Source organism: Telopea speciosissima, chromosome 9, assembly GCF_018873765.1.
Source record: "Telopea speciosissima isolate NSW1024214 ecotype Mountain lineage chromosome 9, Tspe_v1, whole genome shotgun sequence".
NCBI lineage: Eukaryota > Viridiplantae > Streptophyta > Magnoliopsida > Proteales > Proteaceae > Telopea > Telopea speciosissima.
This window is the reverse complement of record NC_057924.1, coordinates 60,667,348-60,940,177: the sequence shown is the minus strand read 5'-3', so window position 1 is coordinate 60,940,177 and position 272,830 is coordinate 60,667,348. Positions and strand designations below refer to the sequence as shown.

At 39.1% G+C, this 272,830-nt stretch overlaps 14 protein-coding genes and 1 long non-coding RNA gene across 30 annotated transcripts in view; 10 read left to right on the top strand and 5 right to left on the bottom strand.

Annotated features, from left to right (window-relative positions):
* Positions 1-8,391: 8,391 nt before the first annotated feature.
* Positions 8,392-14,132, bottom strand: LOC122639386 (glycine-rich RNA-binding protein 4, mitochondrial-like). Of its 7 annotated transcripts, none has more exons than XM_043832230.1 (5): positions 13,760-14,132; positions 13,041-13,158; positions 8,780-8,848; positions 8,548-8,657; positions 8,392-8,459 (listed from the first exon to the last, which is right to left on the bottom strand). In XM_043832230.1, exons 2-5 carry the CDS (start codon positions 13,132-13,134, stop codon positions 8,412-8,414), a joined length of 321 nt encoding a protein of 106 aa, XP_043688165.1. In that variant the 5' UTR covers positions 13,135-13,158; positions 13,760-14,132; the 3' UTR covers positions 8,392-8,411. The 7 variants fall into 7 exon arrangements, with proteins under 7 accessions (XP_043688165.1, XP_043688166.1, XP_043688167.1 ...); XM_043832231.1 differs by having other exon boundaries at positions 13,041-13,146; XM_043832232.1 differs by lacking the exon at positions 13,760-14,132 and adding an exon at positions 13,633-13,676 and having other exon boundaries at positions 13,041-13,148.
* A 3,902-nt stretch (positions 14,133-18,034) lies between these two features.
* On the bottom strand, positions 18,035-29,799 carry LOC122639272 (ALA-interacting subunit 1-like). Its single transcript, XM_043832088.1, has 8 exons — positions 29,600-29,799; positions 27,374-27,432; positions 27,146-27,220; positions 26,929-27,051; positions 26,699-26,769; positions 18,814-19,111; positions 18,395-18,684; positions 18,035-18,300 (listed from the first exon to the last, which is right to left on the bottom strand). The coding sequence occupies exons 1-8, from the start codon at positions 29,682-29,684 to the stop codon at positions 18,246-18,248; spliced, it is 1,056 nt and encodes a 351-aa protein (XP_043688023.1). The 5' UTR covers positions 29,685-29,799; the 3' UTR covers positions 18,035-18,245.
* Positions 29,800-44,155: 14,356 nt separating this feature from the next.
* On the top strand, positions 44,156-81,884 carry LOC122639271 (succinate-semialdehyde dehydrogenase, mitochondrial). The gene is made up of 21 exons (XM_043832087.1): positions 44,156-44,188; positions 45,545-45,658; positions 49,477-49,576; positions 52,428-52,476; positions 52,988-53,075; positions 53,173-53,283; positions 55,593-55,655; positions 55,759-55,869; positions 57,267-57,332; positions 57,456-57,533; positions 60,946-61,023; positions 63,065-63,131; positions 65,395-65,480; positions 74,217-74,249; positions 74,353-74,385; positions 75,295-75,395; positions 80,675-80,760; positions 81,135-81,241; positions 81,321-81,398; positions 81,496-81,542; positions 81,667-81,884. The coding sequence occupies exons 1-20, from the start codon at positions 44,162-44,164 to the stop codon at positions 81,532-81,534; spliced, it is 1,515 nt and encodes a 504-aa protein (XP_043688022.1). The 5' UTR covers positions 44,156-44,161; the 3' UTR covers positions 81,535-81,542; positions 81,667-81,884.
* Positions 81,885-85,226: 3,342 nt separating this feature from the next.
* LOC122639219 (succinate-semialdehyde dehydrogenase, mitochondrial-like) lies at positions 85,227-90,762 on the top strand. Its single transcript, XM_043832041.1, has 3 exons — positions 85,227-85,486; positions 88,059-88,158; positions 90,710-90,762. Exons 1-3 carry the CDS (start codon positions 85,325-85,327, stop codon positions 90,760-90,762), a joined length of 315 nt encoding a protein of 104 aa, XP_043687976.1. The 5' UTR covers positions 85,227-85,324.
* Positions 90,763-91,217: 455 nt separating this feature from the next.
* LOC122639218 (succinate-semialdehyde dehydrogenase, mitochondrial-like) lies at positions 91,218-143,932 on the top strand (the record flags this gene model as incomplete). Its single annotated transcript, XM_043832040.1, has 14 exons — positions 91,218-91,349; positions 91,447-91,557; positions 101,112-101,174; positions 101,278-101,388; positions 102,785-102,850; positions 102,975-103,052; positions 105,068-105,145; positions 107,159-107,225; positions 110,957-111,042; positions 126,818-126,850; positions 126,954-126,986; positions 140,511-140,611; positions 143,356-143,441; positions 143,817-143,932. Coding segments are annotated over exons 1-14 (1,161 nt in total), but the record flags the coding sequence as incomplete, so codon positions are not given.
* On the top strand, positions 143,933-144,693 carry LOC122639273. The gene is made up of 3 exons (XR_006329490.1): positions 143,933-144,080; positions 144,188-144,234; positions 144,394-144,693. It is a non-coding gene; the product is annotated as an uncharacterized LOC122639273 (long non-coding RNA).
* Positions 144,694-146,409: 1,716 nt separating this feature from the next.
* LOC122639370 (28S ribosomal protein S33, mitochondrial-like) lies at positions 146,410-150,334 on the bottom strand. Its single transcript, XM_043832206.1, has 2 exons — positions 150,061-150,334; positions 146,410-146,763 (listed from the first exon to the last, which is right to left on the bottom strand). The coding sequence occupies exons 1-2, from the start codon at positions 150,282-150,284 to the stop codon at positions 146,673-146,675; spliced, it is 315 nt and encodes a 104-aa protein (XP_043688141.1). The 5' UTR covers positions 150,285-150,334; the 3' UTR covers positions 146,410-146,672.
* Positions 150,335-161,201: 10,867 nt separating this feature from the next.
* LOC122639379 (myb family transcription factor IPN2-like) lies at positions 161,202-163,113 on the top strand. 2 transcript variants are annotated; one of them, XM_043832222.1, is made up of 6 exons: positions 161,202-161,487; positions 161,631-161,707; positions 161,818-161,884; positions 161,973-162,033; positions 162,163-162,232; positions 162,320-163,113. In XM_043832222.1, the coding sequence occupies exons 1-6, from the start codon at positions 161,322-161,324 to the stop codon at positions 162,995-162,997; spliced, it is 1,119 nt and encodes a 372-aa protein (XP_043688157.1). In that variant the 5' UTR covers positions 161,202-161,321; the 3' UTR covers positions 162,998-163,113. The 2 variants fall into 2 exon arrangements, with proteins under 2 accessions (XP_043688157.1, XP_043688156.1); XM_043832221.1 differs by having other exon boundaries at positions 162,160-162,232.
* A 5,818-nt stretch (positions 163,114-168,931) lies between these two features.
* Positions 168,932-176,528, bottom strand: LOC122640643 (protein PLASTID TRANSCRIPTIONALLY ACTIVE 14). Of its 7 annotated transcripts, none has more exons than XM_043833861.1 (13): positions 176,372-176,526; positions 176,133-176,276; positions 175,851-175,988; positions 175,617-175,742; positions 175,237-175,365; positions 174,563-174,652; positions 174,304-174,454; positions 173,008-173,117; positions 171,001-171,072; positions 170,072-170,177; positions 169,773-169,973; positions 169,222-169,264; positions 168,932-169,077 (listed from the first exon to the last, which is right to left on the bottom strand). In XM_043833861.1, the coding sequence occupies exons 1-13, from the start codon at positions 176,420-176,422 to the stop codon at positions 168,999-169,001; spliced, it is 1,440 nt and encodes a 479-aa protein (XP_043689796.1). In that variant the 5' UTR covers positions 176,423-176,526; the 3' UTR covers positions 168,932-168,998. The 7 variants fall into 7 exon arrangements, with proteins under 7 accessions (XP_043689796.1, XP_043689797.1, XP_043689798.1 ...); XM_043833862.1 differs by having other exon boundaries at positions 169,773-169,970; XM_043833863.1 differs by having other exon boundaries at positions 176,133-176,279; positions 176,378-176,526.
* Positions 176,529-180,967: 4,439 nt separating this feature from the next.
* Positions 180,968-184,326, bottom strand: LOC122639391. Of its 2 annotated transcripts, none has more exons than XM_043832240.1 (3): positions 183,768-184,326; positions 183,307-183,654; positions 180,968-181,743 (listed from the first exon to the last, which is right to left on the bottom strand). In XM_043832240.1, exons 1-3 carry the CDS (start codon positions 184,068-184,070, stop codon positions 181,231-181,233), a joined length of 1,164 nt encoding a protein of 387 aa, XP_043688175.1. In that variant the 5' UTR covers positions 184,071-184,326; the 3' UTR covers positions 180,968-181,230. The 2 variants fall into 2 exon arrangements, with proteins under 2 accessions (XP_043688175.1, XP_043688174.1); XM_043832239.1 differs by having other exon boundaries at positions 183,307-183,657; positions 183,768-184,324.
* A 7,172-nt stretch (positions 184,327-191,498) lies between these two features.
* On the top strand, positions 191,499-192,447 carry LOC122639217. Its single transcript, XM_043832039.1, has 2 exons — positions 191,499-191,841; positions 191,993-192,447. Exons 1-2 carry the CDS (start codon positions 191,499-191,501, stop codon positions 192,445-192,447), a joined length of 798 nt encoding a protein of 265 aa, XP_043687974.1.
* Positions 192,448-223,779: 31,332 nt separating this feature from the next.
* On the top strand, positions 223,780-237,415 carry LOC122640374 (V-type proton ATPase catalytic subunit A-like). Its single transcript, XM_043833541.1, has 21 exons — positions 223,780-223,845; positions 223,949-224,101; positions 225,824-225,950; positions 227,268-227,323; positions 227,406-227,462; positions 227,646-227,757; positions 227,847-227,884; positions 228,048-228,149; positions 228,389-228,445; positions 228,598-228,669; positions 228,770-228,871; positions 229,006-229,068; positions 229,154-229,286; positions 232,088-232,194; positions 233,504-233,698; positions 234,146-234,232; positions 234,369-234,473; positions 235,983-236,080; positions 236,205-236,283; positions 236,781-236,869; positions 236,995-237,415. The coding sequence occupies exons 2-21, from the start codon at positions 224,024-224,026 to the stop codon at positions 237,107-237,109; spliced, it is 1,872 nt and encodes a 623-aa protein (XP_043689476.1). The 5' UTR covers positions 223,780-223,845; positions 223,949-224,023; the 3' UTR covers positions 237,110-237,415.
* An 18,727-nt stretch (positions 237,416-256,142) lies between these two features.
* LOC122639278 (monooxygenase 2-like) lies at positions 256,143-259,021 on the top strand. The gene is made up of 7 exons (XM_043832094.1): positions 256,143-256,276; positions 256,386-256,532; positions 256,661-256,714; positions 256,953-256,964; positions 257,708-257,873; positions 258,052-258,280; positions 258,407-259,021. Exons 1-7 carry the CDS (start codon positions 256,203-256,205, stop codon positions 258,961-258,963), a joined length of 1,239 nt encoding a protein of 412 aa, XP_043688029.1. The 5' UTR covers positions 256,143-256,202; the 3' UTR covers positions 258,964-259,021.
* Positions 259,022-263,628: 4,607 nt separating this feature from the next.
* LOC122640042 (RNA-binding protein Y14A-like) overlaps positions 263,629-272,830 on the top strand; it is a 27,997-nt gene continuing 18,795 nt past the window's right edge. The window contains exons 1-4 of one of the 2 annotated variants that reach the window (XM_043833140.1): positions 263,629-263,975; positions 264,134-264,270; positions 266,553-266,698; positions 267,535-267,600. In XM_043833140.1, coding sequence (XP_043689075.1) covers positions 263,705-263,975; positions 264,134-264,270; positions 266,553-266,698; positions 267,535-267,580 — 600 coding nt within the window. In that variant the 5' untranslated portion in view covers positions 263,629-263,704 and the 3' untranslated portion in view covers positions 267,581-267,600. Of the gene's footprint in view, positions 263,976-264,133; positions 264,271-266,552; positions 266,699-267,534; positions 267,766-272,830 lie in introns of those variants that run through there. The other variant, XM_043833139.1, reaches the window with a different exon arrangement.
* LOC122640043 (NADH dehydrogenase [ubiquinone] 1 alpha subcomplex subunit 13-B) overlaps positions 267,201-272,830 on the top strand; it is a 21,977-nt gene continuing 16,347 nt past the window's right edge. Inside the window, exons 1-2 of the mRNA XM_043833141.1 lie at positions 267,201-267,211; positions 269,654-269,680. The gene's annotated coding sequence lies outside the window, so the exon portion shown is untranslated. The remainder of the gene's footprint in view (positions 267,212-269,653; positions 269,681-272,830) is intronic.

Genomic DNA, 272,830 nt, shown 5'->3' with positions numbered 1-272,830 from the left:
GAAACTGGCCCAGTTGAATAATTGCCTACATTAAAATGGGTCCGGGTCTGGTTCGGGTCCCAACCCGTGGATCGACGGATCGAACCGGGTTTGTCCTGTATCAATTCTCCCGTGGCTAAGAAAAACTCGACCACGAGTTTTAAAGAAGGAAAGGATCAGCACCACTTGATTAGCATCCACGGTCAAAAGCTTAGATGGGGTGATGATCCCGCACATTTCACAATCAACCTTTACGATCTCCCGATGGTCGTCAACAAATGAAATGACTTTGATTGGAATATGACCACGGGGTTTTGTCAAAGTAATCGGACCATTGATCGGTTCCACGGCTGCAATCCTGATCAGATCGTTCAGTTTATTCTCGATCACGGGGTCATCCTCGTGCTCTTCGACAACCTTTGGGGAATTGGTTCTTCATGCGACTGCGATGTGGTTACCTTTAGCTTTAATCCTCTCAAAATATGACCCTTGGCCAAATGTAATGGCCTTAGAATACAAGCGTTGTTGAGAAGGTCAACGTTGCCACAACGCTCATTCACCCATTCACAGCCCACTTTGACGATGCGCCTTGAAGATGAAAATATCCGACACCAAGCCCCATCAAAGTATGTGGTATGAGCAAATTCGACTAAGTATTGATCAACAAGCTCGTCATAACATCTCGCCGGTCTTCGACAACATCTCTACTACGGGTTGCGAGACGAAATTGCTACTTTGCTCATTATCAACAAGGAATATGACACCTTTTCCATTGGGCAATCCCAATCGAGTTCGGAAAATATGGGTTTCCATTGGGCAATCCCAACTAAGACGTTAGAAGGGAGGGGTAATGTTGGATGCTAAGTGAAGTCAAGCAGGGTCGATTGAAGGACTGAATTACTAGTAACCTAATCCACAATAAGATCACGGATACTGTCAAAACAAGTGAAAAACAGTCGGCTATAACACTGTGTTCCAGCAACAGAAAATAGGTAACAGTCCCAATATTAAGTTACTGAACTAGTGGACTGATGTACTCCAAAGATGCTTCAAATCGAACCTCAATAGGCACAGTGGTTGATGAGTTCTGGAGCCCTGAAGTTGCAGCGCAGGTGTGCAGCAGCTCTCCAATTGGTGGTGTGAACAGAAGCAGGCCAATGTGAGGATTAGGAGCTGAATCAGGTCTTCAAAAGGTACTATTGCTGTATTGCAGAGGATTGTTAGAGTCTTACAGTAGCAGCAACAGCAGCAGCAGAAATCAAGTGGAGGGAGATGAAGAAGATAGGGAGATAAACAGAGTGGGGAAGAGAGATCACAAGGGGAGGAAGAAGATGGGATCCTTCGGCCAGACTTCAGCTCTGATACCAGATAATGTAGGAGAATAGGAGAGAGGAGAAGATAGAAAGAAATCAGTATTGCAGAGGAGGGGAGGCAGAGAATAAACCTTAAGAAGAAATAGAAGAAGGGGGAGATAAAGAAATCAGAATTTCAGAATAGAAGGGGGGGGGGGGGGGGAAGAAGAAACCGTGAAGGAGAAGAAGAAGAGGGGGGGTGTATAAGCACAAGCTCATAAACTCATTTTTTTCATTATTCTCATTCAACATATCTGGCCGAATGGCCTATTACACCTTTAAATAGAAACAAAATAATAAAAGAAAAGGCCTAACTAGGCTGTTGATTGGGCACACAGTCCAACAGCCTAGGGGAAAGTGCCAAAAAGCAAAAAGTACAATCTGTTCCAAGTGGACCTGGCCCTGGACTATGGCTTAAACAACTTAAAGACTGACCCCAAGTGGGCCTGGGCCTGGGCTTGGACAATGGCTTAAACAACTTAAAGATTGACCCCAAGTGGGCCTGGGCCTGGATTACATAAGACTCAAATAAAACTGAACCAAATACTGACCCAAATACTGAACCAAACTGAACCAAACCAAAAATTACATAAGAACCGTAAACTGAACCAAAAAGTGCAACAGAAATTGGCCCAGTTGAATAATTGCCTACATTAAAATGGGTCCAGGTCTGGTACGGATCCCAACCCGTGGATCGACGGATCGAACCGGGTTTGTCCTGCATCAAAGAGGACTCAGGGTTGGGTTAGGGTTTTAAAGGACCCGCCTTGGTTCACTCCTAAATTGTCATTACTCAAAATTTCCATTCAATTCAACCAAAAAACAAATTCATTCAATTGTATAAGCAAACTAATTAACTAACTAGGTGCCAAGTTTGAAAAACTTTCGCTGTTCCTTATAAATGAAAACAAAAAATCTCATATTCTATGAAAAGAGTGTTGAAAGACACCTCTATAGGTGTATTTAGAACTTGACACCTTTTTTTAATTGCCTATTATCATATTCTATAAAGTTCTTTAATATAGGGATATATGAGGATTTTCAAAAACATTTGAAAGTAACGTATCATTATGTCATTATCAAAAGGTGTTATTATTATACATTTTGCGGAGTATACATGTGAAATTACACTATGACACTTATTAAAAAAATTATATATCATACTAAAAAGGAAAAAAAAAATTATAAATTATTTGACACCTTAAGGATTGTCAATAATAAAATCCATTCTATAAAGATCCAAAGTGTAAGTATCATGGAGAACATCATTTAATTAACTCCAAGATGTATATTTTATGGGAAATCTCTTTTACAATGCCCTAGGAGGCTTCCCTAACAATTCACAATTTTACAATCATAAGGACAGCCGATCTTGAGGACTCAAACCACTAGCTACATGGATGACCCATTGGGTAGTATATAAGTTAAATTTCATGGCTTGCCTCAACTATATTCCACCATTTAGTTAATTTTACATCATGCATTTTAGGCCATCTAACCACACAAATGAATATTACCAAACAAAAAAACCACACAAATGATAGATGCATGATGTGGTAAATTTTGCCATTGGATAGATATAGTACAATGTGGATTGACAAATTGTCAACTTTCAAGGCTAAAATCAACCATATATTGAATCTTTTTCCCAATCATCTAATATGCCTTAGTCCAAAAACCCAGAACTAAGAGTGCAAATGCAACACATTTACCTGGCTTACCCACCTCTCAATTAGAGTGTAAGGGCATAGTTGTCAAGCCGTCACCTAGGCATCTAGGCGCCTTGGACGCCTAGTTGGTGTCCCCTTGATTTTGGACCCTCTCCAACGCCTTAGGTCGCCTAGAAGTCGTGACAATTATGCGTAAGGGTAGACATTTTATACCATTTAGCCTAAGCAAGTATGGTAAGAATAAGGTTTTTATATCATTTAGATAGGTAGTGTAAAGGTAAGGGATTTTTTTTTCACCCCCAACATACACGTACAAATGCATGTGTGGGCATATGTTAATAACAAAATTTTATCAATAATAAATATGACAATATAAATTATTATAATATTATTAAAGGGCGTTGTTCTCTATTCGGGAGCATAGTTAGTAAGTTCAAGTACAGCAATAATACGGGAACAGATATGTACGGCAATTAATCGGCCTATACGGCAATAGTACGTTTTCAAAAATCCAGATGCAATAAAATGTGTACGACAATGATACAGTACATGTTTAATACGTGTATTAATACGGGGTTGCTCTGTAAAAGTATGGGAGCAAAAATACGGGTTTATCCTAGTCAAAATAAAGGAGCAAACTGATTTTTTGCAACCAAATTCTAATCTCTCATGCTTTCATGAACACTTAAAGCCAATATGGCTTTCCAATTTGAAATCATTTCTCATGAACACTTAAAACCAATATGGCCACCAAAACTATTAAACAGTTGCACCACCCAACCATTTATAATCAATAAAATAAGAAAACATTAACATAGAATTTTATTACCCTAATAAAATAAAGAAACATACCAATTTGGATAGAGAGAATGACAACCTAATCAAAATACAACACAGAAAACATGCATAGCCTCGTCAAATCCAAAATAAAAAACGAGAACAGTTATCCATAGAGTTTGATTAAGAGAAGATGAAAAAGGGGGACAAATTCAATCAACCCCCACCCCCCCCCCCCCCACCCCCAAAAAAAAATCATCTCCCAAAAGAAACAGAATTCAGTGATTCTACCAAGTATTCAGCTTTCATGAATCCAAATTCCAAACTAACATAAACCCTAAGCAGAGAATCGAGAAAATAATAAAGTCACAAGCAACGAAGCAAAAGAAAATACCAATTGAAGAAAAAGAAAAAAAAACAGAAGAAGAAGAAAGGGATTACCCTGCACCATGAATCGAAATCAACTAACACAAATAACAAAAAAAAAACCTAGTTTGTGAAGAATTGCAAATCTATATAAATCTTATCAACACACACACACTCAGAGAGAGAGAGAGATGAAAGATACCTGGATTTGATGGATATGAACTAGAGTCTTCGAGGTTGATTAAAGAGCACTGGGAGAGAGAGAAAGAGATGAAAGATACCTGGCTTTGATGGATATGAACTAGAACTAGAGTCTTTGAGGTTGATCATAAGAACCAAAGTGCACACTGGCTTGGGGTTTTAGGTTTTAGGTTTGCTAGAACGAGAGTCTTCGGGTTTCAGGTTTGAGGGTTTTCTCATCGGCTTTTGAGCTTTTAGGTTTTAGGTTTTAGTTTTTTATTTTGTTTAATTAAAACTCATAAATATGTATTAATACGCAATTAATATGGTAATTAATACGACAATTAATACGGCGTTTCTTTAGAGTCGCGTTTAAAATTAGGGACATTTTCACGTACCTCCCCTGAGGTATCACATAATTACAAAAACATCCCTTAGTTTTGGAAAATTCTGCGTGCCCCCCTGAGGTTTTTAAAAGTTAACATATTCCCTCATTCCATTAGTTTAGGACTAACAGCGTTAAAATCAAGGGGTAAAGTGACAAAAATGCCCTTGCAAGAAAGAAAAAATATATATATAAAAAAACCCTGCAACTTATCTTCCCCAAATCATTTAGGGTTTGAAAAAAGGGAAGATGAATTGCAGGTATCCTTCCTGGAATTTGATATGGAGAAGAAGCTGATTGTACAATAGCGGAGAAGGGATCAGGTCAAGGGCGGACTCCAGTTGCTTTGGATTGTTTGAATGAATCTCGGCGATTTTCCCCAGCTCCTTCCACACGACACTGGGGATTCTGGCTTCAATTTCTCCACTGTTGTTTGTTATTGTTTCAAGTCATGAAATAAGAAGCAAACTATCATCTGGGTCTAAATCTCCATCACCCACCATCTTAGAACTCAGAATCAAAACATTCTGTGGAACAAGCTGTGCCTTAATTTTGAGCTCCATTAATTTCTTAGAAAAAGTCTCATCTCAGTCTTAATTATGTGTTGGAAATATCTACATGGCTGGTATATTTTGTGTTCATACCCTTAAAAAAAAGATCACAGTATCCAATTAGGATAGGTAGGAGTAGAACAGATTCCAGCTGAAAATCACTTCTTCAATTCAGGTCTGCTTTAGGGCTCATGGTCATTTTAATGGAAAATTATTGTCTATCTACTTTTAATCCTAACTAATTTATTCGAGTTGTCTATTCTACAGTTGCGAACTTTATGCTCTAGCTAATAATAAACCTCACTCCAAGAAATTTTCTATCCTTAGATTTTTCCCTTTCCCACTATTTCATCTTAATTAAGAACTAACGAATGATCATATCCTTCAATCACACAGTAATGTTCAGAGGCCAAGTCCTACCTTAGTACCTCTTTCCTCCTATTGCAGACAAGTCTCTGCGATTCAAGAAATCGAAGCGCAGATAAACTAATGAATGGATCGAAAAACGTTTTCTAATATTTTTGCTTTACTCGATTCACCCGAAATACTACTTGCCAAGAAATTTCGTTTACTATTAGTTAATTGAAAAGAAACGCTTAATGAATCCAAGATTTCTTCAAAATTACTGAAAGAAAAGGATTAGGGGTTGAAGGATTCTGAAAATAAAAAAAGAGAAGAAATCAAGCTAAAAAGAGAAGAGGAGAAGTAAACTAAAGTAGTGAAAGAGAATCTTAATTTAGGCGTACCTTGTTATCAATATGTGATTAATTGCTGTCACTGTTACTGGGATTTTTCTGGATTTGCTTCGTTCCAGGGTGAACGTTACTCGAAAATTTACCGGCAGAGGTCGAGCCTGGTCGGTCTTCGGTGGCATGGAAGACATGGATTCCAAGGTAAGGGAGAAGGAGGAAGAACATAACCAAGAGGTAGAGCCATATAAGCCATAACACCTCTGGAAATTCAATAATGAGATCGTCGCCCAAACCAAACATGTTTCTCACGGGAACGACACCTGCAACTAATCTTCCCTTTGTATGAAACTCTAAACGATTTGTGGAAGATGCGTTGCAGGTTTTTTTTTTTTTTTTTTTTGTTTTTTCTTGCAAAGGTAATTTTGTCATTTTACCGCTTGATTTAACACTGTTAGTCTTAAACTAACAGAATGGAGGCATGGAGGCATGTATTAACTTTTAAAAACCTCAGGAGATATGCAAAATTTTTTAAAATTAAGGGATGTTTTTGCAATTACATGATACCTCAGGGGAGGTACATGAAAATTTCCCTTAAAATTATATTACCTTATAGAATACAGTAAGAATCTGATTATTGATTCATACAGTCGGATACGGCAATTAATACACGAATTTACTATGTCTGGGAGCGCACGATGGCACAGGCTATAAATAGACACATGGGTTGGGGTGCGGCGATCATTTCGGCCATTCAAGGGGGGTAGTGTGGTCATTTTGCCCATCCCCATTTATTTGGGTGCAGGAGTACATAGAACATTTCCCTTTTTATTCACTTTCTTGAGAGACCTAACATGGCCAAATATCAATTGAATGATAGTTCCATTACTGTGGAAAATTATCCTCTCAGGTTCTCTCTCCGGTACAATTCTCTAGTGCCTCTAATAAGAGGGGAGTGGACCCCACCCAGGCAGTGTGTTCGTGCAGGGAATAAGATGGTCATTTTTACCCCCTATGAGAGGAACCGGACGAACTATGCCGGACAAGAAACCTGAGAAGATAAAGATCCCCATTACTATTCAAATTTTGTAATCATGCATCAGTGGAAAGTTTCAGCCCTTTATCCACTCTTACATGAAGATATGAAGGTGTACAACTCTGCTGACTTTTCAACTATGGTTTTTTGGGTTAATTTTATCTGGACCATTATATTAAGGGTGGACAGTAAAGGAAGTTAAAACCTGAAACTTTACAAGTGCCCAATTGAAGAAGGGGACCTTCCCAACCATCGGCCAATTTGACCATAGATACCCATCTTCAATTGTCTAATAAGATCCATAAATTAATAAAGAAACGACCGAGTTTTCCTTAAGCCACAGTGAAAGTGAACTTCTTCATCAATGGCCATCGTTGTGCTTGGATGGGCATCAGGGAACAATAAAGAGCATTTTGTTCATGCAACATATAGGGGTGGAATAACAATGACCTTAGATTTGTGGGTGAACCCTTCATCGTCGGTGAAAGAAAACATCCCCGTAAAGAAAAGTCTATAGGCATTCTTACAGTTCACATGTCCATTAAAGTATTAGATTATGGTGGCTTACCCCTCCCCCCTCTCTCCCCTCATTGTAGCCTCCCCCGGTTGGATATTTTTCCAAAGGGGCTTTTAGCAATAAATCATGGTAGTTTACTGATTTTTAAAAAAAATGTATTAGATTATAAATAAATATTGGAAATTTGTGATTACAAATTATCCATTATTGAATGAAGTGGATTCTCACTATTCCCAAAACAATTATTAGAAGAATGAAAAACAATTTTGGAAGTTCTAACTGTAGTTTTCATAGAGCATTAGACCCATCCGAAGCCACCATTGCAGAAACAAGGCTCGTGTCTTACATTATTCTGTCTCAAACACTGGAGATTATGATGCTGAAGTGGCCAAGCAAACAGCCAAAGGTCACTCTGACAGATTGTCTAGTAGTTGATCTGGCTTGAACCATGTCATCCTTCCATCTGGCTAAACACCACCATACAACAATTAACAAAAGGCATGCACTTCTCTTCAAAGGAATACCTTCATTACAGTTCATTCTGCTTTTCAACATATATATGAAAACACTGGTAAAAATACTGCAATTTGTATCCTCTCTTTCTTATCCAAGGACACAGGCTATGCTTTTTGTTTCTTCTTCAATGTCATACATAACCGAGTACCTTGAGTGTATCTGAAAGGCATAACCTCTCCTGTATGTCATGCTTCAAATAATTCTAGAACTAGAAATCTTGAATACCTACAGAAAAATACTGTACATCAACGGGTTAGGTATAGGCAAACACTTAATCTTCAGAGAAATGCAGTTGCATCTTGATGGACAACTCCTGCAAATTTATAAGTTCAAAGGTTTCAGAGGCTCACATTAAACCACACTTCTTTGACTAGTTGCCAGAGATTATGCTCATCATCCCTTATGTGCATAATGAACACGAATATTTCTGCCATCCAGTAACTGAAACACAGAATAATACCCAGCATTCAATAAAAGCAGTGCTGAACATATTTATTGTTACCAGATGCTTGAATAGTTACAAATTTACCTGACCATCCATTTTTTGTAGAGCTATGCTAGCTGCACTTTCCGCAGTGAAACGCACAAATCCATAGCCTTTTGATCTCCCACTCTTATGATCACATATAACTTTAACTGCTGGGTTTCAACCAAAAAATAGAGTAGCAAGGTTTAAAAAAATATGTACTTCACAGCTTTCAGTGGCAATTGCATCCACAAGAACATTGAGATTAGAGACTGCCTTGTTCCTACTGGAATACCTCCAGTGATTTCACCATACTGTCCAAAAGCTTCCTTTAGGACAATTTCATTGGTATCATAAGAAAGACCTGCAATAAAGGAAGGGGGAGAGAGAAAATATAAACACTTAAAATTGAATAACATTATAAAAACAAGTCGAGGAAATGCGGTGACAAGGTATTCTGGCAGTAATGATTGACAAAGCTGTGTTGAAGCATCTTCTGAGTCTTACTGAATTCATAACTACTTTGGATAGTTGATGCCAGTTGTCTCTTGAGCTTTGTCGAATCAGCGCACCATTACTTTTAACCCAAGGGTGAGACAAGCTAGTGTACAAAATGAAACACAGGCAAATGTAAGGAACAAGAATCCTCGCCTGATAGTTGATATTTCCTAGTGACAGAATAGTTTCCCACTCTTAAAGTGTCTTTTTGGTTCTCTTAAGAAGAAGCTAAAAGATGAATTCTCTTAACCTCCTGAAATACAAACATGGTTCTTAATCTCAGTCAAAACTTGGTACGAGTCAGGTTTCGACCACATTTCGCACATTTCAGTAGTTTCGACCAATCTTCACCAGCCTAGTTTCGACAGCTTTTGACAGCACATGCCCAGAAAAGTACACCAGGTTTCAACACGGTTTTAGTCGAAACTTGGGAAATCTTGGTTTCCTGGCTGGTTCAAACCGGCCTCGAAACTGAGATTTAGAATCTTGAATACAACACATTTATAAATGAATTACCTGCCTTCCCAGGTATGGAGTTTGAAATATCTAAACTAGATTTAGGAGAAAAAGAATATGCAGTTCAATCATAGGGATTGAAATTCACAACTAAAGCAAGCATAAGCAAGGATTTAAGGTTTTAAAGTCTCTTAAGCCAAACAAGGATGATTCAAGAAATCCTGGAAGCGTGAAAAGGATGAAAACCATCCTGATATTTTAATTCTGTTTCTATGAAAAAGTCTCTCCACGACCTGGAATTAATGGATTGAATTGTTTGTTTGGAAACTTGAGAGCTGGTTCTTCTCTCTCAATCTGGTAAGAGATCTTTCTCTTCCTTCTTCTCTCTCCTCCCTCCCACAATTCTGGTTTTCCTTCTTCCTCTCTCACCTGCTATATCGCTTTCTCCCCCTCCACAGTAGGAATATTTCCCCTTTCTTTTTCTCCTTCTATTTCTCTTTTTTTCCCCTTCTTGTCGATGGCCTCCCATTCTCTTCTACTGATTTGCTTCAGTTCAAATCCTATTCTATGGGAAAGAATTTCTCTCTTACCTCTGATCAGTCCACCCATCAAAAGGATTTAATGAGTTATAATTAGCTAAAATAAATTTAGTAGTTCAAGTGTTATGATGGGCCAAACTGAGTTAAGATTCTTTAACTAGAAAAAAAACCCCTAAATAATTTTTCAAGCATCAGCTTGCATGTGTCAAAACCTATTATACGTATCGGGTGACTCCAATAAATACGTGGTGTATGCTCTTTGCCGATGATATCGTTTTGGTAGATAAGACAAAAGCAGGGATTAACGCTAAGTTAGAGGTATGGAGATCTACCTTGGAAACAAGAGGCTTTAAGATTAATAGAACGAAGAGTCGAAGACGGAGTATGTGATGTGTAATTTTAGTCACACTATGATGGATATTGACATGGTGCAAATTGAGGAAAGAGAGATACCACAAAGTGACTATTTTAGATATCTTGGGTCAATCATAAATAAAGAAGGTGACACAGAGGATGATGTTTTACAAAGAATTAAAGTGGGATGGATGAAGTGGAGAGATGCGTCCGGAGTGTTGTGTGACTGATGTATCCCTTTAAAACTTAAAGAAAAATTCTTTAGGACTGTTGTACGACCGGCTATGATATATGGGGTAGAATGTTGGGCAGCTAAGAAGTGTCATATTGAGAAGCAATGTGTAGCAAAGATGAGGATGTTAAGATGGATGTGCGGAAAAACTAGGAAGGATAAAGTAAGGAATGAACGGTTTAGAGCTGACTTGGGAGTTGCTCCGAGAGAGTCGTTGAGGTGGTTTGGTCATGTTCAAAGAGGCCTAGGGACGCCGCAATAATGAGGAGTGGTATGATCTCAATTGAAGGAGATAAAAGAGCTAGGGGCAGGCCTAAAATGACCATAGGAGAAGTTGTGAGGAAGGACATGCATTGTCTAGGTCTTGTACCAAGTATGATCTCGGATAAAGCCTATTGGAGGGCAAGGATTCATGTACCGGAACATGCTGAAATTTTCAATTTCCAGGAAGTTTTATGACGCAGAAAAAGAAATCCTAGCTCAAATAGGATCAAATCCTATTCCTACAAAGATTAGGAGATTAATATCCAACTCTGGATAGGCTGTGATAAAGGAATTCAATAACTTGAGCATATCAATTCCGACCAGAAGAAACTTAAACTGAAGGTCCAGTGAAACCTGACCAATCATGCAGCACCTACAAGAATAATTCCTCCAACAAATAATAGGGCCCTAAGAAGAAAGGCTCTGCTGCCTGTTGAACTGAACCTAAACCAAGTTTCTGATCAAGAGCAGTAAAGGGCTGAATAAGCTCAAAAATCAGAGAGAAACGTCACCAAATCAAGTGTAGAGAACCAGCGATTAATTCTAGAACTGAAAAACCAGAACAAAACAGCAAAACAGTACCATCCATTTGATTGATTTTGTTGGTTCAATAGGACAACTAGAACAAAACCCAGAATCAAGTTCGAATAAGAATTTAATGATCTGACCAGCTGAATTGAGGAAAAAGGAACCCAGAATATCTCTGCAAGATTTGAATCAGAAACTATAAGAGAACTCAAAAAGTAAAAGAAGAAAACTGGAACTCGAAGTCATGAATTCACCTGACTCAAAAGAGAATCCATTCTTTACAGCCAAAGAATCAACAAGGCCAAAGAATCAACAAGGCTGACCTTAAAACAGCCTTTAAAAAAAATCTCGAATTCAAAGAAAATTCAGTCCCTTAATTGCCTGAATACATTGTCGTATAAAAAAAAAAGGGTGTACCCAGTGCACGAGGCTCCCACCACTGCCGGGTCTGGGGAGGGTCATAATGTACGCAGCCTTGCCCGTTCTTTAGCAGAGAGGCTGTTTCCACTTTCAAGACTCAAACCCGTGATCTCTTGGTCACAATGGAGCAACCTTAACCATTGCACCAAGGCCTGCCCTCGAATACATTGTCGTATATGAATTGTAAACTAATAGACTCCTACTCAACTTAGGAATATCATATCCCTTCAGGTGTTCATGCAATCAAATAAAAAACCAACTGAAAACCAGAAAATAACTCCTACTTTGAATCTAGTACTACAGAAGGACTCAAGGACAGATACAGTTGAGCATAAAACCAAGAAAATCATTCCCCACAAATTGGTCTGGACTTAAGAAAAACTGAGGGCTGGCTGGCTGGCTCAGGGGCTGCGCTTCTTCAGGCCTTTCTCTGGCAAGAGCTACATTATTTTGTCCAGTTTGTGCTCAGTAAGATTTTTACCCCATGAAGTAGTTAAGAATCAGCAAATTCCAAGCAAAGTTTCATTATTTTCATAGAAAGTCATGCAAACTTAGCCATACTCCATACCTAACCAATAGCGGAGCATTGGCCCCTCTTCGTTCCAATTGCTTCTATGCATAAGAGTTGCGGAAGGGCTGTATGGAAAGTATCAAGATTCACTGGGCTGATGCCAGGTCAACTTGTTAACTAGTAGATGTCTTGCCATAAAATTCAGTGCATTTGGAACTGAAGGGTGCCAGGCAGTTCAACCAAATTTAACTAAACTAGCCTCGACCCAAATAAGTAGGGTCAGTAACATTAATCTTGCCATGCCCCTCTATCTGAAGACATAGGAGCTATTAAGGGAACGAAATTATGTAAATCATAGCACAATGATTTTAGGAACTTATTGGGATAGGAATAGAACTGCTTCAGGAAACTAATCAGGAACCTGACTATGGGTTAGCATAGAGGGCAGAGGGCTATCACTCTTGGTAGCCTATTTGCAAAAGCTTAAGTATGTCACCTAGCAGGCATTAAGATCATAAGAAACTCCAATTATGGTTGAGTAAGGATACCCTCTATTCCAGTGCAAACTGAAGGTATATTTCATCTAGATTTTAATATGTTAAAAAGCTGTGTAGATTCAGGACTCTCCTTTTGAAATTTTCCTCCAGGAAATTAAGATGAATTCAAGAAAACTATGGTTAGAGTTCATAAGTTAATTCCAGTATAGGATGGATATGGACTGGTTGAATGCACAGAGGGGGAGAGAGATTCGTACCGCCAACAAACAATTTACTGCAAGAACCTCGAGCGATCAGCCACCATGCAGAAGGAAGAGTCCCAGAGAGACTTCTATACCTCAAGCACTGCATTTCCCTTGATACCTGTGCAGTAATCTTGAATAGAAAAAATCAAAATTTCTATGATTTTGAAACAGTAGCTTATTCAAGGAGGATGTCTCTCCCAACGGTTTTTGTCTTGCAATTTTCCCCTCTGCTCCCAAGATGCCACTTATCTAGAGGAGCTTCATCTACTTCGTCGTCTTCTTCTTCTTCTTCTTCTTGTCAAACTGCAATTTATTTAGATTCAACCTCCAAGGCATCAGAATTTAAAATAGCTTGAAATCTCAAAAGGAAAGAGAGAGATCCAGATCATACTTATTAAAACAGGAACAGCAAAAAAATTGTTAGGTACAGCGTGTTTTAAACGGATCAGAATTTGAACAAGACGGTAAAAAATCTGGTAAAACATTTTGAGAAGGACAAACATTCAAAAACAGAAAATACAGGTTTTTTAAACATTTAGATTTGAAATTTTTGGGACCAAGAAAAGATGGTAATATATTCACATAAAATAGAAAATTATTATATAAAAATGCCTACATCCAAAGTTCAAAGCAACTGGTAACATCCAAAAAAAATGGAGGAAAATGGAGTATTAATACATGGTACGATTAAAGAGAACTAAGCGGATGCAAAAGGAGACTGCATTATGTACCTCAATATATGTTTTGAGAAACTTTGAAAGGCGAATTGGGTTATGCGTTGCCACACGAGATCACTGAAGTCCAGGAAACAATATTTCCTTCAGTCATTTCGTCAAACAGCTTCGACTCACAACCTACAGAAGCACACTTAGAGCCAATAACAATCAAATTATTTTGTGAGAAGACGTCCTTGGAGAATCCTGACTTGATAATCTATACATAAATTTGGTTGCCCACAACAAGTGATTTGAACTTTGAAGATAATATAAGAGCAGTTGCAAATACAATTGGGTCTTTCTTCTCCAAAAGAATAGGCAGTGATGGAGAGGATTTCGAACCTTTGGTTGATGGGCTACGTTCAAATAACGGTTAAGAGGTTTATTTGGAAAGGGTTAAAAAGTGAAAACCGCTAACTTCTCATGAGTGCTATGACACTCGAACTACACCGCAAACATTTTTCGGTATCGTATCTTTAATTCAAAATAGTTTACCTAAAAACCAGGTCCAGTGTTTTTTTTTTTGTGAGGGGTTGTAAGACCAGGTCCAGGGTACAGACGAATTGGACTGAAAACTAACGTCTCAAAACAAGGAATTCGGATCGAATTTGTTCTGGCCTTCGATAAATTGAAATCGGGATTGAATCAGTCCCAAAAACCCTAAAATCAGTCTTCAAATCTAAAAACTCACGGTCAGTTGTGATGTATTGAAATCAATTGATTCATCAATCTGATTCCCAATTTTTTAAACTGTGGTGGAAACACAACCAAATATTTCCAAAACCAAATTCGTAGGCTCATAATTTTACAAAATGCCACAAAAATGGGTTATCTTCATTTCTCCCTTTTTACCGTAGATTGTAATTTTGAAAATAGGGCAAGAGATAGATGCTTGGTCATGTAGCCCTTGCACCAGCACCGGGGCCAATGAGACCACGTATAGGGACAGCAACACAGATGGATTTTTTTTTTTTTTTTTTGATAAAAAGAACAAATATATTAAAGAAAGGGAAATTTACACATACCACCCCTGAGGTTTGACGAAAGGATATTTTCACCCTCCAGTTTTGGAAAATTCTGCGTACCCCCCTGAGGTTTGCTAACGGTAACAAATAAGCCCATTCCGTCAGTTCATGACTAACACTATTAAAAATTAGACTTGAACTGACGGAATTGCCCTTACAAGAAAAAAAAAGAAAAAACACCTGCAACTCATCTTCCCCAATCGATTTTGGGGAGGATGAGTTGCAGGTATCCTTGTAGGGAACACCATGGAACCGATCCTGATTCACTCTCTTTCCTTTCCATCTTCCATTTGCTTTAGGTTTTAACCCATTTGTATCTGTGTTTCTAGCTTTTGCTTTTAACTCTACGATTAGCTGTATTTCTGTTCAAAATCTAGGGTTTGTTAATTGTTACCGTCTTCAAAACTGCAGTTTAAGTTCAAAGAGTAATAACTAATGGGATTTTATGCTGCTTTGATTAGGTTAAAAAATTCCGGATTCGTGAGCTGGAGTTGTCATTCACGCAAGGTCGCTGGAACTACGAACGATGGGGGTAGATTTGATCCTGTATCGAGCGCAAATGCGAAATCTCCTGGAGTTGAGTTGTGGGCTGTCTTCGATGTCCCCAAGATCAGGTCGATTCAACCTGGAAAAATCTGACCCACACCTTCTCGGGTCTCTTCTGTGCTTCGATTAACTTCTATGTCCGCACAATTTCCTCCCCATCTCCTTCTTCTCCGCCCGGGTTTCCTCTTCTTCTATTTTTTCTGCTCCAAATTTCTTTGCACCACAGCCGACAATGGATTCCAGAGAGCTTGAAAAAAATGATGGCAGCCAATGGATTCTGATTCTGTGTTGGGTTTGGAAAAATGGGAATAAAAGAAAAGAAATAGGGATCCAATGGTTATTGGGAGGGAAAATGGAAAAGAAAATCAAAGACATGATGGGATCACAAATGATAAATTAGTTGAGGATGGGTGTGGTCATGGCTGGAATTCAGATTGGGGTTTTGTTTAGACAAGGATGTGGGTTAGATTAGAAGTGAAAAGTAATGGAGAGGAGAATTGGTGATGGTGGGATGAGGGTTTTTAGAATGAAAATGATAAAAAAAATAAAGAGAAAAGAATAGGGATGAAAGGAGAAATAGGGGTTAGTGGAGATGATGGCGGTTTTAGCAGAGATGGGTTTTGAGAGAGGGTCGGTGATGGGGTTTCGGAAATGGAAGATGTATTTGTTTTTGGGCTTGGAATCATCTACTGCTTATGCTTCTCCACATTGGAGCTTTCGACCATTCTTGAGTACCCTTAGATATGGTGCTTTGCCACGGGAGGTTGTTTTTACTGAGAACCTAACTCCCTGGTTGAAGTTGCTTCATTGTCGAAATAAAGCTGGGCTTGCTGTTCTAATGGACAGACCTTCTATCTATAGCCTGCAACTCATCTTCCCCAAAATCGATTGGGGAAAATGAGTTGCAGGTGCTTTTTCTTTTCTTTTTTCTTGTAAGGGCAATTCTGTCAGTTTAAGTCTAATTTTTAACAGTGTTAGTCATGAACTGACGGAATGGGCTTATTTGTTACAGTTTGCAAACCTCAGGGGGGTACGCAGAAATTTCCAAAACTGGAGGGTGAAAATATCTTTTAGTCAAACCTCAGGGGTGGTATGTGTAAATTTCCCTTAAAGAAAAGGTTTAGATACAAGAGTATCAATAGTATCAAGAGATCGTGAAACCAACAAATGCGCCTTATCCAATGGTGGGGCTGCTCGCAGTGCGCCGAGATGCACGCCTGGTGGATGCTTCACTGAGCACTCTCCAGACGGGGTGCTCACAGGAGAGAAGCCCGATCCGCCCATGTATCAGCTTAGTGGGTTTCTACACATTATGAGATCAGACAATATATTAACATATGTATTTTTTTTTTTATGAAAATGGTTCTCTAAGCAAGCAGCGGTAGGATATCCTAACACTCCCTATCTCTTTCTACCTCCTCCAGATACTCTCGCTCCTCTTCGCCTCGTACATACGAATTGTGGTGCCCCTTTCTTGTGTACCCTATCCTACCTCGTTCACTTATCCAATAAGTGAAATAAAGAAAACCTAAACAAAAAAGCTAATAGTTGAAATCTTTTGTAAAAACCCATGTTCTCTACATAAATTTTAGGACAAATTTTCCTCCATCCATAGAGGACGGTTCACCCATCATCCTAGGGTTCACAAACCCTTCCTAGGGTTTTAGTATGTTCCAACATACCCTCCCAATACCCATTCTTGCTCTCTCCCATCCCTCAATGAATAGGATCCCATTCACCGTGGGTGGAGAGAAACTCGATCCTAAATTCTATATAGATGTTTTGTTATTGCTATTAGGCCAAAGATAGCCTCTGAAAGATTCCAAAATCCAGACCCATCTGCAAGATTCTCACTTGGTGAGTCACAATTGTAGTTCTCTTGTCTACATTAGCCCCATACAAAATTTATATATTTAACTTTCCCCCAAGAATAACAGCTTTTACTTTAATTGAAACGGTTTATTGAACAAAAAATTATTCAATGAAGTAGGGGCGAAGAGGGAAAGAAACATATTTAATCATCACATGGGAAGAGTTGATGGGATGACGTTTGCTGCAATGAAAGAGGGCGATGTGGTGAAACATGAGAATCTGATTTAGGGTTTTTAGCAGCTAACACTTGCTAATGTGTAAATCTGTCAATGCTAAAGTTTTTACCTGTCCTTTAATTCATGTTTGTTTTCAAGAACCTCAAGCTTATGGGTATTTAATCTCCAGAATGGCATACATTAGAATCAATCACAACTGCAGGGAGAGGAGAGGGGGGGGGGGGGGTTTGCATTCCCTTAAAAATTTGTGTGTTATGTGATCTTCATCCGGAGGCTTAAGATCTGGGTAGGAATCTGTGACTACAACTGCACTAATAGGATCAGAACCCGGAGTTTATTTTTGAAGCCCTGTCTTACTTCCTGCAATATAATGTGCGAGAAATTCTACACTTGTGGAAAATGTTAGGTTGAACTATATAAACATCTTAAGGAAAAAGAATACAACTATCCAAATGTAGTCTCATGCAACCATGCAACCTGTATCCTTAAGAAGTAGCTTAATTTTCAGATGGTCATGTTAACTTCATAAATGTATAACCAACCCATTTAATGCAGTTGTATTTTGTGCATAATAATTTTCAAATGCCTTTGCTAGTATTAACTTTGCTTCAAATTCGGTAAGGGATTCAGGAAAAAAAAGGGGGCGCGGGGGGAAGGGGAATTCTCTGTAATTTGTAAAGAATGACAATATCAAAAAAGTTCTTCCTGAAATTATACAAGCAGTGTATGCATGTCTCTATTGCAAAATTCAAACTCCCAATTACTGGAATGATTGAATATTAGTAACCCACACTTTACAGATAAAGCCATTTAGATTTCTCAGTACACAAAATAGCAAATTAACCCACATACGGAACTGGATGACCCATCTGATTAAGTCCCTTAGCGTCCTGCAGGATTTCTGTTCCATGACAAATACGAGGGGTCTCCAAGTCGCCTGAAAAGAGAAAAGGCAGTGTCAGTTCCATTAAAGGTAATAGATTTGATGAGATAAATGGCTAAGGTAATTCTTTGTGTTAAACGATTGCTACCTTGGCTTAACGATGTATACGACAGTGAAGACCATGGCTAGAAAGAAGCACAACCCTCCAATTGTGAGATATGCAATGCCAAGAAAGTCATTCTTTCCTCCAAGCCAGCTAGTGGTGGAAAGTACAAGCTTCTTCTTTCCACTAAAACTGTATGTGTTGTAGTTGTTCTGCAGTGTCACTTGTATAGTGTCATTTGCCTGGAGATCCACCTCTATCTTCCCATATAACTTCCTAAAAGTTGGGAGAGCTGCAGTTCTCATCCAGACAATAAGGTCCTCCTGCTCACTCAACTGTTGCACGTAAATATATCAAACGAGGTCAGGTTCTTGCTGGCAACCAACATAATTATCCACTGTTCAATTGTCAAAGGCAATGAATCTATTCGGATAAAAAATTAGTAGTGGAACTGAATGACTTACTGATTTATTGGAGTCAAGGGATTTACCGCCTCTTACGGTTCCATTCTGGAAATTTTTGGGGTAAACATCTTTACCAAACTTGTGTTCCCTATCGCTCTTCCAGGAAATGCCCGTTTTTTTTACCAGTAGTTGCTGGTTTTTGAGAAAGAAGTCGTAAGTGTCATTGAACAAACTCCAAGCAATAAGACCACAGGGCACAATGGGAGAACCATTTTCACTGGCTTCAGGGTCACAGCCGCTTGTTTCATTTGCATTCTTATGGTTCATTAGCTGTGCGTCATTTCGGCTCTTGACGTACCTGACTCACAAAGCATGACCATGGGAGCTATTGTCATACATATGAGATACAATGATTTTCCCCCAACATATTCCTACAATAATTTAGCCATGATTCATCATTCATGGAAGTTGTTTCATGATGGCATAACAGGACTTAAAATCCAACTTCCATTAGGGTACTTTATTGTACTGCATAAAATTGTCGAAATTCCCGCTTTAACATTGTTTGGGTTAACCCTTCAGGCCCCTTGTAGCTATTGTGAGTTAAATGGTAATATCCGACAAACACACACAAAAATAAAATCATAGTGTCTTCTTTCAGAGTATAAATTCAAGGATTTTCCAAATTATTCATGGTTTGCAATTGAGTCACCATTCCAATCATCTGGCCATGCCTTCTGCTGAATTCTAATTCAAAACTCCTCTCACTACTGCAGCCCATGTCCTTTTGCCTTTCCCTTGTCCTACAGCTTTCATCTTGGACCAAATCGATCTTTCTTACTGGTTTTTATTCAAAGCCAAACAAGTTTTGTCAGCACTAAACTATATCCCAGGGCTTTCATATGTTTAATGAAAATTGAAGTCTTCTCATTACTTCAACACACATCCTTCCTGACCTCCCCATGACCTTTTGGAGCTTTAAACTTGCACCAAATTGTTTATTGTCATTTGTCACTAATATAGGTCAGCTTTGATCACTAAAGAGCTTTGAAACAAATAATGCGCTGTCATCTTTGTTAAGATAGGTACTGCAGGGGTATTATTGTCCTGCGGTACTTTAGTTTGTTTATAGCTGACCATGATAGGGGGAGTGTCCCTATCGTGGTGTATGTTTAGTATTTCATTATTAGTTTACTTCCTTGTAATTAGACATACACTCTTAGTAGGATTCCTACTAATAGAATAGCTGATCTCCCATTGTTGTCTCTCTCTTTCACTCTTCTACGCAGGTACTGGTTTCAGATCCTGTTTCGCTACATGGTATCAGAGCTGTAACCACTATCTGCTATCTCCTTGATATCTGTTTTGAAAGTCGTGCTAGGGTTCTCTGGTTTGTGGTGTGCAGCCACCCTTAGCTGCAACTGTCTACAATGAAGATCTAGTTTGTGTCAATAAAAACTGATATCTTTCTTCTGTTTTGCTATTTACTAGAGAACACTATTTGATTTGGATTTCCATGGAGTTGATCGTCTACATAAATTGATTGGCATAAATACAAGGACTGGCGGCACCCTGTTTCTAGCTTTTATGTTGGACAGATTTAAGATCTGATTTTATTCTACATAAATCCATCAGATCCTCATGAATGTTTAGGGTTTTTGTTAACCCTCAGATACTACACTTGATCTGTATTTGGGATTCATCGGTGCATCCAAGATCATCTAATTAGGCTTCTCTTCATGCCATACGGTACTCTGTTTTTTGGTAATTATTTTTACATCGATACTTGAAATTAACTTGGATCTGAACATCAGATCCCGAGGAGATTTAAGGGCACCGTTGCCCTGTTGTGAGGGGCCACTCAACCTGTATTTGCGGTTCCTCTGACATCTATTGCTATTAAAAATCTCCTTTTTGTGGAAGTTGCACTTTGTTGGATACTGGCTCTCAGCCTCTCACCCTGCAAAGCCACTATTTTTCTGATGAGATTATTGAAGGCAGGGTTTAAAGTATCGGTACGTATCGTATCGTCCAATACATATCGGTAACGGTCGGTACTGACACGATACATACCGATACATCTCTATTTTTTTAAATGGTTTTGTCTCAGATTATATCGAAATATATTGACCGATACTGTCACGCCCCGATTCCTGTTCCACTGGAATCCGTGACCAGAGCATACAACTACGTTCCACACTCCCATCGGGATCACTGATGCAGTATTTAAGCTAACTCATTAATACCACACGTGATAAATCAAAGGACAAAATGAAATACATATAATCATATTCAGAGTAGAGGAAACTATGTGATAACATAGATACATTAACTGTGACAGTTTATCACGATGAATCTATCCTTGATGACTTCTCCCATCATACGGTAGATAACCTTGTGAGATGGCTTGAGTATCATCACCCATAAGTCTCTAGCGTATTCCGCCGCCAATTCTACACAAGTTCAAATCAGACCGGTCAGACCGGACTTTAAACTAGGTTTTGGGCACGGGTTTAACAGATATAGGCCGATACGATACGATACAACCGATACCATCGATACGTCCGGTAAAGGGTTCCATGGGTGGTTTAATACGTATCGACTGATACGGCTCGATACATCTTGATACATACCGATACATATTGATACCATCGATACATTCCATAAAATAGTCCTTTTTACTCACAGACTCGATACAGCTCCTATTCTAACAAAAAAATGAAGGAAAACTCTCAACCAAAAGTTTAAAATCTTGCATTTAATCTTGGTTTTTCACACTTTTGGACTAAAAAACGAATCACGGAGTGCTACAACATCTTCCTTTGACTTATCCAATACTCTTCATGGCTATAGATGATTACAACACGTAAGAAACCTCATCTTTTATAACAATTTCAAGTTTGGTTATACATTATTCTCTATTTTAGTGTTTATGCATGATACTTATTATTATTATTTATTTTATTTTATTTTATTTTATTTGGTTCCAAAAGGGTGTGTTCCATGTGTATCTTGACCATTACTATGCATATTTGTAGTGTTCGATACGTATCTCCGATACGATACAATCATAGAAGAAGAACTCGTCTCGAGTACAGGTTTCGACCAGCCAAAATAGCGAGTTCGGTCGAGATCTCGCTCGACGAGTTGGGGTATTTTTTTTTTTCAACTCGATGGTTGGTTTCGGTGGGTTTTAGACCTAGTTTGGTCATGAAAGTTGGTATATAGCCTATTTTGGGCCATTTAAACACAATGGCACTATCAGATTTTGAAAAATCAAAGTCCAAATAGGAGTTCCAATTAGTGGGAAACCAGGACAGCTTAAATCAAAGTCCAATCAGATTTTGAAAGCTTTCCAACAAGTCCAAAATTGCTTAAATCTGATTTATATTGAAGGAGTTATGTACCAATCAAACTTAATTTGATGTGGGCGAATGCTGTCAAAATCGCTCTGAATGAAAATATTTACTTGGACATCAAAACAAATGAATATTTTACCGCACTTTTGGTTTTTAGCAATATTATACCATATTAAGATTTATGGAATTTTTAGATTTGAGAAAAAAACCCAACGTTAAAAAGTTGAAAATTGCACCTACCGTCGAAAATCCAATTTTTGTTCTTAAACTGGGGGGTTGACTTTTTATCCTTTTGGAATTTGATTTTTAAACTATTTTTATTGGATTCAAATGGGGGCATTTGCTTATTTATGAATAATATCTTAAGTAAATTCATTTACTTAAATGATAAATAAGTATCTGTCCTAGTTTCTGGCATAAATAAGTGTCTATATACCAAGGTTTGTATAAATAGGTGTATGTATACCAAGATTTCCCACCGAGCTGACCAAAACCACGAGATCTCGCCAGATTCTGAAACTAATATGCTTGATTTATGGTCGAGATCAGAGTCTGGTAGAGTTTTTGAGTCGACCCGAGATCTCGCCGAGATGGGGTAATATTGGGTATCGCCTGAGATCTCGTCTTGAGCACTCAAAATAGCGAGATATTTGTCGAGATCTCGCGAATTGTTGTTCTATAGAAACGATATCACCCGACCGATATGATACCCGATACCGATACTTTAAAACCTTAATTGGAGGTTTTTTTTATTTGAACAGATTTATCCGACTGATATGGGATCTTAGTTGTTATGGCTGCTCTTGATTATGGGTTTTATTTGCTACTGATCCTCCGTGATGTTAGTTAGTGCTGTCAAATAATGATGGGTTATCCTTTGCTGTTCCTCCTCTGCATTGCTTGTCCACGTGTCATGCTACACGTGAGAGAGAGATTGGAGTTATCATCTAGTACCTGAAGATTATTATTTTCATCGGGTCTAGTCATCAATTGATATTGTTATTTGCTTGTTCATGTCATCTTCTTGTGTCCTCAGCAACAATTTTATCTTATGAAGACTGCTACTTGTGGTTCCCAACAACCTTATGCCGTTACTTATAGTTTCCAGCAATCTTATGCCGCTACTTGTGGTTCCCAGCAACCTTATGCTGATATTTGTGATTCGCAGTAATCAACACTTATACTGTAATTTTATCAGTGGTTCAGAGCAACCTATGTTGCAGTTTTACTAGTGGTTCGCAGCTACCTATGTTGCATTTTTTTATGTCTTCATTGTGAAGATTACTACTTTCCTTCCTTGAGAAGGGCTTATGATGTTGTTGTTACTGCTATGATATTTTGGATTGCGGTTGGTATTCTCTACCACTTATTATGTTCATTGCTGTCTGAATTTATTTGACATGAAGAGTTTTCTCTACTACTGTTGCTGATGATTGGTGTTCTAGAGTTGGTATTGCTACCAAAATGAAGCTCTCTCTGTGTTCACTGGCATCTACGACTGCAATAGATGTTCAAGACCGGTTCTATTGTTAATATCTATTCTTGTTGTTCACTGGTGTCTACGCCTGCTACCTATGTTGCATTTTTATATGTCTTAATTGTGACGATTACTATTTGCCTTCCTTGAGAAGGGCTTATGAAGATGTTGATGCTGCTATGATATTTTGAATTACGGTTGGTATTCTCTGCCGCTTATTTTGTTCATTGCTGTCTGAATTTATCCGACATTAAGTGTTTTCTTTACTATTGTTGTTGATGATTGGTGTTCTTGAGTTGATATTTCTACCAAAATGAAGCTCTCTCTGTGTTCACTGGCATCAATGATTGCAATATATGTTCAAGACCGGCTCTGCTGTTAATATCTACTCGTGTTCCAAGCTGGAGCCTCTGATATATATATATATATATACACTCCAGCTTGAGGGGGAGTTTTGAGATATGTACTGCAGGCACAGTACGAGGTCTCGCCAAGATCTCGGTACTTCAAGCTACCGAGTCGAAACAAGCCACGAAAAAAAAAAAAAAAAAAGAACACAGCCTTGACCAAAATTTTGGTATCTCGCTGAAATTTCGGTCCAAGATTTTGTATCAGGTTGAAATGTTACAATCCACCTTATATAAATACCAAAACTCGACTTGTCTCAGTCGGAATTTTGACAAACTCTTGATGGACTCAACTGGTTTCGTCAGTTTTTGAAGAAACAACCCCCTCCCCCCCACACACACAAAAAAAATATATATTCCTAGCTTGGAACAAGAGGATTTATTGCTCAATAACAACAGCTGGAGGAGATTTGCTTATTTAAGTTGTTTTACCCAAACAAGCTTAGAACAAGATGATTTATGAAATGGTTTATAATTTAATGTCTTGTCATTCCAAATGCTTATTTAAGTTGCTTATGAGGGCGGGCCTTGGTGGAATGGTAAAGGTTGCTCCATTGTGACCAAGTGGTCACGGGTTCGAGTCTGAAAACAGCCTCTCTGTGAAAGCAGGGGTAAGGCTGCGTACATTATGACCCTCCCCAGACCCCACAATGGTGGGAGTGTCGTGCACTGGGTACGCCCTACTTGAATTATATGTGTTCTAATACTAAAAATTGTGTGGAATATGCCATATCAGTAATTCAGTATATATATATATATATATATATATATATATATGCACTAGTACACTAGCAACCTAGGGCCCTAAGTCAAACTACTATTTTGGGTGTGATTTTTAAAAAATAACGGGTTCCACTATGTTTATACGGCATAAAATAGGTTGTCCTGCAAGTTTCATGACCTAATTAGATAATATGGCCCCCGAAACCAAGGCCCGAAATCTTGTTATCACGCCGAGACAACTCGGTTTTTGGGCTGACCAGAACCATGCCTGAGACTGAGACCTCGAACTATGACCGCATGGGTATTATTGTCCTACGGTACTTTAGTTTGTTAGTGTCCCTATCATGGTTCGTAATCTTGGATCGAATTGGTATCGGCTGGATCCGATCCCGAAATATGGCGGATCCTACTCGGTTTAAGTGGGTCACTCCATGGATTAGGAAATCCGATTGAATCTCTCATCCAATACACGTGACTGGCTCAAAAGGGTTTTAAAACACAGATTTTCCATGTTCTTCGTCCGTGTACTCTTGCCATGATCGATTTGGAGATTTGGGAGGATAATATCTGCAAGAAAATGGGGATTTCTTACCGTTTTTGAGTGGGGAATCCATCTAAGGCAAGATCTTTGGGAGAGATTGGCCGATTTTAGAGATCAAGAGGCATCCTCAACTACCTCCTCTTCCCAACCGAGTTCAAGGTTTGTTCCATCTTTGTTTTTTATTTTATTTCCCCCATTTTGGAAGGATAATGTCCGCGAGAAAACAGGGGTTGCTTACCATTTTTGAGTGGGGAATCGATCAAAAGCAAGATCTTTGGGAGAAATTGGCTGATTTTAGAGATCAAGAGGCATCTTCAACTAACTCCTCTTCCCAACTGAGTTCAAGGTTTTTTCCATCTTTGTGTTTTTTTTTCATTTATATACATGAATCAGGTTACAATAGGTGTAGATTTTTTCCATCTAAGGCAAGATATTTGGATTTTTTGGAATTTTTTCTATTTTTTTATTTTTCAAATTTTTTTAATATTATTTTGACTGATACTGAATGATACAGGAACCGGTCCAGCTTTAATGGGGATTTTTTGTCACTTTAGACCGATGTTGACCGATCCGGATCGGTATTGGCCTTAACCAATCCTGGGACTAAGAACACTGGTCCCTATCGTAGTGTATGTTTAGTCTTTCATTATTAGTTTAAATCCTTGTAATTAGACATACACTCTTAGTAGGTGTCCTACTAAGAGTAAGCTGATGTTATAAATAAAGTAAGAGGACCACGATAGACACACAGTGAATCTATTGTGGTTCAGATTTCTCTCCTTCTCCCATCGTTCTCTCTCTCTCTCTCTCTCTCTCTCTCTCTTCTACGCAGGTATTGGTTTCAGTTTCGCTACAATCTTCAAACATACATCAGTTCCAACCCAGGCATTGATGACCGGGAAATCGTCTGGCAAATTCCCTAGCCAAGTTAGGTCAGAATGAGGCTCCTTGTCACCTATCCTGCCACAAAAGTTCCCAGAGATCGAGGGATGGATTCATTCTAAATTTATTCTTCCAAAATTTCCTTCGTATCCATTTGAACTTATTCATCTTGGCTTTTTTTTTTTTAATGACCATTGGCCATGTTTGTTATGCGAGTTTGTTTCTTTCCTTCCCAGGAATCTGTTTCATTAGGGTTATTACAAGATTTTGAGGAACAAAACTGTGAACTGAATAATAGCTACACCTAGTTCCTGGTTTCATTCATTTCTTATTTTTCACCTTCTTGTCTTGCCAATGAATCACTTACCCATTTCAAAATTCTTTTCTTGGTTATGCATGTTCTATTCTAGTATTATGGTCAGTGTAATATTATTTTAGAACCAAAAAGTCCAGTTGACTTAATTAAAATCACCATTAAGTGAATGCTGTCATATTCTTCTTGTGCTAATTTTCACATACAATACACCTTAGGACACTATTTGAAAACAAAAGATACCTTCGATGATTCTGGTAGAAGTTATCAAGTTGATAGTATACATAAATAGGCTGCTTCATATTCTTTGGCACCTGCAACAAATTATTTCTGTATGTTACTTGGTTTGGTTTTGGAAGAACTTTCTCATAGATATACAAATTCTCCCCACAGAATAATCAGAAGTTGATTTTAAATTTATGTGCTTGATCTCTCAAGCTAACAAAAGCATATTTCTGAGAAGAAGACATTACTGTTAGTGTTCTAGTGCAGGTTTTATTTATATCGCTCTTTATAAACTTGAGCTGTTCATCCTGGTTGACTCTGGAGGTTGGCGGTAAGCAATCTGTTTCATACTGATCGATAATTTCAACAACCTAACAGAAGGAAATAATCCAAATAAATTAATGAATAATAAATAAATAAATAAAAGAAGGATATAATAGATTCAGGATCATTCTTAACACATACATCCTGGGAAGCAAGGAGAGCAGCAACTCCAATGGGGATGAAGATTATGCTGACAATTGTGAATGCTGAGATCACCTGTGAGAAACATGGGGATTGTTAGATAAGTTCACTTATGCTGAATGAAATAACTAATATAATAATAAGTTTTTGCTTATGCTGAATGAAATAGCAAATATAATAAGAAGAGTTTAAAAGGAATATGTTACAGAACTGTTGGAGCTTGCTTACCCATTTTGGAGTGAGTATCGGCTTGCAAGCTGGAAGCTCTTGTTGAGTAAATTTTGAATCTGAAAAGCAAATAAAATTATATGAGTTCCTTATTTATTCATTAAATTTTTTTTGGGTGAATGTTATTACTTTTTGTTTTTTTTTTTTTGAGTGTGAATACTGAATAGAATTATATCAGGTCATGCTGAATTAATGAACCAATTTAGAAAAAATTCCAACCATAACTATTAACAAAAATTGGAAGAAAAACCTGTCTCTGTAAGGCTCTATTGGGATCAGTGTAAATCCAAACAGCCAATTGGGTCAGGTTGGGGTCAATTGAGCATCATACAAAAAAAGTTATGATCTGCAATTAATCTAATTAAGAGGTAGGCAACAACTAAGTAGGTATGATTTTAATTTAAAGAAACGTGGAATTAATTATGGTTGAGGAAATTTAATTTTTGCAGTTCATTCTAAAATCTACCTTAAATTGTTAATAAAATCAGTCAATATAGAACCAGTATCATTGAGAGACTAGGAGCCAGACATACTAGAATCATGACAACTGATTAAATTTTCATTGGATATTATCAAAGCAAAATGTTAGTGGGCAAGCATTGGTGCGATGGTTAAGTTGCGCTATTGCAACGTGTTGGTTGCGGGTTCAAAACTTGGAAAAAGACACTCCTGCGAAGCAGGGCGTAAGACTGCGTACATTTGCCTCGTGCAGTGGGATGCTCTTTTTTTACTATCAAAGCAAAATGGTACAGCTCAAAAACAAAATAATGGGAAAGGTTTCTGCCACACATTTACTTGGATACCTTTCTATACATCCTGTCTCCCAGCTATACAGACTGATGATTTGGCATCTGACCATCAAAAAAGATAGAATGTAGCCACTTGTCAAATTTGGTGGCTTATATCAACCATATCACCCTGTCTTGAGAGTGAAAAGCAAGCGCAAGTAATAGAAAAGATAGTCCCTCGCGCATTCACGCAAACTACTAGTAAATGGTGAGATCCTGTTATGTGTTACATGCGCCACAGCTGGACCGGGAAGTATCATGTAGTTATTTGCAGTTATTGTGTACGTGTAGGAGTCTTGATACTTGGGAGTAGTTATTATAATTGTGGGTTTAGTTTGAGTAGCAGTTGTTAAGTTCTATTAGGAGTTATTGGAGGAGTTATTGTAATCATGAGAGTGAAGGTAAACTATATGTAATGGCTATTTAATGGATAAGGAATAGAAGAACAGCTTGAAAGTTGTTACAATTCTCGTATGAGAAGGTGGCCGGCTTCCTCTATTAAGCCCCTAATTTCCCTATTTTTTTCTCTTTTCTCCCCTTCCTATTTTATCTCCTCTCTTATCTCCTCCTCCCTTGCACACATCAGATCCTTAGTAAAAGGACCAAAGCGGTCGTTAGGGTTTCCAGCAGTCCCTGTTTAACAGTAGGGATCAATGAAATTTCATGGGGTTATAACTTAAGTTTTAGTTTTGAAGGTTTTTCATGGGTTTTGCGTTTGATGATCCATGGATTAAGCATCTGAAGTTGCAGGTAGTATGGTTTAAGGTTTCATAATTCAAATTTCAAGTTTCACGGTTTCAGTTGCAGGTGGTATACATCGCGTTTTCTCCGACCCCCCACTCTCCATCTGCGTTTCCCAACCAATTTCTGATCCAGCTTCACAGATGTTCTAGATCACAAGAAAATTTCATTCCTTTACTTTCCTCTCTTTTCTTTTGGCCCCGGAGAGAACCGCCGGGGGAGGGGGGGTTGTTGGGAATAGCTCAATAGTCAATACAGAGAAACCCATCTATGGAAACGGCGGGCACTAGGAAGCTAATTAGAGCAATAAGTACACAGAAGACCTGTTTATAAGTTCAACATAACCTCAACGGAAATCAAGACAGAAATAGTATCCTTAGCCAACTAATCCGTTCAATCTGTTTGAATACGTTGGGACTTAAGATGAAAGACGGCAAAGACAAAGACAGCTGATTGGAATTAAAGCAAACAGACTAACAGCAACAAAGGGGAAAGAAAGTCTCAGCTTACTAAGAAGGAAGTTAACAGAGGAAGAAAAAAAAAATACTCAGTATAAGCTCATCTCACACAATATATGTACAGAGATTCTCATGTATAGGTAGCCCAGGGCTTCATCTGAGCATTCATGAATCGGAAGCCAAAAAGTAAAAAAGGCAAAAATAAATCAAAAGTATGAAATTTTCAGGAGATAACTCACACTTGGGTCGCTTTGAGTTCCTTCTGAGTGCTGAAGCGTCAGCCGATCCAGCTCCTCCGGATCCGGATGTAACGTTCCCACTCATCGAAAGGATATATATAAAAATTTAAAGAGCCAAGCACCAGAAGTAACAGATATACTTTTCAGAGACCTTCAGATCAGAAGAAGAACTAATAATACAGGTAATCAACTGGAGATGGGTTCAGTTCAAAATTTGAGAGAGAAAAAACAAGAAAGAGAAGGGATTGCTTCGTTCTCTTGTGTCTTTTCGGTCTGGTTTTGACTTTCAGAGATTGATTGAAGAGAAGAACTGTGAGAGAAGAAGAAGGAGAAAGAAGAGAAGGAAAAAGTAATTTCCACTCTTTCTTGGGAGTTGGGTTGGCCGGCCACTCTCTAGGAAGAGAAAAAGAGAAAGTAAGACCAATGAGAGGTCAACATAGAAAAACACGGTTAGTTGAAGATGGAGTAGTTGAATGATCACAACCGTTTATTAAGTATTAAGTGGGATCCATCCAAAGCTTCCTCACTAGACTCGTTCTCATAAAAACAACTCTGTAGTTTGACAAGTCAACAAAATTCAGACAAAGTCATAATGGTAGGCTATACTACGTACTTTGTACTACTAAATTCCAACGCTTGCTTCTTCCCTGAAATTTAGAGTAATCTTTAGGGAATTAAATTTGGTGGGTCTGGGTTCACCTGAACCCGTCTGTCGGAATATTTGGCATCTTATTAGATTCTAATCTGACGTTCACAAAATCCCCATATTTATTTCGATTTGTTTCTTTCTCTATCTGTATTTTCTTTCTTGGTATGTTCCAGTGCTACCTCGTGTGCCTCACGCATGCATGATAGCAATAGTTTCCTTATCGTTGATGGAACTATCATGGTGGGCCAGCCTGATAACGTGGATATGATTAGGTTAAATTTCATAGTCTGTGGGCCCATTAGCATGTTATATTCGCACACGTAATAGCTAGATTTTGTTCTTTAATATTACGCCAATGCATAGGTAGACTGGTACGGAAACGTATAAGACTGCCACGTTTTCCACAATGATTGGACAGGGGTATTAACTGGTCGGACCCTATCAGTTTCGGTTGGACTTAATCAATTGGGTCAGACATGGACCTACTTATATTTTGTCTGATCGTTATCGGTTTATAATCAGGTTCATATGCACTTCAGTTCGTATTTGGGACAATCGGGTTATGCTGTTTTGGTTCATAATTACACTAATTAGTCGTCTAATAGACATTATTTTGGTTTGAAGCTAATGGCCCATATCCCATAATCATCTCAATTGGTTTTATTTCTGATGGTTTACGGTCGATTACTGGTTCCAATCGATTTTGGTCGGGCTCCGTTGATCTTACATTGAGGACCCTTTATCGACCGAGCAATGCATTACTTAAGATCAGATCTCAACCACTTTTTTTTTTTTTTTCTTTGGTAGAAGATCTCTACCACTTATTACACAGTCTTACCTATTTTGGGCTTTAAGCAATTGGATATGATCATTGGGTCTACCATTCCAGGGCAACTTTTGACACTCCTGGATGGGAATATCTTTTTTTTGTTTTTGGTAAGAGATGTAAGTTCTTATCCAAAAAAAAAGTAAGAGATGTAGTTAGAATATCAAAAGTGAGATATCTAATCATGATTTGCCAGGAAAAATATATCCATCTAGTGTCATAATGTTCTTGCTACAAGGCTGGTAGGCTAGTTGCCAAGAAAATGGGATCTTAAGGGGTAGTTTTGAAAATACCAAAACCTAGAAGGGCATTTATGAACCCAAAGGGAAAGTGAATTATTCCATATCCTTGGCTGCTAGCCTTGTAACAGGAACATTCCTGCTATGGGCGCAGCAACAAAAATTTTTTCGTGTCATAAATGTTCTTCCTCCTTTGTACGAAGTTGATTATACATCTCAATGTCCCCTGATACCCTCTACAGATCATCTGAACCACTCGGATCTCAATCGTCAATGAAGGAAAATCATCCCCATGCTTTAAGTACCTCTAATGTCCTTTTGCTTTTGACCATTTTTTTCTCCTAAAATAAAAAGGGGATAGTTTCAATGCACTAAATTCATGATTTTATCTGTGAATGAAAGAAATACTTGATATATAAGGAATCCATTTTCCATGTAAGTAGAATATCCTTTTTCTTTTTTGGTAAGAGATGTAAGTAGAATATCAAAATTGAAATATCTAATTATGATTTGCCAGGAAAAATATATCATCTAGGGTCATAATTGCTCTTCCTCCTTTGTATGAAGTCGATTGTACACCTCATTGTTCCCTAATACCCTCTACAAACCATACGAACCACTAGGATCTTGATCGTGGGTGAAGGAAAATTACCTCCACGAATGCATACTCTAATATTGCATGAGGTAAGATTTCTAGACTAAAAACTTTAATTTTGATCCCTAATTTTAACAATATTTTTAAAATAAGTTATTCAAGCATTTTTTTATGAAGTGTAATCACACAAACCACACACCAATCCCAAAAGGTTAATTGACTTTTAGGACCGTGGAATGGCGGATATACACAACACACATCACACTCACACACCCGATGTGAGACTAAACCCACATACCCAGCGCACATAGCGTAACACTTTTTTTTTAATGAAAGAGTAATCGCACAAACCACACATCAATTCCAAAAGTTTAATTGACTTTTAGAACTGTAGAATGACGGATATACACAACACACACCACACCACACTCACACACCCGATGTGGGACTAAACCCACACACCCAAAATTATTCAAGCTTGAATCCTATACTCTTTTCTTTCTTTTAGAAATCGATTGCTCTGCTATCTCATCCTGTTAATACCAAATATGTACTTCTTGATAAATTGGATGAAACCCTAAATTTTGTAGACCCCATGTCCCCCAAAATTTTGGCATTTAACTTCTTGCCTATAACTTATATGAACACATGGATCTGAGTAATTCAAGCTCAGAAATTTGACCCTTGGATTCAAAAAGAGGAGATAAGCATTAAGCATTAAGTTGGTATTTTGGTCATTTCAACTGAATGGTGACACACTCCTATCAAGGGGGCTCAACCGCTCAACCATTTAATCTGTGTGACCAGTTTTAAGACCGTTAGCCACCACGAACGGCTACTTATAACGGGTAAATATCTCGTTATCATCATCAATAGTAAGGGGAGTTCATAAATGTAGGTAGCAAAACTGTTTTCTTTGGCATGTAAGCCATTTATTAACACACACCTACACTAACTCACATTCGCCAAGCCTTCGTTTCATGTGAATGCATTTTTAGCTTTCACTTCAAATAAAAGCCGCATTGTCTTCTTGCCTGGCTGCATATATCAAATGATTTAATACATCCAAATCAATAGGTTCTACTCAAAAAGGAACCTGATGCCCATGTCGACACCCCGAATTATTAAGAAATTACTTTTGGAGCATCTTACTCCTCTTGGAGCTAAGGGTATTTATGTAGTAGGTTTTGTAGGTAACTCATTAGATTATGGAGAAGGGTTCTCTGGGCTCTACCCAAAAAACAAAAAAAAAGATCTCTGGGCGATTGGCATAGAGAAGAACCAATGAGGTGCAACAAAATAGCATCCTATAATAAAGGGCAACAAGATCATTTTATGTGGAGAGAAAGAGAGAGAAGGTGCTAGCGTACCCTATCCCCAATGGCTAGAGAACATTTTCCCTTGGAACCCCACATATTCATGTGCAATAGTTTGATTGCAACTAGTGCGAAAGGCATTGCATGGAAATATACTAGCTTAGGACCAAGATACTCTGCAGTACTAGCGGGGCGACAATGCACATCCGACGGCACAGCAGAGGCCAAGTGGCACACATGGCACACATGGCCTCTGCTGTGCCGTTGGCACACATGGCCTCTACTGTACCGTTGGATGTGCACTGCCGCCCCACCGGTACTACAAAGGATTTTAATACACTAACTTATAGGTTGTAGGCTAGCGTGTGCTGCTTCTTTTTTTTTTTGCATACTTGGGCATCTTGCATGGTATGGCTTTTTAGTCGATAGCTTTCTCCTTTAAATAATGTATTTAAGTATAAGATAGACGATATCAAATAAAATAAAAATACATCAGGAATGTACTTGAAAGGGACAAGATGGCATCTTTTGGTACATATGTCAAGTTCCATTAGTTGACCACATCGAACTTGTAAGATAGGATGAGAACAATCAAGATTGGTAAACGTCATAATCTTTAAGAGAAAAAGAACACGCATTGATCAAATGGTTCATGCACCTACACATAGGGCCATGTGAATTTACCATTCAACCCCCATTGAAATTAAAAATCTCTTTGATCCCATGCTGGTGTAGGTGCTTACATGACTAGACAATGATCTCTTACCATGATCTATGGCTTAGATTAAAAATTTCTTTTAAATATGTCAAAGATGTACAACGCTTGCTCTTTATTTCAAATTACTTTATTTTCCATGGTACCATCCACATTCATCCATAATGATGGTGAGTGGTCTTGACTCTTGAGTCAATTAAGGTTTTGTTTTGTATAAATAATTTTATAATAAGGAATGAGATAATGTGCAAAGAAAGGAACATGTACTATGAATAATGCCCTATTAACAATTTAATTTTATTATTAGGAAATGGACTACTCTTATATTCCACTATAATTTAGGTCATAAAAGAATTATTCTTAATTGGTATTAAAAAAGACATGTGTCTAACGCTGAGTATAGACACATATATAATCATGATCAAAGTCAATTATGCTGATTTTTAAAACCATGACTAGAAAAACCCTTTAGGCTCTATCAAAAAATAAATATTGAAACCCCAAATCAATATATTGGAGTTTGCTTAAATGACAATACAGTTTAACCGCCATTAGAGATGATATCCACCATTGTCAGACTTGTTTTGAGTCTTATTATTTTCTTCACATAAATAGGTCTGAGAATGTGGTTATCCATTCTATTTCTATTATTAGGCATTAAAGGTACCTTCATCAGGGCCTTTGGAAGTCTTCCTTTTATGAGGATCTTCTAAAACTTATTGTTCAGTATTTTGCTCGATGAGACTCGTTAAAATTTCCACGTTACAAGGGTGTATGTAAAAGAAAAAAAAAATTAAACTAAATAAAAAAATCATTAAGATTAGGCTGTGTCGCACACATTGATACCTCATTGAGGCTCAGACACTCATTAAGCGATGCCCTCCAAGAACAGAAGTCTAATCCTGCAAGCATCCATGTTCATTATTCTCTATCCCTTCCCCTCCATAACTAGCTTGAACTCTTCTGAAAGGAGAATATTCAATGCCACCCATCTCATGGGAGACCCACCTTGATTAATGTTGGATTAATTGAATAATAGTATTGTTGGGCCTATCCATAGATCCAATGCATCACACAAACCATTTTGATCATCATTCTAAACACCGGAATCGGATCTAGATTAACTGTCTCGACCGATTTCGATTCAAATCGTATTAGACTCTACTTTGAGTTACTCATAGACACTAGTGATAAACTTATAGAGTCAAGTGGGCCACATCACTCCGAATTCTTTCCAGCGTGATTCTGAATCTCCGACCAGATTGGCCGATATCAGTTGGATCGGATCGGTATCGGTTGGATCGGATCAGTATTAGTATCGATCGTGGCCGATCCCGATATTTGACTGATAAAACAAGGTTTGAATGGATCGTTCCATGGATCAGTCGATCTGATCCAATCCTTGATCGATCTGGCTGAATATTTTTTGATTTTTTTCAAAGTTTTTTTAACTTTTTTTATTTTTTATATTATACTGACCGATACCAACCGATATTGATCGATCCAAATCGAATAATATCGGCCGATCCAATCCTGAGATCAAAACACCCACCAACTTTGGCCGATACATGATCCAATCCATTAAAAACGATCTGGGGGGGTTTTTGACCAATCCTGACCGATTTGTACCAATCCGATCTCGATCTAGAAAGATTTTGGCAATGACCGATACCTGGATTTTGAACCTAGCTCTCCAGTGTCCACCACCATCCCTGTGAGTCTGTGACCGACCCTCTATTATGGGTCTCTCTCTGTCTCTCTCTAAAATCTAAACAAGGAACAAAGGTAAATCCTACAAGCTCACACCTTCAAGGCTTTGCAAACACTCTCACATAGACAAATCTTACTATCATGGCATTCCTCCTCTGTCACGCTCATGACGAAGCCACAGTTTCAACTGTTTCTGCTACTCTTCCTCTTCCTCACACACCAATCTGTCCAACAGCAACACCAACAGATCAGCACCCTCAATCTCTCTGCTCTCCACGCCATAAAAGCCAGTCTAAGAGATCTCTCGCATTCGATTTTTTTCTCCACCTGAGACTTTGCTTCACCCAATCCTTGCTCCACCTTCTCCGGCATCCTCTGCTCACCCGACCCCTCCGCCACCACTCCTCTCCTTCGAGTCACCTCTTTCACGCTCGGTACTGGCCTGACCGGCTCACGCGGACTGACCGGTTCACTCACTCCCGCTCTATCAAACCTCACTGCTCTCACCCAACTCGTCCTCTACGCCAGCATTGTCTCTGGCTCGATCCCTCCCAAAGTCGGTACCCTAAAGAACCTTCGAGTTATCTCCTTAACCTACAATCGCTTGTCTGGTCATATGTGTAATTTTAGTGGAAGAGCAGGACGGGAGCCAATAAGAGCACATGCGATTAGGTATCATTCTTTATTTCATGGGGCCAGAGCTGTATTTTTGTACGCTCCTATATCAAGGTGCAGGAGCCATGTGACTAGGTACCATTCTTTTTCCCTAATATTTTTTGGTTCTATGAGTTGTCTAGGTAGGGTAAGTTAGAACCTTGTGTTCTCTTTCCTCGTATGAAATGACATTGTTGCCCTCCGATGGTTGAGGTCGTTTTGCCACAACCCATTGATGGGCTCCCTTATGCCGCTTGCTCAATAAACCCTTTCTCTATTTTTATCATCATCATGCACCAGTGGCATGGCCAATGAGAGTGCACACATGAGCATCAAAATGGATGCAACTTTTAATTTCATGGGGTCAAGGCGTTATTTTTGTGTGCTCCTATATTTGGGTGCAAGAGCCAAGCAATCAAGTAGTAGAGGAGGGTGAGGGAAAGATGTAGAAGAAGAAAAAGATTGTTTCTATGCTCTAATATCCTTGTTTGTTGTACAGAAACTCAAATTGTTCCTATGGGAGTCCTTGCAAATATTCTTTGGATGGACGTGGTGTTGGTGGGTACACTTTCGACAGAACTCACTGCTTGAAGGTTTGAAACCGAAGATTCTCCCTCATTTATAAACTTAAACATCCCGAAACCCTATTTTTTCCTTGTAAACAAATACAAAACGAATGTGTAAATAATTTACTAAATTCTTCGTTAATAATGAAATAAATAAAAAACAATGGTCTATGTATATCATTGAATAATTTGGAGAATAAAGAATGTCTTACCTCAAGTATTGTCCCAACTCGAGCAGGTTTCTTCACATCTTGGTTGCAGAAGCAAATCGTAGGGTTCTTTACACCATGGGTTGCAAAAGCGTTTAAGAGGATAAGAGAGTAGCGGACTTGCAGTTTCAGCCGAAGATTTTGAGCTAGGGTTCCTTCGATCTCCACTATCCCGCTTCATCCATTCTCTTTGAACTATAGTTCTTGAGAAAAGACGCAGTGGAACTTCTTGCCTGATAAAATGATTCAAGGTGATTCGCTTCTTTTTACATCTACAGTAGAATCATGTCATTCATGAGTTCACCTCTCGAGTAGAATCCACAAATGAATCACTTTTCTTAAGAAATAGTGATTATGGGTGATTCTATCTAATTCCATCGGATCACGCAACCAAACGGTTTAAAAACATCATGGTTCTGGTGACATACATCCAAATGGTTTACGCAACCAAAGAGAACAAAACTGAATTGGTTTGGTTTTGGTTTTAAATATAAAATTGTTAGGTTCTAGTTGTCAATACAAAATGTGTTTGTTCCAAACCAATAAACCGAATAAAACCATAAACCAAATAAATCATACATTGCTAAATCATATAGAAACCAAATTGAACAAAATCTTGGTTGGACCAATCCAAAAAACCATTACACCCTAAAGCATTAAAAACTCTTCGATTTTGACATTCTTCCACTCTCTTCTGTCTCTTTGGCTCTTCTTTCCTAAACCGTGAAGTTAAGGCAGTGTTTGGTATGCATTCTAGGTTGATTTCACATTCTTGGATGATAAAAATAGTTGTTTTTATCGCCCAAGAATGCGAAATCGACTTAGAATGCATTCCAATATTGCATATCAAACACAGTCTAAGCCCTAAATGTGAGAATGGATCGTCTGCACGTACCAACAGGTGAACGTACATCTCAAAGTCAATCACATTTTAATTTTATTTTCATAGAAACCCCTGCTCCCTTTCTAAATGGCAAAAATAGGAGAAGTGGTTGGCTCTCACATGTACGTTCAACTGTTGGTACATGCAGAGGAACCGAACTCCTAAATGTTTTTAGTGTTTGTAAACTTCAGATCTATGGTCTTTTACATAATAAATTTGTCTAATAGTTTATAATGATTTTAAGTTAATACTTAACACTCATTTAGATATATCTATTTTTAATTTTTTTGATGAAGCATTTAGACATATCTAATTGATCATGATAGATTTAGATTTATTTTGTGTTTTCATGGTGTTTAATTGTTGAGTGGAGAGAGGATTTGAACCTGTGATCTCAAGGTTATGAGCCTTGCAAGCTACCAAGCTGCTCTACCCCCGCATTAATGCTATTAACACGAGTTATGGAACCGGATTCAACCTGAAACCAAATTCCAATCAGTTAACCAACCGAATACAAACCGGATAACCACCGAAGTCAAACCAGATAACTGAAATTGAAATCAAACAGGATAAGCAAATACAAACAAGATAACTAAACCCAAATAGTAATCGATTTTGGTTTGAACAATTGGAACCAAATACTATTTGGTTCAATTTTGGTATATATCTATTACATCATGAACCAAATCAAAACTGAACCGTTTAATTAGAACTGAACCGATATACACTCTTAATGCTCTCCAACAGTGATTTATATGCTACCTATTGGATGATTTGATCATCCATTGCGCAAATCGGTGGAAAATTACACTTTTGTATCGTGGGGAACCTTTTCATTAATTTTTATTTCTCCATTGCCTATTTAATGGCGTTAAAGACGCATTTCTATTGGAATTGTAATTGTAAGCTGCATTTGCCAAATTTTCTTGTGACCTTGGTAAAACTAGGGTTGTCAAAATCTAGCCTGAACAGAATCGATCCTAATTGGATCAGCTTTGAGCTGAGGTATTGCACATCCGAAACCAAACCAAAACGAGTGAACCCGAAATTGAAATTGGGTGAAAAACCGGACTAAAACTGATATTACACGACATCCACCCAAAACTCATTGAAAATGTATTTTTTTCCTGTAATTTTAAATTATATATCTATATATATATTAGACTGAACTTGAACCGGACTAAAACCGAAATCAACCAGAAAAACAAACTAATAAGAACCTGAAAAGCCAAATGGGACCGAAGCTTTCCTTATTAGTTTGGTTTCAGATTCACTTCTAGTCTCCAAAGGTATGTTTCACTTGACTTCCGCCTGTTATTTATTGTTAATCAATCTTGGTGCTGATGTGCTTGCAATTTAGAATATTGGCTGATTTACCTAAAAAATTATGATCAAATTTGATCTTTCCCTTGACTGTGCATATATGACTGTATTTTAATATTTGTTGATTAGTTGAAGCAAAACTGATTCTATAAATCCATATGGATCAGCAGTCTTAAACATTTATTGGGTTTAATTTAATGAATTTCAAATGGGTCAAAATGTTGACCCAAATAATTATCCATCATTTAGCTCGTCGGGTCAAAGATTGCTAATCTAAGAGGGAGTAAGAGGTGACATAAAACCCATTTAAAATTGCAATGGGTGTATTTCCCCCTCCCTGTCTACCAAGGTTTCAAAACATTTGACTTTAGAATCGGATTAAAATCATTCCCAAAAATCCTTAGAATTGACCATCCGATCAGAAAACTCAAATGATTCTAGAGTTTGGGACCAAGAGTTGGCTGTTTCAAAACGGTCAAAATCGAGATTGATCACAATCGATTCTGATAATTTTTAAACTATGTTAGATCTGCCATATCAGGCGCGACCCAACACCGTTTTTTGAAATAATGATCTGGTCGCTCTCTTTTTATACTTCATATTCAAAAGATGATCTTTATGCACAGATGGTATCTGAAATGGCTTTTTTTAAGTGTTTTTTTTCATGTTGATTATACAATCTAACTCACTCTATTGCCTTGATTAATCAATTAAGATATATATATATATATATATAGTTATGAAGATATATCTATAAAGACAAACCAATCAAATTTTGCATATGTAATTGCTAAAAAAACTCACTTATTGATTTCCTCCAATATCTCAATCTTGTTTTTGTTTTTTCCATAAAGGTGGCTTCCATCTTAATACACACAAAATTCCATGATTTCAAAATGGCAACGGTTGGTATTTATATACAATCTTCACATTGATAAAATGACTTATCAGTTTTTTGAATGGTTATTTTGCGATGGAAGTAAGTCATTGCAAATATACATCTTAGTTTCATGCCCAATGAATGAAGAAAAATCCAATACATTTCTATTCGTCGAATTAGTATATCCGTATCGGTATCGGTAGAGGTTGATACCAATTTTTGGTCAACTCGGTCCAGCCCTGAGCCCAAACAGGGCCGAGACTGAAATTTTCAACCATGAGGGTGGGTTAGGGTTGAAATTTTCAGGCCCTAGGTCAAGATCAGGCTGAGCCAGGGTTGAGGCCCCGGGCTAGAGTCAGCTCGACCCGGCCCAACCCTGTGTTAGTTTATGCTTTACAATTTATTGTTTATATTTTGCAATTTTTGTTTAGTATCTAATTATCTATTAGTTTACCAAAAAAAAATGCTAATTATCTATTGAATGAAAATATTTACAATTTTAAGATTGGACCAAGTTTTTTAACCAAAAAAAAAAGTCTAATAGTCAATTGAGTATGAAACAAACCAATATTCAATTACTTGAATCAGATTTTTTTAATGCATAGGACAACGTAAATTGCAAAAAAGCAGGGCAAGACAAAGCCACCTAGGCCCTAACAACAATTAGGGTCAATTAGGGACGTAAATGGCAAAAAAGTTGGCTTGATGCTACATGATATGGAATAGTTAGATGTTAATTCTTATCCTACAGTAATAAAATACCCTCGTACCAAAAAAATAATAATAATAAAATACCCATGGCATTCTAACCACTACTACAACGGATTTTAATCCTCTCCAATTCTCTTATGTGTGCAGTGCGGTAGATCGTGGTAGAGATGTCGACACCTAGTAGTTCGGACATCCAACGGTTCGAACTCATTGACTTTCATTTTTTTTTTCTTCTCGAGCTCGACATCATTGGATGTCTGAGCTACCACATGTCGATATCTCCACCCCAAAATGCCTCATTGCACACTTTTAGGGAATTGGAGAGGATTATTTTCCCTACTACAACTTCTATTTTTCACTTAGCAAACTCAATTTAAGCTGAAATTTTAAATATAAGTGACTTAGGAATTTACTAATCCACAAAATTTGGGCCCCTATCTGATTTCTCATGTGACAAATATATTAGGCCATCTTGACAAGCTTATCAAGGCCATCAAAACTACAAAGTTTCACCCTCATATTCTCTTGATAAAAAAACATGGCTAAATTGTTGTGGGGTGGATCTGAAAATAAGTTAATATGGTATTCTTAGTTGACTGATTATCGATTTAATCCATCGAATCTCAACAGTTGAACATTTTACGTGAAACGGGGTCTGACGATAATGTTTCATTTCTCTTGTTTTCACACCAAGAGGGGTGAAAAGAGTTTGGAGGAAAATAGGGTTGAAAGTTGGAACCAAGGTTTCAAGAATCGGTTAAGTCGTGGTACAATACAAATATAGGGTAAAATGAGCAAAATAATATTGGCATAGTAACTTTGAGGGCAAGACGTCAAATATTTGACGTTTTAAAATAAAAGTCAGATATGATTAATACAGACAGTATGTGTTGGTATCATTATCGGTTTTAGAAGTAATCTATACCCGATCCAATACCACATTCACTAGTTGGGAAAAAAATATATATAAAATAAAAAAGAGAGAGATCATGCAGATTGGAGAGGGGTTGGAATTATGGTTTTAAAAATTGAAATCGGATTAGTGAATCGGTCGATATGGGTCAAAATTGGCTGACTTCGAACGTGATTTCCATTGCTCTGTTGCTTCCTAAATCGGAATCGGATTGATCAAATTGGATGCGAAATTGGTTGATTTCTAGTCATATTCCTTATAATCCATCTTGAATCGAATTGATTCTGGCTGATTCTTGATTACTAAACCAATTTGATTTTCAACATAAAATAGCTCTAGATTCTCGATTCTTGAACCAATTCAAGCCTATTCGGATCAGAATATTCTCTCAACGATTCCATTCTCAATCCCCATGTTTAAAACCTTAGTTAGAGAGAGAGAGAGAGAGCCATTTTCCCAAGTTCCACTAATAGGGGGTGGAAATGACCACCCTACCTCCTACCCAAACACATGACCCTGGGTGGGGTCTACCCCCCTATTAGAGGAACTTGGGAAAATAGACTAGATAGGAATGGAGCAGATAATTTTCCCATCAACCACTGTAAGAGAGTGAATGAGTGAACTTACAAAAATGGTGTCACGTACTTAGTTAGTAAGTTCGGGAACGGCAATTGAACGGGAACGGATACGTACGGCAGTTAAACGGATTAGACGGTAATAATACTTTTCAAAAATCCGGCTTCATAAAATGCATACGGTAATAATACGGTACGCGTTTAATACGGATATAATACGGCATAGACGGCAATAATACTTTAAAAAAAACGGACATATATTCATTATATAACATGCATTCACCACCTAATAAACAAAATAATATCATGATTTTATTAACTAAAATAAACACAATAATATAATATGCTATATAACATCTCTAAGATTATCATTTAACATACCAAAATATCAATAATCTACAAGAAATGAATGTAGATTGTCCGAAAATGACATGAGCAAGTTGAAAGACCAGAGAAACAAGAGGAGAGTACAAGACTTAAGTGCCGCTTTGTTGAACGGAGATGGCGAGGATGATTGGAGATGGAGGGCGGCTACTTTGCCTGCTACGGTTGGATGTTCAACGCAAATCGAAAGGGACGAAAGGGAAAGTGAAATCGTTTCCCTAAATTCTAATCTTTTGGATAATTTTTTTTATAAAAAACGTATAATACGTGTATTATTCGAGTATAATACGTGCTTGCTTAAAAACGTGTTTTTTTTAATAAAAATACGAGAAAATACGGGGACGGGAGTATTATACGTTTAAAAATACGGGAACACGTATAATACGCGTATGATACGCGACTTTACTAACTAAGGTCACGTAAGAGAGAGAGAGAGAGAGAGAGAGAGAGAAACATGTTGAAGGATAAAAAAGAAATAAGAAGAGGTGGACCAGAGGAGATTAACGGGTTAAGGGATGCAAAAGGAGAGTGGTACCGGAGGTTGTAGAAGGGTTTAGGAGAGGGAGTTGTAGATCAAGTTAGAATTTTTATCTTATGCGGTTCCTTGATTGGTGCGGTTCCCTAGTGCCTCTCACAACAGGAGGGTGAACCCCACCCGGGCAGAGTGTTCGGTCAAGTGCCTTGGGTGGGTCCCACCCCCCTCTTGTGAGAGGCACTAGGAAACTGCACCAATCAGGGAACCAGAGACAATAACGATGCGATCAAGCTAGGTAGGGCTGGGGGTGAGATATGATGAAGGCGGGGGAGAGGGAAAATTATCGCCCCAGTACTGGGGGCAATCAAGTGCGCTTCATGCGGCTGGGGCACCGCCATGTGTGCACAGTGAACCCCACCGTGCACACATGGATGGTGCCCCAACCGCATGATGGCACTTGACCGCCCCCAATACTGGGGGCGATAACGATCCGGGGAAGAGCCGGAAACGGAGGATAGGAAGGGGATAGGGTGAGCAGGTGAGAGTGAAATTACAAATAAGTGTAATAGTGTAAGAGAGAGGGCGGAGGGGAAACATATTGAATGATATGAAAGGAAAAAAGAAATGGTCACAAAAATCATTCCCTCCTTTAGTACAAAATGAGAGTCGGAAGTGGAACTGTGGCCGGTTGTTCCGAAACCAATTTATAATTGCAACCAAAACTCTGCTATCAATTTTATATTTCTCTCCCTCCCTATCTCTGTCTTTCTCTCTTTCTCTCTTTCTCTCTTTCAGAGAGTCCAGTAAGAAATTGTCCTCAGTGACGCGTCTACACATCTCTGTGTTCTTCCAAATTACTTTCTTATGTCGATCATCCGCATGGCTCTTCGAATAGGTAGATTTAACTGTCAGCAGCGTGTACAGCGACACGCTGCGGCCATGCATGACTATAGATTCTTTCGCGAGGTATATAATCTCCTCAGCCTCATCTTTCTCGACACCATCAGTTTCTTCTCTCCGTTCTCTGATCAAAATACTTTTTTCGTTTTCTCCCTCCAAAGGTCTTCGTGCTTCAGTCGAATTCTGCTAATTGTTCTTTGTTACTCAATCATGTTACTGATTATCTGTTTGCAATTTAAAATATTTGCTGATCTACTTAGACAAATTTTGATCAAATTTGATAGTTTTGACTCTGTATATAACTGCATGGACTCTGTCATCTGTGTCTGCTTAGTGGTAGTTACACAATTTCCCTTTCGTTCATTCTACTTTTTCTTCTAGTATTGCAGGTGTCTTTGGAATAGTAATGTGTTTGTTTCAATTTCAGAATATCAGAAATCCGTAAGGATATGCAGTCTTCAACTTTTAATGGGTTAAATGAATTTCAAATTATGTTGATACTATTGTTAGAGCTGTTTTGTGCTCTGGGACGTTGCTTTTTTTTTTTTGGTCAAATAATGAACTTCATGTCTGACGGCGGCTAGTTTGGGCTTCAGTCTATAGCCCAATTTTGTTGCTTTACAGTGTTAGTTCTCGGATTCTGGTTTCTCCATACCAACCGTAAGGAGAAAGAACGAAACCAGCATAGGGTTGCTTTAGGACTCTCAGTCTTCTTTTTCACCTTCACTACCTTGTAATAATCTCTTTTATTGAATGTGAATCAATTCAAATGAGATATGCTTGAATTTTAAAATAAAGGATGGTGAAAAACAGTAGCACACTCGATGTTATCCAATAAGATTTTAAAGTATATAATTGTCCAACTAAGTCAAAACTTCAACCATGCTTTTAATCCATGAAGTGGTTTTCTTCAGAGTGTGTGCTTAAACATTTGAATTAAAGGGTTGAGTATGCTCTCACTTTGAGAGTTTTGAGGATTGAGAGCGGGAGTGCCACCAACCCCCCCCCCCTCCAAAAAAAAAAAAAAAAGGATTTAATCACGAAGGTTCCTTTACCCCTGGCAAGTTCATCTGCCATCACATTGCCCAATTTCAGATTCTAACTAAACGAGGTATTCATTAGAGATGCTAAAAGATGCTTATGTCATGTGTAACACAAAGGGAAAATCTCCAAGGGCCCCCTCTGGCTTATTGAATCAGCTGACAATATGTGTGTGTGTGTGAGAGAGAGAGAGAGATGTCTTTATTTTAATCACTTCTTAAGATTGTTTGCCATTAGATCCACTAATATGATCTTGTATTTGGTATTGGTATGTTTTAATGAGTATCTTCCTCTTCATATGAAGAGAGCCTTTTGCATGTTTATCTGTAATAAGTGATACAAACATTTAGTTGTGATCTGAGAAATAATTTGGATGGTCAGATGAGCATGGATACACAAAATATTGCTTCCCGCCTAAGTGCTTCTGGTATCTTCCGAACTCAAGGCCTGATAGGAGGAAAATGGTCTGAAGCGTATGATGGAAATACAATAAAGGTTTGAATTAGCTAAATGATTTCATTTCTTTGTTAAATTATTTTCATTGGTTTGGATTAACAAAAAGATATCCTTTCTTTGCTTCTTCTTGTTAAATTATTATTATTTTCTGAATTTATTGTTTTGTATTTGATATTTTGATCTGTATGTTGGTAAACCAGTAACAATAGACTGGGGGAACTGAAAATTGGAACCAAGATCACAAAAATAGATAATTGTTTGTGTTGGAATATACTTGGCCTGATGGGGGAAAGAGTCAATTGGAGCAGAAACCCATTTGCTACCATGTGGCATCAGATATTCTGTGGAAAGAGGTTTTGGAAGGTTCAATGTGGAAATGGTGCTTGTTCTGGGATATATTGGATGGAGTGAGAGTACAGTGAGCCATGGATATTATACATTCTTTCATTAGACACATCAGATCTATGGCATCTGATTATCTTGTTCTAATGGAAGCCTAGGAGCGCTGATGAGAAGGGTGGGTGATTTGGCTAGGCAAGGGGTAGTTAAACTTGGACTGTTATGAGATTTCTTTGCCATTGCACTGCCTTCCTAATGTAGTCCTAGATAGGTAGGAGACCTACTAGGAGCCAATCAACTAGGATCTGTAAGCTGCTGGTTTGATGGGGGTAGAATTGAGGTTTTAGGTCAAATTTAGAGTTAGGGTTAGGGTAAGGATAGGTATTTTATATGGTAAAGCTGGGCAGGTGTAGGGAAGTCTAATGAACTAGGTTTTATTGGTTTTGGATGAGTAGAAGTAGTTTAGATGTAGTTGGGCAGCAACTAGGGTTAGGGTTTTGGGAAATAGGGAAGTGATGGAATCTAGGGTTTAGAGGTGGAGTTAGGGCAAGGGCTTTAGATCGAGTGTGGGTAGGGTAGAGGGGAATATATGCTGAAAGTTACAGCTAAATCAGATGGTTAAATATGGAGTTATGGAGGTTTCCTAGTAGAAGTAGGAGAGAGGGGTAAAACTGTAATTTCAGACAATCGGCTGGGTGGATGGTGCTGAAATTTGAATCGAGTCTCTCTTAGGGTTTGAGGAAGATTCATTCAAATTTTTAGCAGGTTCTAACGGTTAGATTTGCTTGCTGAGCAAAATTCTCTTGAAAATCACCTTGCATGTGACCTTCTAGAAAGGAAAGAAGAATAGTTGCAGGTTTTAGGTTTCTAATGGATCTATGGTATTAATGGTGGATGAGGAAAGTAGTAATGATTGAGTATTGGCAATGGGGATTGATGGGGCTGGGTTTAGAGGATTAGGAGAAGAAGGGTGATTGCTGAAACTGTAAAATACTTACTTGAACACTGATCTTCAATGGCAGCAGCTTTGAAGATGAACAATGGGGTCTCTCGATCTTCACGATGCAAGGAGTCGATTGGAGATCCACCAATCCCTTCCACCTTGATAAACTCACAAGGATGCAACACTCTCAAGGAGCAACAGCAGCAACAAAAGCAGCAAGCATAAAACTGAGTTTTTATTAATCAAATTCGTATCCCATGCTGGCCTCCCTTACAAACTTATATAGAAGACTCAAAAATAGACTTAGACACTAAAAAGGAAAAGCCTAATCCTATCCCTAACCTATTAGCTAGCTTAAACTGACTAGGAAGCTGAAATAGACTCAAAATAGAGCCTAATCCAGCCCAACTAAACAACTAAAAGAAAAACTAATAAAATCACCTAAATTGAACCATTGGTTGAACCGGTTCAATTTAAAACACCAAATAAAAAACTAAGTATGGAAATAAAACTAAGTATGGGAGCTAATCCCGTATGCAACCTATTTACCCATATTTTAGGCCCATAAAAGTGGTCTATTACATTAGAAACCCATGGGATCAAATGCCCAACATGTATGTAACCCAACCCTAGACTTATTCCTAGTAAAAGAAGCCCAGTTTAGTGATAAATCTGCATCACTTCCTTGTTTCACATGTGCACTTGTTGTGATGATTTTTCACTTTGTATGTTTTATTTATTTCTTTGTTGAGGTAGTCCTTTGAGGAGTGTAGTTCGTCTTGCAATAAGATTGTTATTCATGAAAATGAAATGCTTAATGTCTTTTATGTGCAAAATATCTGACTTAAAAACGCTTATGTCATCTATTCATATCACTTATCTCTTAAATTTTGATGTAGAACAAGCTAGTGATTGGCTCCAAATTATTGCTGAATACTAGAAAATCCTCAATGTTTTAAGGATAACTAATATAATTATGTATATCAATTAATCAATATTTTAGGATTGGGCTAAATTGCAAATCAGGATGTGGTATAGATATCGGAATCAAGCTATTATCAGTAATTAAAATAGACAATAATAAAGGTTTGATAATCTGAATTAATGATCAATATCAAAGAACTAGAACAATAGCCAAAATCTAAATTTCTGATAGGGGAGGAACTTGACTCAAGAAAATAACTAGAAGATGAGCTCAGAAAAATCTGAACTTTGTTTTTGTTTAAATCAATTATTATACTTGGGTCTGGAATGGAATCAGAACCACTGTGAAGTCAGAACCTCACAAGAACACGAGAGAGTACTCTTATTGAATAATCAAAATCTGCATTACACTACTACACCCTGTTTAGTTAATTATTCTTTTTCACAGAAAAAAAAAATCCTTTTGTCTGAAGTCTTGAATTTTTTTTCTCTACTTTTCTTCTCCCATCTCCCATCCCCCATCCCCCATCCCAACCCAACTCAATTCAACTTAACTAAGCCGTTTTCCTTCACTCTCAATTGCCTTTAGGGATAACTAACTCTCAAAACTGTCTTTTTTGCCTGTCAGAATCCTTGAAGTTGTCCACATTGTACCATCCCATGAGAGAATTGGGAAGAAAGATGTACATATCAGAACACATGTGTGAAGTTATAAAACTTGGAAGCAAAGCTAATATTGCTCAATATCTTTTCTTTCCCCATAATACATCAAACTTTGTGAACGTACACACACACACAAAATCAGATTCGGATCTGATCTGATCAAGATCTAATCATTTGACAGACCTAGTGGAGTCCTCGTTGGAGTTTGTCTAACTTGTTAAGAGAGTAATCGGCTCAAAATTACATCTATCAAAATGTTTTTTTTTTTTCCTACTAAGCTTCACATTTTACATTTATATGTTGTTTGATCGACACTTCCTTTAAAAGTCAAAGGAAAATTTTATAGGACAATTATATGATCGATGATGATGTATGGAGTTGAATGTTAGGTAGCGAAGAAACAACATATAAACAAACTTAGTTTAGCTGAAGTGAGGATGTTGAGATGGATGGGTGGTAAAACTATAAAATACAAAATAAGAAATCAATAGATTAGAGCTAATTTAGAAGTAGCTCCGATACGTGATAAGTTGCGAGAAATTTGAGTCATTTAGGCTGTTACCTAAGTTTCTTTCTGTTGTAAAGATCACTTTTGTGCTTGCCATTAATATTACACACCTTCCTATTGAGCATGGTTTTGAAGAATCCTCGTTGGATTGCCCAATCTGGTCCGATCCAGATAATCTGAAGAATGATCCAGAAAGATGCAGATCAGTGTTGGTTCAGGATGACCCATTCCCTGATACCAATCTAGAAATTGTTCCTAAGGAGTCTACAACCTAGCCCTTGTTTATTCAGTTGATGCTTTTATCACTTATAAATGAGAAAGCTCAAGTTTAGGTCATAATTTTAAACGAGATCCACCAGCTTACTCCACAAATTTCTTTGCTTCCTTCGTTGGTTGATTTATTTTTTCTTGGTATCTCATCCTCTTCAGATATGTAGGCTCTAAATTGTTAGTTGCTGAAGATATTTCTTGAAATGGCAGGTCCACAACCCCACCACTGGTGATGTTATAGCAAATGTCCCTTGCATGGGCAAAAGAGAAACAAGTGATGCAATATCTTCTGCATATGACGCATTCAGTTGTATGGAACCTTTTACTAGACCCCATTATGTTCTGTTCTATTTTGCATAAAATTCTCTTGATGTTTATGAGATTTTGTTGAAACAACTTATTGACTCTGGTCAAGAATGTAAGAGGCATGTAGGAATTTACTTGACATGTATACAATGCTTAATTAATTTAGAAAAATATCATGAAGCCTTCTGACCATCCAAACTGTATAATGGTTGGTTAAATCAAGTATTAAATTCATCTTTCATGCGTAAGAGCTAGGTAGATATTCTCTGAACCTTTGATTTGGCTATTGGATGGTTGTGCAGGGGAGGTAAGTGTTTTTTTTTAACTCCCATATGCATGGAAGCTCGGTCACAGCAGTGTGTGTTCTTGGATTGTGTGCTCACAGTTGTATAAACTATGTAGTGTTATGCCAAAACTCTGGCAGGATTGACACAGTTATTGGCAAAAGAGAATAGATAGGATCATAATTCATATTCTTTTTGTTGAAAAGACTCAAATGCTTTTAATTACTGAGCTGTATCTGATCGATATTTCATATTTATATTTTGTTTTAATGTATGATATAATGGGGAGGGGGAGAAATAGAGGGAAGAATTAATCTGTATTCGTGATGAACTCTGGGTAAAGTACAATTTCTTCTTTAGCAGAATCAACCATTGTGTTAAATATCTGAAGTATTTTACAGTTCTACAGTTGCTGCCTTACCGAGTTACTGTAGTTGTTAATTGTTTAGCTTGATGAGATCATATTGGAAGCTTAACTTTGATAGGAAAAGAAACAAGCTATTAGTGGAAAGAAATAAGAAAAACAAACATTCTATAAGTATAAATACACAGCAGTGCTTCTTAATTGTAATTGAAACAAGTTGGTGGAATGAAACAAGGAAAATAATATCAAAGAGTCGCTACCTGATTCGTCGTTGTTATTTCTATTTTAGATTGATGAGATGTTGTTCAAAAGTTTTAGTTTTGTAGATAATTGAAGTCATTAATGGAAGGTCATAAGAAAAAACTGTTACTGTATTGATGTTCTGGTGGTTTTCAATCTGACCGAAAGAAATTGAACTTCTGCAACTATATCATATAGTCTAGTACTTCCTTCCACCTAAAATGAATTGCTTTTAAAAGAATATTTATAACAAATCTGATTCGGCCTTTATATGTATTTCATTAGCATTATGGTGATACCATCTTTAGGCTTGTTTCTTGGGAGGACTAGAAAAATAAGAATACGATGACAACTGAGAAGAATAAAGTAAAATGTGGACATAGAAGCAACCTGATTGAACAAAGAAGTCTAGACGTTCACCTTGTGACCATTACCCAACTAAGAAACTAGCTTCCACATCATTTTTAATTCACACTTTATGAGAACAAGAAGGGAAGTAAAAGAAGAAATCTGAGTGAGAGGATAGGAAGACAAAAGACAAAATAAACGTATTGGAGTGGTATTGGGTTTAATTTTGCACAATAATAGCATTTTCTGTTCCCAAATTATTACATCAGTTGCTTCAGAAGAAGAAAAGTGAAGGCTCACTGAAGCAGTGGGAAAGGGTTGGTGATAATTTTTGGTAAAGTGGAAGAACCCTTAATAATTTGGTGGTGTTCTGACAATTATGCAGTTTAACAAGTGTTAAATCATCAAATTATAAATGAACATGCAGTTTAAGGTGCAATTTTTTTAAATCATCAAATGGTAATTCAAAATGCAGTTGAAGATGCAATGTTTCAAATTATTTTCAGATTACAAATTGAATAGATATTTACCAAGAACCTCCGATAGAAGATGTTAATTTTTTTTTGACTCGTTAATTTAACCACATTACAAGAACCTTTTATTTTTGAAATTTTGCCATGTCTTACAGCCTTCTTTGCCTCTGAAATGGACACAAGTGTTAAATCATCAAATTATAAATGAACATGCAGTTTAAGGTGCAATTTTTTAAAATCATCAAATGATAATTCAAAATGCAGTTGAGGATGCAATGTTTCAAATTATTTTCAGATTACAAATTGAATAGATATTTACCAAGGACCTCCGATACAAGATGTTTAGTTTTTTTTGACTCGTTAATTTTAACCATATTACAAGAACCTTTTATTTTTGAAATTTTGCCATGTCTTACAGCCTTCTTTGCCTCTGAAACGGACTTCAACATATTATTTCTCCAAATAAAACCATATTGTTTTCACTGCAACTTTTGTGTTGAAAATCCCGTGTTGAACACTGGCATTATATCATTGTTCTCATTACCTAGATAGCAGACTTTACAGTTGATTTTACGACTGGATGTCATGTGAACGATTATTATGTGATATGTAGTCCTTGGAATCTTCTGCTTATTTGGCACTTAGACAATCATAAGTTGGTTTGATAAAATAAACAATAATTTATCACCTTAATAATTGTTGGAGGGTCCAATCCAAAACCTTAAGGCATTAGGTGAAGATAGCTCCTCAATTATATGAAAGCACCATGGACCAAACTTAACCGTTGTAGGACTGTACCTCTATAACTCCCAACATCTCAACATTCCCCAGCATACCTGGCTCTACACGTGAACAGATGACTTAGGGAGGACAACAAATGGACTTGGGCTTTGATACAATGTTGAAGAGTCCAACCAAAATCCTTAAGGCATTAGGTGGAGATAGCTCCTCAAGTATATGAAGGCAGTCAGGCACAAAGAACCGAACTTAACCAATGTGGGACTATGCCTCTATAACTCCCAACATCTCAACAATAATATGATAAATGGATGTGAATAGTTCAACATTATTTGTGTAGCTGATTCCAAATAATGGGGACTGCCTTCTTTGGTTGATTGATATATATGATCTCTTTTTGTTTTCTAGCATGGAGCAAACTAACTGCGAGCGAAAGGAGTAGATGTCTACGAAAATGGTATACACAATTCAATTATTATTTTCTTTTTATCACATGTCTTATAGTTTAGTTTTGAGTATTTTGTTAGTATTAAGCTATGCTGGCTTCTGTTACCCAGAAATGGCCTTTTGTGCTTAGAAGTGGTGTGTTGGACATGGGTTCAGCTAATCAGCCCTGATAATTTAAAGAATCCATGTAATATCAAGGCTGAGTCAGATAATGGATAATAATTTCGTGCAAATTGGTGCAGTCATTTTGTTTGAAATATTTTTGAACCACTCTGAAACCTGTTAATGCAAAATTCACTTCGATGCTATATGGGTTTCTAAATAAAATTTAAATTTTCTAAATCTTCCATCAACTGAGGAATTTGATTGATCATATTTTTCTTGTTCTCAAGTTACTGTCAATTTAGGTAGTAGTGAAGTATGATAGAGGGGAATATAAAACATCTGCTGCATTAAAGGCTCTAAAGCAGTTCTCTAATGATTGTTTTGTGTTTCATTATTTTTTTCAAATTCACCTGAAGGTATGATTTGATCATTGCCCATAAAGAAGAGCTAGGGCAACTTATAACGTTAGAGCAAGGAAAACCTTTCAAAGAAGCCCTGGGAGAGGTATCCCATTCACTTTGTTCTGACTGGTTGCCCTGCAAGTTGTTTTCTGTCTTTTCATCATCTTTAGCATATATAATCCTGTGTACTCACTTTGCAGGTTACGTATGGGGCTAGCTTCATTGAATTCTATGCTGAGGAGGCAAAACGTGTGTATGGTGATATAATTCCAGCTCCTGTAGCTGATCGCCGATTATTTGTCTTAAAACAGGCAAGTAGAGACCAGATTTGTGCTTCAAGTTCAATTTCATTGTCTCTATATTGCTATTTCTGAAACTACAACTACTTTCTTAGCAATTGATGAGATGTGATTTGTCTGAATAAGTGAACTTACTTCCTTCTGGGTAAAGTTTAATCCACGTACTTAAACGTGATATATGCCTGAAGAATTTATCTATTTGTGTCTCTCAACTACCAACAGTTCTCTCCCTTGATAGAAAGTGGTTGGAGAACTCATAAGAAGGCTGCATTGCCTTTACGATGGTCAGATTTATTCCACATGTTGAAATATCCAACTCAAAAGCTTAAGCTATTAGGTGGAGAGGCCCAACTGGTATATGATGGCATCCAAGGTCCCAAAGTTTTTCAATATGGAGTTATTCCCAAGTCCCAACACCACGTTCACCATGTGTTTCTTCATAGAAGAACTTGGAAAACACTGTAAAGCCACTATGAATGATTCTTTCAATTCACACACACACACACACACACACACATATATATATATATATATATTAGATTTTAGACGAGCTGAATACCTTCAAGAGAACTATTAGATTTTAGATGAGCTGATTACGTTCAAGAGAACTATAGCTGGCAAATCTGTTCCAATACAATTGAGCCCTAACCTTGGACCTCCCATCCAACAGATATTAGTGGATTTAATAGACAACATCGCACATAGAGGATAGATGTAGTGATCTATTGCTGACAATCTGGCCACCAATGGTCAGAGATATCCCTTCAACTCTCTAGAGAATTATTTTATTATGGTTTTTGGTGCCTCTACAAGGGAAAAGAGTGTTTTATGAGACTTTGATAAGCCAACAGATAGAGTGCTATGCTGTTGGAGCTACCCTATCTCAATGGGCTCATATCATAAATTGCATGATTTTCTTTAAGTGGGAAGGGTCATCTCTTGATACTTCTCTGTTATATGGTAGAGAATGAATCAATGGAGTGCTTATGTGTTTCCTGTTTGAGCTTTTGTTCTTTTAGTATACTGCTTTTGTCCTCATTCGTCTTGTATGTATACAATTTTTTCAAAGATATTGTCAAAATGTTATATTAATAGAAAAAAGTGGGCTTAGTGGTCCATCCCAAGTTCGACGCCCTTGGACAGAAGAACAACTTATGAAAGGAAAAAAAATTAATGTATTTGGTGCCTTGTCACCTCACTTTTCTACCCTCTTTTTTATTTCTTCCATGTGTGAATACCAACTAGAATTTGAAACAGAATTAATAGTAGAATATTGATTAACCTAAGAAATTGGGGACTAGTTTAGAGATATAATATCACGCTTGAATGGGGAAATGGAAATTTACCATTTGAGGATATTTTCCGTCTTAAGTTAGTGTTTTTATTTTTTTTTGGATGAATAAAAATTTAATTGCAAAGAAAAAGGGGGGGAAGGGAAATACAAGCCCGAAGGCCAAGAGGCCCAAAACTAAGTAGGGCGCAAAATAGTGGATGGGAGACCCCAGGAGACAACAATAAGTCTGTTCCTTGGGGAATCAGTCACACTAGTCAAGGGGAGGGAGTTAGCTTTAGTTGATACGTCAAAGAAGATGGCCTTCCAAATCTTGTCCATAGAGTGGGAGTTGGACGTCCATCTTCTAAGGTTATGCTCCATCCAAATGTGGGAAATAGTAGCATAAAAGGCAAGCTTTCCAACCGTGTCACAAAGCGAGTTCCCACCAAAAGTCATATGAATCCAAACCCATTCCAGAGAAAGCTTATTAAGTAGGGGACACGAAATGTAATTGTGTTATTAGATTCAAAATCGAAGCTTCACATATCTTTAGGTATGCTTCTAATCTCATTATTTTTCCCTTTGAAGTTTACTCAATGAATTTATACAATGGAAGGAAACTTTGTTCAGACATGACATTGATAGGTTTTTCTCCATTGTATGGGTTTTTTTCTCTCTCTCTCTCTCTCTCTCTGTGCGTGCATGCGTGGTTTTTGCAAACTTCACCATTAGAATTTTATTACTCATTATTATTGGAATTATGCGAGCCTTCGGTTTCCAGCCTCCACCGTCCCACTGTTGCTTCAATTTTCAGTCTCCATATCCTTGTATTGATGGGTTTTATGTAGGGTTCATTTTGAGCTTCCATATTGCTCCAATGTACTTGACACATTTTATTCCTCCCAGCTGTTAGTTGAACACTTGAATTGATGTTCTTCTATTTTGTTTATGAATGAGCTGAATGTCCTTCTATCACAATTTCATGATGAGTATATGTTTCCTATGCCCCATATGTTTATATATATGGTCTTTTCTATTTCTCTTGCAGCCTGTTGGAGTCGTTGGAGCAATTACACCTTGGAACTTCCCTTTGGCCATGATTACTCGGAAGGTGTGTTGCTGTCTATTGCAGTTCATTCTGAATTACATAGGCATCAGAAAGCAACCTATTTGTTGTGCTCAGGATGATGAAGTTCAACTTCCTCTTATATCAGGTTGGCCCTGCCCTGGCTTGTGGTTGTACAGTCGTTATTAAACCCTCTGAGCTTACACCCTTGACAGCTTTAGCGGCAGCTGAGCTTTCTCTTCAAGCTGGAATACCTCCGGTAATATATGACATGTATATGTTTGTGTCTTTGAGAGAGTTAGTTTGATGCCGTCATGTGCCTTGGGCCTTTACACAGTTCTGGAATGTAATGTTAGATTAAGAATTTATTGTTGGCTCATTTATTATACAGATCTCCTCTGGTTGATGAGATTTATATGCTTTTAATTTGTTATTTTTTCTTCTGATGTGAGATTATTACTGCCAAATTTATGTCGAGTGTTGAGTTTTGCCTCTTGAGTAATTGAAGATTCCCTGCATATTCTATGGTCCAAAAAGGATGATTTAAATTATTTTCAGGTTAAAAGCTTAAATTTTGATTTATAAGTTGGAGTTTTAGATTGTCTCTTATTCTTATCTTTTGGTGTATGAGATGCATGCATGCCAATAATGCATATTTGTAATGTAGAATGGAAGGATTAAGGATTCATTCACCAGAAAGGACAGCTTTAAAGCCCAAAACTGGTGGAGGAATGCAAACTTAAAGTTCTGTCAGCTCTTTTCGCTAAAAACAATGGAATATAATGAGTTACAGACAGTTCAATAGATCCTTTTATTTCCCCAGCCCAAATTATTATTAGATGAGTCAAGTTCCCTCCTATCTATCTAATAGCTAAGTAAGGGCAAAACATTGCATGACTGAAATAAGAGAGAAACCAGTGATGGTAATTCCTAATCCGTGGAGCTGCTAAATTGTAAATAAATGGCTGGAAGTTGTCCTAATCAGATGAGGACTCTTCTTCCTCATTGTGGGTGCTGCTCAGATGGTCTAATATAGTTCTATATCACCACCAAATAAATCAAATGAGGGAAGGAAGAGAAAAGTCCTGATTGACAGACTTCTAGGCCTGCTACCTGTAGGTCTTTGTCGAGTCCTTGAACCTGTACATTCCTTATTATCTGCTGCAAGCTCTTCTACATCAGGTCCAGACTCCTACTGTCAGTTTCTGTGGTAGGTTTTTGTTAATGTTGTTTCTGTCTTATCTCTTTCAAGTTGTATTGGTACATTGTTGTTGCCGTCATTCACAGACTACTAGTTCTCATGTGGTATATTCAAATTTCCAATATATTAGTCCGTATGTGTGGAAAATGTTGGTCAAGACCGATTTGGTTAAGCATCTGGCATAAATTGATGGAACTGCTCATATGTGATCTTCTTATTTCTATATTTTTGATAATTAAGGGTAATTGATACTAAGAATTGGAGAACATGTAGGAAATTATACACTGCTAAATTGCTTCTGATGTAGAATGAACACTTTAGTTGCCTTGTTGTGCTAAGGAATTAATATTTTTGTTTTAAGTTTTTGCTAAAACTTCTATGAATTGCTTCTTTGGTTTATCATTTTTATGAGATATTCTGTATCTAATTTTCTTCTTTCACTTTCAATAATTCAGGGTGTTGTGAACGTAGTTATGGGGAATGCTTCTGATATTGGGGACACACTACTTGCAAGTCCCCAGGTTTGTCCCTTACCTGGATTCTTTCTCCTGTATTGTCATGATATGCTCTCCTTGTGGATAATAGTGGTGCTTTGATATACATATGATGTATCACTGGCAAATGACATCCTTTACAACTCTCAGGTACGGAAGATCACGTTCACAGGCTCAACAGCTGTTGGAAAGAAATTGTTGGCAGGTTCCGCTGCAACTGTTAAAAAGGTATTTAGAGATTACAATAACACAGCACATGCACTGGGATGCTCTCTCTCTCTCTCTCTCTCTTTTTTTTCTAATAATGCACCACATGCCAGCATGAGGAGCTTCTTCACTTTTTCTTAAATCATCATCATCATTATTATTACTATGATTAAGGAATTCTATACTTTTTATTTTTTGGTGAATAAAAAAATTAATTACCAAAGAAAGCCCAAGGTGGGCAAGACAGAAATACAAGGGAAAGTTGGGGGGGGGGGGGAACAAGCCACAATCTCATTAGGGAGGGGGCTGTAAAATGGTACAATCAAGGTCCCAGGCACTAACAATATGCCTATTCCTGGGAGAGTCCAACAAAGGCTTGTATGGGAGGAAGCTCGATTTCGTAGAAACGTCAAAGGAGATGGACTTCCAAATCAAGTCGAAGGATCTAGAATTGGTAGACCATCTCCGGAGGTTCTCTCCATCCAAATATGGTAAAGTGTAGCTCCAAAAACTAGCTTCCCTATGGCATCGCATATAGAGCCTCTTGGGAAGGATCTGATCATCCAAAGCCACTCTCTAACAAAGGGGAGGGGGCGTCTGCTGCGGGGCCAAATGAACGAAAGGGCTTTTTTCCAGATGGTTTGGGAGAAGGGGCAAGCAAAGAAAAGGTGGTCGATGTCTTCAGAACCAGACCAGCACAAGGTACAGTTTGGGGGGGCAGGGATTTTGCGGTGGATGAGAAAGGCTTGGGTGGGAAGGCATTGGTTGAGGGTTCGCCAAACTAAGAAGCTATGGCAAGGGATGTGGCCTTTGAACCAAACCAGTTTGTGCCAGGGGACATTGGGGGCTTGAGGACGGACAAAATTCCAAGCAGAGCTGAAGCTAAAGAGGCCAGTGGGTGAAGGGAGCCAAGTAATTTTGTCAGCAGTGGAGGGGGAAGGGGGGGAGTGAAGGCCAGATCGAGGAGAGGATGGGGATAGGGGGGGAGGGAGGGCACCAAGAGTAAAGGGAGTTGATAGAAGAGAGGGGTGCGTCCTTAGGGATACCGGAGGAATAGATAGCTCTGGGACCAAAATGGTTGTAGAGGACTCCAAGCGGGTGCCAAGGATCTAGCCAAATGGAAGTAGAGGAGCCATCAGCAATGGAGAAGGAGATGGCGCGTAGGGCGGTGTGGTGCAGGTGGAGAATCTTGTGCCAGATGTAGGAGGAATCGGGGTGGATGGGAGCGGTCCAGATGGAGTTATTCTGAGAAGGTGGGAGTAAACCCATTGGACCCAAATGGAATCATGCTTGGAAGAGATTTTCCAGATTAGCTTTAGGATGCCAGCAGTATTGGAATCTTGAATACGCCTAATCCCTAGGCCTCCCTCAGCTTTGGGGTGGCAGACAGAGTTCCAACTGATAGGGTGAAGGAATTTGGAAGTTTCCTTTCCTTTCCAGAGGAAAGCACAGAAGAGTCTTTCCATAGCTAGGGAGGTGGCTTTTGGAATGGCAAAAACTCCATACCAGTGGATGTAAGAGGATTGGAGGACTGATCTGATGCATTCAAGTCTGCCCGCATGGGAGAGGAGCTTGGCTTTCCAAAGTTGGAGACGCTTGCGGATATTGTCAAGCATTGGGGTGCAGTGATGACTGGAGAGCCTAGCAGGGATGAGAGGGAGGCCAAGGTATTTGACTGGGAGAGTGCCAAGGGAGAAGCCAGTCAAATGGAGCATATTGGCTTTAGCATCATCAGGGATTCCAGTGAGGAAGAGTTTGGATTTGAGGAGGTTGATACGAAGCCCCGAAAGGCGTTCGAAGAGGTGAAGGGAGGACATGATGTTGGAGATGGAGGAAGAAGAGGCTTTGGAGAAGATCATCAAATCATCAGCGAAAGCCAGGTGGGTGAGATTGATGCGCTTACATTTGGGAAGAGGGGAGATAAGCTGAAGGTCAGTGTTGGTTTGAAGGCTCCTAGAGAGAACTTCAAAGGCCAGGGAGAAAAGGAAAGGGGAAAGGGGGCAGCCTTGATGGATCCCGGCTTTTGCGTGGAAGAACCCCGCGGGGGAGCCGTTAATAATGACCGAGAAGGAAGGGGAGGATATGCAAGCAAGGATCCATCTGATGAAAGGAGGAGGGAAGCCCATCAAAGACATCACTTCGGTGATGAAGTCCTAGCGAAGGGAGTCAAAAGCTTTGTGGAGGTCAATCTTCATCAGGGCAGCCGGCGAGTGGGATTTCCTATCGAATCCTCTGACAATTTCGAAGCAGAGGATGATGTTATCCGCGATGCTTCTGCCAGAGATGAAAGCTGACAGATTCGGGCTCACTAAGGAGGGGAAGACGAGCTGGATCCGACTGGCCAGGATCTTTGCAATGAACTTGTAGAGAAGATTGCAAAGGGAGATAGGCCTGAAATCAGAGAGAGAGGAAGCCCCATCTTTTTTAGGGATGAGGCAGAGGAAAGTCTGGTTGATCTGGGCTAGCTGATTGGGGTTGAAGAAGAAACTGCGGACAGCAGTGATGAGCTCAGCTTTGATGTGGTCCCAGCAGCTCAAGAAGAAACCCATGCTAAAGCCATCAGGGCCGGGAGCCTTGTTGGATTTATGTGAGAGGATAGCTTTGGAGATCTCATCATCAGAAGGAATGGCGAGAAGAGAGCTAACAAGAGAGGGGGGGACGAATTTATTTATGAGATCAGGGGACGAATTCTATACTTTCATTAGTATGAATTGTATGTTTTCAATAATTAGTAGGTGCATTTTTTTTTTTTGTTTTTCATTTATTTTAAGCTTTATGATATTATGTCTAGGAATCTTAAAACATTGCACTAAAATGATGTACCTGAAAGCAAGATAACATGTACCAGAGGTTTTGTGCATTGGCTTCTATTCAATGATCTATAACTCTTTAATGATTTGTAAGTGTTCTATTTCTGAGTTGATTTTGATTTACATATTTTCGTAATAAATGTCTTTACAAACGTGTGCCAAGATCCCCCCCTCCTGGGTTCTTCCCTCATATTGGAGCTGTCTCAGTTTCATGTATTTTATGTTTGATTGCAATGTTGCAAGAAAATCAGTCTGCAGCCTATGATCTTTTTCTGTTTTGAATGGCTATTTGACTCTAATATTTGAAGAGTTCTGCTCACTTATTTATATCTGAAAGTCACTGGAGTTCACTGGATGAAACCTATCCTAATCATATAAATGGGTGTTTACTGTTTAGGCATATATATGTGTACATAATTCGTGTGTTCAGGCACATCTGCATGCATTTTTTTCTATTCTGTTTTTACAATGCATACTTCTTTTCACATTTACGGTTATCTTCAATTACGTGAAAGCCTGAAAAGTTTTGTGGGAAGACTCAAAAGTCTTCTTGTTGTATTTCTCATCAGCTTATTATGGTTGAAACATTCCACTGTTAACTACCTCAAATTTCTGTTTTCTAGGTGTCCTTGGAACTGGGAGGAAATGCACCCTGCATAGTATTTGATGATGCAGATCTTGATGTTGCAGTGAAAGGAAGTGTAAGTTGTGGAACTTTTTTCAGTGGCAATAGCTGCCTCCATTGGAGCGGTGTTTCTCTGATTTCGCTATTTTCTAAATTCAATGTAAATCTGGAATTGGCATGATCAAGTAATTTGGTTGGTGATACTTCTGTTTACTACTTATTTTCTCTTTTGCTTTTCTTCCAAAGGAGATTTACAATCTGGATGGGGCTTCTGTTCTGAATTGAAATTATAACAGGGCATGATCATTATTTCCTTTGTCGGTGCACAAATTTTCATGACCTGTAATATGAGCTTATACATCCATTCAAAGACTAAAGTACATTACAATTACCTGACATATCCTGGTTATCATTCAACTATTTAGAGTACTTCCGGGATGAGGATCATTGCTTCCATCCCTCCCCCACCCGGGAATTTGCAGTTGATTGGAGTCATAGGCTTTTTAGGTGTGGGAGTCAGTTTCTGGGTTGTGGTTTAACCTCATTTCTCCTGTTGAGGAAGAGGTTTTCCAGCCGACTGATAGTCTGGTTATGGTAATGTATTCCCTTCTGAACTTTGGGGAGATTTTGTTCCTTCAAAAGAGATCTTCTGTGCATGGTGTTTCATGGTCAAATGCTTATGATTGAGTGACTACATTGCGTCAAACATATTCATTATGTTATTTTTTTAAAACTATTTTCATTAATGGAACCAAGAAAATTTGTAACACCCATTCCGATAAAGTTGAGTGGGGTTGGTTGAAGAATATCAACCTACGTGGAAAATTGAGCAATGAATCCTTGTCAGTTACCAAGGGTCCAATACTCCAATGTCGGGTAAAATTAAGGGTTCCATCTTATTTAGATATTTGTTTTGCAATTCTATAGGATTTAGATCTGGTCTTATGGGTTGCTTTGGTGCTCCCAAGTTTTTTTACTAAACTCTCAACTAAGCCATGTCCGGACAACTAAGGTTTTATTTTATTTATTTTAAACTAAGAAATTTTGTGACTCATCCTCTAAAGCTTCCATTTTATTTGTCCTGTGATAGTCATGTGACTTTAAGTTGGTCTTTGTGTTAAGTTCTGAAGAATGTTGGTCCTATTTGGATACATATACTGTTATTATAGCTTTGTCTTTCTAGTACTTGCCTGTTTGTTTTTAAAGTCGAAGCTGATATTCTAGTTCCTCACTACAATGGGTGCCTGCCACTGCTTTCACCTTCATGTATCAGGTGCTAGGTGGCCCTTGTGCATTTCTTAATTGCACCTTAACGTCATTAATATGACTCCGAAAACTGGGGAAGGGCTTTATTTTGGTTGCAGTCATATTGTTCTGGGTTATTTTCTCTTGCAGCCTTGGTTACGGCATTTTGAATGACATATAGCAATCATATTTTACCATCTTCCCTTTTCGTTTTCTTGGTCGTATTATATTCTATTAGTATTTATCTTATTTCAACCTAAGTGCTGGACATAGCTCTCGGAGTCTAGGACATATTTTGTTTTTCTGTTCTATGTGATTGGTGTCTCTTCATTGTCATGCAAGTTGAAACAGAGGAACTATGCAAAATTTATTCAGCTGTCTCTTGCTTTGATGTGATAATAGTACAATTTCAGGTTTCTTTATCTGTAAAAGAAATGATGTATTTTTCTCACCATGCCTCTTGTACTGTAGTATACCTTTTTTTTCAAAAGATTAATATTCACTCTATTGTTCAAGTATTATCACATCATGTTGTCCATGAAAATTACACTTATAAATACAGCTGTTCTCATGTGGATACCTGTGGAATTACTGATTTTAACTACTATGATATCCTTGCATTCTTATCTTCATCCTGTTCTGAAAATTTTAGGAGGTATAGATGAACTAGCTCTTGATTCTATATTTCTTTCAGAATCAAGATTTTATTTTTGAATGCTTCATTATTTCTAAATAATAGTAGCCTATTATGATTCATATCATTATACTCTTATCAATAGCTCGTTTATTACATTCTCAGTTCCAAACTTGGTTTAAAATGCTGTAATTATCTGAAATACACCCATTCTTTGTTTTAATCTTTGTGGTTACAGCTTGCAGCAAAGTTCCGTAATAGTGGGCAAACTTGTGTTTGTGCAAACAGAATAATTGTGCAAGAAGGTATTGATGGCTGATTTTACATGGAATAATATATATATTTATGTGATGTTAAGTCTGTGAGAAATGCTAGCACTATGAATGGGTAGGGCTATGAACTCTACAAACCAACACAAAACGTAAACAATTTATGACCCGTGTTTTAGTGGGAGGGGAGGTTCACCCCTATTTGTTCATAGTGCTAGCTTTCTTCCTTGTATCAAAAATATATTTTTGCTATGTCAAGCATCAAGGACTGTCTTTTGTATTATTATTGGCAACGTTGTCTAAATATGAAATAAAGTGCCGAATTTATGATCAATAGTTGAAGTGATAATACAGAAACTACCTTACCCTTCTACAGTGAATATTCACAGATTTATTTGGAAAATGAAAGTATTGTATTATACATTTAGGATAATCACATGGAAACAAACCATTGCCGTTGGCTGCGTTGTAGTGGCCAAAATGTTCATCACCTAGACTAGGGCTTCTAAGAAACATATATAGGTTTGCTAGAGGTGGTGGAATTCTCACTGTTGTTGGTTGTGAAATTGAAGATCTGTTCATCTGAAGAAGAAAGTAGCAGAACCATTTGGAATGACAGATTGCAAGTTACTATGGTGGTAAAAAATAGATCTATGTTTTTTAGAAGCTTACCTTAACATGTTCATCCCAATATTTGGGGTCCGAATGTTCTCCCAGAATCATCCCTACTGAGTTCTGAACCATGATCTCCCATGGTGGTTATTGGAAAATCTGTAGCTGTGCGGAGCTTCTTGAGATTGAATGACAATATTTTGACGGTTTTATCTACCTGAAAAAGTTGGACGATGTCCCGGTACAGCTCGAACTTGATGTCAGGCCATTATTTTAAAATAATTATTCGTGTTGGAATTGTGTTTTAGTTTGCTTTAATCCATCATTTTAGTTATTTTGAAATCATATAATATCTTGACTTCAAATCTGCAATCTCTTTTACCATTATTAGTGTTTCTACTCTCTAGCGGAGATTTGGCAAAGTGAAATAATGAATTCCAGTTTCTGTTTTCTTGCCAAGAACTTCTAATCAAATGAGATTACCATAGAAACTATAAACTACCGAAATTCGACCCAAACTCTGCCTGTTTCAGCTGATCATTTTGTTTGGCCATTTCGGTGGTCAAATGTCCAGCTTGAAACTTCAGGGAAACCCTAATTAAGCATTTCTAAACTTATTGGATTGTAAAAAAACACAGCTAAAATGGTAGTTTGTTTTCATACACTAGGTTGGTAGTGTACTCTGTACCTTGCTGTATACTTTTCAAATCTAGCCTATTATACATATAATTTAGTATAGAACACTCAAAATTCAATGAAAACAACTAAAATATGCATTAGGAATGAAGAAAAACCATTTAATATTACACAATGTCAAAGTGTTACAAGTTCAAATATACAAGTGTTATAAGTAGTCAAGGACAAGTGTATAACCAAGGTTAAAACACCCTTGCGGAACCGTTCCTTCAATTCTCTGTCAGTAGTACCATATAGAGTTTCGTGAAGGCTCGAAACCTTTGGTGAAAAAGACCCCTAAGTATGAATCTCATACAAATCCTTCTCAAATGCGGCAAATTATCATTGTAGATGCATTGTAGTAGTCCCCAACACTTTGTTCCATTAAAAATCATAGGTGATTTGGCCAAAAATATCAAATCTGGGATTTTTTGGGAGTTTTCACCCTCTAACGGGTGAAACCACTCGAAATTGAAATTTCGATCGAAAAAGTGCTTTTATATGTACTGTATTGTACCAAAATCAAGTTGAAACCAAAATTTCAGTCGAAACCCTGCATTCCTACCAAGTCACCCTCAGTTTCGTTTCAACCTTCTTTGAAATCAAAATATTTCGCAAAATCTTGGTGGTTTTTGACTGAGATTTCGATCTATTAGGTCAAACTTCGGTATGCGAATCTTAGCCTCTCATGTGAGTTCGTTCTTGTATATTCCTTTGGTTTTATGGCAGGTTCTCCACACTCCCATATGCTAGTATGAGAAAGTGCATTGTTTACTCTTTTATAGATAAAACTTAAAAATTAAACAATTCCTCTTTACTTCATGCACGAGGGGGCACCTTTGTTTTGTTTTTGGTGTTTGTGGAGGTTTGATTTTTGTTAAGATGCTACCCATTTAATGGTTCTTACAGCTTAATTGTTCTATAAGTTTGAAGTTTCTCCGTTTTTATTTTCTGGTCAGTCTATTGTACTTCCAAAAGTTTACCTTAGCATTTACAGAGCTTTAATACACAGGTATTTATGAAAAATTTGCAAATGCTTTTGCCAATGCGGTTCAAAACTTGAAAGTTGGTGATGGTTTTACTGAAGGTGTGGCACAGGTATATTTTCCTTCACTCTATCTTTAATGTCAAATTCTTGAGAGAATTCTAGTTGTACTGGTTACTGATTTATGTGCACTCTATCCTGTGGACATGTTGTCCAGGCTATTACCTTCTAATGTGAATTCACCATTCTGCTGTATAAAAAGTTTATAAAATGGTTGAAAAATCAACTTTAGTTGTTTTGGCCTAAAAGTTGAAATATAAGGGGAAAGTCAATATATGGCTGGCCATACATTTGGTTGGGCCATGGAATAACCCATCTATTGAATGATTGATAGGCCAATCAGCCTCCTTGTTGCTGTAATAGTTGGGCAAGGAGGCAAGCTTGTAAAAAATATTTTTTTCATGGGAGAGCATTGGGCACGCCACGCACTTTCTGCAAGCTAGCTGCTGTGCCCAATGGGGAGGGTCAGACAGAGAAGGCACGGGGGTCATTTCCAAGGGGGGGAGAGACATACGCTGGGCACAGTGTCGGCGTGCCAAGCCTTTAACTTTTTATATATTGTGACCTTTTTCTCTTTTATCTGCTCTGCTTTTTTAATTAATAGTAGTCATTTTTTTCTACTAAGTTCATGAAAAAAGATCCCTCTAGATAATACAATGAACAATTGCTATCCAATTCTATGGTCCATTCGTGCTCACTTCTATGGGATCCCAATTTTTTTTTCTGTAACACATATTGCAGTTCACTATAAATAAACTCATCCAATTTCAATTCAAGTGAGCCAAAAGTTGTTTACTGTCAACTCTGCCCACGAAAAAAAGAAGATATAAATACACCATGCACTGCTCCCTGGCAATAGCACTTGCGCTCTCTTCTCTTTATTCTACTACCGCACTCTAGCTAATGAATGCAACAGTGAGATATATTACCTGAATCAAGTTGTATCTTATTCCACCTATAATTAATCAAACTAAAGACAAGAAAGTTGGTGACTCCTACCATGACAGTTTTCTCATCTCTGAGTTCTTTATTGGGAACAGCTCCTATTAATGGTCACTTCTCATCTCTGAGTTCTTCTTTATTGGGCACAGCTCCTGTTAATGGTCACTCAAACTACTTCTCTCTCTCTCTCAATTAACCTCTCTGTTACACAACTCCCACCTGTTCCATTGATAGCCCTGTCTGAACCCTTTCCATCTTATACTTCGTACCGCTTTCTTCTCCCATCCACCCCTTGGCTTAACCAGATCCTTATGTTTTGTTCTTTTTCTGCCCATATCAAATTCTACGATTAAGAGCTTTTGAGGGATCTGATCCTGAAATCTCATGTGGGTTCCTCTAAACCTAACTGACAAACCAACTAAGAGTGATAGAATATAAAGATGCAAGGCCAGGGAAATTTCGACATCATTGGCAATGGTCAGGAATGAAGCCATGTGACAGACTGTCACATAAGTTTTAGCCAAGCAATGCTACATGGACTTTCTAAATTGATGATGTTTCTGTCTTGGACAAACATTGGATTCTAACTCTCCATGGATTCATGTGGTGCACTTCTATATTTCTTCTGTTATTTGACTGACTTTGTTTAATAAAGGGCGTACCCAGTGCATGAGGCTCCTGCCACTTCGGGATCTAGGGAGAGTCATAATGTACGCAGCCCTACCCCCGCTTCGCGGAGAGGCTGTTATTTGACCGACTTTGTTTAGCATAAATAAATGTCTAGCATAGTGTACGTTCACTATTTTTCTCCCCTAAGGCTCTAAATAGTTTAAGGTGCAGATGTAAATCATTTCCATTTATCTATGCCCTTTTCTATAGGTAAGTAAGTAATACTGTTAGAATAATGTACTCCAGAATACCGTGGGGGTATTCTGGTCCTTTTGGGGGTAATTTTATGTTATTAAGTGTTATTAGCTTATGTCGGCTATGTGGGTTTTAGTCCCACATCGCCTAGCTTCTATTATTTGTAACTTCCCCTCTATTATAAATAGAGGGGCCTTTCTATCATTAATACAAGCAATTCCATTATTTTATTCCCTCTCTCTGACCCACGGTTCAACCAACATGGTATCAAAGCTGGTCTGATGTAGGTTAGAGAGAAGAAAAAAAAACCCTATTTCTCCCTTCTTCTCCTCCAATCGATCTCTTTCTTCTTCTCCCTTTTCTCGGTTTTCTCCTCCTACTGGTTTTCTTCTTCTTACCCATGTAAGGGGGCAGCACTAATGAGGAAAATAAAATATCCAATGATTTAGTTGCTGCCCTCCTTCTTTCTATTCGAATTTTTCCATTAAAATTCTGCTGGATCCTTCTTTGCGATTTGGAGTTCCCCTTCTTTGAGATCAGATCTCTATGAAAACTGATCCTCTAATTTTTGGAACACCCTATGCAGCCTTTTTCCAGCCCTATTTTGCCCTATTCCAAAACCTAACTTCCCTTTTTTCTTTATCTCCATCATTTATTAATTTTTTCCAGCCTCAATCCCCAAATCGATATCACCTTGTCAGGGTTTTTTAAAACCCTGCCTCCAATCGATTTTGGGGCTTCCTTTGTCAGATGCAGCCAATTTTTCAGGGGTAATTCCCAACTAATCCAAGCCTTAATCGACCTCGGTTTGAACACAATCTAATGGCTGGATCTGTCCCTACAGCAAAATCTTCTCATCCTGCCTTTTATGGTTCCCTGTTAAAACCCTAACTCAAATCGACATTAGGGTTACAGGTTTGAGTTCTTGCTGCCTTTTTGAGGGATGATTACTCCACCTACAGAGACCACTCGACCTCAGTATTTGCCTCTTTCCAAGTGTTTGAAGACCCCTAACCCCAATAGATCTTTCTTTTCAGGGTTTTTTTCAAAACCCTGACCCATATCGATTTTAGGGTTAAGGTTGTTTGCTGCTATTGGAGCTTTTGTTGGTGTTTCTACCGTCAAGAAGGACATTCTACTTCAACTATTTATGGCTTGAAGAAGGTCAACTGCACAAGATAGCTGCTGTCCTCCTTTTCTGCAATTTTTGGTATTTCTCCCACATGAAGATCAAGTCTCAATTACCAAGGAGATTGGTCATTCGAACTAGAGATCCTTTCAGCAGTTGTGGTCAGCATCTGTCACCATAAGAAATCACCTTAGCCAAGTCATCCTCACTTTTGTTGAAGCCCCCTTCCCTACAATTGATATTAACTTTCAGGGTTTTTTACAAAACCCTGGCTATAATCGATCTAAGGGTTAGGACAGTCCACTCTTGCTGATTTTTTGAAGAGAGTTTTATAACCATCAAAGGAGTATTCAGCTCATATTTCAGCATCATTCATCAGGTTTTTTTTTGCACAAATTACAGTTCATTCTGTTGGCTTAGTTTCTCCAATTATCAACCTGCTTTTCTTGTTCCGATATGGCTGGCTGTTTCAACTACCTATGGATTTGTCTGGTTATTTATCTTATATTTGCTGGTTATTTTGAGCTTCACTACCTACCTGGTTGGTGTTCTTGATTGGCTTCTGTAAGCATGACTGGTTGATGTGTTACTGCTGCCTTCATGTGGAATACTGCTGCCCTATGATTATGACTGAGTTTCCTATTATTGGAGATCGAATTTCTTTCGTTATGGAAGACTCGAATCTACTACCCTGGATATCAGCTTATTTGGGATTACTACAGTTTGTTCCACGATTATTGGTTGCACCTACGAACCTATTCAGTTATGTGGAGTTTTTCTGGTTCATATCTGGCACACTTTGGAGCTTATCCTAGCATTGTTCCATAATTCAGATCTGATCCAATTTTTTGTTGAAGCTTCTTCAAGCCATTGCTATCCAGATGTCTTCGTTAGTACTGTTTAGCATGTGGGAGTTTATACCATTGTTCCTCCTTGTTTGAAGATTGATCAAGCCTTGAAAAATGGAGCCTTTCCTTTCATCACATTAGATCTGTATCCTTATCCGATCTGAATATTGGAGTTAGGAGTTTCTCCCCTGCAGGAGTTTCCATCAAAAGTGTTTGTTTGATCGATGAAAGATGGTTGGAACTTTATATGTTGCATTATTTACTCCTACTTCATTATCCCACTGCTGTTTTTCCTTCTCCACCTCCCAAAACATACCTTTGGCATTCCCCATAACCACCTTGGAAGTTAATTGTATTATCTTCTTTACCATTTCTTCCTTTTACCATTACACTTGGCAGCCATTGAAACATTCTGGAATGTTATGTTTTGCCCTATCTCTAAAATCATCTCTCTTATGTCCACGTGTACTACACGTGAGGGGGGATTATATACAGTATACCTGCAGCCATTGCAGAGAGCAGAACATGCAGGGACACTTGGTGCAAAACATAGAAGGTTAGAGGTTTCACCATTGCCAATGGGTATCTACTTTGTTATTGGGTTAAAGTTTGTCATAAGGGGGAGGTTGGCCTTAAAGTTTTGAAGATGTTTGGTTATTGCCTGCCCATATGAGATCCTACAGTTTGGTTGTTTTTCCACTGCTTGATCTTTGCTGCTGCTTGACTCATCTGCTGGCTACCCAAGTTACTTATCTTCAAGGTTATAATTCAGAGATTCATTATTAGACACAGATTGGTGAGAGATGCCTTTTTGCTGATCAAGTCTGTCCAAGTTTTGAAGGTCTTTTTTTCAAAGTTCTTGAAGGTTTATTTGGGAGCTGCATTCATCTTGATGTTAGATTCTGCTACAACTTATTTTTTCCCATTTTATTCAAGTTGGGCATTAGTACCTTGTATGCGCCAACTTGAGGGGGAGTGTTAGCATTGTTATGGAGAGAGTTTTTCCTTTAGTCCAAGCTGGATCTTCCTTCTTTAATATTTGTATAATCCAGCTTGAGGGGGAGTGATAGAATAATGTACTCCAGAATACCGTGGGGGTATTCTGGTCCTTTTGGAGGTAATTTTATGTTATTAAGTGTTATTAGCTTATGTCGGCTATGTGGGTTTTAGTCCCACATCGCCTAGCTTCTATTATTTGTAACTTCCCCTCTATTATAAATAGAGGGGCTTACCTATCAATACAACAAGCCATTCTTTTATTCTTTCTTTCTGACCTACGGTTATACCAACATGCCAACATGGGTTTTAGTCCCACATCGCCTAGCTTCTATTATTTGTAACTTCCCTTCTATTATAAATAGAGGGGCCTTTCTATCATTAATACAAGCAATTCCATTATTTTATTCCCTCTCTCTGACCCATGGTTCAACCAACAAATACCATTAGCCAAATATCAAAGTAATTAACATTAAATATTTTCTTCGATGAGTCTCTTATTCTTTTACTAAGCTGGCTGAGTCATACCGTCAACTTGCTTCAGATTCCAAGTCCTGTGTCCATATCCATGCAAAACTGATTCCATGTTTTTGTTAATGTGTACTATAGTTAATAGCACTTGTAGGTTAAGTAAGTATTAAAATTTAGGCTCCGTTTGTTTCAGGGCTAATTACTGTCAATCTCCTATACTTACCCTGTATTTACTCAAACTTCCCTACGCCAAACTTCTTTTATGATTCCCCCAGGAAACAAACTTTCATCTCTTTCTCCCCTGATAATTCAAAATCCCTAAATTACCTCTGGTCCCCTCCCCCTCTGACAGCCCCCTCCGGTGCCCTTGCATCTTCTTCGCCCCCACCTCGGCCCCCTATGATGCAGGAGAAATTCCTTGGACCGGCCAAGCCCATTGGGAAGCATAGATGGAGATGAACTGGGTCCAATTGATTTTTTTTTTTTGGGTCCAGTAGGATATTTTAGTTTATTGTAATTTTCTGTTTTAATTTTAATATGCTAATTAGTGGTAGAGTTGACTTAGGATTTTATTTTAGTTTTAGAGTCCAAGACTCCAAGTTATAGTTTTGTTCAAGGATTAGGAGTCTTTTATTATCTTCCTTAAATACAAGGTTGTAACCAACTAACAATAGATTTGAGTTTTTGACTGAAGAATGAATTTCTTTGGTTGGTGCCAAGTACTGTGAGAATGCTCTCTCATATTCCTCTCTAGTGTCTCCCATCTGATGTTCTCTCTCCTATTCCTAGGCGCGATCTCTATTTCTTCCTCTTTCTTTCTTTTCTGTTTTCGGGTTTCTCTGCAGGTGTTCTGTTCTGGTATTTAAATCCTTTTCTTTGATAATGTCTGGCTCTGGATCGATTGGTAGGCCGAGGCGATTACATACCTGAAGCTGCTCCTCCATTCGATTTCCCCTTTCCCTTCTTTTCTTCTTCTTCTCCTTCTTGTTTCTACCCATTCTATGTCCAGCGGTAACAGTAGTCCGTATACTGTCAAATCGATCTCCCATATATCTAATCTTTTCACTTCCAAAGTTGAAACCTTGCAACATATCCTTTGGGTGACCTAACCAGTGAAGTCTGGTAACAAAACCTTATAAGCCTTGTGAGAGTCGACTTGATTTGCAGAACTGATCCCCTTTTACAGCCAGATGGTATTTCAGCAACCAAAATCAATTTCTTCTGTTGATTATTAGAGTGTTGATCAAGTGGATGCGGTAAGCCATCGAGTTCCTAATCTTCACCCAAAGTTTCAGACTCATAGGAGTCCATTCGGGTGAGACTATCCCACCTGAAATCGAAGCCATCAACTGCTGGTTGCTGGTGTTGTGAGGTTGAAGACAACCTCAACGGCATAACAATGCCCTTACCTTCTATTCTTTTCTTCCATTATTACCCCTCTCTTTCCCCTTATTTCTGTCCTATCCTTTAACTTTGCTTCCAAGACTGTCCTTGCTCAATAAATCTAAACCCTTATATATCCTGGTCTGCCAAGTTGTCCCTCAAAATCTGGTTTATTACAGAATTGTCATCATTCTTAAGTAATTGGTATTGCACACTTGGGTGGGTCCATAAGTTATCGCAAACAGGGATTTTGAACCAGGGTACTGCATTACCCCGCAGTTTGCATCTCTCCCACCATGCCCCCCCCATTCTGCATCATCCCTGCCCTCCTTCTCAGGTCCGTTGGCTTTCTCACCAGTAACCATTACTGCAGAGTGCAAATGCAATTACGACTCTAAGCTTTTCTCCTCTTCACAGGTCCAAGAGTCCCCATCTTCTTCAATAAATACTCAACTCTGCAAGTCTGCAGCAATCTTGGAGCTGCTTCAGACCTTTGGCCTGACTACCTCAAAATCAACTTGAAAATGGTGATCAAATCCTTCGTCCAAGTTCATCCTGGCTCCCATTTCTCTCTTGAAAACCTTTCCGACGGCGTCTTCAAGCCTCAACAAGGAGGAGAAACTCGCTCCAGAGTCACCATCGGTGACTACGTTTGGATCTCCGCTATCTCTTCTGCTGGTTCGATAATCCCATCTTCAGCAACTCCAATTGCTTCCTTCAGGTTCTTCCAACTGAGAGGAACAAAGCACAGAGGGAGGGAGGGAGTGAGAGAGAGAGAGAGAAACAAAGCATGAGGAGAGAGAAACAGAAAGGGGGGGGGTTTACCCTTGGTTCTTCACTAAGCGTGTGTTAACCTGTCCCTCGCCAGATCCACAGAGATCAGATGGTCGGTCTCCTCCGCCACCCCTTTCCTCGCCAATGCCATCACCATATCCCCGTGCAGTGAGCAATTGGTCTTGTACCATGGCTTCGACCTCACAGCTTCTAAGATTTTAAGTGTGAGATAGCACTGCTCTTGCCTGAGGAGCTTCTTCAGGGAGACAAGGAGGTCCTGCATGACCAACCGGGATAGTGTCTTCGAGATGAGCTCATCGATTTGGGTCTGGTCCACTCGTTTGGCTCGTTCCAAGGCCTGAACTGCCTTGATTGTTTCTATGCTCCGAAATCGGTTGTGATGCAGCATCCCTCTATTGTCTCTCAGGCCGCATCGTATTGCAATGTAGATTCTGTGGGGATTAGTTCCTGCAGATGAATAAGATGGAGAGAGAGGTAAGAAAGACTTGATTGCAGAGATGAAGCCATGAGTCATGTAGTAATAATGAAGAGTATCCAACAATTAGTCCTGCTGCGATCGAGAGCGTGGGGATGGAGGGCAAAGATGTGGGTGGGGGCAGTAATTTAGGAATTTTGAGTTATAGGGGGAGAGAGAGGTGGAAGTTTGCTTTTCTGGGGAATCACAAAAGAAGTTTGGGGCAAGGGAGTTTCAGTAAATATAGGGCTAGTATCCGGGAAAAAGTGATAGTGGTTAGCCCTTTCTTTCACTGCAAAATATAAGTTGTTATTATTCATAAATTTATTTTATATTTTCTACTTCTTTGTATTTTTTTGCCCAGTTGACATTACAAGAAGCATATTTGAACATGGTTGAGTGAGGGAAAGCATCCAGCCATATGATGGGGGTGGAGTCCTCCATGGGTGCCAAGTGTATCAATGATCAAGATACCAGCATTTTTTTAGGAAAGCAACATCCTGAAATTTTATGTGAAAGTTGATTTCCGCTTTTAGTATTGCATTTCAGTCTAGTGTTTGCGCTTTTCTTATTCCTTATACCATTCTGTATTTGGTTATTGACAAATCATGTCAAATATTTTATGCTGAACAATCAGAGCCTAAGGAATTTATTGAAGGTAGTAAAACTATACGACATTTAGAATGTAAAGGGAGTGAGTAACACTTTTTACTTAAGTGTTATCCTAGAAGACCAGCTAGATGTTCTAGAAATTATACTGACTCCAGTGTATCTGGAAAGATTTCACACATGCACATGCTGTCAATCAGCTTTATCACTTATGCACTTTTAGCTGAGTCTTCTTTCTTTTAGTCAATGAACAGTTACTTGAGTATGGGCTAATATGTTTTGCTTATTGTTAGTACAGGGTCCACTAATCAATGAATCAGCAGTGCAGAAGGTTAGCTATGCATTTATCATACTTACTGTAGAATGTTTTCTGTAATGCTTCCTCCCTTTAAATGAATCTCTTTGTTCCTTGGCTCCTTGACTTTTTGTCACAGGTTGAATCATTTGTTCGAGATGCTGTTTCAAGGGTATGTTTTGCCATCCATAACAATATAAGCAATTATGATACCTTCCAAAAGAATGAATACTTGTATTGCTGATTTAGAAATTTATCAGCATAATGTGGTTATTTCAGGTTAAAATTATTTGGTCAATTATCATCATTCTCTTACATTATCCATTTTGCTATTGTATCATGTTCTTTGTAACAATAATAAAATAGTTGCTCCCAATGTTTAAAAACTCAGGCATAACACCAAAAAATTCCTCAGGTCAGTTCACCCACTCGTCGACCTACCCTGACGACATCAGCAGATAACTACACTCGGATGTGTCACTTGTTTTATTTAAGGATTACTAATTCATTATCTTTTAGCGAAGCAATGAGTTGTGTGACAAAAGAAAAGTATATACTGTTATGCAAGTATATTTCTGATTTTCTGTTCAGAGATATATATATGCTGACTCATATACCTCTCCTCCCTTGCATATGGATTGTCTTGGTTCTGTTTGGTGGCCTTGTAAATTACGGCAAGGCCATCCAAATATCTCTTGGGTGTGGCTTCTTTTTCTTTCTCAATAATTATCTGATTTAACCCTCTCCCTCCCCCTCCCCCCCCCCCCCACCCCCCCAAAAAAACAAAAAAAGAAATTAGATTCTACTTGCATAAATGTATGGTCAGACTGTAATGGTAAGCAATACAACCATCCAATTTGATTTTTTGCCTTAAAAAAAAATCCTATGGGAGCTACTTTTTCTGTCCTCTCAAGAATGAAAGAAATAATTTTTCTTTATCATCCCAAGAACTTGGCCAGTATTTGCAATTTTGTTATGTTTTATTCTTTGACGTCATCTAGAAAATACTATAATAATAGCTAAGTGTGAGTTTAGTTACTCTCTTTTTTATTTTTTTTCATATGTATAATCTTCTCTAAAGGGAGCAAAAGTCATGCTTGGGGGTAAAAGACATAGCCTTGGAATGACATTTTATGAGCCTACCGTTATCAGCAATGTCAACAGTGAAATGCTTTTGTCAAGGTAAATTCTAAAACCCAATTTTTAGCCTGATCTTCCATTGTCGGAGCTGTTGATGTTAACATTTTCTTTTAATATTTAATTGTATATTAGTAAAGGGAAGTGAAAGGCTCTACCTTAAATGGGAAAGAATGGTGGAACTGGCTATGTGTAGTCCTATGTGGTAGGGAAAAGGCTTAGTTGAGTTGTTGAATGGACTTAGGAATTAAAGATCCTATCAAGCCATGTCTTTCCATTGTCATTCCTTACATCATAAATACTGTGATGCAGTTGCACTAGCTTGACTGGACAAACAAGACCCAGTTTGGAATGCCAGACAAAGGAGAACGAGGCTAAATATGGCCATTAGTTCCAGCAGGGGTAATTAGGCTATTTATTTTTAATTGGGTTATTTTTGTGTACTAAGAATTTTCATTATTGGAGGGTTAGCAATCGATAGTTGCTATTAGGAGTTTAAGTTTCAGTTTCAGATTCTGATTAGGAATCCTTTTTTGAGTCATACTCTGTCTTTTGAAGAGTCTAATACATATATATTAACCTGATTATTATCTGGGACCCGGGCCAGCCCCAAGAATTTTATTAATTTCCAAAAAGAATGAAAGAATACAACAGGGGGACATACCACCATACCCCTAACCCAAGAGACATGAAATAAACAAAAGAGTCAGGGAACTACATTCTGAGAACAAGCAAACCAGCCCTGTCTTCCCAAAGGATACACTGAAGCTCTCCCTGCGGCAGATTGTCTTGCCTAAAAATGGTGGATGATCCAGCATCACAGGCTCGATTAGCCAACCAATCTGAAGCCCTATTACTTTCCCTATACGCAAAAGAAATACACGGCCTGACCAAACCAATCAGCTCCAAGATATCCTGGAACTAGTACCATTCCTCCATAAGTTACATCTCTTTAGGCATACCATACTTACAGTGGAAAATGAATCAGAGTTAACCACAACATCAGAGAGGCCTAAATCACAGCACAGCCTGAAACCATCTCTCAAAGCTCGAAGCTCAGCAATGGAGTTCGTACAGGCACCATAGAAGCTAGAGAAGGCCGCCAAAACAAACCCCTCCGTGTCCCTTATATGTATATATATTATTTATTCCCTATCGATTAGAATGATTGAATAGAATTTAATTCTTTTAATGTTGCTGCTGTAGCGTGACTGCTCACTGATTGATTTTCTTCTTCTTGTTCATTCTCTGTCAATTCATATCTGTTTCTCTCCTCTCAGATGTGTTCTTCTCAACTCTCTCTATTCTCCTTCCCTGTTTCTTCTTATTTTCTTCTTCTTCTTACCATGCAATACTCTGTTTTATTCCTATACTTTTGACTTAACAATTCTCTCTGTTTCTCACTGGTTCCTTCTCCTTTTAGGCTATATGTCACTCAGTTTTGGTTATTAAACCCACCTTTAAACTCTTCCAGCCTTAGCTTCTATTTAATCTCTCCTGTTTGTTTTCTTTCTCCCCCCCTCTCTCTCCTTGTACATTTCCCCCCCCCCTCTTTTCTGTTGAACAGTGATGGCCACTGAGGGGGGGGGGGGTGAATCAGTGGACTCTAAAAATCTTTTCCCTCAACAGTTTCACTCCCAGTTCACCTGTTGAGATCTTTAACACTTACCACAACCACCCACACAGTCTTCTTAAAAGACACACAGGCACACAATCACACTCTAAAAGCAATCTTGACTCTGTCTCATACAACCACAGTCACTGATACTGCTGCCAAGAGCTGCTAAACAAAGTGCTGCCAAGAGCTGCTATGTCAACTGTTGGTGATCCGTCACTCAAGCACACTGACTCAATCACAACTGGAGGATCTGAATACAAGCCACAAAGTCGTGTACACACCCCAGCCAGACTCAAAGGTTCTACCAGGTGTGTACACCCATCCTGCAGAAAGGCACTTCTAACCAAAGCAAGCAAGCATGCATGCACAACACAAAGATATACGTGCTTCGGCAAATTGCCTACGTGCATGGAGTAATGGTCACTTGGACCTCAGCATCTACTCATCACTAATTTTCCCAACATAAAACTGAGAGGCCGCACCCACGGCAGATGATGTTTTAGTCACACCTATGACTCAGGACATCTGACCTGCTTCTATCCCTAAATATAGAGATAAGGGTTTTACCCCCAATGGTTTCCTAGCACCCACTAGTAACCAACACTGTGTCCAGATGCAACTGGACAACTCAACAAAAATACTTGGGCTTATACAAATGCCCTACAATATCAAGCACATCTAGCATAGGTCTCAACATGCATCCCTACTGCTAGCATATACAATGAATACCAAAATACAAAAATTACAAGGTCAAGAGATAGAAATTCTCACAACCATGCAGTGTCTTTGATTCCTGGTATCCGGTGATGGAGTCTGGCAACTCTGATAGCTCATTGGAATCTTCAACTTCTCCCAATTTGATGGAGAACTAGAATTTTCAAGTGTGCTTAATCACTGATGCTTTGGAGTGATTCCTAGCGATGGAGAAACCACTTTCTTCTCCTCTTTTCCTTTCTTTTCTTTTCCTTTCCTTTCCTTTTCCTTTTCTTTTTCTCTCCCTTTTTTCTTTCCTTTCTTCTTTCTTTTCTTCTTTCTTTTCTTCTTTGTTTCCTCCACGGAATCTAAGATTAGGGGCTTGAGATGGGGCTTCAAACTTCCTTTTTTTTCTTCTCTTCTTCTTCCTTTCTCCTTCTGCTTTCTTCTTCCTTTTCTCTTTTCCCTTTTCCTTCTTGGCTACAACCACCTAAAGAAGTTCTGGTTCTATGATTTCAGAACATCAATGGCATCAAGGAAGGGCTGGAAACATGAGATAGAGAGGGGGACTCAAGCCATGACTACACACATCACCTATTTAGGGCTGCAACCCTTTTCCGGCGACCTCTGCTACTCTTCTCTGTTCTCTAAGCACACCAATGGATAGATCTCGAAAAATTACCCAAAATAAAAAAAAAGATCACCTTATTTCGAGTCCTGTAGCTCTAGATATCGCAGACTGAAGTTGGACGAACCGTGTAGCTTAAAATGGAATCTTGAGGGAGAGTTATGCGTGCACGTGCAACACCTTAGCGCCACTTGATTCTGTGTAGCACACGTACAGTATCGCGCACCGCAGGAATCGCTGGATCAGAATCATAGAACTTGAGACCGTCAGATCGCTTCAGATCGTGTCAACAAGTCAATCGTCAACGGCTGACATAGCAGGCGACGTTTCGCGCTCCTATTGGCTGTCTCATACGGCTGCCTGGGAGCCGTCAGATCTGTCGGTGAAGGCGGGAATACTTCTCAGCCATCGGATAGTCATCCATTTCATCTTGAAACGAAAGGGCTTATGAGATCCTTCGAAAACAGAATCTTTCTTGGGAGCTTTATATGTAAGCGCTACACTCAATCAGGGACCACAGGATCTACAGATCTGTATTAATCTGAACCGCACATTCAAATTTCAAAGAGTCCGGTTGAACCTTGTCTTATCGATTAGAATCTTCTGCACATCAACCTACCAGAGAGCCCGAAATGGAATCTAGGCCATAACTTCCTCGTTTTAGCTCCGATTTGAGTGCCATTTGCGGCCACGTGTCCGTGACGATGAGCACTACCAATCAAAATTAGCCACATCAGCAAAATACTTACTGATTTTCTCAAGGAACCCAAAAACAAATCGGATTGACTAAAATGCCCTTCACTTTAAGTGACCAAACGGGAACTAATGTAACTTCGCCGTCCGAACTTGAAATTGCACGATTCTAGTTGCATTTCGAAGAGGACTCGATGAACTAAAATATTCATGTAGAATGCTCCACCCAGTTCTGTCATAATACCCTCCAAAAATGCCGACGAACACGCTGCCAGTGCGGAAACCTATGAAATCAACATTCTTAATGCACCTAGCCTTCACCCAAGGCTATTTAAAGCTTCCAAACACTGCAATGAACAATCTTATGCTGCCACATAATCTCCGGATGCTCCAACATCATTGCCAACATGTCACAACACTGTCAAATGACCAAAATGCCCCTATGAGCTGTTTCTGCACCAAGATGCATTGTGTTGACTACAAAAACACACATGCACTGTGTTGACAATAATGACAACCATCACACAGTCACTACCATCTGCACTGTGTGTTCAACATTTTCTCCTTCCGGCCCCCTCCTGGGGTTTGGTAATACATATTTATTCACCAAAAAAAAAAAATCTCTCCTGTTTTCTCTGCAACATACCCACCACACCTTCTACAGAGCCATTGAATTATTATTCTTTGGCCTGGGAATCATTAGTAGATCTGGTGATCCTGTAGCTGGAAATGCCGCTCTATTTACTTAGTAGTTACTAAGTCACAGCATTGGGTTCTAGTCCCTGTTTACTGTGAACTCTTTTCTGAATTCTGAAGTCGGTAAAATAATTACTCTCAAGTATAACCTCTGAGTAGTGTTTGGTAAATCCGGAATAATTCATTTTTTCTTTCCTTTCTCAGCTCCAAGTCACTTTTAGACTTTTAGTTGGATATTTCCATGACCAGTGTCAATTTGTCCTCTTCTACCATTCCTTATCAGATTTAGAACTCAGAATATCAATCTGAAGAGTTTATAGCAATTCCAAGTCTGATTCAGAGTTAATTCTGAAGTCTGTAAAATAATTACCCTCAAGTATAACCTCCGAGTAGTGTTTGGTAAATCCGGAATAATTCATTTTTTCTTTCCTTTCTCAGCTCCAAGTCACTTTTAGACTTTTAGTTGGATATCTCCATGACCAGTGTCAATTTGTCCTCTTCTACCATTCCTTATCAGATTTAGAACTCAGAATATCAATCTGAAGAGTTTATAGCAATTCCAAGTCAGATTCAGAGTTCTGCTACTTCTGGAAATTTCTGCTGCTGCTCTCTATCGGTTCTTTTCCTGTCTTGCATTGGCTTATTTGATCTAGATGTTTGGGGTATTTTCAAAGTCCAGTTGGGTTTATTCGGTTAGTGTTATAGTTGGAACATGAGTTTCCAGTACATGAGATCCATAAAAATGACTCAAAACAGGGCCTATAATGAGTGCTATCAATTCAGTGTACCCCCCCCCCCCCCTTTGATTAGCTATTTTCTGACTTTTCAGTTAAGAAAACTCCTTTGCAATTTGCTTCCTATGTTACAAAACCTTAATCTGCATGCTAGACTACTAATCATGTTGGCCTGCCATTAGAAACTACTGCTGATGGTCTAAATTAGGGTATAAAAGGTTGTAGAATCCACAAATCACCTGATCTTTTTTTTTTTTTGCAGAGAGGAAGTCTTTGGACCTGTTGCTCCTCTTATGCGTTTTAAAACAGAGGACGAAGCCATCCAAATTGCCAATGATACTAATGCAGGTTATTTGTTTTAACTCCAAAATTTGGTTTATTGTATACTCTGAGCATCAGATCTTAAATAAAGGATGCGAATTATTTTAGTCAATAGTGAAAGCCATTTTTATCTAGGATGTTGGTTTAACTAGCATTACTGATTAATAAAGAAATCCATCTGTTCCTGAATTTGGTAATTACTCTCATCCCATCATCAACAATAGAAATTCTCTTTTTCTATTTCTCCTCATCCTTGTCCGATACAATAGAAGCACAACTTATTCATGTGTGAGATAATGTCAACTTGAAGTAGAAGCTGCAATTCAATTTCATATGCTTCTGAAACATATGGAGGAGTAGCTGCTCACATTTTGTGTTATTATCTTCTGCAACATATGCAGGACTCGCCGCATACATATTTACAACTAATGTCCAACGTTCATGGCGTGTGTCTGAAGCTCTTGAATATGGATTGGTTGGTGTGAATGAAGGATTAATCTCTACAGAGGTGAGCATTCAGTTTTCACTCATAAAAGGAAAGCGTTCATTTATGATAGGAGCAATTGAAAAAATTGCTATCAATGTAGGTGGCTCCTTTTGGAGGATTTAAGCAGTCCGGTCTTGGACGAGAAGGGTCCAAATATGGGATTGATGAATACCTGGAAGTAAGTAGATCTGCATTTCAGCTTGCTATTATGCAATATTTCACCTGTTGTATGTGTATGCTGGAGGATCATTGACTGGTTTTTAATGTGGTTACAGATAAAATATGTGTGCTTGGGGAACATGGACAGTGCATGATACACAATGTTATGTTCATAGATCATTGAGGCTTGAGTTTATGCGTCATCCTAGATCGGTAGAGTAGTCCATGTGAATTTAATTGTTCTGTGTGTGTGTGTGGCCTGATTAATTTCTTGATTACCGATACAGGTAGTTACAACTGTTAGATGAGGAAAGCAACAAGGATGTTCCTGAAGAGCTTGGATTCGAACCATAGCACTCTAAAAGCCTTATTAAGATCTTTGTAGCTTAAGCATTAGGCATTGAAATAATGGTGTACTAGTAGTGCATTGAAACTTGGGTTTGTGTAAACTTAATTTTCAGAGTACCTATTCTTCTTTTTGACAATGCATGAGTTATAAACCAAATGCAAGTGGATGGAGAGCGATAATTACGAGGATTAGATACCTATCTGAGGCCCTGTGTTTAATGTTGTGTTTGGAATGTCATCTTTTTACATGAGCCTCTCATGCTTATGGATTGTGTGCACTCCCTTCTTTTCCTCGATTCACAAATCCCACTTCAGAGGTTGTGATAATTGACTGTAACATCATTAAATTTCACCATACGTTTACTTTTCTACCACTGAACTTGATGCATTGTATACAGTGTTTCAAGAATCGGGCTTGGATCGGATGTCTGATCCTTGTATGGAAAAAACATTAAGGGCAATAAAATACCGGTTCCGGGTCTGATCCAGGCAGATTCGATCCGATTCCATGCTTTTAAACCCTGATGGTAGAGCGATATAACTGTCGAATGATGATAAAAAATAGTAAAAATTCACTAGAATTTTCTATTTGGTGCTCACATAAAATTTCATAATTTACTAAGATGACAAAACTCATCCTTTGTTCTCTTACAGTTTGTACGGGTGGAGCTAAGAGCTGAAAGTCTGTTCTGGATTGTTTGGTTTTTAGTAAGAAAGGATGACGCAACACAAAATTTTACTTTTAACGTTTCAACCACAAACGGTATAGGTATTTTGAAATAGCTTACAATATGTGTCATCATTTTATAATCAATTAGATGAGGACGACCTTCAAGCTCCTATAATCATGAAAAAGAGAAACACTTCCTCTAACCTAGTTAGATCCTTCATTTCTAAAAGACGTAATTGCGCCCATTGACATACAAGAATGTGTATTTGATGTCCAAGAGCGAGAAGGGGGAAGATTTGTCAATCAAAAGATACGAGGTCAGAGTGAGAAAATCTGCATGAACCCAGCAAGCAATTGGAGCTTAGTTGCCATTGTAGTGCTAATATACCGTTGATGGTTTGATCATATTATTGATAACAGGTGAAAAGGGCCATCATGAACAATCACGGAAGCCCATGAAGGACAATGAGCGACATTCATGGTGACTGCAATCCAAGAACAAAGATGAGTAACAAAACAAACCTTAATGGTGCACACTTCTGTCCAGTGGGCATGGGCGCCTCAATCCAATCATCTTAGCAGTGGTTTTCCCTTACAATTTTACTGAAGTGCAATCACCTCAGTCCCACATGCAGAATCCCAGGAAGCTTGCCGTTCGGAACCAAACAGTTCTTAAATCAGATTCCAGATGAGGCCAACTAACAGACACAGGTAACCAAACAGTTTTTGAGGAAGTATCTAGTCACAGAATCAAGGTAAATGTATGTTACAGAATCAAGGTAACAGTTAATTTTTCAAAATAAAGAATCCACATAAACTTATTTCATGGAATCTAATCCAGAATCAGAATATGCACCAATAGATTTACGTAACCAAACGCTTCCTTATTAGCATCCTCCCTTCACCATCACCAAAAAAAAACCTGCTAAAACAGAGAATGGATTAGATGCCTTGGAGATGGCTACTCACTTGGAGATCAATAACACCTCTTCTCAGGCTCAGCTGCCTCAAATATGGGCTATTCAGGGTCGATATTTGAGGTGTATAGGTTGCAATGTTGCATCTATGGTGGACCCTTGTGATACTGAGCTGACTCACTGCCAACAGCCCCACCAAAAAACTTTTCGTTAGGCTTCAGGTGGGGTAGAAACCTAATACAGGGGTTGCAATGTCTCAGCCCCAGCAATGCATTTGTTGCCTGAATGTAGTCTCTCAGTCTGAAAAACCTCACAGCTGATGCTGGTAATTGCTTCATTTGTTCCCAATCAATGAAAAACACTGTTCAACTTGTTAAGGATTAGGCTTGATGGCTTTGGTTGCTTTGGACACAATTGATGGAAGAGTTCCCAGGAAGCCTGAATACCAGCAATATGGTAAGGATTAGGCTTGATGGCTTCGCTTTAACATTGTTTGGGTTAATCCTTTAGGCCCCTTGTAGCTATTGTGAGTTAAATGGTAATATCCTACAAACACACACAAAGGTCTGTTGCCTTCTCTCTCGTTTCAACTACTCCTGCAACTTTTGTACGTTGAGGTTATTTATAGAAGAGAGAGATTGGGAGGTGGGACAGATAATGTGATAGTACTGATGGAATCCGGGCCGATGGGACAGGTAATGTGATAGTACTGATGGAATCCGGGCCGAAGAAGCAAGAACCAAAAAAGAAAAACAAAGCAAGTAGGGACGTGAGAGTTTGGTAGGAAGCAAAATGACAAATCCCCTTCAACATCCTTGAGGCCTTGACCCCCTCCCTCCCTACAACAACACGTGAATGTGAAGTCCCTGTCAACACCCAAAGCCGAGCACAGCACCACCATTGTCGTCATTTAAACGTTTCAATAATACTGCGGCTTCTTATATTATTCTCCTCATCCGCATCTCTCTCGATACCATCAGTTCCTTCTCTCGGTTCTCCGATCAAAATACTTATGTTTTTTTTCTCCCTCCAAAGGTCTTCGTGCTTCAGTTGAATTCTGCTAATTGTTCTTTGTTACTCAATCATGGTACTGATTATCTGTTTGCAATTTAAAATACCAATTTGCTACTTAGAAAAATTTTGATCAAATTTCATCGTTTTGACTGTGTTTGCTTAGTGCTAGTTATACATTTTCCCTTTCATTAATTTTTATTCTAGTATTGCAGGTGTCTTTGAAATAGTAATGTGTTTGTTTCAATTTCAGAATATCAGAAATCCGTGAGGATATGCAGCTAATATAAACTTTTAATGGGTTAAATGAAATTCAAATTATCTTGATATTATTGTTAGAGCTATAGCCCAAGTTTGCTGCTTTACAGTTTGGGCTTCAGTCTATAGCCTAATTTTGCTGCTTTACAGTATCGCAATCGTTAGTTCTTGGATTCTGGATTCTCCGTACCTACTACCGTAAGGAGAAGGAACGAAACCAGCATTGGGTTGCTTTAGGACTCTCATTCTTCTTTTTCACCTTCCTTACCTTGTAATAATCTATTTTCTTGAATGGGAATCAATTCAAATGAGATATGCTTGAATGGAAAAAGATATAGGATGGTGATCGAATTACAGTAGCACACTTGATGTTTGATCCAATACGAGTTTCAAGTATATAATTTTCCAACTAAGTCAAAACTTCAAGCATGCTTTTAACCCATGAAGTGGTTTTCTGTTACCCCTGGCAAGTTCATCTGCCATCACATTGCCCAATTTCAGATTCTAACAAAACGAGGTATTCATTAGAGAAGCTAAAAGGTGGTTATGTCATGTGTAACACAAAGGGAAAATCTCCAAGGGCCCCCTCTGGCTTATTCAATCATGTCGTTACTTTAATCACGTTTTAAGATTGTTTGCCATTAGATCCTCTAATATGATCTTGTATTTAGTATTGGTATGTTTTAATGAGTATCTTCCTCTTCATATGAAGAATGCCTTTTGCATGTTTATCTGTAAAAAATGCTACAAACATTTAGTTGTGATCTGAGAAATAATTTGGATGGTCAGATGAGCATAGATGCACAAAATATTGCTGCCCGGCTAAGTGCTTCTGGTATCTTCCGAACTCAAGGCCTGATAGGAGGAAAATGGTCTGACGCATATGATGGAAGTACCATAAAGGTTTGAATTAGCTAAATGATTTCCTTTTGTTGTAAAATATATCCTTTCTTTTCTTCTTCTTGTTAAATTATTATTATTTTCTGAATTTTCTGTTTTGTATTTGATATTTTGATCTGTGTGTTGGTGAACCAGTAACAATAGACTGGGGGAACTGAAAATTGGAACCAAGACCACAAAAATAATGACAATTGTTTGTGTTGGAATATACTTGGCCTGATGGGGGAAAGAGATCCACCGGAGCAGAAACCCATTTGCTACCATGTGGCATCATATATTCTGTGCAAAGAGGTTTTGGGAGGTTCAATGTGGAAATGGCGCTTGTTCTGGGATATGTTGGATGGAGTGAGAGTACAGTGAGTCATGGATATTATACATTCTTTCATTAGACACATCAGATCTATGGCATCTGATTATCTTGTTCTAATGGAAGCCTAGGAGCGCTGATGAGAAGGATGGGTGATTTGGCTAGGCGAGGGGTAGTTAAACTGGGAGTGTTATGAGATTTCTTTGCCATTGCACTGTCTTGTTTCACTTGTGCACTTCTTGTGATGATTTTTCACTTTGTATTTTTTATTTATTTCTTTGTCGAGGTAGTCCTTTGATGAGTGTAGTTTGTCTTGCAATAATATTGTTATTCATGGAAATGAAATGCTTAATGTCTCTTATGTGCAAAATATATGACTTAAAAACGTTTATGTCTTCTATTCATATCATATCTCTCTAGGATTGTATCTCTTAAATTTTGATGTAGAACAAGCTAGGGATTAGCTCCAAATTATTGTTGAATATTAGAAAATCCTCAAATCCTTGTATTGGGAGAAATTGGGTTTTAAAGATAACTAATATAATTCTGTATATCAATTAATCAATATTTTAGGATTGATCTAAATTGCAAATCAGGACGTGGTATAGATATCGGAGTCAAGTTATTATCGGTAATTAAAATAGACAATACTAAAGGCTTTATAATCTGAATTAATGATCAATATCAAAGAACTAGAACAATAGCCAAAATCTAAATTTCTGATAGGAGAGGAACTTGACTCAAGAAAATAACTAGAAGATGAGCTCAGAAAAATCTGAGCTTCATTTTTTTAATCAATTATTAGACTCGGCTAGAATGGTATCAAAACCACTGTGAAGTCAGAACCTCACAAGAACACGAGAGAGTACTCTTATTGAATAATAAAATTCTGCATTAAACTACTACACCCTGTTTAGTTAATTATTCTATTTTTCACAGAAAAAAAATCCTTTTTCTGAAGTCTTGAATTTTTTTCTCTACTTTTCTTCTCCCATCTCCCATCCCCCATCCCAACCCAACTCAATTCAACTTAACTAAGCCTTTTTCCATCCCCTTACCCCAAGCCATAGTTTTTCCTGGAGATTATTTTGTTGAGCTAGTTGCTTCAGTGCTTCTTTCTACTTCTTTCATCCCATGCAATTATATTCGCACGAGATTTACACTACTCCACTCCTTGAGGGATGTGATTGTGAAATCATTTACCAGATATTTATCACTCTCAATTACCTTTAGGGATAACTAACTCTCAAAACTGTGAATCCTTGAAGTTGTCCATATTGTACCATCCCATCATCTTGTGAAAGAAATGGGAAGAAAGATGTACATATCAGAACACATGTGTGAGTTATAAAGCTTGGTAGCAAAGTTAATATTGCTCAATATCTTTTCTTTCTCCAGAATACATTAAACTTTGTGAACGTCCACACACACTAAATCAGATTCGGATCTGATCTGATCAAGATCTAAGTGGAGTCCTCGTTGGACTTTGTCTAACTTGTTAAGAGAGTAATCGGCTCAAAATTACATCTATCAAAATGTTTTTTTTTTAAACTAAGCTTCACTTTATATGTACTGTGATCGACACTTCCTTTAAAAGTCAAAGGAAAATTTTTTAGGAGAATTATACGATCGATGATGATGTATCGAGTTGAATGTTAGGTAGTGAAGAAACAACATATAAACAAACTTAGTGTAGCTGAATTGAGGATGTTGAGATGGATGGGTGGTAAAACCAGAAAATACAAAATAAGAAATCAATAGATTAGAGCTAATTTAGAAGTAGCTCCGATACATGATAAGTTGCGAGAAATTTGAGTCATTTAGGCAGTTACCTAAGTTTCCTTCTGTTGTAAAGATCACTTTTCTGCTTGCCATTAATATTACACACCTTCCTATTGAGCATGGTTTTGAAGAATCCTTGTTGGATTGTTTGGATTGCCCAATCTGGTACGATCCAGATAATCCAAAGAATGATCCAGGAAGATGCAGATCAGTGTTGGTCCAGGATGACCCATTCCCTGATACCGCTCTTGAAATTGTTCCCAAGGAGTCTACAACCTAGCCCTTGTTTATTCAGTTGATGCTTTTATCACATATAAATGAGAAAGCTCAAGTTTAGATCATAATTTTAAACGAGATGCACCAGCTTACTCCACAAATTTGTTCGCTTCCTTCGTTGGTTGATTTATTTATTTTTGGTATCTCATCCTCTTCAGATATGTAGGCTCCAAATTGTTTAGTTGCTGAAGATATTTCTTGAAATGGCAGGTCCACAACCCCGCCACTGGTGAAGTTATAGCAAATGTACCTTGCATGGGTAAAAGAGAAACAAGTGATGCAATATCTTCTGCATATGACGCATTCAGTTGTATGGAACCTTTTACAAGACCCATCATGTTCTGATCTATTTTCCCGTAAAATTCTCTTGATGTTGATGAGATTTTGTTGAAACAACTTATTGACTCTGGTCGAGAATGTAAGAGGCATGTAGGAATTTACTTGACATGTATACAATGCTTAATTAATTTTGAAAAATATCATGAAGCCTTCTAACCATTCAAACTGTATAATGGTTGGTTAAATCAAGTATCAAATTCATCTTTCATGCGTAAGAGCTAGGTAGATATTCTCCGAACCTTTGATTTGGCTATTGGATGGTTGTGCAGGGGAGGTAAGTTGTTTTTAACTCCCATATGCATGAAAGCTCGGTCACAGTGGTGTGTATGTGTTCTTGGATTGGGTGCTCACAGCTGTATAAACTATGCAATGTTATGCCAAAACTCTGGCAGGATTGACACAGTTATTGGCAAAAGAGAATAGATAGGATCATAATTCATATTCTTTTTGTTGAAAAGACTAAAATGCTTTACATTACTGAGCTGTATCTGATTGATATTTCATATTTATATTTTGTTTTAATATATGATATGAGGGGGAGGGGGAGAAATAAAGGGAAGAACTACTCTGTATTCGTGATGAACTCCGGGTAAAATACAATTTTTTCTTTAGCAGAATCAACCATTGTGTTAAATACCTGAAGTTTTTTACATTTCTACAGCTGCTGCCTTACCGAGTTACCGTAGTTGTTAATTGTTTAGCTTGATGAGATCTTATTTGAAGCTTAAATTTGATAGGAAAAGAAACAAGCTATTAGTGTAAAGAAATAAGAAAAACAAACATTCTATGAAGTATAAATACACAGCAGTGCTTCTTAATTGTAATTGAAACATGTTGGTGGAAAGAAACAAGGAAACTTGTATTAAACAGTTGATACCTGATTCGTCGTTGTTATTTCTATTTTAAGATTGATGAGGTGTTATTCAAAAGTTTTAGTTTTGTAGATAATTGAAGCCATTAACGGAAGGGCATAAGAAAAAACTGTGTATTGATGTTCTGGTGGTTTTCAACCTGACTGAAAGAACCTGAACTTCTGCAACTATATAACAAATCTGATTCAGCCTTTATATGTGTTTCTGTTAGCATAATGGTGATACCATCTTTAGGCTTGTTTCTTGGGAGGACTAGAAAAATAAGAATAAGATGAGAACTGAGAAGAAAAAAGTAAAATATGGACATAGAAGCAACCTGATTGCACAAAGAAGTCTAGACGTTCACCTTGTTACCATTACCCAACTAAGAAACTAGATTCCGCTTTATTTTTAATTCACACTTTATGAGAACAAGAAGGGAAGTAAAGGAAGAAATCTGAGCGAGAGGATAGGAAAACAAAAGATAAAATAAACGTATTGGAGTGGTATTGGGTTTAATTTAAATAAATAATAGCATTTTCTGTTCCCAAATTATTGCATCATTTGCTTCAGAAGAAGAAAAGTGAAGGCTCACCGAAGCAGTGGGAAAGGGTTGGTGATCATTTTTGGTAAAGTGAAAGAACCCCTAATGATTTGGTGGTGTTCTGACAATTATGCGGTTTAACTCCCAATTATAAAAGAACAAGCAGTTTAAGGTGCAAATTTTTTAAATCATCAAATGATAATTGAAAATGCAGTTAAAGATGCAATGTTTCAAATTTGTTCAGATTAAAATTGAATGGATATTTACCAAGAACCTCCGATGCAAGATGTTAAATTTTTTTTGACTCATCAATTATAACCATATTACAAGAACCTTTTATTTTTGAAATTTTGCCATGTCTTACTGCCTTCTTTGCCTCTGAAACGGACTTCAACATATTATTTCTCTAAATAAACCCATATTGTTTTCACTACAACTTTTATGTTGAAAATCCTGTGTTGAACACTAGCATTATATCAGTGTTCTCATTATCTAGATAGCAAACTTTACAGTTGATTTTTACGACTGGATGTCATGTGAACAGTTATTATGTGATATGTAGTCCTTGGAATCTTCCGCTAATTTGGCACTTAGACAATCATATGTTGGTTTTATGAAATAAACAATAATTTATCACCTTAATAAGTGTTGGAGGGTCCAATCCAAAACCTTAAGGCATTAGGTGGAGATAGCTCGTCAAGTATATGAAGGTACCAAGGGACCAAACTTAACTGTTGTAGGACTGTACCTCTATAACTCCCAACATTTAACTGATGTGGCACTGTACCTCTATAACTCCCAACATCTCAACATTCCCCGGCATACCTGGCTCTACACGTGAACAGATGACTTAGGGAGGACAACAAACGGACTTGGGCTCTGATACAATGTTGAAGAGTCCAACCAAAATCCTTAAGGCATTAGGTGGAGATAGCTCCTCAAGTATATGAAGGCACAAAGGACCGAACTTAACCAATGTGGGACTATGCCTCTATAACTCCTAGAATCTGAACAATAATAAGATAAATGGATGTGAATAGTTCAACATTATTCGTGTAGCTGATTCCAAATAATGGGGACTGCCTTCTTTGGTTGATTGATTTATATGATCTATTTTTGTTTTCTAGCATGGAGCAAACTAACTGCGAGCGAAAGGAGTAGATGTCTACGGAAATGGTAAACACAATTGACTTATTATTTTCTTTTTATCACATGTCTTATAGTTTAGTTTGTTAGTATTAATCTATGCTGGCTTTTGTTACCCAGAAATGGCCTTTTGTGCTTAGAAGTGGTGTGTTGGACATGGGTTCAGCTAATCAGCCCTGATTATTTAGAGAATCCATGTAATATCAAGGCTGAGTCTACAGATAATGGATAATAATATCGTGCAAATTGGCGCTATCATTGTGTTTGAAATATTTTTGAGCCACTGTGAAACCTATTAATGCAAAATTCACTTCGATGCTATATGGGTTTCTAAATAAAATTTAAATTTTCTAATCTTCCATCAACTGAGGAATTTGATTGATCATATTTTTCTTGTTCTCAAGTTACTGTCAATTTAGGTAGTAGTGAAGTATGATAGAGGGGAATATAGAACATCTGCTGCATTAAAGGCTCTAAAGCAGTTCTCTAATGATTGTTCTGGGTTTCATTATTTTTTCCAAATTCACCGGAAGGTCTGAGTTGCTCATTACTCATAAAGAAGAGCTAGGGCAACTTATAACGTTAGAGCAAGGAAAACCTTTCAAAGAAGCCGTGGGAGAGGTATCCCATTCACTTTGTTCTGACTGGTTACCCTGCAAGTTGTTTTCTGTCTTTTCATCATCTTTAGCATATATAATCCTGTGCACTCACTTTGCAGGTTACGTATGGGGCTTGCTTCATTGAATTCTATGCTGAGGAGGCAAAACGTGTGTATGGTGATATAATTCCAGCACCTGTAGCTGATCGCCGATTGTTTGTCTTAAAACAGGCAAGTAGAGACCAGATTTGTGCTTCAAGTTCAATTTCATTGTCTCTATATTACTAGTTCTGCAACTACAACTACTTTCCTACAACTACTTTCCTAGCAATAGATGAGATGTGATTTATCTGAATAAGTGAACTGATTTCTTTCTGGGTAAAGTTGAATCCACGTACTTAAACGTGATATATGCCTGAAGAATTTATCTATGTGTGTCTCTTAACTACGAACAGTTCTCTACCTTGATAGAAAGTGGTTGGAGAACTCATAATAAAGCTGCATTGCCTTTACTCTGATGGTCAGAATTGTTCCACATGTTCAAATATCCAAATCAAAAGCTCAATCTATTAGGTGGAGGGGCCCAACTGGTATATGATGGCATCCAAGGTCCCAAAATTTTTCAATATGGGGTTATTCCCAAGTCCCAACATCACGTTCACCATGTGTTTCTTCATAGAAGAACTTGGAAAACATACTGTAAAGCCACTATGAATGATTCTTTCAATTCTTATATAAATATATATATATATGTATAAAGATTTTAGATGAGCTGAATACCTTCAAGAGAACTATAGCTGGCAAATCTGTTCCATTTCAATTGAGCCTTAACCTCGGACCTCCCATCCAACAGATGGTATTGGATTTAATAGACAGCATTGTACATAGAGGATAGATGTAGTTATCTATTGCTGACAATCTGGCCACCAATGGTCAGAGGTACCCTTCAACTCTCTGGAGAGTTATTTTATTATGGTTTTTGGTGCCCCTTCAAGGGAAAAGAGTGTTTTATGAGACTTTGATAAGCCAACAGATAGAGTGCTATGATGTTGGAGCTACCCTATTTCAATGGGCTCATATCCCAAATTGCATGATTTTCTTTAAGTGGGAAGGGTCTCTTGATACTTCTCTGTTGTATGGTACAGAATGAATCAATGGAGTGCTTATATGTTTTCTGTGTGAGATTTTTTTTTTGGGTGAATAATAAAATAATTCATTACCAAAGGAATAGGAAGGGGGGGGGGGGGAGAGAGAGCGTAGAAGGGCATAAGGCCACAAACCAATTACAAGGCCCACATGGGAGGAGGCTAAGCCTGTAAGAACCAAAGCCCAAAGGGCAAAACCCAGCTAAGAAAGCCCAAGAAACACAAAAGCCCACAATAAATACAAAAGCCCGCAAGAGCTAAGAAGCCCAACAGAGAGAGAAGGGCAGCCAAGTCATTTCCAGGTAGGGAACCAAAAACCCTAAACTAACTATCTCATCTCATCTTTGACCAGCGGCCGAGGGGAGCATCGCTGGAGCCAGCAAACAGCCGCTGCAAAGGGGCGCTGGCCATGCGGAGGACCACGACCAAGCTTGAAGCAGCCAGGCGAGGTGACAGCCCACGTCGAAAAGGCACCGGCCTCAGAGGGCAACGGTGAAGCGGCTGCGCCAAGCATAGGTTGCGAAGGCGAGCTATGCACTGGTAGAAGCACGGCGTTAGCCGAGCGAGCTAGGCGGATCAGACAGAAGACTGTCCAAGAAGAGCCTGCGACCAAGTAGCTGCAGTCCAAAGGGCAAGCGACGAGCAGCAACTGAGAGCTCCGGCGATGAAGAGCGTCTGGCGAGAGCATGGAACAATGTCACAGATGGAGTTCCCTGAGAAGTTTTTGAGCAACCAGAGCCATTCACGGTCAAAGCTCAGGGCTCTTCTGCTCCGCGGCCAAATGGATGATAAGGCCTTATTCCAGATGGAGGAGGTGAAGGGGCAATCAAAGAAGAGATGGGGGTTGTCTTCTCGGCCTATCCAATAGAGGATGCAGGAAGGGTTAGCAGAGATGGTGCGGTGGATGAGGAAGGCTTGGGTTGGCAGGCAAAGTCTAAGGGTTCTCCAGACAGTGAGGCTGTGACGGGGGATGTGGCCAGTGAACCGAACTAAATTGTGCCAGGGGACCGGAGGGCTAGGCTCTCTGGTAAGGTTCCAAGCAGAGGAAGCGGTGAAAAGACCATTGGGGGAGGGGAGCCAGATAACCTTGTCCGCGGAGAGGGGGCGGGGGGGCTGTATGGGGGGAAGGGTTGCCCAAATCTGGGAGATGATGACGGGGTTGAGATGGGGGTGGGGGGTCCAAGAACCAAAGTCGAGGGAAGAGACAGGGGCGTCTTCGGGAGACCTGAAGAGTAGATGGCTCTGGGACCAAGAAGATTATAAAGGATCCCTAAGGGGTACCAGGGGTCAAGCCAGAGAGAGGTGGAGGTGCCATCAGCTATGGAAGAGGAGATCCCTTGGAGGGCAAGAGGACGGAGAGAGAGGATCTTGCGCCAAATCAAAGAGGAGTCAGCCGGGATGGGGACGGTCCAAATGGAGTCGGATTTAAGGAGATGAGATTGGACCCAGGTGACCCAGATTGAGTCCTGTTTGGAGGAAATTTTCCAGATGTGTGAAACCCGGTCAAATTTCATAATAAATTTGAACTTTTGGAATCTGTGTGATTTCAAGTTCCGTTCAACTTTGCCCATACTAGCCTCCAAGTTGTGGGCCGTCTTGATTAAGAAATTCAGACTCATCTCACGACTCGTCTGTAAAGGCATTCCGATCACCCAACTACCGTGGCCTTAAATGAGTCCGAGGCGTCTAGCGGAAGACAACACATAAGCTGCAGTCTTGGATTGATGGCCTGCGAAGCCTCTCTCTGCCTTAGGCCGAATCCCAGGTAAGAATCCCATTTTATATGTATGTATTTAATTAATTAGTGTGTTAGGGCGGAATAGTAATTTTTACCTTGTGAGACCCCGCACTGAGCTACCTATGTCCGTCTGCTTGGCCGGACAGTGCAGAGACCTCCCCTTAATTAAACTCAATGTAAGTATAATTTAAAATATATTTATATAACGTTTTGTCAACCAAATAGAGTTAGAAGGGTATTTTAGTAAAATTGACTCTGTGGGACCCAGTTCCCCAGTGGGGAATGTAATTCCGGACAGTTACCCGTATCCGGATCATCCCTGATGTCGCATGACATCATTCTGTAGCTGGAATAAGGTAATAAATACAAAAGAATCAATTTTAGAAATAATTTATAACCAAATGACCATTCTGCCCCTTAGTGGTTAAGTATCCTATATATATATAACTTCTCTTATACTATTTACAAAACACATTACAAGTTAGAGAAGCTGAAAAATTCGTTCCAGCTTGGAGAAGGAAGAAAGAAAAGGGAAAAGAGAAGAGAAGAAGAGAGAACAAGGGCTGCTCTTGAAGGCTTACCTCCCACAACCGAACCTGAACTTGAATCTCCATTAGAAGTGCTCCCAGCACCTGTTTTGCCTCTAATTTCTGGTAAGCCCTGAGAACCCTTGCTGTATCCTTCTCCTTCTCCTCTAAGTTTAGTTTATTTTTAGTCTAAATACACCTAAGATGGATGGACTCCATTAAAGCTTCAAAGTTAAGCTTGAATGATTAGATTTTGTTGTGAGATTGGGCTGTTCTAACTATTTCCAGCCCAATCAGACCTGAAATTGAGTGTTAAACTCTAATCAAACCTTCAATGTTGAAGCTATTACTTGTATAGTAAACCCTAACCTAGCTAATTTAGGTTTAATTGAAGAAATTCCTAAATTAACTAACTATTTATGAAATTGAACACCCAAAATAGATTGACCCACCTTGAATTAATGTTAAAACTCCTAATTTGGGCCATACATGCAAAGATCCGCCAATCAAGCAAAACCCCCAAATTCGGACATCGACCGGATGCTGTTGTAGGCCCAGGGGCGGTTGACCGGCTCCCTGGAAGTCTGCATCCGGCTCTCCTATTTTTGTGCCCTTATGACCTATACCCCTTGGGACTTGACCTTGGACCATCCCGAAACCTATGCGTAGGTGTTTGGTATGTTGTTTAGTAATGCTTTCTCTGTTTTCTAGTCGGTTTGTTAGATTGTTGGTGGGTAAGCCACTAGGATTCCTTCATAACTAATCTATAATATTCTTGTCTCATATTTAGGTGTCTTGTCTGTTTCTTGCCGCTATTAGAGTTTAATCACCTAGGCTAGCTACAATTACGAGGTAAGGGGATTCGACCTTAATTTCTGCGTGTTTATCACATTAATTTCAACTTTATCTTTGAATGCCATACTCATGCATCATTACCTCTATACCTGGGCGTGTAGTTTTCTAGCTTTTATTTAATGCATTAGTTGCATGTGAAATAGGTTGCACAAAGACATCTGCATTGCATTTGCATTGATTATTTATATGATGTGAATTTATGATGATGGAATTCGGTAATTTATAACTCGGATCATGCTTGCCTCATCATGTTTAGACTATGACTGGCTAGGATGATATTCATTACCAAGATCTGCGCCCCTTACCAACAGGGGAAAGGTGTTGACAACCGTGGCGAGACCGATGTGTTAGTTCCGGGATGCCATCTTCGTCCCGTGTTAGCGGGTCCCTAATTCCTGTGGGAATAAACAGCAGGGTTGGTCATTTGGGGGTCTGCTCGAGGTCCGATGTGTTAGTTCGGAGCCGGCGGGTCCTCACCGTGGTAGAATGGTTTCGCTCGGGTGCCAGAAGGGTTAGTTTCGGGACCGAGGTTAGCATCTACCACTAGTAGTAGTAGTACTTATACCCCATGAGACTTAGTATCTGTGCTAGGAACATGTTAGTTTAGCACATGCATCATGGATTTATTGTGTTTGTATGCTTGTACCCCTCTTACTGGGCTCAGTTGAGAGCTCACCCCTGTGGATATCCTTATTTTTCAGGTGATTTAGTTACTTCTAATGTTGGATTTGCGGCGTTGGAGTTTGAAGTGCACGATACTTCGTGCGCACATGATGATTGGGCAACCTCCTGATCTTGGCCTGATAGTCCAGGCTACCTCCCCACTCTTTTATGCTTTATATAGTTATAGAATAGTTTCTTGTATACTTTTACTCTGTGCTACCTTTGAGAACTGTATAGTTGTATCACAAGCCTTATCATTTATATAAATGAAATATCATTTAGACTTCTCTTATTAATGATGTTATCTCTATTAATTAAATTGTTTCCGCTGCCTCTGATTACTGTATCTGTGAACAATGATTGTGAATAGGGTACTGCACTTGTGATCCTTGGGTATTGGTTGGATGTCAGAGACATCCCGCCACACTTGGCCCTTAATAACCGGGCCGGGGTGTGACAAGATGAGCTTTAGAATGCCTGTCGTATTGGAGTGACCGATCCGGCGAATACCCAGGCCACTTTCGAATTTGGGAAGATAGATAGACTTTGAGCTGACAGGGTGGAGAAATTTGGAGGTATCTTTCCCCTTCCAAAGGAAGGCACAGAGGAGGCTCTCAATAGCCCTGATGACGGACTTAGGGATGCAGAAGATGCCGGTTCAGTAGATATAGGAAGCTTGGAGGACCGAGCGGAAGCATTCAAGTCTGCCAACGTAGGAGAGGAGCTTACCTTTCCAAAGCTGGAGACGCTTGCGAATGTTGTCAAGCATAGGAGTGCAATGATGACTCGAGAGCCTAGCAGGAATCAGGGGAAGACCAATATAAGTGACCGGAAGTGAGCCTATAGAGAAGCCAGTGAGGAGGCGGAGGGTCTCTTTAACTGAGTCCGAGATTTCAGAGAGAAAGATTTTGGATTTAAGGAGATTGACACGAAGACCAGAAAGAGATTCGAAAAGATGAAGGGAGTCCATAATGGTCGAGATGGAGGAGAGAGAGGCCTTGGAAAAGATCATCAAATCATCGGCGAAAGCCAGATGGGAGAGATTAATGCGCTTGCACTTTGGGAGCGGGTAGATGAGGTGGAGATCAGTTTTGGTTTGAAGGCTCCTGGAGAGGACTTCCAGGGGCAAGAGAGAAAAGGAAAGGGAATAGGGGGCAGCCTTGGCGGATCCCAACTTTGGAGCGGAAGAACCCCGCAGGGGTGCCGTTGACAAGGACAGAGAAGGAGGGGGAGGAAATACATGCATGAATCCAGCGAACAAAGACAGGCGGGAAGCCCATGAGGGAGAGCACATCACAAATGAAGTCCCACCGGATGGAATCAAAGGCTTTGTGGAGATCGATCTTCAGAAGAGCCGTGGGGGAGTGGGATTTGCGGTCGAATCCTCTGATGATCTCCGAGCAGAGGATAATGTTGTTTGCAATGCTCCTGCCCGAGATAAAGGCCGATTGATTGAGGCTGACAAGGGAAGGGATGACAGCCTTGATGCTATTGGCCAAAATCTTGGCAATGAATTTGTAAATGAGGTTGCAAAGGGAGATGGGACAGAATTCAGATAGAGAAGAAGCCCCATCCTTTTTAGGGATTAGGCAAATGAAAGTATGATTAACCTGAGGAAGTTGGCCAGGTTTGAAAAAGAAACTGCGGATAGCTTTGAAAATCTCTCCTTTAAAGGAGTCCCATCTGCTGAGGAAAAAACCCATACTGAAGCCATCGGGGCCAGGAGCCTTGTTGGCCTTATGGGAAAGGATAGCCTGAGCGATTTCCTCATCCGAGGGGATGGCAATGAGGGAGGAGGAGAGATGGGGAGGAATGAATTTATCTATGAGCCCAGAGGGGATAGGGGAGGAGGGGTGGTGGAGAGAGGGGTTGAAGAGATCAGAGAAAAAAGAGGATGCAACCTCCTTAATATCAGAAGGAGAGGTGAGGGAGGTCCCATCAGTAGCTACGAGGTGCGTGATGGAGTTGGAGTTCTGCCTGGCTTTGAGGGAGCGGTGGAAATAAGCCGTGTTCGAATCTCCAAGTTCCAACCATTTGGAGCGAGATTTCTGGCGGAGAAAGCTTTCCTCGAGGAGAGAGAGGGAAGAAAGCTCCTCGGAGAGTCTCTTCTCATCAGTCGTAAGGCCTGGGTTGAGGGGGTCGGACTGGAGTTTGAATTGGACTTGAGTAACATAAGCTCGGCAGGAAGATAGCCGGGAAGGGATGTTACCAAAGGTGGAGAGGTTCCACCGACGAAGAGCAGATTTGGTATTGCAGAGCTTTCTAGCAAGGGCTACTAGAGGAAGCGATTGGGCCAAGATCGGGATGCGCCAAGCCTTTAAGATAGTGGGGAGGTAGAGGGGATGGGTTGTCCACATATCGAAGAATTTGAAAGGCTTGGGGCCGAATGAGGAATACGACAGACACTTAGTTATATCATTTAAGTAAATGTTTTTTTTTTTTTTTTTTTTTTGGTGCTAATGTTTTTGTATTTGCATTTCATTTACTTAAGATATTATTCATAAATAAGCAAATACCCCCTATTTGAATCCAATTAAAATAGTTAAAAAATCAAATTCCAAAAAGAAAAAAGTCAACCCCCCTAGCTCTAGAACAAAAACTGGATTTTCGACGGTAGGTGCAATTTTCAACTTTCTAATGCTGGGGTTTTTCTCAAATCTAAAAATTTCATAAATCTTAATATGGTAAAATATTGCTAAAAACCAAAAGTGCGGTAAAATGTTCATTTGTTTTGATGTCCAAAAAAATATTTTCAATCAGAGCGATTTTGACAGTATTCGCGCATACCAAATTAAGTTTGACCGGTACATAACTCCTTCAATATAAATCAGATTTAAGCAATGTTGGACTTACTAGAAAGCTATCAAAACAAAGCTTTCTTACAAATCCAAGATTACTTAAATCTCATTTATACTGAAGGAGTTATGTTCCGGTCAAACCTTATTTTATACCATGTCCATGAACAATATATAGTATCAAACTTGGATCAAAACCACAAGTAATATTTTTAGTGTTTTCTATGTGAAACTAATGCATGGATTGAGTTTAAAATGTCAAAAAGGTAGCACAACAAGAATCAGGGAAAAAAAAACAACTTATAGGCCTCGAAACCAAGGTTCGAGTTAGCCTGGAGAAAGTCCCAAGTTTCGACCGAGATATGGTCGAAACCGAGACGAACTCATTTTCTGGCTGGTTGAAACCTAGTCGAAACCCGAGTTTTAGAACCTTGGGCCAGAGAGAGAAAGCAAGCAGGGCTAGAGGCGAAGGGACAAGTCATCAAACCAAGCGAAGAAGGCAACCTGCAAAGGAGACAACCCAGCAAAGAGCAGTTGACGGAGACGAAAGCCCACGGAGTATCGCAATCAGGAGAGACCCCAGCGAGTCTGGAAACAGACCTAGCGGGGGGGTGGCTTGCAGGTCAGTAACCCAGGCGAGACAGATGACGATGAAACAACCAACTAAGTGGGCGGTCGACAAGCAGGGCTGCAGACAAACACGGGAAAAGGCGACTAGCACTGTGCGGGTCCGAACGAGGAGACCAAGAACAAAACCCCTAAGAAGAAGAGAAGAAAGAGAAGGAAGAAGAAAGGAAAGGAGAGGAGTCGAAGAAGAAGGGGAAAGGAGGAAGAAAGGAACGCGTTGATTCCTAGATGTAGTGCTTCTTCCCCCACGCCGCCTATTGGTACTATTGAAATAGGATTGACCTGTAGTACAGAACGTATAGGTATAACCTTTCGCTCAATACTAGAATCAACAATTGAAGCATCTGAGGCTGCATCAATCGGGGATACACGACAGAAGGAATTGTTCTATTTCGAAACTTCACCTTCAACAAGCGTAAGTTTATTTTAATAATCAGAAGGGGGGGCCAGGCTGCTCCTCAGCGGCATCGCAGGGTTTTTTCTTCTGTGTGAGATTTTGTTCTTTTAGTATACTGCCTTTGTCCTCATTCGTCTTGTATGTATACAATTTTTTTAAAGTTATTGTTAAAACGTTATATTAATAGAAAAAAGTGGGCTTAATGGTCCATCCCAAGTTCCATGCCCTTGGACAGCAGAACAACTTATGAAAGGTAAAAATTTAATGTACTTGGTGCCTTGTCACCTCACTTTTCTACCCTCATTTTTGTTTCTTCCAAGTGTGACTACCAACTGGAATTTGAAACTGAATTAATGAGTAGAATATTGATTAACCTAAGAAATTGGGGACAAGTTTAGAGATATGATATCACGCTTGATTGAGAAAATGGAAATTTTACCATTTCAGGATATTTTCTGTCTTAAGTTGTTCAAGATTTATTCTTTGAATTAAGTAGGGGACACAAACTGTAATTGCGTTATTAGATTCAAAATCGAAGCTTCACATATGTTTAGGTATGCTTCTAATCTCATTATTTTTCCCTTCGAAGTTTACTCAATGAATTTAAACACTGGAAGGAAACTTTGTTCAGACATGACATTGATAGATTTTTTCTCCATTGTAAGGGTTTATTTCTGTGTGTGTGTGTGTGCGTGCATGCATGATTTTTGCAAACTTCACCATAAGAATTTTATTACTCATTATTATTGGAATTATGCGAGCCTTTGGTTTCCAGCCTCCACCATCCCACTTTTGCTTCAACTTTCAGTCTCCATATCCTTGTATTGATGGGTTTTATGTAGGGTTCATTTTGAGCTTCCATAGTGGTCCATTGTACTTCACACATTTTATTCCCATCTGTTAGTTGAACACTTGATCTGATGTTCTTCTATTTTGTTTATGAATGAGCTGATGTCCTTCTATCACAATTTCGTGATGAGTATATGTTTCCTATGCCCCATATGTTTATATATATGGTCTTTTCTATTTCTCTTGCAGCCTGTTGGAGTCGTTGGAGCAATTACACCTTGGAACTTCCCTTTGGCCATGATTACTCGGAAGGTGTGTTTCTGTGTATTACAGTTCACTCTGAAATACATAGGCATCAGAAAGCAACCTATTTGTTGTGCTCCGGATGATGAAGTTTATCTTCCTCTTATATCAGGTTGGCCCTGCCCTGGCTTGTGGTTGTACAGTAGTTATTAAACCCTCTGAGCTTACACCCTTGACAGCTTTAGCGGTAGCTGAGCTTTCCCTTCAAGCTGGAATACCACCGGTAATATATGACATGTATATTTTTTCTTTTATTGTCTTTGAGAGAGTCAGTTTGCTGCCATCATGTGCTTTGGGCCTTTACACAGTTCTGGAATGTAATGTTAGATTAAGAATTCATTGTTGGCTCATTTATTATACAGATCTCCTATGGTTGATGAGATTTATATGCTTTTAATTTGTTATTTATTCTTCTGATGTCAGATTATTACTGCAAATTTATGTTAAGTGTTGAGTTTTGCCTCTTGAGTAATTGAAGATTCCCTGCATATTCTATGGTCCGAAAAAGATGATTTAAATTATTTTCAGGTTAAAAGCTTGAATTTTAATTTATAAGTTGGAGTTTTAGATTCTCTTATTCTTATCTTTTGGTGTATGAGATGCATGTATGCCAATAATGCATATTCGTGATGTAGAAGGGAAGCATTAAGGATTCATTCACCAGAAAGGACAGGTTTAAAGCCCAAAACTGGAGGAGGAATGCAAACTTAGAGTTCTGTCAGCTGTTTTCGCTAAAAACAATAGAATATAATGAGTTACAGACAGTTCAATAGATCCTTTTATTTCCTCAGCCCTAATTATTATTAGATGAGTCAAGTTCCCTCCTATCTAGTAGCTAAGTATGGGCAAAACAATGCATGACTGAAAATAAGAGAGAAACCAGTGATGGTAATTCCTAATCGTGGAGCTGCTAAATTGTAAGTAAATGGGCTGGAAGTTGTCCTATTCAGTTGAGAACTCTTCTTCCTCATTGTGGGTGCTGCTCAGATGGTCTAATATAGTTCTAAATCACCAAAACCAAGTAAATCAAATGAGGGTAGGGAGAGAAAAGTCCTGATTGATAGACTGTTAGGCCTGCTACCTGTTGGTCGTTGTCGACTCTTTGAATCTGTACATTCCTTATTATCTGCTGCAAGCTCTTCTACATCAGGTCCAGACTCCTGTCAGTTTCTGTGGTAGGTTTTTGTTAATGTTGTTTCTGTCTTATCTCTTTAAGTTTTTATTGGTACATTGTTGTTCCTGTCATTCACAGACTACTGGTTCTCATGTGGTATTTTCAAATTTCCAATATATTAGTCCGTATGTGTGGAAAATGTTGGTCAAGACTGATTTGGTTAAGCATCTGGCGTAAATTGATGGAACTGCTCATATGTGATCTTATTTCTATATTTTTGATAATTAAGGGTAATTGATACTAAGAATTGGAGAACAAGTAGGAAATTATACACTGCTAAATTGCTTCTGATGTAGAATGAACACTTTAGTATGGCTTATTGTGCTAAGGAATGAATATTTTTGTTTTAAGTTTCTGCTAAAACATCCATGAATTGCTTCTTTGGTTTATCATTTTTATGAGATATTCTGTATCTAATTTTCTTCTTTCACTTTCAATAATTCAGGGTGTTGTGAACGTAGTTATGGGGAATGCTTCTGATATTGGGGACACACTACTTGCAAGTCCCCAGGTTTGTCCCTTACCTGGATTCTTTCTCCTGTCTTGTCATGATATGCTCTCCTTGTGGATAATAGTGGTACTTTGATATACATATGATATAATCACTAGCAAATGACATCCTTTACAACTCTCAGGTACGGCAGATCACGTTCACAGGCTCAACAGCTGTTGGAAAGAAATTGATGGCAGGTTCAGCTGCAACTGTTAAAAAGGTATTTAGATATTGCAATAACACACCACATGCATTGGGATGCTCTCTTTTTATTTGATTTTATTTCTAATAAGAAACCACATGCCAGCATAAGAAGCTTCTTCACTGTTTCTTAAACCATCATCATCATTATTATTAGGGTAAATTACACGTCACCCCCTGGTTTTTGAAAATACTCAAATCTCCCCCTGTATTAGACCCCAATATAACAAATTAGTCCCAACGATTAGTTTTATGTTGTTAAGTGATGATGTCAGCCAGTTAAATAAGTTTAAGTCCCTAAACTACCCTTGAAGATGAAGGAAGGGTAGTATTGTAAATTTAATTCTAATGTTTTAGTACACCGTTACTGTAGAGGGGGACGGATGAGTATTTTCAAAAACCAGGGGGTGATTTGAGTTTCGTTTGAAAACCAGGGGGTGACGTGTAATTTACCCTTATTATTATTACTATGATTAAGGAATTCTACACTTTTATTAGTATGAATTGTATGTTTTCAATAATTAGCAGGTGCAGTTTTTTTTTGTTTTTCATTTATTGTAAGCTTTATGAAATTATGTCTAGGAATCTTAAAACATTGCACTAAAATGATGTACCTGAAAGCAAGATAACTTGTACCAGAGAGTTTGTGCATTGGCTTCTATTCAATGATCTATAACTCTTCGATGATTTGTATGTGTTCCATATCTGAGTTGATTTTGATTTACATAGTATCTTAATAAATGTCTTTACAAACATGTGTCAAGATCCCCTCCTCCTGGGTTCTTCCCTTATATTGGAGCTGTCTCAGTTTCTTGTATTTTATGTTTTTTTTTAACCTGAATATTACCTGGGACCCGGGCCAGCCCCTAGAATTTTATTAAAATAAAAAATTTTAAAAAAAGAATACAAGGGGGGGACGTACCGCCTTACCCCAACCCAAGGAGCATAACTCTTAGCAAACACTGGGCCCAAACCCATATAATTAAGTTGGAATAAGACTCTACTATCTGAGAACGGGCAAACCAGCACTGTCTTTGCGAAGAATACGCTGCAGATCCCCTGGTGGCTGGCTGCCATAGTGGAAAACGATAGAAGTCCCTGTATCACAAGCTAAGTTGGCTAGCCAATTGGCTGCCCTGTTACTTTCCCTATAAGCAAAGGATAAAAGAGGCCGAGTTAAACGCAACAATACCATTGTCTCCTGGAACCAGTACCAACCCCTCCATAGGTTAACACCTCTTTTGATTAATCATTCTTACTGTGGTAGCAGAATCTGAGTTGACCACAAAATCTGTGAGGGCTAAATCATGGCACAGCTTCAAGCCATCTCTCAAAGCTCTCAACTCAGCAACCAAGTTAGTGCAGTCACCATAAAAGCTGGAGAAGGCCGCCAAAACAACACCAGCCTTGTCTCTGATAACCCCTCCACCCCCTCCTATGCCAGGATTACCCTTACAAGCACCATCCACATTGAGTTTAACTGTGGCGAAGGGGCGACAACAATAAACGGGGAGAGGGCGCTTCAATCTGAAAGGAGGATCCGATAAGCCCAAACATTGAAGAATTAACACTTCCCTATGAGAGCCTGAGCACCTAAACTTGGAAGGATAAGGAATGTCCTTCACCTAGGCTTTGATTGCAGTGTTGCAAGAAAATCAGTCTGCAGCCTATGCTCTTTTTCTGTTTTGAATGGCTATTTGACTCTAATATTCGAAGAGTTCTGTTCACTTATTTATATCTGAAAGTCACTGGAGTTCACTGGATGAAACCTATCCTAATCATATAAATGGGTGTTTACTGTTTAGGCATCATATATATGTGTACATAATTCGTGTGTTCAGGCACATCTGCATGCATTTTTTTCTATTCTGTTTTTACAGTGCATACTTCTTTTCACATTTACGGTTGTCTTCAATTACTTGAAAGCCTGAAAAGTTTTGTGGGAAGACTCAAAAGTCTTCTTGTTGTATTTCTCATCAGCTTATTGTGGTTGAAACATTCCACTGTTAATTACCTCAAATTTCTGTTATCTAGGTATCCTTGGAACTGGGGGGAAATGCACCCTGCATAGTGTTTGATGATGCAGATCTTGATGTTGCAGTGAAAGGAAGTGTAAGTTGTGAAACTTTTTTTCAGTGGCAATAGCTGCATCTATTGGAACGGTGTTTCTCTGATTTAGCTATTTTCTAAGTTCAATGTAAATCTGGAATTGGCAGGATCAAGTAATTTGGTTGGTGATACTTCTGTTTACTACTTATTTTCTCTTTCGCTTTTCTTCCATAGGAGATTTACAATCTGGATGGGGCTTCTGTTCTGAATTGAAATTATAACAGGGCATGATCATTATTTCCTTTGTCAGTGCACAAATTTTCATGACCTGTAATATGAGTTTATACATCCATTCAAAGACTAAAGAACATTACAATTAAAACCTGACATATCCTGGTTATCATTCAACTATTTAGAGTACTTCTGGGATGAGGATCCTTGCTTCCACCCCTCCCCCACCCGGGAATCTGTAGTTGATTGGAGTAATAGGCTTTTTAGGTGTGGGAGTCAGGTTCTGGGAAGTGGTTTAACCTCATTTCTCCTGTTGAGGAAGAGGTTTTCCAGCCGACTGATAGTCTGGTTATGGTAATGTATTCCCGTACTTCTGAACTTTGAGGAGATCTTGTTCCTTCAAAAGCGATCTTCTGTGCATGGTGTTTCATGGTCAAATGCTTATGATTGAGTGACTACATTGGATCAAACATATTCATTATGTTATTTTTTTTAAAACTATTTTCATTAATGGGACCAAGAAAATTTGTGACACCCATTCTGATAAAGTTGAGTGCGGTTGGTTGAAGAATATCAACCTATGTGGAAAATTGAGCGTCAGTTACCAAGGATCCAATGTCGGGTAAAATTAAGGGTTCCATCTTATTTAGATATTTGTTTTGCAATTCTATAGGATTTAGATCTGGTCTTATGGGTTGTTTTGGTGCTCCCAAGTTTTTTTACTCAACTCTCGAGTCTCAACTAAGCCATGTCCGGACAACCGAGGTTTTATTTTATTTAATTTAAACTACGCAATTTTGTGACTCATCTTCTAAAGCTTCCATTTTATTTGTCCTGTGATAGTCATGTGACTTTTAAGTTGGTCTTTGTGAAGAATGTTGGTCCTATTTGGGTACATATACTGATATTCTAGCTTTGTCTTTCTATTACTTGCCTGTTTGTTTTCAAAGTCGAAGCTGATATTCTAGTTCCTCACTACAATGGGTGCCTGCCACTTCTTTCCCCTTCATGTATCAGGTGCTAGGTGGCCCTTGTGTATTTCTTAATATGACTCCGAAAACTGGGGAAGGGCTTATTTTGGTTGCAGTCCTATTGTTCTGGGTTATTTTCTCTTGCAGCCTTGGTTAAGGCATTTGACTAACATATAGCAATTATATTTTACCATCTTTCCTTTTCTTTTCCTTGGTCGTATTATATTCTATTAGTATTTATCTTATTTCAACCTAAGTGCTGGACATAGCTTTCGGAGTCTAGGACATATTTTGATTTACTGTTCTACGTGATTGGTGTCTCTTCATTGTCATGCAAGTTGAAACAGAGGAACTCTGCAAAATTATTCATCTGTCTCTTGCTTTGATGTGATATTAGTACAATTTCAGGTTTCTTTATCTGTAAAAGAAATGATGTATTTTTCTCACCATGCTTCTTTTACTCTAGTATACCCTTTTTTTTCAAAAGATTAATTTTCACTCTCTTGTTCAAGTATTATCACATCATGTTGTCCATGAAAATTACACTTACAAATACAGCTGTTCTCATGTGGATACCTGTGGAATCACTGATTTTAAGTTTTAACTACTATGAAATCGTTGCATTCTTATCTTCATCCTGTTCTGAAAATTTTAGGAGGTATAAATGAACAACCTCTTGATTCTATATTTCTTTCAGAATCAAGATTTTAATTTTGAATGCTTCATTATTTCTAAATAATAGTAGCCTATTGTGATTCATATCATTATACTCTTATAGATAGCTCGTTCATTACATTCTCGGTTCCAAACTTGGTTTAAAATGGTGTAATTACCTGAAATACGCCCATTTTTGTTTTAATCTTTGTGGTTACAGCTTGCAGCAAAGTTCCGTACTAGTGGGCAAACTTGTGTTAGTCCAAACAGAATAATGGTGCAAGAAGGTAAGGATGGCTGATTTTTCATGGAATAATATATATATATATTTAAGTGATATTGAGTCCGTGAGAAATGCTAGCACTATGAATGGGTAGCACTATGAACTCTACAAACCAACACAAAAAGTAAAAATTTATGACCCGTGTTTTAGTGGGAGGGGAGGTTCACCCCTATATGTTCATAGTGCTAGCTTTCTTCCTTGTATCAAAAATATATATTTGCTATGTCAAGCATCAAGGACTGTCTTTTGTATTTTGGTTGTTTGTTGAAAATATAGGTTCAATTATTGGCAACATCATCTAAATATGAAATTAAGTGCCTTATTTAAGATCAATAGTTGAAGTGATAATACAGAAACTACCTTACACTTCTACAGTGAATATTCTTAGATTTCGTTGGAAAATGAAAATATTATATTATACATTTAGGATAATCCCATGGGAACAAGCCGTTGCTGTTGGCTGCGTTGTAGTGGCCAAAATGTTCATCACCTAGACAAGGGCTTATAAGAAACATATATAGGTTTGCTAGAGGTGGTGGAATTCTCATTGTTGTTGGTTGTGAAATTGAAGATCTGTTCATCTGAAGAAGAAAGTAGCAGAACCATTTGGAATGACAGATTGCAAGTTACTATGGTGGTCAAAAATAGCTCTATGCTTTTTAGAAGCTTATGTTAACATGTTCATCCCAATATTTGGGCTCTGAATGTTCTCCCAGAATCATCCCTACTGAGTTCTGAACCATGATCTCCCACGGTGGTTATTGGAAAATCTGTAGCTGTGCGAAGCTTCTTGAGATTGATTGATGCAAGTCTTGTAGCTCCATAACTTTTCATTTATTGTTAAATAGCTTAGAAACCATTTTTTGTGCTTGTTTGACTTGCCATCTAGTACGCGTATAAACCAGTGAGAATTCCCATATACCGGAGTTGCCATCTAAACCTTAAAATTTTTTGTGCATGCTTGACTTGACATCTAGTACGTAATTCTTCTTTCATCGTAAAGTTTCTATGTTAGCATCCTTCATTGCTGAGCTGGAATGGATTAAGTCACCTTTTTTGCTTCCAAAACTTCCATATGCCGGAGTTGGATGACAATATTTTGACGGTTTTATCTACCTGAAAAAGTTGGACGATGTCCCGGTACAGCTCGTAACTTGATGTCTGGCCATTCTTTTAAAATAAATGTTCGTGTTGGTATTGTGTTTTTTTTTTTGGGTGAATAAGAAATTCATTACCAAGAAGGAAAAAAGAAAAACAGTGCCCTCAAAGGGGAGCAACAAAACAAAAAATAAGAAAGGCCCCGAGCCTCAGCTTTGCGGGCTGGGGGAAACAAGAGAGACAGAAGAGAGACCCCAGGAATCAACAATAGCCTGTTCCTAGGGGTGTTAGTACAAAAAGGAGGAGCAGACAATAACTTCGCCATAATTTCAAAAGAAATGGAATCCCAAATCTGCCGGTAAGATCTAGAGTTGGAGGTCCATTTCCTTATATTACGCTCCATCCAAATGTGGTTCAAGGTAGCACAAAAAGCAAGCTTACCAATAGTATCACATAAAGAGCGACCAGAGAAAGTCATGTCAATCCAAATCCATTCCCTGGAGAAGGGAAGGATTCTTCTGGGAGTAGGCCAACATTTAAGCAAGATTCCTTTCCATATCGCTGCTGCAGTAGGACACTCAAAGAAGAGGTGATCCGTGTCTTCTATGTTGCTCCAGCATAGGCAACAAGAGGGGGAGACCGGGATGTGGCGGTGCCGGAGAAAAGCTTGAGTTGGGAGACAATTGTTGAAGATCCTCCAAACAGTGAAGCAGTGCCTAGGGATATGGTGCTTGAACCAAAGCAACTTTCTCCAAGAGACTAGAGGACCCTTGTGCCGAATGATGTCCCGTGCAGATTTGGAGGAGAAGAGCGGAGGGCTGTTTGCCATCCAGTTTACATAGTCCTGATTGTCAAAAGGCCTGCTGGAGATGGAGGGGAGGTCATTCCAGATGGAGGCAAGGTCCTGAGAGGAAGTAGGAGGGGGGGGGGCCAGCCGGACTGATGAAGGATGTCAGCCACCAAAGAGAGCCTGTGGAGGCCCGAAGCATAAATAGTCCGAGGAGCAATCAGAGGGAGGAGAACTCCCCTCGGGTGCCAATGATCCAGCCAAAGATAGGAAGAGAGCCCATCCCCAATCTGAGATTTGATGACATGTTTGACCAGGTGTCGGGAGTCTAAAATTTTGCGCCAAATCCAAGAAGAATCCGTCGACAAGGAGGCTGTCCAAATGGAATCATGCCGAAGGTACCCCGAATAAATCCAGTCCACCCAGATGCTCTTTTGCTTAGAGGCAATCTTCCAGATTAACTTGCAGATACCCGCCAAGTTCACTTGTTGGTATTGTGTTTTAGTTTGCTTTAATCCATCATTTTAGTTATTTTGAAATGATACAATATCTTAACTTCAAATCTGCAATCTCTTTTACCATTATTAGTGTTTCTACTTTCTACTCTGTAGGGGAGATTTGGCAAAGTGAAATAAAGAACTCCAGTTTCTGTTTTCTTGCCAAAAACTTCTAATCAAATGAGATTACCATAGAAACTATAAACTACCGAAATTCGACCGAAACTCTGCATGTTTCAGCTGACCATTTTGTTTGGCCATTTCGGTGGTCAAATGTCCAGCTTGAAACTTCAGGGAAACCCTAATTAAGCATTTCTAAACTTATTGGATTGTAAAAAAACACACCTAATATGGTAGTTTGGTTTCATACACTAGGTTGGTAGTGTACGCTGTACCTTGCTGTATACTTTTCAAATATAGTCTATTATGCACAAAATTTAGTATTAGAACACACAAAATTCAATGAAAACAACTAAAATATGCATTAGGAATGAAGTAAAACCATTTAATATTACACAATGTCAAAGTGTTACAAGTTCAAATATACAAGTGTTATCAGTAGTCAAGTACAAGTGTGTAACCAAGGTTAAGACACCCTTGCGGAACCGTTCCTTCAATTCTCTGTCCATAGTACCACATAGAGTTTCGTGAAGGCTCGAAACCTTTGGGGAATAAAGACCCTTAAGTTTGAATCTTATACAAGTCTTTCTCAAATGCGGCAAATTATCATTGTAGATGCGTTGTAGTAGTCCCCAATACTTTGTCCCATTAAAAATTGTAGGTGATATGGCCAAAAATATCAATCTAGGTTTTTTTGGAGTTTTCCCCCTCTAACGGGTGAAACCGCTTGAAATTGAAATTTCGATTGAAAAAGTGCTTTTAAATGTACTGTTTTGTACCAAAATCAAGTCGCACCCAGTTTCGTTTCGACCTTCTTTGAAACCAAAATATTTCGCAAAATCTTGGTGGTTTTTGACTGAGATTTCGATCTATTAGGTCAAACTTTGGTATGTGAAATCTTTGCCTCTCATGTGAGTTCGTTCTAGTATATTCCTTTTGTTTTATGGCAGGTTCTCCATACTCCCATATGCTAGTATGAGAAAGTGCATTTTTTACTCTTTTATAGATAAAACCTAATAATTAAACAATTCCTCTTTACTTTGTGCACAAAGGGGCACCTTTGTTTTGATTTTGGCGTTTGTGGAGGTTTGATTTTTGTTAAGATGCTACCCATTTAATGGTTCTTACAGCTTAATTGTTCTATATGTTTGAAGTTTCTCCGTTTTTATTTTCTGGTCAGTCTATTGTACTTCCAAAAGTTTACTTTAGCATTTACAGAGCTTTAATACACAGGTATTTATGAAAAATTTGCAAATGCTTTTGCCAATGCGGTTCAAAACTTGAAAGTTGGTGATGGTTTTACTGAAGGTGTGGCACAGGTATATTTTCCTTCACTCTATCTTTAATGTCAAATTCTTGAGAGAATTCTAGTTGCACTGGTTACTGATTTATGTCCACTCTATCCTGTGGACATGTTGTCCAGGTTATGACCTTCTAATGTGAATTCACCATTCTGCTGTATAAAAAGTTTATAAAATGGTTGAAAAATCAACTTTTATTGTTTTGGCCTAAAAGTTGAAATATAAGGGGAAAGTCAATATATGGGCTGGCCATAAATTTGGTTGGGCCATGGAATAACCCATCTATTGAATGATTGATAGGCCAATCAGCCTCCTTGTTGCTGTAATAGTTGGGCAAGAGGCAAGCTTGTAAAACATATTTTTTTCATGGAAGAGGATTGGGCACGCCGCCCAATGGGGAGGGTGGAACAGAGAAGGCAGGGGGGCGGAGACACATATGCTGGGCACAATGCCGGCATGCCAAGTCTTTAATCTTTTATGTATTGTGCCCTTTTTCTCTACTATCTGCTCTGCTTTTTTAATTAAATTTTGTCATTTTTTTTTACTAAAATCATGAAAAAAGATCCCTCTAGATAATACAATGAACAATTGCTATTCAATTCTATGGTCCATTCGTGCTCACTTCTATGGGATCCCAATTTTTTTCCTACAACACAGATATTGCAGTTCACTATAAATAAACTCATAGCCAATTTCAATTCAAGTGAGAGCCAAAAGTTGTTTACTGTCAACTCTGCCCACATAAAAAAGAAGATATAGATACACCATGCACTGCTCCCTGGCAATAGCACTTGCTCTCCCTTCCCTTAATTCTACTACTGCACTCTAGCTAATGAACGCAACAGTGAGATATATTACTGGAATCAAGTTGTAGCTTATTCTACCTATAATTAATTGTGGAATTCCGTGAATACTGGCTTGATCAAAGTGATCACAGCCCAACTTTATTTATAATACTGAAATCATATGAAGAAAATACATCTAAGCAATGTGGGACTAAAACCCATATTACAACACTCTCCCTCAAGTTGGTGCATACATATCAAACATGCCCAACTTGCTAATTATAGGAAAAAATAACTTAGGACTGATTCCTTTGGTGAGGATATCAGCCAACTGATCACTAGACTGAATAAATGGGATACATATTATCCCTTGTTCCAACTTTTCTTTGATAAAATGCCGGTCAATCTCAACATGTTTGGTACGATCATGTTGAACCGGATTGTGTGCAATGCTGATTGCGGACTTGCTATCACAGTAGAGTCGTATAGGAAGATCAGTAACCATCCCCAAATCTTGAAGTAGCCCCTTGAGCCAAAGAAGTTCACAAATACCCTGGGCCATAGCTCGGAACTAAGTTTCAGCACTAGATCGAGCCACAACAGCTTGTTTTTTGCTTCTCCAAGTAGTTAGGTTTCCTCCAACAAATGTGCAATACCCAGATGTGGATTTCCTATCATTAAGACTGCCAGCCCAATCTGCATCAGTGTATGCTTCTATCCGGAGGTGGCTATGAGGAGAGAACAAGATTCCTTTTTCAGGAGATGACTTAAGGTAACGGAAAATTCTATAGGTTGCTTCCAAGTGAGAAGAGTGAGGATCATGCATGTATTGACTGACAAGGCTTACAGCAAATGTGATATGCGGCCGAGTATGTGAGAGGTAGATCAATCGGCCAACTAACCTCTGATAACTGCCCTTGTCCACCGGGTCGCCGTCCTTACTCTTCAAATGTGTGTTGGGCTCAAGGGGGGTATCTGCTGGTTTACACCCAAGCATCCCTGTATCTTGTAACAAATCTAAGGTATATTTCCTTTGAGAGAGAGATATGCCCTTAGCTGAATAGGCAACCTCAATCCCTAAGAAATACCTTAATCTACCCAATTCCTTGACTTCAAACTCGGTGCCCAAATAAGCCTTCAACTTCTGTATTTCTTGGGCATCACTGCCTGTGATCACTATATCATCAACATAGACAATCAGCATTGTCACTTGCTATCCTACCTTCTTCACAAACAATGTATGATCAACATTGCTCTGCTTGTATCCATAAGCAATCATAGCCTTATGGAACCGGCCAAACCAAGCCTTAGGTGATTGTTTCAGACCATATAGGGCCTTCCTCAGTTTACATACCTTTCCCTGAGTTTTTGAAGAAGTAATATCAGGAGGTATCTCCATGTAGACATCTTCTTCCAGATCTCCATGTAAGAAGGCATTCTTCACATCAAGTTGCTGGAGTTCCCATCCGTGATTCACAGCACAAGAGATAATAACCCGTACAGTATTCATCTTTGCTATAGGAGCAAAGGTCTCTTGGTAGTCAATACCTTGGGTTTGAGTAAACCCTTTGGCAATAAGCCTCGCCTTGTATCTCTCCACTGAGCCATCAGCCTTGTGCTTCACTACAAAGACCCATTTGCAACCAACAGGTCTTTTTCCAGGTGGAGGACTCACCAAATCCCAAGTCTGATTTTTTTCAAGGGCATGCATCTCTTCATTCATCGCATCCTTCCATTTCTGTTCGGCTATAGCCTTCTGCCAGTTGTTAGGGACGGAAACAGAGGATAAAGAAGCTATGAATGCATGGAAAGCAGGAGTTAGTGAGTTATATGACACAAAGTTGGAAATACGGTGCAATGTACAACTTCTCTTTGATTTCCGAACAGCAATGGGTAAATCAAGACTGGGATCAATAGGGGGCTTACCAGAAATCCGACTAGGAACAAGACTTGGAGTAGGAGCAGATGTCGATTGAGTAGGATTAGTGGTGGTGGTCTCTTTGTATAGAGGGCCGTCCAGAGGAAAATCAGTTACCCGAGTGTACACAATTTTTTCTTGTTGTAGCTGTCCCACTTCCTGTTCTTGACTAGTAACCCCTTCTTCAAATTCAACAGAGGTATCCTCTATAGTAGGTATTTCAATGTCTAGAGGAGCAATCAGCGGGACCTCTTCACCACTTATAATCTCCCCCTGCAGAGGTTCCGACTGTTTAAAGTAAGCTTCAGACTCCCGGAACACTACATCCATTGTGACAAACACTTTCCTGGTAGGAGGATGATAGCATTTATATTCTTTTTGGGTAGCAGAATAACCAAGAAATATGCATCGCAGTCCCTTGGGATCAAATTTGCCGTGTACATGATGATTCCTGGCAAACACGACACAGCCAAAGACTTTGGGAGACACAACAAAGGCTGATTTCCCACAGAGCACATCCAAGGGGCAGCGACCATCCAAAACACGGGAGGGAAGCCGATTGATAAGATATGTAGCTGTAAGAACAGCATCACCCCAAAAGCAAGGAGGAACAGCCATAGTGAACATAAAAGAATGAGCAACCTCCAGAAGATGGCGGTTCTTGCGTTCAGCCACCCTATTTTGAGCGGGAGTGTCAACGCAAGAGGTTTGGTGAATGATCCCATGGCTGTCCAAATAAGACCAAAAGGCCTCGTCCATGTATTCCTTTCCATTATCGGACCTAAGAATCTTGACCTTGGCATTGAACTGTGTCTCGACCATCTTATGAAATAAAGTGAAACAGGTAAAGACGTCACTCTTACTATGCATCAAATATACCCAAGTCGTCCGACTAAAACAGTCAATGAAAGTGACAAACCACCGAAATCCAGAGCTAGACACACAACGGGCAGGGCCCCATACATCAGAATGTATCAAACCAAAAGGATGCAAGCTTCTATTGTCAGAAATGGGAAAAATGTTTCGAGTTTGCTTTGCCAAAGTGCAAGCATCACAAGAAAAATTATGTTTATTACATCTCTTCACCAAACTAGGAAATAAAGTGGACAAAACACTAAACGGTGGATGGCCCAAACGATGATGCCAGTTATTCAATTCAAAGAGTGCAGAATCAAAATCAGAAGATGCAGGCTGAGATGTCAAAGCTGCCTGGGAACCGTCAAGCACGTACAGACCACCAACCACCTTACCACATGCAATCGTACTGTCCGTTTCCAAGTCCTGAAATAAACAATGGGTTGGAAAAAATGTTACTTTGCAGTTTAAATCCTTAGTTATGCTACTAATGGAAAGCAAATTAGTAGTATACCTTGGAACATGAACACAGAGGAAAGGGTAAGAGATGAAGGAAAGTAAGTGGAATAAAAAGAGGAAGAACCGGTCATATGGTCGGTTGCCCCTGAGTCAATTACCCAAGAATCGGGCATGACCGAGGTGCAATTCCCACCAAATGAAATACCTGTGGAAGAAGGTGTATTGGGATTAGCAGGCAGAGATAGAGCCGAGGCAGCCATGGAAGGAGATACAGATGTCGAAGAAGTTGAGTCCAAACCATAGTTATCAAGGCGTCGCCATGGCGTCTAGGCTCCTTGGTAGCCTTAGATGCCTTGGGCGCCATGGCGGGCGCCTTGCCGCTATGGCGGTGTCGCCTTGAATTTTGACCATCTAAAACGCCATGGCCGCCTTCCTGCCTTGATAACTATGGTCCAAACTAGTCACCTTATCACGCAAATTTTGCAAATCCTCCATAACCTGTGACAGAGAATGATCAGGCTGGTCCTCAGTAGTTGCCTGATGAGCACGGGAATTATTGGACCGATTAGAACCACCCCTACCACGGCCGTGAGTGTCTGCAGGGCGACCATGAAGTTTCCAACAACTGTCCTTCGTATGCCATTCCTTCCCACAGTAATCGCATTTAATGGGAGGTCGATCACCAAAGGACCGATCAGTGCTAGCAGAACGGGAAGAGCCCCCACGGGCAGAATGTGACCCAGAAATAAGAGCCGATCTCTCCTGAGTAACTGGGTGAACCATGGCTGTTCGTCGACTGTCTTCAGCCGAAAGGATCGCATAGGCCTGTTCAAGAGTGGGGAGAGGTTCTGGATTCAAAATATTTGACCGGATATGGTCAAACTCAATATTCGGCCCTACCAAGAAATCAAAGACGCGTAAACCATCTTCCCGCTTGCGATAGGCCGTGGCATCAACATCAGTGGTGGCAGTGAAGGTGCCCAGAAAATCCAACTGTTGCCACATCGTACACATGGTATTGTAATACTGAGAAAGTGTCAACTCCATCTGTTTGGTATAATGAATTTTTTGACGGAGTTCATAGCATTGGGCAGCGTTCCCAACCTGAGAATAAGTATCTTTGGCTGTCTTCCATATTTTCGCAGCCAAGTCAAGAAGAAGGTACCGCCTAGCAATGTCTTGGTCCATGGAATTAACCAAATATGACATGACCAAGAAATTAAAATTCAACCAGCAATCCTGTGCAGAACCAGCCTCTGTAGGCTTGACCGTGGCGCCCGTGATGTAGCCAGACAAGCCACGGGAACCAATCGCAAATAAACAGGAGCGAGACCATATAAGATAATTGCTTCCATTCAACTTGATGGTGTTCACAGGAAACAGAATAAAATCACGTTGCGATGAACCATCAGATCCAGAAGAAGCAGAGGTGATCTCTGAAGCGTCAGGCATGGTGGCTGGAAAAAATCGCAGAAAACAAGGCCTCCAAAAATAATTAAATCATACGGAGGGAAAAAAAGGACCCTTGGCGGGAGTCAACTCACCACCAAGGGTGGAAAAAAAATAACGGCAAGGTGAGGGAGACACTCTCGCGAAAAAGAAAGGAAGGCGAGAGGTGGGGGGGCTGGCGGTGGAGGCGGAAGAAGGGGGGTGGCCCTGGGAGGGCTGGCAGTGGTGGCCGAAGGGGTGGGAGGGCCTGGCGGAAAAAAAAGAAGGGCCGGCGGAGGGAGGCTGGTGGTGGTTGAGGGCTGGCGGAAGGCTGCCGGTGGCGGAGGAGGCTGGCCTTAGGGCAGAAACACGAAGGAGAAGAGAGAGAAAAAAAAAGAAAAAAAGGAAAAAAAATTTAATTCTCAGATTCCCGGAATATTGTTGGCTCTGATGCCATGTGGAATTCCGTGAATACTGACTTGATCAAAGTGATCACAGCCCAGCTTTATTTATAATACTGAAATCATATGAAGAGAATACATCTAAGCAATGTGGGACTAAAACCCATATTACAACATTAATCAAACTAAAGACAAGAAAGTTGGTGACTCCTATCATGACAGTTTTCTCATCTCTGAGTTCTTTATTGAGAACAGCTCCTGCTAATGGTCATTTCTCATCTCTGAGTTCTTATTTATTGGGCACAGCTCCTGTTAATGGTCACTCAAACTACTTCTCTTTCTCTCTCAATTAACCTCTCTGTTACACAACTCCCACCTGTTCCGTTGATAGCCCTATCTGAACCCTTTCCATCTTATACTTCGTACTGCTTTCTTCTCCCATCCATCCCTTGGCATAACCAGATCCTTACGTTTTGTTCTTTTCCTGCCCACATCAAATTCTACGATTAAGTGCTTTTAAGGTATCTGATCCTGAAATCTCATGTGGATTCCTCTAAACCTAAGGAAACCCAACTGACTAACCAACTAAGAGTGATAGAATATAAAGATGCAAGGCCAAGGAAATTTCGACATCATTGGTAATGGCAGGAATGAAGCCATGTGACAGACTGTCACATAAGTTTTAGCCAAGCAATGCTTCATGGACTTTCTAAATTGATGATGTTTCTGTCTTGGACAAACACTGGATTCTAACTCTCCATGGATTCATGTGATGCACTTCTAGATTTCCTTCTGTTATTTGATTGACTTTGTTTAATAAAGGGCGTACCCAGTGCACGAGGCTCCCGCCACTGCAGGATCTAGGGAGGGTCATAATGTATGCAGCCTTACCCCCGCTTCGCGGAGAGGGTGTTATTTGACTGACTTTGTTTAGCATAAAGAAATGTCTAGCATAGTGTACGTTCACTATTTTTCTCCCTTAAGGCTCTAAATAGTTAAGGTGCAAATGTAAATCATTTACATTTATCTATGCCCTTTTCTATAGGTAAGTAAGTAAGTAATACCATTAGCCAAATATCAAAGTAATTAGCATTAAATATTTTCTTGGATGAGTCTGTTATTCTTTTACTAAGCTGGCTGAGTAATACCCTCAACTTGCGTCAGATTCCAAGTCCTGTGTCTACATCCATGCAAAACTGATTCCATGTTTTTGTTAAGGTGTACTATAGTTAATAGCACCTGTAGGATAAGTAAGTACTAAAATTTAGGCTCCATTTGTTTCAGGGCTAATTACTGTCACTCTCCTATACTTACCTTATATTCACTCAAACTTCCCTACGCCAAACTTCTTTTATGATTCCCTCAGAAAACAAACTTACATCTGTTTCTCCCCCTGATAATTCAAAATCCCTAAATTACCTCTGGCAGCCCCCTCCGGTGCCCTTGCATCTCCCCCGGCCCCACCTTGGCCCCCTATGATGCAGGAGAAATTCATTGGACCGGCCAAGTCCATTGGGAAGCCTAGATGGAGATGAACCGGGTCCAACTGATTTTTTTTGGGTCCAGTAGGATATTTTAGTTTATTGTAAGTTTATGTTTTAATTTTAATAGGCTAATTAGTGGTAGAGTTGACTTGGAATTTTATTTTAGTTTTAGAGTCCAAGACTCGAAGTTGTAGTTTTGTTTAAGGATTAGGAGTCTTTTATTATCTTCCTTAAATACAAGGTTGTAACCAAAGAACAATAGATTTGAGTTTTTGAATGGAGAATGAATTTCATTGGTTGGTGCCAAGAACTGTGAGAATGCTCTCTCGTATTCCTCTCTAGTCTCTCCCATCTGATGTTCTCTCTCCTATTCCTAGGTGCGATCTCTATTTCTTCCTCTTTCTTTCTTTTTCTGTTTTCTGGTTTCTCTGCAGGTGGTCTGTTCTGGTATTTAAATCCTTTTCTTTGATAATGGTGGCTCTGGATCGATTGGTAGGCCGAAGCGATTACATACCTGAAGCTGCTCCTCCATTCGATTTCCCCTTTCCCTTCTTTTCTTCTTCTTCTCCTTGTTGTTTCTACCTATTCTATGTCCAGCGGTAACAGTAGTCCATATACTGTCAAATTGATCTCCCATATATCTAATCTTTTCACTTCCAAAGTTGAAACCTTGCAACATATCCTTTGGGTGACCTAACCAGTGAAGTCTGGTAACAAAACCTTATAGGCTTTGTGAGAGTTGACTTGATTTGCAGCACTGATCCCCTTCTACCGCCAGATGGTATTTCGAAAACCAAAATCAATTTCTTCTGTTGATTATTTGAGTGTTGTTCAAGTGGATGCGGTAAGCCATCGAGGTCCTAATCTTCACCCAAAGTTTCAGACTCATAGGAGTCCATTTGGGTGAGAGTATCTCACCTGAAATCGAAGCCATCAACCGCTGGTTGCTGGTGTCGTGAGGTTGAAGACATCCTCAACGGCATAACAATGCCCTTCCCTTTTGTTCTTTTCTTCCATTATTACCCCTCTCTTTCCCTTTGTTTCTGTCCTATCCTTTAACTTTGTTTCCAAGACTGTCCTTGCTCAATAAATCTAAACCCTTGTATATATCCTGGTCTGCCAAGTTGTCCCTCAAAATCTGGTTTATTAAAGAATTGTCATCATTCTTAAGTAATTAGTATTGCACACTTGGGTGGGTCCATAAGCGATAACAAACCAAGATTTTGAACCGGGTACTGCATTACCCCGCAGTTTGCATCTCCCCCACCGTGCCCCCCCCCCCCCCCCACTCTGCATCACCCCTGCCCTCCTTCTCTAATACACTTTCAGATGATTTAGCAAACCAAACAAGTCCTTTATATATCCTGGTCTGCCAAGTTGTCCCTCAAAATCTGATTTATTATAGAATTGTCATCATTCTTAAGTAATTGGTATTCAACGCTTGGGTGGGTCCACAAGTGATCGCAAAGAGGGATTTCGAACCCGGGTACTGTTCAGTTTTAGAGAGGAAGGAGAAGAAGGAAAAGAGAGGGAAAGAGAAGAGCACATACGGTTGTGTTTAATCTCTTCTATCTCAAACTAGAGACAAACTTCCTTATATTGAAAAAGAATAACTAATTACACAGGGGCCCCGGCCTTATACAAATAACAGAAGAAATATAAAATACATGTGGTTATATACAAGAATACCCTTAAACTCCTATTCTTAACACTTCCCCTCAAGCTGGGTGGTATATGTCATACATACCCACTTGTTCAATAAAAATCAAAGTGATGAGTGCTAAGTCCTTTGGTGAAGATGTCGGCCACTTGTTCATTCGTCTTCACAAAAAGGGGTACAGATGGTCTTTGTCTCAATCTTTTCCTTGATAAAATGTCTATCAACCTCAACATGCTTGGTCCTATCATGTTGCCGACGGGTTGTGGGCAATACTTATGGCTGCCTTGTTGTCACAATATAAACTCATAGGTTTGACGAGTCAAATCCCAATTCTGAACAAGTCTCTTGACCCACAAGACTTCACACACTCCGTGAGCCATAGCTCTAAATTCTGGCTCAGACTTGACCTAGCCACCACAGTTGCTTCTTACTTCTCAAGTAACCAAATTCCCACCAACAAAAGTACAGTATCCGTGGATCTTCGATCGAAAATAGATCCAGCCCAGTCGGCATCGATGTATGCTTCGACCCTCAGTGACCATTTCTAGAGAAGAGAAGACCTTTTCCAGGGCATGACTTTAAGTATCTGAGATCCTATACACTTTGCATCAAGATGTCCCATTTTGGGTGCATGCATAAACCGACTTACCACGCCAACAAGATAGGCTATGTCCGGTCGGGTAAAGGAAAGATAGATTAGCTTGCCTACTAATCTCTCGATATTTTTCAGCATCTCTGAGGGCTCACCACAATCTTCTCCTAGTTTGTGATTCGATCAATAGGAGAGAAGGTTGGTTTACACCCTAAGTACCTGTCTCGTAAGTAGATCAAGGACAAACTTCCTCCGACAAACACTGATCCCTTGCTTGGATCTTGAAACTTCAATCCCTTAGAAAATACTTCAATGGACTAAGATCTTTGATCTCAAACTGCCGAGCCAAGTAAAGTTTAAGCTTTGTGATTTCAGTTTCACTGTTCCCGTGACCACAATGTCATCAACATATACAATAAGAGTCAGTAATAGTGTTGCCCTTCCTTTGTATAAACAAAGTGTGATCAGCTTGACTTTGGATGTATCCATTCTCGTAGAATAGCTTGCCTAAACCTCTCAAACCAAGCCTTAGGAGATTGTTTAAGGCCATAAAGCGCTTTCCGAGACGACACACTTTTCCATTACCACTAGGATGCTTGAACCCAGGGGGAGAGTGCATGTAGACTTCTTCTTCTAAGTCACCATGTAAGAAAGCATTCTTTACATCAAGCTGGTATAATGGCCAATCAAGGTTTGCGGCCATTGAGAGGAGTACTCGAATGGAGTTATGCTTGGCCACTGGAGCAAAGGTTTCGATAATCGTGCCATACACCGGTATAGCCCTTAGCAACCAGTCTTGCCTTATATCTCTCTACGCACCATCGGACTTGAACTTGACCGTGAATACCCATCCGCATCCAACCAGAACTCTCCCCTTTGGGAGTTCAACAAGATCCTGTGTGGTTCTTCTCAAGGGCCACCATCTCGGTATTCATTGCTTCTCTCCATTTTGGATCAGCCATGGCCTCTACTACATTCTTAGGAATAGAGATGGAGGAGATAGCCACGTGAAAGCAATACTGTGGGGAGACAAATCATAGGAGACAAACTTGGCAATGGGATTAGTACAAGCTCGAGTTCCTTTGCGGTGAGCAATAGGAAGATCTAAGTCCGAGGGTGTAGGAGTAGAGGAAGGTATACCTGTCTCGGGATGAGGAGACGAAGGAGGATTTTGGCAGGTCTTCCGTATAGGGAGCCATGAAGGAGGATTTCTCTTGTCCTTTGTGTACACAAGTAGCTCCCCTGCACTCTCTGTTCACCTCTGCTCTCGGAGACTCCCCTCAACAAACGTATCCTCGGACCTTTTCTTTCCCTTGTCAATTTGAAATGGGGAAATAGGGACGAGAGAGGGAAGGAAATGATAGAAACTCAGGAGCCTCTTCAACCTCACTACCACGACACTCCCCGAAGAGGTGATCAAAATACGGGAGATGTTCAAAGAAAGAAACATCTTTGGAGAGAAGCCACCGACGGGTAGGAGGGTGATAACATGTGTAGCCTTTAGAGGTAGAGGAATACCCAAGAAAGATGCACTTCGAGGACTTAGGATCCAATTTAGTGTGGGCAGATTTGCTAAGATGGACATAGCGATGCAACCAAAGACCGTGGGGAAGTGAAAAAGAAGAAGAAAGTAAGGGTAAGACCCATGAGGTACTTTGAAGTTCAAGACACTTGGAGGGCATATGATTGATAAGAAAGACTGAGTGAGTAAGGCATCGGACCAAAAGGTTTTGGAACATGCATTGTAAACCAAAGAGACCGGGCTACTTCCGGCAGGTGGCGGTTTTTCTTTCGGCAACCCCATTTTGTTAGGGGTATCAACACAAGCCACCTGGTGGATAATGCCACGGTCGAAAAAAAGGACTCCAAACCACCATACATATACTCTCCACCTTTATCGTAACGGACAATCGAATACGAGTTTGAAACGAGTGTAAACCAACTCATAAAAGTTTTTAAATGCAACATAGACATCACTCTTTTGTTTCAAGAGATAAACCCAAGTAACTCGAGAGAAGTCATCAATAAAGGAGACAAAGTAGCGGAAGCCACGTAAAGAAGTAACAGGGAAGGGCCCCAACATCGAGTATGAACAATGTGAAAAGGTGAAATAGATCTATTGCTAGAAGATGGATAAACTGCCTTACAACTTTTTGCAAAAAAGACAAGGTTCACAATGAAAAACATGATTGACGAGAAAAAGAGGTAAATAAATGTGGCAACATTTTTTCTCATAAAAAAGGAAGGATGTCCCAAACGCGGTGCCAAAGCAAAATGTCCTCTGTAGCGTCCGCCATGTTGCCCACACACATAAGATTGAGCTATCGCAGCGGGGAAGCACAAGTGTCGAACATATAATCCATCGCCTCACGCCCATCGCCAATCACTCTCTTCGTCACCAAATCACGAAAAAGACAATGGGTAGGAAAAAATGTGACAAAGCGGTTCAAAGATTTAGTCAATTGGCTAATGGAAAGAAGATTAGTGGCAAAGTTGGGAACATGAAAGACAGACTTCAAAGGATAAGTGGAGTAACTTGGACATCTCCCTTACCCGAGATGGAAGAAAGGGAACCATCGGCAATTTTACCTTATCTTTTCCGGAACAAACCGAGTAGGAGTTAAAAAGGCGAGACCTACCGATCATGTGATCCGTGGCCCCGAGTCAATTACCCGGTGTAGTGGCGGATGAAGTAGAGACAGTAGCAAGCGTGGAAGTAGTGGGTGCGTGGAGGAGGATCCATCCAAGTGTGCTACAATCCGACGAAAAGCTGCTATGTCTTCTTTGGAGAGGAGGATGAATCGGACTCATGAACCCCAACATGGGCTTTAGGCCCATTCTTCTTCGGTCCTTTGTCCTCGGATGCGGTAGAGGGTGGTTTCCCATGAAGATCCCAACAAAACTCCTTTTTATGCCCGGACTTGCCACAATAGTCACAGGGAGAATCGGCCTCTACCGCCCCTTAGTGAAGGAGGACGGTCTGTGGAGTGGATGAAACAAGAGCAGAGCTCAACGGTGGGAGTGGTCTCCATAGCACTTCTACGCGTCTCCTCGCTCTGTAAATAACCACACACCTCCTCCAGGGAGGAAGACTTGGTCGGCAAGATATACGTACCGTATGGGTTCAAACTCGAAGTTAAGACCTCGAAGGAACAGGACCCTCTCCTTCTCAAATAAGCGATGCACTTTAGGCTCATCAACGAGGACACAGTGGAGATCTCTGTAGTGATCATACTCCTCCCAAAGTCCCACAACAAGGCTATAGTACTCGGAGATACTTTTGTCACTTTGCGCTTGGCTAACAATCTGTTGAAGAAGTTGATAAACCTTTGTAGAGTCCCCACTCTATCAAAAATACGAGCAACACTATCCCAAATATCTTTGGCTGTCTCCTTGCTCATAAACCTTCTTCCAATCTCCGGCTTCATTGAAAAAATGAGCCAAGTCATCACAAGGGAGTTCTCGGTTTCCCATTTAGAGTAACCCGGATCATCAATGGAAGGGCCTTAAAGCTCCCGGATATATATCCCAACTTCCCCTACTTGAAGGATAAGCTTCATTGACCGTGACCAATCCAAGTAATTGTTACTATCAAGCTTAACAATGGGGAGCTGAACATTTGGATTCTCATATGATAAGGGATTGGCAAGGCTCTGCTGTAATGGGAAGTTCAGATGTCTCAACAGTTTTTCACCCATTGTGGTTTTAAAACAAACACTTGAGAGGAGCAATCAACAAGACTTCAAGCAAGAACAATAGATTCCCAAGTAATGACAGCAAAAACAGGAGGTAACCTAGACCACAAAGCTTGAAAAAACTTGTAGAGCCTCACACAAACAGAAAACAGCAGCGGAGTAGAAAAGAAAAGTCTTCCTTACCAAGAAGCGACGGTGGGTAGTCCAAAACAGCTCCCAAACAAAGCTCTAGTGAAGAGCTATTGCCAATCCCACACTGGGTGGCGGAAAACGAGGCGAGAACAGTCCTGGCCGAGATTCACTCCTGTCCCTTGGATGCTCCCAAGCGGCTTGAGATGACACAATGGGAAGAAAGGTAACCTCCAAGCGAAGCTAGAGCACTTGGTTGCTCTCCATTTGGATGAGAACCGAGAGAGAAAACAGATCTGTGAAGAACCGCGGTTGGAGCTCAAACTCCGGCAACAACCAAGAGAGGAAACCACCTCTTGGTCCACTAAACACCCTTCTAACACCTTCAAACTCCAGGAAGAGTACGCTCTGATACCATGTTCAGTTTTAGAGAGGAAGGAGAAGAAGGAAAAGAGAGGGAAAGAGAAGAGCACATACGGTTGTGTTTAATCTCTTCTATCTCAAACTAGAGACAAACTTCCTTATATTGAAAAAGAATAACTAATTACACAGGGGCCCCTGGCCTTATACAAATAACAGAAGAAATATAAAATACATGTGGTTATATACAAGAATACCCTTAAACTCCTATTCTTAACAGGTACTGCATTACCCCACAGTTGCATCTCCCCCACCCAGCCACCCCCCCCCCCGCGCACTCCATCACCCCTGCCCTCCTCAGGTCCATTGGCTTTCACACCAGTAACCGTTACTGCAGAGTGCAAATGCAAATACGACTCTAAGTTCTTCTCCTCTTCACAGGTCCAAGAGTCCCCATCTTCTTCAATAAACACTCAACTTTGCAGCAATCTTGGAGTTGCTTCAGAGCTTTGGTCTGACTACCTCAAAATCAACTTGAAAATGGTGCTCAAATCCTTCATCCAAGTTCATCCTGGCTCCCATTTCTCTCTTGAAAACCTTTCCTACGGCGTCTTCAAGCCTCAACAAGGAGGAGAAACTCTCTCCAAAGTCACCATCGGTGACTATGTTTGGATCTCTCCGCTATCTCTTCTGCTGGTTCGATAATCCCATCTTCAGCAACTCCAATTGCTTCTTTCAGGTTCTTCCAACCGAGAGGAACAAAGCACAGAGGGAGGAAAGGAGGGAGCTGGGGGGGGGGATACCCTTGGTTCTTCACTAAGCGCGCTTTAACCTGTCCCTCACCAGATCCACAGAGATCAGACGGTCGATCTTCTCCACCACCTCTTTCCTCGCCAACGACATCACCATATCCTTGTACAGGTCACCGTGGCTTCGATCTCAATGCTAGTGTCTTCGAGATGAGCTCGTCGATTTGGGTTTGATCCACTCATTTGGCTAGTTCCAAGGCCTGCACTGCCTTGATTGTTTCTGTGCTCAGAACTCAGTCGTGATGCAGCATCCCCCTATTGTCTCTCAGGCCGCGTCGTATTGCAACATAGATTCTGTGGGGTTTAGTTCCCGCAGATGAATAAGATGGAGAGAGAGGTAAGAAAGAGTTGAGTGGAGAGATGAAGCCATGAGTCATGTAGTAATAATGAAGAGTATCCAACAATTAGTCCCGCTGCTGGGGATGGAGGGAAAAGGTGGGGTTGGGGGTGGGGGCAGTAATTTAGGAATTTTGAGTTATCGGGGGAGAGAGAGGTGGAAGTTTGCTTTTCTAGGGAATCACAAAAGAAGTTTGGGGCAAGGGAGTTTCAGTAAATATAGGGCAAGTATCCGGGAAAAAGTGATAGTGGTTAGCCCTTTGTTTCACTGTAAAATATAAGTTGTTATTATTCATAAATTTATTTTATATTTTCTACTTGTTTGTCTTTTTTTTCCCGGTTGACATGACAAGAAGCATATTTGGACATGGTTGAGTGAGGGAAAGTATCCATATGATGGGGGTGGAGTTCTCCATGGGTGCCGAGTGTATCAATGATCAAGCTACCACCATTTTTTTAGGAAAGCAACATCCTGAAATTTTATGTGAAAGTTGATTTCCGCTTTTAGTATTGCATTTCAGTCAAGTGTTTGCCCTTTTCTTATTCCTTGTGCAATTCTGTATTTGGTTTTTGACAAATCATGTCAAATATTTTATGCTGAACAATCAGAGCCTAAGGAATTTATTGAAGGTAGTAAAACTATACGACATTTAGAATGTAAAGGGGGTGAGTAGCACTTTTTACCTAAGTGTTATCCTAGAAGACCAGCTAGATTTTCTAGAAATTGTACTGACTCCAGTGTATCTTGAAAGATTTCACACATGCACATGCTGTCAATCAGCTTTATCACTTACGCTGCATTTTTAGCTGAGTCTTCTTTCTTTTAATCAATGAACAGTTACTTGACTCTTGGCTAATATGTTTTGCTTATTGTTAGTACAGGGTCCACTAATCAATGAATCAGCAGTGAAGAAGGTTAGCTATGCATTTATCATACTTACTGTAGAATGTTTTCTGTAATGCTTCCTCCCTTTAAATGAATCTCTTTGTTCCTTGGCTCCTTGAATTTTTGTCACAGGTTGAATCATTTGTTCAAGATGCTGTTTCAAGGGTATGTTTTGTCACCCATAACAATATAAACAATTATGGTACCTTCCAAAAGAATGAATGCCTGTATTGCTGATTTAGAAATTTATCAGCATAATGTGGTTATTTCAGGTTAAAATTATTTGGTGAATTATCATCATTCTTTTACTTTATCCATTTTGCTATTATAGTTGGAAATGGTGTAGAGATCAAATCAAGAGAAGAGAGGAGAGGATAGAGGTGAGACGAGAAGAAGAAGGGAAAAGAAGATGTGCAACCAAATGGTAGGGAGAGTAGTCTCCTCTCCCCTATTTGATTCACTAATGTGAAATAGTAAATTACAACCATCTCCCTTGGGAGGTAAAAGGTAAAACAAGAAAATACAACATAAGTAAATAAGATACTAGACTAATGCCTAAACTACCCTTATTACATAAACTCTAACACTCCCCCTCAAGCTGGAGAATAAATGTCATACATTCCCAGCATGCATAACAGAGTACTAAACTGATGAGGGATGAGCCCATTGGTAAAGATGTCAGCTAACTGATCGCCTGTCTTAACAAAAGGAGTACGAATGTAGCCGGAATCAATCTTCTCCTTGATGAAATGTCAGTCCACTTCAATGTGCTTTGTTCTGTCATGTTGCACAAGGTTGTGTGCTATGCTAATGGCAGCCTTGTTGTCACAATAGAGCCTTATAGGTGCCTCAGTATCAAATCCCAACTCTTGGACCAACGTCTCAACCATAGAAGTTCACATACTCCATGACCCATAGCTCTAAATTCTGCCTCTGCACTTGACCGAGCCACAACTGGTTGCTTTTTACTCTTCCATGTGACCATATTACCACCCACACAAGTTCAATAGCCAGATGTAGATTGTCTGTCAGAAACTGAACCAGCCCAATCAGCATCAGTGTAGCCTTCAATTCTCAAATGATTGTTCTTGGCATATAGGAGACCTTTTCCTGGAGAGGACTTCAAGTATCTGAGGATCCGGTAAACAATATCCAAGTGCCTACTCTTGGGGGCATGCATAAACCGACTCATCACCTCAACTGCATAGGTGATATTTGGGCGAGTCAAAGAGAGATAAATCAATTTCCCTACAAGCCTCTGGTATTTCCCTACATCAACAAGGGAAGGTCCACAGTCTTCTCCTAGCTTATGATTCTGATCAATAGGAGAGTTTGCTGGTTTACAACCCAACATCCCTGTCTCTTTCAACAAGTCTAGGACAAACTTCCTTTGACATATATTTATTCCCTTCTTAGACCTTGACACTCTAATCCCCAAGAAGTACTTTAAGGGACCCAAATCTTTAATCTTTAACTGTTGAGCCAAGTAGGTCTTCAGCCTAGCTATCCCAGCTCTGTCATTTCCAGTCACTACAATATCATCAACATAGACAATAAGGGTTGTGATGGTACCATTCAAGGATTTAAGTATCGTTATTGGGTATCGTATCGGTCGGGCGATTTTAAGAGACGTATCGTATCGTATCGTATTGTATCGGAGATACTTATCGACCGGTGCAGAAACGCATGAAAATGATCAAAATACACATGGAAATACACTTTTGGACAATAAAAACAATATAAACAAGCAATTTGTGTGGGCTGTTAGATGCAGCAAAAAAAACCTACCTTTCCCTTCAAGAACACCTTTTGATTTCGAATGTGGGCTGTTAGATGCAGCAAATGATGAGATTTCACCTCCTTTAGGATCGTTTTTGGCAAAGGAATCAAAGCCCTCAACAAATCTTTGGCAAAAACCAAGTTTAAAGATGTTTTTTGATGGGTTTCTTAAAGCTGGAACTGTTTTTTTTCCGCCAGCCTGCTCCTACTCGAGTTTTCTGTTCTGAGAAGACTTGGGCCCATGTGGTTTTTAAGTTGCCGATGCGTATCGAAATGTCTCGATACGTATCGTTATTTCAAAAATAATAAAATAATGGTTTAAATCATGTCTCGTCTGTATCGATATGTATCGACCGTATCGTATCGTATCGATATGTATCGGTCGATACATACCGATACATTCGAGACATTTACATTTAAAAAAAAAAAAGATACGTCTCGGCCACGACCGATACCGAGACGTATCCGTCGAGACGATACGATACGCTCCGATACTTAATTCCTTGGTACCATTACCTCACCGGGTAAATAAAGTGTGGTCAGCTTGGCTCTGGGAATACCCATTTTTCAAAATGGCCTATCTAAACCTCTCAAATCAAGCCTTCGGGGACTGCTTGAGACCATATAGTGCCTTCTTAAGCAGGCACACTTTCCCTTCAGCTGAGGAATACTTGAAGCCAGGTGGAGTCTGCATGTACACTTCCTCTTCTAGATCACCATGGAGGAAAGCGTTCTTCACATCCAACTGATACAATGGCCAATCTTGATTAGCCGCCAAAGATAAAAAAAACTCTTATTGAGTTGTGCTTCGCCACAAGAGCAAATGTCTCCTGATAATCGATCCCATACACCTGACTGTAGCCTTTAGCCACCAACCGGGCCTTGTATCTCTCAATTGTACCATCTGATCAGTACTTGACTGTGTAGACCCATCTGCATCCAACTGGAACTCTCCCCCTGGGAAGATCAACAAGTTTCCAAGTACAGTTCTTCTCAAGGCTTTCATTTCCTCAGACATGGCTTACTTCCACTTTGGGTCAGACATGGTCTCAGTAACATTTTTTGGAATGGAAATAGAAGAGAGGGCAACAGTGAAGGCAACACTTTTTTCATTGCTAGCATCAACACCTGAATGAGTATTAGTATCAACAACAGCCCCTTCATTGTGTTTCCCAATATCAAACAGAATTGGAGAAGTAGGCAAAGGTGGGAGGAAAGGGATAGAGATAGCCTCTTCATTTCCATTATTCTCTCCCTGAAGAGGATGTTGAGAAGGAGTGAAGAAAGGTATAGATTCAAAGAAGGTAACATCTTTGGAGAGAAGTCACCTGCGGGAAGAGGGACGATAGCACTTATACCTTTTGGTAGAGGAGGAATAACCAAGGAAAATACATTTGAGAGCCTTGGGGTCAAGCTTAGACCGAGCACATTTAATGACATGGACATAGCAGATACACCCAAACACCTTGGGAGGAAGAGAGAAAGCAGAAGTCTGAGGGGACGATAAGTCTAAAGGGGATTTGGAGCCAAGGAGTTTAGTGGGCATGCGATTGATTAAAAAGGTAGCAGTAAGAAGGGCTTCAGACCAAAAGGTTTTGGGAACATGAATGCCAAATAGGAGACTCCTAGTGACTTCTAATAAATGGTGATTTTTCCTTCCAGCCACCCCATTCTGTTGAGGGGGTGTCAATACAAGCAACTTGATGGATAATGCCATGATCAGTAAAAAACTGTTGAAGCCCCCCATAAATATACTCCCCCCCTTTATCAGAACGAACAATTTGAATAAGAGTACGAAACTGGATATAAATGAGCTGATAAAAATTTTTAAAGGCATTATAGACCTCATTTTTGTTTCATAAAAAAGGTCCAAGTTGACTGGGAATAGTCATCAACAAAGGAAACAAAATAGAGAACAAAGAAGTAGTGGGGGAAGGCCCCCAAACATCAAAGTGCACAATATGGAAAGGAACAGTGGATCTATTACCCTGATAAAGTTAAGGAGAACGACAATGTTTGGCAAACAAACAGGGTTCACACTGAAATGTATGGGAAGAAGGAATGGAAGAAAACAAGTGAAGCAATTTTGTCCTCATAACACCAAAAGAAGGGTTGCCCAAACGTTGATGCCACAACATCACAGAGTCAACAATACTGTTATCATTACGCCCACATGCGTAGGACTGAGCAGTAGGTAGAGGGGATGTTCCTTGATCAAGAAGGTCAAGTCCCTTTTCCTTACGTCCTCTGCCAATTACCCTCTTTGTCACCAAATCTTGAAAAACACAATGAGATGGAAAAAAAGTAACAGAACAATTCAAGGATTTGGTTAGGTGGCTTACAGATAAGAGTTTAGTATGAAACTGAGGAACAGGAAGGATAGAGTCAAGGGAGATAGAAGAAGTGACATAAACACTACCTTTACCAGGAATAGAGGAAAGGGAACCATCAGCAACTCTAACCTTTTCCTTACTAGAACAGATAGAGTAGGAGTCATTACACTGAGATATGCCGGTCTGTTGGTTGTATGGGATAGAATACCATGGGGGGGGTATTCTGGTCCTTTTTTTCCCTTTTTTATTTTGATTTGTATTGAGTCAGTTATGAGGGACAGAATTGTCCATGTAATTTGTCTTCTAAAATTATAAATACATTGCTCGGGATCAGCCTTTGATCATCCAAGCCTTATTCCCTAATTCAGATCTATCAACATGGCATCAGAGCAGGTTTCGAATTAGGCAACTCTCCTCTATTCCATTCTTGACTTCTTCTTCTTCTTCTCTCTTTCATTCTCAAGTTCTTCTTCCTCCACTCTTCTCCCTGTGTTCTTCATTCTCCCATTAGGGCAGCACTGATAAGGTGATCTATAAATCCAGTTGCTGCCCTCCATCACCTCATTCATGTTCTAAAATTTCAGAATTGATACAAGCTTGCGTACTCTGCCTACGAAATTTGAAGCCTTCAAATTTTTGGACTGATTCAACTTTATCTCCCAAGGGATCTCTCTACATTATTGAAGCTCAGGAATTGCAGCAGATTTATTGGACAAGGCTCTATCTCCAGCCATACTGAAGACTCTCTCTCCCTATCGATTTTTGCTGTCATCTGGGTTTTTTTCTAAAACCCTGCAAATATTGATCTTAGGGTTACTGTTCTCTGTTGATGCTGATTTTTGGAAGGGTGATCCAAAACTACTAGAAGGCCACTCGATCCAAGTTTCAGCCCATTCCAGTGTGTTTTTGCTTCCATTCTCTCCTACATCGATCTCACCATATTCGGGGTTTTGAAAGAAAAAATCGATCTAGGGGATTGCCCTGGCTGCTATTGCTGATTTTTGGAGACAATTATTACTATATTTTCAGCAGTCTCTCCTCCAATTTTCAGCCTTTATCTTGGAGTATTTGTTGGGGTTCTCTTCACAACAGCCACTCTCTGCGATTTGGGTTTCTTTGCTACAAGAATGGGTGATTCAATCACTTCCACTGCTAATGCTGATCAGGATGGTCAAGGCAAAACTGATTACCACACTTTTCCTCCTAATCCCATCAAGCTGGATGGATCCAACTACTTGTTATGGTCTCGATCTGCAGCCTTTGCTATTGCTGGCCATGGCTTTACTGGCCATATTGATGGCACCAGTGTTATGCCGACTGCACCAGGTCTTCTTCAAAGTAGGTGGCTTGCCAACAATGGGGTTCTCATGTCATACCTGATTAGTTCTATGACTTCAAACCTTGCATATGGATTTCTTCTCTTTGACATAGCTTTTCAGTTTTGGTCTGCTTGCAAAGAAACATACGGTCAGCTTGGCAATGATGCCCAGGTTTATGAACTCAGGAAAAAGGTCCTTCACACTACTCTGGGAGAATTATCCGTCTCCAAATACTATGCTACCCTCCGCAGCCTCTGGCAACAATTGGACCACTTCTCTGATTCCACCCTACTACAGCTGTTGACATTACTGCCTATAAGAAACATGTGGACAAGATCAGGGTCTATGATTTCTTGGCAGGGTTGAATGTGGAGTATGACCAGATTCGTGTTCAAGTGTTGGGCCATTCTCCTTTTCCCACACTTGAACAGTCCTATGCCTTGATCTCCTCTGAAGAGAATCGTAGGGCTGCTATGTTACATCCTCCTACTACTGACAGATCAGCCCTCCAGGCTGCTGCCACGACTACTCCTGCACCTGCTGGAAACCTTTCTCTTGGTGATTCTATTACTGACATTGTCACTTGTGAGCATTGTCACAAGCCCTGCCACACCAAAGAGAAGTGTTGGAAACATAGTTGTCATGGCGTCGCCATATCGACGCCATGGCGGCACCATGGTGTCATATCATTGGAGAAGTGGGCATATCGACCACCGATATGGATGATGTAAGAATATCGACCGATATGGCCTCCATGTCGTCGCCATGGACGTCATACCACGACATATGGCCATATCGGGCGACATGGTTGTTTCAAACTATAAAACTTAATTTTTTAACAATAATTTTTTTAAACCATTTTTTATTTTAATGCTTTTTCCTTAATATAAAAAAAATTAAAAAAACATCAAATAGAAAACACTAATACACTATTGACTAATACACACTCACATATTCACATCAGCAAATTTTTTTTTATTTATTTAGATGGGTTGTTTATTAGCTTTATTCACTCAATATAAATTACGTTCTTGTAATTGTTTTTTTGTTTTGTTACTTTTGTAGTCACTTTCATATGAATCATATCTCAACTCTCATGATTTTTAAACTTTATTATCAACAAGACTATTGCTATCAATTATTTGATAATCTATGATTTCATATACACTAATGGATATTACACTTTCATGAATTAAACCATAGTAGATTAGTAGTACACTTTCATATTAATTTTTGATGTTATAGGGTATATATTATAGCATACTAAATGACATTAAAAATAGAGAAAATAAAAAATAAAACATGGTTGATATGATCGCCATGGCAGCGCCATGGCGGGCGACATATTGATATATCGACATGATACCCCTCCACCGACTTGGATCGTCGTGACAACGTGACAATTATGGTTAGAAACTCCACGGGAAACCAGCTGACTTTGAAGCAAAACGGGCTGCCAAGAAAAAACCAAAGAACAAGGCTCATCACACTGAGACTATTACTACAGCTCCTACTACTGACCTTGGTCTATCCCAGGAAGATCTACAGGCATTCCTACGTATGCTAAGGACTTCTGCTCCTGCGGCTTCTACTACATCAGCTCCTACCAATTCCTTTGCTCCTTCAGGTTCATATTTTGCTCGGTCAGGTATCCCACTTGGTGGTCACTGTGCTTCTGTAGCATCCCATCCTTGGATCATAGATTCTGGTGCTATAGACCACATGACTGGATCTTCTAGCCTTTTTCATCGTTAGTCTCCCATTTCAGGGAAGGACAAAGTCAGGGTAGCTAATGGTTCCCTTTCCTCCATCTCTGGAAAAGGATCCATTAATTGTACCTCTTCCCTTACCTTGTCTTCAGTTTTACACATTCCTAATTTTATTACTAATCTTCTTTCCATTAGTAGTCTTACTTGTGACCTTAATTGCAAAGTAACCTTTTTTCCTTCTCACTGTGTTTTTCAGGATCTAGTGACAGGGAAGACGATTGGATGTGGTAAAGTGCAAGGTGGATTGTACCTGCTTGATGATGGTCGTCCTTCTTCACTTCATCAAAATTCATTGGTCTCTTTTGAACTTCACCAATGGCACTCTAGATTAGGTCATCCCCCATTAGGAACTTTGTCTCATTTGTTTCTAGCCTTAGTCAAGGTTTGTAATAAAGATGAATTCAATTATGAGGCGTGTGTACTGGCAAAACAGACACGTTCAATTTATTCTAGTTCTAATAACAGAAGTTCTTCCCATTTCCATGTGGTTCGTTCTGATGTTTGGGGCCCTAGTCGTAAGACTTCAATTTCTGGACATCGTTGGTTTGTGTCATTTATAGATTATCACTCTAGAAACACATAGATATACCTTTTGCACACGAAAAGTGAGGTCTTTTCCTGTTTTCAGCATTTCCATAAGATTATCCAAACTCAATTCTAGGCCACTCAAAAAGTTTTGAGAAGTAACAATGGAACAAAGTATAAAGAGGGTCACTTTCAAAAATATCTTGCTGACCATGGAATCACTAGACTAGTTGTGTTGATACCCCAGCCCAAAATGGTGTGGCCGAAAGGAAAAACCGTCACTTACTATAAATGGCCAGAGCATTAATGTTTGCTCGACATGTTCCCTCCCAATATTGGGGAGATGTTGTTCTCATTGCAGCCTATCTGATTAATGGTTGCCTACTAGGGTCCTTGACTCCCGTGGTCCGGCTGAAGTTTTGTTTGGGAATTCGTCCTTTGTGGTTTCACCTAAAGTGTTTGGCTGTGTGTGTTATGCTAGGGATACCAAGTCCCCTGACAAGCTTGAACCCTGTGGATTGCGGTGTATTTTTTTGGGTTATTCTCCAACCTAGAAAGGTTATAAGTGTTATCATCCCCTTCCCGTCGTACTCTAGTCAGTATGGATGTTACCTTCCATGAAGGCCGGCCTTATTATTCTTTACCACCTCTTCAGGGGGAGAGTTATAGTGAAGATGTGGATGTGTTTCCTTCCCTTGGGCCTACTATTCTTGAAACTCCATCACCTTTGGCTGCTGCCCCATCACCTTTAGTTGCTGCCCCATCACCTTTGGCTGCTACCCCATCACCTTTAGATAATCCTATACAGGGGGAGACTATGGAAAATGGTGATGGTGAAGCTCCTACTCAAGGGGAGTTGACTCCAATTCAGAGAACCATTGAAAAATTTCAGAAGAGGATCAACGACTCCAATATTTTAACATATCACAAAAGATGTTCCAGAAGAGGGCAGCCTCAATCCACCGTAGCTCCAGTACCCATCCAGTTGCCGACTTTGGATCCAGACCCTACTTCTCCTGGTAAGATTTCTCCTTCCGACCTACCTATTGCTCATCGCAAAGGTACTAGGACTTGCACTTAGCATCCCATTTCCCGTTTTGTTTCTTATAGTTCTCTTTCTCCATCTTTTCGTGCATTTGTGTCCTCTCTTTCTTCTGTTTCTATTCCTAAAAATTGGCAGGAAGCTTACACAGATGGAAAGTGGAAGGCAGCAATGTTGGAAGAAATGAGAGCATTGAAAAAAATCATACTTGGGATCTTGTAGATCTTCCTCCAAGGTAACGACCAGTGGGATGTAAATGGGTGTTTGTGGTAAAACAGAAGGTTGATGGGACTGTGGATCGATATAAGGCACGCTTGGTTGCAAAGGGCTTTACCCAAACTTATGGAGTTGATTATCAGGAGAGCTTCGCACCAGTGGCTAAACTCAATACTGTAAGAGTGTTATTGTCATGTGCTGTAAATCTTGGGTGGGATCTTCAGCAGTTGGATGTGAAGAATGCCTTCCTTCATGGAGAGCTAGAGGAAGAGGTATATATGGAAATTCCACCAGGCTTCTCTAATGATAAGACCAAGGGCAAGGTCTGTAAATTGAAGCGTACTCTTTATGGGTTGAAACAGTCACCTAGAGCTTGGTTCGGCAAGTTTCACAAGGCTATAATTTCAGTGGGCTATAAGCAAAGCAATGTTGATCATATAATGTTCATCAAACGAGTTGGTGATAAGGTAACTATTATCATAGTTTATGTTGATGATATTGTTGTAACCGGAGATGATGGTGATGAGATCAAGAAATTAAAGCACTTCCTTGACCATGAGTTTGAAATAAAGGATCTGGGAACTCTAAAATATTTTCTAGTGATAGAAGTTGCTCGATCTTCTAAGGGCATCTTCCTTTCTCAAAGGAAATATATCCTAGATCTGTTGTCCCAAAACAAAGATGTTAGGGTGTCATCCCACAGACACTCCCATGGAAGCTACTGCAAGGCTTAAGGAGAAAGAAGGTGAACCAGTTGATAAAGGTCGCTATCAGCGATTGGTTGGCAAGCTAATCTACCTCTCTCATACACGGCCAGATATAGCTGTTGCAGTTAGTCTAGTGAGCCAATTTATGCATGATCCTTATTCCTCTCATATGGAGGCAGTTATTTGTATTCTTCGGTATTTGAAGTCTACTCCTGGAAAAGGAATACTTTTATCTCCCAATGGCCATCTGAAAGTTGAAGCTTACATTGATGCTGATTGGGCTGGCTCTACTGACAAGAAATCCATCTCTGGATATTGCTCTTTTGTGAGTGGGAATCTTGTCACATGGCGTAGCAAGAAGCAGAATGTTGTGGCAAGATCCAGTGTTGAAGCTGAATTCCATGCTATGGCACAAGGAATCTGTGAGTTGCTATGGCTTAAAGGGTTGTTGCAAGACATTGGAGGTGTTGTCCATCTTCCCATGATGTTGTATTGTGACAACAAGGCTACCATTAGCATCGCTCATAACCCTGTCCAGCATGATCGTACCAAGCATGTTGAAGTTGACGAACATTTCATTAAGGAGAAGATTGAAGCTGGCCTCATCTGTGTTCCCTTTGTGAAGTCTGCTGACCAGTTAGCTGATGTGTTCACTAAAGGGTTAAGTAGCAAAGTTTTCTGTCCTGTTTTAGTCAAGTTGGGCATGTGTGACATATATGCACCAACTTGAGGGGGGGTGTTGGTTGTATGGGACAGAATACAGTGGGGGGTATTCTGGTCCTTTTTTCCCTTTTTTATTTTGCTTTGTATTTAGTCGGTTATGAGGGACAGAATTGTCCATGTAATTTGTCTTCTAATATTATAAACACATTGCTTGAGATCAGCCTTTTATCATCCAAGCGTTATTCCCTAATTCATATTTGTCAACACGGTCATATGGTCAGTGGCTCCAGAGTCAATGACCCACGTAGAGGTAGTAGAAGGGCTAAATGTAGAGGCCTGTAAATTGAAAGTTGAAGAATCTGGCACTGCATGTGTAGAAGTAGGGCTATCCAGATATGACAAAACCCTGCGAAATGCTGCAATATCATCCTGAGTGAGGGATGTGTTGTCTGTCTGTAGTCCATATGGAGATCCCATAGGTGCACCCTCAGTCATCAAGGAGCATGCTTTGGCTCCCCCTCTCCTGCTGCCGTGCATACCAGGGGGACAGGCATAAAGTATCCAACATCTCTCTCTTGTGTGTCCAGACTTCCCACAATGGTCACATCGGAATCTATCTTTGTCATTTCCTTGGGGTGAACCCGGGCCTCTTCCTCCAAGAGCTGATATAATGTAGGAATACACAAAACAAAGGAAATGATACTCAAATCCAATGATCTACCCAAACAGAGACAAATCTTATCAGGGAAGACTTCTCCAAACAACCTCTGTCGATTAACTCCTCCAAAGAACACACTTACAAGGTGGGATTAATACCCAAAGTCAAATGGGGAGTATATTCTCAACCCAAAAAGAAACTTCTCAATACACAAAAAAATTCCAGCGAGTGGGTAACCATAGACACCTTGAAGGAAACCAACTCACATACACCCTTCATGATTTAACTTCACTCCATGTCAACATATAAGTTCCAAATGATGTAACTCATCAACCAAAATCAACCAAACTCATCATACAGAGTATTTCGAGCAAATGTAGGGCAAAAGATACAAATCTGACTGTAACAGGCAGCTAGCTGTACAAGGATGGAGTATGACATTTATTCTCCACTTGAGGGGGTGTTAGAGTTGTTAGAATATCTTGTATAGGGGGTAGTTCTGTCATTGTCTAGTTATAAGACATGACTAAGTTGTATTTTTATTTTATTGTCTTATTTCTCCTTACCTCCCTAGGGAGGCTTGTGTAATTTGGAAGACTTAATGAATGAAGCTAATATGTGTGTTGAGAATCACTCTCAACACACATAATCGATTCTCCCATTCTCTCCTTCTTCTTCTTCTTCTTCTTCTTCTTCTTCTTCTTCTTCTTCTTGCTGTAAACTTCTTCTCTTACCAGATTCGATCTACCTTTGAGTTTCAACTGAGTTGTGCTCCACAACCTCACCTCTATAGTAATCAAGGCCTTGGGGAATTCCAGCAGGCTTCAAATACAATAACTCATCAACAGCAACCATCTATTAGCACAACTACATCACCCACAGAAAAAAAAAAGCCCAACAATCCAGACAATGGCAGTGGTAGCAGACTTTGGAGTTGTAGAAGGAAACGGTGTAAAGAAGCATAATATAGCTCTCCAAAGCAGTCAATAGGTCCAACATATTACAACTCTCCAACCAAAAAGACCATTCAGCATATCGCAGAGGCCTTTTATGCAAAACAGAGGCTAAAAAATGAACCTGGCGGTACCTGTGAGACTGAGGGAGAATCGATAATGCTCCCATTTCAAAGCATATCAGCAACTAAGGCCCTAGGGACTTAAAAGAGAACTCCTGGGCGATTCTAGAGGGCTAGGCCACACTCCAAATATTGGCCTGATGAGAGAGAAATCCAAACTTGAAAGAGGAGCTGGCGGTAATACTGTGGTGGCTTTTCTGTTCTCAAATTGACCTTCACAGCTCCAAATCTTGCTCCATTAGGACATGTAGATGATGAAGAGACTCTATTAAGTCTTCTTAGGGTATTATCTTACATTGGTACAGCCTCCTTTGGAACCCTCTACTTTTCTAGTGTTCCAAAGAGAGGTGAAAAAGGAAGTAGAAGCTTGGTCGACTCTCAAACCTGGGAATGCTCTGATACCAAGATGGAAATGGTGTAGAGATCAAATCAAGAGAAGAGAGGAGAGGATAGAGGAGAGAAGAGAAGAAGAAGAAGAGAAAAGAAGATGTGCAACCGAATGGTAGGGAGAGTAGTTTCCTCTCCTCATTTGATTCACAAATATGAAATTAATTACAACCATCTCCCTAGGGAGGTAAAAGGTAAAACAAGAAATACAACATAAGTAAATAAGATACTAGACTAATGCCCAAACTACCCTTATTACATAAACTCTAACAATTATATCATGTTCTTTGTAACAATAACAAAATAATTGCTCCCAATGTTTAAAAGCCGACTCAGGCATAACACTAAAAAATTCCTCAGGTCAGTTCACCCCCTCGTCGACCCACCCTGACGACATCAGCAGATAACCACACTACACTCACATGTGTCACTTGTTTTATTTAAGGATTACTAATTCATAATCTTTTAGCGAAGCAATGAGTTGTGTGACAAAAGAAAAGTATATTCTGTTATGCAAGTATATTTCTGATTTTCTGTTCATATATATATATATATGGGAAACAGTTTTCTGTATGGGAGTGTGGCCTACGACACCACACCCATGTGTCTATCTCTCTCCTCCTTAAAACAAGGGGGCAAAGGTGTCTTTTCATATGGGAGGGGAGAGAGATAGACTCATGGGAGTGCTGGCATAGGCCACACTCCCGGACAGAGATCTTTTTCCCTATATATGTATATATATATGCTGATTCTTATGCCTCTTCTCCCTTGCATAGGGATTGCCTTGGTTCTGTTTGGTGGCCTTGTAAATGACAGTAAGGCCATCCAAATATCTCTTGGTTGTGGCTTCTTTTCCTTCTCAATAATTATCCGACTTAACCCTCTCCCCCCTCCCCACGCCCCCACCCCCCCCCAAAAAAAAAAGAAAGAAAAGATTCTACTTACATAACTGTATGGTCAGACTGTAATGGTAAGCAAGACAACCATCCAATTTGATTTTTTGCCTTAAAAAAATTCCTATGGGAGCTACTTTTTTCTCTCCTATCAAGAATGAAAGAAATAATTTTCTTTAGCATCCCAAGAACTTGGCCAGTATTTGCAATTTTGTTATGTTTTATTATTTGACGTCATCTAGAAAATACTATAATAATAGCATGTGTGAGTTTTGATACTATATCTTTTTTATTTTCTTTCATATGTATAACCTTCTCTAAAGGGAGCAAAAGTCATGCTTGGGGGTAAAAGACATAGCCTTGGGATGACATTTTATGAGCCTACCGTTATCAGCGATGTCAACAGTGAGATGCTTTTGTCAAGGTAAATTCTAAAACCTAATTTTTAGCCTGATCTTCCATTGTCGGAGCTGTTGATGGTAACATTTTCTTTTAATATTCAAGTGTAATATTAGTAAAGGGAAGTGAAAGGCTCTACCTTAAATGGAAAGAATGGTGGAACTGGATTGTGTAGTTCGCCTTATGTGGTAGGGAAAAGGCTTAGTTGAGTTGTTGAGTGGACTGAGGAATTAAAGATCCTATCAAGCCACGTCTTTCCATTGTCATTCATTACATCATAAATACTGTGATGCAGTTGCACTAGCTTGACTGGACAAACAAGACCCAGTTTGGAAGGCCAGGCAAAGGAGAACTAGGCTAAATGTGGCCACTAGTTCCAGCTGGGATAATTAGGCTATTTATTTTAATTGGGTTATTTTTGTGAAGTAAGAATTTTCATTATGGGAGAGTTAGAAATCGATAGTTGCTATTAGGAGTTTAAGTTTTAGTTTCAGATTCTGATTAGGAAGCCTTTTTTGAGTCATACTCTGTCTTTTGACGAGTTTATATATATATATATATATATATATATATTATTTATTCCCTATCGATTAGAATGAATGAATAGAATTTAATTCTTTTAATGTTGCTGCTGTGGCATGACAGCTCGCTGATTGGTTTTCTTCTTCTTCTTCATTCCCTGTCAATTCATATCTGGTTCTCTCCTCTCAGATGCGTTCTTCTCAACTCTCTCTATTCTCCTTCCCTGTTTCTTCTTATTACCATGCAATACTCTGTTTTATTTCTATACTTTTGACTTAACAATTCTCTCTGTTTCTAACTGATTCCTTCTCCTTTTAAGCTGTAACTTTATACTTAATATTCTGTTATCAGATTTCACTCAGTTTTGGTCATTAAACCCATCTTTAAACTCTTCCAGTCGTAGCTTCTATTTAATCTCTCCTGTTTCTGGTTTTCTCTGCAACATACCCATCACACCTTCTACAGATCCATTAAATTATTATTCTTTGGCCTGGGAATCATTAGTAGATCCGGGTGATCCTATAGCTGGAGTTCCCGCTCTATTTACTTAGTAGTTACTAAGTCACAGCATTGGGTTCTAGTCTCTGTTTACTGTGAATTCTTTTCTGAATTCTGAAGTCGGTAAAATAATTACTCTCAAGTACAACCTCCGAGTAGTGTTTGCTAAATCCGGAATAATTCTTTTTTTTTTCTTTTTGAAAACTGCATTAAATTTCTGGAATCTGTTTAATTTCTCTGTTTTGTTCAAATTCTTCAATCAGATACTGGTCCTATGTGTGTCCCTACTCCTGTGAGCTTCTAGGTTTTATTCTAGATTGTGGACCCACCAATTTCTGGTTGGTTTGTGAAAACTGAAATATTCTTCTTTCAAACTATTTTTAAGGGCCCAAACTGTCATCGTTTTCTCTTTATAATGAACAATTCGCTATCATGGTACCCTACACATTGCTCAATAGGAGATTGGTACTCTTTCTTGCTTATCACAATAAAGTCAGTTACCTAAATGAGTGAAAAATGTGACCCAGTTAATTTGTGATATGTCAGCATTGTCATTTTTCTGAATCCTTTTGGAACCTCACCTCATAGTGGTGTCTCATTTACTGAACCATGCTCTGAAACGATGCCATCCTACTAACTCTGTCTTACCATTTAAGGATACTTCAGACAGCTGGGTCTGAATACCTTATGTATGTATCACCAAGCAGCTGTATAAGCCATAGCAGATCAATATCTTAATCATAATCATACAGAAGCTTCTAGCCGGATTTGCAAGTAATTGAAACGGATTGTCAGCAATCAAAAACAGAGCATAAAAAGATGCATAGTTCTCAGATCCAAGTCACTTTTAGACTTTTAGTTGGATATCTCCATGACCAGTGTCAATTTGCCCTCTTCTACCATTCCTTATCAGATTTAGAACTCAGAATATCAATCTGAAGAGTTTATGGCAGTTCCAAGTCAGATTCAGAGTTCTGCTACTTCTGGAAATTTCTGCTGCTGCTCTCTCTCAGTTTTTTTCCTGTCTTGCATTGGCTTATTTGTCCTCTTCTACCATTCCTTATCAGATTTAGATCTCAGAATATCAATCTGAAGAGTTTATAGCAATTCCAAGTCAGAGTATTTTCAAAGTCCAGTTAGGTTTATTAGGTTTGTGTTATAGTTTGAACATGAGTTTGGATACTTGAGGCCATCAAAATGACCCAAAACAGGGCCTATTATACATGAGTTCTATCAATCAGTGTACACCCCCGCTTTATCTATTTTCTGAGTTTTCAGTTGAGAAAACTCCTTTGCAAGTTGCGTCCTATATTACAAAGCCTTAATCTGCATGCTAGACTGCTAATCATGTTGGCCGGCCATTAGAAACTACTGCTGATGGTCTAAATTAGGGTATAAAAAAGGTTGTAGAATCCATGTAAAAGGGTTTGGCCAAGGTTTTTCCGGTGCCAGCTGCCAACCTGACACACCTAAATGATGAGAAGTGAAAAGAAAAGAGAAATGGATCATAGAAGAATGAACCATTGGCTCAGGTTCCAATCTCTTATTAGTCCCATTGTGTCTATCAAATAGGTGCAGATTTAAATTGGTTTGTCTGATTTCTTTTGTTCATAACAATGCTTAAAAATGCTGATCCACACCTGATTTTGTCTTGTGGCAAGTCTTTTTTTTTTTTACCAATGGAATTAGTTTATTTTTGTTTGTGTAATTCCACAAATCACCTCATCTTTTTTTTTTTTTTTTTTGCAGAGAGGAAGTCTTTGGACCTGTTGCTCCTCTTATGCGTTTTAAAACAGAGGACGAAGCAATCCGAATCGCCAATGATACTAATGCAGGTTATTTGTTTTAACTCCAAATCTTGGTTAATTGTATACTCTGAGCATCAGATCTTAAATAAAGGATCGATTTTTATTAGTCAATTGTGAAAGCCATTTTTTTCTAGGATGTTGGTTAATCTAGCATTTCTGATTAATAAAGAAATCCATCTGTTCCTGAATTTGGGGAATTACCCTCATCCCATCATCAACAATAGAAACTCTCTTTTTCTATTTCCCCTCATCCTTGTCCGATACAATAGAAGCATAACTTATTCATGCATGAGATAATGTTAACTTGAAGTAGAAGCTTCAATTCAATTTCATATGCTTCTGCAACATATGTAGGACTAGCTGCTCACATTTTTGTGTTAATATCTTCTGCAACGTATGCAGGACTCGCCGCATACATATTTACAACGAATGTCCAACGTTCATGGCGTGTGTCTGAAGCTCTCGAATATGGATTGGTTGGTGTGAATGAAGGAATAATGTCTTCAGAGGTGAACATTCAGTTTTAACTCATCAAAGGCAAGCCTTCATTTATGATAAGAGCAATTGAAAAAATCACTATCAATGTAGGCGGCTCCTTTTGGAGGATTTAAGCAGTCCGGTCTTGGACGAGAAGGGTCCAAATATGGGATTGATGAATACCTGGAAGTAAGTAGATCTGCATTTCAGCTTGCTATTATGCAATATTTGACCTGTTGTCCTTACCGATATGTGTATGCTGGAGGATCATTGACTGGTTTTTAATGTGGTTACAGATTAAATATGTGTGCTTGGGGAACATGGACTGTGCATGATACAAAATGTTATGTTCATAGATCATTGAGGCTTGAGTTCATACTTCATCCTAGATCGGTAGAGATTTTGATTTCCTAATTTTTGCAATGTCAATTGTAGTCCATGTGAATTTAATTGTTCTCTCTCTCTCTCTCTCTCTCTCTGGCCTGATTGATTACCGATGCAGGTAGTTACTACTGTTAGATGAGGAAAGCAACAAAGATGTTCCTGAAGAGCTTGGATCCAAACCATAGCACTCTAAAAGCCTTATTAAGATCTTTGTAGCTTAAGCATTAAGCATTGAAATAATGGTGTACTAGTGCATTGTAACTTAAGGTCAGAGTGCCCTTTGCATGCAGGTGTTAAACGGTAAACTTGGGTTTGTGTTAACTTAATTTTCAGACTAACTATTCTTCTTTTTGACAATGCATGAGTTATAAACCAAATGCAAGTGGAGGGAGAGCGATAATTACGAGGATTAGATACCTATCTGAGGCCCTCTGTGTTTAATGTTATGGTGTTTGGAATGTCATCTTTACATGATTGGATTGTATGTTTCTTCTCATGAGCCTCTCATGCTTGTGGATTGTGTGCAGTCCCTTCTTTACCCCGATTCACAAACCACAGTTCAGAGGTTGTGATAATTGACTGTAACATCAGTAAATTTCACCATACGTTTTCTTTTCTGCCACTGAACTTGATGCATTGTATACAGTGTTTCAATAATCGAGATTGGATCGGATGTCTGATCCTTGTACGGAAAAAACAATAAGGGCAATAAAATCCCGGTCCCGGGTCTGATCCAGGCAGATTTGATCAGATTCCATGTTTTTAAACCCTGATGGTAGAGCGATATAACTGTCGAATGATGGTCAAAAATAGTAAAATTTCATTTGAATTTTCTATGTAGTGCTCACATAAAAATTTCATTACTTCCTAAGATGACAAGACTCGTCCTTTTTTTTCTTACAGTTTGTACGGGTGGAACTAAGCTAAAAGTCTGTTTTGGATTGTTTGGTTTTTAGTAAGAAAGGATGATGGCACAACTAAAATTTTACTTTCACTTTTCAACCACAAACGGTATAGCTATTTTGAAATAGCTAACATTATGTTTCATCATTCTATATCCAACTAGATGAGGACCACCTTCAAGCTCCTATAATCATGAAAAAGAGAAACACTTCTTCTACCTCTAACCTAGTTAGATCCTTAATTTCTAAAAGACGTAATTGCTCCCATTGACATCCAAGAATGTGTATTTGATGTCCAAGAGTGAGAAGGGGGAAGATTTGTCAACCAACAGATACGAGGTCAGAGTGAGAAAATCTGCATGAACCCAGCAATTGGAGCTTAGTTGCCAAAAGATACGTTCATGGTGACTGCTATCCGAGAACAAAGATGACAGTAACAAAACAAATCTCAACGGTGCACGCTTCTGTCCAGTGGGCAGGGGCGCCTCAATCCAATCATCTTTGCAGTGCTTTTCGTTTACAATTTTACTGAACTGTAATCACCTCAGTCCCACATGCAGATTCCCACGAAGCTCCCCGTTGGTTTTTTTAGCATCTTCCCTTCACCATCACCAATAAAAACCTTCTAAAACAGAGAATAGATGCCTTGGAGATGGCTACTCACTTAGAGATCAATAACACTTCTTCTCAGGCTCAGCTGCCTCAAATATGGGCTATTCAGTGTCGATATTTGAGGTGTATAGGTTGCAATGTTGCATCTATGGTGAACCCTTGTGATACTGAGCTGACTCACTGCCAACAGCCCCACCAGAAAACTTGTCATTAGGCTTCAGGTGGGGTAGAAACCTAATACGGGATTGCAATTTCTCAGCCCTAGCAATGCATTTGTTGCCTGGTCACATGCATTGCCTGAATGCAGTCTCTCAGTCTGAAAAACCTCACAGCTGATCATAGTAATTGCTTCATTTGTTCCCAATCAATGAAAACACAGTTCAACTTGGTAAGGATTAGGCTTGATGGCTTTGGTTGCTTTGGACACACTTGATAGAAGAGTTCCCAGGAAGCCTGAATACCAGAAATATGGTTGCTGATTTGGCTTGGAGAGTTGTAAGTCTCATTATAGAGAAGTCGAGTGTGAATTGCTCTAACTGGGATTTGACCCTCCCAGCTGATCGAATCAATGCTACCATTGATGGCAACTTTATATATAAACGTAGTTTTGAAGAATTGTCTTTTAAAGCAAAGACTTATGATTCATTTCAATTGAAAAATATGAACAAGGCTGAATTTTAAAAAAATAATAATAATAAAAAAAAACCAACATTTATTTCTTCCATTGCATGGACAAAGTACAACATCTATAGAGATGGTAGGAAATGAAGCTCAATTACCATTTAGTAGATTCTCACAGCTGACAGACATAATTTCACTCTTCACCAATATTCTCAAACTAAAAAGAATACGATGAATCAAAAAGCACCCAAAGGGGTTACTTCTACTTGCTACGTTTAACAGCACGTCTTCCTTGGCCCTTCTTGGGTGGACCCTTTCCACGACGCTTTAACATTTCTAGTTTAGATAAGCGCCTGCCAAGATCCAAAATAGAGTTGTCAGAAATGCAATATATAGAATCTATAGACCACAATCATATTCTCTGAGGCTATCTGATAGGTTTAAATGGAAGAATTTAGCAACGATACATTGCCGCTGAAATTGTGACGGCCAGAAAATTAAGAAAGGTCGAATCAGTCTTGGTGGTGTAGCAACTCTGATTTTATGACCATAAACATTAGGGGATATTTTCAATGTATAGACCATTCTGTGGAAATGATATATCCAGTGACTTGAAAACACAATTCGACAAGCCTTATCCCAACTCAGGCTGGCCACATACATCTCCCGTTCCAAGATTCCAACCTATCTAGGTCCATATCTTCCATTAAGTTCCTTACATCTGTTCCCACTACCTTGATCCTCCACTTCTGGAATTGCTATTTCAATGCCTCTCAGTCTGTATCATACCAATACTCAATGGTGCATCACTGGTCTTTGTTGCACAAAGGATTTAAACCTCAGGATGATATTTCACAGAATATTGGTGGTATCAGCCAGTATCAGGAGAATTGGATTGGATGATGCCCAAGAGGGATCAACTGATCCACCTGATCCGATCCCGAGGTTCAAAACCATCGTTGGAAATGACCTAACCATCTGAGTCAACTTTCCCTCACATTGTCACCTATTCGAAACTCTATTAGGTTCCTACAAATTTGTTAATTTATAGTTGTATGCATTCTAGTGCTGCCACTCCATCTATCTCACCATCTTAAACTCAGCTGCACACATTCTATTTGTGTTAGTTCCTTGAGTATCCACAATTCAAAGGATAAACACTAAGGGCTTTCACTGGGCAAGGTAAGTGGAAAGCATTAGGACCTAGGACACTTCTGAACAGGTATTGGTCCAGCTAATTTAATTAGGAATGTAGTTTTATCATGAAAATATAAATAAAGATGATACAGAAAAAACCACAAAACTGGCTTTACATTGAAACACAAGTTGTACAACTTATCTCTCTCAACAAACTCAAACAATCCATCAAGATAAAGGTGGTATTAAGGTATTTGTGCATGGCTGCTGAAATGAAATTGTTTTATAATCTATTAGACAATCACTATATACCAAATCAATTCTGATCAAACTACCTTAACAAAATTATGAATTTCATAAGCTTTATAGCCAATTCAAGAAGATCAAAAGGTGAGAACGTGCTCACATATCAAAATAATGAAATCCAACTAAGAGTTTAAAACAATGATAAGATAATGTGGACATATTGTGAAATTTGATTAGGTAAGAAGGTTTCTCTAAGAAGTGAACACTGAAAGGCTGAGGGATGTCTATCCTTGGAGTGATCTCACATCTTACCTTATCCCTTTCATGGAAATCCATGGCATCTTGGAACCTCTTGGAAGCAAATGGTAAAGATCATCGCAGAATTTTTTTGAAACAGTCCTATGGGTGGTCTCAATAGGTACTGCTAACGAAATTCCATACACTAAAATCAAGGAACTGTATGGTATTAATGAAATGCCTTCTCCACACAAAATGTACAATGGATACATTAAAACTGTCCCACAAGCTGGAAGTCAAGTCCTTTACAGTGCGAACCATTTCTCTCAGCAGATTTTTGGAAATTGTTTACTCTTTACTCCAAATATCCTCTGACCTTTCTCCCGAATTAGGCATAAGGTCAAGAGATGAATGCCCTTCAACTCGCGGCTTCACACACACACCCACATACACACGAGAGAGAGAGAGAGAGCTGTTTCCTCAAGCTCGCGTCATAACCTGTATCTATTGGCTAACTGAAATCCAGGACTTCACAAATCATTTACTGTCAGTGGTTATATCTATGGATGCGTACAGGCTTAAGATTCTATTTATTTCTTTGATTCTTTGGGTTTTTGCAACCAAATAATTTCCAAGCATCAATAAAGCAGCCTATTTAATTGTAATTAAAAGTCAGGACACCTAAGATAATTTTCTTTCTGGATAGGCATGGTAATGGGAGCACTAAACATGTCTAAGGGTAGATTTCCCCAAAATTTTGTTAATGAAAAAAGACACTTTTCATATCGACACAAGATTTACAAAAAGACTTGAGCGCTTTATTCCAATTTCACTTTGACCAAGTCACATCTTTCTTTACTACCTGACCAGAGTGTGTTTCAGAATCTGCAATAATATACTGTGCTCTTCCATTTCCCTTTCAATAAGAGTTCTCTAAACATGGGTCCCCAAACAATTTTCCCTTCACTCATATGGATAATAAGATTCTGGATTGGGGAAGTGACAATGGAACGGAATGTGGGAAGACAGAAGCAAAATGGAAGGCAAGGCAACGAAATAGAAGTTTTGTTGGTGTTAAGAGACAGGTGCAAAATAGGTAGAATGTTCCTAGTATTCACCCAGCATGAAGAGATGAAAAAATCGACATTAACAGTGAGAACTCAAGAGGTTCCTGCTATATACGTTCTTAAAATCAAAATGTAGGGGTTGTGTGAATGTTTAGCACCCATACCCACCCCTTTTAAACTCTGAGTCACTTGACCATTTGGATCTTCTTCCCACTCTGAATGATTAACCATTTGAGAGGGGAACTCAGGTTTGATATCATGCTTCAGAGTCTACCAAGCATGGAAAGATTGCACCATGAAGTCTTAGGCACAAATCACAAAGACTATCCAGTCATACCGAAAATCATAAAACATCATAACAGACCTCCATTCCCATTAAAAAGTCCTTGGCGAGAAAACATCTTGGGGTTCATAATACTGTTACAGTATTCATATACATTTTCTGCAGTATTTCTCAATATGTATATATAATACACACCTAATGGCAACTCTTGCTTCCACTTCACAAGAACCTTCACTTCTTGCTCCTGCCTCATGCAACTAATGCAGAGAAACCACATTAGATCACATGTTTGGAGCATGCTTCCCTAGGGATGACACTGCTCTGATCCTTCCATCATGGCTGTGTTTATTAGCATGTCTATAGTTATAAAATATGAGAGAGTAATAATGATTTGAAATTGCAAGACAACATGGAATTGCAATTTACCAAGAAAATGGTATAACGTATAAGGGCATCCAGGATTTTACCATAATAAGCTTACCAAATATCTATCCAACCAACTGAGGTTGCAAAATGTTAGAATTGTAATTAAATTTTGAAAAGGGAAAAACAACATTCTCCATGAAAAAGAACAGTGAAACACAAATTTCAAAGAAGCAGTAGATGCAAGAAACTAAAGCATTCAGAGTTAAAGTAAAAAATAAAAAAAAAAGGGCAACAGAGGGTTTGGGAGGCAATACTCTTGTTCCTGACGGGCCATGACAAGTGGGTCGTCCTTCTTGATGTCATGAGGGTACCACTGAGCAACTTTCTCGCCGATGAGCTTCTTACGGAGTACCTTGTGAGGCGATCTCTGTCCTGTTGGATTCAGAACGTGACCAAATATCCTCGCCCTCGCCTCTGTTACTCCTCTTATGGCCGCTGCCGCCAGCATGCTCCTCAGGCTGCCGCCACTGCTACTCATTCTGCCTGCCTTTCACAAGTTTTCACCCTCTCTCGCCTCGACTCTCTGCTGTATCTCTATAAAATTGATAATTTGCTCCCGGCCCAGCCCAGCCCAGCCCAATCCAACCCATGCATCCATCCCTTCCCCTTTCCCTCCCCATAATTAGGGCCAAAGAGGGTCAACCCGACCTGACCCTAACCGTAGGTCAGAGTTAGATTTTTAGGCCTTGAGTCAGGATATGGCCGGGTCTAGGCCCAGCTATGGGGACCTAGGGTTGGGCTGGGTTTTAAAAAGCTCAACCCAACCTGACCCTATTGCAGCCCTAGTTCTACCTAAAGAGATTTTCATTTTTCCTTTTACATCCGATTCTGCCAATTTTCCAAAAAATCAATAAATTTGTTAATTTCATGGTATGATTATATTGTGAATCAGGCAGTCTATGACTAGTATGGAAAAATTAAGCAACCATTAAGAGTTTTAGAAATTTTGATAACAGAAATAGGACAAGAGAATGTTAATGGTTGTGTAGCCTTGCACCAATGTAGGGGTCAATGAGTGCACATAACATTGGTTTGGATGGGATTTTCAATACCATTGGGGGTTGAATGGTCTTTTTACTTGCTTTTATGTTTGAATACAAAAACCACGTGACCGATTAGCATTTTTTTTTTTTTTTTTACCCACAGAAATATTAATCTTTTGTTTAATAGAAAGACCCAAGTATGGTCAACTTAAATATAGCTTTTGTAGTTACCTTTGTTCCTAATTCAATTAATGCGAAAAGTCATAATTATTATGACAAGGATGGCGGCTTAAACTTAATTTCTCCAATTCCATATTAAGGGCTTGTGATCGATATAATTAGTTCCGAGTTCTGACCATATCCCAATTTCTCCAGTTCGAATTTCATTATGGCTCATTAGATCACTTTGATTCTCATGAACCCATCTCTCTAATTTTTTTTTATTTTTTTTTGGGTAGAAACCCATCTCTGTAATTGCTACTAATTGCTTGGAGGCCTCTCTTTCTCTCCATTCTTATACTTCTCACTGTATCTCTTGTACAGTTCATATCCTTTCCTAGAGCAGTCACATCATGGTCATAGTCATGTTCTTGGCCTATTCAATTATAGAGCCGTCCAAGATGGAATTATTGATAATATATACTCAAGTAATCAAGTTCTCGTAGTTCTGTTTTTGTTTTTGTTTTTTTTTTATTTTTTTTAATTTTAAAGAAAGCAATGTAGTGTGTAGTGCACCATCCGATGGGCCTATGTGTTCGGGTACACAGCCCAACACACTGAACATCTTGCGTGCCCAAGCACATGGAGCCGTTGAATGTGCGCTACACATTGTGTGGCACTACAAAGGAGCCTAATGCGTGGATAATCATCAACGTTTCAAAAATTGGAATTGGATCAATTGTTTCAGTCAACTTGGATTGGAATTGAAGGGCCTCCATGATAACATTTCTGTTTCTGGGCCATGTTTCTATTCCAGAAATGACTTTTTTGTATTTCTGTTACTGGACTAAATATTTGGATAAAAAAACATGTTTGGTAATATATGCATAGTAATTTCTATTTCTAGGGCAAAAAAAAAAATAGAAATTATTTATTATGCACAATTATTTATGTTTCTTGAATTTCTATAAATTTTCAAAAATACCATTGAATACCTAAAATTTTGGTGGAGGTGTTGGTGATGAGTTGCTAAGGGGTTCCATCAACGACCCGGAATTGATTATAATGAGACATCGACATTTAGTCCGATTATCAAACCGGATACTATTCAGGTATGTGGTTCTATGTTTGGCAGTTACCTATGGTTGGTCGATCTGTTAATTGGACATCTCCAATGCCTTTTTACATAGAGACTTGAGGAAGATGGTTCATATGGTCCAACTGTCGGGTTTTATTGATGATTATGCCCGGCATCATGTTTGTCATCTCCGTAAGTCCCTTCATGGCCTTAAGCAAACCCCTTTGTGTGTGGTATACTCGTCTTAGTAGTTTTATTTTTTCTTAAGGCTTTGTTGCCTCTCGCACTGACACGTCTTTATTTGTGTATCGTAATGCTTCAGAGGTTATCATTTACTTCCTTGTTTGCGTTGAAGATTTCTTGGTTATTTAGTAATGATCCTACTGCTATCTCCGCTCTAATTCAGACCTTATCTCAGTCTTTTTTGCACTAATTAAAGGATCTTGGTGAGTTGCACTATTTTTTGGGTATGGAGGTCCACAGTCCACCATACCTCTGATGGTTTGTTTCTCAAGCAAGCAACATAAGTACATCATGGATCTGTTAAAGCACACGAACATTGATAGTTTCAAGATAATTACCACCCCTATGGCCACTGGTACTCCTTTATCACTCAAATCTAGAACGTCTATTTCAAATGGTACTTAGTATGGATGCACTGTCGGAGCCCTACAATATCTACAGCTCACTCGGCCCAATATTGAGTATGTTGTGAATCGTGCTGCTCAGTTTATGCATAAGCTGGCCTACTGATATCCATTAGTTTGGTGTAAAGAAGATTCTTCACTAACTCTGGCACACCTTTTACGATGGTTTGCTTTTCCGATGCCAACTCTCACTGTGTACTCAGATGTTGACTGGGCTGGTTGCCCGGATGATAGACGTTCCACTACCGATTATGGAGTTTTTCTTGGATCGCATTTGGTGGCTTGGTGCTCCTAAAAGCAACGTATAGTCCCATGGTCTTCCACTGAGGCCGAATACCATGCAGTTGCCACGACTGCTACATAAGTGGTTTGGCTCTGTTCTCTTCTGTCCAAGCTTGTTGTTTACTTACCTGATCCACCAAGCCTGTGGTGTGATAATATTGAGGCAATGTGCATTACCACCAATTCTGTGTTCCACTCCTTTATGAAGCATGTTGCTATTGACTATCACTTTGTGCGGGAAATGATTACCTCCAAACAGTTGCTAGTTCGGTATGTCTCCACCACTAATCATGTGTAATGTTTTGGGGGTTTTTCTCCTCTTTACGCCTGTGATTTGGGGGTTTTCGTATACCAATTGGATACAGCTCACTGTCATCTTTGGTTAATCTGATGAGTAACCTGTCAATTTTACATGGAAAAGGAGAAAGAATGGGGAAAAAAGAGCATGTAATTCCTATTGGGAAGGTTCTCTTCCCATGTAATTCCTTTTAAAATATAAATAATGCAGATACTTCAGGTTGGGAAGGTTCCCTTCCCTTGTAAATTTCGAGTTCGGTTCGCTGCACGTATCAACAGGTGAATGTACATGTGAGAGCCAACCCACCTGTCTTATTTTTGCCATTAGCAGAGGGAGGAGGGGTTTTTAAGGAAACAAAATTAAAATGTGATTGGCTCTGAGATGTACGTTCACCTATTGGTAAGTGCAAATGATCCATTCTCGTAAATTTCTCTTCTCTTCACTTCAGATCTCCGAACTTTTTAGTAATGTGTAGAGAAGAACTGTCCATTGATTTTTATTCTCTTCACTTCAGATTTTTATCATTTGTGAATCAAGCCAGCTTGGGAAGAACTATCCACTGATGGCAGTGTTATAATTTGTCTTTGTTATCAAATTAAGAACTTGATGTTGTGTTATAGACATATCTTTGTATCAAATTAAGAACTTGGGGTGAAATTAGATATTGAATAATTACTATGATTGGTTTTAAAGATACCTGTATATTTGATGCGGATTGAAACTAGTCTTACTCCTATGAAAAATGCACAATTCTGTAATTTTTTGGTTGACCAATATTTCCCGTTTGGTAATTATACGTCATAAGAATATCCAGTACCCGAAGGATAGTGTATATTTCTCTTCTCTTTAATATAATTTTTTTTTTTTTCTGAAAAAAAAAAAAAAAAAGAGGAACCACATGTCCACAACAGTCAATACTTGTAACAGTTTTTGGTGGATTCAAATGCATCAATATAATGCTCAACTCTTTGATTAATGTATGATTCTAATTCTCATCATCTCTTTGATGGATATTGGTGGTTGTTTCTAGCATGTTATTATGCTCTAAATTATTATTGTTACCCTGAAAATGCACCAAAACTATTTGATTATGCCATTGGGTTGAAGTTGCTTGAGAACACTTGTATTTCCCACATCTTATTGATGATTTTTTTGGGAGGCTTGTTTTGATCATATCTAGGCATGCATATGATGGTAGCTCTATGTGTGGATAATTTAGGTAATGATACTTATTAGAGAAACTCTTGGTATTGAATGAATCTTTTTTGACTGACCTTTTTTGGGAGTTTTCAGATATGATATAACAATTAAATGGATCATCGATGACCTTATTCATTCTAGCATTTCATCTTTTTTTTCTTTCTTGATTTTATATATATATATTAATTAATTTAATTCTCACTTTCTTTAATAAAATACACCCTCTTGATCACACTCATGTCCTTTCCATTGGCTACTAACACAATGCTATCGCTAATTCATTGCCCTTTCTTTTTCTTTGTTTTTCCTGCATTGGTTGAAGGTGATTATACAACATTCTTAGTTAAGTTTCATTACTTGCCCAAAGTGTACAATGGAACACAAAGAATAATCTTGGTTTAATTTGCCAAGATTATTAATTTTTTTATTTTATCTTTCTTATTCCTTTTTTCGGGGCCTTGTCCTATGTTGCACTAAATTTGAAACCTGTCCGCATATAATAGTCTTATTGAGCTTACCTCATGTCACATAAGTCAAAAGAACATAATATTAATCTCGTAATCAAACATTCCACAGATAAAAAAAAAAATTGAAATAAATCAATTTGGTGGGACTCTGAATAGGCTAAGGATGAGATTTTGAAGTGTCACATCAACAGACAATGCAATTAATGATGTTCCCTAAACTTTTGTAAGTTCACCATCTCAAGGTAACCAAACAAGATTGGAGTGGGATTTTGAAGTGCCACATCAGCATTTTCTCACCCAATTCTCCCACCCCATCTAAGTCCCCTCTAAACAAACGGGGCCTTAGGCAAAAGATTTTTGTCATCCTTGGTGAAAAGAGAATCTCTTCATTTATAGTGATTTGACCACTATGATTGGATTCTAGCTTGGAGCAATGAGTCTCATTACAAACTCCCGGTTCTTATTGAAGAAGCTCAGAAATATACTTCTTCGAATTAGAGGTGGGCTGAGATCACCTTCACGGAGATCATATAACCTGAATAATTGAACCCCTCTAAGAGAACAAAATCAAACCTTTGCTCCATGGAAGAAATTAATAACTAATCCATCCTAGTCATTAATCAATATTGTTTCATGAGTCTGTATTATACCAGACAGTTGGGGTTCAATGTCTTGTATTCCATCACTTGCAGGTGATCAATACCGAATCCGATACCATGCAGTAAAACCATGGTTAGGAAGAACAATAGAACAACAAGTACTTTTAATAAAGCAGGTTGGCACAACATCATTAATGACTTCACCGAAGAAATTGGTGTGTCCTACAACATTGGGCAGTTGAGGAACAAGATGAACAAGTTGAGGCAAGACTACCCCTCCTTACAAACTCCTCTTGCAGCCCTCTCTTCTCTCCTCATTTTTCTAAGCTCTTCTCTCCTCTTTTTCCTTGCTTTATCCCATAAAATTCCCATTATAGCCCTGCTTTAACCCTTATTCTCATGAAACCAACCATGGTCCCAACTGTTAGGCCAAGGTGAGCCCATTGGTCCTTGGACCAATTAACTCTCTTTGAAACAGCCCAAATTCTTCAAGTAAGCACAATGAACCCAAATAAATAAACCAATTTTCAAATAAAAAAAAAACTAATTCAATTCATTTAAAATAGAATTCATGCATTTAACTTAATTATAATTTTCTCAAATAATTTTTAACAATTTAAACACCACGCCATATGTAAAATATTAAAATTTCTAAAATCTCACATTCGGATAAAATTACCCATCTCCGGTTTCGCCAAAATCTGAATCCAACTCCACCTGCCAATACCAATAAGTACACTTTTGTAAGACCAATTGGGTATGAGGTACTACATCATCGAAATCCAAATCCAACAACACCTGCGAGTACAAACAAGTACTTTTATAAGACTAACTGGGTACGAGGTATTACACACATCACTAGTGGAAAATGATCCCCGGATGAAAGAGCTTAGTCCATGTTAATAATGCTTATAGGAGTACTTAAGATAGTTACATTTTGTTTTTTCACCTATATTTTTTATTCTCTTCATTTAGAAATATGTGATATTTTTTTTTTTGGAAAAAAGATCCACACACTAATAGTTTAGGGATCTTTTCCCATACTTTTTCACATTCAGATCATGTGGGATGCACACTGACACTCTCTCCACTTTAACCTTCTGATTTCCCTGTTGATGAAACCATTTCTCACATCATGATAATTGGTGTGATCAACATGAAAAATTATTCTCACATTGGTAATGTGAGAAACTCTCTCTCTCTCTCTCCAAAAAAAGAATCTTTAAAATTTCCTTGGAATTTGAATAGGATTTCTTTGAAATGTACAAACAAATCCTCTCTTTTTCATTGTGATTATTCAGTTAAATTAGTCCCACAATCAGCTAGCTCCACTGTTCATTTATTGGCTAAGGAGTACTACTCAATCGAATACCAAATCCTCTTAGGAGTTAGGAATGGTCCTAAGATTTTCTCTCTTTATCTGATCATGCAATTGCTTTTGAGGCTTTATATCCTCCCTTTAATTAATTTAATTCCCACTTTCTCTAATAAAATATCCCCTCTTGATCACACTCATGTCCTTTCCATTGGCTACTAACACAAGGATCTTTATCACCTTCAGTTTGTTGACCGGCCCAGTTCCCCAGTTCCTCTAACAAAGGGGGGCTGAAATGACCTCTCTACCCATGCCCAAACACCCTGCCCGGGTGGGATCCACCATCCCCCTATTAAAGGAACTGGGGAACTGGGCCGATCAGCAAACTGGAGGTGATAATTTTCCACTAACACAATGCTATCAAGATGTTATTAATGCCTAAACCTAATTTAAAGGATCCCATGGTATGTTCTCACTAATTCATTGCCCTTTCTTTTTCTTTCTTTTTTCTGCAATGGTTGAAAGTGACATTGCATAGAACTGTCCAAAAAACAAGCTATTGTGCACATAACTATACAACATTCTTAGTTGAGTTTCATTACTTACCCAAAGTGTACAATGGAACAAAAAGAATAATCTTAGTTTAATTTGCCAAGATTATTAATTTTCTATTTTATCTTTCTTATTCCTTTTTTCGGGGCCTTGTCCTATGTTGCACTAAATTTGAAACCTATCCACATATAATAGTCTTATTGAGCTTACCTCATGTCACATAAGCCAAATGAACATAATATTAACCTCATAATCAAACACCCCACAAATAAAAAAAATTTGAAACAAATCAATTTGGTGAGACTTTGGATAGGCTAAGTGTGGGATTTTGAAGTGTCACATTAGCAGACAAAGCAATTAATGATGTTTTCTTAACTTTTGTAAGTTCACAACCCCAAGATAACTAAAAACAAAGTTGATGTGGGATTTTGAAGTGCCACATCAGCATTTTCCCATCCCAATTCTCCCACCTCATCTAAGTCCCCTCGATCTAAACAAACGGGGCTTTAGGCAAAAGTTTTTTGCCATCCTTGGTGAAGAGAGGATCTCTTCATTAATAGTGATTTGACACTATGATTGGACTCTAGCTTAGAGCAATGAGTCTCATTACGAACTCCAAGCTCTTATTGAAGAAACTCAAAAATATACTTCTTCGAATTAAAAGTGGGCTGAAATCACCTTCAAACAGATCATATAGGCTGAATAATTGAACCCCTCTAAGAGAACAAAATCCAAGCTTTGCTCCATGGTAGAAATTAATAACTAATCTATCCTAGTCATTAATCAATATTGTTTCATGAGTTTGTACTAGACTGCTGGGGTTCGATGTCTTGTATTCCATCGCTTGTATGAGTGGGCTGATTTTGAAGGCCCGTTAAGAGGTCGAGGCACCAAAATTTTGTTTAGACCTATATGGGTATTTCGATAAATTACCTGTATAGGGTTTCGTTATATATTTGTAGTAAGGGTTCTTTCTCTATAAGAAAGCTAAGAGAGCTACAAGAACAAGTAACTATAACCCTATTCTCCATTGATAGTGAAGTATATCTCATCTCACTGTAAACATAGACAATCTTGCTAAACCACGTAAATCCTTGTATTCGATTGTATATGATTGTTTGTTTGCAATTTCCATTTTTTTTCCTATGGTGGTCAATGTCAATCCGTACAACATTATTCGGATGATGGATTGGAATTCTACCCACTTAATAAACTTCTAACAGAGATGGGATTCCACATAGTTCCTAGTTGACTTGATATGTCTTAGGAGATGTCTTTGTTTTTTAGGATGGATACCACCACTATAATGATTCGATATATATGCTCAAATATACTTAGAAGTTGCAATTTTGCAATGATCAGCAGCAATGACCTTTCAATTCCTCCTCTATAATGTCCAATCTCCGAAAAGAAAAGGAGATGATCGATAACTACAATTATATTCGATGCTAGCTATATATCTCTCTCTATATATATATATACTTAAAATCTAATTGTGTCTATCTTAATTGTCAAAGATTGGGGTTATGGACCACAGATATACATGGTATAGAGACATTTGAGATCATCAAGATACCTACACTTCTCCAACATATCCTAGCAATCCTCTTTAAGAAATGGTAAGGAAGAGAAAAGCCCATTAAAGCTTACAATCCATGGAAAATGGGTCCCAAAAACCTCACCCCAAAGGAATATATTTATCCTTTAAGAATTTATTCTTAAAAGCATCTAAAGATGCTTCAAATTCAAGCTAACATACCCTTATGACTAAAACAACCTAAAATTCAATTCATGTAGTTCATTAATTTGGTTTAATATCAACTTTCTAATAGTTAGTTATATTAAATAGGAAAGCTATGTGGCACGTGTATTCTTATGAGGAATCTTATTCAAGACTAAATGAATAAGAAGTAAACTTAGCATGTAAGGATTAGAGAACTGCGTAAACGTGACACCTTAGGATTGGAGAAAACTCGCTTTAATACCATGTAAAATTTTCATCCCAAAAATTCAAATTATTGGGTGGAGTAACCGATGTGGGACTATTCTTCCAACATCAACCATTCAACGTACATTTGATCTAGCGCTGTATGATATGTTCAAAGTAAAGATCATAACCTAAATATAAATTAGATTTAGGGAAGATCCATTTGTGATTTTTAGATGATTAAGAGAAGAATCTTCCTTTGATTGTCAAAGAAGAAAGCATTTATTCCTTTCTAGAATGAGGTAAATGGTTTATGTTTTTCCTGATGACTCTATGAGATTTGGCAGAGAGAGAGAGGGAGAGAGAGCTTTATATTGTTCCTAGTGATCCTCATTCACTTTTTCTCCATGGGGTGGGGTCTCATCTGTGAAGATAATATTGGGTTTGACTCTACTTACATTTTTTTGCATCTATGAATTTGGATTAGTTGCTTGGATGACATATGCATAGGAGAGACAATCTTCTATACCACAAAAGCCATAGAGGTTGAGCCCGACAAGCTTTAGAGAAGGAGGTCCCCCCCCACCCATCTACAATCAAAAGCTCCACATTCAAACCCTTTATGGATTGATGTAATTCACAACTTCACATCCCCACATAACTTCAACCACAGGCACTAAAGTTTTGGTTCCATATAAGTTGTTGTTCTCTAGTGTCCTCTCAGTTGCCTAAGACCATATTCTGATTATTGATCTCTAGCTGTTTCTATTTCAATTATATTTTTGCTTCATTGAAGAAAATAACTATTATCATTCAAAGTATCACATCAGTACAACACCTCCACATTTGTTGTGATGTTGAGAGTTATATAGCTATAGTCTCACATTGATTTGTTTAATTTTTTGTGCCTTCATATACTTGCGGAGCCTTTTTCATCTAATTCCTTAAGATTTTTGGTTCAATTTTTATTAGGAATTAACAACGCTGTAGAACATTGATTAATTAAATAAATAAAAAATAGATAGATCACACACACACACAACACAGATTTACATAGTTCACCCAAGATAGGTTATGTCCATGACCGAGCGATAACCAGAACTTACACTAATCTGATGAAGAAATTACAAAACCCTAACTCACACCTCCTTACACAGTAATAGAGAAACCCTAATCTCGAAAGTAAAAAAAAAACTCCCCCCAGTATAAACGACTCCCAATAACATAAACTGGAAAACAGATCCTCTACGGTGCGCTGCACAGACACAGGGCTGCGTGCAATGACCGCCTTATCCCTGTCCGAGCGCTTTGCCCGAATGGGGGTAAGGCGGTCATTGTGCACAGACATAGCACAGGCAGGACAGGACAGCGTGCCGTAGAAGATCTGAATCCCATAAAATTAGATCAGGCTTCACCAATAATAGAACTGAGGTGTCAATGAAGCCATGGTACTATAGATAGAGCTTACATTCAATCAAATTCCATTAACTTTTATCAATCTCATGGAAACCATCATAGAACTTTTTTTTATGTTTAATGATATAAAGCATTGTCTTCTGGCCTAACCATCATGCCTAATTGATTTATTGGTTCAAGGCATATTTAAAAAGGGTTCGTACCACGAAAGAGAAAAGACGTAATGATGAATGTTAAATCAAAGGATTGTAAGATTAAAACCTTGCCCTATATGATTACATAAGGGTCCCCTTCATTTCCTTATTTGATGAAAAAGTTTACCAAAAATTAGATAAACACAATTAATTGAGATATATACCCCCTAATTAAAATTAAGATTATAATCCTCTCTCTAACATTACAAGTTTTATACACACCCATACACACACACACACACACACACACACAGTATCTTTAAGCAAAGGAGCTACCAGAGAAGGTAGAGAGAAAAAACCAAGCCATTCTCTTCTTCAAAAACGCACCCTATTCCTCCTTATATGCTTTGCTTTTGTTCTTGAATCTCTTCCTATTCCATAGCAGCTCCGCTGAGAGAATGTTCCAATCCAAGAAGCCAACTATGAATGCACATGAGAGGCCTATGTGTGTTCAAGGTGATTCAGGGCTTGTCCTCACAACAGACCCAAAGCCGCGCCTTCGGTGGACTGCCGAGCTTCATGATCGATTCGTCGATGCTGTTTCTCAGCTAGGAGGACCAGACAGTACTTCCCTTCCCTTAACTGATTACAATTATCATCACCACCAACACCATCTTCATCATCTTCTCATCTTAATTATGTTTGGTTCTATATATTTTGATCCCATATGTGAATTTTAATTTCTTTTCTCTATGGCTAATCTATAGAGGCCACACCAAAGACCATCATGAGAGTTATGGGTGTTAAGGGTCTTACTCTATACCATCTTAAGAGCCATCTTCAGGTATGTAAACAACACAAAACTTCAAGTACTGCTCTCTACTAATATTCTCTGTGCACTCATAATTTTACTTTTTTTTTTCTTCTTTGTTTTGGTTTTCCTTTCTCTAATAGAAATTTAGGCTTGGGAAGCAACCACATAAGGATTTCAATGATCACTCAGTTAAGGAGGGTGAGAGAGGTAATTTTTCTTTGTTTCCTTTTCTTCTTTCTTCATTTTTCACCTAATTATATGTTCACTAATACCAGTTTATATTTCTTTGTTTCAGCACTAGATCTTCAGAGAAATGTTGCTTCATCTTCTGGGATAATGGGCCGAAGCATGAATGAGTGTGTACTAGTTTATTCTTTAATATTAGACTCATCAAAATATAGATAGATATGTCTCAATTGGGTTTGATTTTGGTACAGTACTGATACTTTTCTGGGTTGGTTTTAATTGATATACTTATTTAACAGGAATGTACAGATTACTGATGCACTTAGAATGCAAATGGAAGTACAAAGAAGATTGCATGAACAACTAGAGGTGAGTATACATTATATAGAATGAATTTCTAAAAAAAAACCCACATCACTGATGTTATAATCTGAAATGGGTCTCTTCAAATTTCAGGTACAGAGGCACCTCCAATTGAGAATTGAAGCACAAGGAAAGTATATGCAATCTATACTGGAGAAAGCTTGTCAAACACTAGCTGGTGAAACCATGACCTCAGGAAGCTATAAGGGTAGTGTCAATAATCAAGGAATTGTGGAAATGGGTTCTGTGAAGGATTTTGGTTCTTCAATGAATTTCCCTTCACTTCAAGACCTGCACATATATGGAGAGCAAGTTGATCATATGCAGCCACATATGGCCAGATCATTATCATCTCTTGAAGGATTCATGACTTCCAATGATAGCATCAGTCTTGGGAAAAAGAGGCCTAGTCCATATAATGGTAATAGCAAAAATCCTTTAATGTGGTCATCTGATGACCTTAGATTACAAGAATTAGGAACAGCAGCAACATGTCTAGGCAATCAAGAAGAGGGATTCAAGGGTGACCATCTTCATATTGGTGTATCCACTATGGAGAGGGGTTCAGCAGATTTGGATTCTATATCAGATGTTTATGGAGCCAAGCCAATCCTCTCTGATGATGGTGTGGGAGATCAAAAACATTTTGATGCTTCAACAAAGCTTGAAAGACCTTCGCCGCGAAGAACACCACTTCCAGTGGAGAGAATCAATCCTATGATGAAGGGTGGTACCTTACCTCAAGGAAGAAATTTGCCTAATTATGGTTGAAATTTAATCCATTTCTTAGATGTAATGATCTTAAAGAACTTCCAACCAAGACCACCCTGAAGGCTTGAACCATTGGAAGCTTTTTACAAACAGGATAAAGTACATTGGCATGCATCGTAAATTTCAATTTTACTTGAAATATTTTTTGTCGAAGTCATTACTGTTATGTGTGTTGAAATACATTGTTCTAATCCTTACTTAACAGTTCGAGCTTTTAGGATAAAAGGTTATAACATGGTACCAGAGCGGGGAGATTGGGTGTTCAATCCCTAGCAAATGCCACGGGTTTGTGTTATGTGTTGTTGTGCCCCAGGTGTCACGTGATAGTATCACGTGCAAAGCTGTGCAACACTGCATGTGCCAAGGATTTTTTTTCTTTTTGATAGGTCCTACTCTATTCTATTCTAAGGGGAAGGGAAGGTGTGAATGAGAAGCTTGAACCCAAGACCTCCCGGTAGCAATGGGCTTTTAGGCACTACAAGCTACCAAGTGCGCTAGACATTTGTTCACATGTGCCGAGGATGTGGATATGTGTTGATATATTGTTGTAATCCGTATTCAACAGCTCAAACTTTTGAGATAAACGATTGTAACAATAATTACTACATTTACATTTCCATATGTTCTCTTGATACTTCCTCTTACTTCAATGCTTATGATTTGCAAATCTGTCTAGAAAGAAACAAGACATGCATCTTTGGTTTTAATTAATATATCTTAATTTCTCCATGCGGATGATCTTCTATTACTAGATTCTTGATGTGGGTCTTTCTTATTTTTGAGATTTTTCGATCTTACTAATGCTGTAACCTTTTATATATGTAGTTGCTTTTAAGTTAGTTGCTCAGAGTTAGTTACTGCCATCATTGCAGACAAAACACATTGGATGTTGAAGCAACTCTACACAAAGAATAGAAAATTTTCTAGGGTTTTGGGGAACAACAAATATTATATGGTCTATGATGTTTCAAACCCTCATTGAAAATGGAGTGAAGTTAGGGTGAAAGAAGTTCCTTTCCTTGAATGAGGAAGAAGGATTTCCTTAGAGAGAAGCCGACAAGGAGTATCTATGTCCCACCGCTTTTTCTTTTCTACAAATTTCATATTCTTTGTGTATCAAATGAAGATGGCATTAAGGGTACACATTTGACTAAACCTTAGACCTTAGACCTTAGGGCTGAAATGCCAATCTCAGACTTAAGAAGTATAACTAGTCCCACCTGGGTCTGACCAACAATTATTATTATGCAAATTAAGGGTCTTTAAAAAATAGAAAAGGACTCTTCAAGTAAAGAGTGACAGCCTCTCTTTCTCTCTTTCTCTCTTTCTCTCTTTCTGTGTTACCTTTATCGGTTGCAGGGAAAATTCAGAGGGTGCAAGTTGGCAAGAAAGCTCCTTCCAAATTCTAAAGAGAAAGAGAGGCACATATGATACAAGGGAAGAAAAGAAAACAAAAGAGGGAGAGGGAGAGAGAGAGAGAGGAGTCTTTTTCATATACCTCCTTTGGTTTTTTTACAAGAGCCATCTCAGTCCTTGATTTTCAAAAAGTATAAAGGCATCCTTGCTTTTCAAAATTAACCTTCAAATTCACACATCAATTTTGAAGTAGGATTGTTTAAAACAAGGGAACTAGCATTTTATGAGAAAAGTTTTCTGGAGAAATTTTTCCTCCGTCGGGTTGGAACAATGTTCATCACACTATCGTAGGGTTTACAAATCTCCATAGAGTTTTAGATGTTTCACAAAACACCTTCATGATACCCCCACTCGCATTGAACCCATCGCGATGAATGAATTTCCATTTATCAAAGCTGAAGGAAAACTCTATCCTAGTTTTTTTTTAAGTGGATATATAAAACTATCCTTGATGACATTTACGAGCATGATAAGACCATGTATCATGATTCAAAAGTACACCATCGTGCCATTCTATGTGCGGTCGAATTGGGTCGAATTGGTTAGCAAATTAATAATAGCACTAATAATGATAATTTTTTCTAATTGTTTTAGGAGAAGTGGTGAAGAAAGACTTGAATAGCTTGGACCTTGTATCAAGTATGGTCTCGAACATAATTGATTGGAGGGTAAAGATTCATGTAGTTGACCGACCCCATTTAGTTGGGATAAGGCTATTGTTGTTGTATCTAATATTGTTATATGAGTTGATTCCACTAAACCCATTACCAACTAATGAACCCTTGCCACGTGACAAACTTTGGTGGATCCATAACAAAATGACAGATTTACAAAACTGCCAATAATTTTGATGGAAAAAGTCCATTGGTCTGTGGTCCAACTTACATCTTTGTTATCAACAACATAATGGACACATAATTGGAAGAATCATTATTACCTCCGATTCGTAGGATCTCCAATTCCTCTAATAGGTGGGAGAGGACCTCACCTTGGACAATGTTTTCGGGCATGGGATAGGGTAGTCATTTTCACCCCCTGTGAAGAATTGAAAGAATTGGAAGGGCCAACGATTCTAATTGAATCATTACTTCCCCCTTATTTATGAATATCCAAAATTTCCTTAAACTTGCAATCTTGTGCCCAAAATGCCCTTACAAAAACACTAATCTCACCCATGAATACTCATGAATAGTACATTTATAGATGTTGGGTAAGCCTAGATGCTAGTTTTGAAAAGTAGGGATGGAATTGTACTTTTGAAAATCTTAAGTTCTATCAAAAAAGCAAGAGGTGGCATATGGAAGAGAGAGAGAGAGAGAGAAGCATAAAAGGGTAGGAGGAGAATACTACGCACTTCCACGCATGCAGTTATCGAGGAAGCTTCTATCTTTCAGTCAGAAGGCAAAGTACTTGGATCGGATAAAAAGCTGAATGGGTTTGATTTGAATATGAATTTACATTTTATGCAGTGTACTTATAAGGAAGGTAGTCATTTAAGGCTCGTTCTTCCATGTAAATATCATTTCCAACCCCCCAAAACAATCACATTGGATTCTTCCAGGGGTTGGAAACCATCAATATCTTATGAAAAGAATGAGGAAAAAAAATATTGAAAGGTAAAGACTAAGGCTAGGCTAGGCTAGGCTAGGCTAGGCTAGCTAGGGTATTGCCAGAAGGGATCTTTATGCAGGATATATCTTATTTAAGGAACTTTAATTTCTACTTTAACTTCATTTTGTCAGTTTAGTCATTTAATCTTGTTTTTGAGGTGGAAGTATGAAAATTTTTTGTCTTTTGAAGAGCTTGCTTACAATTAATTAAGGTGAATTATGCATAAAAAGGTCATAACCATCTTAGAGATGGTTTTCTTAATTAGTTCTATAAAGAACACATGCATATTGAATAGTTTAATATAGCATCAATGTTAGTTAATGATTTCTTTTGAATAACTTGTTAGGGAATTGAAGTTCCATTATTGTGGGGCATTTGACTGCTTTGATTTTGCCCAAGTGTTATAATTTGTGACATGTTGATAACGCATCAAAAAAACCCCTAATGCAATGATTTTTTATTATGACCCAACTCTAGTGTTAGAAAAACAATGTAGCAGAATGGCGATTTTGCAAAAGAAAGCAAAGAGAAAGGGAAATCATGCACGTATAAGACAAGATTTTATATGATTCACCACCAAGAAAGAAGGCTACATTCATGACCGAACGATAGTAGAAATTCACTATTTCTGTGAAACAAATATAAACCCTCACTCCCATCTCTTAAAGCGATAACAATAGTATATAAGAAAACCCTAACCCGAAAAATACAAAACTGCCCCCAAAAACCCATTCAGTTCGATCCTGAACCAACATAGAGAGAAATACATATCAAATCGAAACTCTCGACAAGCTCTTCAGGGACTTTTTGATCCTTCTAGCGCATTTCAAAGGCAAAACAGATTGTTGAAGAATCACCACAATACTTTCTGGATTCGAGTCCATCCTAGAGAGTGAAATCTAGTCAACGTTTAACTCAATCTTTCTGCAAGATATACTGCATGTGATTTGGTTCAATACATCTCCTCAAGTTGAAGGTCCTCATTCATCAAAACAAAGTTGAAGGTCCTCTGGGACAGACTTTTAACTTGTCATGAAGAAACTAATTAAAACCGTATCGACGATAGGTGAAAATAAAATAATTTGATCATTGGATTGAATTGAAAAAATAGTTTCAATCACGTATAATATATAGGTGAATTCACTATATAGGATCACTATCACCTTGAACAACGAGAGATAACAAAAAACTCTCCTTTACTTTTTGAGAAGGATAGAAACTTTGGGTGGGAGGGTTGGTTGGGTGAGGATGATAGCGAGAGGGAATGGATGATGATGCATCAAATAGGGAGATTTAGTCATTTTGACTCCTTATCCAATGGTAAATGTTAGTGTTTGACCATACATGATGTACAGTCATGCACGAAATCTTTTGCTTTTAAGATTATTTGAAAGTGATAAAGATTATCTCATTATCAAGAACTGTCTTCGTCTCACATACTTTTCGAGAATAGGTTTTATCTTCACTAAAAGAAAAAAGTGTGTTAAACAAAGAAAGCAAAAAAAATAAATATGATTACAAAGTTTTTGACAAGAAAATCCCAAATGTGAATGAGATGGTTTGGTACCCTAATTCCAAATTGACCTACTTAATTGCTTGTTGAATGTAATCTTGGAAGATCTTCGTGAAAGGATTATACTTGCAAAGTTGGTAGATGAGGTGGCTCCATATGATAGAGGAAGAGAACATTTCCTACATTTAATTAGTTAAGTTGCTACTCCATGTGTAAGAGAAGTAGCTCAAAAGTTAATCCAACGTTTTACAAAATTACAAAATACCATTTTGTGACAAAGAAATCAATAACTTGATATCTCTTTTGACTTTTTTAATGAAAATCTGTATATTATTATTAAATGTTGAATATAAGGTTAAAATTGGCTGAAATTTTGGAAGGACTATTATAAAATTTTATTAATTTTTTTGCCACAAGGTCCATAAATTTGAAAAACAATCTTCCATCTTTTATTTAAATGAATATATGTTACCATTTCCATGTCATAATATTGTACCATTGCTCATATATCTTCTTATATTGCTCCATGTTGGCTCAACAAGGAGTCTTGATCCTCTATTTCCACTTGCCCAGTACTGCCGTGCGCCCCACACACAAGCAAGGAGGAAAATACCACCTTACCTCCACTCAGGCAAGGCGCTCGGGTAGGGGTAAGGCAGGATTTTCCGCCTTGCTTGTATGGGGCACACACGGCAGCACCGGACAAGCGGAAGTAGAGGATTTCGATTCCTCAACAAGTGAATAAGGTGGTAGAAGGATCATGTTGTTAGGCTTGACAGCATAGCCCCCTTGATTTGTGCCATGTGGAACACAATTCAGAAAATCCCAGCTCCCAACGATATGGATAGTTAGGGTCTACTTTAGATTTGTCATATGTCAAATTTGATGGTCTATCTCCATCATATGACCCATTTATATTGGATTGTTCCTTTGTTGCTTTCAACGACCAATCTATTTTATTCATATCTTAAGACGTTTTAACTAATTTTAAACCCTTTTTTCTCCGTATGTAAAATTTGAATTGGATTAAAATTTTATAAGCTAATTGGAATAGTGGAACCTAAATGGGTTCGAGTAAGGAAATAGCTTCTCTGTGAAAACAAGGGTAAGGTTGCGTACATTATGACCTTCCCCAAACCCCACAGCGGCTGATGTGATAGACATGAAACTAGGAATCTTACATGGAGAACCTTTGGTCCCAAAATATTGAGGAGCTGAGGGATCTATAATGCAAAATTGATTAGGGGACAAGAACATCCCATAATCAGAGAACTCTGTTCATTGGTACTTATGCAAGAAAAAGAGGAAAAAACTGATTTTTTCAGACAATGTTAAGGGCTGAATCTGTTGGATGATCATTCCTACCATTTCACTACAACAAATGACAATTTTACACTACAAGCTAAATCCCCTTTATAGATTCGAGAAATAGTTCTAAACCAATACAGGACGAATACACAGTTAAAACAATAGTCGTGTTTGATAAATATCTAGTGCCTGGATGATCTTCTCCAGAAACAACTTCCGATTCAATCGATACCTGAAAGAGTTGCATTGTCTTATCAGTAAAATTTCCAATAATTTATTTTTTTATTTTTTTTTAACTTTCAATGTAATTCAACATGTATCCCAGAATTCAATGAGACGGAGAAGATGATGATGATGATGAAGGTGGTTTACATACTTGATTGCAGCTTCAAGGGTTTTCCTCACATCTGGCATAGAATCTGTTAACAGTCAAAACAAATACAGGTTAAGAAAATACAGTGCAACAAGTTCGGTTGACGACTGGGCTTGAACCCATTTTGTCACTTGGTTGATCTACTGAATTACAAACATAACATTACATATTTAACCTGGCCTTGCTAGTCAATTTTTCAGTGAAAGAGAAGAATGGAGAAAAGGAAATGGAGAGGGGGAAGTAAAGAAGGTTTCAACTGGCATCTAATAATACTCATCCTTTCTGCCAGTGTTTGAATGCAGGAAAAAGCATCCATCATAACAGAATAAGGGGAGAAAGTAACCTTTTTAAGCATATATGCATCCCAAGGGATTATGACTTCAATAGAGAGGTGCAGGTTCAAAATTCCGAACGACTATGTATTGCCATTATTTTTGCAAGCCAGAATTTGGATAAGTTCCTATCCCAGATTTAGTCTATCGAAGACCAAGTTATCATTGAATCAAAAAAACCCATATGGAACAGCGATTTTTTCTAAAGCAAGATGGCATGACCTAGGATTTGCTGATCTTGTTGGAAATTTGTGGGGAATTCTGCCAGCAGCTGTTGGCATTCTTCTTGTAGCTGCCTTGCAGCCTTCCTTTCCTTGCTTGGAACTGGAGGCATATCCCCATCTGACCACGTGGGTAACGTTCGTGCTGCTGCAATGACTGCACCATCAACAAAACTATCTCCATCATCTGATAGCTGACCTGCTAGAAATTTAACTACACCTCGTTAAATGGAAACCTAAAATTTAGTCATTTTACAGTCATAATCAACTCAAAGAAGAAAAAAATCATTGAGCACTCACTGTTATGAAAGTATTCCTCAGGGAGACCAGAGATATTGAAGACTGATAAGAAGGAATCCAAGTGAACTTGTGCATTTCCAGAGAACTGGATGACATCCCAAGGGTTCTGCATGATTTCAGCACATCAGAAATATCTAATCTGATTAATTTCCACACAATCTTCTTCACCATAGATGACCTAAATTTTTTGGCTGAGTTGTTCGATAACTTGCAAAAAGGGTTTCAATTGGTCGATCCCATATGTCAACTGGTCAGCAAACTGCAGCAACTTTCCAGTTGTGGATCTGGGATAAGCTAACCTAAATCTGTAAATAAACCTGTTCACAAAATCAAGGTTAGAGGTTTTGCCTCCCTAATGGTCCCGAGGGAGTGAATTTTCCCAGGCAAAACCAAAACATTTTTGCCAATTTTTGGCAGATTTCAACCCGTAAAGAACCAAAATATCTCACAATTTTGACAGATTTAAATTGAAAGTTTAAAATTTGCCGGAACTGATATTTGTGAATAATGTTATTGGCAATTCGAAGAATTGAAAAATCTAAACTGATCAAATTGTCTCATTGGTCAAATAAAATCATAAACAGCCATTTTTAGAATGGAAAAAACCTGACAACAATGAAAGTCAAAGACAAACTAGTACACTTTAGATCTTCCCACATAAGCCTCTAAATCATTCTCAAAGAAACTCATCTTTTCTGCTTCAAATAAATAAATATATATATATATATATATATATATATATATATATATATATATATATATATAACAAATAAATAAAATAAAATAGAAACAAATGAATTGCATCTTCATTTCAACCACCCTTTCCCTGGAAAGTAATCGAAGCATATGTTCTCCTTTAACTGGTCATATATGCACAATATAAACAGATCAAGGTTAGATTTTTGAAGAATGAAGCTTAGAGAAAATACCACCGATGAAGAAAAGCCATATCGTTGCATAAACATATTATTTTTCTTTCCCTTCAAGTAGTCGATAGTCATCTGCAACAAGTTGGGGGAAAAAACACAACACAATATGCAAATCAACTTTAAAGTATAAAATCAATGGTAATTAAGACAAGCAACAGTTAAAAAGGCGGGAAGAAATGAACTTTAAACAACCCAAGAATCTTCTTTGACAATTGATTGCTACTCCAATGAATAAAAGATACTTCCCCTAAACAAAACACTAATCATGTGGACACTGAACAAAGTAAAGAAAAAGTTGTATAAGTCAGACAGAGTAGAGATACAAATTCCTTGACATAAATATCAAGCTTTACAAACCTTATTAACTTCTCCAGTTCAATTCTCTAGGAACAGTTCCAAAGTTATTAAAAACTCCCTTATTGCATTGGGAAAGTGCAGGAGGTTTAGCATGGATGTATACATTCTCGGATAGAAATTTCAAGCTTGATATGTTCCTTCAATAAAAATATAAATATGAATGTGCATCCGTGAGACATCCTACTTATGCAGTCAAGCACTGACCACTACACCAAGCTGTACTGTCGCAATAAAATAGCCTACATTCTTCTATTAATTTCATCCCATTTTGAATTTTCAAATATTTTCATTAGTTTTTAAATCCGTAGTTTGCTCGATCAAAACCAATCAGAAGTCATAATTGGAACCAGGCCCTTTTCTGGTTCCATGACCGGTCTGGTTTTAAAAACTAGGACTTCACTGCATGCTTCAGGTCCGAAGTTATGAAACATTTCCTTTGGGCTTCACTATAGAGAATATTCAAGATGACTTCACAATTTATTAATATTTCAAGGGAGATGGTTTCTGACTTTGAGTTTACTAATGTTTCTGAAAGGCAGTATGAGATGTATTCACAGAAAAGGCAGCATGAGTATAGAAATTGAAGATTACTTGGAAAGAACTACCTTTCTAAGCTCTAAACACAACCAATGCCACATATAGAGTTTTCTCGTCTGATATTAGCAAAGATTACGACTTGTTAATCCTTCAATATAAATTGTCTGGAACGTCCTGAAATTCAGACTCCAATTAGCTAGCTTTGTTTGGAGACAACCTCTGGACAACTCTCCGTTATATGAAGGTTTCCAAATTCTCTCTTGACCATAAATTTATGGGGTCTGGAAAACTAAACAAAGGAATAAAGATGGAACAACATCATAGAATTCCAACGTGATGTCTTTCTAAAGCAGAAAAACTTGATATTTGGCCTTTTGAGGAGATATTTGATGCCATACCGCTCTCCTTCCATATATGTCCATTTCAGCCAGGAACATCCCTCCCTCTCCCTTTCGATGACTGTTTTCAGGCATGATAGTCTAGATTTTCCAATGTATAGTGATTACATAATCCATTTACAAACAATACCAAGCTGGAGTCCGTGTAAGTTATAACCACTGACTGTTGAATGGAACTTGAGATCTCATGCCACTAAACACCAACGATAGATGATACTCTGTGTGGCCTTTCGAAAAGTAGGCCCTGACTTTGAGTTCAATTTTGTAGGTGTCTTTAACTGTATGTCCGTTATTTGAATGAATATTTTGAATGGTACATTCAACATTGCCTCACATGACAACAATTTTAAATAATTATATTTTACCCGTGTCAAATTTTTGGTCCATTCAAGGAGTAGAAGAAAATAATAAAATCTCCCACATCAAGTTGACCACTTGAACCAGACAAAAGGAAAATAGACAGAAGGAAGAAGGGAGCGGGGGAAAGGTCTTTAATATTAATCATGAGCATATATTTCTAATCAGAAAAGTTTCCTGAGAACAGATAGCGCCGTAGCAATCAAAGATCCAGTACAAAAGTCTCAAATTACTTCCCCACTACATGGTAGTTTCCAAAGGAAGAAAAGATCATTACATCCAAAGCAAGAAAGGAAATACTATAATATTGAAGGTATTCATGACCCAAATGGGAGAATAAATAAATAAGAAATATTACCTCTTCCCCTTTTTTGATCCGCTGCCCAGCATTTATCATCACCTCAAGCATGCGGTCCTTAAAACGCCAGTGAAAAAAACAATTTGGCTGAAAGGAATGGTTCAGCATGTCTGCAAATTACAACTTCCATTTAAATTTTAGCCATAAAAAAAATGACCAGTCAAAGTAAGTAGAAGCCTCCAAGTTTCCACAATCATTTCCTCAAACAATATTCCAGTCTTTAAGCTAAAACTGATTGGCTGGAATAAATGAATTCACTCTTAAAACACAAAATGAAAAAACAAATTCATTTTAAAACAAGTCAAGGCATTGTCAGAACTTATTAGTCTAGTGAACATATGTTCACAATATAATGTTTTATTATCTTCTGATGAATTTTACAATGCTGGTCTCATCTGAACTTTTTACTATAAAAAAATAGTAATTGGTATTCCACTTTCTGAGAGAATAATATTGGATTTTAAGACAAATAAGTAAATCATAGTAAATAAAAATGATGAGATAAAGTACATCAAGGAGCTTATTTTTAGAATATTTGTTTCAGGCTGTTGCATGCTGTTAGAGGGAGATCATGTACCATTATTGCAGAACTTGAAAAGGAAAATTAACCCTGGGGTAGACCTATAAATATCTGTCAACTGAAACCATTTGGGTATCTAGCATTAAAAATTTGTTAGAAAACTAAACATACGACTCAATCTGACAGAAGAAGAAAATCAGAGATGAAGAAAACACCTCCCTTGGCAGCAACAAATTGCCTTGGGTTGCTCTCTTACATCAAACAAAGAAAAGGAAACCTACTGTTACATGGCTTTTACAACCTCTTATCCAAAAAGCTCGAGCTGCTAGGTAATAACAACACCAATGTATATCAACACAACAACACTCCCCCGCACGTGCAGGCCCATACACACACAGAATTCTGCTTGTGACACCATCATGTGGCGCCAAGGGCCACAAAGTGTGGAGGCACAACACACAAAACCCCTCGCACATGCCAAGGATCGAACACCCGACCTCCTAACTCTGATCACATGTTACAACCGCTTATCCCAAAAACTCGAGCTATTAGGTAACGCCTACAACAATGTATATCTACACAACAACAATGACAACCTAAAAAATGTAAGGCTTGTGTTCAAGATTATGAAAGGAAAGAAAGATGGTCTTCACAGTTAATGTTACCTGTAAGCAAATATGAGAAATTTGTCAACCAAAATAGATGCCTTCTTGTAGAACCAAATATATGCTTGCAACATAGAAAATTGATCACATAATAATGACAAAGAACCTAACCAGCATAAGGAATTAGCATGTTTGCATCTTGGACAAGTGCGCCAATCCTCATTTGCAAGTTAATACATCGTGATTGTGCAATACTCATTGCCCAAACGAATCTTTCAGGATCACGTGCCAGGCGCTTTATTTTTAGGGGTGCAGCAGAGTGCTGAAAAGGCATAACATGTCAAACATAAAGCCCATTAGTCAAATAGACCATAGTTTGGAATAGGAGAATAAACTGGAAACAGAAAATATATTGGAAATCTCTAGTTACCCAATTCTTTTCCCAAAATTCTATTGCTCGTTGCTTTTGTGCTCTCATAGTCGAAGCCAGATCTTGGTCCTGCAACTCTAGAAGGTCTTCCTGCAACAGCACAAAACCCAAGATGTGGCCATGGCATACAGAACTGTTCTCAGACGAATGTAATGTGATAAGTAATGTAACATTTTATCAACCCTATTGGCATAACTCAAACTCAATCCACTTGGGAGATGAGTAAACATACTTTTTTGGAGAAATATGGAAATAACTTGATGAAAATTACATAAAGCTTGAAAACTTTCACAAACTCATAGAGGAATTGTCTATCGTCTAATATTTTTGTTCACCAAGACTCCTATTGCACAAATATTGTATTTTTTTTTACTATATCTGTGTTTATTTTACAGTTTTCTAATATTGCTATGTTACTGAAGGGCCAAAACCTAGTGCCCGACTGCACGTCCCACTTTTGCGACCACTATGTGTAAGTCATATCCATGTATCATTCAAATTTTCAATTGCAAATACTTAACAAGTGAAAATAAAAATGACTAAAAAAATAAATGAAAAATAAGAAACAATTCTAGGGATCTATGAACAGGGGGAAAAATAAAACCAAATAACAAAAGATACAAACAGATATCTGCAATTTAGTTCACTTAACACTTTAAAGTCCAAAAACAAACCTCTGTAGCTAGGAGCAAGCTGGTGCACTCATCTGCACTAGGCAAAAAGTCACCGTATAACTGCCAGAAGTTACCCTCCCTATCAAATGCAAACAAAAGAAGACATGCTAATCTCAGGTCCCAATCTGTCTGTCACAGTGAAATAAAGGAACGTATAGATCAGGGGGGAAATGCAGATCAACAACAAAAGCAACAACTGAGAAAGAAAACCAGAGAGGAAAAGAACTACAAACATGACTCCCTAGGATATTAACCAACAAAAACTTTGAAAGAATAGTGAAAACCGGACAGTTAAGCAAAGGGGAACAACAGCCAAATTAGATTCTTTTTCTTTTCTTTTCTTTTCCCTTGCACTAAAACATGAAGAAGAATGCTATTACCTCTGGATTGGTTGAGTTGATAATATCAAATATAGGATGACCCAGTGGAATAATATCAGGGAAGAACATCCATGGAAGCTTTTGGCTTATCGTTAACATCAACTCTAATGGTATTTCCATAATGACCTACACATATAATGAATAAAGAAAGGTGGTTTTTATTCAAGCAGAACACAAAATTATAAACACAGAACAATATATGGGAGGGAAAGAAAGAAAACAATTGCAACTCACCCTGGCTCGGCGAAGTGGTTCGACATCTTTGGAAGCATACACTCCAAACCCGTTAGGTCCTTCCATGAATTCAACCCCGTAAGCTCGAACACTCCTAACATAGCCTATCCTGTAGAAATCAGGGTCCGCAGGCTCCAGCTACAGTAAAGGGTTAAACAAAGTGATTTTCATTTAGAGGAAACAAAGAAATTAGATCACTTTGATGTGGAAACATCGAAAACAAAGAACATTCAACTGGGTAAGCTACATGAGAACAGAAGAAGAACAAAAACATGGGTATACCTCAGAGGGTGATTCTTCGACTTGGCGAGGCTGAAGTAGTCTGAGAAGCGGAATATCGGTAGAAGCTCTGATCGGTCCGACTTTATTCCGGTTATTACAGAGGAATGGGTAGCTAGGTCTTGGTGAGCAGCCATGGCTGGAACCCTTCAAGTGATTCAGATAAACAACAGAGACATTAAAAAATGAACTTCCCAATCGTGTAAAAAATGTAGAAAGAGAGATTGGAGAAGCTGACTGACCTTGTAGTTGAAAAAAGGGTGCGAATGTTGCTGAAGGGGGAGTGAAGCCATGGAGATGGAGCTCAGGATTCAAATTGCAATTGCCATTACTGGCTAGAGCTTTGACACAGGAGGAAGAGAACGTTATCCACTGGACATTTCAGTAGCGCGTACCGCATACATTTGTTCGAATTTCATGGGGTTTTTATTTTTTGGTTTTTTTTTGGGGGGAGGGGGGGTGGGAAGGAGAGGAGGGGTTTAATGAAGCAACATTCTTACCAAAAAAAAATTAAGCAACATGCTTGAAATTACAAAGATGTTATTTATAATTTTGTTTGAAACAGTTTCTCTATGAAAGTAACGTTGGGTTTAAGATTGTGTACATTATAGTCCTTCCAAAACCTCCCAGTGGTGAGAACCTCGAACACTGGGTATCCTTTTTTTAATTTATAATTTTGGCAAAAGGTTGTTAGACAATAAATCTAAATGAAATATACGGACTTAATACATCAAGTTTTGCCACATGAAAAAATAATGAGGCAATTTTTAATTACATAGATAATTGGATATCTACTAAATGTTTTGTATTGGCTACATTTAAAATTCTAGGTAAGATTCAATCATATATTATTTCATGAATATCCATGCATCATCTTAGCAGACCCTTCACTCTCTTGGCACCAGTAAATTTTTCGATGATTTATAATAGGTGAATTATTATTATTACAGAGGTTTTTTTTTTTCAAATGTCACAAGGCATCTATTCTATCATGTGGATAAATAATGTCTATCTTGAACATTGGATACAAAGGATATAGTCTAGATTAGCCACGTAAAATCTCAAAATCTAATTCAATAAAATTCTCCCTCTTGTATTGACAAACATCCGTGTATGTCCATGCTTGTGTACCAGTATTCTAGACATTGTTGTGTACTCTCCCAACCCTGAGTGGGAAATAGATGATTTAGATTAAAAAAATGAAAATAGATGGCTTATAGTTGTCTTATGATTTTCAGAGACATTACCTTCCTTTGTTACATGGATAACTATCCTTTATAACAATATTATATATTCATTTATGACACTTGTATGCTTTAAGCTCCATTTTTTCAAGTAATACTCAATAAAAGAAATTTTATAATTAAAAAAAGTCATTACTCTTTTTACCTAAAATATTTCCTTAAAGGGTCTTTTGACTACATCTACCAAGAGAAAAGGGGGGGGGGGGGAAGGAGTGCATTACAGGCACAAGGTGAAGACAGGAGAGTGAAACCCCTTTTTTTTGGGTAATCAGAAATTCATTGATTAGCAAATGAAGAGCACATGGCTATAGGATTACAACTCTCCTTAAGCCACGGAGTGGAGTTTAGCCAAACGGTCGTACACTGCATTGCCAGGGCCTTCCGAGCTAGAGCATCTTCCACACCATTGGCTACTCTAGGAATATAGACAAACTTACAAGAAACTGGAAAGGTTGCTAGGTACCCCCTTAGTTAGTAAATACGCATATAATACGTGTATTATATGCGTATCCTAATTTTTAAACGTATAATACTCTTGTCCTCATATTTTCTCATATTTTTATAAAAAAATACGTTTTTTAATCAATAGAGTATTATACTCGTATAATATGTGTCTTATACGAGTATAATACATGTATTATACGTTTTTTTATTAAAAAAAAATACCCAAAAGATTAGAATTTAGGGAAACGATTTCACTTTCCCTTTCGTCCCTTTCGATTTGCGTTGAACATCCAACCGTAGCAAGCAACAGTAGCCGCCCTCCATCTCCAATCATCCTCCCCATCTCCGTTCAACAAAGCGGCACTTAAGTCTTGTACTCTCCTCTTGTTTCTCTGGTCTTTGAACTTTGATGGTGGTAGTGAAGCAAATGAATCTGGTGTGATATTGGCGAGAACGGCTCAATCTCTATTCTATTTTATTCTTGTTTTTCTGTCTCTTGTAACTAATGTGTACAGTGGAGATCCATATCTGGAACTCTCCCTCTTGTCTTGTGTTGGTTAATTAGTGGGAACTCATCCCCCTTCACAAGAACACATCTGGTTAAAAATATATGGTTATCTCATTGTAGATAATAAGAAATGTAATGTTGAAAGAATGATTTAATGATAAGGTAATCAACTTGCTCATCTCATTTTCAGACAATCTACATTCATTTCTTGTAGATTATTGATATTTTGGTATGTTAAATGATAATCTTAGAGATGTTATATAGCATATTATATTATTGTGTTTATTTTAGTTCATAAAATCATGATATTATTTTGTTTATTAAGTGATGAATGCATGTTATATAATGAATATATGTTCGTTTTTTTAAAAGTATTATTGCCGTCTATGTCGTATTATACCCGTATTAAACGCGTACCGTATTATTACCGTATGCGTTTTATGGAGCCATATTTTTTAAAAGTATTATTACCGTCTAGTCCATTTAATTGTCGTACATATCCGTTCCCGTTCAATTGCCGTTCCCGAACTTACTAACTAAGGGTACCCCTGACCTCTTGGGATCTTGCACTTTACATGCAAGTTCCTCGAATTCAAATGCATGAGAACATACTCCTTTTTTTGTGTGTGTGTGTGTGTGTGTGTGTGTGTGGTTGTTGGGGGGGAACCTCCAAGGGTCCTTTTGCCAATTCTAATCCTCCATGGGCTTAAAATGCTAGACCGTCAAGATAAACTTAACAATCAAGGGGCAAATTTGAGTCACGATAGAGCAAAGCCTAAATAGGGTCAATAATATCCCCAAAACCATGCACAAACCAATATACTTGTACACAAATTAGGGTTGGTGGGAGGACTTCCAAGAGTCCTTTTCCCAATTCTAATCCTCTATGGGCTTCAAATGATAGGCCGTCGAGATAAACTTAACCATCAAGGGGCAAATTCTAATCACGATAGTTTAAAGCCTAAATAGGGTCAATAATATCCCCAAAACCATGACAAACGAATATATTGGTGCAAGGTTACAACGACCCCCGAAGGAGTCAATAAAGGACCCACTATGGGGTCAATAGGGGCCGGGGGATCGCACTTATATGTTGTATTGATGAGGTAGGAGAGGGTATGAAACTGCAATGGAAGTTCCAAGATGTTGCTGAAGGTTGAGACATGCCACTTAACACTTTCCTAAAGTCAGTATTTGCCTCATTTGGTGTAACCGGGTTTGAATTCAAAATTGGTTCCAATATGGAATAATCTCTAACTTCTGGCACTCGTTTGATGCGCCCCTACGAATACGTCGGAGTTTTGCTCAGACCACACTAGATGCAATGCAAGCAACAAGACACAGTACTTATTTTGCACGAACAAGGCCATCATAACAGTATGTAATGGAGAGACTAATTTTAACAGCACTTGTTCAGTCCGTTTTGTGGCTCACCCCCCTTGTCTATTTATAGAAGAATAAAAATCCCTTTAAAGTACCCCATGATGTAGTGTGACTCTTGGCTCCAACAAATGGGATTAAGAGATCTCCAATCCGAGTTGTAGGATCGCATTCTAAGAAATGGATGTCTCCGTAACGAGACATGACATAACAACTTAATAAAACGTGATCAAGCCCAAGCCCAAGCCCAAAATTGGTCCAACAGTGAACCAAAAAGATAATATATAAGCCTCAACACCGCGCCATGCCATGGCCGGCCCAACTTGACGCATGAACTGTGTATGAAAAAACATCCAAAATCCACAAGAGGATGGATACTTCCCTTCGGTTCCTCTTGTACCTTTATAATTCCCATAACTGTGTATAACCTCTCTCTTTTCTTATCCACTTTCAATGTGGGACTAAACATTCTACACTAAAGTGCATTGCCCAACAAGCAAAACACATGAAATCAAAATTGTAAGTTTTGTGAGAGGGAAAACCAAAATTTCAAAAGAAAGAAAAGAAAGATATTTTGAAACTTCAATAATTAAAACCATTTAAACAATAATACTAAAGGGATGACTCGATTCGAACTCAAGATACGTAACTTTGGTAACTTTCCACCACCAGCCCAAGGCTAGTGACCATCAATAATGTAATGAGTACATAGGTAAAAGGGACCCAATGTCCTCCAACCATCATGATGAGAGAATCTCTTCATCCACCCCATCCGACCTTTTGATAAGATTGGAGAAGGGTATTTTCGAACCATGAACAGAAGCCATAGGTATAAAGGCTCTTCATCTCTACCACGAGCATCAAGTTATCGATCACATTCATCAGGCTCAAAATCTTCATCTTGAAGAACATAGAATACCAAAACTCTATAAGATATTGTCGCTTTCAAGTCTGCTAACAAAGCAAAGAGAGGTTTGGTACCCTAACCTAGGTTGCACGCAGGAGTACTTCATAAAGAAAATGGATGTGTGCTAGTACTTCTTACCTAACCAAAAAAAGGGTGATCCCAATAGAGAGTCAAGCGCATTCCAAAGCAAGCAGATGAGGGCGGACTCTATTCGAGTAAGGTGACCTCGTTGCATTGACACAGATGGACGTTAATGATAAACTCAAAGTCCAATCATAACATCATGTCACCCGTGATGATGGAAAATTTTAAAAAGAAAACTTTGGAAAATAATGAAGTAAATAAGATGATAAGAAAAAAGAGAAAATTTTTGTTCTTCCAATTAATTTCACAATGAATACAATGGAGATGTACATTCCCATGATAATACACCGAAGAAATTTTAAAATCCTAAACCCTAATCACCATTAATTAATTGCTTTGATTATAGTAAACCAATATTGCTACAAATGAGAGAGTTCTTGATATCGAGAGGGAGGGTATACCACTATACCATATCAAACCATATGTGAAGAAGCCACATCTACCCATCTAAACCACTAATCAAAAACAAATTAATTATTTCTCAAGCTTAATTAATGGTGAATGGGTAGCATTCAAGATATCTGCTGGAGGGATAAAATGGTCAACAGAGAGGCCTGGAACATTGAACACTACATCATCAATCTTCCATGCTTCCTCCATTCTGGTCCTACTATGCTGCATCGACACCTCTCCGAACCGGAACACCGTAGCCACAGATCTTCCTTGATGAGCAATCAATACCCCATCAACGTCTCTGTAATCTCCGATACTACTTCCAATTGTTGTCTCCCAATACACCGTATCAGTCTCTGGTGCTTGTACTCTTGTGAGGTGAGAATCCTCCATGTATAGAAGAAGCCCACTCTTTTGACTGAAATAACCATAAAGCACGTGCCTAATCACCTCAGCCGGGCCCTCACTCCTCTCCATCACAGCCGCACGATCAGCAGCTACTTTTAGTACAAAGCAATCCTCACCGCCAATCCGTTTTTCACCTAGACACTGGGCTTTAGCAAACAAGCTCGCGGTGCACTTCGGATCCAAGCCCTGCAATGAGAGTCCACGTTAGTGTTATTTACCGGATATGGTTATTGACCCGACCCACTAAACCAATCAAAGAGTATGATCTACTAATTGATAAAGGCAAAGATTTAGGAAGGGTTTCATACACATAATCTTATTTTTAGTTTTATTTTATTTTATTTTTTTTTTTTTTGATAAAATAATATCCTTAATTTATTAGATGAAATTTTTGTTAGGATTTTACATGGAAGATAGAAATAATAATTTCACATCAAATGTGAATAGACTAATGTAGAGACTTGTAGATACTTGGACATCATTATCTTAACGGCTAACAAGTAATATCAGAGCCAAAATTAAAATAGAACCAGGAGATAATAACCCGAACCAATAACTAAAACCTACCAAGGGTTTTTAAGCCCTGAATTCAGAATAAGAAGGAATTGACCCCAAATTGCCCTAACCCTATCTTTTGAGCTAAACCCGAGTTTTAAAACCATGAGTTAAAACAAATTTGGTACCTTCATAAAATTTTCAGTCATGACCCGACCCGATTCTGACTTAAGAATACTAGACCCGTGAAAATGGTCTAAAAGTTTCGGTGGTGGCTCCCAAATCCCAAGTACCCAATGTGCAATATTGGTATTTGGTAAAAGGAAAAGTGATAGGAAGTGGTGGGAGACACTTTATTCCGGTAGGTTGCAATCCCTAGGTCATAAGATGAGGTGTGTGATTTGAAGATGATATAAAAAAGGTTAGATGATAACGTCATCCACCCCGCACTGCCTCGGTTACTGCTAAAGTAGGAGACAGTTTCTCCATCTTTGTCAGTCTCCCTCTGCCAATTTTATTGGGAAACTGATTTCTTCCACATCAATCAATGGACATTCCCTTGTTTGAAAACTAGGGCTTTTTGTTTCTGTCTAGGACAACAATAATGGATCCAATGTGTCCTTCTTCATAACCGTTAGATTCGAATCCCTCTATTAATGGGTTTGACCTGATGATGAAGACCCATTAATACAGATTTAATCGGTCCAATGGGTTTCAATTCCAACCCAAACCGGTTGGACAGACCAAAATCGATAAAAAAAATTAACCAAACCAAATTCGAATTGGATTTTCCATTTGTTTTTTAGAAATCGGACCGGACCAATCAAAACCAAGATTGAGTTTTCCTACAACCAAGGTGAATGAGAATCCATTCACCACGAGGCTTTCAGACGTGGATGAGAGGATTTTTTAAGGAACATACTAAAACTCTATAGGGGTTTGTGAACCCTAAGATAGTGTGGGGGAAACTTCACTCTTGGGTGAAGAAAAACTTTCTCCATCTTGTAAATGTATGAAAAACCAAACCCGAACAGCAACCCCACGATGGATCGATAAAAGCTTGTTAAATCAAACCAATAAAAGACCGAAAGTGAAACCGACCGAAATGTTACTTTAGACTTAATGCTTTGGTTTTGGTTTTGGTTTTGGTTTGGCCTAATATCAAAACAAACCAAATCAACCGGTCAAAACTGGACCGGACGAGGAGAGGGGGAGAGAGAGAGAGAACCCATAGCCCAAGAGTGTAGTTTATACCTGGATGATCCGGCGAAGTGGGCGTTGGGGACCCTTAGCAGCATGTGTGCCAAGCCATGGTGTATAACGCCAAACGATCTTCCCATTGCTACCGGCGACAACCTTATTGCCGTCGACAACCAACTCAAGAGACCACATTCCCGGAGACATTTGCCATAGAACGAAGCAACCATTCTCCCCACCTCTACTACTACCTACACTCCTCACGTTCTTCCCTGAAGCAATCTGTGTCTCACAACACATCATCTTCACCACCCCAGTTGCATACATGTTCTTCCTACATTTTGTAACCTTCAAGCATCCTGTGGCCGCCATGTACTGTTGAATGATGTAATGTGCAGACGATGTCTCCTATATAGATTGTTAAATTCTTGTCATTAAAACATAAAATGGAGTAGGAGTAGCAGTAGCAGTAACAGTAACAGAAAGAAAGAAAGAAAAGAAAAGGACTTGAAACTTACAATGGGAATGTCCTTCATGGGGAGGTGATGAATTGGGTGATCATATAAAGGAACTGGAGCAAGAGGACAACCCAAGACACCAAGCAAGAGCCTCAAATCTTGCCTCTTGGCTGGGCTGTTTCCATCTAATGGATTGGACAAATTACCACTTGAGAAGCTTCTTTGTAATCGAACCCAGTTGCGAATTACTTCCCAAGAGCTCTCCTTCTTGCTCCCACACTGAGTCTCTGGATCAGGACCTTCCATTAGAGGTGTTAGAGGCTGTGAAAACCACCTCTGTTTTCTTCCAACTCTTGAACCCATTCTTTGTAATGTAGCTAACAGGAAGGAGAAGGTGTGAGAGAGAGAGACAAGAACACAGAAAGTGTTATCCAAGAGACGATGGAAGAGAAGGATTTATTGGATCTGGTGTTTTTTTTTTGTGTGGGTGTGGAAATGGAGGAGGGAGAAGGGGATATGAAGGAGGAGGTGAGAGTTTCTTTATGGGTTGAGACAAAAGGGACAGCCCATCTGTCCAACGGCAGAGAGAGAGAAGATTTTAATAGACACTCTCATGTTGGGATGTCTTGGCTTTGCTTTATTCCCTTCGTCCTATCAATTTTTTATATTCTCTTGAGCTATTCAAACATCGAAATCAGAGGAACATGAATCCATGGGACAGAAACCCTGTCTCTTTCTATGTCTTTAGGATCAAAGATAACCCTTTTAATTCACTCCCAAAAAAAAAAAAAGATAACCCTTTTAATTTTTTATCAATGGTCCCCAATTAAGAGTTGGCAATCAATCATATCCATCCAATTCCATTGTTTCAGATGGGCATGGTAAAGAATCCAAGAAAAAGTTACTTCTTCATTGAGGAATTTCATCAAATAGTTAATTCATGTACTAAACTATTAGAAAAAACCAATGAAGGGATCAACATTGGCTCGATCCGGCCCGACCCATTTACACACCTATAATGTTTTCTTACTTTTGGCTGCCACTCTCGACACTGATTTAGCTGCTTAGGCTTATATAAAATTCTCACGCCATTTCACCTCGATTTCCGTTAAAATCAAGCACGGTATCTTTTATTCTTCCACCAGTTTAAGAAGATTTGAGATCCTCTGTTTCTCAGTTCTATGTGGGTGTGTCTGCCGTTGTCTGGATATCATTAGTGTAAGAATTTTTTTAATCAGAATATCATTAATGTCAGGAGGGGATCGACTCATAGAAGAAACCTTTCTAGAGCTAAACGAAGATTATCACAAATTTAATTAATGGATCACTGTTTCTTTCCAAGCTGAAACCCCAAATCCCCAGGTAATTATAGTTTTCTATAAACAGTTCAGCACACTTTTTTTTTTCTCTCTCTGGGTTTAAAAAATCAGGATAGATCGGCCAATCCCGATTCTAGTCGATCCCTTTACAAAAATTAGGGATCAAGTTTTCCTAAGTCACAGTGAATAGAAATCCATTCACCATTGGGCTTCAGATGCGCATGAAAAAATATCAAGAGGGTCTTTTTGGGAACAACCTAAACTCCTTAAGGGTTTGTGAACCCTAGGATGGTGTGGTGAAGAAAATCTTTCTCCTTCAGATCAATATAAAAGTTTCACTTTCATGTTCCTACATGTGCAAGACTGTTTAGGCTTAACAGTGTAAGGGTCTAACCTAAGGGTGGTCCATACAATGGTTGGCCGGGTTTAGCCAATAGTTTATTGTTGGTAGGGCCAACAAGGTGGCTGGTCTGTATCATATGATGGACGGTGGAAGGATGAACAGTCAAGATGAATAGGGAGGAGGAATACGAAAACAGAAGGTGAGAGATGGTGATCTTCCAAGCTAAGCTTCAAAGGGTGAACTGGGTCTTTCATGGTAGGACCAATATTAGCTTCTGGTTCATTGAATCCACTTGTTACAAATGGCTATATGTGATATGAGCTTTAAGTAGCTAATCCATCACCATCTCCTCCTGAAATCTTGATGATCCATGATTACCTCAAGGACACTTCTTCAATCTATAACTCATTCATTACCAAAGCTTGATCTCACTTCAGATTGGAGAACAGTACCCATACTTTTTTTAATGGGCTATGGCTGGCATGGTTCATTACATTCTTTCAAATTAAGAAAAAAAAAAAGAAGCTAAGCACTCAAATCAAAAATCTGTTAGAACCCTTTGGCACTGATTTCATAATATAAAGTCTTTGAACTCTGAGCCAGTTATCATGAGGACTAGAAGGATAGTCCATTAAATCTGATCTGATCCGGCTCAACCAATCATGGTCTGACCCAAATAGATTAATGAGTTTCAGGGTCTAATTCTAGCCTACCTGAAGTTAATGGTGGAGATGCCAATTGGAAATTTTGATCTGAAGGTTTATTAACTTTCCTAGAAATATCTATTACCCTCAACCAACTTTTATATTGCTATCTCCTTTTTAAAGTATAAAGATCTGTTAATAAGTATGTAGACAAGGTGCACTGTGACCCTAACTACCAAACTAAGTTGGGCAATGGCATGATATTAGTTGTCCTTGCTTGAGTACAAATAATACCACCATCTATATCAAACGAAATGAGAGAATTTCAGATTCAGACAGTATTGGATAACATCCATCTGGCCTTATAATGTTGTCTAAGGTTTAAGGTATCAGCAAATTAAATATGGCACTAAGCTGCAGTTGGATGCCTTCAAAAAGACAGAAAAAAAGAAAATTTTGTTGGAAAGAAAAATGATGGGACCCTTTGATTGTAACACTTTTTTGCATTTGATTAACAATGGAAATAAAGAAAATACTTTTTTCCCCAAAAGACCAAAAAAAAGGGTAAAAAATGCAGAATGATACCATCTAAGATAGCAAAACTACACAAATTATATGATCAGCAATACATGAACTTTTCTACAGTTTTGACAGATACATAAGGTTGTGTGCATTTACCCTTTTTGAAAAATACAGTACTAACACATACTGTTCACAAATAATTCGAGAGTTTACTGAGTTACAGAATTTTAAAAAATAATAATAAGGAAAATATTTTCTTCGAAAAAAAAAAGGGTTAAATGTTGTTCGCTGGCTACAAAAAAAAATGGAGTCTGCTTTTCTTTGTTTCAAAGACAAAAAAATCTTCAAAGATTAACTTCCTACGCTGCAACAGCCCCATGATCTATGACTTGGTTGCATGACAGTAAAGAACCAGGTAAGCCAGAAAGGGTAAATTCTCTTCCAGGATTTGCTCCTTTGGTCCTCCCAATCAGCTCAAAGATAATTCAAAATTGTTTACCAAGTAGGATTAATCAATACCTTCGCCTCCACAGAAACCTGTGTCTCTGGAGTTTGCGGGGTTGTTGCTAGAATCAAATTGACTAAACCCTCCAAAATTTGATAGATCATAGAGTATGGTATTATTACCTGTAGAAACAAAAGGAAATGGGAATATAAGTTCAAAATATACCTGTGGGGCATATCAGACTTTCTCTGCCCAAGCATTCTAATTTCCAGTTCTTCAAAAGAGAATAAATTATACAGATTCTCTTTTTCTTAAACACTCTCAAATAGTATATTTGATGATCATAAATTACATGAGGGCGAGAGATGGCAATGGAGGATAAATACCTCTATCTTAGCTTGATTTTCAACAATACTTACGGAACCAGTCCACATCAGACGATTGTATTCACAAAACCTGGCAAAGTAAATTACGAGAGACTATTTAATATAAAGGACTAACTAGTTAAAAGGAAGTTTAGTTTGAAACAACCAAATAAAATCTTCCCAAAAACAAATCCCAAACCAACCCCCCCCCCCCCCCCCCAAAAAAAAAAGAAGTTCCAAATTTTTGTTTAACACATGCAAACAGAAGGATAACATTGGAATACCGGATAAAATTAATAATATTTCTCTAGCAGCTCAAAGATTAAAATGGTAAACCACCTCTCACAGCTGACCAGATAAACCACAGTGTTTCTCTAATCAAGGATGGTCAGGTTTAAACAACTAATGGTGTTCTCAATTTCTTCAGACATCATACTGATATGCACCTCCAGGATGGGCCATAACCCAGAGATATTATATGTATCAACATCATATTGAATGCACCTCTGCTCAGACTGTATCGTATTGATACCGATCGATACCGATTCGTATCGGCTGATACGATACGATACAATCCGATACTTTAAACCCTATATTCTAGGACTCAAAAAGGATATCGGTGTTATGATCCAGTTACTAGATGGCAGTACATTAATGCTGTAGTTACACTTTTTTTAAATACTCTGTATTTCTCTGCTGAGAATCGTACTGTGGATACTGAGATTGTTAGTTCTCCTCCAATTCCTACTTTGGTTCCATTTATGATTCTCCGTCGTCCTCTCTGCAAGCACCACTGCATGTATATCAGCACCGTCCAAAGCTACTACCGGCTGATGCAGCCCCCTCTTCTCTACCATCTACCACAAGATCTGATTCTGTGCTAGAGCTCCTACATCTCCTTCGCCACCTATCAACTTACCAGTTGCTTTTGCAAAGGTATCCACTCTTGTACTAAAAAATCTATATTTGCTTATCCTACTTATAAATTTGCTTTCACTTCACACCTTCCGTCTTTTTTACATAGTTTCTCTTTATCACTATCCACACTTGCCGTTCCTAACACCTATCATGAGGCTTTGTTTCATTCTGGATGGAAATCGGCTATAGATGTGGAAGTGGATGCTCTTTTGTCTCGTCAGACCTGGACCCTGGTGGACTTACCTTCTGTTAAGGATTGTGTGAAGTGTCGCTAGGTGTATACGACTAATTATAATGATGATGGCTCTGTTGAGCGGTTAAAAGACTGGTCGGTGGCCAAGGGTTTACTCAGACCTATGGTGTCTATTTTGAAACGTTTTCTCATGTTGCTCGTCTCAATTCAGTTCGTGTGCTTATCTCTTGGGCTGTGGATTTTGAATGGCCGTTGTATCAATAAGACATCAAGAATGCCTTCTTGTATGGTGATTTGCTCAAGGAAGTCTATATGGAACAACCTCCTAGGTATGTTGCTTAGTGGGAGAACGAGGGTAAAGTTTGCAAGTTCCGTAAGACGATTTATGGTTTGGAACAATCGCCCACGGCATGTTTTGATAAGTTTATCTCTATTGTTACTCAGCGTGGGTTCACTCAGTGTTATCTTGATCATTTTGTATTTGTTCATCACGGTAGTTCCAAGGTGGTGGCTTTGACTGTATATGTTGATGACATTATTGCATATGGTGATGATTCATCTGGTATTGCAGAGGTTAAGTCCTATTTACAACAGCATTTTCAGATGAAAAACTTGGGTAATCTCTGGTATTTTCTGGGGATTGAAGTTATCAGAAGTAAGAAAGGTACTAGTCTCTCACAGAGGAAAGATGTTTTGGAACTTTTGTCTAAGACTAGTATACTTGCGGCAAAACCAGTTGATACAAATATAGATCCGCATTAGAAATTTGGGGCAAATGATAATGAGGAGCTTGCAGACAAGCATTAATAGAGAAGTTTAGTTGGAAGACTTATTTATCTTACAATTATCAGGCCAAATATTTTTTTTTGTTGTTGGAGCCATCAGTCAGTTTATAGAAATTCCCAAGAGGGTCCACTAGAAGGCAGCTTGTCGAGTTTTGAGATATCTTAAGGGTGCTCCAGGGAGAGGGGGCTTATCTACAAACCTAACAAACATGCCGAATTGGTTGAGTATTTTGATGCGGACTGGGCTGGTGTTGAAGGTGATAGGCAATCTACTACTAGTTATTGTACTTTTGATGGTGACAATCTCGTTACATAAAGCAAAAAAAGCAAACTACAGTGGCGAGGTCTAGTGCTGAGGCTGAGTATCGAGCTATCAGTCATACTACAACGAAGTTGATGTGGTTGAGGTTGCTTCTTCTCGATCTTGGGTTTCTGGTTACTAAGCTTATTGATATATTTTGTGATAATCAGGTGGCCATTTACATTGCAATTATTCCACTGTTTCATGAAAGAACCAAGCACATTAAGGTTGGCTGATATTTTGTGAGAGATGTTGTAATGCAAAAGCTGATTGCAATTCCTTTTGTCAAATCAACTTGGTGATATGTTTACCAAGGCCTTGTTTCGTCCAGCCTTTCTTGAGGGCTGTTCCAAGCTGGGCATGGAAGATATATGCTCCAGCTTGAGGGGGAGTGTTGAGAATGTTATTATTATGTTATAGGGGTTATAAGGGTAGTTCTGCTATTTGTGTGGTTTGTTTAGTGTTTTATGTAATGACTTTAAGTGAGGGGTATAATTGTCTCTCTTTTATTGTTTCAATATATATACAATTGGGGTCTCACGATTTGGTCTTTAACCAGAATCGTGAGCCTCTTTCCTTGGACTTGCGATACCTTTTCTCTTCTCATCTTCTTCTCTTTCTCTCCTTTCTCTCTTAGACTGATGGTTTTTCTCTGACATTGTTTCACCCTCCAAACTCTCGAGTGATCCATTCGGCCTCTGACACCACATTTGAAGCAAATCTACGACTAGGGAAACAAAAGGCCCGGATGTCCTTCCATATGCGGGACGTGAAAGGGAACTGGAAAAAAAAAATATTCTGTACTGTCAATCCCAGTGAGGTAGATAAGCACACCGGGCTGAAATACAGTCACAAGAAGGAAGGACTGAACCTGATCCGAGATGGTCCAATATGGACCAAATAACCAGCCGGTTGGCTGGGCTGATTGGCTAGCTTGCATGGGCTAGGAGGGAGCTTATTAGCTCTATTTATATTCCCAGTAGAAGTAGGAGAAGTTATTTATTAGTTGTCGTTTATTTCAGTAACATTGTAACAGCTAATTAGTACTCCTAATCAGCTTAGGGGTTTACTTTTCAGTTTCCCTAGTTTGAATAGTAGTTTATTTTTCAGTCAATACAAACAATGTAAGGCTCAAAGCCTCCATATGATTTGATTAATAGCTGAATTGCTTTGGCCTTGTTGAAGTACTGTTCACGTGAACAGTGATTTGGTTGATATGTGTATCTTCTATTTTCCTAGTCCTAGTTGGAGTCCTAGTTTCTAATTATGTCAAGTCCTAATTCTACTGTGAGTTGTTAGTCTTTGTTTCAGTTTGAGTTGTTAGTTCTAGTTCTAGTTTTATTTCAAGGTTCTTTTCCTACTGTAATTTGGAATCCTATCATGATTAGGAATTCCTAATCTGATTAGGAGTTCCCCTTTCTATTGTAATTTGAGAATATAAATACAAGCATTATGAGGGAGACTGATAAATTTAACAGTTCTCTCCTCTTCCTCATCTTCTTCTCTTTCTCTCTTCTTCCTCCATTCTCAGTTCTGGTTTTCTTCATCTATACTCTGTTACATGGGCATCACCTTTAGACTGGAAGTGATCTGCGATTCTGGTTTGAGGGTCTTCTAAAGCCTTTTCTCTTCAAGGGGTGCAGCACCCACTGCTGCATATTGCTATGGATTAAACCCTAGATGGAGTTTTCAAGTGAAAACTAGGGTTTCTACTAATACTATCTACCTGAGTTCTTAGATCGATTGGAGATCCTTAAGTTGAAGCTGCCTTTGTTGAAGGCTTCTTCTACATATAATACTAATCCAAATCTATGGATCCTCTCTACTATTGAAGACTGCAGATTCAACTTTATTTTTTTCTCTCTACTACTTCCTGCAGTAACCCATTGAGGGTTTTCATATCAGGTTCTGTTCAAGAGCCAATTACTTTGCTGCTGCTATTACTTTTTGGACTTGATGGCTGATCCTAAACCACCATCGGACAATGTCCAAGTACAGATTACCACCATTAAACTATCTGGAGTTTCAAATTATTTATTATGGGCCCAAGCAGTACAAGCTTACATACATGCCAAGGGCAAACTGAAATATATTACAGATGATCCTCCAAATCGTGATCCTAAGGATCCTACCACATTTACAGCGCATGAGGAGTGGATGCGTGAAAATTCTATTATAAAGATATGGCTTTGGAACAGTGTTGAACTTGCTATTGCTTCCAATGTGATGTTTCACACTCTTGCAAAGGATGTCTGGAATGACTTGTGTGAAAGCTTCTCTCAAGAAAGGAATATCTCCCGTATGTATGATCTATATGAGAAACCTTTTTACTTTCCAACAAGGAGATAAAACCTTGAATGAGTATTTTGCCAGTTATAAGGGCATGGTTGAAGAACTGCAGATACACCAACCCTTGACTACTAATCTGGATCAGTGAAAGCAACAAAAAGTTGAGTTCCATGTTGCAAAATTTCTTGCTGGACTACATCCTGACTACCAGTCTGTGAAGAGTCAGTTACTTACAGGAGAGAAGGTTGAAGTTTTTTCTCGTCTCAACCTTCTGGCTAATTCCTCCAAGCTTGGCAAAATTCCCAAGGACAACTCAGCATTTGTTGCTAATCGTGGACGGGGACATGGTCGTGGCCAATTTAGAGGTCGTGGCCGTGGCTCTGGCTCTAGTGGAGGAGGTACAGGACCTCAATATATGGACAAATCTGCCCGCCAATGCACTCATTGTGGCAAACCAAATCATACTGTGGATACTTGTTGGGCCAAGCATGGAAAACCTGAGTGGGCAAATGAACTAGCCAATGTAGCCACCACTGACACTGCTAATGAGAAAACCACCAGTGACATGAACCAGAGTCCAACTACTTCATCTGTGTCTCGTGATGATTACAACTAGCTAGTCAAACGCCTCCAACACCTTGAAGCTGCATCTGCCTTCACCTCTACCGCCACTCTAGCTTATAAAGGTAATGCTGCATTTTTCCCTTCTTCTACTTCATGGCTTATCGATTCAGGTGCTTCATGTCACATGACTAGTAAGTCAAGTTTATTTTCTTCCATAAATTCTGTTCAAACCCCTTCTAATGTTATCCTTGCTGATGGATCCTCTACTAAGATAACTGGCCATGGAACTGTTGCTCCAACATCTTCCATGACCATCTCTCCTGTTCTTCATGTTCCTAAATTACCTTTAAACCTTGTATTTGTTAGTCAACTTACTAAGCCCCTTAACTGTTCTGTAACTTTCTATCCTTCTTATTGTGTTTTTCAGGACCTTCAGACAAGGAAGAAGATTGGTGGAGGGCTTGAGCATGATGGACTGTATTACTTGAATGGCACCGGACCTTCCACTGCTGCGGCATCTACTGCCATACCATCCCCCATGCAATGGCATCTCCGGCCTGGTCATCCATCCTTACCTAAACTCCAATTAATGGTCCCTAGTTGCAAGTCCACATCTCACCTTGAATGTCAGGCTTGTGAACTAGGCAAACATCATCGTGCCTCTTTTCCTGCCCGCACTTTACCTAGAAGTTTTTCATTATTTTCTTTAGTTCATTGTAACATTTGGGGTCCGTGTAGAGTTCGTAATAGGTTAGGGTTTTTTATTTTGTTACTTTCGTGGACGATTATTCTCGCTCCACTTGGGTTTATTTGTTAAAAGACCGTACTCAATTTCTTACTGTATTTAAAAATTATTATCACGAAATAAAGACTCAATTTGCTACATCCATTCGAGTTTTTCGTTCAGATAATGCTTTGGAGTACACTCATACTGAGATTTCTGATTTTTGCGTCACCCATGGTATTATTCACCAAACTAGTTGCTCGTATACTCCACAACAAAATGGGATGGCCGAACGCAAAAATCGGCACTTACTTGAAGTTGCCCGATCTATTATGATTCGCATGAATGTCCCCAAACGTTTTTGGTGTGATGTCGTTCTTACTGCCTGTTATCTTATTAATCGTATGCCATCCTCTGTTTTACAAAATAAAATTCCGTTTTCTATTCTTCATCCTGATAGTCCTTTGTTTTCTTCTCCACCACGTGTTTTTGGTTGTGTGTGTTTTGTTCATATTCTTCATCCCGCCATTGATAAACTATCACCTCATTCTATTAAATGTCTTTTTCTTGGTTATTCTCGTACCCAAAAAGGGTATAAATGTTTTGATCCCATTCCCAACAAACAGTTTATTAGTGCAGATGTCACATTTTTTGAAAATACTCCCTATTTTTCTTCTATTGTACCATCTACTATGAACAATGAAGATCCTCTAGGTCCACCCATACCTGTCACTATTCCTCTTCATTCACCAATTCAGGTCTATCACCGTCGTCGATGTCGACCACCGCCATTACCTTCCACCACTACACCTATACCAGCCACCACTATTCCGCCACCTGTACCGGCTCCTGCTCCATTACCCACAACACCTACTATTCCGGTCTTGCCAAGTGATACAGCGGACGCCGACAGCTCGACATTCAATTTGATTCTAATGCTGAAGGCTCCATTGACTTACCTATTGCTGTTCGTAAAAGTACTCGCTCTTGAACTCAAAAATCCTTAACTGTTTTTCCTATTGAGCACTACGTTTCTATTTCTCATCTTCCTTCCCATTATTATCCACTTGCTTCTGCATTGTCTACTAACTTGATCCCTCACACCCACCATGAGGCATTCTCTCACCCTGGTTGGAAAGCTGCCATGGATACAGAGATGGATGCATTGTTATCTCGCAATACTTGGACTCTGGTTTCATTACCTGCTGGGAAGGATCTTCTTAAGTGTCGGTGGGTATATACTATCAAATACAACCCAGATGGTTCTGTTGAGCGGCTGAAGGCTTGCTTAGTTGCTAAAGACTATACTCAAACATATGGTGTGGATTACTTTGAGACTTTTTCTCCTGTTGCTCGTCTGAACTCCGTTCGGATCCTTATTTCTTTGGCTGTTAATTTTGGTTGGCCCTTATATCAAATGGATATCAAAAATGCTTTTCTCTATGGTGATCTTCAAGAGGAGGTTTATATGGAGCAACCTCCTGGGTATGTTGCTCAGGGGGAGTCTACCAAAGTCTGCAAGCTTCGTAAGGCAATTTATGGGTTGAAACAATCTCCAAGAGCATGGTTTGATAAGTTCAGCTCCATTGTTACTCAGGTAGGATTCTCACAGTGTTATTCTGACCACTCTGTTTTTGTTCGCCGTCAGAATTCAAAAGTAGTGGTGATGGTAGTTTATGTGGATGACATTATTATATCTAATAATGATGTTTCTGGTATTGCCCAAGTTAAAGCATATCTTCATCAACACTTTCAGATGAAGGACTTGGGAGTTCTCAAGTATTTTCTTGGTATTGAGGTTTTGCGAAGCAAGAAAGGTATTAGCCTATCTCAAAGGAAATATGTTCTTGACCTTCTGACTGACACTGGAATGCTTGCTTCCAAACTAGCAGATACTCCCATGGATCCCCATCAGAAACTTGGGTCCATTGAGGGTGAGGATTTTTCAGATGTTCATCGATATAGAAGATTAGTTGGCAAACTCATTTACCTTACAGCCACTCGTCCGGATATATCCTTTGTTGTGGGGGTTATTAGTCAATTTATGCAGTATCCAAAGAAAATTCATTGGGATGTTGTTTGCCGTGTATTGCGCTATCTGAAGAGTGCTCCTGGTAAAGGTCTTATTTATCGACCTAATCGGAATGCTAATCTGGTTGGGTTGGTGCTGTTGGTGATAGGCGTTCTACTACTGGCTTTTGTACCTTCGTGGGTGGTAATTTGATCACATGGAAAAGCAAGAAACAAACAACTGTTGCTCGATCAAGTGCTGAAGCTGAATATCGAGCAATGGCACATACTATAGCTGAATTGATGTGGGTAAAATCATTGCTCCAAGAATTGGGATTTCCCATCACTCAGCCTACACAAATGTTTTGTGATAATCAAACCGCCATCTATATTGCAAGTAATCCTGTATTTCATGAAAGGGCCAAGCACATTGAGGTTGATTGTCACTTTGTTCGGGATGCTGTTATGAAGAAGTTAATTGCTACTCCGTTTGTCTCGACAACCAATCAACTTGGTGATATGTTTACAAAGGCTCTATTTGGACCTGCTTTTCGTCGAAGTTGTACCAAGCAGGGTCTAGGTGATTTGTACGCTCCAGCTTGAGGGGGAGTGTTGAAGTACTGTTCACGTGAACAGTGATTTGGTTGATATGTATATCTTCTATTTTCCTAGTCCTAGTTGGAGTCCTAGTTTCTATTTATGTCAAGTCCTAATTCTACTGTGAGTTGTTAGCCTTAGTTTCAGTTTGAGTTGTTAGCTCTAGTTCTAATTTTATTTCATGGTTCTTTTCCTATTGTAACTTGGAATCCTATCATGATTAGGAATTCCTAATCTGATTAGGAGTTCCCCTTTCTATTGTAATTTGAGATTATAAATACAAGCATTATGAGGGAGACTGATAAATTTAACAGTTCTCTCCTCTTCCTCATCTTCTTCTCTTTCTCTCTTCTTCCTCCATTCTCGGTTCTGGTTTTCTTCATCTATACTCTGTTACAGGCCTCAAGAAGTTGTGAGATACAGTGGGTGAGAGACCCAAACCTGAGAGAGGTTATTGTGTTCAAGTTCTTCTTCCCTTTCCCCTGATTTACCGCCACTTACACACTAATTTGATTTCTGATTGATAGCTGCTGTTGCTGGTTGGTGTTTGTTCTCTGATTTCAAGAGAGCCGACTGATCTTTCATCCTATATTAGATCCCTATCCTCAGGGGAGTTTGCTATAATATCTGATTTGCTAGTCTACGTTACTCTGTTTTGAAGCCAAATTTCAGACTTGGTGTTTTGTTCCCTGGATCTGATTGGTATATCGGATTAGCCTCAAACTTTGGCACATCAACGGGCTACCTTAGTGCACCACTCGACCAGGCTTTGAAGGTATTCTGATCACTTTTGTAGCTGCTACTTAAAAACACCCAAAAGCAACTTTTGGATTCCAGAATTTTGTTTCTCTAATTATTTCTAATCTAGCCATTAGATTAAGGTCATATTTGGGGATTAGTGATGTTACCCTAGGGGAAGATCTGACCTAAATTTGGGGAACATCCGAACTATGGATTAATTCCAGTGTGATTATTTTTCTTAAATTTCTATCTTGAATCGGATTCTCCCTAATTACTCTCAAACTACCCAGCCATTCTCTGTTCTTCTGAAGGGTGTTAATACTCATTGAGGGGGATTGAAATCTAGAATTTGACCTTCATCTGAGAAGGTTGAATTTTCTGTTGACTTTGGAGATTTGACTGTGTTCTTGATATCCTGCCGTGAGATTATGTCTGGTATACTACTACAGGTGACGGGTCTGGTCTTGTATTACCCAGCCCAACAAAAGCAGCAGAAAGGGGCTTTCTGAATTTTCCTCTTTTCTAACTGGTCCACTATAGGTAACTGTTGTGGCAAGATCCGTCTTGATGTTCTTCCGAGGCTGAGCTGACCTGCACAGAACACAGTAAAACAATGGACTGCAAGTCCGAACCGGCGAGGACTCTCCGATGCTCAAGTTAGACCTCTCGCAACAGATAACTCAAGATGAGGATGGAAAGGATTGAAAGAAAAAAGCTCCTTTACCTGGGCTAGGCGTCACTATTTATAGGGTTAAGATCATAGACCGGTGTAGAGCTATCAAGATTATAGACCATGTGGAGAGTCCCTCATTTCTGATAGGTAGCTTCTCTCAGGTAGGACACCTGGCAGTTAGAGGGTCATGTGAATGGTGCGACTCTCTTCAGTTAGGGTTTGCATAACTGGGTTGGTTACCCATTGGGTTAGGTTAACCTGCGGGTTTAATTACTTGTTGGGCAAGTTATGTACCTAGCTGAAGTGGTAGTTAGCTGGCCTTGACGTGGAAGCTGCGTGTAAGATGATATCGAGGCCCATTTCGCATGACAGGTGGAACAGGATGAACCAATGTCTGATCCTCATGGACCGACCTGTGTGGGGACACCATTCTAACTAGCATTCGAGGTGACCTTGCTGACCGATCTCTAGGGTCGGCTCGTACCTCACTGATCATACCAGATGATATTCTCATTCATCTTTCCGTCGAATGGATATGATCTGAACACAGAGTACGTCCAGTTCTGACCTTCCAGGTTGGCTCGGTTATCAAAAATCTTGGTTTTACATGATTCTCGATCTTTCCACGTGTCATCATCTCATAGGTTGGCAGTAATTTGGTTTGATTCTTCAGTAACACATCAATCAACAATGCCAAGTGGTGAATGATTGTCTCGGGACATTACCTGCGAACCAAATAGCTTTGGCCCACCCCATCTTACTTCCTGGGGTCCGAACAAGGTCCCACGCTGACTTGAATGAGAATGCACCCGAAGAGTTTGGCTTCCATATATTCCAACAATCCTTGAAAGGCTTGGCAAGCAATACCAAACATCTATTAGGTCCAAAGACACAACAGGGTCAGGGTGCCAATTGCCCTCCCTTAGAATGGTATCCATAAGAGCGAGCCTCTCTGATCCAGAATCATATCTAATCTGGTCTCTATATCTCTTGATAAGCACTCCTGCTGGATGTCAAGGGTCTAGCCATAATTTGGTTGCTGTTATGTTGATTTATTGTTTTAAAACACACTTGTTCTCAGACCGTACTCTGTGATCCTGCAGGCAAGAATAGATCTCATTCAAAGGATCAGGGTGCTTGCTCACAGATCATGAACCTATTCTCAGGTCACAAGTGTTACTTCATCTTCTAAAGAATCAGGGCACTATGAGCGGACATCTAGATAACATTAAGGGTTGTATTCCTCCACTCTCCTCAAAACCCAACAAATTAATGCAGAGGGTAATGTGCCTTGCTGCTGGTTTGGTGCTTCATCTAAATCCTTTGAAGGTGTGATCCCATCTACGCTAGTTAAGATTCCTAGCAACCTGTTGGTTGATCCCCACTAGGATCATTTCTCAATTTGCTATTATTTCTCATAATCTACTCACTGATTCTCCACAAACAACCACCTTCTAAAACCCTAGCACTTCCATAAACCCAAATTCCTTAGTTGACCAAAATAGCACTCGCCGATCTTCATAATTCTTCAACCTTGCATTGATCACCTTAAAAAGCACCAGAAACAGCATAAAGGAAAAGGGTATCAATTTCCGAACAGACATGTGACATATGAATGCAAAGGATAGTGGAGCACAGTGACGTATAAAAGTGAAACAGAATAATTTCTATGACAGCTCAAGGTCTTTCCCAAGAAAATAGGACCATGCATGATGGACCAGGTGGGTGGTCCGAAGGATCATAAAGACTAAGGAGATTGAGAGTATCAAAGAGCAGCTTTTGCTACAGACTCAAGATAATGTAGCTCTAGATAGGAGAAGGATCCTACTAGAGGCCAAGCAACAGGATCTAAAGGGGGCTGCTGGTTCGAATGGGCAGAATTAGGGTTTTAGGTCAATTTCTAAGGGTTTAGGGTAGGGTAATGAGTATATAGTTTATATGATAAAACTAGCAGGCTTTAGGGAATTAAATGAGCTAGGTTTGGTTAGATTTGAATAAGAATTTAAATTTCAGAAAATTTAGGGTTAGGGTTTTGGGTTTTAGAATTTAGGTTAAAATTAGGATTTTTAATGGGAGTTTAGGGCTAGGGTTGGGATCGAGTTTCCCAAACAGGGAGGGGGATGTTCGATCCAAAAATGGTGGGGTTCTGATGGCAGATTAGGTCTGAACAGGTTTTAGGCTGTTTTAGGTTTAATGGAGGTTAATGGGGAATTAGGGTTTAGATGGTTGGACAGGTCTGAGATGAATTTTGAGTCGAGGGGATGATGTAAAGGGGCTATGTCTAAATTATGAATGAGTTTTGATGGTTGGTTGAGGCTGTAACTGAACTAGGGTTTAGGGAATTCAAATAAAAATAAAAGGGGGGCTGTAGGGTAGGCTGTAGAGGATTAGGAGAAGAAGGGAATTGCAGAAAATTAAAATACTTACTGGATTGAGCAATGGAGAAGGATAGAATCATAGAACCACCTTCAATGGAGATCCTCCCAGCCGTCACGGCGTAAAGCGTCGTAGGAGATCCACCTACCCTTTCCACCTTGATAGAACCACAAGGATATACACTCTCAAAGAACAGCAGCAGCAGCAACAAAGCAGCAATACAATTTTTTTAAACTCATAAACTTGTGGGGAAACCTCCCACGATTTAACTTTTATAATAAAAGGCCACAGGCCAAATCCTAATACAATTTATACTCTTCCCTCACTTAAATCGTGGAGGGGGAGACCTAATTAAAACAACTTAAAATTTTAAAAGGTTAAAAGACCAATTTACCCCTAATAACTTAAAACAAAAGGCATTTAATTAAATCACTTAAATTGAACCATGGTTTGAACCGGTTCAATTTATGTTTACACCTAAGCTATGGTTTAAACCTAAGCTATGGCACCCAAACTAAGCCCTAATTTCAGGGCTGCTTCTTCTTCTTCCTTCAGATGTGGGCACATGGTGCTGCATCACAAGATATTAGTTTGGATAAGACATCATGTATATAGTAGTCATACTTTTACTTCATATCTATTTTTTTTTTTTTACTTTTCGTGTCCACTATGGGAAAGTGTTGGAATATGGGTATTTGGGTATTACGTGTGACATGGGTCAATCCATGATATAAGATCGACCCATGGGGTGTTATTTCTATTTTAGTTATTTTCCCTTTCCTAGTTCTATTCTAGTTCTATTCTAGCTCTATTTAACTAGTTAGAATTAGAGTTATATTTGAGCTGTGACACTGTTCACGCGAACAGTGTCGTAAACAGTGTTTCCCTTTGTAATCTCTTTTATTATTATTATTATAAATAGAGAGCTTGACTGATCTCATTGATCAATCAAGCCATTCACTTATTTCTACATGGTATCAAAGCCTAAACTTGATATCTGAGAAATTAATTCTGCTCTCCTCCATCGTCTCCCTCCACAATTGATCTCTCCTAGATCAACTAACCCATTACCCTAAAACCCTAAATCAACCGAGACCCTCCTTCTCTCGTTTCCATTATTTCATGGGGGCAGTACTTTGAGGTGATCTAAATATGATCTAGTCCTTGCCCTAGAGTTTACCTCCTTTACTTTATCCTATTTTATGATCTCCATGCACAGTGAGATCCATGTTTGAAGATTGAAGAACTGCAGATTTTATTTTAGAAGACCTGCAGATTTTTTTCTCGAAGATTAAAGACCTGCAGATTTATTTCTCTCGAAGACCTGTAGTATTTTTTCTCCATGTTTGAAGACTGAAGCACTGCAGAATTTTATTTAGAAGACTTGCAGATGTTTTAAGACCTAAAAAAAAATTTCTCGAGACCTGCAGATTTTTTTCTCGAGACCTGCAGAATTTTTTTCGAGACCTGCAAATCCATATTGTGCGAAGATCTGCAGACTCCTTTCCTCTTTTTTTTGAAGACCTACAGCAGTTTTTTTGTTGAAGATCTGCAGATTTTTTGCAAGAGTGCAGTATTTTTTTGAAGACCTGTAAATTTTTATCTTTATAGAGATCTGCAGCTTCTCTTTGTTTGACAACACTGTAGTTGTTTATTTATACAACCTACAGAATTAAACAACCTGCAGAGTTTATTTTGAAGAACTGCTGCCTATTTACCTATTGCAGAATATTCTGCAATTTCCTGCACTTCTCGGTTACTGAAGTTCTACCAGTATGCCTGATTCAGCTGCATCCACTGCTACCACCAACACTGGCCAATCTTGTACACAAGGGACCCATCATGATTATCCCTCTTTTCCAGTCAGCCCGATAAAGCTCGATGGCACTAATTATTTACTTTGGTCTACACAAATGTTTCTTTTCATTGATTCAAGGGGCTATAAGGGATATATATATGGTACTACTGTCAAACCAAGTGAAGCTGGTACATTACAAGACAAGTGGAGTTCCAGCAACTCTCTTGTTATGGCTTTTCTTCTCAGTGCAATGACTCCATCCATTGCCCGGGCTATACACTACTTGATTCAGCGGCAAAAATTTGGAAAGCTGCTAAAGGTACCTATTCCCAGGTAGGGAATGCCGCACAAGTTTATGATATTCAACGAAAAATCCATGCAACCAAACAAGGTGAACTTACTTTATCTGAATACTACTGTGAACTCCGTAGCCTGTGGCAAGAGCTTGACTATTATGATAACTTTCAGCTTGATTGTCCTTCTGATATTACCAAATTTCAGCTTAGGGAGGATAAATTCAGAGTATACACTTTCTTGACTGACCTTAATGTGGAATATGATCAGCTTCGGTCTCAAGTTCTGAGTCGTTCACCTTTTCCCACTTTGGAGAAAGCCTACTCTATCATACAATTGGAAGATACTCGTCATTCCACCATGTTACCAACTACACAGCCAGAGAGATCTGCTTTAATTTCTTCTAGAGGTAGCTCTTCTAGTACTAGTACATGTTCCTCATCTGAGAAGGAACCTCTTAAATGTACTCATTGTGGAAAGGAACGACATACTGTGGATTTTTGCTGGAAGTTACACGGTCGGCCATCTAACTCTTCTGATGGTCGTAGTGGTGGTCGTGGTCGAGGCAATGGCCGTGGTCGTGGTGGCACACAGGCCCATCTTTCTGAAGCTACTGAAACAGCCCCTACTACCACACTTTCTGCAGAGGAACTTGCTGCCTTTCGTCGTATGATGACTACCTTCGCCTCTTCATCTGCACCTGCCTCTACCTCGACTGTGGTTCCCTCTTCTGATTCGAACCTTGTTTTCTCCAAACCAAGTATTTCTTTTGCTGGTCATTGTGCTTCGGCATCATCTCATCCTTGGATAATCGATTCCGGAGCCACTGACCACATGACTGATCAATCCAATTTATTTTTTCGTTATTCTCCCTGTTCAGGCAAAGATAAAATTAAAATAGCCGATGGTTCTCTTTCCTCTGTCTCAGGGAAGGGAGCCATCCATTGTTCTTCTTTATCTTTGTCCTCTGTTTTACATGTTCCTCACTTAACTTCTAATTTGCTTTCTATCAGTAGTTTGACATCTGATCTCCATTGCAAAGCTATTTTTTATCCTTCACATTGTGTCTTTCAGGACTTGGGGACAGGAAGAACGATTGGAACTGGTCAAATGCGTGGTGGTCTCTACTTGCTTGACGATGATCTTATCTCTAATGTTGTTACTATGTCTGGCCAGGCTCTTACCGCTACTTACTGAACATCATTTATCTCGAATTGCACCGATGGCATCGTCGATCGGGCCATCCACCTTTAGGAACCTTAGCTAAGATTTTCCCTGTTTTATTTCAGCATTGTAACCCTCACTCTTTATTATGTGAGGCTTGTGTTTTTGCAAAACAAACTCGTTCTGTTTATTCTAGTTCAAATAAAAGATGTTCTAAGCCTTTTTCAATGATTCATTCTGATGTCTGGGGTCCCTCACGTACTTCTTCTATTTCTGGCTTTAAGTGGTTTTTCACCTTTATTGATTGCCACACACGCACCACTTGGGTTTACTTAATGCGACACAAGAGTGAAGTTTTTTCCTGTTTTAAAGTCTTTTATAGCATGGTTCAAACTCAGTTTCAAGCTACCATTCAAACTCTCAGGAGTGACAATGGTCGTGAATATTTAGATGGAGTCTTTCAATTATTTCTTGCTACTCAGGGTATTATTCATCAAACCAATTGCATTGACACTCCATCCCAAAATGGAGTGGCTGAACGCAAAAATAGACATCTTCTTGATGTAGCTCGCTCTATTATGTTTGAAATGCATGTTCCTTCTCATTTCTGGGGAGAGGCTGTTTTAACAGCTGCTTAACTTATCAATAGGATGCCCTCTCGGGTACTTGACTATAAATCTCCTCTTGATCTTTTCTTATATTATTCCTCCCAAAAATTTTGGGTGTGTTTGTTTTGTTCGAAACCACTATGCCCATAGCAAACTTGATCCCCGCGGTCTCCGCTGTATTTTCATTGGTTATTCTCCCACCCAAAAGGGGTATAAATGTTATCATCCTACATCTCGTCGTGTTTTTGTTTCCATGGATGTCGTTTTTCATGAGGCCGTGGCTTTCTGTCCATCTTCGGCACCTCTTCAGGGGGAGTCCATTCCTACTCTAGAAGGAGTGTCGATTCCCATTCCTCCTCTACATGAACCTATTGATGACTATCATGTACCTTTAGATAATGATGTTCAAGGGGAGCAGCAGGTACAGCCAGTGAAAGATTTCACACAGCAGTATTATCGAAAGAAAAAAGGGCAACAACAGCCCACCACTGCAGCATTACCAGACCAAGAGTTGTCCTCTGACCCAGGATCGAATGACACCTCCTCTGGTAATATTTCTAATCCTTTAGATGCTGCTACTTCTCCTATTACTTCTGATCCATCACTTGATCTACCCATTGCTCTTAGAAAGGGAAAAAGGTCTTGTACGCAACATCCAATATCACAGGTTGTTTCGTATGAATCTTTATCCCCATCATTTCATGCTTTTGTTTCCTCTTTATCCTCTGTTTCCATACCACAAACTTGGCAGGAGGCATTTGCAGATACTAGGTGGAAGGAGGCCATGATCGAAGAAATGCTAGCTCTAAAGAAGAGTGGTACATGGGATCTTGTCACACTTCCACCACAAAAGAAGACTGTTGGCTGCAAGTGGGTCTTTGTAATTAAACAAAAAGTTGATGGAACTGTTGATTGTTTTAAAGCAAGGCTGGTTGCTCGCAGATTTACTCAGACATATGGGATAGATTATTTGGAGACTTTTGCACCTGTTGCCAAAATGAACACTATCAGGGTAATTCTCTCTTGTGTTGTGAACTTAGGATGGAGTCTACAGCAGCTTGATGTTAAAAATGCCTTCCTCCATGGTGAATTAGAAGAAGAGGTATATATGGATGTCCCTCCTGGGTTCTCATCTGTTGCAACTCATGGCAAGGTTTGTAAACTTAAGTGTGAGTTGTATGGTCTGAAACAATCACCACGTGCATGGTTTGGTCGTTTTCAGACAGCGATGTTGACATTTGGTTATAAACAAAGCAATGCAGATCACACTTTATTTATCAAGACATCGGGCAGCATTATTACTCTCCTCCTAGTATATGTCGATGATATAATTATCACTGGAAATAACCCTGCTGAAATTTCCAAGTTGAAGAATTATTTGGCCAAGGAATTTGAGATTAAGGATCTAGGCATACTTCGCTATTTTCTAGGGATTGAAGTGGCCCATTCTTCTCAAGGGCTGTTCTTATCTCAACGCAAGTATACTCTAGATCTTCTTTCTGAAACTGGCATGTTAGGCTGTTCTCCTATGAATACTCCCATTGAGGCAAATGCTCGTTTCCGAGACACTGATGGTGAACCAGTGGACAAAGCGAGATATCAGAGGCTAGTTGGGCGACTAATTTATTTATCTCACACTAGGCCTGATATTGCCTATGCTGTGAGTCTTATCAGTCAATTTATGCATGATCCCCGGTCTAATCATCTGGAAGCAGTATTCAGGATTTTGAGATACTTGAAGTCGGCTCCTGGTAAAGGAGTATTATTCTCTCGTCATGATCATCTACAGATTGAGACCTACACTGACTCAGATTGGGCTGGTTCCCATGATCGAAAATCCACCACAAGTTACTGTACATTTGTGGGTGGAAATTGTGTTACATGGCGCAGCAAGAAGCAAACAGTGGTGGCCCGTTCTAGTGCAGAGGCTGAATTTAGAGCTATGGCTCTTGGTATTTGTGAACTATTGTGGCTCAAGATTTTGTTACAAGATTTGAGTATTCCTATTACTTTGCCTATGCGACTCTACTGCGACAGTAAATCAGCAATAAGCATTGCCCATAATCCAGTGCAGCATGATAGGACGAAACATATTGAAATTGATCGTCATTTTATCAAGGAGAATCTGGATAATGGGACGGTTTGTGTTCCTTATGTGCAATCTGGGGAATAGTTGGCTGATGTGTTCACCAAAGGCTTAAGTGGAAAAGTTTTTCAACCTCTAGTGTGCAAATTGGGCATGACTGATATCTACGCACCAACTTGAGGGGGAGTGTTGGAATATGAGTATTTGGATATTACGTGTGACATGGGTCGATCCATGATATAAGATCGACCCATGGGGTGTTATTTCTATTTTAGTTATTTTCCCTTTCCTAGTTCTATTCTAGCTCTATGTAACTAGTTAGAATTAGAGTTATATTTGGGCTGTGACACTGTTCACGTGAACAGTGTCGTAAACAGTGTTTCCCTTTGTAATCTCTTTTATTATTATTATTATAAATAGAGAGCTTGACTGATCTCATTGATCAATCAAGCCATTCACTTATTTCTACATGGAAAGTAATACAACCACTGCACAGTAAACTATATTTAAGGCAGAAAACACATTTTGCTTGGACAGTTCTTCGATAGAACAGGTTTGTTTCTAGCTTGCAGTTATGTGTGTCACATGTTCATGCATGTATGTGTTTCTATATTTGCAACTTTATGATTTTCTCTTGCAGTCTCGAACTTCCATACTTTAGAATTTGTCAATGAGTGTTGACCATAAAAGTTCAGAAGTAGGATCGTCAAACGGATAGAAGCATCGCATTGAGAATTGACTCGTCGAATTAACCACCTTCACGCACGAAATTCAAATCCCTTCCAAACGATGCGGTGAAGCGTGCTTGGTTGCCTCCAAGTGGTGTCTCCTTACATCCGCTGGATGGTTCAGCATGAGGGATATCCAGCGAAGGGGGACAGCCATGCCAATCCAAGCAGAGCAACTAGAAGCCCACTCTACCTTCATATACTCGCAAAACACAGGATGGGCATCGCCCTTAATCAACCACCTTCACTCAGCCTACTGTATAGAGGCCTCATCTGTCATTTACCTCTAAAAACTCAAAACCTAGACATCAACACTCGACTAAAAACACACTAGAGATGGTGCTAAGTGACATTTATAGATCGCTGGAAAAGGCATCCTGCAAGCATAAACATAGCTATTATTGACCCGACCGCCGACAGAGTAATGAAATCATTTCATCATCTGACAGACAAACGTCGAGTACATTGTTGGGTGGGTCGCCCCCTACCTGGAGATAGTCATTGGAGTTTGGACAAGTGCTAATGCCCGTGGAGTTTGGAGTGTTGGGGAATAAGGAGAAGAAAGAAAGAGATTGTTGAAATCCTTGAATAATGGCTTGAGTTAGAGTGACTACAGCCATCCTTTATTTATAACAAGAGAAAGAATGTTCTAGAATGGGTACAAAGACAATTTTACCCTTGAACCCATATTACAACATTCCCCCTCAAGTTGGTGCATACATGTCAAACATGCCCAACTTGCTAACAATAGAACAAAACAATTTACTACTAATTCCCTTAATAAGAATATCAGCCAGTTGATCACTAGACTGAACAAATGGAATACAAATGACTCCTTGCTCCAGTTTCTCCTTGATAAAATGCCGATCAATCTCAACATGTTTGGTGCGATCATGTTGGACTGGGTTATGGGGCAATGCTGATTGCAGATTTGCTATCGCAGTAGAGTCGCATAGGAAGATCAACTGACATCCCAAGATATTGAAGAAGTCCCTTTAGCCAGAGAAGTTCACAAATGCCTTGTGCCATGGCTCTAAACTCAGCTTCAGAACTTGACCGAGCAACCACTGCCTGCTTCTTGCTTCTCCAAGTAGTTAAGTTTCCCCCAACATAGGTACAATACCCCGATGTTGATCTTCTATCTTCATCAGTATACGCTTCTACCTGGAGATGACTGTGTGAAGAATATAGGATTACTTTACCAGGAGAAGACTTCAGGTACTTTAGGATCCAGTATGCTGCCTCCAAGTGAGAAGAGTGAGGATCATGCATAAACAGGCTAACTACACTTATTACAAATGCAATATCTGGTCGGGTATGGGATAAATATATCAATCTCCCAACCAGTCTCTGATAACTTCCCTTACCCACAGGATCACCTTCCTTACTCTTCAAGTGTGTGTTAGGCCCCAAAGGTGTATCGGCAAGTTTACACCCAAGCATCCCAATATCATTCAACAAATCAAGAGTGTACTTTCTCTGGGAAAAAGATACACCCTTAGCTGAATAGGCAACCTCTATTCCCAAGAAATACCAAAATCTGCCCAAGTCTTTAACCTCAAACTCTGTGCCCAAGTAGGTCTTTAACTTCTGAATTTCTTGTGCACCACTTCCAGTGATCACTATATCATCTACATAGACAATCAAAATAGTGATATGCTGTCCTACTCTTTTAACAAACAGCGTGTGGTCAGCATTGCTTTGCTTATAGCCATTGGCAACTATAGCTTTATGAAAACGACCAAACCAGACCTGGGGTGATTGCTTTAAGCCATATAAGGCCTTCTTCAACTTGCACGCCTTTCCATGAGTTTCTGGTTAAGCAAATCCCGAAGGTATCTCCATATAGACATCCTCTTCCAACTCTCCATGTAAAAATGCATTCTTGACATCAAGCTGTTGGAGACTCTAGCCTTGGTTTACAACACAAGAAATAAATACCCGAACAGTGTTCATCTTTGCTACAGGAGCAAAGGTTTCGAGGTAATCGATCCCATGGGTTTGGGTAAACCCTTTGGCAACCAATCTCACTTTGTATCTATCCACTGTCCCATCCAACTTGTGCTTTACTACAACGACCCATTTACAACCAACGGATTTCTTTCCTTGTGGAAGAGTCTCCAAATCCCAGGTTCTATTTTTCTCTAGGGCATGCATTTCTCCATCCATTGTCGCCTTCCATTTTTGTTCAGCTATTGCTTCCTGCCAGTTGTTAGGAATAGAGATGGAAGATAAAGAAGAAACAAAGGCATGGAATGAAGGAGTTAAAGAATTATAAGAAACAAATTTTGAAATTGGATGTTGAGTACAACTTTGCTTGAGTTTTCTGATTGCAATGGGATGATCAATGCTTGGATCAGAAACAAGCTTACCAGAAGGATAACTAGGACTTGGAGCGGGTTGATTGTGTGGGTGCAGTGGTGGTGGTCTCTTTATGCCCAATTTCACGAGGAGGAAAGTATGTTCCACGAACAAAGTTCTTCACCTGATTTGGTTCTTCCCCTTGGTCTCCAGACTCCTCCTGAATTATAGGCTGTCCCTTCTGTCCTAGTTCTTGTTCTTGACTAGTAATTCCATCTTCCAATTCAATAGACTCATCTTCAATGGTAGGTACATGTACATTTAATGGAGCTATCAGAGGTACATCTTCATTACTTGAATTCTCCCCCTAAAGAGGTACCGATGGTGCAAAGTACAGTTCAGACTCCCGAAAGACCACATCCATGGTGACAAAAAGCTTCCTTGTAGGAGGGTGATAACATTTATACCTTTTTTTTGTGGCGGAATATCAAAGAAATATGCACCGAAGCCCCTTCGGATCAAACTTCCCATAAGGATGATGATTTCTAGCAAAGACCACACAGCCAAATATCTTAGGTGGAACAATAAATGTGGAAGATCCCAATACAACATCCAATGAGCAGCGACCAGTGAGGACCCATAAAGGTAGCCGATTAATCAGGTAAGTGGCTACAAGAATGGCATCTCCCAAAACCGGGGAGGAACATTCATGACAAACATAAGGGAGCGGGCCACCTCCAGCAAATGTCTGTTCTTACGTTCAGCCACTTCATTTTGGGCTGGAGTATCAACACAAGAAGTTTGGTGAATAATACCATGAGTTTCCAAATATATACTCCTTGCCATTGACAGACCGTAAAATTTTTACTTTTACATCAAACTGAGTGTGGACCATTTTGTGAAACAACCGAAAACAAGCAAACACACCACTCTTGCTATGCATCAAATACACCCAAGTAGTACAGTAACAGCAATCAATAAATGTAACAAACCATCAACATCCAGAGGTAGACACACAACGAACAGGGCCCCATACATCAGAATGAATTAATCCAAAAGGAGTCATACTACGATGATGAGAAACAGGATAAACATTCCGAGTTTGTTTAGCAAGAGTGCAAGCATCAAATGAAAAATTATCCGGGTTACACTATCAGATTAAACTAGGAAATAAAGTTGATAAAACACTCAAATGTGGATGCCCCAAACGGCGATGCCACTTATTTAATTCAAATAATGTAGAATAGAATCAGAAGATAAGGCCTTGGATGTCAATGCTGTCGGCGAACTGTCAAGCATGTACAAACCATCAACCACCTTACCACATGCAATCGTATGACCCGTTTCCAAGTCCTGGAACAAACAGTGAGTGGGAACAAATATTACTTTGCAGTTCAAGTCCCTAGTAATACTACTAATGGACAATAAATTAGTAGAAAACTTGGGAGCATGGAGAACAGAAAAAAGGCAAAGAGAAGAGGTGCACTTGACGGATCCCTTGCCCGAGATTGGGGAAAGAGACCCATCAGCAACACGGACTTTATTATGTCCAGATAAAGGAAAATATTTCAGAAAAAGGGAAGAAGAACCTGTCATCTGGTCAGTAGCACCCGAGTCAATGACCCAAGATTCGGGTATGACGGAGGTGCTATTCCCACTAAAAATACCTGGAGAAGAAGTAGTAAGAGGATCAGATGGCAAGGAAATAACCGATGCAGCCAAAGGAGACCCAGATGAAGAAGATGTATCCAGCCGAGTCATCATATTCCTAAGATTTTGAAGTTCTTCCACAACCTAGGACAGAGATGGAGCAGAGGGCTGGTCATCAGTAGCTGTTTGATTTGCCTGAGTACTGTTGGAACGATTGAACCACCTCTCCCATGCCTCGAGTGTCTGCAGGGCAACCATGTAGCTTCCAACATCGATCCTTAATGTGCCATTCCTTCCCACAGTGATCACACTTAATAGGAGGACAGTCACTAGATGAACAATCCCCACTGGAAGAGCGTGCAGAATTCCACGGGAAGGTGTTACAAGTCCAAAAATAAGAGTTGAACGCTCCTGAGTAACAGGAGTAATCATGGTAGTCTGACGGCTATCTTCGGCTGCAAGAATAGCATATGCTTGCTCAAGAGTGGGAAGAGGATCCCGATTCATAATATTTGATCGAATTGGATCAAACTCGAGATTAAGGCCCAGCCAAAAAATCAAACACTCGTAACCCGTCTTCCATTTTCGGAAGGCAGTGGCATCAACATTGCAGGTTGCAGTGAAGGTGCACAAGAAATCAAATTGCTGCCACATCGTGCACATCTTATTATAGTACTGAGACAGGGAAAATTCCAACTGCTTTGTCGAGTGGATTTTCTGGCGATGCTCATAACACTGGGCTGCATTCCCAACTTGCGAATGTGTCTTGGGCTGTCTTCCAGATTTTGGCCGCCAAATCAAGAAGAAGATAATGACCAACACTCTCTTGCTCCATGGAATTCACCAAATATGACATAACCAAGAAGTTAAAATTCATCCACTTATCTTGGGCAGGACCAGCATCAATAGGCCTGATAGAGGTGCTAGTGATGTAGCCAGAGAGACTATGGGAACCGATAGCAAACAAGCAAGAACGAGACCACAGCAGGTAATTGGCCCCATTTAATTTTATAGGACTGGCTGGAAAAAGAACAAAATCACGTTGTGATGTGCCGTCAAGGCCAGAGGAAGCAAACCTGATCTAAGAGTTGTCAGGCATGGTGGCTGGTCACAGGGAAATTGTCAATAACAAAGAAAAAAAATACAGAAAATTTTACTGCATGGGACAAAAAATATAGCAGAGAAAAAGGCCCTTGGTGGGAGTCAACTCACCACCAAGGGAGGGGAAAAAATATCGCAAGGCTTCGGGAAGGCCTCCCGGGAGAAAAGAAAAAGAGAGAGGGGTCGCGGGAGGATGGCGGTGGTGTGGGAAGGTGGCGAAGGATTGGCAGTGTTATTGGTTGCTTGCGGAAGACTGGCGGAGGTGGTGGCTGCTGGCGGTAGGTTAGTGGTGGAGGCGGTGGTACTACTAGGTCGAAATCACGATGCAGAGAAAGAGAAAAGAATGGAAAAAAAAGGAAAAAATATTAGGTCCCATATTCTCGGATTTTTGGCTCTGATACCATGTTGAATCCTTGAATAATGGCTGGAGTCAGAGTGACTACAGCAGTCCTTTATTTATAACAAGAGAAATAATGGTCTGGAATGGTACAAGGACAATATTACCCCTATGACAATTTTACCCTTGATCCCATATTACAACAGAGATGAAAAAACAAAGAGCCCATTATGGCAACCAGACCAGGGAAACAAAACAGGTTAACAGATTGAGTGAGAATCATCACATAAAAGAAAATAACCTCACTCTATGTGTTAGCAAATTCTCAAATTATATTGTATGCTTGGTACATATTTGCTTTCTGTCCCTCCATCAGATTTACTGGTGTCTATGGACGGTATGAAAATTGAAATGGCCCATCAAGCTGGAGCACCCATTGAAAAGTAAAGAAAGGAGGATAACACACGTGAAGTTAGGATTCACTTCCAACCCAATAAGTTTCATGGAAATCATGCAAGGTTAATTATCGGAATGAATAATTCATTTTGGTATTGCTTTGGAAAATAATTTACTAAAAATACAAGATCCATGTCAGTTTTTAGAAATAACTGCAATTGCCCATTGTTGCACCCTGAAATAAGTCATTCGTCCAATACGATGATAGTTTTGTGCAAACAATTTAAACTTTCAAGAAAGTATAATTTGATTCTTAAAAAAATTAAGAAGAAAAAGGTCGTGGATAGCTTATGTAGATCACAGGTCCATGTGTAGCCCGCAGGAACAAACCCCAAAACCAGCCCAGCGTAGTTGTGGGATTCAACTGCTGTAAGAGGCAACCTGGTCTGATGATGTGGCAGATTTTGTTGGTTTGATAGAGCATCTATATCAAACTCGTGGTAGAGTTTTTTTTTTCTCAAGCAGGGGAGAACTGATGCAGATAAGTCATCTAAAGGGCTTATTTTATTGAAAATAAGCTTTGGGTTGGGTTATGTAGGTGTTGGGCTTTTGATCCCATGGGTTTATTTTGTAATTGGCCAATTTAATGAGCCTAAGATATAGGTAGAAAGTAGGAAACGGGATTTACTTCATTAGTTTAGTTAGAGTCCTATTTTGAGTCTTTTTTATTTATCACTTCACTTTCCTAGTCAATTTCTTATTAGTTAAGGATTGTGTTAGGCCTTTCACTTTTAGTGTTCGAGTCTGTTTTTGAATCTTCTATGTAAGTTTATAAGGGGCTACAGCCTTGTACACGAATTTGACTAACGAAATATTGGCTTGAGCCTTTGTGAAAATCCTGAGATAGGATGGGTGAGATACCCAGGCTGAGATAGCCAATCCCACCTATCCTCATTCCATCGATTTTTATCACCAAACCCTAATTCTGCCCTAGCCGATCTCAAGAAGCTTTTCAAGATTGCTGGAAATTCTTTGCAAGCAGTTCATATCAATCTTTTTGGGTTTTCTTCTTGCTGCCAAGTCCAAGATCCATCGCCACTGCAGGGATCGATTCTCCATCATCGATTCTTGGAAGGAATCTTAAGTTTCAAAACCCTAAAGTGCTGATCAGTCTTCTTTTCTTTTACCGCTTGTGATTTTCTGATTTGAATTTTCATTCTACAACTTCAAGATCATTCAACTCCAATTGCAGCTTCAACAGGTTATTATTTTATTGGGATTATTTCTTTTGGTTATCTTTTGAGATCTCATCATTCTTGTTCTTTTGAGATCCCATTGTTCTCTTTGGGACCCCATCGCTCTCTGCCTTGCTCTTTGGAATTTTTTTTTATTTTATCCTGCCTGGGATTAGACCTATTCTGGTTCTAGTCTTGCATTAAAGAGTAAGAAATTGATGATATTCACCTTCCATTCAACAGTCTTGTCCATAATTATAGTAAATTCCTTCATTACCCAGTCCACATTATTGGGAACACCATACAATCAAAAGTATACCCAACCAAACCAAAAGGGCAAAAGGAAAAAGAAACAAAAAATCCACTTCCAATCGATAAATGAAGCAGAAACTAACATGCGCTAATCTGCACAACTATATATACTGGAAACGCTTAACTGATATTCACTAATTGTAATACATCAGTTGGGAAAACCTGCCGAAATAATAGAAAATTTGATATTGCAATCGAACTATAAATGGCAGAACATGCTTACCTGCTCTACTCCCTACTCCGTCCAATTTCCAATCATTTGATCGAGAAATGCAATGCCTCCCTGGACATTCTCACCACCATTTCCAATAGAACCCAAAGCTTGATTCAACTCCTGTGCTTCCCTAATTCGTGCCTCTCTCAACAAACTCCTGTAAACCCAAGATCGCATATCTTTGCCCGGAACCACATTTGCGCTCACCATCACCCGCAGAACCTTCAAAGCCTCCAAAGTCTTCCCACTCCTGCAAAAACCCCCAATCATAATTCGATACACCGTTGCATCCGGGTTGCAAGGCGAATCGGGTCTAGACATCCAGCTAAAAATTTTCATTGCTTCCTTGAATCTATGCTTCTTGAAATAGAAAATAAGGAGCATGCGGTTGACGGGTGAGAGAGCGAGATGTGCACTAGGGTTGTGCTTGAGGCGGTTAAGAAGAGTCATGGATTGGGTCATGTCGGGTTCGGCAGTGAGGCGATCAGTGAGAATAGAAAGGGGCAGAGATTTAAGAGGTGGTTTCGTGAGGAGGGCTGCATCGATCAGGCGGATTGCTCCTGGGAGATGGTTGGATTCGCAGAGACGAGGTACGAGGAGATTGATCTCTGTGATTTCTTCTTGGGTGAGATGGGCAGGTTCCGTGGCAGCATAGCAGATGGGATTACAGAGAAGAAAATTAGGTTTTGGATGATAAGATTGTAGGGAAGCAGTTCGCTGGAGAAGGAGCTTAGCTGATCTTTTCATTTGGCGGGAGAGATTTCAATTGTCGTTAGGTTAGGTTTCGGGCGATGGGAGCCGTTAGGGCTCCAGAGCAACTGCAAACTATATATCGTAATGTTGCTAAAATGCGCCGAATATCTATAGGGAGACTATAGATGTCACCGTTTGATAGTGAATCTAGTGGTTCACCAAACATACAATAATAACAACAACAACAACAACAACCATATAATGCAAAAAGGCTCCATTAGCTCATTTAGAAATACTAGCACTTGTTTCCAAAAAAGTGAGCGGGTCGCCTGATGAGGGGGTGCATATATTAATGAAGTTCTGGACTGCTCTGAGAAACTTGGGGGTACCACTTTTCACTCCACCCGATCTACTCTTTTACTTAAAGAGATCATAAATTCTTTTTCTCTTGAGGAGGTGAAATGCAAACGCTCCAAATTCACATGGTCAAACAAACAAAAACCCCCCTAAACTTATCAAGGAATGTCTTGACCGTGCCTTTGTTTCCCCATCTTGGTTTTTACACTACCACCATGCCACAATCTCTAAACTATCTCCCCTGGGTTCAGACCATAATCCACTTCTTCTAACCACTGCTAGGAATCGATCAAGTTACAAAAATTTTTCCATTTTCAGGAAGCCTGGACTTATCACCCTGATTTTTCCTCCTTTTGTACCTCTTCTTGGACCTCACTTCCCCAAGATTCCATTGTTTCCAAGTTTGCTTCTTTCTCCAATTCCTTAAAAAGTTGGAATAAGAATGTTTTTGGCCATGTCAATAATCTTAAGAATCAATTCTTCTCTAATTTTCTTTCTTACTCTGATGCCCATGTACGTGATCAGGATCTTCTTCATTCGATTGACAGAAAGGTAAGTTGGATTTTTTATGCAGAAGAGGCATTTTGGCTACAAAAGTCAAGACATCTTTATATTAGAGATGACGATAGAAATACCACGTATTATCATTCTGTTGCCAAAACCAATTTGAGGAAAAGAAAAATCAACTTCATTTGGAATGAGGAGGGACAAAAGGTTGAGGACCCCAAACTTATGGCTCATATCTTTGCTACATAATGCAGGAAAGTTTTTACCTCCTCAAACCCTTTAGATGCTAGCTTTGTTGAGTGTTTATTTCCTCTGACCTCTCTATTCAGGATGTCACTTCCCTTATTTCCCCCCTGACACTTAAGGAAGTTAAAAAGGTAGTGTTCTCTTTTGGGCCTCACAAAGCCCCTGGTTTTGATGGATTCCAAGCATGCTTCTTTCAAAGATACTGGGATCTAGTATACCCAAACTTATTGAATTTAGCAATGAATTTCTTTGATAATGGTTTCATTTCTTATGGGCTTAACCATACCCTAATTTGCCTTATTCCTAAGACTGAAGCGGCGTCGAATGTTGGAGACTTTAGGCCTATTAGTCTTTGCAACGTTACTTATAAAGTACTTTTCAAGCTCGTTGCAAACAGACTTAAAAGTGTTTTACATTCTTTTATTTCTCCTTTCCAAGGAGCTTTTATCCCTGGTCGACAAATTACTGATAATATTATTACTGCGCAGGAAATATTTCATTTTTTGAATCATACTAAAGGAAGGACGGGATTCGTGGCTATCAAAATTGATATGTCGAAAGCCTACAATAAGATTGAATGGAATTTAATCAGTTCTATCTTTAGATTCTCGGGCTTTGGGGAAAAATGGGGTTCTCTAATTAATTCTCTTATTACATCCACCTCTTTTTCCATCAAGTTGGATGGTAGCCCTTTTGACTTGTTTGATGCTTCGAGGGGTATTCGCCAAGGTTGCCCTCTCAGCCCGTACTTATTCATTGTGGCCATGGAAGTTTTATCCAGACTCTTCTCTGCTTATCGTGATTTAAACCTTTTTCATGGAGTTAAAATTTTCAGATCAGCCCCTGAAATCTCTCATCTCCTTTTTGCTGATGATGTTTTCATCTTCTGTCGTGCAACCCAGGATGATCTTCTGACAATAAAGGCCATCCTTGATCTTTTCTCTGATCTTACTGGCCAAGAAATTAATCTATTCAAAAGTGGGATCTATTTCAGTAGAAATGTTCCTAATACGGTTGGAAGTTCCCTTAGCTCTCTTCTTGGCATTAAGGAGATATCCAAAGACTCTACTTATTTGGGTACTAATCTCTTTCACTGCAGGTCCAAAGTTAAGGAACTTGAAGGAGTAGTGTCACGGATGCAAAGAAAACTCTCGATTTGGAAATCCAATTTTTTGTCCTATGCTGGGCGTAGTGTTTTAATTCAGTCGGTCTTGGCCTCTGCCCCTGCTTATTTGATGAGTTGTTTTTTGTTTCCCCTTAAAACTTGTCACAATATTGATTCTATTTACCGCAATTTCTGGTTGGGCAACGATGGGGGAGATAAGAAAAAACTTTCTCTCATTTCCTGGGATAGAATGTGCACCCCCCAAATCTAAAGGGGGACTGGGGTTTCGTAAGGTTGAACACCATAACAAGGCCTTACTAATAAAGCTAGGGTGGAGATTGATCACTGAGCCTTCCTCGCTTTGGGCTCGAGTCCTCAAAGCTAAATATTTTCCTAAATTATCTTTCTTTGATCAAAGAACTTGCGTGAGAAAAAGGTTCCTGGACTTGGAATAGTATCTCTCATGCATGTTATTCCATCCTTGGAAAAAATGGTGATAAAAAAATCAGGAAATGGTAATTCCACTTTTTTCTAGACTGAAAATGGATCCCATTCTCTATCAGGTAATCTCTCTTCCTTTTCCATCTCTCCTGTTACTTCTGCTACAAGCATGGAAAAAATTGACAAGTTCATAGTGGGTTCTAACTAGAATTCTGATTTACTTAATTCTATGTTACCTTGCACTTATCTATTCTCGAATTCAATTAATGAATTTGTCAAATTTAGAGGATAGATGGTGGTGTACTAGGGACAAAAATGGTACCCTCAGTACTAAACTGGCTGCTAGATAAATCACTCCTAATTGTGGTCTTAATAATTTGTTTATTAAATCTTGGTGGAATTTCTTTTGGAAACTCAAAATTCATCCAAAATTTAAACTCTTCTTCTGCCATTTGCTAAATGCAGGACTTCCAATCAGGGCTACTCTCTCATAATGGCTTCAGATCAACTCTTCCTGTGCTCTATGTGGAAATTGTATCGAATCCTCCTAGCATTTGTTCTTACCTTGTGATTGGGTTAAACACATATGGGTGGCAGGACCTCTGGGCCTGCGAATTGAATTCTTGGCTTATGAAAGCCTGATAGATTTCTGCTAGCACTTTACTTTAATCATCATCTAGATAAACAAACGTTAACCTGGTTTTTCAGTGTCTTTATTATTACTTGCTTCTTTATTTGGACAACTAGAAACAAAGTTGTCAATGGGTCAGGAAAGCCTGATCCAATTTGGATTATGAAACATATATGCAAATGGTTGGCGGATTTAAAATTATCCCCCCCCCCTCAATTTCATCCCAGGATGTAATTGTTAGTAATGTGGAGGATTTCTTAGTACCTACTTCTTTTTCCTTACCTATGCTCAATATTGTTGCTTTAATCTGTGCAGGATACAACATAACCTGGACTAAGTCAGGCAGGATGGTCCTATATCTTTTTGAAAGATGGCAAATTCACCTTTCTTGCTGCAGGTTATATAAGTACTATTAATGACATGGGACCTAAAATTTTTGGTATTCGATCAGGCCTAGACCATACTGCTAGCATGGGGTTGAAGGTTAAAAAAGCATGGTGCTCCAATCCTCACATCACTGATATTCTTCCATCTCCAACTAAATCTCCTTGGCCATGGTATTGTATTAAGGATTTAGTGTATATCTCTGATATGGGCCAAGAAATAGTGTTTGATAAGCAAGGAGATCCTTTTTGTATAGCTATAGCCATGAACCTTGCTAAGTATGCTCAATCCAAGAATACTGTATATCTACCTTTGCTTTAGTAATATATCTTTTGTTTTTCCATCAAAAAAAAAAAAACAATCATAACCATTTACCAAAAAAAGGGTCAGGCGGTCAGCTACACGGGTCCTTGTCCTCCAAATAACTCTATCCGCAGTCATACTAGAATTGAGCCCTACTACATGCATTTCCTTTCTTACCACTTCTCCAAAAGTCATTTTAGGCCTGCTCCTACCTCTTTTACCCCCGTCAAACTGAATCTGGTCACTCCTTCTTACTGGTGCATCCATGGGTCTCTGTTGTACATGATCATACCTCCTCAAGCGGCTCTCACGGAGTTTGTCCTGGATTGGTGCAACTCCCAGTTCGGTTCTAATAGAATCATTCCTTATTTTATCTCTCCCAGTCTTGCCGCACATCCTCCTCAACATCCGCATCTCCGCTACACTCATCTTATCTATATTACTCTTCTTAACTATCCAACATTCCGCCCCATATGTCATAACCGGTGTTATTTTTCTTCCTGTAGAATAAAGATTGATATATTATGTACAGAGATCTGACTAGTATTTTTTTTGTTTTTGGTTGAAAAAGACCTAGCTAGTATGCCACTATGTTGTATGCCATTACCAAAAGAAGAGGGAAAAAATGGTTAGTATGAAAATTTAAAATTTGAAATCATCCAAGGTCCTAGGGTTAATCAATATAGGATTACTTCTAATACTCCCCCTCCCGTATTGCCCATCTTTGGGTGACTATCTAAATGACACCTCTATTAGTGTATTTGAAACTTGACACCTTTTTTTGATTGCCCCTTGTCTTATTCATACAAGTTCTTAAAATAAGGGATACAAATTAGTTTTTAGAAATAATTTGGAATTGACTTACCATTTTGTCATTATCGTGCGCATTTTTTGAATATACATGTGTAATGACAGGATCTACCCTCAGTTTTAAAAAAATGGTGTTATACTAAAAGGGAAATAATTAAGCTTACAAATTATTTGACACTTTGTTGTCAATAAGAAAATCTCTCACATAAATGTATCATTAATGTAGCGAGTCTAACATCTCTAATATCATATTGAAATATCTAACCCAAATGCTTGAGTTATTAGGAGGACAAACCTAAATTGATGTATGAGGTTGTCAAATGTCCCAGAGTTGGTCGATAGTAAATTATGTATGACAAACCCTTAATAAGTGTTGCGGCCACTAGGGTGATATGGATCCAATTTCCTGTTAGATCATAAAACACAAGAGCATAAGAGAGCACCAGAGGGCTCTTCGGGGGGACTCTTCAATGTTTAAGTTAGTTCTTGAAGTAACAATGAGGATTACGGAGTAATGGTGAAACTAGGATGATCATTGTTAGATCCCATACCTAAGGGTTCCTCCCCGTACTTATAGGTAGACTGCTGAGAGGTGGTGTTGTATGCCTTCTGATGGTAGGCTTTCCCAGTAAGGAAGATGAATCCCAACAGGAGACGCTCATGGTAAGGGATCAGATCGAAGAGTCCTCCAATGGAAGTCCTGTTGTATCGTGAATCCTTCCTCTTATATAAAGATGAATTCTTTACAACACGGGTGTGATGGGTTCGTGCATGTTATGCGGGATACTTAATTGCTATAGTTGTGCCACATGGAAATTTCCTATTGGGAATCAAAATTTACCCGTATAAATAAGAATCAACCCTAAATGAAGAGTGGAAGAGGTTCAAAATTGAGTATAAAATTTCAAATAAATACAATATTATTATTCTATATTTTTAGGGAAAGAAATCACTGATTGAGCCTATAGAGCTTGCACGCATGCACTGGCCAATGGGAGTGTGCATACAAACATTGCCCTGGGTGGAATTTTCGTCTTTCAATGGGGGCAGTGTGGAATCTTCACACACTTTGATGTCTATGTGTAGGAGCCACACGGCTTGATAGCACTCTTTTCCCCCATATTTCTATATTACTTTTTCTCTCATGTTTTCATATTTTTTATACTTCGAATTAAATACAATTTGAAGAGGGTTTTGGTTCAAATAAATGGGAGTTGGGTTCCAACATTACCATTGCATGGATCCCATTTCATCACATCCTTTATATCTATCATTCATTCATAGCAAAGTTTCAAACCAATCATATAGGCCTTCTTGAAAAGTCTAGAATGTGAAGTCAACAAGAACATAGCAAAAGCCACTAGATATATGTTAATAAAGTTTCCAAATGGTCTACTAAGGGCATCCAAGCCTATCCAATGATTAATCTATCAAACCAACAATTCATGTGACTGAAAAAGGCAAGCATAAGATAAAGGGATTGGTGAGCAATTGAGCATAAGAGAAACATTTTCCCGAATTTATTCACTAATATTGCTGGATATTGTAGTTGTATTGATTAGATTATCACATTATTTGTCCAAAATTCTTACTATGATCATTCTAAAGCTCAAAGATTATTAACTAAGGACAATGTTTTCCTCCACCCATAGTGGCCGATTCACCGTTTTAGTATGTTCCAAAATACCCTTCTGATACCCATTCCCACCCCTTTTTGAATGGGATCCCATTCACTGTGGGTGGAGGGAAACTCGGTCCATTAACTAATATATAGAAGATTGTCATGTCAAATCCAAATTGGCTGAACTTGAAGATGCCATTACCTTCAATGACGCCATCTCCACAAATTTCTAGGTTTTTTAAGATCTTTGTTTGGTTGTCTCTTTGGAGGAATCGGTGAATCTCCATTAATTGGCAAGGATTGGGGTTGCACAGAAGGAGTGGAGGTGGGCTGGTCGACAGAGGTAGGGGTGAGGGTGGTTGGTACTTGGCAGGGAGGGGTGGGACGAAGATAGGCACAAGGGAGACAGAGGGGGGGGGGGGGGAGAAGCATAGCGGTGGATTGTAGTGGAGAGAGAGAGAGAGAGAGAGAGAGAGAGAGAGGAGGAGGAGAGGAGGAGGCGAAGGAGGAGATGTAATGGCACAGTTGCAAGGGTAGTGGATAGAGAGAGATATCGATGTTCATGTTGAGATGTTTTCCAGGTTAATGAGATGCAAACATGTAAAATTCCTTTACGGGAGAAAAGAACTCTGTTCGGGAGCGTGGGCTATGGCAACGCTCTCATGTGTCTATCTTTATGTGAAAAGACATCCATGCCCTTGATTTGGGGGAGGAGAGACATAGACACATGGAGCGTTGACGTAGGCCGCACTCTCGAATAGAGAACCACTTCCATTCTTTTATGGGAGAGGGTTTCCTACACTGTATGAGTGCAGTTTTTGGGTGAATAAATGACCCCTCTTTGGAATCTGACAAAAAGAGCAGGGGCTTTTATGACATTTCACCCCTCACATAATTAATGATATGTAAGGGGTTGTGCATTTTCATTTTTGAGCTAGCATTGTATAAAACCTTTTCTTTTCATTTTATATACCGCTAGTGTGTAGATCCCTCTCCCAAAAAAGAAAAAAAAGAAGAGAAAATTACATGCACCCCCTGGTGTTTAAAACAATAACAAAACCCCCCCCCGTAATTTCACTTTTTACATGTACCTCCTAAATGATTGGGAGCCTTACAATTAAGCACTTACCGTTAAGTTTAAACCGTTAAATGTAGTTAAACATTTGAAAATAGCTATTTACCATGGACAATTTTACCCTTATAGAACATAACCATAGCCAAACCCATTTCCCCTATCCCTTTCTTCTCCGGCGAACTGCAAATTGAGACCAACATTGCCTAGGGTTAACGGAAGCGGGAGAAGCTCGTGCTCGCCGCCGAGAGGAGCAGCGCCTCCTGGAACTGAGATCAATGATCTCAGCTGTTGTTGAAGCATCATCATTTCCCCCTCCAGCGTGGCTCAACCTATCCCTGCAATCTGCCTGTCTTCTTCTTCTTGTTTCCCTGCTATCGATCACCGCCAACCCACATCTTCTTTTTCTCCTTCTACAACCTGTCCCTGCCATCACCCGCCCCTATCGAACCACACCTGAAGTCGCCCCACTACCTTTCCTTTCCTCTACAGTATTAATGGTTTTAAGGTTATTTGTCCATTATGTAAAACTGAATGTAAAAATTCAGAAAATAAGTTATTTCCAATAGAAACCACTGTGGGTGTTGGATGGAAACCAAATTGAGTTGAAGTACCAGCTGTAGGTGGGCAACAATGCCCAAAAATATTAAGATAATTGAAGGGTTAGATTCCACATAATTTCAGAAAGAACTTGTTGAAAAACTGCTCAAAAACAGAGTACCGCCAAGCTAAAATGGAGGACTGTAATAGCAGTTGATCAGCAACTCTGATCACACTGAAAATACCATCGAGTTTACCTCTTGGTAGTGTGAATATCCTCCCAAAAAATGAGATAGAACTGCTGGCCTGGTAAAAAGTAATTGAAGAAGCAGTCAAGAGAGAAAAAAGTTCTAGAATTGATGCCTCAAGAGGAATTAATTTCTTAGAGCCGTGGAGGTCCTAAGAAACTAGTTGATGATGAGAGAGAGAAAGAGGGAGAGATTAATTTCTGTTTTACAAGGTGGAGGTGGTGCAGTGGTTGAGGAGGAGGAAGAGGAGTTGGAATTGGGAATAAAAGGTGGGCTTTGGTGCCAGGCACGAATTTAACGGTCGGAGGAGCCGATGTAGAGGAATTTTCCGGTGAGGGAGAGGGAGAAGACGTGGGAGGAGTGGCCTTTGAGTGTTGAAATGCAGTGGTAGGTTGTTGGAGGAGTGGTAATAGTAGTAGTGCTGTGTTGTTGTTGTTGTTGTTATTGTAGCGAGCCTTGTGGGCTGAGGGAAGGAAGGAGGGTAGACTTACCTTCGCCGGAGGGTAGCTGGGCCAGGGGAACTCCGCTGCAGAAGGTTTGGTCTTCTGCAACCTTCATCGGAACTGGTGTATAGCAAAACCCTAAATTGATTTAGGGTTTCCATGTTTGGAGGAGAAGAATGAGAATAAGTGTAAAATGGTACTTAAAATAAGTCACTAAAGTAAAAAAGTAAAATTATCTTTTTACTTTAAAAATTAACAGTTCCCCAACACTTGTAAGCCATCAGGGGTTATACGTAAAAAGTAAAACTCTGAAAGATGTTTTGTTATTATTTCAAACACCAGGAAATACATGTAATTTGCCCAAAAAAATAAAACCACTCAATTTAACAAAGAATCCTTTAACCACATCATTAACTCCAAACTTTCTTTGGTGTGCAAAGACCCGGGTTTACATCTTCGCCAATTACATCTCCATTGTGGGTCCAACCAAAAAAGAATATCCTCATGTCCAAAGGTCGGCTTTTGGCATCAGAAGTAAATATGTATAGGTACAGGGGCAATTGCGGTAATTACGAAGGTTTTGGAAAATGGCTTTCTATAAACCGATCACCCAAACTCTGTTGTCTCTCTGGTTCTCTGGTCTCCGCTACTTCGGATCTTAATTCTTCGCTGCCGTCGAGGAGCCAAACTTCTCATTCTTTCCAGTGAATTTTTCTCCCCGAGATTTCTCGAAATCCTAGTACTGTTGGCTGATCGTGTTCCAACTTACTGTGAGTGTTGTTTTTTTTTTTTTTTTTTGGCTGGCAGATTTAGTTATTAGAATCGTAATTGTAGAAATCTCTGACTTCGATCTCTGTTTGCTTGCTGGATCCGTTAGCCAAAATGCCATCGAATAATGGAATCCGAATGACGACATTTGAAGACTCTGAGAAGGAGAGCGAGTTTGGTTACGTTCGCAAGGTATCGGCATTTTTTTTTCTTGTTTTTTGATCTCATTTTTCAGGTTGAGTTCTGGATGGCTGGGTTGGTTTTAATTTTTTTACTATATTTGGTGCGTTAAATGTATTCGTTTCTCAAATTATAGTTCCGTGACTGTTTCTGTCGTTCATTTTAGTAGTCTAATGATTCTTCTATTCCACAGTGGATTTGGTGGCACTGTGAGAAGTTGAATTGTTTCTCTCAAGGGCTTCTTGAGCGTCATCATTATCTGTTTCCTCCTTCTACATCGATTACTTTGGTAGTCGGAGATGTTAATTTAGTTGGAAAAAGATTTAATTTTGCAGTGATTTTGAGGATCTTTAAAAGACCCCCCGGTTTTTAATGATTCTTTGAGCGCAGTCAGTTATCAGTAGCCTCTAATTGAACTAACAGGATCTTATTTGGTATTCTTGTGATATCTACTTAGGTTGTCCTGAAGGTACTTATCATTTTTTATTTTTAGCTTAATCAGGTCTTACTTATTATGAATACTCAAATGAAAGAGCAGATTGAACACAGGAAATGAGGAGATGTGTTTTTTTCTTGCTTGAACGCAAGCAACTTAGTGCTATGATAAGTGCTAAAAGAGTTTGATAATCTGCCTAAGAGTGCACTTGGAGAAGAATTCAACTCAATTTTATGGGATTTTATAGAGATTATGGTGTTATTCCGTATGATTGTACATGCTTGGATATAGACACACAATACAATGACAGTTCCTGCATATGTTTGACAAAAAGTTACACACACACACACACCCCCCAAAAAAAACCTGTAAGATAGAGCCAAATGTACTGAAAGATATATTTGGTCACAAGATGCGTATATTCTTTCAGTTATCTATGCATAGGAGAATTATTCCAGATAGTTAAAGAGTAGAAACGATATCGCTGGTTGTATGTCAGTTAACAAACATGTATTGGTGGTCTTCTTTTCTTTCTTGCACATCGTATAAGGGTTCGGCAAATGAAGGTCCCTGGTCTTGAAATTATCTACTTTAATATCATATCAAGGGTAGCAATCCCAATGGAAGCTTCTGCTTTAGTAGGTACAAATATTATTGCAGGGGATGATTATTAAAAAGCATGATATTTTTTTTTCTTAACCTTTTTGGGTAGAAGATATGAGTTTTAAAATGTGAAATTCTGTGTAAAATAGTTTTAGTTGTGCATGAGTCTCATGGTTGTCAAGGCGTCTTCGCCTAGGTTCCTTGGTTGTTGGTTTCCTATTGCGTCCAGGCCCTCTCCAACAACTTGGGTCACCTAGACGCCATGACCACTATGATTGAACGTGTATTAGAATTGCAGACTTACTGTCTCCCTCATTTCCTGGTTTAGAATTGTGTTGTCTAGGACCTGATGAGTACTACTTTAGGGTGACAATTACTGTTTAACTTAATACTTCTTGTTTAGCTTTAGATTAATTAACAATTGGTATCAATTAGCTATATTGTTGTTGGTTTGTAGTATTTTTCTTATTGTTTTATTCTTCTTCTACAATCCTCATTAGGACCTAGAAATTGTATTTCCTTTCCCATTATTTTTATCATCTGTTCAAAATAGTCCTTACTTAGTAGTATTATGATACATGGGAGCTATTGTTTCCTATGCTATTTTCTATTTGCTATTACATCCAGTTGAATGTTGTAAACCATAACATGAGTCCCATGGTTATATTTTCTCTCACTATTTTATCATTTGGCAGGTATCGGGACCTGTTGTTGTTGCAGATGGAATGGCAGGGGCTGCCATGTATGAACTTGTTCGTGTGGGACATGACAGCCTTATTGGAGAAATTATTAGATTGGAAGGAGATTCTGCTACAATCCAAGGTATTTGCTTTTGGTTTTCCCTTCCAATGGCTTTTTCTGCGCATGGTATTTTTGTCATCGCTTTGTGCTGGTACCCGTTAATCCATTCCTCCTTGGTATCTGTATCCTCGTCCTATTTTCTTATGTAATACTAATTTAAGAAATTTAAACAGTACTAAACAAAATTGATAAACAAAGAAACAAAAGTCCAGATTAGGGAGAAAACTCATATAACAGAATCAAACCAATAGATGGACCTGAATGGCAGGTCGAGTTCTCTTCTTAGGGAGGGTGATATTTTCTGAATTTGCAAGATCCAATGGTTGGATCTGAAATTATAGAGGAATCCTAAGTAATACTAGGACAGGGTCAAATCTGTCAAAATAAAGTCCAGACTGATGAACTGATTGCTGAAGCATAAACACAATGAAAACTTGATGTTATGATATTAAAATCAAACAAATCAGATCAGGGGATGAAGGGTATCGACTTCAACATTCGAACCCATAAAATAAATCCTACTCGAAGTAGGACTATGCTAAACAGCCGATAGATTTTAATTCAGAGAACAGATTTAGATAGGAAACAATATCCAGAAGAGTAATCTGAAATCAGAATATAAATCAGACTAGAGACTCACCCTCAAATTCAACAGTCCTAGTGAAGATAGGATTGGGAAATCACAGCAATAGTAATGGCAGAACTGCAGATTAGTAAGCAAGAGAACAGTACCTTAATCGACGGAAATAGTTGAGCAAAGGCACCTGGGCTTCCCGCTGCAAGGTGTTGGCTGGATTACACACCAGTCAAACCTTGATTCATTCAAGGGAAACTTCCAAGCAAGGAGTGAAAAACTGAAACTTGAATGGCTAGAAATCGTGGGCTATGGGAGCCCCCATGCCTTTATTTATAAAAACCAATAAACAGTGTTTGAATCAGACGAGGCAAACCTCTAGTCAATTCCAAATGGCCATTTCTTTTTAAAGTCTAAGTAAGTGGTCTTTAAAAAGGATGAGGACCCAAACTTAAGGACTTGAAACAAGTACTAAAATATCTATACTTAAATTGGACCAAACAAACAACCGGTTCAACTGGAATTAACCCTAAACAACTTAAAACATAAAAGAAACACTTCAACATGAAATAAAAGTGGGCCAAAGCCTTGGAAAAGGCTGGGCCACGCTAGGCAGCAGGTTTCTTCGCCCTCCTGCGATAGGTGGTCTACATCATTTTCTGCATCTGTCGTTTTCCATTAGTGATTTTTGTTCTTTAATCTGTATGTCCATTGGATTTAGTGTAATCTCAATGCTGATGGGATGGTTTTTGCCTGAATTTCAGTCTATGAAGAGACAGCTGGGTTGATGGTGAATGATCCTGTTCTAAGAACACACAAGGTAATTCTAGGTTTGCTCCTGCTTCTGTTAGAGATTGAGGTTATGTGAACTTCATGTTGCATATTGTTTGTTGTTATTGCAGCCGCTTTCAGTGGAGTTGGGACCTGGAATTTTGGGGAACATTTTTGATGGTATTCAGGTTAGATTCTAACTGCTATTGTTAATATCATTGGATCTAGTACTTAACTTTCTTGTCTCTTTTGTTCCATTTTTTCTTTTACAGTTATTTATTAGAAGAACGGTTTTTTCTCAAGGAGCCATTTCTCAACAGGAGCTCAAGTCTTTACTTGCCGGGAACTAATGGTTTCCTTGTTCACTGCAGAGGCCTTTGAAAACTATCGCTAGAATATCTGCTGATGTCTATATACCTCGTGGGGTCTCTGTACCAGCTCTGGACAAAGACATTCTCTGGGAGTTCCAACCCAAAAAAATAGGTAATTTTTTAACATAACAATCATAATGGTATGTTGAGCGGAGATGCTTGATACTTGATTAATTTAAGGTTCTTCTACTACTACTACAGGTGAGGGAGACCTTCTAACTGGTGGAGACCTATATGCTGTAAGTTTGATGGCATCAATTATACTTTTGGAAATATTTGAGGGTCTCTTATGACAAACTGGGAAAAAGAAATGGAAAACAGTGGTGCCTGTGTGGTACTGCACTGAAAATCTCCTTTACTTTGTGTAGCATTAGTCTTTTAACAAATCATTCTGTATTGCAGACTGTCTTTGAGAACAGTTTGATGCAACATCATGTTGCACTTCCTCCTGATGCTATGGGAAAGATCAATTACATTGCACCTGCTGGTCAATACTCACTAAAGGTTGGTCGGTCAGAATCCTTTGTATTTATTATAAGCCTTCTGAAGGCATTGATGGTCAATGTACTGTCTTTTTCCTTTCCCTATATGGAAACATGTACCATGACTAGCAAGTGGTGTTGAATCCAGACTCAACACTTTTGATGCATCACAATCTCATGTTTCTCTTCTGTTTGTTCACTATATCACTATATTAAGTTTATTTCATCTACATATATGCTTAACCTACTGTATATCTACAGGATACTGTGTTAGAGCTTGAGTTTCAAGGTGTCAAAAAGCAATTTACCATGCTTCAGGTTATTGAATTTATTTACTTTGGGTATTGTTTCAACTTAGATGTAGATCTTTGCTTTCTGATACTTCAAACTCCTCATTTTTTTAATTGGGGCTAGTAACAATTTCATAATTTGAAGCCTTCTTACACTAGTTTTTCTCTACCCTTCTGCAGACTTGGCCTGTCCGTTCACCACGGCCTGTCGCATCGAAACTTGCTGCTGATACACCTCTCTTAACTGGGCAGGTTGTATAACAAATAAAATAAGTTGTCTGATGTTTTTATCCCTGATTGCTTCATTTTAAGCAGGAGTTCCTCATAGGTTTTTTTTCAATATTTTATACAGCGTGTTCTTGATGCCCTTTTCCCCTCTGTTCTTGGTGGGACTTGCGCCATCCCTGGAGCATTTGGTTGTGGGAAAACAGTCATTAGTCAAGCTCTTTCTAAGGTTGGTTTGTCTTTTATTTGTTGGAGTATGCTCCTTTCATTTGGGTAAAAACCTTCTGTTCTCCTTTGGTTGTCTGGGGATGATGGGAACTAGATCAATGGAGTTCTTATGCATCAGTTTTTGTCCATGTGCAGTACTCTAATTCGGACACTGTGGTTTATGTTGGTTGTGGAGAGAGAGGAAATGAAATGGCAGAGGTGTGTAGCTCTTTTGCCTTCTTCCATTGTTTGCCAGTCCTTTTATAGTCTTCAAAACATTAAACCTTTACTGAAAATTTTGCAGGTTCTTATGGATTTTCCTCAATTGACTATGACGTTGCCTGATGGCCGTGAAGAATCTGTCATGAAGCGCACAACACTTGTAGCAAACACTTCAAACATGCCTGTGGCTGCTCGAGAGGCCTCCATTTATACAGGTCAGTATTTTGCTTTTTTCTTGCTGAGATGCTGTGGCTATTCAAACTCTGAGATTTCCTTCTTGAATTAAATTGCTGAGATGATGGGGATATTCCAGTTGTTACAGGATGACCCTGAGGTTTACTTCTTGAATTAATTATAAAATTATTACAGATGCTTGTCATGTTGAATTTTGTGAATGATTTTTTTCCAATGTTATTTGCCTTAAAGCAGCGAGAGTAGAATTTTATGATGGAAGCTGACTTCATTTAGAGGCATATGTGAATCATATTTTTATGCTTTAACTGTACTTGGATCTAAGAAAATTCCACATGAATGGTTCATTTTTCAGTAATCCAGTAGCCTTGTACGTCTAAATCATCTTGAGGCTAACCTGATGGGGAAGGCGTCTTCTTTGTAGTAAGGAACTTGTAGATATGCTAGATCTTGGTAATTCCTAGAAAACGGGGAGTAAGAAGCATGCATACGATTTTGAATGTGTGGTCAAAGGCTGGTTTGGAATTCAAGGGTTATTATGTTAGTCGGAGGTTTCTCTGTTGTTTTTTTTTTTTTATCCCAGGTTTGAAATTTTGAATATAGACCCATTTTTCCCTCTGCCAAAGCCAAAATGTTTAGGCGAAATGGGTGAAATTTGGTCCATTTTGCTAAAAAAAGAGAACTGGCCATTTTGAGGCCCAAACAATGGAATTTTGCCCTGAAACTTGAGGGAGTGCTTATTTAAGTATGATTACAATTGTTTAAAATCATTAGATTGAAAAAAAAACCCAGAGTGGTAGTTGGCTTTGGACATATCTAGTATATAGCATAGCTTAATGCATCTTTTCCCTTTTGTAACCTATTCTACACATAATTTAGGCCTAGAACACACAATATTCAATCAAAACAATTGAAATGCAAGCAACTTTGTGAAGTTGTAGATCAGCCTATGATTGTCTAACATATAAAAAACTGAACACCAACCAATATATATTTATCTTAATTTTTGCAAAAAATCAAAATTTGGTAAAATTTGGCGAAATGTTATTCAAATCCATCCAAATTTTGAAGTGGATGCTCCAAAGTCGACCACCAAGCCTTGATCAAGAAGCTAAATGGAGGATTATAGCAAAAAATCTGTGTTTTGTAGCAATTCAGGAACTCACGAGCGAAAGTGGTGAAATTGCAAGATTTTGACAAAACACGTTGAAATTTCGTCAAAATCTCGTTGAGATCCTGCTTTGGTATATGGGCTTTGTATCATTCCGCGTAACTTAATAGTTCCCTGTATTGCGTCCATGATTTCATTTCTGTTTCTGTTGAAAATGATGCCGAATTTGAGAATCCTGTTTGGATCCTAATGTGAGTATGTGACAGTTGGCAGCAGGTTTGCATATGTGCCCTCGGCTATTTTCCAATTTAAGAAATGTTGTTGTAATATATTGCATTCTGATTGCAATTCTCAGAGTTAAGATGGAATGGATACTGACTGTGGACCCTAAAATTAAGATCATGTAATTATTAGCATATTTAAATGATTTGAAGGGAAATGATGCAATAATGAAGAATTATACTGGATCAAACAGTGCACATTCAATGAGCTGTATTATGAGGAGGAAAAGAAAAGGAATCAGAGGTATCACATCCAAAACCATTCAGGGTTGGACTGGAATGGGGTCCAGCATGAGTAGTCTAATCTGAAGATGATGCAGTTGCATTGGACATTAATCCCGTATGGAGGCCTTACGCAAGCTTGGGAGGCCATAAGATGATGGTGGCAGTCCAATGGGATGAAATTGACCTTTGTATAGTTATATTATACGTTGGACCTTTTATTTTTCTGGGTTTCATTGTAATGGGCCTAATTTATAAGCCCATAAAGTGGTGATAAAGTTAGTACATGGGATTAGTCATTTAGTTGTCAAGTGTTTAAGTTAGATTAGGAGTCCTTTTATGAGTCAATTTTAAGAATTTTAGAAGGTCTTTATATATGTAATACACCCCCCATCAATTAGAGATGATTTGAGTAAAGAATGTGAGTTTTTTAAAGAATTTTGGTGATGTTGAGCAGTGCATACGGGATTGGTATCCCATACCTGATTTCTTCTATTCTCTTCCTCTCTATTTCCTCCCAAGCAGATCGATTGCATCTCTTTTTCCTGCCCTTCCATCAATCAGATTTCCTCCCTTAACAATGCTGTTGCTTCCTTTATCTCAGATCTGAGCATTGGGCCTGCTTGCATCTAAGATCCGTAATCTAGATTTTCAGATTGCGTTAAAGATGTGTCAATGCACCATCTGGCTGGCTCATTTTCTCTTCAATGTTCTGTTTCTATGTTCTTTTTGTAAAATATTGTTTTGCATTGTTTCACAATCTTTATATTTCCCTACATTTGAGTTTATTTTCATTGCTCACTGTGTATTGTGTGTGTGTGCATGCGCATTTTCCTCTACATGTTAATCATGCATGTTTGTGGATCATTTGATCTGGATCAGGCCTGGTTGGGACAAATCGAATCTGTAGTACTTGGTGGATTTGCTGATCCACTGGCTTTATCAGTTTTCTGCGCACTGGCTTGGCCAACCGAGAATTATCTGGGTTGGTATTGCCTGGGAGCTACCGGGTGGCCAATCCTAAGGCACTGCTTTCTGTTCTTTTTTTTTTCTTTTCCCGTTTGTATGTGAGATTGTTTGTATTCATTACTTAAAAAAGGGGTAAAATGAAGGCCCTTTTCCTGTAAACTGCTCTTTTTGATGTCTTGTGTTGTGCATAACCATGTGATGGGATTCAGTATGTTGTGCTGATATGATTTGGATGTTTCAGGCATTACGATAGCTGAATATTTCAGAGATATGGGTTACAATGTTAGTATGATGGCTGATTCGACATCTCGTTGGGCAGAAGCATTGCGTGAAATATCAGGGCGTCTGGTAATTTCCTCGTTTTGTTGGTCAAACCTTTTGTGTTATATAATTGTTCAAATAAGAAGGATAAAGTCTGGGGTTTAGAACATCTCATCATGGAGAGAATGGAACTGGAGAGGCAAAGATGGTAATGGGCGGATCACCAAAATCTATCATTTATGTTAGAAAGTAGCGTCCCTATTTTGTTTCTGAAAATGATATCCTAGCTCTAAATGGAAAAAACAAAACAACCACCAGAAACCATCATTTATGGTAGAATATATGTCTGAATGATATCATAGCTTTTCCTTGGTTGAATGGCCAAATGACTTTTACTACTTTTTTGTTTTCTTAATAGCTGTGCTGGTTGGTGCTATTGTTACATTTAGAACTGTGTAGATTTTTCATCTCAGAATTTAATTATTAGTGGCTTAGTACTTTTCATGTTAGTGTTCTTATAAGAAAATTTCTCAGTGGTGGGGTATGTGTGCTTCAACTGTGCAAATAATGATGCTCAAATTTTAGTAAGTTGAAAATAATTTAGGAATACTTAACTGCTGTTAAAAAGAAGCATGCCATATCTTCAGGGGTTAATATTGCCATGTGTGTCATCTAATTTATAACTTGAGCTCACAGCAATGTATTCATTGCTGCTGATAATCTCACAAGTGGCATTTTGTAGGAGAGAAGATATTCCCTCTAGTTTCTTGAAAAAGAAATGAGAACAGTCTGCTAATTTTACAGCATGATTTGCCCCCTTCCCTTAGAGAAAAAACAAAACTAGGTAAATGGAATGGAGGAGGCTCAGTCCGGGAGCATTGTCAGACTGGGTGAAAGAATTTGTCAAATTGCTATGCTGTAACCATTGTTCAAAATCGCATTTGCCCCCTTGCATAGACATTTTTTTTTAAAAAAATTTTAACCATTTTACAAGGTTCCAACAGGCTCTTACTTGTGGTTGATGCTTGCCAGTAGATTGAAAAATACAACCATTCAGAATCACAATTACTGGCTTTGATAGAATATAAGCAAAGATTAAAGTCTAAACTGTGTTATTAATGTTGATTCAGATTTTGAAAGTCAAGGCAATTTCCAAAAGAATTATTAACTAGTGGGCATTCTAATTTGGCCATAATTGCTTGAATAATATCTGAATCATGAAAGTATGGTTATGTTTTCTGATCTTAGGTGCACTACTCATTTTAATTTTGCTTAGCCATTCTTAAAATTATTTATTTTGATAATTCTTCTTATGCTTCTAGCTATATGACTGGCACTTAATGCTTTTGATATCCTTGCCTTACTCTAATGGTGGAACTTTTTTCTTTTTCCTCAGGCAGAAATGCCTGCAGATAGTGGTTATCCTGCTTATCTGGCGGCACGTTTAGCCTCTTTCTATGAACGGGCAGGTAAAGTGAAGTGCCTTGGTTCGCCAGAACGCACTGGTAGTGTCACAATTGTTGGTGCTGTTTCTCCTCCAGGTGGAGATTTCTCAGATCCTGTGACATCCGCGACCCTCAGTATTGTTCAGGTGCAATGGCGTTCATTTAATAATTCAAATACCTTCCACTTGGTACACCACTTGAAGTTGGGTGGATTGGGAATAACTATACTCCCTTTGTAGCTAGTATAGGACATTACAGCAGCATTGAAAGTCACCAATCGTTAGTGGGTCTCAGGAGAATTTTTTTTTTTAATAAAAATTGACCAGGTGAATGTTTATAATTTTTGAGTCATATATTTTTGGTCGGTCAGGAAAAGGAAAATTAGAGAAAAATGCAGATGTGATTCTTTGGCCCATGCACCAGTTAGAATCTTCTTGTGATCCATTAGACAATGATCATTGAGTACCACCTGATAGATGGGTGTGATAAGTAAGCGTATATGTTGGCAGGATTGATCTTCATTTTCCCATCTTGATATTCTCTTCGTCTAAACAACATTCAACTTCTTATTCTTTTTTTGTAATCTTTTGCAGGTCTTCTGGGGTCTGGACAAAAAACTTGCTCAGAGGAAACACTTTCCATCTGTAAACTGGCTTATTTCTTACTCCAAATACTCCCAGGTCTGTGATTAAAAGTTCCAGTGTGTGCCACATTCCACAATCAATTATTAAAAGGGATACTCTACTATGCATATGATGCTCCCTGCTTTTTCATTGGATTGTTTGGCATTCTCACATATCCTTCCCTGCATTCCAGGCCTTGGAGTCTTTCTATGAGCAATTTGATTCAGATTTTATTGGAATCAGGACAAAAGCACGTGAGGTGTTGCAGAGAGAAGATGACCTGAATGAAATTGTCCAAGTATGTAGTCAATTTTGCTTTAAATACGCTTCCCTACTTGTTGGATGAATATACTTGTTTCAAAACAAAAGTTTTTAATGTAAACCAGTCTCTAGGCCAGTATAGCTTAGCAAAAACTAGTTCACAGAAGGATCACAGCAACCAGATTCGGGGGAAACTTTATAACTTAAGATAGATAATTCAGAACTGAACTGTGAAGGATCACAGATCCACCAGATTTGGGAGAAGCTTTATAACTTAAGACAGTTCAGAACAGAATCAAACTTCAGTCGAATGGTCTATTCTACTAACAGAATCAGCCTATAGAATTTGATCCAAATCTGATAACAGAATAGGGAGATCCAGTAGAGTGCTAGAGTTATTAGGAATTCAAATAGAAGTTGCAGAACAGTACTAATCGAACAGAAGAAACAGATCTGAGAATAGAATTTCAAAGAGCAATATGACAGGAACTATATAGTATGAAATCTGAGCTCAAACAGAACAGAACTTTGTATGATATGACTAATAGAATTGAAAGTGAACAGAAAGCAGGGGTGCCACAAGGTGAAGTATATGACAGAATTTAACCTGTGAACTTAAATTAGAGATCGAAAGATAGAAGGATAATAAGGCAGGAATGCACATTCACTGGTTTTGGAATCCACTTTTACTAAGGAATGCACCTACTGGAGCAACTATTGAATCCACAATGGAAAAAGTTCAGAAAAACTAAACTATATTACTTCTCAAATTGATTGATGGGCCATAAAACCTTACATGTATTTATAGTGTCTTTTAACCTAAAGTAGGATAGCATAGGAACTGTTTACAGATAATCTTGTCCAAAAGAAAATAATAAAAAACAGCAGTTAAATGAAATAAAACACTTCATTAACCTGTTCCACTAGGAGACTCTCTTGAAATTGAGATATGCTGGAAATGTAACATCTTACCTAATCCAGCCAGGTAGTAACAGAATTTAAAAGAAAACAAGCACTAAGACCTCACTAATCTGGACTAAATTAATCCTACTTGACTTTCCAACATAATGATTATTGCAAGTATGCTTTTTATCAGGAAACAAAAAAATGAAGCAGATTGAAGTCTTAGATTTTGAAGTACTCTGGAATTTCACCTCTTGTAGGGGGTGAGATGATTAAGTTTCTTTTTCCTGGATTTAGAGAAATGATAAGAGGCTGGGAATAGGGCCCATTGGTTGGATGTTCAGGATCTCTTTGATCAGGGTATTTTTGGTCTCTCTGATATCCTTGTGGGGCTAAATATATATGGTTAGATATCCTGTGTGGTTTTAGTGTCCTTTTTCTTCATCTTGGGGTGGTCCATGTATCCTTGTTTCCATTCTCTTCAATAAACATTTATTTATTGCTGATCAAGAAAAACAAAATATATGGTCAGATAACTTAATATCTCTGCCTGAGCCAATTATCTGAAGCATAAGATAGGGTATTTCTCTTATCTCTGTTTTAGCTCCCCCTTGGGCTTATGTCTGTGCTTATGACATTGCAGCTTGTGGGCAAAGATGCTTTGGCAGAAACAGATAAGATTACCTTGGAGACTGCTAAACTTCTGAGGGAGGACTACCTTGCCCAGAATGCATTTACCCCGTAAGTAACAGGCGCTACAATTTTATAACTGTTGGGTTCACTTCGTGGATAATATCATGCAGTTCTTACATTATTTATACCTTGCTTGTATGTCCTCACCTATTTATTTACATGGCTGTAACAGATACGATAAATTTTGCCCATTTTACAAGTCGGTTTGGATGATGCGCAACATTATCCATTTCTCCAATTTGGCCAATCAGGTAGGACCCTCTACTTCTTTCTGAAGTTTGTGAACAATTAATCTATTATTGCTGATCCTCAGGATATGTATTTGTGTGTCATTTGAATTCCCATTTTTATTTTCTTTTACTATTGGACCAACACTTTTCACTTATATCCACAAAAAGAAATTCAATTTTTCTCTTTCTTCTGAAATAAAAGCTCGTTCCCTACTGGAAAGGACCAGTACTCTAAATCCTAGTCTATGTGATGAGGTGTAGTTACCAGTATCATTGAGAGTTTGAATCCTTTGGAAGCCAGTTCCATTTTTGAAAATTATAGGGTGGTTTTAAGCATCAATGTCTACTATGTGATCTGGTTACTGCTACAAGTCTTAATGTTATTCGTGTAGAATTTTATGGTGAAAATATTTCAGATTTGAAACAGAAAGTCTGGTCCAAAATAGCTTGTAACCATATTGATGATTAAAATGATGTAAGATCCTTGAGGTTCCAATACTGATGATGGATTTCTGCAGGCCGTGGAGCGAGGTGCTGGTATGGATGGGCAGAGAATAACATACAGTCTTATCAAACACAAGATGGGAGATCTCTTTTACCGATTAGTGTAAGTAAAACAGTAGGAAACTTAAGGGGGGGGGGACACCGAAGACCTAGGAGAGAAGCATTGCATTTAGTTGCTTTATGGTCAGAAGCGTATAGTAACTAAACTAATACACTTCCACACCACAGGTCTCAGAAATTTGAGGATCCAGCAGAAGGGGAGGCTGCTTTGGTGGCAAAATTTAGTAAGCTACATGAAGATCTGACTGCAGGTTTCCGCAACCTCGAGGATGAAACTCGATGATCAAGTATCTCGACTTGGTTTTGTGTAGATCATTTCTCAGTGGAAATGCTGATCTGCAGCTAGGACACTGGTCTCTTTCGGCATTTGTAACATGTTACAAGTCCGAGCCACACTATGATGGGTCCATGTTGTGGTGACTTTTGTAGTCAGCGTTTGTGCATTGTGTTTAAATTAAATTTGGGTGTGCTCTCTTTTTGCCTAGAATAGTTGTTTATCTAGAATAAGAGACACTGTTTAATTCATATATGATGTCCTTGTATTTTAGATATGGTTCAGTTCATAGAATCTAAATCTGTTTGCACAAAATGGCGTCAGTGAATTCAGTTCTCAAAGGATCTTGTGTGGTGACCGTTGTTTATCAAATTTTGATCTATGTTCCTTTGATTTTCCTCTAAATGGTAGTCCAGTTTAATTATGCATACAGGTATAATCGAGGCAGATGCAAAATTTGTGGCATAATGAAGCCCCACAACCAACCCCGATAGTAATCTTACCATCTGCTCATTGTTTACTAACTTATTACATTGGTTCAAAGAGGGGGAGGAGACTGGGATTGACAATTCTACTGTGATTATCACTGAGAGAAGCTTTAACATATTATCTGGCCATTCTGGGTGATGTTCTTATTTTGCCAGGTACTGTGGAAGCATATGGTTGGGTCGATTCAGGACAGTGTAGCAATCCCTTTGAAGAGTATTAAAATGACCCTTGAGATGATAGTAGACAGGAGATTTATGGGAGCAGTGATTGAATTAGTAGTTGTGGATGCATAGTTGGAAAACCAGGTTTTGACTCGGGCAAGTTACTCAAGTAAAAAAAAAAAAAACCAGGAAACCTGGTCAAGAAATATGAAGACTTGCATAGGTTTAAGAAATGACCAGGCCAGGTATGAGTCTGTCCGAATTTTTATTGATTCAGTGTTTTTACTCGAGTCATGGGAAATACATTGAGTCTAGGTTTAATTATTATTATTATTGTTGGGCCATATATTATGCGTAGACTATACCCATAAGTTTTTTTGTTAGTCTTCAATATTAGCCCTTGTGGTTTCTTCTCACTCTGAAGTAACCATTGCCTTAGGCACATTTGATAATGTTTCAGCTGTTTCTGTGCTAAGAAACAACAAACACAACTTTTTCCGTTTCTGTGCTGAGAAACAGTTTTTAGGGTGTTTCGTAAACTTGTTTCGGAAACGGTTCCAGAACACAATTGCAACACCAAAGAAGAAGTTGTGTTCATAGTGTGTGGTGAAAAGTAAAAAGTTCGTCTGATGGAACAAGTTTAATTTGATTAAAGATGAGTTATCGATTCGGGCATCATCAATGAGTGTTTGGTTGGTGGTGGCATTGAAGGAGTTGAAGAGAAAATTGAGCCCCAAAGTTGCAAGAGATACAGAAACCAACATGAGGAGAAAGAGAAGAGAAGAAACCATTGGTTGTAACAAAATTTGGGGTTTAATTTCCTTCCTCGATCACTGAACCTGTTGTCGCACAAGGGGGAAATAACAATCTGCCCAAGAAATGCCTTTTAATTTTCAGATCTTGAGTAGGGTTTTTAGTAACACCGGTCTTTCTCTTGGGCTTATTTGGGCCATTAGGATATAAATGGTGGAGAAAGAGCATACATCACTAGCAGAAAAGGTTTCTACCCCATGCCTATGTATGGTCTTTCGCCTGCAATTTTGTTTGTAGATTTTTGAGTAGCAAAGAGATTAGGGACATTAGGGATTTTGCAGTGAAAAGAAGATCGGCGAGTTGTAGGCGGTAGGAGAGTCGATGGCGCTAGCGGTAGGAGACCGGCAAGCTGTGGTGAAAAGAAGAGTAGCAAGTTGCGGGCCAACAAAGACCGGTGAATTGCAATAGAATAACCCTAGATTGAAGATTGGCAAGTTGCAGGCAGTAGGAGAGTCGAGCAAACTGGAACGACTATTCCTCTCCCCCCCTTATTTTATTGGGCACAATTTCCTTCAAACTTGTTTAAAAAAAGCAAGGGTTAATTTCACAAACACACCCTATAAGTATACAATATATGACGGACATCCCAAACTTTGGAAAAATATAACAGACTACCCTTACTTTATGTTTTATTTCAACTTAGTCCACTCTGTTAGGTCTATGCATTTAAGTTGCTGTTAATTCTTTTATAATGGTGAAATTACCCTTACCACAGGTGAACTTCCCATAATATCCTTAATGTATTAAACAATGGGTTCTCCGGTCAAACCAACACATACTAATCCGATCAGACCAAAAGGATCGAACCGATCTTGAATCCCAAGACAAAACACTAAGCCATCCATCGTCTTCTTCCTCTCAGATCTCCCCTTTGCTCTGCTTCCATCTCTCGTCTCTGTGAAAGGCCACTACTGCAACCAAACCCTAAATCGAGATATGTAGATGAGTAGATCCTCAATCGTAGATGGCGATTCGAAGGCGAGAACGGTGTCTGTAGATTGCGTGAGGCTTGATTCGATAACAAATGAAATTAGGGTTTTGAAAAGATTTGAGGGTGGGAAATTTAGGAGGAAACGAAGCACTTTTTCTGGCCATAAGACTTGCAAACCTCTCACACTGCATTTGTAAAACTGTTAGCTAGCATTGTGGCCCAAATGCCATTCCACTAGTTACATATTGATTGAAAACCTGATGAACTGGTTTTGTTACACCTGCACCCCAAATATCCCCTTATTCCCCGGGGCAATTTAGACCTTACCCAATGGGAAATGCCTTATGGCCTTGGTTAGCACTGATGACCTTAAACTGAAAGTATTCTAATAAGAACCCCCTCGAAAACCTGGAAGTGTGGGCCAAAGCCCCACAACTTTCCTTGAAGTTTGGGCCATGACAGCAGCACCGGAGTCATGAACGGACTCACTCGTACTGAATCTGCTCGAGGATCCGCCCGTGCTGTCATCAGCATTTTTGGGTTATTTTCTTGTGGGACCCACACCCTAGTGTCCTAGACACCTTAATGGAACCCTTGGACCCTGTGGACTTCTACCCTTACCATTTATTGGTCAAGTGGGACCCACAAAGCTTAACTTAGGGAGATAATGGGTTTTAATAACCTAGCTAAAACCAAACATGACTTAAGGGCCAATAGGTCTAAGTGGGGCTTGGACCCAATCAAACAGACCCTAACTAACTAAATGGACCTATGGACTTAAACCACATCCTAAAGACCCCTAACCAGGCACACCCTAAGGACCCTTCTACCCCTTAAAGCTAAAAGAATCCCTTTATTTCCCTCATCTCTTCCCCTCCCCAAAAACCGTGGAGGAGAAGAGACAAGAAAAGGAGAAGAAGGAGGAAGAAGGAGGGAAGAAGTAGAAGTGGAAGAGGATTGAGAGGGGAAGGAAAGAAGATGGGAGCTATGCCAAAATGGCTGGCTGCCCCACATCTCCTCCTCTTGCTGACCAGACCAAGAAGGAAGAAGAAGGTGAAGGAGAAGAGATGGAAAGGAAGGGAGGAGAGCATGAAGGCTCACCTAGCCTTGGACTCCACTCCTCCATTGGAGGACCTCACAAAAGTAAGCTTCCCAAACCTAGCTCTCCCCATTTCCCTTTTTTATTTTGGTTTAATTCTTGAGCTTTGACTGACCTAGAGTTCCATTTGGGACTCAAGGTGGAGTTCGGTCCCTAGTTGGAGCTCTAATGGAGCTGACCTAGGACCGGTTTGAACCCCTTGGTGCTGTAATTTCAGCCATTGTTGGAGAAATTGGGTTTTAGACTTTAAAACCCAACCCTTGGACCCCAATTGAGACCAAACCTTGTAGGATCTTGGATCCATGAGGTGAGCCTAGGATCTAGTGACCCTAGGAAGGCTTAGACACCCCCTCCATGTTCCTGAGATGCTATGGAGCTCCAAGCTCCAAGCTGGAGCTGAAACTCCTTGAAATCTCGAAAGAGATTGTCGGCGGGCGAACGACCAGATCCATCTATCGTGGTACTGCTTGTCAGTCCGCCCAGTGTAAACCCTACGTAATGGCCTGAGCGGACGAAGGCACAGATTCACTCTGTTTGCCTCCGCCTGGGACCTGTTGCTCTCGGGTCTATCTCAGGAAATAGAACGGATGCAGGGGCGGACCTAAGATGCACTTCCGCTCATGGATCCACTCCCCTTTATGATTTTCTCAGGTGTCGAATGGATCAACAACCGAATTCAACTACGAAGTTCCGTTCGTGGGTCAGCTCGATCTGATTTTACCACTTGGCCTGAACGGAGTCAGGGGCGGATTCACCTCTGCTGAGACCTCCCGTGAGTCCGCTCGTGCTGTCTTGGTTGAAACTTGGTTTTAACTTCGAGGGCCTAGCATAGGACCCCTCTATACCTATTTTAACGTTTATTTTTATCTTCCTAGGCTACCCAACTCGATGGAGAGCGGGAAGCTCAGGTGAGATTCATGTCAACCACACGCGGCGACGCCTGTGTTAGGTGAGTGGGTTCTGGGTGACTTGTTGTGTTATACCCGTACCCCGGGATATAATTAAATATCATTTCTTCTCGTGACGTGTAGATACCGCTGCCATGTATGCTGGTGACCTGTTCTCCATGATGGTCAAACCTAGCTACAAAATCGTTGACCACAGCACGGGTTTGCCTGTGGAGGAAAGATTCCTCAACCGCCAGTGGGGAAAGTTCGTTGACGGCGACTTCGTCGACTACCCTCCAAGTACCAGCCCGGGAAGCGAGGAGTTCAGGAGAGAGCATCCTGGACCGTCACCTCAGTTGGATAATTCGTTCGGTGATGAGCTTAGCATTGCCGTGGCGAAGCTGTTCGGGGTCATGGGTAATAAACCATGACAGGGGAAAAGTAAGTTCTAGCCTCAAGACTTATTAATTATTCTTCCCTTGGTAACCTCGAAGTGCGGGTCCGGGCTTGAACCGCTCAAGCTATTTCATGAGAGAAGGGAATAATTTAAGTTCGGGTCCCACGTACCTTTAGGGAGTACATTGGGGACTTATACCCATCTCATATGAACCCATCTAAGAATGGGCTTTTCCCTAATTGAGGTTGTGGGCAGGCCCATTTAACCTATTGACCCAATGATGGGTTATTCCATCCACTTACCCACATAGAACTAATGGGTTGACCCATTAAGCCTCATGACCCATTTGACTAGAGGTACCCAAATACCCATTTATTATAAATGAGCCCAAGAGGGAGAGAGAGAACATTACTTCTCCTTCATCATTCTCTTCTACCCTAAATCGTGGAGGAGAGAAAGAGGAGAGAAAGAGGAGAGAAAGAGAAAGAGGAAGGAGAGAGAGGCTTGGAGGAAGGTGGAGACCTCATCTCTTGGGCCATAAATCGTGGAGCTCTCTCATCTTGAGGGTAGGTAAGCTATTGAACCTTCTTCCTTCTTCTATTTTGGATTTTAAAAGGGGTTGGGTAATGGGAGAGATTGACCTAGATCTCTCTTGGAACCTAGGGAGTCGATGGAGCATTAAAGCCAAGCTATGGTGGAGTTATTTCACTCCATTATGAGCTCTAATGTAAGGGTTCTCATTGCCATTTGAGAGATTTAAGGTTGGACCCTAATGAGCTTAGGATGGAGTTTCCTAGAAGTCCTTGTGCTTTAAAACCACTTGAAATGGGGTCCTTGGAGGGAATCCTTCGGATTTTGGACCTGAAGGTGTGAGGGTTTACATGTGGGTTCGGCACTGCAAGAAACCACCCCGAAATTACCTTCCCGTGAAAGCCCCTGTGAAGGTCGGATTTACACTCGGTTTCAGTTTTCTGAAACCACATCTGCATCCGACCTTGACTAAAACTGTCCCGAACCCCCGGTTTCCTAGGATTTACATGTGGTTGCAGAATTTTGGCATGAAACCACTCCTGCAACCACTTTGTTTCTGAAACCTTATACTTAAGTGTTTATGGGAGACCTTTTGGGGATCCTTTCCCTTCGCTCGTTTAACCTTATTTCACTCTTTGTATAGGTTACTATATTCACTTTTGTGGCTTATTGCTTGATCGAGGCGACAACTGATAATCTTGGTGCTTGGCGTATACGTAGTGAGTGGGTTTGGTCGTTTGGGCTTGTTATTATTATTGCATTATATATTATGTAATCATTATAATTAATAAGCATGTTTGCGCATATTGCATACTCTTATATACAATTGTTATAATGTTGATTGGTAATGTGGTACCTTGATGGGTCTCGGTGCCGGTGGGTACCGGTGCCGGAACCCCAAACACTATATACATTTATGAAGAAATTTTGTTGAATGTCATGTTGAACTGTATGCGCCGTGCCGTGCTGGTAACCGGGCACTAAACCAGATGAAAAGTTGATGAGCCCGAATTACCTCTCGGGACGATAGGACTTGCATGTAGTATATTGTGGCTAGGATTTCACACCCTTATGCTACGACCCTTACCAACAGGGGTTTAGGTGTTGGGTAATCAGACACCGGATTCGTGGAGGTGGGAGAGGCCGATCATGGTAGTATTGGTTATCGGTGGGTCCGCACCGAGTGGTCTTGGAGGCTTCGATCGGTGTAGGTCCCACGTGACAATTGAGGTTTCATTGTGGCGATAAGTTAAGTGACCCACAGTGTCTCCCGAGTTGTCACAGTAGCATATGCCATTGACTTAGTTGTTTGTTAGGTGGAAAAATGGACTTAACATGTGCATGCATCATTGGACTATGTGAATTACGTGTTTGTGCATCCCCATCCCCTCACTGGCTCAGTGGAGCTAACCCCCTCGTGCGCACACTTTTTAGATTATGATGCAGGTGACGGATATCTCGCGGGACTTGGAGTTCAGCCCTCGGGATACGATGAGATCGGTGAGGAGGAACCAGAGGCCGTGTTTGAGGAACATGGCGACGGGTGTCCTTGCGATGATTGTGCCTACGGGCCGTGAGGATATTCGGGACTCGATCCCTTTTTGATTACTTTTGAGGCTAAAGCCTATGGCGAAATACTTACGGTAATACCATTTTTGATAGTTATTAGATAGTCATTGGAAATGTAACTAATTACTGTATTTATCATCTAGCCTTTGAACATCTTGTAACTATTCGATTTATACGCTTCCGCAATACTACTGATCCTTGGAATGTAATATTCCTTTTTCTGCGATCTAATGTTATATTGTGTTAATATTGATCATGACTGTGCGTTGGGACACTGTGTCAGTGATCTGGGCGGTTTAGTAGGATGACACGCGTCGTCCTAGTCACCCTTTATATGATATTATATTCCTTGTCTGGAATAGGGGCGTGACATGTTGGGTTTGATTATTATATAATTGTCAATAATAAGCATGCTATTGTATATTTATAAGCATGGTGCGCATTGCATTTTATTTAATTGTGAACTGTTGAGAATGTGATAGTATGCTCTCCATTGTATCGGGCTATGGTGCCGGGTGTGTCGGTACCGGAATCCCAATTTATTTAATTATGAAAACTGCTGTATGTCATCCTAATCTATATGTGCCATGCCATGTTGGTACCCGGGTACTAGATGGAATGGGACGTTGATGCACACGGAATACTTCTCGGGATGATAGGCCCTACATATAGTATATCTGCGGCTAGGATTACTTGTTCCCTTATGCTACGACCCTTGCCAACAGGGGTTTATGTGTTGGATAGTCTGAGCACCTGCGGTTTGAAGAGGTGGGAGAGGCCAGGGCAGGGGTAGTGATGGCTATCGGGGTTTGCAACTAGGTGGTCATGATGGCTTCTAACGGCGCAGGTTCCTTCGTGATAATTGAGGTCTCACTGGGGCGATAGGATAAGTGACCCTCAGTGTTTCCCGAGTTATCACAGTAGCATATACTTGACCGATAGATTTGTGTGTTAGGTGAAAAATGAATCTAACATTAGCGTGCATCATTCTGTTTGATATTGATTGTGTGATGTGTGCGCATTTTCCTTTGCTTCCTCACTAGCTAGTGTAGCTAACCCCGTTGTACAATCTCTTTTTAGTTTATATGCAGATAGCCTCTTGACGAGCACCGTTGGATGCGGATAAAGTGGAATTGATGACTGTGACTTGGATGTAGATGTACACCCAAGCATTCGAGCCCTTGCGGTGATTGTTTATTATTATTTAATTTCTGTATTCATTCCACAACCATGTATAAACTGTATGTTTACTGATGAGCACATTTATGTGTGAAATCTTAGGATATAAAGCATTCATTTTACCACATTGAACAGCGCTACTCGGGTACTTTTTATCATTTTTTTCAGGTTTAGGGGCATTTTGGTCAAAGTGGAGAATACATGTCTAATTGGACCGCCAAACGCCAGATTACGAGGTTGAAGACTTCAGTCGGGTTAGCTTTCTAATGCGCAACATCGGAAGTCATTTGATTAGAGCCGATTCGAGTTTAGAAGAAGAAGAAGAGAGAAAAATCAAGCATAGGGACATAATGGTAATTTTGAAGAATCAAGAATCTTTCAAAAGATATCGGATATTGGGCTCATATTGTCTGGAATTTAAAATGGTGTAACTTTAATTCTCGGGTTAGTTCCATCTGGACCTAGGATAAAAAGATATAGCCCAAAAACGATTCTTAATGAAATTGGAATTTAGGATAAATAAATATAATAAAAAAAAAAATGAGAAAAATATCTTTTCTCTCTAATCTTTCTCCTAACTCTCTCGGATTCTCTCGGATTGTATTTCTTTTATTTTGGTAAATTCGATTTCTATATCTTCTCTCTCCCACTTCCTCTTAAATTCCCTCATCTCTCCTATCTCCTTCCCATCTCCCTTTCACGAGCTCTCTCCCCCATATAAAATCCATCTTGACCGCACTCCAGCTGCTCTCTCCCTTCAGTCCTTCGTTTTTTCTTTTTCAGTTTTAATTTTCTATTCTAGAATGATAATAGCAGCAGTAGTGCCGTTCCTCTTCGTTATACCCGATCTTTCATCCTCTTCTTTTTATTTTTAGTTTTTAGATCTTATGTAATTAGGTTATCATATGTAATTTTATTTTTTTAGAATCATTGTTAGGATAAATTTTATTTCCCCATCCCTTCGATCATATGTGTAATCTTCATTATACAGTTTGGTAATTTGTTCTTCAATATTGGATGCGGCTTCAAGTGATGGGATTCAAGTGACGGAATCATCTTCATTGGAGTTATTCGAATCAGCTAAGTTCTTCTTCTTATAAATTTTAGTTTTAATAATTTCTATGTCTTTTTCTCCATCAATCCTTTCTTCCCTCTTCATTGCTTTCATGGCTAGCTAAACCTCTCCTTTTGGGAGTGGGTGAAACCATGAGAGAAGGAAGAATTGATGGCTAGCATTGTCTATGTGATTAATGGACATGATCAATATTGGACTTACGATGGATGACCGCCCACAGCTTGTATGTCATTCCAAGGGGAACTATATACATGTTCGTTAGCCGTATCCATTGTGACACCATTATGTTCATGTATTTTTTTTTTTTTATTTACATTGTATGTTGTATGAGCATTGTTTTCATAGGATATGTTAGCCGTATATGAGCCGTGCCGCATATCTTATAGACTTAGGCCGTATGCATGCTTTGCCCTAATATGCTAGTCATTGATCTGCCCTAATTCTCATGGTGGAACTCATTCCCAAGTGACTTTCTTATTTTTAATTCATCAATTACCTTAGTGGTTGCCCTAGTTTCTATTTTTAATTTGTTATCTTTGGTAATTTAGTTGCTTCTATATTTGCTAGTTTCCATAATTGGTAGTTTCTATATATAGACTGTTTCCATATTTGGTAAGTTGTACACTTCGCGTTAATTAAAAGTGGAAATTTATTCAAGGTTGACCTCCTCGTGTTCGACCCGTAGCTACGATTGACCCGTACGCTTGCGGTTATTATTTTAAACTCAAACAAGTTTTTGGCGCCGTTGCCGGGGAGGTGACGCTTGTTTAGTTTCCAATTTTAATTGATTCGTAGTGTTTTCAATAAATAAATAAATAAAAAAATTTTAAAATCCAAAAGAAAAAAAAAAGAACTTTGTGCTTTAAATTTCGGATTGTGGCTTTTGTATGCTTGTTTGGGAGAGGAATTTTAAGAATCGGATAGAACGAGTTGAGATTCCAACTATGGGTGAGGAAGGAGTGAGGCAAGCTATGACCCTTAGGGACCGCTTTTATCCCGCACGGGCTGCACAACCCTCATGCATTCGCTTACCCGCCGCCCAAGAAAACAATTATGAGCTTAAATCTAATTTCATTTGTATGTTGCCCCACTTTCATGGGATAGCTAACGAAGATGCATATTTGTTTCTTAGGGAGTTTAAGGAGGTATGTGTGCTCATTAAGATGCAACAATTGACTGATGATGCGGTTAAGTTGAGATTCATCCCCTTTGCACTTAAGGATCAAGCTAAAAAGTGGCTCTATGGTTTGCCTAGAGACTCAATAACTACATGGGATCAATTTATAGTTGTCTTCCTAAAGAAGTTCTTTCCCTTGCATAAGACCAATAGGATTCGGAATGATATTCTGCAGTTCAGACACAGGCCAAACGAATCCTTCTCTAAATTCATGGAGAGATTCAACAACCTTCTTCAAGAGTGTCCTCACCATGGCCTAGATACTTGGCATCTGTGCCAAATCATCTATGAGGGTATAGATTATCAAACCAAGCAGTTGGTGGAATCCATGTGCCCAACTGGATTCACATCATTCACCGATGAAAATCAAGCTTGGGAGTTTTTGGTTGACTTAGCGGACAAGACCAGAGAGTGGGAATCCACTCAAGAAAATGAAAACTCCGGTGAGGGATTTTTGGTAGAGGGAACTCGTAGCCAAAGAGGCTCGGTTGGACGTCTTATTACAAGACTAGAAGCCATAATGACCAAGGGACCTTCCCGATAAATCAGGTTTATCGATCGCCCCTTTGTGTATCTGGATACCAATCCTCATCACATGTGATGGATGAGTGCCCTAATCGGTCTAGTGGGCATGGAATCTATGAGAGTGTGCATGTAATGAACAATCCTTATAGTGGAACCTATGATCCTGGGTGGAGAAATCACCCTAACTTCTCATGGAACCAAGGCCCCAATCAAGTTGGTTCATCTACATTCCAGCCTCCAATCCAAGGTCAGTTTGCTCCCCAGCAGATTAACCCTAGATTTGTCTCCCCTCCCAATAATCTAACCCCAATGATAAATCAGCAACCACCTAAATTTTTGAAAAATAGTGATGAGTCTACCAGGTTAAATTCCCTTGAGAAGAGTATGGAGCTCCTCATGAGCACATTCCTAACCAGCCAACATAACATGGAGAGGCAAATCTCTCAACTGGCCAATACTCTCCATGAAAGGGAAAAGGGTAAGGTGGCGAGTCAACCAGATCCGAACCCTGGGACCTCTATGCCCTATCCACCTCACACTCAGTTGAACTCTATCCATCAGAGTCCACACCACTCAAGACCCTCTAGTCAATGTAATGCCATATATGCTCGAGGAGTGGACGTGAGAACCAACAAGAGGCTCCAATTCAACCAACTCCTTTAACTCGAGCCTCCTATTGATGCTGTGAATGTTCTCCATCCATCACCCATTGTAAGTGCCCCACATGACCCTCCCATAGTTGTGAATGACCAGCCCCCTGTCAAAGGTTCGTCCGATGAACCTATAATGATTAGTGAAGAGAAACATGAAGAGCCACCTGAGAAGAATTATGTCTCTAAGGCTCCATTTTCCAATAGGCTTAAAAGTAACAAGAATGATGCAATAATCGAAAAAGTTTTAAATGTCTTCAAAAGTGTGCAAGTTAACATCCCTCTTTTAGATGCTATTTCCCAGTACCTACCTATGCAAAGGTCCTCAAGGACTTGTGTACTCGGAAAAGGAAAATCAATGTACCTAAGAAAGTCTTCCTGATTGCCAATGTGAGCTCCGTTCTGTCACAACAGATAGTGGCTAAGTATAAGGATCCTGGTTGTCCAACTATCTCATGTATGATTGGTAACACTAGAATTGACCATGCCCTTCTTGATCTAGGAGCTAGTGTCAATTTATTGCCATATTCAATGTACCAACAATTAGGGTTAGGAGACCTTAAGCCTACATCTGTCACATTACAATTGGCAGATAGATCAGTCAAGACTCCCAAGGGAGTAATTGAGGATGTGTTATTAAAGGTTGGGGAATTTCTTTTTCCCGTGGATTTCATAGTCCTAGATACCCAATCTGTGACCAATATCAAAGGTCAAATCCCAATTATCCTTGGTAGACCTTTCTTAGCTACTAGCAATGCTCTGATCAATTGTAGGAATGGTCTCGATGAGGCTGTCTTTTGGGAATGCATCTCGTGATTTTAATGTCTTTCGATTGGGAAAGCAACCATGCTTAGATGAAGACGTGCATCTAATTTTTGAATCACCTGATTTGGTTACAACTCGCTCTTAACACGTATTAATCAATGTCTAAAGGATTTGCCTCAATCCAAGTATGGGGAGAGCCTTCTAAATTGTGGACCAAGCCACCACTGCTGAGCCGGATGGTAATCTGTCTACTTCTCTTCCCAAGTCACCACCAGTGGAACCGCCGAAAAGGAACAAGAGGTGTTGTCCCAACAACACAATGGAGGCTTTGTAATATTTGATCCAGGTAAGGGTACACACTCTACAATCTCTAGCACATCTTTTAATTCCTCTCTCATGCCACTTTCTTCACCACATTCTTACGAGGTCATGGATTTCCATGCACCTCCTTATTTTGAGCCACCATGATCATATCCCAGTCGCCCCTCTTCTTTGTCCTTATTTTTATTTTTTTTTCATGCATTGAGGACACTTGCATCATTTAAGTATGGGGGATTTCATTGAATTGTAGTCTTTACTTTGGTTTGAGAGCGAGTGTGTAGCCTCTTTAGTTTACTTTTCTGAAAGACTTTGAGAGCATCCAAAATACCCTACACTTTGAAGTAATAAAAAATTTCGCACTGAGGAGGGAATTGAAATATACCGATCAAAGGGATTTTAAATTCTTTGAAAGTACACTGTCTACTGAGAGAGTTGATTTTGTTAGTCATCCTGTTTACACTAGTTTTGGCTAGGTGTTAAGGTTGAACCATGATATACTTGCATGATATAGCTGATTGCCAAGAAAAAAAAAATTTATTTACTCTTTGATTCAGTCTTGGCTTGTAGCCTATTTGGTTTGAGTAAGTAAGCCCGAGGGGTGTTTTACACCTAATTCCTTAAAGCTGTCTGGTTTGAGAGTAATTGGCCTAAAGCTCGCTACAAGAGCCACCTAGAAAGCTTAAGAAGTCAAGACATTGCACGGATTGGAGTAATGTGTGCTGAAAAAAAAAAAAAAAGAAGTTTGAACTCATACTGCATCAATGTCTAAAGCCACAATATGGCAATCAAATGATATATGCACTGAGAATCTATTCCAACACTACTTAGTAACTTGGGTGTCTGGTGCAAGCCTTGCATGTCATTCAAGCCAATTGTAGTGGAGGGACATTTGAGTTCAATACTTGGAAAAATATGGCAAGTAAAATCAAAATGAAATTGAAATTGTGCATGTGTTTAAAGGTTCTACCAAGGTTCCGAGCTGAAATCTTTTGTAGCCTAGATGACCTACTCGATCTAATCTCAAGGAAAAACAGTGTGACTCACCCTACCCCAAACCTCTCTAAGTTAGATGTATGACAGTTCTCCAACTCAGAGTGGGATAATAAAGTTCAAGTGTGGGGGAACATCTAGAAAATCTCAAAGTAAATTATCTTGGGGCTGCATTCTTTATCTTGGCCATAGTATGGATTTACAAATTAAATTTTATGTGTATATTCACTGCAAATACTCACGAGACACAACTCGTCCACTAGGGGTAACCTAGGGGTTTAAAGGCTTGTTGCACGTGCTAAGTGCAACCGTGATTCCTACGAAAGTGAGTTAGGTTCTTTTTGTATTCTAGGTTAGTTTGTCTTTTTGCTTTACTCGAGGACGAGCAAAGTCTAAGTGTGGGGGAATCTGATGAGCACATTTATGTGTGAAATCTTAGGATATAAAGCATTCATTTTACCACATTGAACAGCGCTACTCGGGTACTTTTTATCATTTTTTCAGGTTTAGGGGCATTTTGGTCAAAGTGGAGAATACATGTCTAATTGGACCGCCAAACGCCGATTACGAGGTTGAAGACTTCAGTCGGGTTAGCTTTCTAATGCGCAACATCGGAAGTCATTTGATTAGAGCCGATTCGAGTTTAGAAGAAGAAGAAGAGAGAAAAATCAAGCATAGGGACATAATGGTAATTTTGAAGAATCAAGAATCTTTCAAAAGATATCGGATATTGGGCTCATATTGTCCGGAATTTAAAATGGTGTAACTTTAATTCTGGGTTAGTTCCATCTGGACCTAGGATAAAAAGATATAGCCCAAAAACGATTCTTAATGAAATTGGAATTTAGGATAAATAAATATAATAAAAAAAAAATGAGAAAATATCTTTTCTCTCTAATCTTTCTCCTAACTCTCTCGGATTCTCTCGGATTGTATTTCTTTTATTTTGGTAAATTCGATTTCTATATCTTCTCTCTCCCACTTCCTCTTAAATTCCCTCATCTCTCCTATCTCCTTCCCATCTCCCTTTCACGAGCTCTCTCCCCCATATAAAACCCATCTTGACCGCACTCCAGCTGCTCTCTCCCTTCAGTCCTTCGTTTTTTCTTTTTCAGTTTTAATTTTCTATTCTAGAATGATAATAGCAGCAGTAGTGCCGTTCCTCTTCGTTATACCCGATCTTTCATCCTCTTCTTTTTATTTTTAGTTTTTAGATCTTATGTAATTAGGTTATCATATGTAATTTTATTTTTTTAGAATCATTGTTAGGATAAATTTTATTTCCCCATCCCTTCGATCATATGTGTAATCTTCATTATACACTTTGGTAATTTGTTCTTCAATATTGGATGCGGCTTCAAGTGATGGGATTCAAGTGACGGAATCATCTTCATTGGAGTTATTCGAATCAGCTAAGTTCTTCTTCTTATAAATTTTAGTTTTAATAATTTCTATGTCTTTTTCTCCATCAATCCTTTCTTCCCTCTTCATTGCTTTCATGGCTAGCTAAACCTCTCCTTTTGGGAGTGGGTGAAACCATGAGAGAAGGAAGAATTGATACTAGCATTGTCTATGTGATTAATGGACATGATCAATATTGACTTACGATGGATGACCGCCACGCTTGTATGTCATTCCAAGGGGAACTATATACATGTTCGTTAGCCGTATCCATTGTGACACCATTATGTTCATGTATTTTTTTTTTTTTATTTACATTGTATGTTGTATGAGCATTGTTTTCATAGGATATGTTAGCCGTATATGAGCCGTGCCGCATATCTTATAGACTTAGGCCGTATGCATGCTTTGCCCTAATATGCTAGTCATTGATCTGCCCTAATTCTCATGGTGGAACTCATTCCCAAGTGACTTTCTTATTTTTAATTCATCCATTACCTTAGTGGTTGCCCTAGTTTCTATTTTTAATTTGTTATCTTTGGTAATTTAGTTGCTTCTATATTTGCTAGTTTCCATAATTGGTAGTTTCTATATATAGACTGTTTCCATATTTGGTAAGTTGTACACTTCGCGTTAATTAAAAGTGGAAATTTATTCAAGGTTGACCTCCTCGTGTTCGACCCGTAGCTACGATTGACCCGTACGCTTGCGGTTATTATTTTAAACTCAAACATTTACTTATTAGGAGAGATTGAATGATTACGAATACTGTTATTGTACTATGTGTTATCATTAGAGAACCGATGCTTTATAATTTCACATATTTAAATTTAATTTCGCTTATGCTAACTCTGTGATTGGGACGATTTATTCATTTTGGTACGTTCCTTTTCTGTCGTCATAATGTGATGACAGGATGGACTGTGGCTCGGGTCACTGTATCTGAAGCTTTTTTTCGTTGCAGAGGAGTGAAGATTAAGAGGAAGAAGAGTTCAGGAGTTCCAAACAATAAAACAAGTCTGAAATTTTAGGGATTCAAATCCTTCGTTCAATGAATCTGTTTTAGAAAACCAAAACAGCGGTGGTGGTTGGAGTTTGGAGTAGGACCAACCTTAATAAAGCACCTCAAACGTCATTTTTCAAAGTTAGTATATCTCAAATGTTACTTTTCCAAACTTAAGACACCTTAGATGTAATTTATTTATTTTTTATTTAAATAACTAAGGGGGTAAAATGGACATTTAAACTTTGAGTGCTAACTGTGCTTAACGTCAGGGGGAAGGTTGATATTTTAACAAGGTTTGGCATGTCCGTGATATATTGTATACTTACAGGGGGTGTCCGTGAAATTTTCCCAAAAAACAAAAAACAAAAAACAAGGCATACTTGTTTTTTCAAATCTGTTTCTTGGCCCATAAATTTTAATTTCTATTTCAAGAAACAATAGAAACATAACACATTTATCAAACACTTTTTGGGGTGTTTTTTCGTTTCTTAGAACAGAATAACGCAAAAACACGTTTCTTGGAGTGTTATCAAACGGGCTCTTAGTCCCTCCCCACTCTTTTAGGAGGAGGAAAAGGGAGATATTAAAAAAATGAGGGGAGGGTTCCCTTGTGTTTCCTTTTGGGTGTTGGAGGGGGATTCTGGGAATCCCTTCAAACAAGGGGGTTGCGTAGGAGATTTTTAAAAGGGGGAGGGGTTGCAAGAGTGTTTCGGGGAATGGTTTGCTACCTAGTCATGTGGTTCCTACACTAGCGTGGGGGGGGCAATGAGGGGGCACTCAAGGGCATCCAATAAGAGGGGCGGGGCAGTTATTTCGCCCCCTTGTGTGTGGGCACAGGGGAGCACGACCAGACAACGTTCCTTTTTTCAAAAAAATAATATTATATCTAAAGGGGAAAAAAGGATACCAGGTCACGTAACCCCTAGGCCAGTGCAGGGGCCAACGGAAGCACACACACGGGCATCCCACTGGAGTGGGCCCATGGGAGCAAGGTGGTCATTTCACCTTCCCTAAAGGCACTGGGGCCATGTATTAGACAGCGATTTCCCACCCATATCTAAATTAATAGTTCACCACTTTTTTTTCTATTACTTTTTTATAATCACACAAACCACATGCCAATTGCCAAGCCCAAAAGGTTAGCTATAGTTCACCTGATCCGACTCCTCTACTTCCATTCATGATACTTCCATCTTACTTTCGACTCTCCACAGATCGCCACGTGTCAAAGCAGTCATCCAACGTTTGAAAATGAAAGTATTCAAAAAAATTTAAATTTTCGTTCAAACCCTTATGAGACTTAAAACCCCTAAACAACCCAACCCAACCGGCTCAAAGGTTACTCAAACCAAACCCCAAACCCCAAACCCATCTTCTCTCAAACTCTACGAAACCCAAGCCCCCATCTTGTTTCTCCTCTTCTTCTTCGTCTTCCTCCCAAAAACTCAACTGCTCTGCTCCGCTCCGCTACTCTCTTCTGCTTTTCTTTCGAAAATTTCAAAGAAGGCTTGCAATCGTTCCTGTTTATTAATAGTTGCCGCTAATTGCTTCATTTGTTTTAGCTACAAAGATATTATATTGTTAACAAAATTGTCATCCAAAACGTCTGTTTCCAACAGTAAACTCAGGTAAATCGTTCCTCCAAGATCAATCACATTGACTATCACACTTTGTTCTATCTTCTCTGTCTGTTCTCTCGTGTGAAATGTGACCACACAGAGAGAGAAAGAGAGAGGTGATGGTGGTGGGTTAAAACGGATCTACAGTCTCCAATTTAATTTCGATCCAATTGGAAATAATAGGAACAGAAGGAAAGGCAAGGCTGGATTTGAATTCACAGTCTCTGTAATCGAGGAGAAAGGAAGGATTGTGTTTAAGGAATAATAAAAGAGAGAAAGGAGAATGAAATATTGAAATGAATAAAGCAAGGGAGAAGAGGAGAAGAGAGGAGAGGAAATGAGGAATAGCGAAATGGTGCACTGGTGTGAATGGAGTTTGGAGACGCACGTGATTGCCAGGGGTATAGGATGGGGGCCCGCATAAATCATGTGGTCGATTCTAGCCTAGCTTCTCATTCTCTCTCGCCATTAAGAAAAGCTTGAAGTGGAGAGGCAGAGTTTTGTTGGGTTTGAAACAGAAAGAGAGCAAGAACACCTATAAGGCTGCTTTGAATTTCCGTAACCCAACCGGATCGATTGCAAGGCTTCTTTGAAATTTTCGAAAGAAAAGCAGAAGAGAGTAGCGGAGCGGAGAGGTTGAGTTTTTGGGAGGAAGAGGAAGAAGAAGAAGAAGAAGAAGAGGAGAAACAAGATGGGTTTGGGGTTTGGTTTGAGTAATCTTTGAACCGGTTGGGTTGGGTTGTTTAGGGTTTAAGTCACAGTTCAATGGTCTCACAAAGGTTTGAATGAAAATTTGAAAATTTTTGAATGCTTTCATTTTTAGACGTTAGATGACTGCTTTGACACGTGGCGATCTGTGGAGACGCGAAAGTAAGATGGAAGTACAGGGAGGTTCAAGAGTTCAACTCTCCTGATCACATTTGATTACATTTGTGCCATTATAATGACACCCTTTGTGCTTTTCCCTCTCAGAGTGTTAATTCCTCTCTCTATCCATAAAAAAAAAATTGAAAATGATTGTTTGTTGTCTCACTTCTTGGGTGCGGGGTGCCAATGCGTTGGCTTTAGACATAGAAAGGAAAAGGACGAACTTCCATGGAATCATTATCTTGCACAATCCCAAAGAGGGCCACTATGAAACGTAACGCCCATCAATCATCAGCAGTTATTCATGGCGGCTGTCCGACAAGGCTTCAACAACTCTGTTTGACTTCTTCTCCTCCATTCAAACCCCAACTCCTCTTTTCTCTCTGTGTCCTGTAAACAAAGTTCTTTAATCCTTTACCGACAAAAAAACACAAAGTTCTTTAATCTTATCTTTTCTTCTTTTCCTGTTAAAATACTATAAAACAAAGTTGGTGCGGATCGACATGTATGTCCATATACGCCTAATCCAGAATCTTCTTCTCCTTTGATTCCCTTTCCCCTTTTTCTCTAATTGCTATATAAATAAAGTTGTTCTGCAATGACCTTACGGTGGGAGGAGGAAGAGTAGCAGCAGCAGCAGCAGTAGAGATATGGAAACAGTTGAAGACATTGTAATAGTTGGTGCTGGAATTGCAGGGCTCACTACAGCCTTAGGACTTCACAGGTATATACTACTACTTTCTCCTCCTTTATTAAGGGCTTACTGTTTTACTAATATATTTTTCAGTTTGATTTGGACAAGAGTGAAGATGAAAAAATACTAATTTTTGTAGGATGGGATTGCGAAGCTTGGTGTTGGAATCATCAGAAAGCTTGAGGGCTACTGGATTTGCATTTCTGACATGGACTAATGCATGGAAGGCTTTGGATGCTGTAGGCATTGGTGATACCCTAAGAGAAGAACATGTTCAGCTTGATGGGTAATTACAGGATCTTCTCTGCTTCCAGACACAATATTTTTAGGCCTGAATGAGGCATGGTTAATAACTCATACAAGTTGAAGAATTGGAGTAACTATTGACTCAGAAATTTGAGTATGTGTTTGCAGGTTAGAGAGTGTATCAACCATTTCTGGCCTTTCTTCCTCTTATATGTCATTTAAGTAAGTAACTAACTACTAATTTTAAATGCAAAAATGTAAGATTAATCATATGTGTAATCTCAAATTCTCAGCCAAGGATGTACCAGGAATCTTGCCCAACTATTAACTCTAATTCATGGGTAACTAGGGTTTTTAGATCATAGTTTTGAAAATAGGACTAAACATCAAAACTGTTTTCAGGTTCCAATGCCATTTTTGTTCTGGGTATTTAACCATGGAAATCTAACAGGAAAACTAGGGCTCCCATTAGGTGACTTGTTTAGTTTAGTGCATTTTGATCAATTCAGATCGTCTGCGTCGCAAACTGGGCTGCACGCACAATGACCGCCTTACCCCCATTCAGGCAAGGCATTTGGACAGGGATAAGGCGGTCTTTGCCCGTGCGGCTCAGTCTGCGCCGCTCAGGCTGCTATGGGCAGCGCACCGTAGAGGATGTGAATCCCATTTGATTGGTTATTATGGTCTGTTTTTTAAAATTATGCTCTTAGTTTGAATGATATTGAATCAGTTCTAGGGCTGTCCTTGGGGTTGTTAGTTTCCAGCCTGAATCACTCGGACCGATTGAAATCGTTCGGTTCAACCTGAACCGAACCCTTATTGGCGTGTTTCCGCTTGGGTTTTTTTTGGGGAATTTTATAAATGTACGTATCTGAAAAACCAAAACCTGTAACAATATGATAACAGCCCTATAAAAGCCAACCCATTAAAAATCAAACCGGATAGAGACCGAACTTCAGCTTAACACTTTTGCTTTGGTTTGACCCATTACTATTCTGAAACTGGTTCAGCCAATTGATACTGGACTGAACCGATCAATTGACATCCCAAGGCTGGTCCTACTTGAAATTTAAGAAATGCAAGGGCTGGACCCTGGCTCATGTACACCCTTGGATGATTCTTTTCATTGAACCTATAATTACATAAATGCTTCTGATATATAGGTTGTGGCTTGAATTAATTGTATGGCTTATAATTGTGAGCTTACAAATGCAGTAAAGGCAATGAAGTTCGTGCTGTGAGAAGGAAACTTTTGCTAGATGCCCTTGTAAAGGATCTACCACCAGGCACCATTAGGTTCTCTTCCAAGCTTGTTTCCATTGAGGAATCAGGCAACTTAAAATTACTACATTTAGCTGATGGATCCTTCCTAAAGACCAAGGTAAAAAAAACAAACCCATCACAGATTAGTTCATCTGATTTTCAACCCCAATTTCAAGTTTAAAATCCTTAACTGGGACTGATTCGGATATCGATTCTGGGTTTTGAATCATTGGTCACAATTGTGACTCACTACCATATAATCTACCAATTTCTGAAACATTGTTTTCCAATTTCAGGCATTAATTGGGTGTGATGGAGTGAATTCAATTATTGCAAAATGGTTGGGTCTTGAAACGCCAGTCTTTTCTGAGAGATGGGCATTTAGAGGTATTGCAGAATACTTGGATGGCCATGGCCTTGAACGCATATTCTTTCAGTGCTCTGGAAATGGCTCTCGCTGTGGTATGATTCCTTGTGATGAGAAGACTGTATATTGGTTTTTCACTTGGACTCCCTCTTCCCAAGGTAAAAGTATTTCATAAATTGAAGATCAGTTATTTATAAATTTGAATTTGAATACAATAAATTAAAACAAATCTTTCACCTCAACTCTCTGAATCTTTCTCTGTTCTTCTCAATTGTTGTATGTAGAGAAATGCATAAATGATAGCCCAGCCATGATGAAGCAGTTTGTGTTGAACAATCTTGGGAAAGCACCGGAGGCATTAGTGAATGCCATAGAAAAGACTGATTTGGGTAGTATTGTAGCCTCACAACTAAGGTTCAGGAAGCCATGGAATGTGTTATGGGGAGATATCTCTAAAGGAAATGTCTGTGTAGCTGGAGATGCTCTCCACCCAATGACACCAGATATTGGTCAAGGTGGGTGTTCAGCATTAGAAGATGGTGTTGTTCTTGCTAGGTGCCTTGCTGAGGCTCTGTTGGAAGAGACAAGAAGAGAATCCATGAAAGTAGAAGAAAAAGAAGAAGAAGAATGCAATCGGATAAAGAAGGGTTTAGAGAAATTTGCTAAGGAAAGGAGATGGAGAAGCTTTGAACTTATTAGTACAGCTTATATGGTGGGCTTCATACAACAAAGTGATGGAAAATTTCTTACTTTCTTAAGAGATAAGTTGTTGTCACCATTCTTAGCTGGGTTGCTTTTGAAGAGGGCTGCTTATGATTGTGGGAAACTCAACATCTCTTAGGTTTTTTTTTTTTTTTTTTAGGAAGTAATTTATGGTTGATAAATGTATTAAATAAAAAATTTTAAGAGGTTAGATTTACTTAAGAAGTTGAATCAACTCAAAGGTGAATCCAGACACTCTATTGAAGTATTTACTTTATGCAAGCTTTTTTAATACAAGTTGTGTCACGCCCCCATCCCAACAAGGGATAAAATACATTATAAGGGGTGACTAGGACAACGCTTGTCATCATACTAAGCTTGCCAGATCACGACACAGTCCCAACGCATACATAACTAATATTAAAACAATATAATATCGAGTGCGGAAAGAGAAATATTACATTCCAAATGATCGAGGTTTTGCGAAGCGTATAAAATCAATAGTTACAAGATGATCAAAGCCTAGATGATAAATACCGTAGTTAATTCATTTTTCATTACCATCTAATAATGATCAACAAGGGTATAAAAGAAAATGTTTATACATGGACCTACGCCCTAAAATAAACAAAAGGGGAACAAGTCCCTAGAATTCTCACGGTCCGTAGGCACAATTGTCACAAGGACACCCGTTGCCATGTTCCTCTAACACGCTTCCGGCTCCTCCGTCACTGCATCATAATCTAAAAATTGTGTACACACGAGGGGTTAGCTCTCCACCGAGCCGGTGAGGGGATGGGGATGCACAAACACACAATTCACATAGTCCAATGATGCATGCATATGTTAAGTAAATTTTTCACCTAACATCACAACTAAGTCAATGGCATATGCTACTATGACAACTCGGGAGACACTGTGGGTCACTTAACTTATCGCCACAATGAAACCTCAATTGTCACCTGGGACCTACGCCGATCGAAGCCTCCAAGACCACTCTGGCGGACCCACGATAACCAATACTACCATGATCGGCCTCTCCCACCTCCACGTAAATCCGGTGTCGATTACCCAACACCTAAACCCCGTTGGTAAGGGTCGTAGCATAAGGGTGTAAAATTCTAGCCACAACTACATGCAAGTCCTATCGTCCCGAGAGGTAATCCGGTGCATCAACTTTTCATCCGGTTTAGTGCCCGCACAAGACGGCGACACGCATACTGATTCAACATGACATTCAACATAATTTCTTCATAAATATATATAGTATCCAGGGTTCCAACACCGCACCCACCAAACCTGAGACCCATCAAAGTAAAGCATCTCCAATTAACATCATAACATTCATATATAAAAGTATGCAATATGCGCAAGCATGCTTAATAATTTATAATGATGACATAATATACAATGCAATAATAATATCAAGCCCAAACAACCAAACCCACTCACAATGTATATGCCAAGCACCAAGATTATAAGTTGTCGCCTCGATCAAGCAATAAGCCACAAGATGAATATATTAACCTAAACAAAGAGTGAAATAAGGTTAAACGAGCGAAGGGAAAGGATCCCCAAAGGTCTCCCATAATCACTTAAGTATAAGGTTTCGAAACAAAGTGGTTGCGGGAGTGGTTTCATGCCCAAATTCTCGCAACCACATGTAAATCCTAGGAAACCAGGGGTTCGGACGATTTTAGTCAAGGTCGGTTGCGGATGTGGTTTCGAAAACGAAACCGAGTGTAAATCCGAGCTTCACAGGGGCTCGGACAATTTTAGTCAAGGTCGGATGCGGATGTGGTTTCGAAACCGAAACCGAGTGTAAATCCGAAGCTTCACGGGGCCTTCTCGGGAAGGTAATTTGGGGTGGTTTCTTGCAGTCCAAACCACATATAAATCCTAGCTAACCAGGGCTTAGGAAGGTCTCTCGCAAGGGTGGTTGCGGTGTGGTTTCTCGTGCGAAACCACATGTAAAACCACATACCGCAGAATCGAAAATTGAAGGGTTTCTTGCTAGGGATTCATTTTCCAAGGGGTTTAAAGGTAGGGAGGCTTCAAGAAAGCTTCCTCCTAGGTCCATTAGGGTTCTAAGACCTCATTAGGTCTATGTAATCCCATGGATTTAAGAGGAAAAATAAAGAGAACCTAAATTAGGACATAATAGGGTAGAAACCTTAAATTTCTCAAATGGAAAGAGATTGCTTAGGCTTAGAGCTTGTAATGGAGTGAAATAACTCCACCATAGTCTAGGTTTAGAGGTTCCAAGAGAACCCTAGGTCGAATCTCTCCCATTTTCCAAACCTCAAAACTCAAAATAGATGAAGAGATGTGGGTTTCAATGGCTTACCTTCCCCAATGTAGAAAAACTCCACGTAGAGGGCTCCACAAGGTGAGGTTCCAAGCCTTCAACCAAGCTTTTCCATTCCTCCTTCTCCTTTTCTCCTTCCTTCTTTCTTCTTTCCTTCTTTCTTCTTTCTTCTTTCTCCTTTCTCTCCTCTTTCTCTCCTCCACGATTTAGGTTAGATGGGAGAAGAAATGAAAATGAATGCTTCTCCCCCCTTTGTCTTATTTATAGAAAATGGGTTTGGGTCCTTTAAGTTAAATGGGTCAAATAGCTAAATGGGTATTTTAAGTTAAATGGGTCAAATAGCTAAATGGGTGGATCCAAGATAAATGGGTCATTAGGCCAAATGGATAGTTTAAGTTAAATGGGTCAAGAGGGCTTAATGGGTTGACCCATGGTCTTATTTAGGGTAAAGGAATGGGTTAACCCATCTTTGGGTCAAATAGAGTTAGATGGACCCTCGGGTTAAATTGCCACTTAAGCCCAATGGGCCTCTTAAGCTAATGGGTCTGCCCACTAGTTATAATTAGGAAAGAACCTAATTAAAAGATGAGCCCACATGATATGGGTATAATTGCTCTTCACGCGTTTTCCCAAGGCAAGTGGGACCCACAAATAGAATATTCCCAACTCAACTAAAATAGCCGGGCGGTCCAAATCTTGACCCGCACTTGAGGGCATCGAGGAAAAAGGTAAATAAATAAACTTAAGGGCTAGAACTTACTATTTCCTTGTCATGGTTTGTCCCCCATGACCCCGAATAGTTTCTCCACGTAAACCCGCACTGGGTTAATAATTTTGTAGTTGGGTTTGACCACTAGTGAGAATGCTCACCAAAGATACGCGTCACGGGAAAAAATAAAAATTAATTATGATCCGGTGCGGGTATAACAAGTTGTCCACTTGAACTTTTAGAGATGTAACATGGATAGTCGAAAATCTAAATTCGATTCAGATATTTATCCAGATAATTGGATATCAAATATGAATTCGAATATTGATTTGCATTGATAATTTCCACCACAATTGTGTTATTCAAGAATTTATTCTTAATTTAATTATACAACAACAACAATAACAAGAACCTTGATATGGAATTTCCTGATTTAATTGGTGCAGGCGTATTTGAATCAAACTTTAGAATAACAAGTTGAGTTTTTACATTTTCATGGATGGACGGAATGTGCTAATTGATGCAAGTAGCCTCTCAACCCAAGATTCAAAAGAAACGGAACTTTTTAGACTTCTTCAAGAATGAAAACGGACTTTAACAACAAACTTCAAAACTAAACAAATCTGATTTTGCAATGATACTTTTTGTGATCTTTTCACCCCCACAAATTCTTTCAAACTTTCGTAGAATCTTGTTAATAGTTTTTTTGAACTAGTTGAAGTATCTGATAATTCCACTATGGGAGTGTTTAGATGGTGTAATATAGGAGATATCCATCAAATCTCCTTTTATTTCCTAACTGTGTATGCTTAAAGCCTTCTAATATATATATTTTTTCTCATAAAAAAAAAACAAAAAAAAAACAATAACAACAACAAATCCTTATCCCAACTAAATGGGGTCAACTACATAGATCCTTGCCCTCCACTCAGCTCTATTTGAAGTCATATGACGTATAAGGCCTAGAATATGCATGTATTTCTTCGCCACCTCTCCTAAGGTTATTTTAGGCATGTCCCTAGTTCTTTGATCTCTTTCAATCTGAATCAAGTCAAATTTCATTATATATTTAAAGTAGATAACATTAGATATTTTTATTAATATTTATATATCAAATGCCAACAAAAAATTTTAATATTTATATATAAAAAAATATAATCATATTAATATTAGCTGATACAGATTTGTATTGGAGAGCTTCACCATCATTTTTTGAAGAAATTAAAAAAAAAACTTTTTAGATCATTTTGCCTTTAGTACAGACCAAAATATCGCTATCAAATCAATCAAGTATCAATATCTTGTTCCAACGATACCGATACAATCAATATCATACGGTACCTTGAACCATGCTTCCATGTACGTCCATGCATCTTCTTCGTATTTCTAACCATATCAATGTATTTCCATGCACCCTCCAGGTATTGTGTGTGGGCGAGTACTTGCGCCCAGGCACAACTCGGTGCGACAATACCGCCACACCCCTTGGAAAGGTGGAAAGGTCTATGGGTATGACGGTCTTTTCGCATCGGGCTATGACTGGGCACAAGTACACGCCCACACACAGCACAAACTTGTTTAGGCTAAACAAAGTTGGGGTTAGTTGAAGTCACATAGTGACAAAAGCAAACGTCACTAGATAGCATGAAGTTTAGAGATCCCAAAAAGAGAAATCATTGGTGCATAGATGCAAAGATTTTTATCTAACGGTTTCCGTGCGCAGCAATACAGGTGGTCATGGAGCTTATCCATTTCGACAATACAGCGTTCGCTCCGTCTCTGCTTAGTGTAATTCTAGCAGGGGAAAGAGAAGAAACAAAGGAAACCTAAGCGCAGCGTGCAGAGGAAGGAAAGGAAGGAGACATGGCGAGTGCAGATGTGGAAGCTGTTGATTTCGAGCCAGAGGATGATGATCTCATGGACGAAGACGGTGCCATCGAAGTCGAAGCTTCGCCTCTTGCTCCTCCTCCAAAGCTCAAATCCACCATCACCGGTGGCTCCTCTTCCTTGCCTGCCCCTAAGAAGACCAAAGGCAGAGGCTTTCGGGAAGAAACTGACGCCGAACGCAACAATCGGTTTGCCTCTAAGGATTTCGATTCCTTAGATTCCAATGGCGGCCCTGGCCCCCAACGATGTCGGTTTCTTGTCTCCTCTTGTTTTTTTTTTCTCTGAACATTGTTTCTGTTTTATCACTTTCAGATTTCGTTCTTTTGCTACTCATGGCATGGGTTTCTTGGTGGGTAGGTTTTTTGTTCGAAGGGTTTATTTTGTTGTGTCGTTTGATTTGTGCAGCTATTGAGGGATGGATTATCTTGGTGACTGGTATACACGAGGAGGCGCAGGAAGATGATCTCCATAACACTTTTGGTGAATTTGGGGAGATTAGGAATTTGCATCTGAATCTAGATCGACGCACTGGATTTGTCAAGGTAAGTAGAACCGTTATATATGACTATGTGCGTACTTGCATCAGCGTCGATCGTTAATGTATTGGAGGTTAAGAATTTGCTTCTCAAATACTTAAAACCTTTTGCTGCTCTGGTTCTTGAGCTGGGGAAAAAATGAAATATAATTCTAGCTGTAATTGGTGGGTAATACTGTTCATATAAGTTGGTTCTGAGTTGTTGAAGAGAAGGAAAATTCATTGGTGACTCTAAAAATTTTTGTAACTATGTGATGGGGTCTTTAGAGATGGCAATGCTGCTGTCATGTGGAATATTTCTGTTCCCCTAAGATGCACCCTTTGCATAACCAGCAAATCTCTTGCGTTGGCAGGATATAATCTTGTCCAATGGCATATATTTTTGGCAAAAAAGTAATAACAATTGCCTACGACCTTAAGAATCTCCATCTAAAGCGTGCACTTCTGATTCAGGACAGGTGTAGAAACCTTTGTATGCCGGTGGATATTGGCTCAGGATGTAGCCCCATAGCAATATAGGGTTGCCAATAGGATTATAGGATTTGAGAATAATATAAGTGGATGGATAGAAATTATTAGGGTTTAGGAGAAAGAAATACTATGATAGTATGATGCCTATACTACTAAGAAGAAAGATCATCAAAGTGCTAGAATTATGGATGCGATTCACCAAGAACACCTAAAAATCTAAAAAAAAATACTATCAAGAATTTAAGACAAAAATACGTATAAAGATGGGTTAAATACACATACCCCCCTAAAATGGACCCAATATTCTGCATGTGCCCCTTGAAAATTCCACGTACACCCCCCTACTTTTCAACTTAAAGCCATTTAAGTCCATGCCGTTAATATCAGGGAATGAGATGTTCCTGGGAAGATGTAATGGTGCTGCAGTTGTGGTGAGGTTGGAGTATCTTCTAAGATCAGAGCGTATCCATTGTGCATCAAGGGGAAAAAGGAGGAAAAGGATCACTATATTCGATACTAATACCACCCAATCTATAACTAGAAGCGAAGAAACACCAATGGGCCATGAGGTACGCTAAAAGATGGTAAACCTTCATTGACCTCACCCCCCCCGGGTGGTCCAGAATTCCAGATTATTTATTTTACTTTGTTTAATTGCATAGTGAAGGGGGGGGGTTCCTTATTGCTTTGAAAAGCTCTTAAGATGACTAAAATCATTCAAGAAGATAATTTGTCATGTAATCGATCTTTAGAATGTTACCAATAAGCTGTATGTCTTAATCTGTTGAACCTAAAGCATGTGGCAGGCTTTTAGGGTCTCTCAGATCTGTGGATTAATCTTGTATCCCCGAATCCCAGGGGTTCTGCTTATGTAATTTTTTAAAATGGTTAAAATTTATAGTTGAAAATGATGGTTAATAGGTAAAAAAATGATTTTCTCAGGCATACATCTTTTAGCATTAGTCTTGCTGTTGAAGTCTGCAATGTTTGTGACTTTGATTAACTTTAGCCTGTATTTGATGGAAGGTTGCTCTCTGCATGGGCATGTGATTCCAGATATTGGTGAACTCTCCTAGTAATGGCAACCCATTGTTTTTAAGGACATTTGATTTATAACTTATCTAAAATTCCATTTTAGGAAGGTCTGGGAAAATCTCAAAGTGACATTGATCTCCTTAAATACTAACGGGATTGGTGGGACTTTGAAAGGATGTTAGATCCTTGTAAGTTTGAGATTGACTGTGGTAATAGTGGTTTAACGATGTAGTGCAGGAAAGAAGTAATAGGGTTTGTTTTTCCTTGGATTTCAGCATTCATTTCTTCAGACCCAGTTGGGTTCTAGGAGATATGTTAGTGTTAGAGCAGGAAGGGTTATTGCATCTCTACTTCAGGTTCTGGTTGTGTCATGTGTGTGTGTGTGTGTGTGTTCGGTGGTGTACTTTTAGCATAGTTATCAAGGCGGCAAGGCGACCAAGGTGTTGGGAGAGGGTAAAAAATCAAGGTGACACCAACAAGGCGGCAAGGCGCCCGCCTAGCCGTCTGGCTTGATAACTATGACTTTGAGTTTTGCTTTTGTTTAGAAATATGTTCTTTTTTGGGGGGTGGGGCGTCTAGCCACAAAGTGATAAAATGTTTTACTCTTCATAGTGTTGATTGAAAAATAAAATATGGGAGAAAACTGCAAGGCAATGATCTGTTATTAAAAATTCTCTCTTGCATGGTTTGCATTTTTTATACTTTCCTTCGAAAGTGCTGGATAGTTATGAATCTGGGTTCCTCGCTTAGTTATGAAACATTAAAATACTGTAATTTGTTCAGGGCTATGCATTGATTGAATACGAGAACTTTGAAGAGGCACAGGCTGCAATATCTGAAATGAATGGTGCTGAGCTCCTTACTCAGATCATCTCAGCTGATTGGGCTTTCAGCAATGGACCTTTTAAAAGGAGAAGCATGAAGAGGAGGTTTGTTAATTTTCATGAACATTATTATTGTGTTGGCATGTACTGTAGATTTCTGTTGCTCGTATCTGGACTTTGTGTTAACTGTTGTCAATTCATTTTCCGATGAATGTCTAGCCCTTTCCCTGTCCTATCTTAATTTTTCTTTACCTCTTAAATGTTCATGTTGTGGAAGCGATATATTCAGGAAACTTTTAGTGGTTTGATATCCTGTTGCAAATTTCTGAAGCTCAAGAAAAGAAAAGCTTCTTGTGAATAAGAAAGAATTGAGAGAACTTGTACATAGAACTTGTTATCTTTTTTCAATGTGTTAGAGATGAGATAGAGTATCCACTGAAAAGAATCTACGTTCCTTTTGATAATTTATTACCCTGAGGCCAGATCTGTTATTCTGGTCTGCCAGTTAGGACTTCTTTCTTGTTATCAAGTTGGTGAATTTGATTGCCCTGTTTCTTTTGGCTGTGTGTTTTAACTTCCCCTACATAACCATCATATTAGTTGTTAAAAAGGGAGAGGGTAACTATATCAATGAGTTAAGAATTCTAGGGTTTCCATCTGTTCTGGTGCAGTGAACTACGACTTAAATTTCTCCATTACTTGGAATACGACGACAAGAAGATATGTTTCCCTGAACACCATGCACAATATATTACCATTTTTTTCACCCAAAAAAAAAATATATTGCCATTTTTATTGATATATTTGAATTTACAGTTTAGTTCAATAATTTCAAAAGTACGTGTAAGTTGGCTCTTTGGTCTTTAGCTTTACTTTTTCCTCCTACATAATTGAAAGCAAATACCTTAGGAAAACTGTTTGTCTTAATTGTTTGTTTGCAGATCACCACGTGGGCACCGTTCAAGGAGTCCTAGGAGGAGATACTGATGCTACCTGTTCTGATGTGTGTGTTCCTTGGGTTGTTAATTGGAATTTAGATTCGTTGCTCGAATATCAGTTGATGTGGATGGTTGATGCATGCTTTGGAGCTTTTATCTCTCTAATCCCCTATTCGATAACTGTTTTGTGGATAAGATTTGGTGGTTTCCTTTCATGACAACCATTTTCTTCCTTAAATTGTATGGCCTTCAGTACTAATACTGGTGAAGCTGCTTCTTTTTTATTTATTTTTGGCTGAATGATGAAGAAGCTGCTTTTTTGTTTTGGCTGAATGGTAAAGCCTGCTTCTTAGGATTTGTAAAGGAATGCGGTTTTCATGTTGAGTTAGCTTGGACAATGTTTTGTATTCACACCAAAAAAGGAAAAAGTTTGGATAATACCAATTATTTAAGTCTGTTGATCGAGTTTTTTCTCCCTGGAAAGTTGTCCGTAAATTTTGAAAGTGTACAAGGCTTTAGGGGAGGTAATGAATGGCATAGTAGTGAGTTTTACTGCAACCCCTTATTCTCCACCTACGGCTGTATGATCTGGTAAGATAGTGGGTCAGACTTAGCTGAATTTTCAGCTTTTGGGTCTGTCTTCTGCCTCTGTGGGCATGGTGTTAGCTATTTTAGAATTATAATGTTATAGTAGATGAGTTTACCTGTGGAATTGGCTGGGATTCTTATGTGGGTTACCGTCATCTTGACCTCCTCAAGAATCTGCGACAGGTTAGAATGCAGATTCTCTGTCGCAGATTCCTAGATAATAGACAACTCAGATTCCCCGATTGGCTTCAATCGATGGAGTCAATTATTTTTGTTTATAGGTGTCCTTTTACTGCAGTTGAACAGGTTTATAGGTGTCGTTTTAACCCAAAATGAGCACAGTTTTGCGTAGTAATCTCTGATGGTAAAATTGTTACATTCTTAGCATGTTGAAGCATAGCTAGGCGCGTACACCCGAGTATGTGAGGGGTGAGGGGGCGAAGGGAGGGGATTCGGCTCCTGTCCGGCTGTCCTGCAGTGGCGGCAGCTGGAGCGTCCAGCATCCCCTTGCGATTAGGACACCTGGCCATGTGATAATCTAACGGTGTTATTACATTTAACCTATTATTTTAATCCACCCCTCCCATCTACCTCTCTCACCCGCCTATATCCTATTAAACCCGACCCGTTTTTCAGTTATTGAAATCCAAATCGAAAATAAGAGAGAAGATAAGAGTCCCATTTCGTTGAGCGACAAATCGTATTCCAGAGCCCTCACCTCATCTCCACTAGTTGAGCGAGCGGCGGCGAGTGGCGACGAAAATCATGGACTATCTACCTAGCTATCTATCATGTCTTGCATCCATTGAAGATCTTGGAGAGTACCTGCCGGAAACTGCAGCAGTAGATTCCCCCAATAAAAATGCCGAACAATCGAATCGCCGATGCGAAAACCCATAGCAAATCCACTAAAAAGAGGTCAACTTCAAGAAATCGGCACATACTCTTCCTCAGTATTACTTTCAACAGTGAGGAAATCCCAGCTTTAAATCTGGACATTTTATTTTCTCTTTCAATTCTATAACCACTTTCAGAAAACCAATCAAACATTGGGAAAGAATTAAATGGGCAGAGAAATCAATCTTTCTTCAGTTTTGTTGTAACAATTTCTGGGCATTTCCCCGGATGTCTAATAATCAGCAGTAACAGTTTTAAGTCAACTACCATTTGAAGAAAGAAGACTGAAAAATTAAAATGTTTCCAATTTTCACTTTTCTGAATCTATCAGATTCTTCATCGTAGATGAACATACTGATCTCAGATCTTGAACCAATAGGAAAATACAAGCCTACATCCTCCAACATCTGATGAAGATGATTCCTTCCCCATCTCTTTTATGATGACTAGAGAATCATTAAAATCGATCACTTACCAATACAACATTGGATGAACAAACCCACCTTACAGAAACATCCATCGCCAACATTAATTACTATTTCAAGATCCCGTGAGAGGGTACTTAGCAATGACCCAAATATCACCCTCATTAGGGTTTTTCAGGAACAAAAATGAGGGACAGCCAAATCCGAGAGAGAGAGAGAGAAGGAGAGAGGAGAGAGAAGTCACATTACCTTTCCTCGCCGGTCACCAGTCGATTTCGTCGCCTTTCGTCGCCACTCGCGGTCACTCGCCGCCGCTCGCTCAACCAGTGGAGATGAGGTGAGAGCTCTGGAATAGGGATTGACGCTCTGAAAAACGGGTCGGGTTTAATGGGATATGGGCGGGTGAGAGAGGTAGATGGGAGAGGTGGATTAAAATAATAGGTTAAATGTATTAAGACCATTGGATTATCACATGGACAGATGACCTGATCGCAGGGGGTGCTGGATGCTCCAGCTCCCACCACTGCAGGACAGGAGCCGAATCCCAGGGGAGGGGGGTTGGTTTTGTTTAGAAACATACAGGGTGTGGGTCAGGGACGGGACTCTACTTGGGTGTTGCAGACTTGCAGAGAGAGAGAGAGAGTTGCAGGGGGTACGGGAGAAGAGGATCCAGATCCTCTATTGCTGCTTGCCCGTCTTGTTATGTGCTGTGCTGTGCTACGCAGACATAACGCAGCATTGAAAGGTGTGCAATGACTGCCTTACCCGAGTGGAGGTAAGGCGGTCATTGCGCTCCTTGTGTCTGTGCATCACACAGCAGGACGGGCAGGTGGCAGTAGAGGATCCAAATTCGGGTGAAGATGGGCGAGAGGGATGGGGAAGGAGGGAGGAAGATGTAATTGGGAAAAGTCCAGTGGAAGAATGTATAATTATGCCACAATATAGGGAGGGGCATGTAAGTTTTTCCAAGAATTTTTTTCAAATAATATTATATCGCTTACCTAGTCCGATACATTGCCTATCCCAAAACAGGCTGATTTTGGCTAATCCAAACCGATCTAAGCCAATTTGGATCTGAATCCCAATTTCGTTCTTTTAAATTTTGGTTGAGAACAGCTGCCTAGTGCAGTAGATAGAAGTGGAGTGTAAGAGCTTACCCTTCTAGGAGGTATTGGGGTCAAATTTCTTGGTTCAAATTTCTCTCCCTCATAAAATAGGTACCTATCAAAAAAAAAAAAAAAAACCTCTGATTAATTAGGATAACGAGTGACCCAACTGAATGATCTAGATTTACTAGTCCCACATTGAGAAAACTTGTGTGAGTGAGCAAGCATCGGCTTTAAAAGATGGTGAATATGTGAGAACATAAAAATTTCTGCAATGGTATTAGATTCTTTACATGAGAAATGTTCTATATCGAATGAGCAACCCAAGATATTCTTTCTTATTGATACTCCTCAATGTGTCAAATAATTTGTAATTTAATTTTTTTGCTCTTTTAGTGTAACACAATTTTCAGTCCAAAGAAGGTATAATAGTGTTATTTCACATGTATACTCGAAAAAAATGAGTTTGATAATGACATAATGATGTCATTTTCAACTTATTTTTAAAAACCCTTTTATACCCCTATCTTAAAGGACTTTTGGGAATATGACAAAGGACAATTAAAAGGTGTCAAGTTCTAACTTCTAAATACACCTATAGAAGTGTCACTCAAACACTACTTAAGACTCTCTAATAGTTTTTTGATGAGAAGAAAGTCCAAACTGAATTAAGTAAAAGCTGTTCTCAAAGGATCTATAGTAATAGGACAACCACCATGCAAAATCATAGCTTTACAAGATAAGCTATATGCTAAGCATGGAACAAAAACTCGATCAAAACCTGTCGAAACCATCGTGTTACCTTTGTTTCCCAGGTTTTCGAGACGAGTGGAAGGGGGATTTTATAAAATCCTTGGATTCAACCGAGTTTCAATGGTTTCGACCAGTTTCGATCATATTTCGATGGTTTCGACACATATGCCGATCTAAACTAGAGGAAACTTGGCTCGAAACTAGGACAAACAGGTATTTATGCTAGAAACCAAGACAGACACTTAGTTATGCCTAATATCATTTAAGTAAATGGTTTTGTATTTGTATTTCATGTACTTAAAATATTATTCATAAATAAGCAAACCCCCCCTATTTGAATCCAATAAAAATAGTTAAAAAATCAAATTCCAAAAGGAAAAAAAATTAACCTTCCAGTTCAAGAACAAAATCTGGATTTTCGACGGTAGGTACAATTTTCAACTTTTTAATGCTGGGATTTTTCTCAAATCTAAAAATTTCATAAATTTTAATATGGTAAAACATTGCTAAAAACCAAAAGTGTGGTAAAATATTCATTGGTTTCGATGTCCAAAAAAATATTTCCATTCAGAGCGATTTTGATAGTATTCGCACACACCAAATTCAGTTTGACCGGTACATAACTCCTTCAATATAAATCAGATTTAAGCAAACTTGGACTAATTGGAAAGCTATCAAAACAAAGCTTTCTAACAAATCCAATATTGTTTAAATCTCATTTATATTGAAGGAGTTATGTTCCGATCAAGCCTTATTTGATACCATGTCCAAGAACAATATATAGTATCAAACTTGGATCAAAACCATAAGTAATATTTTTAGTGTTCCCTATGTGAAACTAATGCATGGATTGAGTTTAAAATGTCAAAAATAGGTAGTACGAAAAGAATCAGGGCCAAAAAACAACTTTTGGGCTTCGAAACCAAGGTTCGAGTTAGCTTGGAAAAAATCCTAAGTTTTGACCGAGATATAGTCGAAACCAAGACGAATTCGTTTTCTGGCTAATCGAAACCCAAGTTTTAGAACCTTGATGCTAAGCCTAATAATTGAGACTCTTTCCTACTAATATTTACATAACCAAGAAGTTTCATAGTTCTATATATCTCCAGCGAAAGTGGTAAACACCTCCCAAAGCCAAGCCATGAGCGTTCATCCTAAAACCAGCTACAAAAAGCTCCAATATCCGTCCATACGGCTAGCTCTTAGCATCTCTATTCCAAAGTTCCCTACAAGGCCATGCCATTTTCTCCTGTGATTGTTTGATACAAATTTTGGTATTTAACCTATGGAGAAAAGAATGTTGCGTGGAGCCTATGCCCAAACACAAGAAAAGCAAAATGACCTCCAGCCTCCTTGCAATGAAATGAAAAACTCTACCGCTGTTGGATGTCCCCACGTGGGTTCTCATTGCCGTCCGCACTGGTGCAGGAGCCACACAACCTGGCAACGATCCCCCTACCAATCTAAAATCACCCCACTCACCAGAGACTGTTATAGTGAATCAATCATGGATAGTAGCTTTGATAACAT

What these genes read in the sequence shown, in the direction of transcription:
- LOC122639386 (XM_043832230.1), bottom strand. Translation starts at nt 13,134, where the DNA reads ATGCAGTGCTTGAGGTATAGAAGTCTCTCTGGGACTCTTCCTTCTGCA. An exon ending in CAGTAAATTGTTTGTTGGCG is followed by an intron (nt 8,849 to 13,040) that starts GTACGAATCTCT and finishes CCTTTATTGCAG; the next exon opens with GTCTTTCTTATGATACCAAT. An exon ending in TACAAAAAATGGATGGTCAG is followed by an intron (nt 8,460 to 8,547) that starts GTAAATTTGTAA and finishes TCTGTGTTTCAG; the next exon opens with TTACTGGATGGCAGAAATAT.
- LOC122639217 (XM_043832039.1), top strand. Translation starts at nt 191,499, where the DNA reads ATGGCTGATCCTAAACCACCATCGGACAATGTCCAAGTACAGATTACC. An exon ending in TCAAGAAAGGAATATCTCCC is followed by an intron (nt 191,842 to 191,992) that starts GTATGTATGATC and finishes AGCAACAAAAAG; the next exon opens with TTGAGTTCCATGTTGCAAAA.
- LOC122639379 (XM_043832221.1), top strand. Translation starts at nt 161,322, where the DNA reads ATGTTCCAATCCAAGAAGCCAACTATGAATGCACATGAGAGGCCTATG. An exon ending in TCAGCTAGGAGGACCAGACA is followed by an intron (nt 161,488 to 161,630) that starts GTACTTCCCTTC and finishes GCTAATCTATAG; the next exon opens with AGGCCACACCAAAGACCATC. An exon ending in AGTTAAGGAGGGTGAGAGAG is followed by an intron (nt 161,885 to 161,972) that starts GTAATTTTTCTT and finishes TCTTTGTTTCAG; the next exon opens with CACTAGATCTTCAGAGAAAT.
- LOC122639278 (XM_043832094.1), top strand. Translation starts at nt 256,203, where the DNA reads ATGGAAACAGTTGAAGACATTGTAATAGTTGGTGCTGGAATTGCAGGG. An exon ending in ACAGCCTTAGGACTTCACAG is followed by an intron (nt 256,277 to 256,385) that starts GTATATACTACT and finishes TAATTTTTGTAG; the next exon opens with GATGGGATTGCGAAGCTTGG. An exon ending in GAACATGTTCAGCTTGATGG is followed by an intron (nt 256,533 to 256,660) that starts GTAATTACAGGA and finishes ATGTGTTTGCAG; the next exon opens with GTTAGAGAGTGTATCAACCA.
- LOC122639272 (XM_043832088.1), bottom strand. Translation starts at nt 29,684, where the DNA reads ATGAGTGGGAACGTTACATCCGGATCCGGAGGAGCTGGATCGGCTGAC. An exon ending in GAACTCAAAGCGACCCAAGT is followed by an intron (nt 27,433 to 29,599) that starts GTGAGTTATCTC and finishes TTTGCTTTTCAG; the next exon opens with ATTCAAAATTTACTCAACAA. An exon ending in CGATACTCACTCCAAAATGG is followed by an intron (nt 27,221 to 27,373) that starts GTAAGCAAGCTC and finishes TGTTTCTCACAG; the next exon opens with GTGATCTCAGCATTCACAAT.
- LOC122639271 (XM_043832087.1), top strand. Translation starts at nt 44,162, where the DNA reads ATGCATGACTATAGATTCTTTCGCGAG. An exon ending in CACTACTTGCAAGTCCCCAG is followed by an intron (nt 57,333 to 57,455) that starts GTTTGTCCCTTA and finishes TACAACTCTCAG; the next exon opens with GTACGGAAGATCACGTTCAC. An exon ending in GGATTGATGAATACCTGGAA is followed by an intron (nt 81,399 to 81,495) that starts GTAAGTAGATCT and finishes ATGTGGTTACAG; the next exon opens with ATAAAATATGTGTGCTTGGG.
- LOC122639370 (XM_043832206.1), bottom strand. Translation starts at nt 150,284, where the DNA reads ATGAGTAGCAGTGGCGGCAGCCTGAGGAGCATGCTGGCGGCAGCGGCC. An exon ending in ATGGCCCGTCAGGAACAAGA is followed by an intron (nt 146,764 to 150,060) that starts GTATTGCCTCCC and finishes GGATCTTGGCAG; the next exon opens with GCGCTTATCTAAACTAGAAA.
- LOC122639219 (XM_043832041.1), top strand. Translation starts at nt 85,325, where the DNA reads ATGCTACAAACATTTAGTTGTGATCTGAGAAATAATTTGGATGGTCAG. An exon ending in ATGATGGAAGTACCATAAAG is followed by an intron (nt 85,487 to 88,058) that starts GTTTGAATTAGC and finishes TTGAAATGGCAG; the next exon opens with GTCCACAACCCCGCCACTGG. An exon ending in TGCATATGACGCATTCAGTT is followed by an intron (nt 88,159 to 90,709) that starts GTATGGAACCTT and finishes TTTGTTTTCTAG; the next exon opens with CATGGAGCAAACTAACTGCG.
- LOC122639391 (XM_043832239.1), bottom strand. Translation starts at nt 184,070, where the DNA reads ATGGGTTCAAGAGTTGGAAGAAAACAGAGGTGGTTTTCACAGCCTCTA. An exon ending in CCATGAAGGACATTCCCATT is followed by an intron (nt 183,658 to 183,767) that starts GTAAGTTTCAAG and finishes CAATCTATATAG; the next exon opens with GAGACATCGTCTGCACATTA. An exon ending in CACTTCGCCGGATCATCCAG is followed by an intron (nt 181,744 to 183,306) that starts GTATAAACTACA and finishes CTCTCATTGCAG; the next exon opens with GGCTTGGATCCGAAGTGCAC.
- LOC122640643 (XM_043833861.1), bottom strand. Translation starts at nt 176,422, where the DNA reads ATGGCTTCACTCCCCCTTCAGCAACATTCGCACCCTTTTTTCAACTAC. An exon ending in AACCACTTCGCCGAGCCAGG is followed by an intron (nt 175,743 to 175,850) that starts GTGAGTTGCAAT and finishes TTATATGTGTAG; the next exon opens with GTCATTATGGAAATACCATT. An exon ending in TGAGGAATACTTTCATAACA is followed by an intron (nt 169,974 to 170,071) that starts GTGAGTGCTCAA and finishes TTAAATTTCTAG; the next exon opens with CAGGTCAGCTATCAGATGAT.
- LOC122640374 (XM_043833541.1), top strand. Translation starts at nt 224,024, where the DNA reads ATGCCATCGAATAATGGAATCCGAATGACGACATTTGAAGACTCTGAG. An exon ending in TCTCCAATTTGGCCAATCAG is followed by an intron (nt 236,284 to 236,780) that starts GTAGGACCCTCT and finishes GGATTTCTGCAG; the next exon opens with GCCGTGGAGCGAGGTGCTGG. An exon ending in GATCTCTTTTACCGATTAGT is followed by an intron (nt 236,870 to 236,994) that starts GTAAGTAAAACA and finishes TCCACACCACAG; the next exon opens with GTCTCAGAAATTTGAGGATC.